Consider the following 243,793-nt stretch of genomic DNA (forward strand, 5'->3'; position numbering starts at 1 on the left):
CGGAATCCGGTAGAGCGACGATTGTAGAACACGTAATAAAATAATTTTAACGAGCCGGCTGAATTATGCCCGTGGTACAAATAATAATATCTGGCCGGCACGCATCCCCGCAATAAATATCGAACCCAGGGGACCGCCCCCTTCGCCCTTCGTGGCCGGTTTCCATCCACCGTGCACCGAACCCTCGTCTTCACGGTCTACCTCGAAGGCTCACCTCAACTATGTGGAGCAAAACTATGGGGCCCCGGTTGTAGCGAGGGGGAGCTTGCGAAAAACAGGGCCTGACCCCGGTCAGGGACTCTCAACTTCCTGCTGGAAGCGCGACAGGAACGTGGGAATCGCGTTTCGAAACTTGTCGCTGACAGGAAATCGCTTCCGCTCGATGAAATCTGACAAACCTCGGTTTTCATTGATTCAGGAATTTGTATAAATAGGTATAACTTTTCAAATGTGTTTAAAAATGATAATAAAAAAATGATGGAACGGGTGGAAAAGCAATCGAGGAAGAAATAGAAAAAAATACAGCGCCGAGAGATTACATCGTCAGAAGCGAGGCCGAGCGGTGTAAAGCGTCGACCGATGACAGCGCAATGAGATTCTGATTTGCGCAGACGACGCATAATCGGTTGCTCGCGCGAGATGTTGCACGCGCGTCGGTTAGCAATCAGGGAGGATGATGCAGCCAGAACCGGAGGCTAGCCAATCGGATTCCCGTGCAATTTATTTGTACACCTGTGCAGCCGAGTCGCCGTTTTGGTTTCTGGATACGTTGCGTGCCGATACCACCTCTCGTCGCGAGAGTTTATGCGAGAAATCCTCGACAATTGTAATTAACTACGGGCGTTTAATTGGAAACCTCTTCATTTTATATATCGATCGTTTCGTTCTGTAAAATTCGCGATACTTATTCTTCCTTATTTCGGTACGGATACTTTCTAAGAAAGTTGCGGTTAACGATGGCCACAATAATCTCGTACAATTGCAGTAATTATACAATGTTCTAAATTTCACCGGACCCCTGCGCGTATCGTTCGTTTACTACTTCCTGTTTCCGACATAAATCATTAGCCGGCGTCCGTTTTACTTTCACCTGGTAATGCTATCGCTATCCAAAGCTTGTTTGCTTGTGCCCTAATTATCCTGTTGGTCGACGTTGCACCGCGGTCGCGGATTAGGACGGCTTAACGGAAACGGCGGAGCGCGTCCTTGATTGCACCTACCGAAAGGAAGGAAAACCCACCCACCGAGACCTGGATCGTATTCACGGAACAGGGGCGAACTTTTACAACCCCTCGGTTGAATTTTTATGACGATATACAAGCTCGTTCTCGAGAGACCAGGTAGCGTGGCTGCGAGTCAGGTAAGACTGACCCAAATTTACGACGTTTTCGTCGGAATACAGGGGATCGTAAGCAACCCTTCCGTCGAATTTAATCGCATTTGCTTCCGATTATGACCCGGTATTCCCTGTAACTTTACCACAGTCAGGTGGCAGGGTTTCGATGGCAAATGTTGGGAAAAACGATCGTAAAATGTTATTATCCCTTATTTAGGGATCGAAGTTAATGATTTTCAAGAAGGTCCACGCAATAAATTGAATGGTTTTGATGGTTTTGTTTAATTTTCGTGTTTCATAAACATAGGATGAATCGATCGGCAGATATTTCAACCCGAATAGTTAGTCTACCGTGGTCGAAGCGTCGAGATTATTTGGATCTCGAAGAATGGTAACAATCGAGCTTTGTAATCGGTCCTCGAAACGATAAAGACTTTGTTGGCCGCTCTTCCGGCACCGCTACCGCCACCACCCCCTTGATTTCCACCCCATTTCTCCTCTCCCTCTACCATTCTCTTCCGGCCAGCACACAAGTCTGCCATTCTTTTATTATTCCAACTCTAAGAGAAGGTTCCAATGGTATCACCTGTTGGCAATTGCACGCCCACGAATTCCTTCGCCGTTTGTTTTTCCTTACCCTCCTCGTTCCTCTTCAAAGCTACTTCCTCTCTCGTTGTCGCGATCTTTTTTTCCATTCTTGCCGCGATAGAAGAAGTTCGACCGTGGTCGACGGGGGAGGTCGACCACCTTCGCATAAACGCGGTTAATGGGACGAAGATAATGGTGAACGACAATGGCGTACACAACGCCATTGTGACGTACCTCACCTCGCGGTTTCTCTTTCGATACGCGAAAACACTCTTTTAGAATCTCCTTACTTTCGTTTCAGACTATTCTCAACTTCTATTTTTTCATCGATAAACAGTGAAATATATTTTTTGACCCTACGATAAAATTAGCTACGATTCTCGTTTATTAATTAGAATATTAAATACTTTAATTGACGTACCTCGCCTCGCAGTTTCTCTATTTTCGTTTCTACTTTTTCTTGACAAGTTTTCGTGAAATATATTTTTTGACCCTCTGGTAAAATTAGCTACGATTCTCGTTTATTAATTAGAACATTAAATACTATAATTAACGTACCTCACCTCGCAGTTTCTCTATTTTCGATTCTATTCTTTCTTGGATCAACAGTGAAATATATTTTTTGACCCTCTGATAAAATTAGCTACGATTCTCGTTTATTAATTAGAATATTAAATACCATAATTAACGTACCTCACCTCGCAATTTCTCTATTTTCGTTTCAAACTATTTTCACCTTCTATATTTTCTTGGATGAACAGTGAAATATATTTTTTGATACGGATAAAATTAGTTACGATTCTCCTTAATTAGAACATTAAACACTATAATCGTGAAATTGAAATTTGAGAAATGTTAACGAAGAAATAGAGCAAGGTGCACGCTGATGGCCGGTAGGTAGAGCAAGCTACCTGTAAATCCAATTATGTACGCGTAATAACGGCACAATGAGGCGCTCGTGCAAACGTAACTATTAAAAGAAGGATAGAACGGGACAATACAATCCGTGGAATAAAGAAAGAAGCATTCGAGTCGCGCGTATTCGACGGATACATACGTACGCGCAGGTACGTATCCGCTTAAACGAAAGCTCGGCTGGCACAGCAGCGGCACACGGTGCCATCGAGTATCACAAACATTGATTTGAATCACAAAGACCGCCCGCGGTATTCCATTGTCGGCTGCCGACTTATTGTACAGTTTCTCCTGTCTACTCTCCGCTGTCTCTCGATCCTCTTCTCCTCTGTCTTTTCACGCTTTTTTCATCTCTTTCCCTCGTCGATATAACGACCTATCAATCGACTTATTCCGCGGAATGGATGCACGCGCCCCGCGACAGAGGGAAAACGGAAATGCGCTTTAATTATATCACGGTGACCGATCGTTGAACCACGATATCGCGAACCCGAACCGTATTGTACACCGATCAACCTGACACGATATAATTTTCCTGAAATTTGCGGAGAAGCTCGATGATTGCCAACAGCTTTATTGCCGTTGATCGGCAATTGTCTAGCGATCGAAATTAGATTGCCAGGGGTGATTTTGATGGGGGGTGAAAATTAGGAATTTTCAACGATTTATATACATTAAACGTTATTTACAAACGTTAACGTTTCTCAGAATCGTCGAATGACAATTCGAAAGGTGACGAAACATCCATTGACCCGCTAATTAGTCGTAGCTGCAAACGCCGCAGGTTCTACGAGGCAAATCGTTCAGGTACTTGGCACAGCTTTATGATTACCTGGCTGTTTGCGAGAGCAGGTACCTTCGCACAGGACACCGAGTGGCAATCGATCGGCAAACAATGGCCATAGCTTACGGTAAACGACGGGGCCGAGCGGCGGGCAATAAATTTTCGTAGGTTCGTTAAGCAGGTGTCAATATTCGAGCAACTCGACGCGAATCATCGTGGCTCTTTCGTGACCATAACCAGCCTCGTACCTGCGGTTTTCATTAGGCGGACTGTCGCGACCCGTTACAATGCTCCCTCTGATTACCCTTTCCTCTCTTGATTTATCGTCAACCCGGTCGGGGATTCATCGTCGCGAAATAGAAGAAGAAGCGTGTCGAAAGCGCGAGAGATAACGAGCACGTCAGCCGGCGATGATTAGAAAGATCGATCGATCGATTGGCCGATTGAGTCATCCTTAAGGGGACCTTGCACTTCGCTCTTATCTAGCCGATAATTTTATCGAGACGACCTTGCCTTGCTTATCGAGCAACTCGCCGTCTCCTCGAGCCGTGCATAATTGCAACGGCTTCGAAAATATTTCACATTCCATCGCGAAGATTGAAACTCGAAGAGAAATCGTCGGAACGGTGAAAAATCTATAAAACGCGCTACTCGTTGCCGGGAAAAGAAACGTTACCGCAATTCCGCGAAAGAATTCCGTACGGTAAAGAGCGGTAGCCGAAGAAGGGTGGTTCGCGAGGGTTGGAGAGAAAAAAAAAAAAATGAAAAAGGAGCGAGCGGCATTCGTCGAAATTGAACGACGGCGAACGTTTCGAATGGGGCCTCGATACGAAAGGACGCCGTTACTTTCATTGTCGTTGACGCACGAGGCACGTCGGGGTTGCGCTACGATTATCTATGACGCATTCTTCCATTATGCCTTTCGCTCTTTCTCTGCCATTCTCCCGCCTCGATTCCACCCCTCTCTTTCCGTCTGCACGGCGAGCCGCGGCAACAGGTCCTACGCAGGAACCCGCTTAAACGAAGTCGCATCGGCCGATGGAGGTTCTTTCAGGAATGGCTCGTGAGCCTCTTTGTGGATTTCACGAACGGGAGACCGGCATCGGAGGCCGAGAGGGAATGCGAGAACGAAGGGAGAGGAGTAAAAAAAGAAAAAAAAAAGAAAGAAAAAGGAACGACAAAGAGGACGAGACAGGGAGAAAATGGGTCAAGTCGAGCGGATGTAATTGGAGATTTGAATACGACGTACAGTGATACCAGCTAATGTCCTCGTATAGCCTGTAAATTAACTCGTTAGTTTGCTTTAGATTATCAGGAAAAAGAAAAATCCCCCACCGTTCGGTGTTGAAGTGGAATCACTATCGGGAACGCGCGTTTGACAAGAAGCTAGGTGAAAAAATTGCGACCGATTGACAGACGATTTAACGATCGGTAAAAATGAAAGGTCGTATGAAGTAACGACGATAGCGACAAAGACGCGTGGTACGTTTCTGTGATTGCGCGAAAAGAAATGGTCAGCTGGAAAGAAGGACGCGATAGGAGAGAAAAATGAGATAAGATAGAAGTGTCTACGCAGTTAGAATGCACTTGCGAGAGCACTCGAAAGCTACGTTTCTCTGCTTCTGTTTGACGTTGAACACTGTTTACCCTCTGAAATAAAGTACAATGCTCGCGATCGTCCTCGATCTTTCATCCCTGGATCATTCTGCCTGGAAGTATCTTACGGATCGGAACCAGTGACCCATCGATTCGCGTCGATCCACGAAATTTCGAAGGTCACTGGACCCGCGCGCGAATGGATTCGGGGGATGGTTTAAGGGGGTGAGAAAGGAGAGACACGCGCTGTTGTCGCGCGTGGAGCGCAGGAAAACGACACGAGGCGTGCAAGGAGGGAGGGAATTCGCGGAGAAAGCAGGATCCAACGTTGGTAAGCATGCAGGGGGTGGAAAGAGGGGGTTGGGTGAATGTGGGGAACAGAGGAACGCGTGGACGAAATACTGGCGACCCCGAGGAAAAGATCGCGAGAGAGGAACTCGTGGACGAGGCAGAGTGTGTAGCGGGCGTCGTTGCGCGAGTGAGAGGCCAGGGTGGGAGAGGGGTGAAAGCGTTGCCGCGAGAGGTCGTCGGGGTTGTTGCGCTGACGTCACGGCGTAATGGCGCCGCCTTCGGCGTCGCGGAGAGCGGCGCGATTGGTGGAGAGAAATGATGGCAGGCTTGCGTGCCAATCGATTGCCGTTGGTAGGCTTGGGTCTGGTCGGTCGGTCGGTTGGGTATGGTTCCTGGTAGCGGGAATGGTAGGGCGGCGAGCGTGCAGAGGAGGGGCGGCACAGCGTAGAGAGAGCGAAACAGAGAGAGGGGGGCAGCCGCCTCGGCAGGAAGTGAGCCCCGAGAGTGGGACCCCAAGGCGAAATCCACAAATGCTCAGACGGTTCCGTTCTTCCGTGGAGAGTGGAGGTCGCTGCTACTCATTCTTATTCTTATCCTTCGTCGTCGTCGTCGTCGTCGCCGCTGTCCGCATCGACGACCACGAGTGAGAAAGCGGATGAAAGTAGGCGCCGCGTGTCCACGCGCAACACACGGTACACAAAGCACGCGTGCTGCGACGAGGAGTCATCGTTGCCTTTGTTATCGGGACACAGTGATTAAAAGAAGATCGACGCGTGTTTGGTGGATCGCTCGTTCGTAGTGTGAAAAATCTACGTTGGAACTAAAATCGAGATCCCGTATTTTTCCGTGTCGGATTTTTTTCTCAAGCTCGAGGAAAAATCGCGAGCAGAGCCCACGGTATCGTTGCATCGTCGCGATCCGATTCGTCGAGCGTATCGCGAGCCTGCAGCCAGTCACGAGCGAGCTGTCGGGCTGCGAAGAGAGACGGAGCGGATTGGCGAGACAAGGAGAGACGGTGAGGACGCGCAGCGTGCCAGGGGAAGAAAGTGACAGTGCGTCAGTACTCCGGTCGGGCTCTGGCGTGGATCACGGCCCGTTCTCGTAGCTGTCGCAACAGTAGAAGCGAAGAGAGAAGTTAGCGTATTGCTCGAGCCGAGTACGCGGGGGGAGGAAAAATTGTGTTGATATGAGGAGCGTCGAGTGTGTACGGTGACCAGACGGAGCCAGACGGTGACTTTTCGTGATTAGCAAACATCGAACGACGACGTTTAGTGTTCCCGAGAGGCTCGTCTGCGAGAGACAATAACCGAGTGTTTCGTAGTAATGCTCGTACGTGAATTCGATCGTATACGAACGGTGCGCGGTGATCCTGTGCTCTATTGAGGGGCTATCATCGTTTGTTACACGACCAGGTGTATCGAGAGTTGTTCAGGTGATTGAAAAGGATTTATATACCGGTGAACTTTACTCGTGTTTTTCCGGCGAAACTAGAACAAACATTGCTAAGAAGTGACTGTTACGGTAAATAGTGAGACAGTGCCGGTGGTGTTTCACCGCGTTCAACCAGTGGTGATCCAGGTAGAAGGAACGAAATCTCCGTAGATGGTGGAGAAAGGATCGAAAAACGACTTCCATGTTAGAATCTTGGAAAGAAACGGGGAGACTCGTCGTCGCGTAGTGTTCACCGGTTCGTCGTGAACACGGTGTAGCACGAGTGACGTCCAACCGGGCAAGTAGTATAGGGAGGTGCGCGAGTTCTCGGCGTTTCGTCGATTTTCTTGACGTCGGGAGGTACCAGGAAAGGGCGGCAAACTGTACGGCCACCGGGAAGAAGAGATGCTCACGATGGAGTCGGACCTGAAGGGCGGCAGCCTGCACGGTCAAATGCCACCGCACCCTCACCAGGGTGTATCGCCGATGGGCCACCATACCGGTGTATCTCCGTATGGTAGCCTCGGCTCGATAGTGCACAGTCCAGCCCTGTCCGGAAGTCCTCCGAGTACCGGAGGCCTCGGTCTCGGACTCCAGCACCATCACCAAACGCCCCAGCATCATTACGCTTCCATGCAGGCGGCCCAGCAACAGCAACAGCAGCAGCAACAACAGCAAAGCATGCACTCGTTGGCGCAACAAGCTGGTAGCCAACAGCAACAACAGCACCACCCGCATCAACAGCAACAGCAACAGGCCCAGCCTCAGCAGCACCACCAGGCGCCGAACAACAACAACAATACCAGCAAAAACAACAACATCGACCGCGTGAAGAGGCCGATGAACGCGTTCATGGTTTGGTCCCGTGGACAACGGCGCAAGATGGCGCAGGAGAACCCGAAGATGCACAACTCGGAGATCTCGAAACGGTTGGGAGCCGAGTGGAAGTTGCTCAGCGAAACGGAGAAACGTCCGTTCATCGACGAAGCGAAACGATTGAGAGCCGTTCACATGAAGGAACATCCCGACTACAAATACCGGCCGCGACGCAAGACCAAGACGTTGCTGAAGAAGGACAAGTTCCCTCTGGGCGGCGGTGTGGCCGGTGTAGGCGGTATGCTGGGCGTCGATCAAAGGCAAGTCGGTGCGGCCGGTGGTCCTCAGCAGGCCCAATTGTCGCGCGACGTTTATCAGATGCCAAACGGTTACATGCCGAACGGTTACATGATGCACGATCCGACGGCCGCGTATCAGCAACACGTCGCGTACGGCGGTCACATGGGTGGCGCAGCAGCCGCGGCCGCGGCATCAGCCTACCCGAGGTACGAGATGGGACACCACATGGGCGGCGGCAGTCCGAGCCCCATCAACAGCTACATGAACGGTTACAGTGGATACAGCACCACCGTGCCCGGTGGTTCACCGTCGCCTTATCACCAAGCTCAACCCGGCTCTCAGATGTCGAGTCACAGTCCCAGCGGTAGCAGCATAAAATCGGAGCCGACGAGTCCGGCGAGCGGCGGTATTCACACGCCTACGCCAACCGGTGCCTCGTCGACGGCCGGTGCCGGTGGTCAGGTCGTGAAACGAGAATACATGGGACAACAGCAGACGCAGCAAACGCAGGGTGACCTCAGGCAGATGATCTCGATGTATCTACCACAAGGAGTCGACCAGGGAGTCGTGCAACACGGAGCCGGTGTCTACTCGCCTGGACCGTCGCCGGATCCCCTCGCGCAGCATCACTCTGCCATTCCGCCGCTCACTCATATGTAAGCTGAATTATTTTTCTACGCGTTCTTGCCTGCCATTTTGGGCGTAGATTTTTAAGCCTCTGCTTTATTTTTTGCCGTTCTGCTCGATGAAGAAATCTTTACTATAAAGTTTCATTATTTCTGGTAAATTCTTCAACGAGCGGAACCTCTCCCCCCTTTTTATTCGCGAGTAGGATAAACCTTGTGTACCTGGAGATTTATTCTTTATTTTGTAACGTTTATCCTTCTCCGCTGATCAAGCAGCTTGCCGGCACGCTCGAGTTTGGAAAATTGATAAATTTCTTTAAAGGATAATTAACTGAACGTGAACTCGAGCGTGAAACAAGCGACGCCCCTAGAAAAAAATAACTCATCACGCTTATCATTCGCAATTTCGTATGCCGTACACTTGCATACTAACACCATCGCGACGACATTTCCACTTCTGGACCCTAATGATCAATCCTGAGTACGTAACAATTAGCACCGCCATCCGACATCCTTAGCCCCCCTTTATGCCGTAGTTATCAGCTAGTGGCGAGTAACGTCGAGCAGATTGTTACGTAACGAGATAATACAAGCCACCCTTGCTCGAGCAGCGAATCGAGCGACACGCATGAGCCCCCAGTTAGTAGCCGAGGAACACATCATCCACCATCGATGCATTCTTAGCTTGCTAAACATATCGCAGCAACGAATCCTTTCTTTTCCCTTCGACCTAGAATCGTAATTATCCTTCGTGGCTACTCGAGTCTATCGACGAGACACTGTACGTCGCTATTCTTCTTCCTCGTATTCGCGTATCTATCGCCTCGAATCGGTTGGAAGATCGAATCGTTCGATACGATTAATTCGTCGAGCAATCGCGAAACGATATTTCGAAAGATTTACGACGAAACTCTTACGAGGATGGTCGACCTTACAACGTGGTAGGTAAACAGAGAAACTCGTTCGACGTGGTAGGAGCTCGATACGAACCGACTTGCTTGGCTTTCTCTCTTTCTCTCCAGTGTGTATCTCACTGTCCTTTGTTCGAAACGGTTCGAAAATTTCTTCAACGGTCGCTTCTTCTTTTCTCTTTTATTTTCCCTGTCTCTTCGGCTCCTCGTTTCTTTTTTCTTACACGTTTTTATTTCGTGATTTCGATCGCCGTTTGGTCACCGCGCGCGATCATCCGCCCTCTAGGGTCCAGAACGTAGGGAATTTCGAGCGGTTCCGATTTTGCTGAGTAAAAATTAAAAAAAAAAGAGAAACATACAATTGATTTCTCGTTTAGCAGACGAATGAGTCGAGTCGCTATTGTGTGTCGAGTTTTTCAATGGGTTGAGTCAAGAGAAAAGTCTCGTCGGCCAGATTCTTCTTGCGTTTCCTATGTATTTCTCGATCCGTGTCCGTTCCGTTTCAAACGTCTCGTCGTTTCTTCGAGGATCGAACCGATCAGCGTCGAAAGTCGAGTTAGATTCGAGCATCTTCGTTCGAGGAACAATGGCGCACTTTGTCTCGGAGGAAGCAGGAAAATTCGGCCATCGCGAGAATCTTTTTCTTCTGACTCATCCTATCCGATCTAAAAATAATGCCCCCTTTTGAAAAAAAAAAAAAAAAAAGAAATTTTTACGCAACGTAACCCCGATATACCTAACGCAAAACCAATAACCTCGTAGGATAGCTTAGAGTGACAGAGAAGCTTGGATGGACGGCTGTACGCGTTGGACTTCCTTGAGAAAATTGACGGAGAACGAGCGAAATGCTAGAAAATAAAAAAAATAAAAAATAAAGAGAGACGTGGGGTCCGAGATGGGATCGCGAAAGGTTTCTCGCAACCTTCGGGAGGAAATTCTCACGCACGGACGAGGGGCAGAAAATGCATTAAAATGCAAAAATTAAGAAAACGTGTTCCGTCACCGACGGACTCGAGGACTCGACGCCATTTTTCAAAGGATCCAAGGAACGGAGTTGCAACCAAGTACGAAAGAAGATGAAGAAGATGTTGATGAAGATACGAAGATAAACAGAACGTGTGTTTGATTCGAGAACGGTTATCGTGAAGTAATCGCGAAGAGACACCGCGTGATCCGCGAGCGACGTGCAACAACTTCCGGTTGTTCCCTAAGCTTGCGACGAATCTCCGCTCCTGCGGTCCCCACGTTCTTCTTCGGCCGTCGTTTCGTCGGAGAGCGTTCCATTTTTTCTTTCCTTCGACGCGATCACTTGGAAAATCCAGCTCCTTCGCGAGACTATCGAACGAGGAACATATTTTCCACCGAAAAATGGAAAAGAAGAATCGATTCGAACGTAGAATTGTCCTTCGTTCTTTGGTCCCTCGAAGAAGAGTCGTCGCGTGTCCGCCGAATAGATTCGGCTAGGGAGAAAAGGGTCAGCGATTCGTCGACAAGCGTGCTCGTTTTCTCTCCGTTCGGAGGAAAGGAGTCGAGAGGGAAAAGGAGACGAGAACGCGAAACGATAAAACCTCTTACTGTGATAATAAACAAAAAAAAAAAAAAAAAGAAAAAAGAACAATGATGCACGGTGGTGCGTGCGAGGGAAATAAAATATTATATCCAGGGTATAGTCGAGTATAGTCGATGTGTGTGGAAGGTGTTGAGAGAGAAAAGGGCGAGAAAGACGAACGGTGATCGATGCAGAAAACGTAGAAGAAGAGGAAACGAGAAGCGACCCGGAGAAGAATTCGTAGTCGTCGCTTCGCGTGGCTGTATATATATACATATTTATATACATACAATATACGCATATATGAAATATTATATATATATAGAAACGTATAGAGAGGAGAGTGTATTATATTTTCCGCGTTTAGCAATATTTTCCTTTTTTCTCTCTCTCTCCCGTTTAGCGGCGTCTCGTTCGACGTCCATCGTCGTTTGCGTCCGTCAGTTTCCCTTCGCGATTTTCCTCCTTTACGCCCGAGATCATTGCAATTAACCAGGGAATGAACGAGCGAACGAATTGTAACGAGGAAAACGAACGTTGCCTGTGAAAAGATAGGAAGATCGTTTGCCAGGAAAAATAGAATCATTTGGTTGTACGACGATTGTAAGAATGTTTCTTCTAGTGCACATCGTTCCCTGAAATTAAAACCCTATCGTAATTTTGCGTAGATAGAAGAAACCCTTTCAGTATTGGCCCGGGAAACTGTGTTCGTACGCGAGAGCGGGAAAAATTCAAGCGTTCCTTCTCCCCTTTGTACATATATATATATTAAAAAAAATGATATCCCAAAAACCTTGTTTCTCTCCTTGATAACGCGAGAGAAAGATTCGCTCCGCGAATTAAAATCTTTTCACGACTCTCGAGGAACTTTACGATACACGGTATATTTTATTATTGCGTTATTACGTTTACTATTACTACATTGACCCTGAAAGTACGATTTAATATTATTATTACTATCATTAATATTATAATTATTATTATTATCCTTAGTATTGAGTTCTTTTTATTATCATCTTTATTATTAATTATTATTATTCTAGTTATCATAATTATAAACTTCCCCGATTTTCGTTTCAGTATCCAGTTCCCTTTCCAGAAATCATCGTCCGCATTTCCCGCGTATCATTTTCGAATTCCCGTCGTCGAGCAATCTGTAAAGCGTTCGCGCCGCAAGATAAATCGATCCGAGAGTTCGATCAATCGCGACCGATCTGCGACGTCGAAACGAACGGAGAACGACCGGTGCGCGGTTCGAGACGCTCCAAAAAATTTCGCGATATCCGGGAATCTTGAATCGTACGTTCGGCTCGCTGTAACCGTGACACCGTCTGTGATAAGAGGTTTCGAAAACCCTCGATCGAAATTCTTATGTTTCTTTTTTATTTTTTCGAGAATCCATTGTTCGAGACAGCCAAAGCTTTTAAATACTCGTAACTAAGTGTCTCGTTGGTAATCGCGATCGAGGATCTTGGACTTTTTTACGAAAACGTCGCGTTACAGCCAGCTACGTGATTTGTGAAAATTTCTCGCCGACCAACTGCAAAATGCACGAGCAGTTAAAAAAAAAATATATATGGAACAAGATAAGCGTCGTTCTCGGTTCGTTCTTTTTTTTTTTTAACTTTTGTTTCTTTTAAATATCGCTGACGAGTCACACGACGTCATCGTCGTCTCACCTGATGTATACGAGCACGAAAGAGGAAGCGTAACGATTATACAAGCTTTGTACAAATTATCGCGATGACCCGTAATCGCGGAGTTTTCAACTCGCGAACTCTGTATGTAAATACGTTCAACCACGACGGCAAAACCGTCCGTGGTACGTTCGAATACACATATACATACGCATATTAAGATCAACACGGCTCTGTGTTATTTAATCACGACACCTTCTCGCTCGACTTCGTCCCCGTGACGAACGTCATTCCCGATTTTCGAAGAGCAACGACGAAACGAGATGATCCTCCATCAGGTAATTTTGTCTTCCACAAAAGACAACGGTTTCACTCTTGTTTTGCACCTTGCATGCACGATCTACGCGTGACTGGTTTGTGAGTTTCTTTCTTTTTTTTTTCTTTTATTTCTTCTCCTCTATCCACTCTTGTCACCTTTCAATCATTCGCTCGACGTCGATAGGCAGCGAGAGAAATCTTCCAACCGATCCGACGAATAGCGTATCGCGACCGTCGTTAATTTATTAACAAGTTTCTCGGTTCAGATGTACGATTTAACTCTCGTTATGGCGGTGACTGGCACGTTTTTTTTTTTTCTTGCTTTGAAATTTTAACACGTTCGTTGTGGCTTGATTAGGAATTTAATTCGGTCAAATTATTAGGAAATAGAAAATAATTAGACACTGGAGTAGCATCAAAATTAAATTAACCTTTGGAGGGCTAGGATTTTTTCTTGGAAATTAGGTGTGTTATTTATACAAAATTCATATTCATGTAGAGTTTTCAAAATTTTATTTCTATCGATTATAAGGGTTTGTGGCATCGCTAATTACGATTCTGACGCCGAAATATTAAACAGTATAGTGATTTTCTTTAGTCGTGGACGAAGAAACTTACGTAGCTCCTTAATTTTTTTTTTTTAATTTTTATGTTTTATAATATCTATCATTCATCTTTGGCCCAAAACGGAGCCACTCCGACCTGCTAAAAATTAACAATATTTTATTCATGGTAATAAAAACGCCACCGTCGTGTATCATCCCCTTGTACATCGATTATTGTCCCATAATCGGTATTAGTATCCGCAGGTCGTTTTCACGCGACGGCCGTAATCTTGCTCGGTAGCTAAAGGGTTAAGAAGGTTGGAAGTGGCGTCGATTGGTCGTCTCGAAGAAGGCGTCGATCCACGGGGAAACAGAGAACCTTTCTGTTGGTATCCTTTTCCCCGTGTTTTTATTTGTCCAACGCGACTCGTATCCGCGCCGCGAAATGTCCCAATAAATATACACGCTCGGGGCACGGACGAGTGGAGACATTAATTCGTGCCAATAAATATTCCCATCGTTCCGGCACATAAACCTGGCGTTTGTCATATACACGCAGTCATTTCGGTTAAAAGGCATTCCCTCTGCCACTGAATGCAAATGCGAGTGCTCGTTGTGCGTGCCGTAGGGTCTCTAAAGTGCTTTCAATTACGTGTTCCACCTAACGTGTCCTGGCCGTGGAGGGCCGTTTTCCTATGTTTTGCATAACCGGGATTTTCAAGTGTTTCACGCCCCACAAGGACGCGACACGGTTCAACCATTTTCGGCCAACTTCTTCTGAAAACCAAGCTTACACGCTCTCGCGTCCATAAGTCGCGGGATAATTTCGCTAATTTCCCTGGAACTAATGCGATTCAGATTAGTTATAAAAATGGTAAAACGTAATTATAATTACCATCCTGATTTTCAAACATTTCTCCTTCCCTAACGAGCTTTCGTAGTTTTCTTTTCCCCCCCACAACTTCAACTAGTTCTCCTTTCTCTCTATTGTTTTCTCTATTCTTTCTCGTGTTTAGTTTAGCCGTTTGCGGCGAAGTGCGCGGGTGGCAATTTCAGCACTTTCAAAACGAGGGGAAAATGCGATTACAGAGGAACACTCTTTGCACGCACTTTCGTTTTAAGTACCGCAGTTTCTTTCCTCGCGTTTGCACACTCCTTTATTATTTTCCCTTCAAACGCGTAGCCTTCTCTTTTTATTTTCCTCCTTTGCATGTTACTTTGTCTGCAATTTCGTGGATGGTTAATTAACGAAGCAGCGTGCGTTTTATTGAACGCCAGCGATGCATTATCGTCCTATTAATTCGCGACACGTAATAAATGCTCGATAAGGAGAGCTTGTTTGTTACGGTGATAGGAATGAGAATGGAACAGCTGCGACCAAGTTACGCGAGAATATCAGCTTCTCTGTTCTACGAAAATTCACCCTCCGTTTAATGATCATCGATAAGTAGATCAATTTAAACGAGAAAAATCCTCGGTGCGATATCCTGCTGGTTACGTGACTTGCTATAGCGTTCGATCAAGATCCAATAGATTTTTTGTTCTTTCAATTAACATTACCGAACTAATAATCAAGTTTCTCGTGAGAATATTTTCTTGAGCTACGCGGGGCCATTTTTAGGTCGCGCGATTTCGTGCAAGAAAAAAACCGTGCAGAATCGACGATGATTGAACGAATTTCTTTTTTCTGCCTCTTACCTACGGTCGTTTGATCCGCGAGTCGAGTGAATAAATTACGAAACGAGGAACCATTTTTGGGTAACCGGACCATTAAACATTTCGCCGAGGGCGACGCGTGTACAGGATGTTCCTGAACGAAATTGAAACCTCCCTCTGTAAACGACAAGAATTCGAGAGCCAATAATTTTAATTCTTTCGCGTTTAATCAAAGGTGTCAGATTGGAATTCGTTTAAGTATTTCTCGCTCTCGAAAAAGTTACTCTCTTATCTCGCTCGCGTCTGAACTCGTACTCGCCCACGCCTTGTGTCTCGCACCTGACTCTATTCCACCGTTGATTTACGACATTCTCCCAGGCCCGGTCAAGGGATGTGTTCGGACGCGTGCATTAGCGAGGAATTTTCTCGGTTCGCGGCAAACGAAACGCCAGCTCGCGGCAAAGGGAAACGGGGCATTGATAAAGCTGTCTGGTGAATAGAGCCGGTCTTGCTCAACCATGACCGTTTAATTAATTGCCGGCAAAGAACAGTCGGTCGCGTGATTAATCGCGACGCTCGTGGGACCAAGGTCGCAAAACTCTGGAACACGTAATCTGGAAAAACTGTCTGATCGAAACGCAGGGACTTTCGCATTGGAATTCTAACCAGCCGTGATACGACGACATCGGTATGTTACCATTCAATGATTCTAAGGAATTATGTTAAATTTTTGATTAATTTGTACAAATATTGACACCCAATAACGCGCTTCAAAAAGGACCATCAATCTCTTATCCCTGGCACGTGGGTGATCGACGAAAAAAACATTCCCTCCTTGGTTCGTCGAAGGTATCGCGGTCTCGTTCTCCCTTTCTCAATATTCCTACCCCCGTTTAACCCCCTCGGAGTAAGATAATATTCACGGCCAATTACCTAAAACGTACTCCTTATGGAGCCGCGCAGGGTTATTGGCAGGCTGCCACCGTGCAATCGAGTATCCGGTGTGAAACGACCTTGTTATTAACGTTCAAGTAAGCTTCAGCGACCAGGAACCCTGGCTGCCTTCGAAAGGATTCGTCGATGTTCACGGGACACTTTGCGGTGCCATTTCCGCGCGGGTGCCAATTAGCAGTTACAAATTTAACAAAGATTTTTTACATTCATCTTTCGTCGGATTGAAATTATTATAAACGTTTTTCTATTTCTGGGAATTCGAACATTCTCATTCCTTAATAATTTTTCACCGTCCATTTTTTGCCCTACCATGATTCAGGACCATCGAAACCCAAGAATCTCGCGTCCCCTTCTTCCCCACCTTTCGCAACCAGCTACCTTTTCCTTTCCTCGTTTATTTCGAGGCTGTTCGTGTTTATGGCACGAGCGGGACAGTTATGGCAATGAACGTCATCGAGAATCCGTAGGGACCTTCCCAACTTGTTAATTGGCACGATAACGCGTGCTCGGCCTCCACTCTTTCGGTCGCGACCCGTTTCTCAAGGGGTTAAGCCACTATAGAATTTTGAAAAAATCGAAATTTTTTTCTTTGACTAAAAGGTGCCTTAATGAAAAATCTCTAAGCACTCGAATTTCGAATTCTGAAAACTTTAAACGCATTTTTCAAACTGGCCAGACTTGTAAATCAAACAGATCATCACCATTCAAAACTAAATTCTCTACCGAATTACGTAGGAATTTTCTGGCGATTCTTCCTTGAAATTTTACATTTTCTCTTAAAACATACTCCATTTTTGCAAAAATCAATATATCAAAAAAATCTTACGTAGTTCGGTAGCTGTTCTCATATATTATCGAAAATATCTTGATTTTTTATCCTAAGTTAAAAACTGCAGGAGCTGCAGGTGCGGTCGTTTAGCCCTACAAAAAAGAGGTGAAAATATTTTCACTTGAATCACTATACAAAAATTAATTTTTAAAGTTTATTAGTTGTAAAATAAAGGCATGCTTAAAGAATTTGGATTCATTCCCAAAATATGCCTATTTTTTCTTGCTCTAGAGTGGCCTAACCCCTTAATTCGTAACACGTTTAGCAAAATACTCAGAAAAATGTTGAAATATTAAAGAAGAAAATCTAATCCTTCTCGTGAAAGGGGTTGACGGGGAGGAGAAACGCGGAGGGTGAAACGACGTGAGAGACGATCGTGCAGACTGGTTCGACTAGCTGCGGGGTCAGTTTATCGCAAACAAATGGGTTACGCTTGTTCGACGCCGTATTTCACCGAAATTTATTGTTTATTATTCCGCAGACCCGGGATGATATAGGGCCGTGTTTGCCCGGAGTAGCGTTAATGTCGTTAATAGCACCACCGGTTCGACTGGCAACCACCGGCATCGCGGCACCCGATACAGGGACAAAACCTCGGGGACGGGTTTCTCTCCTTTTCTTTTTACACCTTCCTCGTTCCCTGGTTTTATTTTCGGATCGGCGTTCCTGCCGAAATTATGCGCGATCCTACCGTTCGAAACGTACCTTCAGCGACTGCCTCTGGAAATGACGGTATTTCCATGATAATTGATTTTCTGCTACATCGACTTCCGAGAAGCATTTTCTTTTCGATTATTCGTCAAGAGGAATACCAACCCCGGTGTTTTCTCGAGTGACGCGTTATTCCATTAACAGGGCAATCGACTCAACGAGAGTGCGACAAACCGCCGCCCCTAAAGGTCAATCTGAGAAACTAGCTAGGGAAAAGGGTTTCGATCCGACTGTTTAGCCAGAGGGAACAAGTTTGTCGCATTAAGAACGCATTAGCGTCGAGTCCACGGCGAGTTAACCGATTGGCGTGATATAGGCTGCAATGCGGGCTGACACGGGTCGCACAGCGTGCTCGGGAAGGAGGGAAAGAAAGCAAAGAGGGCGTGAAAATCGGCTCCGGTCTCGAACGTCATTCCAAGTATCGTAATAATTGGATTAACGTCTAATTAGAACACCTACTGGTCCTGCTGCCCTAATTTCGATCAACTATGATATTAAATAATATCCCAAGTGGAACTTGTTAATGAGACTGTTTAATTAATTGTTACTTCCCATCTGGGGCGCGCTAATCGAAACAGAGATAGGTACATTCCGTTAATTTTTAACACTCGTAGAATTATATCTAATCTAATCTATGATGGAAGATATACAACCTCCTTGATTCATCAAATTTACTCTCTTTCGTGTACGATACATCCATACCAGGAGAAATTGGAAAACGCGGTCTGGTAAGGGTGGTATAAATCTCTTGGAAGGATCGCAGAATGGCTCGCTATCTCCCCTTTGGTTCCTCCGTTTCCACACCCCCGTTAGAGGTCCCAGACGTGCGTTATTGCGCTAATAAAGCACTTAACAATTATTTTCCGGCCGGTGATTTTTCAGACGGCCACGGGCAGCCAGTGATAAACCGGTGTCCCGTCTGATAACCCTGTGCCCCGAACCTACGCGCATATATACGACACCGACGAGTTATCGTCCCGAAACGAAAACAGTCGGTCGGCCACCCCCTGTGTCGGGCCACCCCCGTAATGCACGATTCGCATGTGAACGCCGCGAACCGACGACGAATCGCCGACCCGCGATCCGTCCGGCTTAATTGAACGCGATCGCAATCGTCTGCCGGCGATTTGTCTTAATTTCGGTGGCTAGAAGGAGGACCAATCCCACCCCCGCAGCCTTCCTCCTCACCTTATCGTCGTTGCTTTCCAACCGCGTCACGCGTCCCTTTATCGACGCTGGCCATCGTCGTCGGGGTGATCGCCGTCGAGATTGGTATTTCGGTGCCGTTGGACGCTAATTTCGACCCTGAATGACTTCGTAAGCGATATAATGACCACCTCGGCTACCGTCTTAATTATTCTTCACCCCTGCGTTCAGCGAACGCGTGCTTAAAGTCGGGTAATATTATATAAGAACCGCGAAACGTAATCAAGTTTTATAAGATTTTGATGTAGCGAGTGTTGAAGGAAATGTAATGAGCGTTAGATTCGCACAGGTGCAAGAATTTTTCCAGCCACGGTTTTTGCGTGCGTAATTGCCATTAATCAGACACTCGGGAATCGGTACTAAGCTGATGCTTACTAATTTCCATCGAGTTGGCCGATGTAATTTAACGAGTTCCTAGCGTGTCTTAATTACGAGACCGTCTAATCATCGCGTCGGTGCGCGCCGCCGCGCCGCTTGGAAATTCTTGCTCGTGAAAATCTCGATTCAACGAGATCCCACTAGATCGATGATAATTACTCCCTCCCGGTTCGCTCACTTTTTTTCTTATACATACAATTTCCCGAGTTCTTTAATCTTTCTCAACCTTTGCGCTCGAACCTGTTCGTCACTCGCGATTGTCATGCTAATTAAGAGCTTTACACGAAATTTCAATAGCACCGTTTCTTTTCGTAGAAAAATTCCTACGTAGGTTTTTCTAAATACCCTGGAGAACACACGTTACACCTTGAACCGAGCGCGTTTGCGAAACCGCGTTCCGAGATGAATTTCGCGAGGACACGCGCGTCCGTGGATTTCGTGGACCGTCCACGGGTCGAACCGTGAGTGTCATCGTATTTAATTAAAATGTCACACGCGTGATAAATGTCGCGTGTGTCGCGTGAAAGAAATCGTCGTAGCCAGCCTCCTCTGTCCGTCCTTTCCACTGTCGGCGAACGTGAACGAGCGGGGGGGTTGCTGGTGCGGGAATAATAAATGAAATTCGCTATCGTCCTGACATCTATACCGCGGCACGAAGGCGTGCGTTGAAAAAGACGCGGCCCGGAGATGGCCGAGGGGGCGGAAATTAGCGAGACGCGCATTTATCTCCGCGACTTTTCGACCGCAATTACGTAAGACCGTAATTTTTCAATATCCCCGCTTCTACGTCGCTTACAGACGTGTCGCGTCTTTTTTACGAGGTCGTTCTTCATTTTTCTTCTTTTTTTTTCCTTTGCTTAAATAAAAAAGAAACGGACCTTCGCGAGACATCAGCCTTTCTTTCGCTCGTTCGCGAAAACTACCGATCGTCCGTGGAATTTCGGTACGTATCGGAAATTTAAATTTAGTGCGATGACGCTGGCTTAAATCTGCGTGACAAACAAACGATTATAAGGTGTCGCGAGGCAAGGTCGGGTTTTGTTTGTACACCGTCGAGAATCGATAGGTTTCGAACGCCTGTATAGTGAATTTCGTGAATTTTCCAAGTTTTAATTTCTCGATTTTCTTCGTTCCCCGTTGGAGTCGGCTCGCGAGGAAAAACATCCTCGGGAGAGGACGCATCGACGCATATTCCGAGCGTAAATGCATCGGTGCGCTTGATGCATATTTATCGTCCGCTCGAGGGATTGTTGCACAATTTTCCATTCCCTCCTGCTAAGCGTTGGCAGGTTCGCGATTGCTCGAACAGTGACTCGGCGTACTCGGTCGACGAAACCGGCGGGCAACGTATCAACGATCGCCGTTTCCCTGGCGGCGCGGGTAAACAGAAATCGTGTCCATCGTGAACCCATGGAAACTCCATGATTTAACGATCCGCTGAATAGATTCGCGGCAATCCCCGCTGTTAATCGACGAACGGCCAGCAAGTTAATTATTAAGGAGCTGGAGCGACCGTACAACTCGTTAGGGTTCAAGATTTATGAATATTTGTCGAGTCAGTAGAGCAACGATAATTGGCAGCTTCAGTTTCATCGCGAATCTATCGGTATCGTACGCGGATAATTTACGAGCGACTCGTTGGAATTTCTATCGATGAACCTAAGCGATACCAAAGGACTATCCTTGGAGAGAAAGCGTAAACATCGTCGGTTAAACGATCAGAATTGCCTTTGAATTGTTGTTGTGTTCGATCACACGGAAGTCTTTCATTTCGATATTTATCCTCTATTTGATTGCTCTTCTTTCACGTACGGAAATTTATAACCATCCCTAAGGAATATTCTAACCGTTCCAGTTTATTGCATTCTTAATATTTGATAATTTACGTTTGGTGTATGATCGAATAAATGGGTGACGGGGTTGTAGGAATTCAAGTGTTAATTAAAATTCGATGATCGGCGAGTAAGCCGAAAACACAAGGCGATAAAAATCGGCGCGATTGATAAGGCGATTAATTCCCGGCAGATCACGTGTGCCTGATAACGGGATATTTATCTTGGCGTTATTTAAACGACGTTCAAAGCCGATCGCCAGAAGAGGAATGGAAGAGGAAGCTGTTACAGGCTGTGAGGCGACGCTTTACAATTAGTAGAAAGTCGTACCGGTAATTAATGAGTCGACCGGGCCAGCTCGAATCTTAATTATTTATCGCTGCATCGTTGATTAATTACAGTCGGCTCGCGTTCCATCGCGCGACGTGATGTATCGCCCGCGCGACGACGTCCACCGGTGACAAATTATTGCCGTTTCTTTTCTTCTGTCCAACCTGAACGGACCCGGGCCCGCTCGCCGGATTCGTGGACGTCCATGGAAACGTTTCAAAAGGATGACGGGATCGTGACAGTCAGAAAGGACTCGATCATCTTAGAAGATCCTTAATCGTCCTGGACCATTCGGAACCGTCTTGAGACACGAGAAATTTTGCAATTGACCTCTCTGAATATTTCTTTTTTATTTTCTTTCTTTCTTTCTTTTTTCGCCAGTTTAATAGACGAGGCTCGTTAACGTATAATAATGGCGAGATGAAATTTGCCGTCACTTGATAAGTGTATACTTTTGATTGCGAAGGTGTTGAAAGATGTTCACACTTTCGTGGCTGGGAATTTTAATGCTAGAAGACGGCAATCTTGCCGCCGTGTAATTAAAACAGGAAATTTTTATCTTTCATTAGTATTTTGAATCATATCGTGTAAAGCGTGCGCGGTTGTCACCGTTCCCTTATCGCGGGTCAAGTGTTCGCCATTTACACGCGATAACGCAACGTTGGCACAGATGTCTTATATAATTAAGACGTTTCACCGGCTACGAATTATTTTAGTCGATGCTCTGACGCGGAGCTAATTTTCGATTCCGACTGTGACGAGCTAATCAACGCGAACCTCTTTCGGTGTTTATCAAAAAAGTTTATCACGCTCATTCTTCTCGTTAATTATTCTACAATTTTTGCGCCCCCTACGTTAGCTGCGAATGGATCAACCTTCTCGTTTTTTTCGGTCGATGTCGGAAAAGGAGAAAATACTTTTCATCCATTCGAAACAATCGCAGCTCAGTGTTCGACGTTTCTGGTTGGGGAAAAGGTGGGAGGGCAGAGCCCTTCCCCGGAGAGATTTGATAAACTCGAATGACGCTCAGGCTCACCTAATTACTCGATAAATGCGCGACTGCTCGCGCTCGGTGCACCGGGTGTCGCTGCTCATTACTAATTACTCATTAGAGCACGTGGCTACGACGAGATCCCCGCTTCCCTTCTCTCTTTCTCCGACGAACGGTAAATTGCGAAAAGTACGCATTATCTTGCGTCGAGAGAGCGGTGACGCGCGGCTTACGATAAATAGAAAGAAACGAAGCCGCAGGGTTTTTCACGTGGGCTCAGCCAGTCGGTGACGTATAAACTCGTCGACGTGTGACGTCGACGCCCTGACTCTCGTTCACCGTCGCGGGGCCGTGAACGCCACTGTAATTTCTTTTTTTTTTTTTTTTTTTTGTAATTATTTTATGGTAATGAGGCTAATTAAAAGGTAAAATGCCTCGAGGGGCTTGCACGCTCGTAGAAAGGAGCGTGAATTGCGCGCGAATATACCGTTTGTGTATTGTGAACGAATACGGCCTCGCGGTTCACCTTTTGTCACCTTTCGCGAGAGACACACGGGACAGGTTCGAGAAAAGGGGTGCGTGAATTCAAGGCTGCTCGATTCTTCGAACCCCCTCCCCTTTCTCTCGCCTTTCTTTCCTTTTCTCTCGTGGATCGATCTCGATGATTCTCTCGTGCCCCTTGAAAGCCGAAGAAACGACCGAGTGCCTTCATTGTCATCCTTGAACGTTTCACCTATACATATATGTAAGTTCGATTAAACGTACAAAGAATCATCGGATCATTGTAATACGCGATAAAGTTTGCCGTCTAAGCGAAAGTCGCACGGTGGAAACGTTATCGTCGGCAACGGGTGCCGTTATCAGGTGTTTCGTGATAAATATTTTTTTTTTTCTTTTTTATCAGATCCATGTCTTTTCTCTGGCACGTTACGTCACGGTCCCGCGAGTAGCAACGAGAGAGAGTATTGTACGCGTCGAACCGACGAGCACGACCCGCGCGCGACTTGCTCATTACACGTCCCGATACTCGACGTAACGGGCACTCCTGGTTCCTCTCCAACGTCACCTCACGATGGTCCTTCTTCGCTTGAAAAAGCGGTAAGGACGTCCGAAATATACCATTTTATAATTGCAATCCGTCGTCGCAATTATTCCGCGTAAGAGAAGCAACCCTGTTACCGTTGCAGCGTCGCGGACGTTGAAGAATCCTCTAGAAAATGAAAGAGAGAGAAAGAAAAAATATACATAAAGGGCTTGCTCGTAGTAGCGGGCGAGCGGGCGAGCGAGGACGAGCGACAAGCTACCAGCTCGCGTACTAATTACTTAAACTCGCAATTAAGTGCACCCTCGCGGCGTCGGAGAAAGGATTCGCGGGAGCGTGATTCGCACCTTCCCCCTTTTTTGCACTTCTCTCACTCGGTCTCTCTTTCTCTATTCTCCATTCTATCTCTCTCTGTCACTGTTTCTCCTCTGTTATTCGCCTTTACACGTTCGCTCATACGTGCACAGGTGCGCACCAAGATTTTCTCCCCTTTTTCCCGGACTTTCTTTCCGCGCTCCTCTGTGCTCGCTTCTTTTGAACGTTTACACACCAGCCAGGGTGTTAGAGTTTCATTTTTTAGGAAGCTGTTGCCGCGCCAGCTTTCGCAGCGAACCAGCCTTTGATCAATTTTATGCCAGTCGGGTTCCTTTTCTCCTTCGATCACGCGCTCGCCTTTTCGAATTTATTAACCCTTTTCGTCTGTCGGAATTAATCTCCTGTTTACGTTCACGTAGATCGATCCTTACTTCGAGGTTTACAGAGCAGTAGAAACGGTAGAAAGGTATAGAATAATTGACAAATCGTTTCTCGGAGCCGAGTCAGCTCGGTGGTTTCGCAATTCCGTCGAACGGCGAGGCCGATATCCCGCGATTCGACGAACGAAAGCCATTTTTCTTCCGTTCCTAGCTCGCCAGCAGCCACGAATCCGGATTCGAGTGACTCTTTGGAAGCGCATGCGTGACCACGCATCTCCTGCCTCACGTGTGTGTGCGCACGCGATTGTTAATGCAAATACGCAGACGCTACGGTGCATCGGATGCACCGATGAGGATGCACACCGACGAACGATCGGCTGAGATAACGGTGCCGTTTCGCAAAGGTTCGAGTGTCGATGAATCGATGCCTCGGATGACTCTGCTCCTCGGTTTTGCGAAACACCGTTGGATTCGATATCTCCTCGAAGAAATAATATTGCGTTTATTGGAATTTGTAGAATTGAAAGAAGAAATCAATTATCTTCAAGCTACTCTGAATTCACGTATTCAATAAATCAGGAAGGGATGAAGCATACGTTCGCCGTTCATTAATCAGAAACAAACCCCGTCAATTACTCGGCAAAAGGAAAGAAAAACAAACGCCATCGTCCCCTGAGAAAATATAATATATTCTCCGGTGCAGTCTCCCTGCAAACGATTTAATTCTGGTTTCCCTTTCGCCAGCAAATGATCCGTACGCGTCACTCGTAATTGTAAACGTCCCCATAAAGACATCTCGTTACCAGATTCGACCAAGGGGTTGAAACGTCGACGTTATTAACTTCCCGTTCGGTCGTTGCTTCGTTTCGCGACTGCAGATGAGAAAAAAAAGAGGAAGGAAAGAGATGGAAAAAGGAAAGGGAAGGAAAATCGAATGCCACGTCTGGGCCAAGCTGGCGTAAAGGCGAGTTTTCAGCGATCTCATTGTCCGCGGTGGCGGCACAAAGGGGTGCGCGACATCAAAGACGAGTCAAAGTTATCGCTCCAGGCTGTACATCCCCGATATTAGCCCTCAGCGCGGCTAATAAACCTTTCCGCTTGTTCGACACACGCGATTCTCGCGATTCTCATCGTGTAATCGACGCCAGCTTCCAGTTGGAAAAAAGGAACTCCCTAGAATTACCATCCGGCTGATATTAACGCCGCCTTTTTCATGCGACCACTCGTCGCACAGACGTCGTACAGCTCAAAGAATTTTTATCCTTACTGCAGTTTCACCGATTGGATCGATTAATTATTTCAATCGAAACTCCAAGTTGGAAAGATTCGTGTGTGATCTTTGGCCCATGAAAAATTTCGATTGCTGTTTACTGATTTAAATTACCTTCCAATTAGAGCGAGATTCTATCGAGTGGAATTTAATCGATTTAATTGAAAAGCACTCATCTTTGGTATTCGATGACTGTTTAATCATGATCGCAGTCACCCTTAGCAACGAAAGGGTTAAAAAATACTTAAGAGACGAAGATCGATCGAAGCACGACAGTCGATTTCACGGTAATCGCAAGTGTCTGTCGTTTTCGTCGATCGTATTCGACTCCGTTACATCACCGTCTACGAATTATAATGATGATAATACGGAATCTAACGGCGCGTGCAACGAAAGAAAAGCTGCACGATCAAACGTTAATTGCTGTTACTCCCCTGCCGTCCCGCCTCTCCGCGGATAATAATTCCAGGCACGAGTCGAAAAATGCCGATGACTCGACGACTTGCGGTTCGCAGACGGTCTCTCAAACTTCACGCCTCGAGCCGACGCTAATTAATCTCATTATCGGTTTAATCGTCCCGGGGATGCGTACGAATTAATAACACCAACGCTGATGAGTCGCAGCTGCGCCGATCGCAGAATCCGTCGCAAAAATTTCGCCCCGCGATAGATCTACCTCTATTTCTTTTTTCCCTCTTCGAACTACCGATGAAACTCGAAGCCCGGGTCGGACTCATAATTCTGCGGATTACGTCCCGATGATTTATGCGAAAATTAAACAAATTCCCAGTCTGGCCGCCGAGAAATTCGGCGATGTCGATTTTTCGTCGATTTTCTTATCCGCGGAATTTCTTATCTTCCAAGTTCGTTCATCGTCTGTCTAATTAATAACGACCGATATTTTTCGATGAAGTTATTTCGCTCATTTTCTACGTCGAGTTAGCCCGAAGACAGAGAAAGATGTAAAAGGAGAAAGAAAGTAAGCACTACAAATCATCCTGGTAGAAATCTAATTTACGGTCGCGCACGGCTTAGGACTGGTCTACAGGCCCGAAACGTGGGAAGTTGAAAAATGCGAATGCCCATTAAAGATACGGTGACGTCCTTCGTTGGCCGCCGATTTACAGGTTACCGGTTCCAGCCTCCGATCGCGGTAATTTACTGGTCAGCTTACCGCGATTAGCCGACTCCTTTGTCACTATTAACCTGGGCTCCAGTCGCGCAGTCGAACGCCTATCGACCCCCATCGACCGAGAAATCTTAGATCTTGCACGTATCCTCGTGTCCTTCTATTTCGCCAATTCCCCTCCAGCAATTACCACGTTACGTACATGCAAATTATCTTGAACCGCTTGATTAATAGTCATCAAAGTAGCTGAAGTAAAATATTATTTCCTCCTGTCAACTTCGCGATTCAGTCTTCGAAATTGGGTTCAGTAGGTTACATCCTGAACACCGTTGTGTCATTTGCAAAGCGAAAACATTAATCACTAATTGTTCGGCATCGGTGGCGTTGAAAATTGACGAATAACTTCTACAGATCGTGTCTGGTAGAAGGATTGCGATTCGCGAGTCCGGGTAACCATGGAATTAAAATTCGCGGAACACGGAAGAGCAAAATTGCAAAAACGCTCTTCTCTCGTCCGTGACACTGTAATTAGTAAAGCGGGTTGAAACGAGTGGAAATCTGGTTTGTCGGCTTTGCTACCAGCGATCCGAGAGATATAGCGATCGTAGATCCTGATAACGATACGACACGATAGGCGTGAGCCTGTTTCCCGTCGGATCGAAAGAAAAACGTGGGTTGTGCCTAGCGTGGATTCGCACACGCGTGGCCAGGTGACAGGTGAGGAGCAACAAGAAGGAAGAAATAGTAGCCAGCCGTATGTACAAGCCATTACATCCTCCCTTTTACGCCTATTTATTATTTTACACTGGATGATCATCCTTAATGAATGGTGTTTGGTATTCAAGCTCTAATTTATTTTTTCTTTTCAATTATTATCCACTCGTTCCTATGTTTAATAGCAACGATGAATAAACCCTTTAATACAAATTTTAACAAAATAATAATAATAACAATAACCTTCGTGTACATACTCCATTATTGAATTTATGAATGATGAATGAAGAATTATGAATAGAAGATCAACCTCTTCTCGTGTGTACACGTTTCTCTTTTAAATGAAACTTGAGTTTTCCGGTGAGACAGCAATTCGCCGTTAAAAATAATTAAACCGCGTTAATTCAGCGGGCACGGTGCGTGCTCTGGACGGTGTAAATCTATCAGAAGTTTCAACGTGCGCCGTTCTCGCAGTGAAATACTAGGAAACATTCCAGCATAATTCCCGGCGCTCTTCCTACGAGGAGAGGAGGCGCGCTCGGGTGGGCCGATATTATTTTTGAAAATCTCGCGCAAACGACGGCATTCCAGGGTGGGGCAGCCCCGGCATTAAATCATCCGGCTTGCGCGCCAGCAACGGTGGCTGTTGCTCGACCCGAGTGGACCGAGAGAGGTCCGCGCGTCTGGCTGCTAGTTGCCAGCATCGCCCATAACCAACCTCTCACACCGTAGCCTACCGTGACATACGGTTTATCGCGAATGTACTCCAGCAGTCGCTAATAAATTCCTTTTTCGCCAGCCACCGTCGACCTATTTGAACAGTCTCTCGTTGTTGTGCCGGGAGCTTCAACCCTCCATTTTTCTTTTTTCCCTATTTTTTTTTTTTTTTTTGGTTTTTATTTCCAACGATTTACTGCCGTTGCTTTCGCCCTGCCCCTCGTTTTCCGACTTAATTTTCCCCTCCTCCGTGTTCGGATGGGACGTTCATTAGCGAGGGAAAAATTGTCTCCGTGTTTTTCGCGACGTCCCCCCCCTCCTGAAAAATGTTTAGCAAATCGACAAGTTCCCGAGGAGAAATTCGTGGTAGCTTTGATAAATTCCTCTTCCACTGGCTACCTAACAGCCAGCGAATTTACCTACCCGGTACCGGTTTCCAACTTAATTTTCTCCTGTCATGGCTGTCCATCGATAAGGTGAAAAATCTCGCGGCGGCTCGTTAGCGGACCGGCCCCGTTTTTCCTCGATTTCGACCGTGTCCCCTGATCATTTTCATCGATCCTTTGTACGGGTATCGACGGTGAATGCCACTCGGACCGCTGTCTATTTCGTTCGTTAGAGAGCATTTTGTCCGGTTTCAATGGTAATTCGAGCCTGTCCGTTCTCGCTGATGGTTTATCGGATGTGTCCTTTTTAGGTGACGATTCGTTTGAATATCGATGCGTTTTCGGTGACCCTTCATTCGGCTTTTACCGGCTCCTGCCCATTCACGCATCCAACTCCCTGATATGTATGTGTTTCTTTTTTTTTTTTTTTTTATTTCATTCGTTTATTACTCGTTTTCGGGCAACTGTTCTTTTACCGGATGGATCTCGTTGTCCGCGAGAGAAAAACAGGTGATCCGTTATCAACGAATCTCTCGAAACGTTTAATAAATTAGTTTTCCTTTCACCCGGTCCGATAATTATCCCATCGTTGAGCGATTCAACGTTATCGTTCCGGCAAACTCGCTTTTCGAATATCCTCTCTCCCCATTCACGCTTGCAATCCGATAGAAAAAAATCTGTGCATCGATATCCTGGAACAGCAGTGTCGAAAAACGTCAACGACCGGATAGGAGGTATTAAAATCGTATTCCGGATATTTTCGAAGCACGAAAGATTTAAAATAAAAAAGGCGCTGTTTTATAGCAGCCGTAGAATATTCTTCCTTCGATATTCATGGAGCAAAGGAAACGTAGGTCCCCGGAACGAGAGCAAACACTCGTCCCTCGAAGGCAGGACGATCAAACACGCGCGAATCGTGTTGCAAAGGAGCTGGGGAATCGTGTGCGCAACACGAAACGAACGGCAAACACTCTGCTGGACGACGTTCCACGAGAAAAAGCACGTGGCAGGACGGCGGTGCATCGACCATCGTTCGTACACCCCTAATTATCCTCGAGTGGTTCGTCGCCGCGTGCGTGTGCGTGATTCGGGCCTGTTTACGAATGCTCGCAAGCCTCGCGTAGCTTTCGAGGATCCTCGAATCAGCTTGGGAAACGTTTAAACGAAACCTGGACTCTTGCTTCTTTGCAGCGTCCTTTATTTTTACACTTTCCTGTTCGACCACGGTTCAACGCATCTTCGACAGCTCGGACGCACGATGTCCTAAATTCTTAATTCGAGAGATTTCATTCGGTACTCGGAAACGTTCCTCGATCCCGTTACGAGAGGCATGTGTCCGCGGATTTGCAACCGGCTAAATTATGTGTTCCGGAACGCGGTCCGTTCCTGAATGCCCGTGTAGGCTGTAAATTTCCTGGCGTTCGCCGTTACGTGGGTGGAGTTCGCTCGAGTAGCCCTGGAGGATGCTCGACGCGCGGTAGTCGGACGTGAATTTACATAGGGAACGCTCGAACGCTCGAAGATGGACGGGAGTTTCTTTAATTATTCATAGAACCGAGTAAATTCCCGGCTGCCGTTCGAAGAAAATGGACAGGATTTCCTTCTCCAATTTTTTTTTAATTGCGTTTCTCCATCTCGAGAAGCGTTTCGTCGCGTATCGAAACAACTGTTCCCAATGGGACGAGTTATTCGTACAACGATCAGCGAGGCCATTGATCCTCGAGGAGACAGAAAGAGGAGGAACCAGATTCCACGACACATTGTCTCCCTGGTTATTCATCGTTCCTTTTCCCTCCGCGAATCTGCTATTTTTCCTTATTTGTATTCGTAGACGGATAATCGAGCCTCGAGCGTTTTACAGGTGGTTGTGAAAAGAATTTCGGCTAACACGACGCGCGTGCCGCGGCGAGACCGCTCGGATTTGAATTTGTAATTCGACGCCTTTGTCGATCCCGGGGAAATTGAATGCGTGAACGCTAATGGGAGCTTCGGATACGCGTTCGCACCTACGAGGACAATCAGACCCGAATCCGGACGGCCGTTAAGGAAACGCGACGATTCACCCAGGTTGAAATGATTTTTTTAGAGTAAATAATTTTATGAAAGAGACAAAACTCCTCTTGAAAAATTGATCGGGCGTCGCTGCTTTTTCCCGTAAATTGAACAAACTCGGCTGAAACACCTCTCGAAGCCCCTTTTCTCTCAGTTCGAGTCTCTTGCACGGTTTTCGCATCCAGAACGAGAAACAAGCGTGCACGTGTAGATCCGCGAGTGAAATCAGCGGGTAACAAGTGTCACCGTCGGTTCTAATTAATTAACGGAGCATCTGCCGTTCCCGTTTCGAGGGAGCGATATCCTGGCTCGTCTTCGCAACCGCGTTCGTTTTCCGCCTCCCCCAACCCCTCGACGCTTCCTCGAGCCTCGTATTCAGACGTGAAGTAGTGCCACGAGGGAGGAGAAGTTAGCGGAACGAATTAACGTTGCTTAATGCTTGAATGGCGGCTGAGAATTAATCCGACACAGTGTTAAATCGCGCGCGATCGTCGCGAGCACCGTGCACTCGATGCTAGAGAGCTTCGAGGGAAGAGAAAAACGAATCGTTTTGTAACTGTTCGACTGGCAAATCGAACTGAAGAGTTTTCACCAGATTTCACGCTTAGGCGACAGACAACCGTGTGTAAGGTGATTTTTATCGCGTTATATACTATTTAACCCTTTATCCTACAACATCGTGTTAAAATGTGTTCAATTTCGTTGGTATTTTTAGTACGATTGAATTTTGAATTTAATTCTAATTGAACATTGATACTTAAAATATTTAAAAATTTTATAATAAATTTAGTTTACTCAGACAAGGATGCATATTTTATTTTTATTTCTTTGTTTCAAAATGAAACAGCTGTCTGTCGCCACTATCGAAAAAATCATAGGCGAAAGGGTTAATTTCGAAATTAAAATAATCGTGTCATACGAACGCTGTTTTCCTTTAGAATAAAATAAATATTTAAAAATTTTATAATAAATTTAGTTTGCTCAGGCAAGGATATTTGTTTCAAAATGAAAGAGCTGTCTATCGCCACTATCGAAAAAATCATAGACGATTTAAAATAATCGTGTCACGCGAACGCTGTTTTCCTTTGGAATAAAATAAATATTTAAAAATTTTATAATAAATTTAGTTTGCTCAGGCAAGGATATTTGTTTCAAAATGAAACAGCTGTCTGTCGCGCTGTCGAAAAAATCATAGGCAATTTAAAATAATCGTGTCATGCGAACGCTGTTTTCCTTTGGAATAAAATAAATATTTAAAAATTTTATAATAAATTTAGTTTGCTCAGGCAAGGATATTTGTTTCAAAATGAAACAGCTGTCTGTCGCCACTATCGAAAAAATCATAGACGATTTAAAATAATCGTGTCACGCGAACGCTGTTTTCCTTTGGAATAAAAGGGACACAGGATCGTGGCACGGTTTCCCGACGCACGCGAAAAAGGATTCGAGATATCCCTCTGTCAGAAGAAATTAATGTTGAGCGTCTTCCACTTGTCATACCAGAGTGATACTAACATTAAATGGGATGCGACGAGTCACGTAATGTTCCTGCAACTCGATATCGGTCTGGGACGGTATGGCAGCTAATGGCTCGTCCATTACTTAACGTCTAAGATTTCCAGCTCCTCTGCAGGACGGATGAATTTTTGGATTACTCTTGTGCACCTCTGTTTCTGGCTAAAATCGAATCCCATGAACGAAAATGATTCATCAACGTCTTACTTTTGTAATTACTTCATCGCTTTTCTTGATTTTAATCAAACTTCCGGACGGCTGATTCGTCGAATCGATAATTCGGGTATGTAAATCGTGTAATGGAGAATTTAATGTTCCCCATGCGAGGACGGTGATATATGTTCGCGTAAAGTGTCCAGTCTGTTAGGGAAAGAAGCAGGCGACATAAGAGACGTTACGGGCAGTTTCGAGTTTCACCGGACAAGCTTCTCGCTTCTGCTCCTCGTTTACCAGCGAGACACTAGTTTTGTGACCCTTTTCTCTAACCGACCGGCAAATTCGTCGGACTAGGAGAGATGGTTCACAAAATCAGGGCGAAACACTATTTCCTTGGAGCACTATTACCTTAGCGACCGACTTGGATCGAATTGCATTCGAAATTTAATTTTTGCATAACGAAGCTAATGATTTTAACGCGAAAGGAACAAAGCTCTCTTGAATTTAAAGCAAAGGGCGTCAAACCTCGAAAGAAGAATATTCCGAGCGGCACTTTTCTTCGTGGAAGGATCGATTCCACGGTTCATCGATGACTCAGGACGCTCCTCGTCGTTGAGGTGTTAACTGCCCAGTCACGATGCACATGTTCGGCCAACAAAACCTGGCGTGTTCTTCGGCGCGCGCGTCAACACGCGCGAAGGGACGCGAAGTGTCGAGTGTCGTGCGCGAGGTTATTGACATTATTGACCAAATATTGGCCTCGCTCAGGGATACTTCTTCCTAACTCTCCTAATTGCCGACGTTCGAGCCTCTCACTTTCAAATTTTCGCTACCAGAATCCTCGGGTTCTCCGACGAGAATAACGCGTTTAAATATTAAGGAAAAATTGAGAAATACCGGAAATTCGTACGAGGGTGAGAGTCGCGTGGGAACTCGTACGACGGGGTAAAATTACAAGTAATTCGCGTCGACCGTGGTATCAATTGCCCGCAGCAGGCCATCGTGCATTCGCGATTTTACGGAAACCGGAGCGAAAGGAAGCGAGAGGGTATCGGTGACGACGACGGCGATCCTAGGAAAGCCGACACACCCACGCGCGTATAAATTCACGCGTGTGTCAGGACAGGAGACACGGTGGGTGCCCCGTAGTGTCGCGCGAGCTGCGTGACCGAATCCGAATCTCTGAAACACCGACACCACCGGCTTCATGCGTTGCTGGACGTCGATTCTCGTATCACTGGGAGAGAAAAAAATGAAATATTCTGAGTCATTGAACCTTAATTTGAAATATTTTATTTGATTTTAAGTCCAGAAAACAAAATTTTACAAAATCAGGGGACGAAAAGAAAAATAAAATCTAAGAATTTTTGAATTAATCCTCGAACAGGATTAGGTTTCTACCTTATTGGCCCAAAAAATGTTCGATTTTTCACCAATTTTCATGTTTAATAAACATTCTATATTTAATATTTTTCGCATGAAAAATTGGTGAAAAATCGAACATTTTTTGGGCCAACATGGTAGAAACCTCCCTTAATCCTTAAGTAACACGGTAGTAACATATTCCGTAGATAAGAATTGAAGAGGCAATAATTCGAAGGTATGATAAATTAGAGGCGATGGGAACGATGTCTCGAGTCACCTGTTTGCACCTGCATAAGCGCCACTTCGCATCACGCTGCTGGCTTTGCACGAAGATGCGTACGTGTACGCGCGTGTACGTCGTGCGAGCGTAGCGTAATCGTGCGGTGTCCGTGTACTCGGTGTGTCCCATTGTGTAACTGGAACTCGTCGTGTTTTCGCAGGAAACGGAACAGGTGTACACAGGTATACGAGACTGCATATGCAGTTACATCGGTTTCCGTGCTGCGCCTAGGCCCCGTGGAACGCTTTCGAACGATGCAATTACGGAGCTGGGCCGGGGAAGGACGCGGTTTAGGGTTTCGTGGTCACGTGTATCGTGTTTAATCGTTGCACTTTCCGACGTAACTTTACTCGGCTAGCATTTGTCCACTTTGATCGATCGCACGGGATCCTGCCACCCTCTCTCTAAACTGATTCGTTAAGGGAGTATTTCTGTTTCGTTCGTAAGTTTGCGTTATTGTTTATAACTTCAGGAAGCAAGGGTGGCTTTTTTATTCGTACCGAGGTGTCCCTGTGAGGGACGTTAGCCCCGAGGACAAAACAGTCCCCCCGAAGTGCGCGCGAAAGTTCCATTAACGACTGGGCGATCTGCGAAAGTTATCGGCGCGGTTCGTCCGCAGGATTCTCGCAATTGCAGCTCCGCTGGGCCGGTCTCGTTAATGGCTCGCGACTATTTCCCGGCTGGCAAGAAGTCGGGACAGAAGTTCTGTGACGTCGGAGGGGGGCGGTCGCAAAGAGGGCTGCCGACAGCCGGAATTTCAATGGGAGGAAAATCTTGGAGGTGAGACGGAATAAACTGGAGCGCGCGTAACTCGCTCGCCTTTGCCGCTTTCCGCCGCTATAAATTCATAAACTACAAGTTCGTCCCTCGGTCGAGAGCCACCCTCTGCTTCCACCCCTCTCCGCCACCTTGGTCGTCGTCGTCACCGCGGGAGAAACTGTTGGAAACTTTCCTACCGGTTACCTTGCCGCCTACGCGGCAGAGAAGGGGAGCTCGCAGTCGGCAGGCGAGAAACTCGACTCGGTGCCTCGATAAATTCACGAGTAGTTAGTTACGGCAAGAAACTCCGCCGGTTTTGACGTACACTGAGGGGGTGGTTCGGGGGAGGGAGAGGGTGCGCGAACGTGGGCGTCATTCCCGTTGTACGCGCGACGACGACTCCAGACGCTGTAAATTCGAGGAACCGCGGAGCTTTTCCTCGCGCTGCCTGCACTTCTGATAATTGATTCGCTCTTTAAACGCTCGATTTCCTCCGCTTTTTCTCCATTTTGTTCTCCGCTTTGGAAAAAAGTAGGGTCGTTCCTGCGCTCCTTACACCCCAAAATTTCACAGTATTATCATTTACTCCTTCAAAAAAAGAGTAATCAGTGTTTGCTTTCCCTCGCGCCGTTGTATTCCCAGTTTTACGAAGTCATAAACCGAAACACGCGATCCTCAAATTACCTTTTCGAGCAGATTACCCTGTTACTCACTAACTTAATCCTAATTCTCCTTCCACAAATCGATCATTCGATCGCTAATTGAAATGCTTCGAACTTTCGTGCGATGTATCCATAGGTGGCTCCTTGAAATTCAGGCAAGCGATCGCGGCAACTTTGTCGGCGGCCACGATATTCCAGGTTTATTTAACCGATTCTCGCACGATTATTCGACGCGCATAGCAGAGGAGCCCGTGTTCTTTCCCTCGGCGGAGTAGCCGCATGAGTAAGTGCGCGTGGTCGAGCATTTTCTCCGTCATTTCGAATAATCAAGAAGGAGAGGAAAAGGTATTGACGCGCGTGAGACGAAAGCCAAAGCGTGCCACGTGGCGCGGCGCATTAATTAAACGGCCGTAAGTGATCGTTGGCTATCGAGCACGTAGGTGAGCGGCTGGCTGGCCACGAAGAAGAAGAGGAAGAGGGGAAATTACATGAAAACGGCCACGTGCCATCGTACAGGAAACGGGAGTCGATGATTACAGGGAAATCGGCTCCCTTCGTAGACCCGTCACGTAATTTTCACGTGGGAGGCTTTCCGTGATTCGACGTTCTACGAACACGAACCACCTCGTTCCATTACACCTCTTTCATTAGGACCAACGAAATGAAGATTTCTTAAAATTGAAAGAATCAACGACACAAAATTTCATTTGGCAAAAAACTATTTTTCAATAATAAAAATCATCCAGATAATTGGGGAGATTTTTTAATAACAAAATTCATGAAGATAATTAAGGACATTTTACAATAGTAAAAATCATCGAGATAATTAAGGACGATTTTCAATAACAAAAATCATGGAGATAAGTGAGGACATTTTTCAATTATAAAAATCATCCAGATAATTGGGGAGATTTTTTAATAACAAAATTCATGAAGATAATTAAGGACATTTTACAATAGTAAAAATCATCGAGATAATTAAGGACGATTTTCAATAACAAAAATCATAGAGATAAGTGAGGACATTTTTCAATTATAAAAATCATCCAGATAATTGGGGAGATTTTTTAATAATAAAATTCATGAAGATAATTAAGGACATTTTACAATAGTAAAAATCATCGAGATAATTAAGGACGATTTTCAATAACAAAAATCATGGAGATAAGTGAGGACATTTATCAATTATAAAAATCATCGAGATAACTGAGGACATTTTTCAATTATAAAAATCATCCAGATAATTAAGGACATTTTTTAATAACAAAAATCGTGGAGATAATTGAGGACATTTTTTAATAACAGAAATCATGGAGATAATTGATGACATTTTTCAATAATAAAAATCATCGAGATAATTGAGGACATTTTCAGTGCAAGCTGGCATCGCGGTGGCGGCTCGACCGTTTTGCGCCCCGTCGAACACAAACGTGGGTCGACGTGGTCGTGGCTACCGGATTTCACCCCTGGCTACACACTCTCTTTCCAGTTCACGATATTTCTTCCCGCCTCGACCCGCCTGCTTCTTAGACCGCCATTTGATCTGGCCCACGATAGCCGGGAGTAGGAGGCGCAACTCAGCCGGAATATCTTCGTCTCTGGATGTTGGCTGGAACCGCACAAGAATCTAAGAGAAAAAAAAAAAAAAAAGAAAATACGTAGGTGGACGGTGTACACGGGTGGATAGAAGAAGGGAAGGATCCGTCTTGTTTCTTCTAGAGGCTGAAAAAACGAGAGCACCTTTCGCTCACGGTTTCCCTGCTTCATCGGTTTCGACAGCTTTCACGCTCTTTTTTCAACGTTTTTCTTCCCACCTTTCTGGACTTACTTTTGTTTCCATCGCGAGGAAAGAAGAAACATAACAAATCATAGAAAATTCTTACTTTCCATAATAAGTGTCTTTCTTGGCTAACCAGCCATCGTCAAAGTCCCCATAGATCGTCCTAATGGATCTATAGCAGGAAACGTGTATCACCCAGGGCGCATGCGTTGGCTGCGTGATTCTGGGCGAGGCCAGGTCCGCGAACCGAGCCTCGCGACGCTTAATTCAGTAGGCGGAAGACTGTCACGGAGGTTGGAGCTTTCCGATCTCTTCCTAATCGAAAAAACGACAGGACCAAGCTGATAGAGGGAGAGAAAAGGTGAGGTTGAGAAGGTTGAAGAGGGGGCAGATGGGTTCGCGCGCTTGCGTGCCTCCGCTTTTGATTATGCGGCTCCGCGATAGGATCTGACACCGGGCCATTTGCATGGCTATCAAGATACCGGCCGTTCATGGGACACGCATACCACCGTGTGTACGCAATATGCCTGCTTTTTCATTCCGAGCTAAGCTAGTTACACGAATGATCGGTGGTTTTCTTCGGAAATCCTCGAATTATTTCGAGAGATCGTCTCTTCGTCGAAAGTAAATTAAATAAATAAAATCTCCCCTGCTTTCTCTCGTTCGGCTCTGTTTCGAATAATCTCCGCTGGCCGATCGAGGCCTTAATTGATTGTCCCGCACGCGGCGCCGGTGTTCTCTCCGGAATCGAATTAATTGACGAACCGTTTTCGCTTGTGGCGTGATCACGAAATCGGTCCCGAGAGCGTGCGCTCGGTTCTGCTGAAAAGGAAACTGTTTCGATTCACGAGCCACGGGGGTCCGGTGGGTCGAGCTGGAACCTCGTCTACAGGTCGTCTACGGCGAACAATTACTTTCCACTTGTCATGCTAATCGCACGTACGTGAGCACCCAGGGAATTCCACTTTGTGCGTGACGGGCCTTTTTTCACCCTGCGCGCCCGCGTATCGCGCAGGTACACACGGGTTTAACATTCGAATCGCGGCCGCCATTATGCGAACACTTTACCTGGCTTGGTTTTATGAAATTTTATTAAATTGGGCCGGCGATAAGAACGGAGCAACAAGTCTCGGAAATTTTTCCTACGCTTAGACCGGCTGGAAAATCGATTACCTGGTTTATCGATCTGCTGGCTCGTTCCGGAAGAGAGGAGGCTGGCTAAACGGGAAGGGAGCGAGACGGTTATGTAGCCTAGATTTGATTCGAATCTGAGATCATTGTGCCAGCCACGGTGTCCCGTGCCGGTAGGAGAGAGACAGACTTAGCATTCTATGATTTCCATACAGGAAGCTCTGTAACGAGAAACCAACCATCCCCTTCCCCTTACTCGTTCCTGCCTCCCCTGTATCCTCTCTTGTACACGCCACCCGCTCTCGAGAGCGAGGCTGCCGGTTCTCGGTTTGTCCCGGTGTATGATTACGAATTTCAGGTTACCAGGTACGAGGCGTCAACCTCTTCTTCGTTGGGTTAAACTCGACCCAAAGATCGGTAGTTCGTGAAAGTTCTCAGACCGTCGAACCAAGAGTTACCTATCGCAGTTAATTTTAAAATTAAGAATTTTATTTTGCTTAATTTCAACTATCGTATGAGGAAACGCAAAGACGTAGTAGAGAAAAATCAGAGGAAGGAGTCCGAGCATCCTGCGAGCCCTGACCAGGTGTGCTCGTTGTCGAGGAGGGGAGGAAGAGATCACAGGGTGTTCACGGATAGACGGTCTCTCCTCGTCCCCTCGTCGGTTCAAACTGCGAAGGACTACGCAGGAGGGGACGAAGGGACACGGCTACCTGAGCTCCTCGCGCCAGGACCATCCCTGGTACAAGCTTTGGGCGCCCAACTGTCTACCGATCCTTCCTCGGTACGCGTCGGTGGAGCGATGATTTTTTCCAGGATTCGAACGGGTACCTGGCTGCCCTCGATGGCTCTCGATCCTTGAACCGTCGACGATTTCCAACCGTGGTCCTGAATTTCGATGCCTCGATATTTCATGCGACCGGTAGACGTGGAGTTTTTAATTGCGAAATATTGACAGGATTAATTGGACGTTTCGGGATACGAATGAAGAAGCAAGGAAAATATCAAATTGTCGAGTGGATGTAACCGATCCTAATGTAACACACGGCGGACGGTAAACGCGTGGGTGCGGGTCGTATGTTACATGTAGAAGGCGAGGTGTCGGCAAACACGAGTACAGATAACCTCCGAGTAAACGTGTAAACTCGGCTACCGGTGTTACGAAACCAAGCAAGGTCTGGGAATCTCCTCTGTTTTCCCTGTTAATATTTGAACAGAGCCGTGCGTGGACGAGAGCGAAGTACTCCTCGACTTTGCGATCATAACCACTAGGGAATGAAACTCTTTCCTTCCTGTTTCCCAATGGCGATTAGATATTTTCCTTCGATTAGAGATTCAACTAGAGTTTTCGAAGCGAGTACGCTTTCTTCGAATTTCCCTTCCTTCCCGACTGGTCAGAGGGAAACTCTTTCGCGGTGGATTTTCGAGAGGCCGGTAATTGTTCCCGGTCCAAAGTCCCGTGGGAAAATAATCCTGCCCGCTGGTAGAAAGGAGGAAGGAGAAGAAGAAAAAAAAAAGGAAAGTTGCTACTCTGGCTGAAATTCTCGGAAGTAGGATTTCTTCTGGCGAAGGTTGTGTGTAGTTGCGAGGAGGTGTAGCTGGCTCAGCGATTTCGCCGTTCATGCTTCCAGGATTTACCAGTTCCTTTCATTCACCGGCTCCGTTGTGCCACCGTCTTTCCTGTGGACGACCCAATTTCTTTTTTTTTCTTCTTCTTTATTCAAATTTCTTCGTACTCCGTTAGCCGACGGATAATTCTCGTGCTCCTCGTCCGAGGAAGCAATAAGTGCCCGGGACTTGATTTAGAACGAATAGATTTGAAATTTTTATCGTTTGTCCTTACGTGCCAACAAGTTTTACTGTTAGAAAAAATCAATAATATATTTCCGTTTCCTTCGTGAAAGTGTGAGTATTTCTGCCGGAAAAGGACCCAATAAAAATTCAGTTCCTCGTCCATGAATATTTATATCGAGGGCCAGAATTCGTCAGAAATTTCCACGTGACTCGAGACGACGTTTGTATCTGGCAGAACGTTCGCCTCGGAGCTTCCTACAGGGTCCTTTACGTTACGTTCTGCGGCCACCCGCAACCACCCCTTTCCGGGGATTACTTCCTATTAATATGCATTACTCTTGGCGGTCGACAAAAGGAGCGAAAGACCGTCCGTGGCACTGTAATGTAAATAAACTTAGGCTTCCGGATCTTCTTCCTCGAGGCGGACACGCTTCTTCTTTTGTAATTGCTGCTCCTTTGTTTCGCGACTAATGCCGGGCACCCCCTCGTGGACGCGGCAAACGGCCGGCTAACATTTTTCATCCCCCGACCGTTTCGCTCCCTTCGTTGGATAATTAGGTGAACGGAATCGTGATATCTCGCGATGAAAGCGGAATCGGAGAACAAATTCGAAATTAACATAAGCACTATTTTCCCTGTACCTTGCTCGGGGTTAAACACTCGACGAGCAGCAACCTGTCCCGATGATCCTCTTCGGGAAATCCTCTATTTTATGGACGGGTTTCAACGACGGACATCCTCGAAAGACGACGCTCCGTCATTTATAAACAAATTCTCGAATCGTAAATCGGGGTCATTGTTCCGTGCCGCCCCTTTCGAGGCGGCCGTACAAAAGGATCCGCAACGCGGATGACAAAGGAGGGAAAAAAGAGAGGCAGAAGTGCTGGAACCGCCGTGTCGATGAGTGCCGTGCTTCTGAATTGATCGGCATTTGAATAAATTCACCTGCACGATAGCCGAGATTGCCGAGACACGCGAGAGGATCCTGCGAGGATCGATTCAGAAGAACGTGATCTGGTATAATGAACTCTAATAACGCGATCCTGGTTTCTCCGTTGTACATCTTGTTCATTTTTAAACATTATCAGACTCCTTGTTTCGCGATAACCAAAAAACGACTGCCATTCTTTCATACGATTAAATATAGGGTTATACAAATTGAGTGTCACATCTTCAAATTGAAATAAAACTCAAAGTATTTGATTTTCGTATGGTTACTTTATTTTAATACAAAGTCTATTTTATGACATTAATTATGAAAAACAATATCATTTAACGGTCCTCCTCCGCTTTTTTTTGTGAGCTTGATACGTTCGACCAAATTTAACGAACGAGTAATTTTTCATGAGGAGACATCAATTGCCACGAAGATCGGATGATTTAACACCATCAGATTTTTTTTATGGGGTTTATGGAAAGTGAAGTCGACTTGTGTGAAAATATAATGAATAATTGGGTGAAACGCATCAGCTCGTAAAAAAAGTCAAGAAGGACATTTGAATAATTAGACATTGTGTTAAAATAAAGAAACCATAAAAAAATCACATACTTCCCGTTTTATTTCAATTTGATGTGACACTAAATTTGGATAACCCTATAGAAAAAAGATCCATATATCGAAATATTTCCATGGCAAAAGATTCTTCATCTCGATTCCAACAACGTACCATTCACTCGCGTGTTTTAACGCACCGGCGCGTTAAAAAAATCGGAGAAAAAAAAAAGGGACAGTGTGACGGTGACGTTTCATCCGTCGAGCGGAGCAGAAACGTCGACCAGCCGAAAACAATGTTCGCCGTTTCATTTTTTAAGCCGGTTCGCTGGAGTTTGGAAAATCGTTGGCTAGCAAATGCGTAACTGAAATCTCAGCATCCGAGAGCAGCCCTCTCCCCTCGTACGATGGCCCGCTGGAAGCGGTGATGCCCCGCAACGACCCTCCGGTGCGCTCGTTTTTCCCTCCCCTTTTCATCCCCTGTCGCCGGAGACGGGGAGGGTTGTAGCTGCAGCTGCACAGCTCTGGCCAGGTGTGCTCTCTCGCAATGTTGCCGCAAGGGTGAATTTCGTCTCTCTCTCTCTCTCCTACTCCCCTCTCCGCCCCGCTCACACCCTCTGTCGGTGTTTCTCCATTGAAGCGGCTCTGGTCGCGCAGAAGCTCGATCAAAAGGACGATTTTGCATCGAAGCGTTTCCTCTGCGAGCTCTCCGCGCCGCGCCGGGAATTTCCGATCGAAATTTCGACGACGATCGCCGGAAAAAAAAACTAGCTTAGAAAAATTGCTACTTTCGGCTTTTTTAATCCCACGGATCCTACTCCAACCCGCTTCTCAACATTGTTGCGCATTGAACGACTTAATTCGCTTAACTGTACGCGAGATCACTATGATTCCGATTAAATTAATACTGGTAATTTGTTGCGAATTGTCAGTGACCGTGAAGAGATACAGTTGAGAAGCTCCCCTTTGTAAATATTTTTAGAATATCGTAAGAATTTCTTTTTTCTATGGAAAACGATGCGGTATAGGGATTCTGGTCGATACAGGAACAGAGTTCGCGAGGACTCGTCGAAATGTATTTTTATTGGCGGTCGTGCAGGGACCATGGCAGATAGGAAATTGCGGAAACGAGAAACCGACGATATCTCGATAAGAGCCGCGCCGGGCAACGCTCTCATTGCCTCAATTTCCACTTCCACTTCCACTTCCGGCCGCGATCGCTTTTTCCCATCGGCCGAGCCTAAAAACACGCGCCCCATTGTCGCGTGGAACCGTGAAGCAGGAAAAATGACCATACCCCTCGAAAATTTCGTGACATTGTTGTCTGGAAATTTTTTTCCAATTTCAGAATATTTGAAGTAAAAATTATAGATTCAAAGAAACTTGTTATATAATTTCGTAGTTTTTTATTATTAAATAAAACTTGATGAATTTTACAATTTTTCAATAGTTTAGCAAGATTTTTTCAGTATTCTGATTAACACCAGGGGCGTATCTAATAACGACCCTGGTCGAAGTCAACGAGCCGGTACGTTCATCAGCGGGTAATCAGTGCGAGCCTGTACTGTCCGGCACGTCGTCGGTCGCCTAGGTTCCGCACCCTTCCGGTTCCGGTGTTCCGGTAGGCTTGCCTTCTCTCACTCCGCAGGGGAACCCCGGTTTCCGGTTTTCAGGTGGGATACACGCTCAGCCGAGCGCTGTCACGTTTCGGATCCATGGATCCATGGATCCTCCTTCCTCTATCCTCTTACCCTTCCCTCTTCCCCGGGATCGATCGACCCTCAGACTCGTTTTCGTTCGGATTTCCGGTGATAGCGCGTCACGATTTGTGATTAAGCACGTTTGCGTCGCTGCATATACAATATTTCAAACATCTAAGCTTGTTAAAGATTTTTGAAAAATAAAAAATTGTAATTAACACAATTCCTTTAAAAAGTATAAAAATTTCTCTTCAAATATATCTGAACGCTTCGGATCAAGTTTCAAACACTTCTGCACATTTGTAGTCGATCAAATAGCCGCCGTATCCTCGAAAACGATCCTTCGATCGAAGGGTGACCGGTATCGCAGTTGCCCGGTGCGAACGGTGACTAATGGACGTCTCGAGGCTTAAACAAAACGTCGAATCGACGTAGCCAGGGTGAAATTGGCCGGTAACCTACCGCACTGCGGCGAAACGCCTAAACAAGGGGCCCCCATTAGGCGAAATGAGTGGAGGCAACGAAGCTACTCATGATTAAAAGGTCGATTTGTTACACGAACCCGACCGTCGCGAGTCGTGTATCAAGCGCTCCATCGAAAAGAATCTTCGGATAAGTTTCCGAATGGCCCCACCAAAATTGAGAACTCGGATTCAGTATATAATCTAAATTGACCACCAGAAACCGATTAAAATTGGTTTCAGTGCTGGATGTCTTATCGTTTTTGAGATATCGTGGTAAGAAATATTTGTACAATTTTGGGACTACGTATGCGCTATTTGATACTGCGCATGCGCTATAACCTAACCTAACCTTACCACGATATCTCGGAAACGGTAAGACATCCAGCTCTGAAAGCAACTTTAATCGGTTATATACCGAACCTGTTATAAAAAGTTATGAACTTCTCGTTATAAAAAGTAACACACAATTAGAAGATTATTCGTAAAATTATATAAAAGATCGTCGATGGACAGAAATTAAATCACTGTGTTTAAACTTAAAGCTGGATGAATCAGGGTGTATGGGAGTTTCCTGTGTCGATTGTATGGAATTTTCGCGACGGGGGTAACGTTACATCGGGGCCCGTAATTAAAGCGTCGAATGCGGTTCGCGGTTTTATGGGAAACCCGTGAACGTAGCACCTGCCAAAACGGTCGATCGCATGGGACAGGAGAACGACGTGATTCGCCTGGTCGTTTAATGACGGCGAGGTTGTGGGAACCCGGTCACGGGTGGAGCGAGCACTCCCCTTAAGTACAGTGATTATGTGACTGGGGACACGGTACTTGCGTACCACTCGACGATTATTAACATGGATCGATTCGGCTGCTTTCCTTTCGAAAAAAGTTCCTGTGGAAATGCGGCCTGGAAAAATCGAGACCTGCTTGAAAGTTTCAATTTTTCAAACTCGCATAAGGGTAATTATCATGTAAAGTATAATAGAAAATTAAATGTGTAAACACAAGTTAAAATTAATATCGAACGAGAAGGGTGAGAAGAAGCGTGTTTCTGTCAAAAAAAAGGGGGAAGAGGAGCCACCATTTCAGAGAGATTGTAGGAAGGAGGAAGGTTCGGACCAATCTACCGGCAATCCGGCTAAAAGTCGTCGACTTCAAGTATCGTATCCCTCGCGACGTAATCGTTACACTCAAGAAGAGTGGTTGCCTCATCCACCTAAACGGCAAACGCCTCTGCTTCCATTAACCCACGAGAAAGGAAGGAAAAAAAAGGAGAACCTGGAAGCTTTAAAAATCTCCGCACCGTTCTGAAATTTCGTAATTTCAACTCGATAAATATTCGACGAATAAGGAGAAATATTGCTAATTAAAATCGAACACCTTTAACCATTCATAAATCATTTTGTTCGCAAGAAATTTCCTATTTTTATGCAATGTTTGTTGCAAAAGAAAGAGGGACATTTTTTTAATAGAAATAGCGCACATCCAATCTCCAAATAACTTTGATCGATGACACCGGAGTAACTGGTGAACGAAATCGCGATGTTTGGAGGGGGTGATAGCGCGTAGGGGTGAGATTGCCTTGTCACCTTGACAAATGGTTGGAGAACGAAAGGTACCAGGCTACGTGGAAGCTCAGAGTCCTTCCAGTCCCTTAAATTCACGCTCCTCCTCCCTTTCGGCCTCTTCCTTCACCTGCTCGTCTCTCACGAGGCCCTCGAAGACAGAACCGACCCCCCTGCTGACGATTAGTCATTAACCATCGACAGGTTTGACAAATAGCCGTGGTGTTTATTAAATGCCCCGAAAATGATTCTAAAACGAAGTCTAAGAAATCAGGTTGCTTCGTAGGAAATTAAAATCCTTCGGTGCAACATTTCGAATTGCATTCACTGCAAACCTGACGTTCTTCGAATTTCTGATTTTTCTATAATAATGCGATTAAGTGCAAAGATTCTTCAAGGTTCACGTTGTTATCGTTCAATTAGATCGAATGCATTCTTCGAAATGCATTCTTGAATGCAACGATGCATTCATCGCGATTATATTGAACGCTACAAAATTTACATTGTTATCGTTAAAAATTTTTTACAACACGATAATTGAACGCAACGCAGCGTTTATTAAAATTTCAACAGATCCTCGTACGTTCTTGCAGAATTGAACGTTCCAGTTTCCATCGGTCGGGCCGGTCTCTTTAATCATGCATCGCCTAATTACTTTTCCGTCGTTGAAAGCGACTCGATTGATTTTTGATTAAACCCGCCGCAACCGTCGCCGCGATTTCATTTCGTCGCGGCGCACAATCGGTCGCATTTCGACGGTACGCGAAATTTTATTCGAGCCCCGCCGCCGGCTGGTTTGCATAATTGATTCGGCCGCGGCGAACGTTTCGCGTGCGCGATTCGCTCGCTGGCATTATTCGCAACCTGTCGACAAATTGAAACGCGATCCGTTTCGCCCGTTGTAAACTCGATGTTCCTATCAGAGAGCAGCGATCGTTCTCCGGTTACGTGAATTAAGAGACCCGGCTCCTCACGTTCCATCGCTTTCCGCGAACATCGTTTCTACCTAGGATCAGCGGATTTCTTTCTACGTCTCTGGTGTCCTAGACGAAATTCGACAATTCTATGGTATGCGCTTGTGTACAAGACGGGCACATGTCGCAAGGTGTCGAAGGAATTCAGTGTCGTCAGGAAAATTTTATATCGTACGGATGCACTTTTTTAACAATGCAACTGCATATTCTTTCACCCGAAGCTCGTTTGGAACGCCCTGTATTCCGATTTGTCACGCACCGATCATAACGAAGTATGATCACGCGATATTTTTTCGGTTTCGTTATTGCGACCCACGATTTTCACGGTGAATGATTCCACGGGGGCAAAGTGTTTCGGTGACGCCGATCTAGAAATAAAAAGGCACAAGGAATCAGTTCGCTCGGTCGTACTACGGTCACGCACAAACCGCACTGAAGGGGGTGGTTCACCCTCGTAACCAAAAATCACATTCCTACCGACCCCTCGAATTATTACGTGGTACCGTGTCGAATTCGCATTCCCATACGCACGCTTGTGAATCCACGATGGTACAGTCCATGGCAATAATCGTAACACCCTTATTTCAGAAAAAGAACGCAAACACTTCAGCAAATATTTATCAAGCAAAATACTACATGTCTTTTTCCAAAATTTAAAATTTAAACATTTAAAAAAAATTTAATAAGATGGAAAATTAATTAAATTTGAAAACCTTAATGGTAATTTTTAAAGGAAAAGTGTGATTTATAGTAAATGATCATTTAATTGAAATGTTTAGAATTAGTTTTATTATAAATCACAGCTTGTTAAACCGAGTGGTGTTATTTTATAGGGTGCGTTGTTATTGTAAGGGACTGTACGTGAAGACACGAGTTACGCAAAGCACACGAATAGTCACGCAACCTGCGTGCATGAATGCGTAATGGGAGCGAACAGTGATTTCCACCCTCGATGACCGCCCCCTCTTTCCACGACCAGATGGGGTTCTCACGAGTCACCCTTAATACCGCTCATAATCGTGCTCGATAATGCTGGCTGTCACAACACGCAAACAATCGCCCGCGGCCGATTGAAAAATCAAAGGATTACTCGTGATCTTCTTGGCCCGAGGGGGTGGTTTCGCGCCCGACGGGCAGAGATGTAAACGATGAGGACAAGCGAGGATATAAGAGAGAAGAAATGATTCAAGATATGTTTACAAATTCACGCGCTCGACGCAGGGTCGAAGCTCAGTTGTTTCCAGTTCTTCAGACGTTTCGGTCGAGGTTTGTGTACTGAGAACCGGGCCTGCTTCGAGCACGTGAATTTATACGCTTATACCGATCAATTAGCTACTTGAAATTAAATAATTTAATGCATAATTGAATTTTTCAATAAGCAATATTCGTACAAAGCCAGTGCCAGGATTAAACGTCCCTCTTTTACTCTTTTAATGGAATGAAACTTTTTCAACCGACCGCTGACAGCCAGGGTTGACAACCCGGTAAAGAGTAGCACGGGTCCCGTTTCGAACGTCAAAAAATTACCCCTGGAATCGGCCGACGTGTCTTTCAAATTGCAAGCAGCAAGGACAGCCGTCACATTTTTATCTCTGCTCGGTGCAACACGGAAACGTTTCCACCCCCGATGAAAGAGAGTGTCGGTTGACACGCGCGTTTAATCGTCGATACACAAGCTGACAATAACGCGAAACGTTGAACCGAGTTTGCTAAATGAAAAAAAAAAAAAACGAAAAAGAAAAAAGCAGAAATAGTAGAGACAGAGAGGAAAAGAGAAGAAGTCGGTGAAGAATCGAGGAGGGTGAGAAAGGGAGCGAGGGGGATGGGTGCGACGAATAAATTTTCCGCGTACCGCGGATAATGTATCGTCCAGCGTGAATGGACGACGAAAGCAGAGGCACGTTTTATTATAAAACGACCGCGATTCGAATAAATTTATCGACACACGTCTCGTTCCGCGACGAACGCCCCCGTTACACCTTGTCATCGCTGTTTGCGCGTCTTTGTCTTCGTTCCGACGTTCATTCGACTCGATAACGTCGCGGTGGTTACCTTCACGAATGAGTATTTTTTATGGGAACCCCTAGGGACCATAAATCCACGGTAAATTGGAAATGAAGAATCGAGTTCTACGATAAGGCTCGATTTAATTTGCAACGACATAATGTTGTCAATGAAGGTGTGTATTTATGCGTAACATGATTAATTAATATTTACATATAATTATAAGAGACTGGTGTTACAGTAATTAGTAATTGAAAATATGAAATTTGTATTCATTCGTGAAATAATGATACAATTTTCTTAATTTGTCATTGTATATACGTATGTTTATTATTTCTTCATTCAACAATTTTCATGGTGTGTATTTATACGTAACATGATTAATTAATATTTACATATAATTGTACGAGACTGGTGTTGCAGTAATTAGTAACTAAAAACATGAAATTTTAATTTATTCGTGAGATAATGATACAATTTTCTTAATTTGTCATTGTATTTGTTATTTTTTCATTCAACAATTTTTATGGTGTGTATTTATACGTAACATGATTAATTAATATTTACATATAATTGTATGAGACTGGTGTTACAGTAATTAGTAATTGAAAACATGAAATTTTAATTTATTCGTGAGATAATGATACAATTTTCTTAATTTGTCATTGTATACATGTATGTTTATAATTTTTTCATTCAACAATTTTCATGGTAATGATACTTAACACTGGGAAGCTGGTTATTTAGCGGTCGATCATACTTGTCAAGGGCCGCGTCATGGCAATCAATTGGCCCGATGCACGGAACACGTAATTTCTTTCATATAAAATCACCATGTACACCTCGGTTGATCGTCATTTTCTCGTTTCGTGCGAAACAAGCGGTGTGACTCGTCTTTTGAACCGTTCAAGACGCCTGGGATGACTATCGTAAAATCCTGCTTACAACGATAATAAGTCTCACTCGAATCTCTCGCGTTCTATGGATAAAATAAACGCGTGCCTTATACAGCTCGGACATCGAGAATTTCTTTCGCCGTTCCTTTTTAATTAATTTTCAATCAAATTTTTGTGTGCAAATCAAGACGAACTCCTTTGGAACAGTTTATTTGAACTGATCTTTTTCTGCTTGCAGGTCGGAGAGCGATCGCAAAATGTTGAATCCAGATACAGGCTGTTACTCGGAATCGGTTCGGGCATGGTGAGTAAAATGATCAGATAAATATAAAAAAACAAAATGAAAATTAGAATAGAGAACGGGCCCGAGCGGTGTCGTAAGAACGTCTACGTTTCGAATCGACCGGGTTGAGCGTGTAATCTCCCTCGAATATCTTGGCTCGCGTGCCGCGCGCGTTCTCATCAACGCGTAATCTTAATTAAGTACAAATCGCTTCGTGTACGACGACGTGTTACGCGTCCAGGTACGAGCATTCCTTTAGATAATCGACCGTTTAGTTTCCACCCATTTTCGCGTTCCCTCGTTCACCGGATTTTAATGGAATAATATTCCGACGTTGCTTCGTTAACGCTAATGAATCTTCCAGAGCGTACGGAGATATTTTTTTTATCCGAAACCGTGTATTTTCGATTAATTAAAAAGACACGGTGTCAGCCAACTCTGGATTTTTTCATTTCGTTTTAAAGAATTTCTCAAGGAATCCTCGTTAGGTCGTCACGAAAAGTCATCGATCTTGTTAAGTATCTTGTTCTCTATTCACGATATACCAGGTACACGCAATAGAAAACGCCTGTTTCTGTCTGCACTCGTTATAATTGCTGTCGCGTGCATCTTGCCCGCGAGTGCAGCCTCTTGCACGCGTCGCCGACGATATAATTGAAACCGAGCGGATTTTAAATCGCGTCGTTAGAAAGCAGTTACCCTAGAATTCGCGGGAATCCTAACAGCTGAACGTGTTACGTGATCGATAGCAATCAATATAGCCGAGAAGGATATGCGTGTTCCAGTGCGTGTTTCTCGTTCATCAAGGAAAAAGGATACGCACGACGGTAACTGCAGATGAGTTTTCCTCCGTCGAACTTCATTTAGGTCATGGTATTTTCCTCCTCTGATTACAACTGTTTATGCATTTATTTCTCGACGACGCGTATGAACTGTTCGAACGTTCGTTCTTTATACACCGTGGATGCTTTTTCGACGTAATCGAACGATAATTCGTGGAATACCGGGTTACGCAGGGTGTATTTTTGCAGAGCGAACGGAAAGCAGTCGGATCAGCCGTAAATATGCTGGGAAGGAAACAAACAGTAGCGTCGATTCGGTTCAAATTGCGCGCATGAATTTTAACGAACGGTGATTTGGGCCGATTTTACACGGTCGACTCGAAATATCGAGCCGATTTTTCATAATTCAAACCAACCCCCCGGTGGCTTGGCGCAAAATTCAATTCCCGGCCACACCCCGTCACCGTTGCCCCCCACGCCCCTCCGCTTCGCTATCGTTATTTCCACGTTGGTTTTCGTGTTTTTGCCATTATACCGGGCAAAGGTAATTTCCCGGCTCCGACCGCCGCTGATGTATTTATAACGAAACGAATTAAACTCGCCGGCCAGCGAATAGGTAACAAAACGCGCCGGGAACCATCCCCCTCCCTCCTCGCCGGAAATAAAATATCCAAATATTTGCCCGTTTAATTTGAATCACGCTTTGCCTCCGTGCCAACCGAGCGCACGGGGTTAATAAATGATCAAGCCCGATTGTTCGCGAAAGGGTTGCCATTCTCTCGCTGTTGCACCATCGACCTCTCTTTAGACTTCCTTCTTCTTTCGAAACAGAGATTGGAGCACCGAAAATTGAGATTCTTAAATGACCCTTCAAAGAAAACGTGCCTAAGAGCAAAAAGCGTCAAAATGAGGATATTCGTGGAAATTTCTTAACGGGCTACGGGGGTGTTGGTTCGCATTAGCCAGACAGCAGACGAACGAAAAGGCAAAGAAATATATATCAGGAGAGTCTGTCAAGAAAGGGGGGGGGGGACCGATTTATCCGCAATCGCGGCGTTGCTTTTCTCGGGACATTAGGGACACGATCAGGATCGTTGGCGCGGGGGTGGTTCGGGGGTTGGGTCTTAATGCGATTAAGGTCGTTATCAGATGTCGTCGACGTTTCTTGCGCGATGACGTCGACGTGGCTCGTTTGTCATCGCGCGACGTCGTCACGGGGGCTGCATGATTTACTTCCGCCACCCCCTTTCTCGCCCTTTCGCACCCTCCGTTTCCTCCAGCGACGATTCTCTGGACTCGTCTTTCAATTTTAACTCCCACTTTTCTTGCGTCACCTGTTCGACCCGCTGGCACGGAGAAAAATAAAAAAATAAAAGTTCTAAGGTGTTCGGAAAAAAGAAATTATGGAAAAAGAAACGACGGAGGAAGTGTTGGTCGGGTGACAAAAAAATCGATTTGAAGGAGCTCGCGTGCGACACGCGGCCGGACATACGTGTCAGAAGGTATTTTCGAGATTCGTTAAGCTTCGTCGTCGACACCCACCCTCGCCACCCTTGGAGTTACGTCGGCTGAACGTCGCATTAGCCCGAGGAAAATGGGGCGAAAGTCGTCGCGAGGACGAAAAAGAAGCTCGCGAAGAATGGCATTTATTCTCCTGCGAGTAACAGAGAGAGAGAGAGATACGAATGAAAGAGAAGAGACAGTTGGTTCTTCGTGGTCAGGTTGCGAGACGAGGGTGTGGCCAGGAGATAGGGATGATTAGAAGCTACACCCCCGAGGCACGAGCCGAGGGTGCCGGCGGAAAATTCATGGAGTTACTTAGCAGTCTTCCAAGCTTACTCGTTTATCTTGCCACGAGGGAAGAAGGAAGTCGTTACGTCGTCGAGAGGCCGCCGGGGTCGTGGCTGTAATCCTAATTAATAATTAATTACCACGGTAGGGGAATAAATGGCCGATTGAATTCTTCCTGCGTTAAGGGAGCCGGTTGATTTATCGATACGATTCTCTTCAACTCCCAATGACCTGGAAACTATCCTTTGATTTCTGATCCTCGAATCTTCTAATGGTAAATTTAATCGAACTACGTTTACCGTGAATTTTCATTTACCAATGGAATACAGGAGGGAGAGAGCGCAGTAAAAAAAAAAGCAGTCGGTAAAGTTTTACGAGGGCTCAGAAATAAAGGAGAAAAAAAGAGACAGGGACGAGAGAAGGATCCTCGTTTTGGTCTTTTACGAACACGTCCGACCGAGATCCTTCGGTAACGCGGTCGAAAGTTGTCCGCGTGTGTCCTTACGACTGCTCCCTGGAGCACCCCAGTTTGTCAAGACGACCCTTCGGTGTCGTTTACAAGACAGCAAATTTGTCTGAGATAAGCAAAACAAACCGAGCCCAGGGTGGACCAGCCGTCCGTTTTCCTCTTGTTTTTTCTTTCTTCTCTTCTGCCCGACGGTTCTGCTGTCTTTTATCCTTTGAGCAGAAGGATACGACTGGAAGGGTTTAATTGGTGGTTCGTTTGACGGATTTCTTTTATCGACTCCTCGATAGACGATTTCGATTCTTTGATGTTTGCCTCGTTAAAAATTCCAGGGAACGCAATTAACTGAACTACGAAACGCGTACAACGATATTGGAAAATAACACGACGCGTGTTTTTGAAAAATAATTGAATAGGAGAGATAAGGCGTTTCTATGCTCCCAGTCATTTTTAAGCGCAAAGTGACCAGCCTGCTGGATGACACGCAGCAGGGACGCTAAATTATGGATCGATTCCGCGAAACCTCTGTTTCAACCGCTTTCTCGAACGTCGTTCGGTGCGCGAGGATTTGCATACATTAGATTTTATCCTTCCAGGAACGTTCGTCTTCGAGATGCACGTATTTATGAGAATCCCGTGGTATAATGGTCCTGAATTTAGGATGGAATCCCGTTGGTAACTTCATTATGGCCCCCTGATTTACAGGGTTCCGCTCTGAACGACCATCCTCAATCTCGGAAAATATTCCTCCGCATTTCTCTTTTTTATTACGCTCATTCTCAAAACAATTATTCATATCGATCTTTAACCCGTGAAGAAGAAAGAAAAACAGGGTTTCACCCTTTCGTTTTTTAACGACGTTTTAATACACCCCCGACCAAGTGCAGAGCGAATTCGATGGAGAAGGATCAGGAGAGCGGGTACGATAAAAATCGAGAGGTCTGCGTGTCACGATTAGCTTCGGGTGAAGGGATGCTAAGGGCACAGCTGCGCGAAAAAAAGGGGGGCCTCGCTGGTCCCACAGCTGCGAACAGGGTCATCGATGTCGTCGAGTAGCCAGAAACGATGGCGCGCGTGTCGAACGAACCTTCGATTCGTCTCGGACACGATCTCCGATATAATTTGCCCGCGGGACGAAGATAAGATCGGTGAAACAGGTGAAGAAGCAATTTTTCGATATCAATTTGCGTAATTTTCATTTCTTCCTCAATTTCCTGCGTTTTCCATCGACAACCATTTTTACCAAAGGCACGCAAAGGGTAATCCAACATCTTCGTTTCGCGGCCGATGCAATCACGCGAGTTGGTCGACGAAAGAGAGAAAAAGGGAGAACCCTAATCGTGATCACTGAATAGGATATTCTTCAACGCCCCCACAGCCGGGATTATTAATTCGCCCTTTGCGTTCGGTCAGCACACGCCTGGTGTGCTTTCACGCTCTGTACCGGGTTAACGTTGAGTCTTCTTCAAGGTGCAAACCGCGTTCCCGATTTCACTAAAAGTGCCAAATGAATGCGAGATCGAACTACGAGAGATGAAACAGAGAAGGAACAATGGAACTAGGGAGAGACGAAGAGAGGCGTTAATAGGACCACCAGGTTGGAGATTCGATGGCGAAGCATTCTCTGCGTTCCTGGTGCTGCAATATAACGCGCGTATAGACACGTATACGTGTATGGGAGAAGCAGCCCTCAGGGGGTTGCCGAGGGGTAAACATCGTGTAACCATCGGGGGAAACAGCGCGAGGGGTTTGAGGTCGATTGTGCGGCTCGGGGCTTGCATATACGATTCCATAAATATTTTATTGGCTCGTCATTCGATTTTATTACGACCGGCCAATCGAATGATACGCAGGATTACGCTGGGAATATTTCCTACCGGCTCGAGGACCGTTTAATCGGTATCGGTTTTCATTTACCCGAAACCGAGCGAGTGGGATAAATCAGAAATATATTTTTAAACAAAGAATCACCGAGTAATTGTCAAATTATTCATAAAAAAGAAGCAGAGTTCCGAAAGGGAAACGAAGCGACCAGTGATTTCCTTTGACGGAAGACTTCGTTTCGAAGATCCTTGGACGGAGGATATTCGGGGGAGGGTTTCAAAGAAAAGGCTGCCGCCTGTCTAGGCGATTTTCCGCGAGATCGCATCGAACCGGTACCCATTTGCCGGTGGAAAACATATTTTTCAGGATCCAACGAGCCGTCGCTCGTCGGTTGGTCGGAACGTCCTGCAATTTCCTTGCCGTCTCCCTCTTCGGAACGTCTAGTCCGTGCGCGCTTAATTAAGCCGAGCCACTTAGTACCGTTGAATGCTTCTTGATTGGCAGACGAGGTAGCCGACGAAGCCCAGGTACGTAGCTATCCGCGCCTCTGGCAGCCGCGAGTCGGCCACTCAGTCAACATCAGACGAATGCTGAGTTATGTCGAGGGTCCGAGCTCTTTTAAACTCGCCAATAAATCGGCTGCTTCTCCTCTACGAACCTTCTTCTTCTTCTTCTTCGTCTTCTTCTTCTTTGGCTGCTGGGCGCTGCTGCTCCTTCGCGTGTACCACGGGTACGCATCTTTCTTCCACGCGCTTTTGTTCGTCGTTTTTCTTCGAACCTCGTGTCGTTGCACCTTAAACGACGCCTTTTTTCCTGATTTCTTGCCGATTACCCGGAGTACCTGCGCGTCTTCGAGTTCGGTTCGAGTTGTCTTCAACGACGTTTGTCTTCATTTGCAGGTACCGGAGGTGTTTCCCTTTATGTTCTTCACCGGGAAATCGAGTTAACGCGAAAAATATTTTCACTCTAATATTTTCTCTCTTTAAAGTTTCGAAGAGTTCGCGTGATGGCAGGTAGCGCGAAATTCGTTTGCAGACACGTACCTGGAGGTGCGAAAATATCGGCTGGTTTGCCCGATGACTCGACAGCTTCCCTCTTCCTTTTCTTTCTTTTCGTCTATTTTTTCCTCCGCGTTATTATCTCCTCGCCGCGATTGTATTTCTGTTAGGGATTAGAAACGGACTTGTATACCCCGTATCGGAAGCCTGTATTAATTACTTTAGACGGTTCTTTAATTAATTTCTCACCTTTGCATCTGACCGCCTTCGAATTTCTCGTTCTTTTCTTCGGAACTTCGAACTCTGTCGTAATTAGCGCATCGATGCCGAAGGAATTCTCCGGTCGGTTGGAATAATTGATCGGAACGCGCATCGCGATCGAGAATCTTGGCGCGGCATCGTCACCAATTAATAATTACGACATTGTCGCCGTCGCTAAACGCTTTAATCAATGTCATCGGGCCAATTTCCGATCGCCGTTGGCTTCCAGCCTGTCCCTCTCTTCCTCCATCATAGCCGGCTGGCTACTCGGCAGGAAATTACGCGGCACGATCGAAACGCAAGCGGAAGTTGCAATTTATCAGTTTCGAGGCTGAACACCACTCCGGAGATCGCGATTCCGATTCTACGCGATCAGCACGGGTGTGGACGTGCCTTAACACAACTCGAAAATCGATCCATTCTCTGCTATCTGCGTTGCTTATCATCATCATTTATACCTACGGTGAGCATGTGCCCTTTATTGCAAAGGGCGCTCCTCTGTTTCGAAATTCGATTTCGGTAATTTAGTAACATTACTCGATCAATTAAATCGGTTAAAACCGCGAGGCCGTCAATTTCTGAGACTCGAGCCAGGTGATTGCCATTTTTCCAGGCTAACGGGGAGTAACAAACTGACGGCTGTTAGTTGCTCGAGAGATCTCGAGAGTTTTCCTCGGCTCTTTCGCATCCGGATAACGAGGTTTACTCTTAACGCTTGCGTGGGCGGCTGATAATTATCGTGCGCGCCGTCGTGTCCCGGCTTCGTTCACGTTTTCCACCTGTATCTCGCTTATCTAACCAGCGGTGATCTGTTCGAATAATATCTCGAATCGTTAACATCGTGGACCACCGATGACCCGTGCGCCATTCAACCCGTTAATCATCCATCCCACGGTTAAAAAGGTTTTTTGACCGTGCAAAAGGAGGATTGGACTGGCTTTTCGCGATTCATGGCACGGAAGTATCGGCGCGATCGAGCGGCGATATTTTCGCAGCAGGTCGATAAAGTATAAAGAAAGGAGCGAGGGAAAAAGGCGCGTACTCGACCTTCCATGCATGCGCATATGTTGGAATATCGCCAGTTCCGCTGGTTTCGAGTGGTCGACGGGTTATTCGAGTGGCCGGTCGCTTGTGCTCGTGAATATTGCCGGCTCTCTTATGCGAAACTCTCGCCGAGTGTCTACGATTCAGTGCATCCTACGTGCACCTTTGCACACTGCTTACGTATCCTGAAACGGTAAATGGCCGACAGCGATGCGTCGCATCTCGCGACGATGACCTTCTTTCAATATCCTGCAAGACGTTTCTATCCTCGAACGCGGTAATTATCGATGGATGGAATTGGTAAACGAAAAATCGTCGATTTTTACCCGCGGAATCTTCCAGCTGATTGTTTCTACGGGGAAGAAAAACGGCAAACTCGCGCCTGTTCCTAAGGAACGCCCCGTTTGTATAGCAAAACGAGTCGATGCAGCCGGTGCAACGAGTCTCCCTCGAAGCTGCACCGTCATCTCGTCGGAGGTGCGAAGATTTTTCACGGAATTGCACGCCGCCTTAAAAGCTCGTTACAATCGGCGATTCCTCAAAGCCCTGAAAGTTGACTTGCGGAATCGGCGATTTTCGACGGGACTCGGAAGGACAAAGGGGCGGAACCTAGGGGCCATTCTCGGGTGGACCGGCTGCAGGGTGTGAGGGAAATTAATTAAGGTTCCGGGACTGAGAGGATCATTCGATTTAAAGAAATTTAGCTACATTCTTAGACAAGAGATAGCAGTTGAACGCGCGAGATCCTTCGTCACGATATTTCAATCTTAATTAGCAATTAAACGTGACAGAACGTGACGAGCGTTCAGCAGGGTTTTGAGGGTGATCGTCGGTAATCTACAGCTGTCGTCGACGGTTTATCAGTCGGTAAGATCGGCATTAAGACATCCTCGAGCGCGAGAGAATCGAAAACGGGATGGAGGTCGGCGTGAAACAAGGGTTAAGTTTCGTCAACAACAAATTGTTCCCTGGCGCTGTGTCTAATCGGCTTAGTAGCCACCTGTAGCCCCGAAAGAGCTTACGGGATAAGGTGGTTCCGTCCTTGAGGAGGGTAACGTTCGCGGAAGGAAATCGTGTACAAGATTTTGGCACCTGCGACAGGTAGCCTCGAGTATTTGCACTGAAATACGACCCTCAGGCCCGAAACGAACGGAAGTTTTCCTTTCTTCGTCTCCGGCGTATCTTGCACCAGTAATTTTTAATAATTTTCCCGACCTTGCTCTGCCAAGTAGGTTAACGATTAAACGGTTTAGGAAGAACCGGTCAACAGGTTGTTCCTCGGCCGACCGACTTCCGGCGAGTCTTCCGAAGAGAAAGAGGAAACGCGGTGGGGAGGAACGACGCCTCTGAATTGCGAACGATTTAAAGCCGCCATTGGCCCCGACCTCCAAGTCCGTCTGCAAATGAAAACTTTTCCCATCTTCTTCCTCTTCTTCTGCTTCTTCTCGCACGCCGAACACTCGCGGTAAAACTTCCCCGTCTACCCTCTTCAACTTCTCCTCGGTTTCCTTATTTCCGCGTGCGAGCTGCGGTTCGACGAGCAATTACGTTCTAGGAAGTCTTCGGCTCGGAAACTCTCGCGGCGGAGAACTAGCCGTAGTCGTTGCGATGCGGTTTGAAACGGTTCGAGAAAATTGCCCGGCGAGTTTTAAAGCGACGCCATTTTAGCCGTTGGTGGTTCGAGGAATTTCCTTCGAGGCAACAATTTATTATTCCACGCCGATCATTTTTCTGGTCAATATACGAATTTAGAAAAATGAAAGAAAGACGGTCGAGTTTTGAGGAGGAACGAATCTTGAAGAGTTGCGACATCGACGAGAAGCCGTCGAAGATCGATGTATCTATAATCACGCCGACGAAGGTCGCGGGTGGAACGGATGGAAAAAAAAAAGAGAATTGGAAGAGGAAGGACGGTAGAGGCGTCTAATCTGTCGGCAGTGATCAGGACCAAGTATCGATGATGAAGTCTCCGGCTTCTTTGAAGTTTGCGGTGCTTCGCAACGGGGGAGCGAGCCCCTCGTTCGAATCCCTCGATTCCTCCTGATCCTGATCCTGATCCTGAGCTGGCAGAACCATCCGGGCCCCCGGTCAGGCCCCCGCCTGTCTTAATGCCCGTCAGAAATTAAGGCGAGGGAACGGATCGATCGGAATGCTAATGACATCGATACTTGTCAATATATCTGACTGTAAAATAAAACGAGTCATGGAATCTGGACGAGACGATCATCGCCTCTATCCTCATTCCGATGAACCGAACGGTTTCGAAATATTTTTTGTATCAAGAGTGAATTTCTGGAGTCGTTATTCCCGAAATCGCTCAATTTCACCAAATTCCTTCCACGAATTTTATTTCCAACCACTGCCCACGACTCCACCCATCCACCGACGGGTGATCCCGTCGATCGACAACTTTTTCCTGTTACATTCTTCGGACCGGACCTCGCGACACGGGAAGAGTGAACTTACAAATCGGTCAGGGTATCTTTTACGAGCACGGGGGTGGGGTGTGGTTGTTCCATCCTGTTCATGGAAGGTTCGGAAAAAAAAGGAGCCAGTGGGTGATCGATTGGGGCAATCCAGTCGGTTGGTGGAAACGTTATGAGTTCCTTCTTTTCGTTCCGTCCAGCCTCCTGGTGCCCAGCAGTATCCTGGCAATGTCCTGGTAGTCCTGCGGTGCTCGTTTCCCCTTCCTCCGTGGTACCTCTTCGTCTCTCGTCCTGCGAAGGGCTATATTGTCAAGATACTACGACCATAACGTGGCCAGGCCGTAGCTAGACAAAGCTGCCGACCATAAAAGTGTCCACCCTGATGCTCGATGCTTGGTTTATGGCCACCGTCGCAGGAACACCCGGGGGAACGAGCAGGTAATCGGTAAGGACTCGTCCTGTCGTTCCTTCCACTTCTACTCGATCGTTCTCCATCCTTCTTCCTCCTCTCGCTGTTTTTTTCCTACCCGTCGTTGTTCCTCATCCTCGTCGCCTCGAGCGTGACGACAGGACACGCCACGCCTTACAGCCCTTCGTCCCTGACTAATTGCCGTTAATCCTACGCGATGGATTGTCCTTCCGTCGACACTTTTCTGCGGAATTGTACCGACGATACGTAGACCATCGTGATCGCTGACCAACGCGAAAGAGAATCTTCACTTCTCTTTAGTCCAATTAGGTTTAAACTTTACTCGATTATAGAGCAATCCAAAAATAATGATTTAGTAAAATTACAGCGTGCAGATCTTCCAAATTCGGGTACAGAACGTTTCTTTTTGTAAGAATAGGGAAATTAGCTTAGATAAGGGAAAAAGACTGGGAGACAAATGGGTCTGGTCTCGTTGCCCAGGACATCCGACGCACTCCGTCGCTTCGACAGGTTGGAAGTCTGCAAAACCGCAGCGACTTAGCCGGCTATGAAAGCCTGTTAAAACAATGGACAGGGTTAACGAGAGGATGAGATTGTTTTGAGCAAAGTGGTACAAACAGAGGTCCCTTGAACTATAGGGATGCTCAACCGTGAGTGTCCCAGGTCGACATAAATTTTCCGACTTTCCATTGCGCTTTCCCTGTCCGATTTCTCGCATGGTCAAGCTGCGCGAAGGGGCACTCTGCGTGTTGGCGATACAATGAAATTTACGACTCTGCATTTGCATTTCCGGTCTCCGACGAATCTGCCGTTCGGCAGGAAGCTCTAACTTTAGAAAACTCCGCGCGAACACTCGAGATGCGATGGAAAATATTTCCATATCGAAAGGTGATTGTCTCTCTCGCAGATTCGTAGGAATACAGTTTCCGATAACGAGTCACCAACCAGTCCTCGTATCTCGTCCTGAAACTGACGTAAACTGTCCCTATCTCTGCGAACCGATATACCGCAATTTCGACAGGGTCGATTCCTGACCCTGTTATTCCTGAGGTAAATGTCTACAATTAGGGCCCCGACGAGAAATCAATTGAAAAGGGGTATAGAGGTATAAATATTGACATAAAATCATATTTTTCAAAAGTTAATGACTTTGTGGGGTAGATAATACTTTTAAAGCGTGTCACTAACCTACATAGGTTAGGTTAGGTTATCAGAAAAAATATAATTTACCTCACGACAAAAACTTGACCAGTCAACAATAGTTCTCTTTGCTTAGTTCTAATTAGGGATGTTCGATTCTGATTCGATTCTTTAGAAAATCTTTGGTATTCGATTTTCCCCATAAAAACACATTCATTCGTAAAAAAAGTATAAGAATAGTGATTAAAATATAAACAATGTAGAGCGTCTGCTTTTGTATAAAAAAATACAAGATCGATTCTTTACAATAATCGATGCCGCACAGAAGAATCATAAGGGACAGTCTGTTTACAAAAATGAAAATAAAAAAAGAAACAAAAATCGATTCGAGAATCGATTCTTTCCGATGAATCAAACATCCCTAGTTCTAATTCCTGTTCATAGAGTGCACAGCGCGGAGGACGCATCGTGAGAAAATATCCAATAAAACGGGCAATTGTCGTGATTTCAAGATTAGAATTGGCTAACCACGTGCCACTTTTAACACTTCGTTTAATTTCACACTTCGAAGTTATTCTTTTGTTGACTGGTCAAGTTCCTACCGTGAGGTAAGTTATACTTTTTCTGACAACCTAATCTAACCTATGTATCTTAAAAAATACAAGCGTCCCCGAAATTTTATCAACAGTTTTAGATTCGAGGGGCAAAAATACATAGAATTTACCTCTTTTCAATTGATTTCTCGTTGGGGCCCTAATTCAAAGTATCCTCAATGATATCCTATGCGTTAATTCCTTTCGCACGAATCAAGCTTCTGCCGGAAGACTGAAACTCGCGAGACTCTCGAAAGCAGAACATTCGACCGTTGAGAATCGCGAAGTCGTTCGAGTATCGGTGCGGCCAGTGTCCGGAGGCTGGTCGCGGCCAACTTCCGGCGATCGATAGCCGGGGCGGCGGTGTACGCGAGGACAGAGTGGAACCGCGGGCCAACATTGAAACGAAACAGAGGAGCGACGAGGAGAGCAGATAGAAGAGGCGGTCTACGTAATTTTACGCGGTCCATTGTATCGCGACGAATCAGATAGAAGCGTACGCTGGACGCGGACAATTCACCGGCATGGAAAGTGTCCTCATCTGGCTCCTCTGGTTGTTCTCTGAAAGGCCGAAACCCGTGTTCCTCGGTTGGTATCGTTCTACCAGACGTCGCGCACGCGTTATCTGTCGTTGAAATCGGACAGATTCGACCCGACTGGATGGACATCGGAAAGTTTACGTCGCTTCCTATTTGACCGTTGCTGGTTTACGAAGCTCGCGGAACAGTTATCGTACCGATCACTCGTTATCGAGTACGTTTCCCAACGCTCGATTCTTTTCCAGCTCGTAACTTGGTTCGTTCTCGTAAAACTGACGCGCTTTCGAACCATTCGACCGAGTGCCTTTGTTTCGTTCGTTTGCTTTCGCCAACCGCGAGCTTTGTTCCCGTCGTTGATTCACTGCTGATGAACTTTTCCTGGCTTTACCTTGCGATACAAAAGTAATTTTGATGATATGCGCGGAATAAAAACGATCGCAACCGGTCGCAGTCGAGCTGGTTCGGAAAGAGGAGAAATTTTCCGGAATGCTAAGGCTCGTGCATTTGCGGCGTCCAGTGACGGCGTGCAACACGAGCAAGGATGCAGAATGCAACGACGGTGCACGTGCGCTCGCACGTAGAATCGAGCGATCGCGCACGTGCAACCGCGAACGGTGACGTTTTCGCGAAATGGCAGCTTCCTGGAACCGATCTGTAAGAGGATATTCGCAGCAACGAGAAATTCGCTCTACCTCTGTACGTGTCGACTTTCCGCCACTTGGACCTTACACGACCTAACGCTCTTACCTTTCATCGTTTTACGTATTACAGAAGAATTCCTGTTGAAAAGCTTGACGAACTAATTTACCGATTACCGCAAGCTTTTTACCGTCTTCGAGAGCGTAGAAAGTGGCAGTCTGCGAGCCAGCTGCGTCTTCGAAATTTCGGCACGTGCTACTGGCATGCGACGCAGATGCGTCCGCATTTCGATTTTCACGGGTTGCGTGAAATCTGCATTCAATTTTCTACCCCGAAGACCTTCCAGCGATCGCGAAGGACAAATTTCAATATTGCTGATGCAGAATGATGTGGGATTTCGAGGAGCAGGAATTGGATCAAACTTGCGCCGAAATTCGTCGCTTTCTCTGGTCATGGCACGCTATATTCCTCGCTCGCGAAGCACAGACGGGAACTCACACAGGTCCGTGGCTCCGAGAAATCGTAACTTGCGGTGTTTATCACCGGCAGACCGTGCCCGACCGGCGGCGTTAGCACGAGCAACGACTTCTTGCGTGGGGCGTTAAAATCATATGGGAGTTTTTTAAAAGACCGCGGTCGCAGGGACCTCCCGTCCTGTTCGCTCCCTTCGTTCGACGGTCTTTTCAACCCACCACCCACGTCATCGAGTGGTTCGCAGAAAATCGTGTCACGGCACATTTTCCTCTACCTGGCTAATTAAGCTACGATTCTCTACCGAAGGAGTGCAAAAAATTCTTCAGAAACACCTTAAACATAATTGTGAATAAATTATTATATTTCAGTTTCGCGTCGAAAATGGTAATCTTCGTGATTGAATAATTCAGTGATCTATTTCTCGGTGAAGAATTTCGAGAAAGCGAGGAAGTTCCACGAAATTTCGTGGGAAGAGCAAGGACGAAAGGAGAGAAATAAGGACTGGTCCTTCTTCAACTTGGACGCTCGTATCCTGAAGGAGGGCCAAGAGTTCGCGGTGGGGCCGTTCATCAGCGGCAACTTGTCACGCCGCTGGGCATCGGACATAAATTCCACTCCGTAATGTGACAGGTCCTTGCTCCTACCCCCGAGAAAACCGTCCTACGGCACTGTGCTACTATCCACCGGGTGTCCTGGAATCTTTTCCCTTCGTCCTCGCCGAGAAATCATGCAAAATAGGTGATCCTTACAGAATAATTAGTCCCTTTTTGCCTGAATTATACCATTTTGAAAAATTGCCAAAATATTGTTTAGAAAAAAGCACCGGTACGAAATAATTTTTCCCGAGGAAAAGCATTTCGTGGAGTTTGGAATCGATAAAGATATCTCGTAGACGGATAATGTCGTCGCTGGAATTTCCAGCAGGAAAGATAGATCAGAGAGACGACTGGGTGGCTCGTTGTGGCGCTTCCTCCTTTCCGCCGGAACTCGATAGCAATCGGATAGCCAGTGTAGTGTCCGGTCTGCGCACAGACACACGTGTCTTCCACTTCGATATAAATCAGACTCGAATGGAAAAGTACGCAACGTCGATGGAACGTGCGAGATCCCCCTCTACGCAAATTGTAATTAGAACTAAAATTCAAATAATTACTGATGTCTCGTCGAACTTGTCAGGATACACGAACGAATTTCAAATTACCGTAACGATTTACGTGTACGTAAAGGTATGCAAGAATCCTGGACACGTGGACGTGAAGGAAAAGGTTGGGGGTAGAGATAGAGGGGGGCATAGAACTCCGGTAGCACTGGTACCAGGTCGCAAAAGCGACTTAATGTCCCCATTTGTCCTGCGGCTCTCCGGAGGCGATTCATCCTCACCCTTTGTGCGTCCGCAGGACATGGCGTCCCATATAAGCGACACACCGTATCACCTCCGCCCATTCCAGCGTCGCCCTTTCATCCTGGAAACTGTAACTCGGAAGAAATTAACCGACTGGACGCGCCGAGCTTTTTCGCGCTCCTCTGATTTATTCGTCACCGTTACCAAAACGGACAACACGAATGTTCGACCATCCAAATTTTTTAAATGTTCTAATTTAAGAAAAAAAGAGAATGAAGGATTATGGATCATTAAGGATTAAATTAGTTGGCTATTAGGAGAATTTATCAGATTCTATTTTGGAGGACATCGTTCTGTCCTGAAAATTTCACACGGTAAGAAGAGTTTGAATTACTCGCTGCACCTTCGAGACCTGAATGGGAACGTTCCAACGATTTTTGTTCGAGAGACAAAAGTGTCACCAGATGTTTAACGCGATTGAAAACACGAACGAAGCAAAACGGTCAAATGGATTCAACGACGCAGAAGGATATAATTCGAACGTCGTCGTAATTACATTATTTGTTTACCGTTGAACGGCACCTGTCGCCATAATGGCCAGGTTGGACGTGTCTATTATTCCAGCTAGATACGCGTATATACTATTAAGTCGTACCGCGTGGCGAACACGCGAATCGCTCATCAGAAGGATTAGGTCACTAATCTGGCGTTAAGACCCGACGCTCATTAGCTCGGGAGACAAATCATTAAGTGTGTGTTGGCCGTGGATCGAGGGGGCCCGTTAGGCGCTAGCCCAGACTTGTCGACAGTTGGTAATCGCCTTTAAGGCTAATTCCCTTAATAACTTTATCGTCCTGTTGGTCCCTTGACACCGAGATTACTCTTTCTACAGTCGGACAGCTTACCGAACCAGGTGTAAGGATAAACGGAGATCCTTTAAAGTGGAGTTCTTTCTATCTTCTTAGACATCGATAAACCTTTTTGGTAATTATACAGAATAGGATCAACGTAACCGAATTAAATTCATTTCGAATCAAGTTAACTGATTCAATAACGTCTGAATAAATTGAATCGTATCAAAGCAGAAGAAGAAGAGGTGGATCCGAGTGGGTGTTCTCGATGAAGAAAGTCAAAGGATTCGTGGATGGAAGTGGTCGCAACGAGGTCGGAACGAAAGCGAACGGTACATATTAATCTTGAGGGTTACAATGTGCCGAGGCGTTGTCTCATTCTTCAGCCTAGCACTCCTCATCGCTCTCCGGACCGAGCCGTGACCAATCCGGGATAAATATTGGCGATTATTAACGCGGCACGCCGCGCTACGAACAGCCCCGAGATGGACCACGAGATGCTACGCGTCTTCGTGAGATGCTTGAGACGTTAAGTGGGCCCATTAGCCACGTTCCTAGGTGGACCGATGATGGCATTCCTTCGTGCTCCACCATCCCTTCTGCCTCCACCTTCCAATGGATTTCTCTCACGCCGCCACGTGTACCTGCCTAGAGGAATCCGCGTCGACCATGTCCGCTCGTTTGACGCTGTTCGATGAATTTATCTGCTCGATGTTATAGGGTTACCATCTCACCTACCGATGTATCTCAGAGCGGTTCTCTGATCTACCGATTGGCAAGATCCATCATTGTAGTTCAGATATACAGGGTGTCGTGTAACTGATGGTGCAATAAGTATAGGGATAAGTATAGGGTCTAATTGTACCTGGAAAATATGGAATAATATTTTTTTATGAGACTTCGTTTCAGAGAAAATCGAATTTAACATTTGATGCATACTAATTTTTAAGCTGAATAGATAGAGGATGAAACCTGATTTAATATATACATTCATTTTTTATTTTGACAATAGCCAACGTACATTTCAGCAAAAGTACCGCGATAAAATTAATAAATTAGAATAAGAAAATTGATACCAGGCGTCTTAGGAATCTGCTCGGTACATGTAACAATTGATCAAGTTTCAACTCAACGAATTTCACTGTAGACCGTCTTTATTTATGTTAATGGAAGTTCTTAATATTTGGATATTATTTCAGAGATTTTTAATCCTTAGCTGGCACATTTCACCAGAATGTTTAAGACCCCAAAGCTATTCATTATTTTAACTTGAAAAAATTCCTGTATAATCTTTGAAAGTTGTTTGAACATATTTCATAGCCAATTTTAGTAAAATTAATTATTGAATATGAAGAAAAATTGAAAAAATGACAGTTTTCACAAAATTCATCACTTTTTCAAATTTTCATATAAAGACCTAAAATTTTAGCTGAACACTCTTAAGATTTTACATTTTAAGGGAAAGAATAATACAAAAGTCGTGGTTTCAAAAAAGGTACTTATTAGGTAAGTTGAAGGAATGAATTTTAGCCGAAGAGGATAAAGGGCCGAATTAACCACAGTGCCAGCTACGAGTTAAATTCGATTTTCTCTAAAATAAAAAATTTATTTTACTTATTTTTTCCACGTAGAATCAGCCCCTACCCGATTGTACCACCAATTACACAACACCCTGCATTTAATTCGTTTTATATTTAAACCTTTTTAATCTCCCAAAATTGACGCATATGAAAATTGATGATAATTCCAGTTTCCTTCCGCTACTAATCATCCAACGAATGGAAACCGAAGAATTTCCCTAATTCCCGCTGTCGAACGTCGATTTCACGATTAATTACCCCATTGGTGGCCACTAATCACGGTGCCGTATCGGAGCGCAATGGACGACGCGTTCGCATAGACAAACACTATTCAACCGTACGATCGATCATTCATAAACCCCGTCAGCCTGGAGGGTGTCAAAGGGATAAAGTCGTCATCGTGGATCAACCGCAGAGGAATTCGCTGACTCCTCTCTGAGGTCACCATCGCGGCTCGCCGAGATGACATCTTCATCTTTTGCCCCCCTCTTCTCGAGCAAAGTCGAAAAGGTATCCACGATCCCTCATTCTCTCTTCCTCTTCTTTCACGTCTCTTCGTGGCCAACGATGACTCTGCCGACGAGTCTGTCTTCTTCCTCGGTCAGTTTCGATGCGTGGCTCTGTTCGAAGCTGGCCCTTCTTGCCAGCCCTTTGTCGGCCGATCACGAGACACCTGGACACTGGCTCGGTTATCTCCTACGGCCTGTTCGGGGTCATCGAAAGGGTATCCACGATCTTGACTCGCAGCGGAGAGACGAGCGTGAAGAAACCACGAGGCCAGTTAACACTCTGGTGTCGCCCTTTGCTCGACGTGTTTGGCCGATGCTTTAGGGCCAGTTAACACCGTGAGCGGCGCTTCTGATGTCGAACATCGGTCCTCTCACAATCCTCTTATCGATCGCGTACGGATCGGGGGATCGGGGGCAAAACAATGTTAATTTGTTTAACCCATTTCGAAAGTGTATCGTCGATAACGTGGATGGTGTTGAACGCGTTTACTTAAATTTCACTTATCTTTAGTCTTTCCGAGTGTCGAACCGTGTATATTTATAACCAGGGAAAAATGCCGGTAAATCGGTTCGTAACACGTCGAACATGCCACCCTCGTGCACGTGCAGGCTCGCGCGTCGTTGCTTATTTTCAGGGTTCTTCGGAAAATTAAATTTACACATAGTAGCGCGATGAAACAATGGCCGGGAACGGTTTGCACGCTCCTGCAAATATTTGAGTCCCGGTGTTTGCTTTCTATTCGCGGTGGCCAAGGGCCTACTGCCTCCGATGTGTACACCGAATCCCCTCGTGCACTCTTCCTGATCGATGTTTGCCCCGGCCACTTCGCTTTAATTGCTCGCGAATCGCGTCGTAATGACTGTCGAAAGAGATGGCCAGCACGCGGGATGCGCCACCTCCGGACGTCTGGCAACCCTCCTGGGAAGATGGAGAAACTTGAAATGGTCGAAAATTCTAGGATCATTCTCCAAAATACGAAATTCGAAGGGTGAAATTTAGAAAATTAAATTTTCAACCCTCTCGCCATGGAAATATTATTCTTCGTTACGTTGTCGTGCTTGGAAAAGTTATTTCTTCGATTTTTCATAGCGAATAAATTAGAGTACGTCGCATGGGAATTAAGAGAATTGCCGATGAGGCAGATATTCACCTGTCTAGCATAGTCCCGAGCGTGTCGAGCGGTCGACTGGACAAATTAGAGGGTAATAAAATGAAGTTGAAGAGAGGTTGAACGTGAAAGGAGACGGAGGGAACACGGGGGACGAATGTAACGAGGCGATCGTCGCCGGCAAAGGGTAAAAAGTATCGGTAGAACGGGATTAGCGGGAAATAGAGGAGAAATGATGGATCGATGGCGATAAAAACAGGAGGACGAGTAGCGTGGTCAGTTATTAATGTAGCTCGACGATGTCACGGCCGATCGAGAATCGACGGAGGTCGAGCCAGGGAAAACCGAGTAAAAACGTGAACGGAGAGGGATGCTTTGGAGATGAGCTCGCTCGCCGGAAGTTCCGTCGCACCGGAATTCATAAAAACTAGCCGCGTAGACCGTTACTCCTTTCTCTCTGTTTTTCTATCTAGTTCGACCCTGTCTGGGGATGTTGGAGAGGTGGATATTAAATAAGAAGAACCTTATTTTCTTGTCTAATAATAATCTTATCAAATTTAATTCCACTTATTAACACTAGAACCGTCAAACCAATCGAAATAACTGGCTTCCAGTTTCTTATTTCAAATTATAAATTTCATCCAGGTATTTTTGTTAAAATGTTTTAATTATTTTCGTCGCGTTTACTTAATAATAATAAGTTCTAGTGTTAATGAAAACCCTGTGCCACCCAAGAATCTCGTATCAAAAATAATTCCGTCGCGTTAAAACGAGGAATAATATCGTTGTATCTTCCGCGATGGAATCTCCATTCGATGACGAACTGCCCTCCATTTAGTTCGCGAGGGGAGATGTAAATTTCGCGATCGATCGGTCGTCGTCTCGTCAGGGTCAGAGGCGCGAGTCGGAGCGGCGACCAACAGGGTAGTAAATAAAAGTCCAGAGTTAATTTTTTTCGAACAATGGACCGCCCTGTTGTGGTCGTCGGAGAAGGGTAGACACCCCTGCTTTTTTTTTTTTTTACATCGGTCAATTCCATCCAACTGGACGGTATTCCGTGTTGCCGTGTGAATCGAAAGCTACTAGGATTCGTACACCGGACGATCGAAAGGAAATTCATTTTTTCCTTTAATTATCCATTGACCCAATAATTAGCTGAAGTAGCAGAAAGCTAATAACCTCCGAGTCTCCGATCTAATTGCAATCCTGCGAAATCCTCTAAACGAACATCCTCGATGACGTTTGTTATATTGTGGTAGTCGCTTGGGTAAAACGTTATCCAGAAAGGCGGAGCAGCGTCTCGACGCGATTCCCCGGGCACGGGGCTCTAATTAACGCTGGTTGCGAATCAAATAGAAGGAAAAACGAATAAGATCGCGGGTTAAGCCGAAAACGGTAACAGGGCAGACGTCATCAAGATGCAGCGTTGCCAAGGATCCCGTAATTAGGGGAAGCTGATTTTTCATTTGTCGGGTATCATTGAGGCTCTGCTCATTAGCCGTCGGCGTCGACGGCGTCGGCGTCTACGGTACGCGCCGCGCCGCGCCGCTCCGTTCCGTAGCAGCTCGCTAGCATCCGCTGGCTGAAGGATGCCTCTGGTTGGTTAGCTTGGCCCCAGTCTGGTTGGTCTTTGGGCTGGCTGATAAAGGCGCATCCTCCTCTCTTCTGCTCTCCTTTTCTCTCTTTCTTCTTGCCTTCTCACGCGCTGCTCCACCGCCTCGTCTCTCCCTCGTTTATTTGCTCCTTTTCCCTCATCTCTCTCCCTCTCTCGCTCGCCTCGTTTCTCTGCTCCACTTTTTCTCGTCTCCCGAGTCCCACCGGATCGTGCGCTTCGTAATTGGTCGATGAATCTTTGGATTTGTGAAACGTTCCTTCAATTTCTGACGCTCTCAGGTGTTTCTCCGTTCTTATCGATAGGTTTTTATCTTTCTACCGGGGACTTGATGTTTTTGAAGGATGATACACGAGAGACGTTAACGAAGCGGGATGAGAAACGAGGAGGCTGTCATATTTCTGAAATTTGACACTTTCCTTTTTTCATATACATACGATAGTTTGAAAAATTAATTTAAAGTCGTTCGATAATTCATATTCTGGATGCGGATGATATTTTCGTCGAACGTCTCGGGCATGACGTAAAATGATTTCGAGGTAATAAAGCCAGGGACGAGGTAACTGTCATCCTCGAATCAATCCAGCCCCCGCGAAGCTGTTTCGCGCGTGGGCGTGAAACGACTTGCGTGCGGTGTTAAGTAACGAAGCCGGCTCATTACTTCTTCTCGCGTGATGTTCGTGAGCGAGAAGTAAAATGAAAGGAGGCGAGGAGAAAAGGAGTCTCTGCCTTGGCTCTCTCGTCTCGTTACGGCCATCCGTCATTTTCACACCTCGACGATGATCTATAACGAGACGCTCGAACGCGTGTCCGACCTTACCGCGTAAGGAATTTCATTTTTTTCTTTTTCTTTTTTTTTTTTTTTTATTTCATTTCATTTTTAATTCGACGATTCTTTATCGCTAATGCTATAAGAATTTCGATCGCGTGTCGCGATATTAACAATGGTGACAGTGAAAATAAAAGAGAAAAGAAAAAATTTCAAATAGAACAGATTTTTGTTCGATGTTTGATTGATCGTGGTATTTAATTGAAAAGTTTGTATTGATTATGATTAATTCGTCACCAGATAACAGTCTCTCGATCACGCTGGTCATTCGAAAGGATTCGACTGATCGCTCAGACGTGTTCGTGGTGTCTGTTTCAGGGATTGGAACGCGACGAGCAACGTACGCGTACAAGAATCCTGGCCAACGTGAGCGTCCTTCGGCACGGCGAACTCGAACCTCTTCAGCACCGAAGGATCAGGATCCTTGATTGTTTCGCGTCTGACGGTGAGTCTATTTTCCTATTGATAAAATTATGTATCGTACGCTTGATTTTTTCACCTGTAGAAACTTTCATTCGAATCCCAGTCACGTTTCGATATTATTTTGAATAATAGCCTCCTATCAGCAATCTAGATAATTTAAATAGCCAGAAGTTAGATTGATCGAAAAGGTAATTACACGTAAGTTAATTGTTTCAAAGTAGAGATCGGAATGTATCCAGCTAGTCACGATACCCGAAGCGACAAGTAATCAACGGCCTCGTCGAAGATTCTCGCACGATATAATCGATTCCTCGAATCGAATCAAACTTAGCAATTTTGTTTCAGTATCACTCGACAGCTCGATCTACGCGAGTTCGTTCCGCTCGGATAAACTACAAGATCCTCGATACTCGATCAATTGATCGATTGGTTTATTCAAAGAAGAGATTAATACTCTGTCACGGTTCGCCATCGATGATCTCGATTTAAAACCGAGCTCCTCTAATTTTTCTAGCGATTATTTTACACATCGAACGCACGGTCGGATGTCGCTCGGTGCTTAATTAAAAATGAAAACGTCAGCGGAATACCTAGCGAGACTCGTTCACAGGGTAAGGTGTCATTCGGAATTTTTTCGAAAGGGAAAGCCCGAAGGGTGAGAGGGGAATGCGCCTCGTCATTCCACGGATCCTCGGTTCGATACCGCAGGAACCTTGAAACGAGCCTTCGATGCTTCCAGTATAGACGACAGCTATGAAATCGCCGGTGATTGCTCTTCTCGTTTCATCCCTTCGGCGGCGAACAGTTTCCCTGGATGCTCGAAAACATTCCTGAAAATTACACGCTTCGAGTTTCGCCGCGATCTTGAGAAATAGATCAAATTCTTTCGAGTCCTCGAAAACAAAATTTCAAAATCCTTACAACCCTTTTTGCAATTTTCTTAGATTGAAATTTTTCAAATTCTTCAAATTCAACTATCATATTTCTCGAGATAACCAGATACCAATTATCTTTTAAATCCACGAATCACCGTCCTTATCGAGACGATACTTGTTCATAATCGATTTGCCGATCGAGGTCTCGAGTCGCGACGTCGATTTTCCTCGGTCGCGAATTTTCGCTGATTCATGGAAACAACAAGGTACCGTGCGATTGGGGGGGGGGGACGAAAAGAGGTGTTCCTCGAGTCCGGAGATTGACTCGTCAGGAATGATGCGTCTATCCCCCTCCTCGTGTCTTCCTCTTTCCCGTAATTTCTCGTGTATACAGGGCTAATGGGTTATTTCAGGTAATTAGTTGCAGGCTCCGTTTCTTCTCGCCGGTGCAAAAAGCTTGAAATCCAGGTGCATCGCGATTTCGCGCGGAGCGAACGCGCCTCTATTTGCGTATCGCCACCGTTTCTTCACGCACGCCCCTTACACGCTAATTTCTTTCTCGTCCACGTGGTTAATTGCCTCCTCCTTTACTTAAAAAGGATATTAAAGATCGAATTCTCCCGTGACGACGGCCGTATCTACCATGATTCTCTTTGGAACTCCTGGAATTTCTCCTTTGAGAAAGTCACCGAGGTTATCAAAGGTATTTCTGGAACGTTGTAGCATAGTCATCGAAAAAATCATTGAATAGAGATGTATTTTTATTATAAAAATATAAGTATATCACTTTCAACGTGGTACCAGTCAAAACACTATCGGTATTCGATAAAGTAAAAAGTATACGACCCGAAGCGACAGCCAATTAATTATCACCACGCGATCTCGTCTAATCTAACAATCCTCCGCAGCGACGGTATCGTTCGTGATCTACGGACACCTCGAACAATAGCGGCGTTTATCGAAAGAAACGATCGCGATCCCGGCACGCTAGGGGACTGTGTAATCGGCCGATTAAGCGCGACCGTAGGTCCAGGGGCCCGTGAATTTGGCAATTACCGGCCAGTGCTAATGACGAGCGACCTGACGCGAGGTAAAAAGGTGTCGAAGCTGGCGGGGAGGTTGGCACCTTCGAGAAGCCCGTCTCTGCCGAGTCATCGTGTGTAACGAACTTCACCTGGACTCGCCTCCTGTTCAGGCTTCTTCCTTTTATCGGCATAGGATGCCAAATCCTCGCTGACCGTTTCCCTGTCACAGGACCAGAACGTCATTAACGATCGATACAAGGTTACACCTTGATCCTTCCGATCGTTCGTCCAGCTTGTTTGCTTATCGATGGAAAACTCTTCTACGTCGTACTTAAACCATTCACGGTCATTAAGGATCAGCTTGTTATTTAACTGTGGTTCGTAATTTACGCGTAGGTTAATCACGATAGGGAGGAATTTATTAACATGTTGCGAGGGTGCTCGAGCAAGCGTGTCTTAGAAATCGCGCCACCTGCTAGACTTTACCTACCGTGAAGAATACAGTATGTTTCAATGAAAATGTTACTTTTTATCGTGTTGCAATCAGAATTAAGAAAAGAGACTGGAGGTGCACGAAACTCTAAGGAGTTACAGAGTTCTTCGATAAAATTCCATCCATCGAGTTAGTCGAGGAGAAATTTAAAAAAGATTCCGATCGGGGGAGGGGGAACGGAGGTGGCCGAGAATTTATCGACGAGCGATTAAAGACGAGTGGTGAAAACGGTGGTAGCAAAATCGTGGAAGAAGCCAGCGCCGGTGTAGGGCGGGGGGCTCGAAGGTGGCTGGTTCGTTAATTACTGATTTTCCTCGGTCCGCGTCACTTTTTAATTGACGCCAGAAATTGAACCCGAGAACGGGCGCATCGCGCTCGATGCCTGAGCGACCGTTCGTTCTCGCCGACTCATCCTTCGTTCCTCCTCCTCTCCTCCTTCTTGTTCGAATCATCCTGGCAGGGTCGGATTAATACTTCTTCTAGGGGCGATTCTAACGAGTTCAATATTCCATCCGGGAATCGTCTGGATTGAAATTGAAAATTGAAAACTGTTCAGCCTCGTCAAAAATTTGAAAATTACTTGAGAGCCTAAACTTTCAAGGTCATCGAAAGAACCACGAAACGCTGGAGCACGTTTTCCACTCCCTGGAACAGGTGTTCCAGCCACGTGTCCAGCCTGTCAGTTCCCTGGCCAGCAGAGACACTGCCGATGACACGAATCTTTGTCTCTCCGTTTCTCCCGTCCGCCTTTTCCACCCCCTTCGAAGGAGCGTAAAAAGCATAGAAAGGGGTGGATTCGTTCTCTACCTGTTTCACCGGGACGATTCTCGTCTCTCTGTTTGACGGAACGGTTCGTTGGTTCCGGCCTCGTCCTCGTCGTGTCTCCGTCAGCTAGCTCTCTACCTCCAGTCCGCGAAGCTGTCACCGGCAGCCGGCTTCTCACCCTCGTAAAAATAATTACACAGGCTGGGTGAGGTTAGACCCAGCCGGGGGAGGTTCCTCGATATTGTCAGCCTCGTTCATTCGGTAGTATTGTGCCAATCGGATCGGTTGATAAGCTACGATGGAACGGGGCTTAATAAAAATTCATTTGTCACGGCCGTTTGGAGATGATGCGTCTCCTCGTTGCCCGTTCCGGTCTTTTTCTTCTTCTTCCTCTTCATTTTTTTACCCCTCTTCTGCAATCGACCGATTTCATTTCGCTCCTTCTCGCATTTCTTTTCAATTTTCTTCAATTATTGTAAGAGTTGCTATGAATTTAATATAATTTTGAATTGAAAAGAGATTTTCTTCACCGAGGGAGATCGATGCGCAGAGTCAATAACCCTCCCGAAATCGCGACGCGGATCCCGAGGGAACGGGATAGGGGTAATTACTCGCAATTATTAATTACCAGATACACGTGCTGCGCGTGCAGAAACGGGAATGGAAAGAGGAAGAAGCGTCCCGCGGGACAGTCGGTTTAATAATGGTCCTGAGATCGTTCTGGCCTGACGCCCCGGAACAATCGATGATCGTCGATCCGCAGAATCGCGAAGACAGCCGCGTTTTTTTCCCTCCCCTGCTTCCGGCCCCGGTTCCCGGTGGATCAGCAGGCATTACGAGGAATAAATTAATATTGCCACTTCGACGGTGCCACTGAAGGCTGATCACCGATCGAGCGATTGCCTCTCGTTTGTCCGCTTCACAAAAGTGGAACCTCCTCCCTGCGCTCTTTTCGTTTCTTCCTCTTTCCATCCCCTTCGTCGTCCCACGATTCACTTCATTGTTCGCTTCGAGTCTCGTCTCGAGTTAAGTCTTCTGGGTAATTTAAAAAGTTACACGCCTCTTACCTTTCAAATTAGTTTTGAAATATTCTTTAATTCCTTGTAACAATCGCTTAATGATTTAATTGCTGTTTCTCATCCTGATCCTTTCATTGCTGTTTAGAGAAATTAGGAATCATCGACAAAATATGAATTAACCCTTATTTCGTAGATTGGAATATACGAATATCGTTGCTTGAATAATGCATGATACATTTATTCAAAATCTCTGCTGTCATCTACCGATCTGATCTTGTTTATTATTATGTTTCATTATCGATCTGAATATTAATACCGACATGGTTTCTTTCTGTTGTAGAACGGGAACACCGTGCACCGAAGCGCTACACGAAGCTGCCCCAGCCCAGAACCAGTTATGAACATATGATTAAGCTCGTTTTAATAAGTTTTTATGTAGATCTTACGCGTAAGGATGTATAATAAAAGTAAGTGTTGAATAAACGAGATACGTTGAGAGACGGGAGGCAGACAATTCTTTCGACGTCGCGGTTTATCTTTCAGATCAAGACGTACCCCTTTCCTGCTTTTCACAATTTGACAAAATTTCAATTTATCATTGAAATTAAAAAGAAACGTTCGATGAAATATAGATGTAGACGCAGAGAGGAACGAAGAAGGTCGAGAGAAGGAACGGTTTTCGCCATCGAATCGTAACCCTGGCGACGAGACACCCTGGCCATCCTCGTTCACGGAGTTCCTCTTTCTACGGGGATGAGCAAACTCTCCCCGTGGTGTAACCCACCCTCGACGGATAGCAAGTTGCAAGGACGAGGGTTGCCGGCGAGGTCTCGCCTGATTGGCGGCCGTGGACTATCGACCAACCCGCGACCGGCCCTTTGTTTTAGCCACCACCCTTCGTTATATCGAAGATACCTAACCCGAAGCCGAGGAAGATGAGCACGCTCTCGAGAGGAGATTTCTTTTTCCTCTGGCTCTGCTTAGAGAAAATCGCGACGGCTCGGCTGGAACATCCGTCGTTCGAACCGACGATTTTCCAGCTCAGATTTCTTTTCATTTATTTTCGGAATAAAAATTGTAGGGTAGGTAAGCTTTTCAAGAATTACTAAAACGTTTATACAGTAATTTTGATATGCTACAAGTGCTGTTTTAGAACACTTTTAACGTTTCAAAATCAGCCATTTTATCTGCAAGAACCTAATACGATGGTTACTGGAATTAAAGAAGAATATCTTTGGAACAGAAAAAGGGAAGATTCAAAGAGAAAATTGTAAAGTACCATGTAGCTTCGTGCTTGACGATAAAATAATAAAGAGAAGGAGAGAGCAAAGGGAGGAGGGTAGAAATATCCAGGCGACATTAAGGAATGATTAAAGAATCATTAGGAGCGTAGTTAGAGCAACGAAATCTTCATTCTCTCCCCTCCGTCCCTCTCCAATTACGGAGGCGTCGATGCGCTCTCACCCCCTGTCGCTGACCAGCATTCCCTGGAGTCCCCATTTTTTTAATTAATAGAGCGTGCTACAACGAGCCGGGGATGCCTACCGGGTATATACCATCGCGTACACGTACACACAAGGAACGCACGCAAACAGAAAGCCCAGCACGGGTGCAGAACAGTTTTCAACGGTCGGTGTTTGTCTTCGTGTTACCAACACGATGACACAGGGAGGAGACCTCCGTCTGTTGGCGCGAGCAGAACGGGCTGCGATTCGAAGGAAGAGAAGAGAGTAAGCCGAAGAGGAAGAGGAACGAGCTGGCAGCAGGAAGAAGGGGGTGGGTAGCGAAGGGTTTTAATGAGGATGAGCGAGATAAACCCAGCTCCGGGCTCCGTTTCGCTTCATCCACCCACACCCTCTTTCTTCCGCGCGCTAGTTTCTCCTTCCCTCCTCGTGTTCCTCCGGTTTTCTCTTCTTTCTTCCCAGCTTTTCACGATGCACCCTCTGTCCTCTTCATTCTTCTCCTAGCACCGTTTCCTCTTACCTCTCTCCTCCGGATTTTCTCTTTATCGTCGTTGTACCTCGTCCGAACCCCTCCCAAACGTATTCCTTCACTTTCCAACCTCGTCGTCTTTTTCCTACGCGCGAACCGAGTTGTTTCCTCTTCGTTCTCCTCCTTGTCCATCCTCGCGACCCGGGCGCATCATGCCAAAATACAAAGAAGAAAGTAATCTCTTTTCCGGCAGCTTTTTAGCCGAGGGGATGCCGTTCGCCAACCCTCTTATTACATTCTGCCGAATTTCTTGAGCGAAATCGGTAACGTTGCGCTTCTTCCGCTCCCTTATTTCTTCGTTTCATCCCGCGTCCCGTCGCGTGTAATTCTGCTCGTTGTCCAAGGATATTAAAAATTAATTTCCATCGGGTATTCCATCCAAAATTCTCCAATTATTTGATTAAATTAAATTCGTAACGCTGGTCACTGATCACCGCCGATGAACAGTCGCCGTATTAATGGGACAATCGAGCATATTCGAGCGGAAACTTGAAGCATTTACGATCACGCGATGCATGCTACGTTCTATATGCACTCTGATGAACATAATTAGCCATCAACGATTAACGAACTATCGTCGGATGTATCGATCCGCGGATTAATTAATTTCGCTACGATCCGATCGGTTTCCCCGCCTCGGGGACCGATGATTTGTACCAGCGCATATTTAAGCCGTGATATCACGTATATTCGCGCGATATTAATATTTCCATTGATACTTAAATTTCAGCCATTGTCCCGAAACAAAAGGGGATCGTATTATTCCTCGGCGTTGTTATATTTTTGTCAAACTTATTTTCCCGCTGTCAAACGGTGCCAAGAAACGTCCATCGTATAAATTTCTGTCATCGTTCGTTCTCTTCTTTTTCATCTAAAGAAGATCGTCTGAAAAGAATTTCAGTTATTCAGGACGAATTTTGTCCGTTTCTTCTCTTCGATGAATCGAAACTAAACGGTTGCAATTCGCGCAGCATTAATTAGTGCCACAATCAATAATTTACCGCGCCATTCTCTGCGCGAGTTTGCTGACGGAGAAACAAGATAAGCCATGCACCGTCGTCGTTTCAGCTTTAATTAACGTTTGTGACCAGAACAAACCGTGGCCCGTCGTCATCTTCGTCACGGTTTCCTCTGACACGGCGTCGAAACGATCGAGGAATTGTCCAGATCGCAAAAGGGCCAACACGATCTCGCGTCACGTTCCCGATGCGTATCTAATGAAACGAATCGAGCGTGTGGCATTACACGCGCGATTTTCTGTCTCATCGAAATCACTCTGACAACCAATCTGTGTCTTACACCAGAGAAATCCTTGGATCGTTTCGAAGAAACAAAGTTAATGGAAACGTATCTTTCTTGACGTTTAATAAAATCGCGTTCCGAGCGTTATTTAACTTGTACGGGATATTAATTAATCTTAATTAACGTCAGTGAAATTGGAAACTCAGCAGGGTTATCTGGTTCGAGATACAAGATACATGCCCGTTCCACGTCGTGCAAGTATCGTCGATGTACGAAAAAGACGGAAGGTGAATGGAGAAAGCTGTTGAGGAACGGTTCGTAACCTGGCTAGCCGTCAATCAACCCTCTCTCCCTTACCAAATTACTGTCAAACGCAATTAGAATTGACGTGGCAGGCTGGAGGGGCTAAATCAGAATCGCGAAACAAACCCTTGCTAATGATTTCAACCCTGAGGCCTATCCTTACTCGCTATTTTCTCTCCAGTCTGCTAATTAATACACCTCTCGACCGTGCGTCAATTCGACTGCTCCACTTTGGCCCTTACAAACCCTCTCGTACACCTTTGCCCCCTTTTGTCAAACCTTCAACTTTCATCCCCCTTTTCATTTTTCCAACTAAAAAACCTTCGATTCGTTATTTTTCAAAATATCCTAAGGGAAAAAGCAGCGGAAATTCTTGGATGAAATATGCGTGTATATATATAAATTATGATTAAAATGAAAAACGAGCTTCACCTGTGAAATCGCGTTTAAATTCCAGCACGGTGGCTCGCCGAGGAGTCGAGAGGAGAAAGGGGGAGGGTAGAGAAATAGAGAAACCAGTCTGCGAGCTGGAAGAATACTGAATGTCGAGTGTTATTAATGCACGTGTCTAACGGCACTCCTATCCGCGTGATCGTTTTGCAATTGCTGTTGATACTCGACGGTCTGTCGCACCGACATCGAAAGGGAAGAAAAAAAATATTACAACGAAAAAAGAAGAAAAAAAAAATATACTGTACCCTTCTCTCCATCAAACACGTTCCACGGTCGTGCACCTAGTCGAAATATGATCGACATTCATTAATCTCGATGCTGCGTTTGTTTTATTTTTTTATTTCTACCATTCACCCTCTTCGTAACGAGTTCACCTCTTCGACACAAAAGCAACTCGCAACCCTTAACGCGACTGATACGATTAAGCGGATTTCGCGAAGAATTCGCAAACGAGAAGAAAGTACGAAAGGTGTACACGTTTGTTTACTCGACAAAAGTTCGAGAGGTTTATTTAAAAAAAATAAGAAGAAAAATTTCGATCCATTCGTTTCGCTCCCCTCCCTATTCTCGACGCTATTTTTTGCCCGCTACTTCGGCGCAGAGGCGATGATATATATTAAAGAGATGCTTTTTGGCAATAAACAATCGCGCGCTACGGCCACAGGCAGTTAGCAGGAGCATTAGGGTGAATTATTCCGGCCACCCAGCGTAAAAACTGCCATGAATCACGGGAATCATGGGCTTTTTGCCCTCGTCCGGGTAGGATCTTGTTCCCTGCCGCGTTCGAGCCACCCGAAACTACATCTTCATTTTGTAGACACGACAATTTCCAGCGGGCAAACGATTCGACCGGCGATAAACGCGACGGATGACTTGAAACAATCGAGGAAAATGCTGTGATGCATTCGAGGGGTCGAATAGCATTCGCCGAGTGGAAAATTGAAAAATCATTTGGAAAATTATAAATTGATAAGTCGCACGGTTTCTCTGATAGACAATCGACCTTTCAAGACGTCCGTTACCTCGACACCATCGTCAAAGTTCGTTCTGCAAACGGCACAATACCGAGAGGCTGTATTAAGATAGCCACGTCTATTGAACGCGGTATCCACCGTGTTATCGAGAAATCGCGTAGCTCATTGAATGACATCGTTAATTCCTTAGGAGGAGCGTGAAATTTGTCGTTGAACGGGTGGAAGGCTGACAGCGATTACGGGGACCATTCGATTCCCGTATCCGTCGTCAAAGTCGCCGATATCCTGAAACGCGACAGCTGCAATCGCGAGGACTGTGAAGGGGGGCACAGTTGTACTCACCCTCGACGCGTCTACGTTCGTCGTGTAAAACAGAAGAGAGCCACATGGACGCGAATTACCCGGGGTCGGTTCTTTTTCATTACGCTAAGAGCCGATTGCATTTTTTTACGTCCCTCAGTGACTCAAGAGGGGGTGTCCAATCCGGAGAATCGGATGGAAGGAGGGCCATCTAATCACGTGTTCCTGGCAATCGTGTCCTGCGTCCGCACCCCTCGTGCACCCTGCAACCCCCATCTTGGACGACCATGGGACATCCCTTCTATTCGAGGACCATAGGGACACGGCATCCTCCTCTTTTTTCTCTTTACACTTCCTTTCTCGTTTCTCTTTTTCTTTTTTCACTCTCCCTTTTTCCCTTCTTTTCCTTCGACGCAGACCGCCCTTTCACCATTCCAGGGGACGCCTCTTCAATCGGGCTTAGCCGGCTGGCGTAATTAAGCCGCGATTGAAAATTAATCATCGCGGATCGATTTCGTGCATCGTCAAGAGACGGTGAAAAAAGGAGTTTTGTCGCTGGGACCACGGGGGTTGAAGGTCTCCTTTGATGTTCCCGCAACCACCCCCCCCCCCCCCCCCCCCGAAGCTCTCTGTGTACGTGGCAAGCTCCTTACGCCAATTATCTCGCGACTATGGAATCATTATTTTCTCTGTTCGAGATCTCTTTTGCAACCCCTCCGTCGCTTAAGAGGATCATTTTAGCTGGTTATGAAGGAAGATGCGAAATAAGGGACGTTTGGAAAATTGGCAACTTTTCCAGATTCCTTTTTTTCCAACGAGACGACAATCGACCATTTCTCCTTGAATACCACCGATTCCGCAGGAGCTGAAAACGTGCGAACCTCCTTGCAGACTCACCCGTTTCCAAGAAGTCCTCGCAATTAAATGTCCGGGCCAAGGAAGGAACAAGACGGAATTAAAAAGCCCGCAGTCCGGAGCTTCCGCAGGAAAAAAAGAACGGTGCTGGAGAAGAAAGGACTTAAAAATCCAGGCTGGCTATGGTGGACGGCGTAAATTATCAGTGAGGACAATTCGACGAAATCAGCGATCACCGAAGCTCCTTATTTCGGCTGGAAGCGAGCGGCTGGTAGAACGGTTTCGCGAGGAAAAGAATTAAAGGCACTCGCTGGTCAACGAATCTGCTCTCTTCTAACCGATTCCCTTGGCGCAGACGGTCGGGGCAAGCAGCCAGCCAAGCCAGCCAGCCAACTTCCTCTTCCTACTCCACGAAATCCCAATAATCCACGATGAGACACAGATTGAGTCTCCCGGAGACGGCGAAGAAAGAAGGAAAAAAAAAGAGGAGCGAGCAGAAGAAACGGTCGCCGACAGTGAGGTTGGATAAGAGGCCAGGGGGTGGCGTAACGGGAGAAGAAAATTGGAATCCTTCCGGAACGGGGGATGATAAAATTGCGGATGGCCAGGTGTTACCGTAATCCGGATTGAGACGAGCTACGGACCCGACCGTCCAACAGCTACCATCGCATACACCTGCAACGCTTCCTATACGATTTCTTGTTCCTACGTTCGCCTGATCCTTTCCGTCTGTCAGGATTAGAATCGTCCTGGATTCCTTGGAAAATTGCCGCTGAGCGAAACTATTCAACGTCGGTAACTTGTTACCATTTCTGAACGATTTAAACAGTCATAGAGTACCACTTCCAGCATCGATGGAACTGGTATCTCGGCCGAAGCCGAGCAAACACAGGACGGAATCGTTGACTTACTTTGACCCAGATTTCGAACACGGTCCAACGATCGGGTCGAGATTCGACGCGCATCGATAACGGGCAAGATAAAAGAAAAAAAAAAAAAGGGGGAAGGAAAAGAAGAAAGTAGCGCCTCGTGACGATCCACGGCCCCGGACTTCGATCGTTATCAGAACGAACTGGTACAAGGCGTGGAACTTTAATTCCGAGGGAACTTATTACTCTGTCGGTCCATAAATCCTCGGCTGCCGCGAGAGGCGGAGGGGAGAACGATACCCGCGTCGATTTAAAAAAGACGCGATCTCACTCTGCCCGCTAACGGGTCGCGATTATTCCGATCCAGCTGCGAAGGACGAGCGCAAACGGCAGGGCCAGCGCGAGCAACGTTCGTAATTTGTTTCGAGATCGTATCTTCAAAGTGGCCCCCACGTAGCTGAGCGAAAGGGAAGAGGAAATATTCTCGGTTCCGTGGAACGAGCAATGGGACATCGTGGGCGTGGGTCTCTGGAGAAGCTGAGAAGGATCAGGAAGGACGAAAAGGAGGAGCACTCAATCAGGATCTTTCTCTTTTTTCATCTTCTATTTATTTCTCGAACGCATTATCAGCAGTTTTCACAAAATTTTTAACTATCTAAATATACCAAGAATGTAAAAAGGATGTCGAAATATATTTCCAAGAAAATTGTCCACGTGTTGGTGGCGCGACGGAGGCGATCGAGCATGCGTGCCTTTTTCGCTCGCGAACCAGCAGGATCAGGTCCACACGGTCCTTGTATCGTATATCGCACGTATCGCATCGAAGGATCGGTGTAAGCCGGTAGCAGTCAGATCTCTCTGACCGGTACCAAAGTGGAGGGAACAGCAGCAGCAGCAGCACCGCCACACTCGATGCGCACAATTAATATCGAGCCGTATCTCTGATCTCTCATTATTACCTGGTGGCTGGGCCAGTGTGTGAGGGTGTACCCGTTCCCGCAGGAACGAGTCTGTCGTACGAGCTGGATGTAAGCTTGTGTTGGTATCGGCTACCGTACACCCCGGGACACCAGAGTCGGCCATGCATCACCCTAACGAGCCGGGCATCGCGTGCCGATCTGTATTAAGGATTTATAATCCTCCGGACGCCGGAGAACTCCTAATGTCCTGGCTGAGCGGGAGATATTTGCCTATAGCAACGTTGGATCGCGTCTCGGATGCTTCCTTCGCCTCTCTGGAATCAGACCTCGAACCTTCTCCCTCTATCGTGCGATAAATAGGCACACCCACGACGATTTTTTTCTTCCCTTTCCGCGATTTTTCGTGCTACCCCGTTGCCACGGCAGCTTAGAGATTCTTTCAGATTCGATTAGGTCAATTTGCATAGACACCCAGCGAATTTTACAATGCTCAGCAATTTGGGAGGGCAAAGAGTATTAATTAGAGCCAGAGGCAACAGGAAGACATAACTCGGACCGGCGGAGGCCGACGTGGTCGCGGCGCAGTTTCCGAGTGTCGTGTTACGTCTTCCCTGTGTACCTCGCGAACGTTACCCCACCTCGGCTCTGCGGGCCTCTTACTCCGCGATCATGGGGCCCGGTCGGGGCAGGGAGGACCCGCGGGTGGCCCCAACCCAGCCACGAGGATCGTAGGCACCGTACGTGGGCTCGGAAGAAACCGAGCACGACGCTACCGGCGCATTAATAACACTGGTAGCCGGTCATATGTTAAACGTCCACCCTGTTATGCGCGCCGCTACTGCCACCGTCGGTGGGTCAGATCCTCGGGAGGGGCAGGAAAAAGGTGGAGGAAGGGGCAGGATGCAGCGGGTACGTTTTACCTACAGCGACGTGCTCCTACGTGCAACCGCGGTGCGGATCGCATCTTGTCTACCTGGATCCTTCTTCCGCTTCGGGCTCCCCCTTTACTATTTTTCTCGAAATTCGTTTTAGAGGAAAAATAGCCGAGTTCCTGGAATAGGAACGTGGAGTCTCTCTTTAACTCCTTCGTCTATGATTTTTAGAAAAATGAAATATCATGCATCCTTGATTGAGCAAATTATAATTAGAAGAATTCGACCATACTAAAGGTACCAAATTTAACATATTTGAATTATTGTGTTACAATGTTATTCGATAAAGGGTTAATTTGGATCCTTCTTCCGCTTCGGACTCCCTCTACTATTTTTCTCGAAATTCGTTTTAGAGGAAAAATAGCCGAGTTCTTGGAATAGTAACGCGGAGTCCCTCTTTAACTCCTTCATCTATGATTTTTTAAATAGTTGCGTTAATCATAAATAAAGAAAAATGAAATATCGCAAATTATAATTAGAATTTAGCTCAGAATTCGACCAAATTTAACATATTAAAGGGTTAATTTGAGATTACACGCAAGCGGCGGTAGAAATGAAGATTCTTTGAAACAATTGTTAATAAAAATACTTGTCTGCTTCAGGTACCGATATCCGGAAGAGGTAAGGAGATTAGCATCCAGCCAGTGCTCCCTGGGATCTCCATTATATTGAAAAAGTAGAATCGAACCGAGGAGACCGGTAGATTGAATGGACGCCTTTTCCCTTTGGAACACACGGGAATACCAATCATCGCAGCACGCTGGACACGGGGATAAATTAACTTGACGCGACAATTTGCGGCAAGTGTCCAATCGTGTAACACTGAAAGTGTCCTGGAACAAACGTCGTGTGTATTAATCCACGGAACGTTCGCGTCCGTCGTTTGTGTAACATCGAGGTGCGATTATTGTCATTATTATCGTGATCCGTCCAACGAGATCGACGAACAGTTATCATTACCGACGAGATCCATGATTATCATTATCAACGACGCGGCGAACGAGAGAGAGCCGCCAGTTTGAATAATTCATGCTCCACTCACGAGTTGCCTGTCTGTGTGTCTTCTTTTTCCTCTCTAACTACTTTTATTTTTCTTCTTCTTCTTCTTCTTCTTCTTGTTTTCGGTGGGTTCCGCGAGCGTAAATGAGAGAAAGTGCGTACAAATGAGAGGGGCCGGTAGACGTGGTGCAGTAGCGACTGTACGCATCGTTATAAATCACGCGTTCGCGAGGATAAATCGCGATGTTACCACGCCGTTTTGTCCTTCGTCCCTCTTATTCCCTCCTCTTTTCACCCGAATCTCACCGAGTTTTATCGCGAAGAATAACGATACTGTTATTGCTATTCGAAGTCTCGAATTCGAGGCCATCGGGATCAACCCCGAGTAGCCTCGGTGTCGCGAAGGCTTTGGACCAAATCAATTTCTGAATACGCACGAAGAGAAGGAGCGTTTCTAACGAGGTGGTCGTTAACGGGGTAGATGGGAATTTAAAATTCAGGAAGACGCGAGGGATACACCGAGGGGACGTTCGAAGGCACCTGACAGTTTACGAGACTCTTCCTACCTGCTGCCTTCTTCCCCTTTCTTGCGTCTTCTTGTTAATTATTCCATGCGTGCGCGTACGCCAGCGGCATGTACGCGATCGTAGATACACACTCGCGTCTAAGGCGCAGCGTGAGCCTCGTCGTTGGAAAAACAGTGGCGCCTCGAGACCTCCGGATAGATTGCGATTTTCTCACTGGATTGAGATTGGTTGGATAAATAAAGTATCGGTGGAACGAGGATATTCGTGATTTATTCCTCCTCTCTTCTCCCGTAGGTATCCTTTTCTCACCGAACACCGAGACAATCTTTGAATATCCTTTTAATTTTTCGCTTTATCCTTGCAGTTCAATACCGTGGCGAATAAAGAAAATTTCGATAATTAATATTGCGTGCCTGCGATGTTCGGGAAACACGAAAGTAAGAAGGTAAGACAACGGAGACGAAACTGTCTTAGGCGTGAACGGGTCAGAGGAATAATTAATAGTCACAGTGGAACCGCGTTTTGGTGGAACGGCGGACATTCCTGGACCCCCCGAGCTTCTCGGATCCAGGAACATAAATAACGGAAGACGGAACCCGCGGTGGGTCCTCACGCACCAGGAGGAGTCCTTAAAATCCGACGTGCTCCTCCCTCGATTAATTGCACGAGATCCAACCCCGCCACGATTAAGCCCTCCCCATATTTCCTGGCATTCCTGATACTCTTACCTTCTCCCCTTCCTACCCCCTTCTTTTCCTCCTCTTTCCAGCGTAACAATTACAAGCCTACGCAATTACACGATCGCTGAATCGTCGATTTTTATTCGTACAGATTCCATCGACCGAGGAGATATATTTAAATCGAACGATAGAATGGTCCCCCGTCGAAACGGGGGTGTTATTTTTCATCTGACATCGATAGCGTTATCATACGTCGGAACGCGTGAAGGAGAGTATTGCCGGAAGTATCGTCGAATATATCTGTGAATGGAGAACGGAAGTCGATAAATTTCAACGTGGAATTCGTTTACATTCAGGGGTATACGAGCAGCGGCTCGAAAGGTAAACGAAGAAATAGCTACACATATTCGAGGTAAGATTTGTTGATCACCGGAGTAAATAGAAATTCAAAGTTCATTTAGCCGGTTTCTGTTTCGATGGGAATTTTTCAATTTTGTCGCAACAGTTCGACGTGGAACGAATGGATGGCCGCGTGGAAAGTCCGTGTACCAACCAGGCGGAAATAAATCGCCGGTGGTTAATAAGCAGACGCGTTGTCTTTCTGATTTATGTAGCCCGACGCCTCCTCTTCGGCCAGTAAATTGCTACACGCATATGTACGCGTGTACCGGACGGCGTAAACGCGTCCTGTAAGGACGACACGACGGGGGACACGCGGAACGTGATCAGGACACCGGTATCATGGAATCTGTTACGTTGACACGGCCTGGTTCAGCTCGTAAATAACGATAGATCGATAACCGATACACCGGCGTGTATCGTCATAGCTACGACGGTTTTTGATTTAAGGAAAATCGACTGGTTCGCGTTTCGTTCAATGATAACTAGGAAAGTGATAAGAAAATCTGATAAGTTCAGTCGCGAACGCTTACGGAAACGTTTCTATGGACTTAATTGACCGTGGCTGAGAGAAGCGTCGTCGTACGAGCCATTAGCGAAGTTATCGAAGTCCACGAGCTGGTCCATCAACGAACTCGTTAAGTTGATTAACCTCCGATGCGTCCCGCGACTTCTTGCGCCGCTAATAAATGGGGGATGTGTAGATAAAACTGTGAAATATGTACGGTTATTAATTTCACGGTAACGATTGTCTGCCAAGGGTTGATGTAGATTATCCTCTTCGGGAACCCGACGATCTTTCTCTTCTTTTTATACTCCTCTAACGAAAGCCCCGCAAATCCCCGTCGAACTTACAATAGTATTGTATTTTCGAGACGCGAAAATCTTTGTCGAACAACAAACAGAGGAACAACGGGGTCAACGGAAAGATCTGCGATCGATATTCGTGGCCGTGAGCATCGAGTTGATCTGGGTCCTCGCTTGCACCACGGTCGAAGGTGTCGATAATTGCTTAATTGACGGCGGTCCTCGATAAGCATCGACCGGTAAGTATAATAAAGTAAGACTGGCAGGGAAGAACGAGCCGGACGAAGCTGTAAGAAGGAAGGGAACGGATCCACGTCGTCGTATCGATGGCCCCGAAGAGACGAGGTGCGTACACGGCTGACGTGTCTTTTCTCCTGCCGAACAAGGCCTCGTTGTGGAAAGGTGTCTCAGCTGCAAAGAATCACCGAGATCTCTCCCTTTTCTTCTCTCTTATTTCGAGTCCCTCGCGGTACGTTCGACATCCACGTCCTTCTTCATCCTCATCCGCCTTCTTCCACGCTTATCGCGCCTCTTGCTCTCGCGGAAGGTCGAAGAAGGAGACGGGGAGAGATATTAGAGATGGCAGATAGCTTTATTAAAGGTGAGACGATGCCAGACACCAACCAGTCGGTTCCCCTTTGATCACACGAATTATCCTGACTGCTCGACTCCGTTCTTCGCATCGCGACGCGTTCGTTTTCCAGGTTGTTGCCGACCTGGAAACTCGCGAAGTGGGACCTGATTATTTCCTCCCGTCTTTTCGGAATCTTCCACTCCTCGCTTCCCCTGTAATTCGTTTCGTCGATGCTCGAATCATCTCGAACCATCGAAACGAGTTCAATAAGGATATGGAACAGCCTGTAAATAAGTGGGACACTCGTTCGAAAATGATCGTCAATGATTCTCGATACACGGAGGTGACTCCTTGTGACCCACTCGAGCCTCTAAACACTTAAATCATTTTTTTTTTTTTATTTCGCCACTGCTGAGCGTTCCTAATTTAATCGGAGGCGTGTCCGTGGAGATCCGATCGTGGTATTTATGTCCACGCACCATTGTCCGCGCGTCATCGCCATTACGGACATCGTCTATAACGTTCACGTCCGTCTGGGTGTCAGGAACCTCGAATGAAATTAGATCCCCCAACGTTTCGCGCGTCTCCCTCCCACCTCCTCGGTCATGGTTAATTATGCCGAGTGTAAGTGCCGGTGATTTTGTTAATTTCAACCGAGTCAATCCGTGCGAAAGAGATCGACGGTTCGATTCAATTATCCCTCGACGGACTATCGCGGCTTCGGTTAATGAAACGTGACCAAAGGTGTTAAACTGTGTCCAGATTTTTTCTTTTTTCATCGTACTTTTCAGAAAGGTCTAACTCTGAGAAAAAATTGCGCGTTTGCTAATTAAGCGTTCTTATATAGGTAGCAAAATTCTTGTATTCTTATTTTCCCGATGCTCCTCGCCGTTACGTTGTTTTATAATATTTTATTCCCACCCCAGTTGAATTTCTTTTTCTCACCGCGGTCGCCTCGCTTCTTCGCGCCTTCTTGACGATGCCGCGCACCGATCGTTTCGTGGCTCGAATTGTGCTGCCTCGCCTTGCCTCGCTTCTCCTCACGGTCTGACAGCCGGCACGTCATTACACGATGACTCGACGATCCTCTGGGTACGATGAGAAAGAGAGAAAGAAGAGAGGAAGGCGAACGGATGATAGGTATGGCATGCACGAAGTTCGGTTCCTTCTTCGCAGCGACGACGAGGGGAAGAGCACGATGAACGCGTCTCGTAAGTGCGATACCTGACCAGTGTCCAGGAAGAACAGCCTTTTTACAACAGGCTCGTGTGTCAATAAAGATTATCGTGCAATTAATGCGCAAAGTCGTTGAACGAAGGGACACGATTAATGTCTTCGACCTTTTTCTTTTTTTCATCGCTTTCTTCTTCTTCCTATTGTCTGATGGTATCAATGTTTTGACATCTTATTAACCAGCCTCTTTGAAACGTTCTTAATCATCCCGAGAGAGAATGACTTCTCGAGACACCTATAGATTGGAACAAAATTTCAAATGCAGAAGAGAATCCGGAGGTATGATTTTATCTGAAGGAGCAGTCGGTGCCCGGAGTATCTAAAAGCGAGGTTGAAATCGAAACGGATCTAAATGGTACTATAGCTGTTAAGGAACCAGCAATTTCCGAATTAAAATTGGTCACGGAACGAGGGTACAGGTGCGGGGCTCGATCCGCGTACAGTCAACGGCAATATTTAAAAGGGTAATAATCATGATCGATCCTTCGTGTCGCTTAAAATATTTCAGATATTATTTATGGAATGAGCTGATCTAGAAGGTATATCAATAGTGTTCCACGTGGCAGAGATAGAAAGGGTTGCCAGCCGAGTAATTCGAAACGTCCGTGGAATCTTGTTTCGTTTACGAAAGATACTGTACACCTGATCCTGCGGAGTCACTGGCTACCTGGTTGGAACTTTGCAGGAACCGGCCACGAGGTGCGAAGCCCAGCGGGTGAGCCAATCAAAACATCTTATTAGAAAGACGAAATAGGAAGAGGGAAAGGATACCGGGATATCTAACGATGCGATCTCATGCTATTTTAAAGGATTTCCTAGAAATAAAGTGTCGGATTAACAGTCCAAGTTCTAGTTCTGAATTTAAGGAATTCATTTTTTTTTTTTTAATAAATGTTCGTCGCTTTTCGAGCTGGCGAAGCGAATCACGGTTGCCAAGTTTGATAACGAAACTGCTGAGACCTGTTAATTGACGAAACTTCGAAGAACCGCGGAAGCGGTTGCGAAGAACTTCGGAAGATAAGACGGCTGGACATTTTCGTGAATTAATTACTCTGCTAATGGAAACTCTCAGCCAGCTGATATTAATCATTGACGCTTCTTATCGTCTGTTTCTCCTTCGACTTCTCAATTAAAAAAAGAAAAAAAAAAGAGGAAACGATAAACGCTGGCGACCGGAAATTTCGATGGAAAGTTTCGCTCGATCGACATTATCGACCTGGGTCATTAACAACGTGACTTGTACATTAAATCACGGAAAGATTAAACGTGTTCATTTCGGAGTCACGAAATTCCTGAAATTTACTTCACTCGACGAAGTTCAAAATTTCTAAGGGGTGAGTTAAGATCGAAGCCAACTTGAAATCTTGAAAAATAATGAAAATTGAGGTGGGTGGAGGTGAAGAGATTCTAAAACGATTGGAGAAAGATCCGGAAAGAAGGCAACGATGGAGAAGGGGTTGGAGAAGGCGCGTTACTCGATGAAACTGGAGGCAGTTTGCTGCATCCAGCTGGTTCGTATTTTCCCTCCTCTCGCGAACGTTACTAATTAATTACTGTGATTAATCAGAAAAGTTCGTAATTAGAAAGTTTCTTGGCGAAATTAAAATGGCGAGGAGTGACGGAGCGAGTAGTCTCGAGCCGTGGCTGGTCTGCCCTCCGGGTCTGCCGTGGTCCAAGACCAACAACGCCGGAGTTTCCAATAAACTCATTAATTAAGGTGGATCGCCTCGTAGCGTTCGAAGGAAGGAGGGCGAGGATGTGGAACGCGATAGAAAGGATCTTGAAGAGGGTGGAAATGGATGTCCTGGCTGGTTCGCTCCGTTTATTTTTTAACAACCTTCCCTCGAATTTGAGGGGACCAAGGAAACTTTCTTATTCATTATCATTCATGGAAATCAATTATTGTCATTGCCAAAGCGTCTTAAAACCGACGGATTTCGTTCTTTCGCGAAATGGATTCGTAGAAACGAATCGGTGACAAAATAAGATGCTAGAGACCGCCTAACGATCCCTCTAACTTCGTAAAGAGAAGTTTGCTTTCGAAATGCACGGGGTTTTTTCGTTCAAATCGACGCCGGAGGCTGAAGGCACGCGGATGCATCGTCGCAGCGACCGCGCGTTCTTTGTTCGTCTATTTGTTTACTCACGTGTGAAAGGATGTCGTGGTTAAACAGGAGCGTTTTCACGACACGCGAACGTCTCCACTCCGGTCATTGCTTTTGCACCGGCCGGGAATTTGGTGGTGGAACTGGTCACGCGATTTCCAGCCCTCGGCTACTGCCGCTCGAGATCCTTAGACGAACCGTATGTTCACTCGAATATTCTTGCAATCGACGGGAAGTGAAAAGGAATGGAAAAATTAAATTTAAATCACTAGCATCCGGGGGTGAGAAATTTTATTTCCATCAAATAAATTACATCGACGTTTCTATTGTAACACCGGATGTATATTTCTTATCGCAACGTTGGAGGCCTGCGATGAATTTTTTTCCTCGAAATGGCTCTATCAAAAACTGTTTCAATGGGAGAATTTCGAAGTGTACGCGGAAGGGCGCAAAGAGCGGAAATGCAAATGCAACTTGTCACCGTGCAACAGGCCGGTTGGCCGCCCCTGATAGCTCGTATCACCCTGACCAGCCAAGTCGGCTCTATTCTTTTCCTTCCGTCGCTCCATTTTCACGGGATTTTCAACTGCTATGCGTTCTAACACGTTTGCTAAATAATATCAAAAACAAAACTTCGTGAAAATCAGTCGGGGCTAATTAAAAAATTCTCCGACTGTGAATTTTTACTCTCGTTATTTAATATTCACTTTGTCTGTCGCAAATTGAAGAAGATCAGTGGACCGTGCGAGATTGATCTTTCGATTAGCTCCTCGCGTTGACGGATCGGTATTGTGACGATGGTTGGATCATTTTTTAGCTTGATCCCGTACGCGAGGGGGAGGGTGCAATGAAATCACGTCGCACCCCAGAGGGACACGCGAAGGGAGTTGTCTCCTCCACCCTTGGCTGGTGCCACCCTTCTGACCGCAGATTGAAATTCTTAGCCTCTCCAGCGACCACGTCGAGGGTCGAAACGAACTCGTTTACCCTTCGAGATTTCGTTATTTAGCATCGTGAACCTACCAGCCGTGGATGGACGCTAATGGCGTTTGACTCGGTTTACCTTCACCCTGTTATAAGGGTAATTCGATTTTTCGCATGTAAAATGCACAAGGATCTAACGTTCCATTAAATTCGTCATAATTTTCTTTCCTGTTATCTTCTTTTTATTAGAAAATATAATATTGCATTTGACCAGGTGTTACATCTCGGAACGCAAGAATGTCGAGAATCGAGCCACTTTCCTTCCATTCTGCTCCTCCCAATCGCGTTGTCACTTTTGTTCAGGATACACTTTGTTGCGAGCAATGATTTGCGAGGCCGCCGGCGCGTTTTAATTTTGGGATATTGGTAGCATTAAGCCGGTGAATATGCCCGATAGTCGGTCTCCGGTACGCATGGCTCCAATCTACAGGGTGTACACGAAATATCCTTTCATAAAAAGCACCCTTAAACGTGAAATTAAAATCACGACTGAAAGCTTTGGTTACTTTATATCTTCCTTATTACAGAAAACATTTATGACTGCTTTGTGCTTATGCACACAGTGATTCCATTTCTTTAGAAAGTAATTTTACCTGAGGAATTAAATTAAGATGATTCTTGGTGAGCAAGAGGATGGAAGAATATTTATATTTTTAAAATATGATTTGTAAAACTTCGTCAAATGTTTGTCGCAGATTTTTTGACACCCCGTGTACAGATTATAGTGGCTCGTAGTTCGGGAACGTATCTACCCCTCGTGCGACGAGATTTCATTCGGGGCTCGGGCTGAGATCTTTTAATTTGAGGCCAAATTCCTCTCGAGGATGAAATGCGGGGAGCCACCGAAGTGGTCGTATTGCAAGAAGGGTGGCACGTCTGATGGTTGTTTGCTACCCACCCCCTTCGTCCACCGTTCGAATTCTAAAACACCCCCGTTTATGGCAGCTTTCTTCGTCGATACACCGCTGCTTTTGATCCTGCCTCCACTAGGCGAACACACCACTCGAAATCGACATCGTATTTTCCGGTAACGATGCATTGCAAACTGAAAATCGCATGTGTAGAAGAGGAGAGAGAAAAAGGTGATTCCGTCTCGGGATCGTCTGTCGGACTCGTCCAGAGGGCTGACGACAGACGATCTCTGCCCCAGACACCTATCAGACCGAAATTCGGAAATTCTATAAATTTGAACTGCATGCCGGGTGACCGCTAGCGAGAACACTGTCACCGATCATCTCGCCGCCACCTAGCGGTCCCCGGCTGAACTAAAGGCGAAACCTTTCACTCCCCCTCCACTTAAACGCCTACACATGTTTCGTTCAATTATTAAGCATGCATCGCGATTATTGAGATGGTTTAGTGCGAGTTAAAAATACGGAAATTATAAATATATCGAGCAGAGGTCCCCAAATGGGACGGAGAGAACGTCGGTGTCCTTAAAATAAGTATCGATAAACGTCGCGGTAAAATAGAAAGTAAAATCCTTTCGACCGCATTCCTGGAGGCCTGGTGCGAGCCCAACGGAAGAAAAATATGAGCAGAGGGCCTCATAGGTGGCCCCGTGGCCTCACACTTTGCCAGGATCACCTACGACTTCTCGTGCTCCTGCAGGTGCGTTAAGACCAGTAATATATTGCACCAAGCCAGCCGCTTTTAGGTATAATGGAATAATGAACACTTTACATTTTCTCCGTTTCGCCTGTCGTTTCGATCTTAAAATGGCGCGAATGTTAATAAGGCCACCTTACCAGCAAATTTTACCAAATCCACTTTCACCCTTAAATGAAAAACAAATTATTACAAGTGCAAGTATAATTATTTAATCCTCAAAAGTGTTCGTAACGATGAGTTTACAAGAATTTTAACGAAGAGAAAAAGTACGAAACGCGTTAATATTAATTTCAAATAAAGATCCCAAATTTACAGACTCGAAACGAATGCATATTATCTCGCTTTTTTTTTTTTTTCTTTTTTATTCGTGCTACCGCGAGGCGAGCTCGTCGAAGCTGTGCTCTCGGTGTAATCAACGAGGTGAAATTTATCGAGCAACATCGCAGGATAATTCACGCCCCACATTCCGGCCCTGCGGGATAAAAACGACGAGGATGGGAGGTCCTCTTAATTATGTTCTTGGTTAAACGACCGACTGGTCACGCCCCGTTCGGGATACACGAACGAACGAATCGACTTGCTGCCGATTTATCTGAAGCGTTTCGCAAGTCGGTCTCTCCTTTTAAAAAGGTCCGGGCCTATGGTTAAACCGAAAGTTCATCGAATTCACGTGGCGTTTCGCTGTTATCCAGCCACCGTTCTACAATAATGACAGCGAGAACCGTCAAATGACGTTGCAAATCCTTGCTGCAAAGGCGAACGATTAACCAGCACCGTCGAGTGCCAATTAAAAAAGATTCTCCACTTTTAATTACGTCCGAAGTTTCGATAACTGTTATTAAAATATAATTATCAGTGAAGTCATTGAAACTTTTGGAAGATTTTAACAAATATTTTCAGATCTTTTAAATATTCTTTCGATTACTAAGAACACAGCTGGCAAGTTTTCGAGATCTATGCATTAATTTTCTCACCGTGTTATAAGGAGAATGCATAAGTGAGGAGCATATGGCTCTCGCCCACACACCGCCCACCGGAACCCATAGCCAAACACCCTGTTAAGTGGTCCGTCAATTGGTACTGGGTACCATAACGTTTGATTTAAATTAGTATTTAAAATTGTAATTCAATCACAATACAATTCTATCGAAAAACTATATTTGGACCACGTATATTCTTATATTTGCATCGATGCATTAAATTCATATGGAATAATTTGACTATCCCTAATTTGATGTAATTTTTATTTTTCTTATTGTAATTTCCGTCAATTAGTATTTAGAATTGTAATTTAATCACAATACAATTCTGTCGAAAAACTATATTTGAACCACGTATATTCTTATGATATTTGCATCGATGCATTAAATTCATATGGAATAATTTGACTATCCCTAATTTGATGTAATTTTTATTTTTCTTATAATTTCTTCAATTAATACTGGGTACCATAACGTTTGATTTAAATTAGTATTTAGAATTGTAATTGAATCAAAGTACAATTCTATCGAGAAACTATATTTGGCCCACGTGTAGTTTTTATGATATTTGCATCGGTGCATTAAATTCATATGGAATAATTTGACTATCCCTAATTTGATGTAATTTTTATTTTTCTTATAATTTCTTCAATTAATACTGGGTACCATAACGTTTGATTTAAATTAGTATTTAGAATTGTAATTCAATCGAAGTACAATTCTATCGAGAAACTATATATTTGGACCACATGTATTTTTATGATACTCGCATCGGTGCATTAATTCATATGGAATAATTTGACGATCGCTAACTCGATGTAATTTCCATTTTCCTTTTTATCTTCATAATGTACGATCCTATCGAGTGGAATGAAATCGAATCGGAAGCAACGTATCAACACGCGGCACGCTTTATCTCCCTGTCGGTGAAGAATCTATTTAGCGGACAGCCGAAGCAATAACGTAAATCCTAATGGAAATGCAAAGATTAATTAAGAATCCCATTCTAGTGTGTCCCCATGTGGGCGTCCCTAGGGAAGATCATCGGTTCGTCATTTTCTCTGTCTCCCTTCCCCGTGTCATCGTTTAGGGTGAGTTCACTCGATCGTCGACAATGGAACCACCGGTGACAACGCGATCATTAGATCTCTATGATCGTTTCAATTACAATTTCTTACAATTGATTAAATATATAAAAAATCACCAGACGAGAAGTACTCCTGTTGAGATGACAATGGGGCAGATTCCCCAAATGCAAAAAGAGAAGTAACTATCTTATCATCGGCACGTTAATTACACTGTTAATTAAGCGGACGAGACAATGGAAGATGGGCAAAGGAGTCGACGCATCGTCCTGAATGACGATGTAACCGGTTGCATCGCAATAATAAACGCGAGCAACGAGCGTCAAAGTGCAAGGATCCTCGCAACCCCGAAAATCTCGAGAGGGCGAAGGGTGTCGTAACGCGGAGATATCGCGATTCACCGCGTAATGAACGAGGGGAGCGGACGCGTGTGTGCGTGAGTACACGAAGAGGGTACATCCTGCGACACGCGGTCCGCGTCGAAGGAAGCCCCGGAGAACAGCCGGCCACCGACACAATGCGTGTCTCCTGGGACACGCTTATCTGAAATTACAACGTTACATACCTGGCCCGGCTTCTGGACCAAACGTTGGAAACCCAGCGGATCCTAGAACCATCATTCTGGATGCGCGAATCCGAGAGGCTTCGCAACGAGCAGATCATCGCCTATCGATTAATTTTCTATCAATTATCGATCCAATGCGACGCGGTTTTTTCGAAAAGAAATGAACCAAAAGCGATTCAATTTTTCTCGCAGTGGCTCGGTTCGTGTGAATCGGGCTCGCGTCGCTTTCCCTCGCGTTTCACACCGTGAAACTCATTAAACGATCTCTCCGTCGGCCATGTTTGCATATTCAAACAGTCTCTCAATGAACGGTGTCGTCGCGCCTCCTTTTTACACGTATTTCCGCATAATTTGTCAGCGGATGTACATCGCGCCGTCGAATCGTCCGGGAAAATAAAAATGTTGCGATAAATCAAAAGACCCGCCCCTTTTCAAAGATACGCTCGTAGTTTCCGCGACGTTTCTATTCGCGAATTTCCTTACCCCTTTCTCCCAACCCTCCCCTGGAGCGTTTTCTTTAAGACGCTGCCCTCCTCATTACTTTCCTTGACACTCGAATTCAAATGCCTCGACACTCGTCGACCACGAAGAGTACGAACGTCATTTCCGTTGGCGGACTCGGCTGCTGGTAACACGAAAAGGGGGAAGTTCCCTTTAACCAGCCGGGATCCTTCAAAGATTTCTTCGCGTTAACGAAGAGACGAAGAGGAGTCGACGAGGGACGCTCAGAAAAACTTGATCTCATCATCTTTGGGGTGAACGCGCGTTAATATCGAGCCTTGTTAACGCGATAATTAACCCGTGGCCGGTGACGCGGCACCGAGTGTCACCGAGTAATTAAATCGCAGCAATTTACACGATGCACCGTGGAATTGCTGTCTCGCTTCTTCATTTTTCCTCTCTCGTTCCTCGAGCCACGCGTGCTGTAATGAAAGTGGCCACGGGAAGAAAAGGAATACAACGGTAATAACTGGTGGATCGATAAAAAGAGAAGTAACGTTTCTCGCAAGAAAGGAACATCGAGGATCGTGTTTCGGATTTTAATCGACAGGGAAATTCCGTTGCGAAAAAGGGATGATTTATCCGTCGTTTCGAGATCGTTAAGAAGGAAATTGGTGGACAAGAAGCGGAAAAGAAATTCTGAAATAACTTTCTAGACAGTTGACCTTTCTCCCCCAAGTGGACCAAATCCTGTCTCCTTTCCCTCGAAGAGGAACCATTATGCAAATGAAGAAGCACCTCTTCGGGAAAAGGAGGATCGCGAAGGACGAAGAGAGAAGCTGAGAGATCGTGAAGGTTTATTTATATTCAGGCTGATTTCCAATTATCGAAGACGCGAAAGAACGAGAGCAGTGGCTGAACGAAACGGGGGGGAAACGTGCGTGATCAGGATTCATCTTTGTGCTCTCGCATGTCCTGTCGCAGTTTGCTCTCTCGCCTTCTGTTCCTCCTTTCGCACCTCGACCGGTAGCATCGGCTCCCTCTTTCTGACTTTCCTCCTCTTCCATTTGCTTTCGATCATCTCGTGTTAACGTTCGTCCCGGCTCCCCCACGAATTTCGCAAAAAGAAAAACAAGCCGACGGATCCTTCGGACACGAGAGAAAGCAGAGGAACGATCTTAACTGAACTTCTCCTCGGGACGCGTCACGCGCGTATGGAGAATTATCCCTCTTTGCCTCCGAAGCTTCGCCAGACCCGACGGCGAACGTTGGATAAACGCCTTTTTTCTCCCGGTAATTTGAAATCTTTCTTTAACACCGTTCCAAGCTATTCTTCTTCTTCCTCTCTTCCGAAACGTTTGCGGTCGTACGTCGAAGAAGTTAGGAAAACTTACCCCCCCTGTAAGATAAACGAGCCGCGCATCCCCGTAAAAGTAACACCCCTTTTTGCCACGCATACACCCGTAGAAGCGTACAACAACAACAACAACGGTACCGGTCGTTCAAGTGAAAAGACCGAGTCGAGAGCCGCCGCGTTATTATCATACCTTCCCTTTTAATAGGAAACTTCGTGGACGGTTGGAAGGCTCGCTGAAGGGTGAAAGGGGTAAGCGATGCTGCCGGTGAAAAAAAAAAAACGAGAAGAGAGAACGATACCGAGGAGAAGAGAAAATGACAAGACAGAGTCGAGACAAGCGCGATTCGAAGAAGCGAGACGGATTTTTCGGAGTAACGGCTGAAGCAAAGGGACAGAGAAAATGAAGGAAGATAGAGAGAACGAGGACTCTCTCGCGATTAATGAGCGGTGTTTGTTGTTAATTGCTGCCGCCATTAGGTTGGCTTCTCCTCGCGAGTTTTCACCACCCGATCCTCCCTCTCTGCGTCTCCTTCCTTCTTTCCTATCTTCCCGCCTTCTTCTCCAACCATAGGGGTTAGTTTTATATACCGGGTGTTTCGTAACAAGTGGCAAGGAAAAACGCTATGCAGTGTCCATTCGACACTTGCCGTTTGAAGAAACCTGTACGTTCAACCGCTGGACGTTTATTGCAAAGTAAGATAAATTGAAATGTCGCAATGAAATTTGATTTTTATCACGATTTTTCTATGTTAAAATAAAAAAATTTCAGACGGTGAGACTCGCCCTTGTACGTGGATCGCTGCTATTAACACCCACACCTGTGCCAGTGGATCGGTACATAATGCCACCTAACCATATACATTTTTTCCATTCGTTTATGTAGAACGATACATAGGGGACGCGGAGGTCTAAAACTCTGGCGGAGCTAAAACCTACCACCGAGCCACCCTTCAGCGGCTTCACGAAAGCCTCGAAAGCGGAGCGCGCATGTTAATGATCGCCCGCCACGGCCTTTATCTTTTCCACCTCATTTGCGCGCCACGAGTGGGACCAGGGAGCTGCAACTCACCAGCCGGGCGAGGGTGGAGGGTGGCGCGGAAGGAACGACTCCACCACCAGCGCCGGGGCTGAAATATTCGCTCGTGAGAAAAAGGTGTACGTGTATCGCGCCAGAGAAGTTCAGCTGGAGATGAGACTCGCCTCGTCCCCGGATTCTCTTTTCTTTTTTTTTTTTCTCTCAATTTCAACCCCCTTTTTTCCGTACGACCACCAACCACCGGCGTTAGGCTGAAGAGGAGGCTTGAACAAGGATCTTCTTACAGGCGCACGCCTCCTGTGTGGGTGAGTAAGAGGGTTGCGTGTGTACGGACAGGTATATAGTTTCCTTCTCACTTCAACCCTTTCTTCTTTATCATCCTCCTCTACTTCCTTCGCACTTTTCAACGGATACCCTGCCGTACCTTGCTCGGACGACGATTTACGGAGGAATTAAGACGCGAGACCGACTTACCGTCTCGTTGGGGTGCTTTCCAACGCTTTTACTTTTCTACCTTCTGGGCTTGTTTAATTATTCCTCTGCTTTGAAATTGTATTAACTCGAGAAAATTGTAGCCTCTTTTTGTATAAAAAGTGTTCGTTGATCTACTTCCTCGAGAATTACGATAATTAATCGATGATTTCAATACCGAGGAAGAAAAGAGGAGACCCGAGAAGAACGACGGGCAACAGCCCGTTCGCCAGCAACTTTCTCCTCCGACAAGTAATGCGATAATTACTCGAGCGGAAGTAATAAAATTAATCTCTGTACCGCCTCGTCGCGTTTCCACCCGCTACCCACCCCATCTCACCCGTCCCAACAGCCATCGCGTTTCCTTTCAACACACCGTTGAATTTTGGTGCCACGGCATGGCTCTGCCCTCTTATAAATCAAAGCCAGTTTAGCTTTTAATAATTCGACGAAGAGGGGTGGTCGACTGGATAATATACGCCCCAACTTCCTCCTTTATTCTCCCCGGAGAAGAGTGCCCCGTTAATATCCACCGCGACCGGTAATGAAAGAAAAATTTCTACATTAGTGTATACGTTCGCTCGTACGATTTAGTTTATTCGTTTCGATTTAATTAATTTTCTCGTTAATCGACGCGCGGACCTAAAGTAACGTATTTCTGGACAAACTTTCCCCGCCGGTGGATCGATGAAAAGTGTTCCTGAGGGAACACTGGGTAGGTTGCTCTGGCGGGTTCCGAGCATCGAGTAAGTATCAGTAAATAATCGCGTCGGACGTTACATTACTCGGCGGAATTTATGATTCGGGCCCGTCCGGTCACGTTTGCCGGAGGGCTCCTCCTCGAGAGACGCTCCGGAAGAGCAAAAAGAAATTTCAGCCAGGAGGAAGGAGGACGGCGAAGGAGCGAGGTAGCTGGAAACGGGACAAGCAGGAAGAAAGGTTCAGGTGATGATAAAATCCTCCGACCGGGGGTTGCGACAAGAATCAGGCAGCCCCTTAAACGCGAGCCAATTTGCCACGGTGTGTGTACGTGACGTGGTAAATATTAGACGTATTTATGCGATCGAAAAATACTGTTTTCCGGAGATACAGACACGTGTCAGGCTAAGAGAAATCAGAGAAGACCAGGTATCTCTAAGAAGAAGGAAGAAGCGGAATTAGAAAATAGCCGAGGGAAAAAAAACGAGGTAAACGGTCGGGTCTCGTGCACGGGTGCTCTTTTTAAACGCCACCCCGAAGCCAATTTGCCACGGCATGTCCACGAGGTGATAAACACTAGGCGGATTCGGATGTAAACTCTAGGCTCGTACAAGCATTCACCGGCACGGAACACGAACGAGTCTTTAACGAGTATCGTCCGGTTGAATGGAACTAGAAGAGAACGAACCGGTCGCCTTTGGATTTCAAACGGAGCCCTCGCACCTGGCGAAATCGTGGCTAGTCTGAAGAAACAATGACACGCGATTCAATTTAACATCCTCGGCTACACTGTTTCAAACTTCTCCGAAGCTTAAACACTTACAACTTAATAATCCAATTTCCCAGTCACGTTCGCTTTCGGAGATCGAAGAAATTTCGGAATAAATTAATGAACAGGTTAAAATTCGAGCAACCTTCGAATGATAATTGACGAGATTATGAATCAAGCGACGAGCAAGAGGATAATGAGAGGACAAAAGTGTACTCTGTATTATGCATACCTTCCGCAGTAGTAAAACGTTCAGGGGTCGACCGTCTCCTTAGAGAGGGGGATTAATTTAATGCCGGAGTAAAATCAATCAGCGGGAATTGATGTTGTTCCGAAGAGTGGGTGCCGAACGACCTGCAACCGGCTGACCGAACTGCAAGCTGCAAAAGGAGGAAGAAGAATGCGAAGAGAAAGCAGTATTTGCTTTGCGACGTGGAGGGCTCCGTAATCAGTGTAAATCAGGGGACACGTAAATCACACCCTCTGTGGTAACATCCTCTCTAACGGGTGGTGTAATACACGGTAGGAAGGAAGAATCGTGTACGAAAGACGATTTAAAGTCGCTTCTGTAACATTTAATGGTCTTATTTTAAAAATGTATCATTGGTGCCATTTTTTTCATCCTGATCCTCGATTTTAATTAAACTCCTGATTGACCCTATTTATCGACAAATTTTAGCACTTTGACACACTGTAACAATATTGAATTAAGGAACGACCGATGCTGCTTGTTCCTTCATAATTACCAAAATTAATTGATTTAATGGCCAAGATCGCGGAGTGGTATAATAAACAACAAAGTATCCACTCGTATTTTTGGCTGTGTGATTCACGTGGGCGACCTGTGTGGTCGTGGGCACCGCCCCCAATTGCTTCCCAACCCCCGTGTAGAAGGAAGAGAAGCGAAAGGCTGGTACCACCTGTTAAACCATTCAATTATTAATATTTGAGTAATTGTGCCATTTATGGTCGATTGCTCATTTTTATTTTATAGGTCCTCGGTGTTTGTAAGAAAGGATGGTGCAAGTACCGTGCGTCGCCGACTTTCCGGACGGATTCTTGGTATCCATAGGAAATATTTTTAAGTCTCTATTTCCCCATATTGACGAATTTAAAATCTAAGGCTCATACGTCCAGAAGGTATTTTGGAGTTTGAAGTGCATCGAGCGAAATTTTTCAATAATTCGATTTAAACGTTCTCCAATCAACCCCATTAGATTGGCGGATACGTTCGTTCAGGTACTCATATATTCCCTCGCATAAAGCGCGCGTGGCTTCACGACTGATTCACTGGTACCCGGTCGAGCACGCTCGAGGATCGAGAGAGATCCGTCGATTGCAAATCCGTAAATCATCGGCAGGAAGAGGCGTTTACGCGCAAACGAATTAATTGAAAAGGCACGTCATCCTCTTTCTTCCTTTCTCTCTATTTCCCTCCACTTTTGACCCTTCCCTCTTTCCCTCCGCGTTTATCTTCCTCCCGCGCTTTCGAAGAACCGCCATTTGGGTCCTAGGGGTCGGAGAGAAAAAGATATTCCTCCAAATGTCTTTCTGCTTATGTCGAAGAAATTGTAAGAACAGAACCGATGCTCCCGTTCGATCGAATTACCATCGTCCTCCAGAAAAGCAGAAGAGGAAAAGAGAGAGAGAGGTGTAATTGCTCGAACGGAGGATCCTCTCCTGATCCCGCAGGATGAAATTCGAATCGTGGAACGATCGTTTCTTCAACGTTGATCCCTCTTCGCTGGCCTTCTTCTCTGGTTGCTCCATCTTTCTCCGTTGCTGGCGAAACCACCGGTATCGAGCTATCTATCTTCTTCAGGTTCCAGCTCGGCTCGGTCAGATACACAATATCCCCGATACCTTATCGCCCACATGATTTCTGCCTCGTCTACGTCGAAGAAACACACGTACGTGTTCTTCTTTTTTTCTCTCTCTCTTTCCGTTTCCATGTAGCCGTTCCCGTTCCATCCTTTTCCCTCCTGTTAAATCGCTGGAACGGAGCGTGTCGCCTTCTCTGTCGGCTCTCGCTTACCATCTCAATAACACGAATGACTGAATGGCCCCGGAGCCTCGAAATCCCGACGAGATAACCTTTATTGTAATTACAATAAGGCATTATGCGCGCTCGAGATCCACGGGGGTCGGAGGTCACACTCCGGCTGAGGTCTTCACTCGTCCCTCTCCTTCGTCCCCCTTTCCATCCGTCTTCTTCTTTTCTTCCTTTCGGATCCACATGCTCGGATTCAGTCGCGGGAAAGATCGCGATGGATTCGACTAATCGATGGTAATCGATCGATGCTAGAAAAATGATGGAAACGCATCGAGATCGCGAATGCACCGAAATCGTTTCAGTTATCGCGACGATATCATCGGGAAGGAGTGGCTGCTCGTATCGCGTTTCATGCCACGGCCATCTTTATATATGCAGACGGGCCACGCGTGGAAGGTCTGCGGTAGGCGACATGTTCACCGGACATGACTTATTGCCTACAAGCGCCACTGTAAATCTCGGCGTTACAACGTCTGCTTCTGCCAGCGAGGCGTAAGGGCGGCAACCGCACACCGGCACACACGGAGATCTTTTCAGAGACCCTGGGGTCCTGTGATCCTGTCCTCCCTCTACCGAACTACTGAAATTAAGCCCACTTTCAATCAGATTTATTGAAAATTAATTTTAACGAAATTATCACTGTAGTTGATCGGTATTTTTATTCCTCTTCTGAAATATTCAGCTGGAGATGAGACTCGCCCCGTCCCCGGATTAATTAATGAATTTTAACGGAATTATCACCGGTGATAAGATAAGAACTGTAGTTGATCGTTATTTTTATTCCTCTTCCGGCGGATGAGTAGCAACGTTTGTGGGAAAGAAAAAGGAACCCCTGAATGTGCCACAGATTTGACGAAAGTTCGGTTGAAATTACGCGTAAAATTACAGGCTCGACTTCCGGCGCTAGCGGAAACGATCGAAGACGTCGCCCCGTTCTTAAGAAGCAAATTGCAATCAACGATGATTGACAAGTGAAATCGATATAATTTGTAAGCGAATCGATACTCTTCCTTCCATTTTACATCGCTTGCTAATTTTTATTTATTTATGAGGTCTTCGAGGATCTTGAAATTGAAACGGTGGGTTACCCTAATCGTCGACTGATTCCAGGTCGCCTTACAATAGAATCCTAATTGAATTAGAAGATTCGTAGGATTTTCGAGGCGGACCCAACAAGTTAACCCGCTATTTACTCGCAACCCTTCATTTCGAATGAAGATTCAGAAGCACCCTTCGCGATCCTGTTTGTTTGGCAAACGATAAAATGATTCCTTGCTCTGCTGTTTCTTTCACCTTGATAATTGTGTGTGAAATTTTTAAATTTAACAATGTATGCAGGATTATTCGAGGAAGACACCACCATTTATCGTCTCATTATCTACTTTTATCTTTATATATACATACTTCCGCTTTCTTTCCTCGCTAATGAAGATTTATTACATTATCCCCAGCAACGCTTTTATTTGCCAGACAAGTTAATCTCGACGGTATCGCGGTAAAAACTGTAGGAAGATAGAATTTTTATTTCTTGCGGAGAGGAAACGGTGTTGAAACTGGATTACTTCATAAAATTACTGGAAGTAGAACGAAATTTCCCCGGAACTTTTCAGTGCCGCTTCTACCGCTAAGAAGCTTTAGAATACTTAATTATTTTGTGAAAATCAAGGACTCCTATCGAGGACCGAAGAGGATCGAGGAGATATATAAAAACGAAGAAAGGAGTCAGTTTTGAAGGAATCAGGAAATTCTTGAATCTTTAATTTTGACACACCTCGAGTATACCTGCCGTCAAATTGACATCCACCGTCACGAGAACCGGCAATTTCACAACGATTCGCACTCGCGAGAATTCGTCTTCACGTGCAACGGATGACCGTCCACGAAAAAGTTCCAAGAGAGACGGTCCGAGGAAAAGGTGTAGAAGAAAGAAGAAGAAATGTATGTCGCGTGACGGAAGAACCTGTGATCGCGGGCACACACATACGTGTATTTGCATTTCAACTATGTGAGATGATGCAGAAATCTACCAGAGGAATCGAACACGCTTAGTTTCTTTTATTAAAAAATTATTTTGCAGAGTACAATTGAATATACGGTATAATATTTATTACATTCAGTAAGCATATTTTTTAAAGAACAGATGTACCTTTTTACAAATAGAGGCTGTTGGTTCTGACAGTAACACTCTTGCAGCTAGTGCAAGAAATATCTTTTGTCTGCGCAATCTGCTAATGAATTTGACACGTTGCTGCTCATACATGGGACAATGCCATAAAATATGATCGATGTCTTCTGATTCGTGTCCACATTCGCAGCCTGGATTTTCAATTATCTTAACTTAGGCCAAAGAAGAAGCAAGGTGGTAATCGACATCTATTGATAGTACTGATAATTTCTCGTGATAGATTTTTCCCAGAGTACCTGGTACTATTTCGGCAGAGTGGGACACTCTGATCCGATTAGAAATAGATAAAAATAAACAAATACTTCTAAATAAATTTATTTTCATTCAATAAATTATCTCAATATTTTAATTAATTAATAATTAGTCGTTCAATGATTGGAATAAAAACACAAAATACTGATTTCCGATGTCTTATACTTTGCCTGTGTCCCACTCTGCCGAAATAATACCAATAATTGCGTTCGCGTTTATCCTGGCCGACTTTTCGGGAGATTCTTTCAAGTCAAACACACTTAGAATCGCCATAGATGGTCCAGGATCTACCAAAGCTTTCAAATGCGTCCAAAAGTCGTTTAATCTGATTCGTATAACAGAGACAGGATCCGAAACGCGTTCATTGGTCTACCGATGCGTGTCCCACGCGAGCCGTGACGATTTTCGTGAATCGAGAGAACGGTGTACACACAGGTAGAACAACAGCATCTGAGGATGTAGCAATTACGTCTGGGACTGGTTGCCACAGATGGACGAGACCGCAGCCACGAAACGCCCCTTGCGTTACACATATGTTACAAGTTCCCTTCTGTCCCTCTTCCCTTTCCCTCTTCCCCCCCTTACCTCTTTGCCGTTCATTCCTTCCTGACCGAATTAATGTTCCTACGGTCAGCACGAAAGACGTTCCTGTGGGAACAGAGAGACGCTGCTTTGTCGGCGTTCATCATCCTCCTTGGCGAACGACGCGACCGCTCGGTTGACGAACAGAGAGACTACGGAGAGAGACTGCAGAATGGAGAGGATCAACTTGGCGAACGCGCTAGAGTTAATGAAGACGAGTTTGGTAACGAGCAAGATGAAGTAGACGGGATTAGATTAACCCTTTGCGAAGTTCAACGTCGAGGTACGTCGGTCGACGGTAAATATTGTTCCTCCTTGTTCAACGACCGCGAAATCAATTCCGAATGAAACGTAACAATACGAGATGATTATCTGAATTTCTGCCAAGTATACGTTTCTGGCTGATTAAATAATTAAAGAGTATCCGTGATTTTCTTCAATTGCGGCACAATTTCATGCGAATGGTGAATTAAAAATAACGAGTGGAACGAATGTCGAAGACGATGCGCATTATGCAAAAATATAGCCTTATTACAAGGAAATTACCGTTTCCAAGTATTGGCAATTTGAACCGAAGGCAAAAGGAAGTTACCGGTCGAAAAGAAACGAAAAAACGAGGTAAGAAGAAACCGGAATGTTTTTTGTCTTTTCACAGAACGTTGCCAAAAATGTTACAATCTCTCACGCGAGCCATTCTTTACCAGGAACTACGTGAACGAAGTGATAAATAACTCTGCTACCGGCAGTTTTGTACATCTCCGAGAATGGTACCAGATGAGAAAAAGAAAAGCAGTTGCTGCAACATGAATGTCAAAATTGTTTCCAGGTATAAATTCCCAATTGCGTCCAATCTCGATTCAATTAGGATCAATTATAATAATCTAAATTGTCCGAGTATCATAGATTGAAATTAATTTCAATATTCTTACTGCAATTCGTTCCAGTTTCGCCACTGTCGTGTACAGAAGATGATGGTTGGATAACGGTGACCCTGAAGACAGCGAGTAACCCCGTAGCCGTGAACCCTGCTTTCTCGTGTGCCGTTGACAATAGAAAAGTACGATCGTCTCGCGGGGTTCTGCACGCGATGACCTCCGCACTTCCTGAGGACACTCGAAGAGGAAACAACGTTCTAACGGGAGCGTGGCCCCGCTGCTTTCTGTCCGAAGCATTCTTCACCCTTTTGTTCCACCTAGTTTCGCCTAACTTAGAAGACCTAGACGAAATCGGACACGCGAAAGAGTGAAACGATAAAACCGCAAAGAACCGACGAGTTCGAAACCACTGCGGTTGATTATATCAACTTTCCTCTCCATTCACAGGTGATCCAGACTCGAGCCACTGCTTGCGAGAACTCTGACGTCCCGCGGTCCATCTGGCGGAGGCCGGCGGAACTATCTCCGCTCGAAAACGCTGCCATTCATCCCCGGGGTCGATGAAAGGGATGAGACAACAGTGACGTGCATCCCGATCGGCACGATCGCGAGATTACAGGCCACTCTTTCAGGGCTGACTTCGATGTAAATCAATCTGCCAGAGTTCCCCGAGGGTCTCGTTTAAAATCGTCGGTTTCTAAAGTAAACGGACATCGATACGAGGTGTCGGACGTTCCTAAGAAAATTTATCTTCTTGTTGCTCTCGTGCGATAGCCAAGTACCGCGTTCTCGGAGTTTGGAAACAAAAAGGGAAGGAAACGAGGGAAGAAATGGCGAGACTACCGTTCGCTTGTGCATCGATCAGGAGACGACAAAATCGAGCCGCCTGCATTTATTGAAAATTACTCCTCGCGTGCGAGCTCTACGAAAATGAGGAGGGTGAAGAGGTGTTCGATCCAGCGTCTAGCCCTCGCGATTATGCTACTATGCGGAGATGAGAAGATGACTAGCGGGAGGGCATAGGGGCAAAGGGAGCACTTCGTACGTTCCTCCCTCGGTTGACTTCGTCCCATTTCATTTTTTTTTTTACCCGCTAATCATCTTCTCATCTCTGCGTAGCAACTACACGGCACTAACGAATTAAACTTGTATGAATTTAATAATAGAAGTCCCGAATGTTTTGGTATCCAATTTGAAAAATATTATTTCCAAATAAGACGTATCTCATGGTCGAATAACCATCGGAACAATTCAACGAGACAGGATGAAAGGGAACACGAAATGTGATCACTTAACGTTGCAAGCCATCCAATTTTCCACTTTTAATTCGGACGATGGTCAACGTGTTTCGTCACATGCCCCGAAGACCCGTGGTAGAAAGGGGAATGTTAACCACCAATTGTACTATTCTTCTTTTCGTTTCTACGTTTTCCGCCTTGATTAACAGCTTTTATGCACTGACCACGTTTATTGCGGTGGTCACTTCAAAGCGACGATTCGTCTGGAACGAATGATCAAAGTCCTCTAATTATTCTTCATATTTCTAATTATCGAATTCCTATGCCGTTATAAAACAGATTATTTTTTGAAAATGGTGACTCTTGTTTCAAGATGTCTAAGGGCTTGGGAAATATTTCTGTGTGTTTCGAAAAGGAGCTAATACCAGAGATTAAGGGAACTAACGTGCCAAGTTTTGCACATTTGCCAAATTCCAAATTCACGAAGGAAGAGGGCGATGCTTTAGGCGATCGTGTCTCCGTGGAAGAGTATCGGCATATGCGGCTCGCGTGCATCGATGCAACCGTAGGATCGCAGTAACAGGTGCAGATGCAGAGGAAACGATCGTTAGCCCGACAGCCCGCGGTGCATGTGCGCCTATTATAATTTCTCTCGTAATTAGTCTTCCTCTCTCTTCTTCTCTACGTTTCTCGTACGCGTATTCGATCGTACCTATTATTTCTTTCGTCGCACGCATGGCCCGACGAACATGTGCCATTCCTTCGCGGTCCCCGACGCTATCTTCGCTGACGATAACCAACGCGACCTTGAACTTCCATCCAAGATTGTCATTACGTTTCCTCATGGTTCACGTAATGTTCCCGAATAATTCATCTCTGCAATTCTAACAATTCCCACACCCATTTCTATTGCAACTCTGCTCCGAATCGCTGTTTACGATGCAACAAATTCGCTAGGCTGTTAACATCATTGATAGGCTAATTGTTTACGCTTGCAACTATTGTCATTGCAGAGGTGGAATTTATCGGAAGCGTGTTATGGAAAACAATGAACGAAATCTACGATGCAGTAACTCGGTGGGAATCGTGGAATTTATGGATCTTGAACGATAAATCATTAGATCTATTAATGATTGCTACAATGGAAACGGGATAATTACGGGTTAATAGGAGAATCTGTACTTTTCTACTTAATTTTTTTTATTTTTTAAATTAACCCTCGAACGACGGTGGTCCAATCAATGGTGACCCAGAAATTTCCACCATTGGTCACCGGTGATTACCGTGACTGAACGTGTTAGAGCATCGGAACGCGACGGGAACACCCAGGAATGATTAATGAGAACTGAGTAGTTGAAAGATTCGAAGACGTTTTTTTAAGTAAACGGATGACCATCGCGAAACGGTGCAATGTTGAAATTATGGAACAGATCCAAGACTCCGAGCTGCATATCCGAGAAACCGTCTTGCCAAGGGATTTCACCGAGGGTTGGCTGTTTGCGCCTCTCGACAAATAAGGGGAAGTCGTTATCCCCTAGATGGGAGGAGTAATTAACTGCTTCTACCTCCTTTCTGTCCGCTCCACCTCTCAGCCAGCATCCTTCCTTTCCGGCTTCGGCTTCTACTCGAAGGAGCAGACTTAAGGAGACCCGCTTAGGCTTTCACGGGGTCGTGTCTTCATTATTCACGCTAATCTGCTTTCGCCTCTTGCTTCTGCCGCCTCGATCTCACCCTCTTACTCCTCCGCTCCGCGACTTCTCTCTTGGTTATAGTTTATAATTTATTAGACACAATTATACTAATGGAAAACCCTTCCAGCCGGTCTTGAGAACTTACAAAAGTGTACGAATTCTTAGATCGGAAAGAGCGAACTTAAATGAAATTTGGAAAATTGTGATCCTGTAAGATTCGTGTTTCCAATTTTGATTAGAGACCATCTTCGAAAGGAACCCCATGGTGTTCGCCAAATTATGATGAATTGTTTTCTCCGTTAACCGGCAGTGCCGACAAACAGCCGACCAGAGCACCCCGACTGAGATAATCTTTCAGCAATTTTGGACCACTGATTGATCATCAGAATCTATCAGAACTTTCGTGTGAAAGAACCATCGAAATCGAATTTCTATTCTACTTTAGGATGGAAAACAACTGAAGCTAAGGGATGAATACGTTTAAATAATTAAAGGTACGAGTTAAATAAATTCTTCTGCTATTTTCTATGCTAAAAAAATAACGTTTAAGTTGATACTTCTTTTACAAGAATATTTACTAACTGATAACTATTCACAAATATAACATGTACTTTTGTATGTAGCTACTACACCACAATACCACATTCGTTTCGCACCGATCGATGAAACGATCCAAAGACATGTGTTGCATCGGTAAATTTTTATGAAGTACATTTGCATACGTTAAATTACATAACATATGGTACATTTACAAGAAAATTGCTATATATGATATCGCGATCTGTACAAAATGTAGATATAAACGTAAGCTGCAATAGTAATTATAAAATGCCTGTAGAAGTGAACGTAAACGCGTTAATTGCTTACTAGGTTACATGAATGCTCAAGTTAAGGTAGCGAGCCAATTGTTGTTAATTAATCTCGTAATGAAAAATTACGGGAAAACACTAAAGGAAAATGCTCTCCTCTTCCTGTAAAGCAAACAAGATGAACAGTATCTAGCAATAAGAGGCGCCTTCGATTTATATTATACTATAAAACTGAAACGGGAGAACCAGATTTTAAGTATAAAGTAAATCGTTACAAAATTTCTTGCGCGAGAGCGCAAGAATACACCCGCACGTGGAAAAATTAAACTGAAATATGAATATTATGAAATGTTATATATTCCTTGTATGCAACACATTCAGGTATCTCCCTAAAGTACCATTTCTTGTATACCAACATAGCATACATTATAATATAAATGCACAATTTATGAATACAATGTTCATGCCGATTTACGCCTTTATTGTGGTAAGTTTAGCAAAAAGTTTTGACCCGGTGGCAAATAGGCTACTTGGCGCGATCTAGATAGATTATGAGCGATGTCTTCTGCAGCCTCGATTCTTCTTAGCTCAACAAGACCATCACCAGCTTCGCCAAGGGATTTTGCTATTAAACTAGCTGCCTGTGCATCACCCTCTGCACTGATAATTGCTGCCTTTTTATGCTGTTCTGCCTTTTCTACCAAGAAACGTGCTTTCTCTGCTTCTTGTTGTGCTACCTGTTTCATCTCTACAGCCTGGGTGAACTCTTTTCCAAAGGTTAAATGAGTCTAAAATAAAATAATTGCTCAGGATAAGTTACAATGGATTGTATTAGGAATTGAAACTAGTTATGATATACTTACAATGGAAATATCGTCTAAAATCAGTCCGAACTGTTCAGCTCTTTCTGTTAAATCTTCCCTAACTTTCTGAGAGACAATCTCCCTCTGTGTAATTAATTCTCCTGCATCAAATTGGGCAACTACTGCTTTTAATACTTCATTAGTAATTGACGGCAATACTCTTTCATCATAATCTATACCGAGAATGGTATAGATTTTTGGCAGAGAATCTGGTATAGGTCTAAAGAGAATACGAAGTGTGATATTTACATTTTGCAGATCTTTACTTCCGGTAACAACAGGAACATTTCTTGGTCTAGATCTGATATCAAATAAAATTGGTTTTTGCACCCATGGAATGAAAAAGTGTGTTCCTTCTCCTACAACTTGATTCTTTATACCAGTAAATCGATCAAAAATAACAGCTCTGTGACCTCCATCGACTGAAACATTAAATCACAAATAATTATAAGACAAATTGAACTTTGATCCCTTAAACCTTCTATGATTAAAAAAATGATATACTGACCATTGTACAAGGCACTGTGAATAACACTTCCAGTCATAGCCATACCTAAGCCAAATGTACCCAGTCGATTTAGAAATTGTGCCATCTTTTAACTAGGTATTTGAGAAAGAAAAATGGTAATTAAAATGTATTCTGATGCGTTGTTATATTAACATAGAAATAATTCTAACCTAGAAACTTAAAGAACTGGAACTTGAATTTAAATCAAAGAAATCGCATACTTTATTTTTCCTAGATAACAAAATAGAAAGCTACTAAACATACATAAGTGTAGAGTCAACATTAATATAAACAATTTAAATGTTTTAAACTTTTTGAAATGTCCGGCCGGTTGAAACCTCAACTGATTCTACGTACAAGACATGATTCTAGCAAAGTTAACAATCTGTAACATTAAACTAATAAAATAAAATTAGTATAATTTGTACTGACACAATGATTCCTTACGTAATAAATTGTGTCTTTGAAGTATTCACTTTTCTTCTCGCGTGGTGTACGAATATCGATAAAAGCAAAATGGAGGCGAACCTCAGTCAGTGACAACAAATAGAGGAAGAATGGACATGTCACTGTCCTCAAAGGGTCCTGATTTTAGGGTTTCCAGAGACCCCGTATACGGAGTACCGTTGGTACGATAATTGTGCCTGTTTTACCAGTCCCTCTTTTACTGCACCCCGACCTGACAGCAGTAAAGACCCAATTTTTACACCCTTTAGTTTTATCTTTTTAGAAATCAGCCGAAATCAGCGAAATCATTAGAATAATTGTTTAAGGTGATGCGAGCGTAGAAAACTTTACCGACAGACCCTAGAAAAATCAAAATACCTCCTCAAAATACGTCCTCATTTCTACACAAAATGCAAAAAAATTTGAGTGACGTGTTCAGGAGGCTCTAAAGAATATTAGTATGGTCCTTATATTATCCAAATCGTCAAAAAGTTATAAAATATTGAAACTGCTGTCTGTCAACGGTCAAGAAAATGGCGGATCGGACTCACCTGCATTGATTTATTCGTGATATAAACATTTCTGTGAATCGTATGTCCAAATAGGGACCAGACTGATATTCTTTGGGTCGGATAGAATAAAACGAGCACCCAAGGGATGATGTACAAGTCTCCAGGAAGAAGTATTTTGAGAACTACGATTTCGTTGATTGTTCACACGCGAAAGACGTCAACAAGGTAAAACAGACCAGAAATTTAGTTTTTCGTTCATTCTGTAGGGCGCAGTTCGTTCGTTTGATTAATAAACAATTGTAAAATTAAAAATAATAATTAAATAATTTTTAATAGAATAATTAAACAAAATTTTGCAATATACCCACGCGGAAATGTAAAGAAATAAACAATTTAAATAGATATAACAATAATTTGATTAATAAACAATTGTAAAATATAAAATAATAATTAAACAAATATTAACAAATATCAGATAGAAATAGTTAAATCTGCGGAACCGGTGAAGCGGAACGTCATGCTTGATTGCGCGCGCCGCGCGCCGGTACAAGCGTGACCTGTAGAGAGGTCAAATCTAATCAGTCTTATCGCGACCGCTGAAGGATACGGATGGATTTGTCAAACATATCCCGGTACGGGTTGATACCATGGATATTCGTGCATGGATTTATCAGTGTATTACCACAAGTGTTACTGTGTTTGCCTATAGTGTTTCCTATAGTGTTTCCCATGTGTTTTGGAATATTTATACGGATATATTAGTTCGTTTTATGGTGTGGAACCCCATGTCTTTATTGTGTTTTATGATGTGGTACCCCATGTACCTGCATGTGCTTTATTGTGTTTCATGGTGTGATTCCCTATGTGTTTTGGCATATTTATACAGATTTATTAGTGGGTTTTATGGAATAGTACCCTATGTGTGTTGACATATTTATACGGATTTATTAGTAGGTTTTATGGAGTAGTACCCTATGTGTTTTGGTATATTTATACGGATTTATTAGTGGGTTTTATAGAGTAGTACCCTATGTGTTTTGGTATATTTATACGGATTTATTAGTAGGTTTTATGGAGTGGTACCCTATGTGTTTTACTACAATTTTGCAAATATTTTATGGTGTTCTATGGTTTTGATCTTCATGTGTTTTGGGATGTATTTATTTGCATGTGTTTTACCGTATTTTATGATGTAGTTATTCCCATATAGTTTTGCATACATATTTTTAAATTATAGTATGTATTAGCATATTAACTACAACAAATTGAGAGAAAACATATATCGTTCAAGAATCGTGATTTTTATGCTTCTAGATGAGTGCTTTGGCCAGTGGGGGTACCGTTTCTTTGACGAGCCAACAGTCGAGCTATGATGCGTGGCGAGTGCAGTGGTGCAAGTCAACGATCGGTGAGTCGCATGCTTTAAAGTTCCTCCGGTTCCCATCATGTCGTAGGACGAATGGTCCGTACCGACACGGGAATTGGTTGTAATTTTTATTTTTTGAGCGAGCATAGTGACCCACGAATATCACTGTATCATTTTATACAATGATAATCGTGCAAATTGCTTTTTTGTGTATTTTATGCCTTAGCTCAGGATAGGGTTTTCTTGTACATATTTACATATATACATTTCGAGTTTAAAAATGTAGAGAAGTCGGATGACCCTCCGACTTCACAATACACTTTCTTTTTTATATGTACAAGAATTTATTTCGCGATGAGCGGATTTCAATATCAAAGTAATAAGCATGAATACTATTAATTATTATAACTACTTACTTTGATAACGAAATCGCTCTTGAAATTGAAACGTTTTTCCGATTTTACTCGTGAAATTGGCATCAGTTTAGTATATGGGCTGGCCCCCCAGGGGGGTCAGTATTTGCTCTTCAAGCATTGTATAAAGTTCCCCTTTCGTACTTGAAATTCATTCTGTCACGTTCACGGTTCTCGACCCTAAACACTCATCATTCGCACTTCAGCCTCACGAACTCTATCATATAATCATTTATCCACCCGCATAGACTTGTGTAGTGAAATATTACCCCGTTAGGATTTTCAAGTTATAGTAGTGTTGCGAAAAATTTTCAACGCGAGAATAAATATTACCCCGTTAGGATTTTCATGTTTAAGTAGTGATGCGAAAAATTTTAAACGAGAGAGTAAATATTACCCCGTTAGAATTTTCAAGTTGAAGTAGTGTTGCGAAAAATTTTCAACGCGAGAGTAAATATTACCCTGTTAGAATTTTCAAGTTTAAGTAGTGTTGCGAAAAATTTCCGGCGCGACAGTAAATATGACTATACACTGACTAGTATTCGGTGAGAATCCTTTTGGTTTTTATTTGATAAAATTAGTTACAAGGATTCCGCGGCATAAGACCGTGAACACCACCTCATGGGAGATAAAACCATGCATTACTAGGCCTTTGCAGGCACAGCCATAGAGTACGGAACATTTAAGTATGTTGCAACCCATACGCTAAGCTGTCTTAAAGTCCTTTTGCCTATACTATGGGCGTCCACCACTCGGACACGTTGGATGCAACGTGTTCGATGGGTGGGTAGCGCTCTTAGCGAAGGGGTGCACCCTGCCTGGGCCTAGAGCCTTAAACAGGCGGGGTGGGTGGTATGTAGCGTCGGGCGTAAGTCCAGGGGGCCTAAGAACCTCCGTTGCCAGCTGATATTAGCAGTGGACGAATGTTTGAGTCATATTTGTTCAATTTTGCTTTTCAATATTTGCTCTTCAAGCATAATTTAAAGCTCCCCTTTAGTCATGTTGCTAGATCAGGATTTTCTATTTTAATTAGTGTTGCGAAAAATTTCCAGCGCGAGAGTAACTATGACGATGCACTTACTAGTATTCGGTGGGAATCCTTTTGGTTTTTAAACTCAATGTTTTATTTAATTAATCAAATTAGTTACAAGGATTCCGCGGCATAAGACCGTGAACACCATCTCAGGGAGATATACCCATGCATTACTAGGCCTTTCAAGGCGCAGTTTAGAATGTGGCGCACATCCATATGTTCCATTTAATAAACTGCAGTCCTTTTGTCTATACTATGGGCGTCCGTCAATCTGACACCGTTGGATGCAACGTGTTGGACGGGCGGGTAGCGCTCTTAGCGAAGGGGTGCATCCTGTCCTGGCGTTACGACGTCCAGGCGGGGTGGGTGGTATGTAGCGTCGGGCGCAAGTCCAGGGGGCCTAAGAACCTCCGTTGCCAACTGATATTAGCAGTGCACCATGTTTTATGTCATAGTTGCTCAATTTTGCTTTTCTGTATTTCCTCTTCAAGCTTTATATTTGCAAAGTCGAGTCACTTTTATTAAAAATAAAACCTCCTGGGGGGGCCAGCCCATATACTAAATCGGAGCCGTGAAATTTCGCCGATATTCTTACTTTTAATAAAGTAGATTTTGTGCTTGGACATTTGCAAAAATTGTGCTGGTATGCGAGTAGCGATTCAAGGGATCGTTGCTCGTTTACGTGTTACGTTTTTACAAATGTCTGAGCAAACGTAAAATTTTCGCGAGTAATTTTTGTGAGGCTATTGCCGAAGAAAGAAGAGGCTATATGCTGAAGAGCCCCGGCAAAAGTTGCCCAGAAGAGGGGAACTACTAATGGCTCTCCATCTTCGGATGGACAGTCATTCTGTCACTATGCTCGCTAATTTGTTTTTTCATTTTTTAGTTTTTTTTTGTATGATCCTTTTGCACATATCGTCGAGAACATATTAAATTCGAAATTTTACGAGTTCAACAGCCAGCTCGTTGAATGGTCAACTCGTGTTTTTATTTCCCCTATTTCCTTTTTCTTTATTACTTTATTGAAATAAATTATTCTTTTCTTATTGATTTTGCACATAAATTATATCTTGTATTTTCATTTTACATCTGCTTAAATTCTCATTTTATTGTATATTTCTGAGATTGCAATGGTTGTTATGTATTCTGTTCTCGGCTTTTACTATTTCAATTGTAATCGAAATTATGATGTTAATTATATTTTCTATTTCAGCATTTTATTGTTGAATTATTTTTTAATTGTTACAGAAATTATGATGTTAATTATATTTTCTATTTCAGCATTTTATTGTTGAATTGTTATTTTCTCAATTGTTTCTGATATTAGGATGTTAATTCTATTTTCTATTTCAAGATTGTATTGTTTAAATTTTTATTTTATGTTGTCTGTTTTGAATGGTTTCACGTTATTGTATATCTAATCCTAATAATTATGTTTTCCATTACAGCATTTTATTGTTAAATTATTTTTATTTTCTTAATTGTTTCTGATATTAGGATGTTAATTTTATTTTCTATTTCAAGATTGTATTGTTTAAATTTTTATTTTATGTTGTCTGTGTTAAATGGTTTCACGTTATTGTATATCTAATCCTAATAATTATGTTTTCCGTTACCTCATTTTATTGTTAAATTATTTTTATTTTCTCAATTGTTTCTGATATTAGGATGTTAATTTTATTTTCTATTTCAAGATTGTATTGCTTAAATTTTTATTTTATGTTGTCTGTTTTGAATGGTTTCACGTTCTTATGATTTTAGGGTGGGTCACTAACGTAGCCACCTCCACGTGGTGTGACCTGGTAATTGATATCGTTTTCTAAAGATAACTTTTAGAAAGCGATATCAAGCTAAGAGCTACTATAAAAAGATTTATATATTTTTTAATTGGGAAACGATAGTTTAAATTCAGAAAAGTATTTTCGGGATTGCAATATTACCATATGATAGCATAAGTATGACACTTATAGAGTATATGGTGCATATACGAAAAATTGAATGCACCAATCACCTGCTACGCAACTTTAGTAGAAAAATAAATGAGATTGACACAAAAGGTGAATTTATTTATAATCGTTATCATGTTGTATTTATTTATTTCGGAGGTCCGCAATAAATGCACAAAAGTACAAATGTGGAGAATGAAGAGGACCGTCTTTGACGGGGGTGGTGGTGGGTCTCTTCACACTCTCCTATTAATTTTTACTTTCCTAATAGTGGATTCATCAGGAAGTGTAAGTAACAGATTTTACATTCAAATAGTATAAAATCAAAATGAAATTGTTATATTTTTTTTTACAGATCAAACCAGGGTGTACAGCATGATAGTACAAGCGATCCGGAATCGTCTCAACCAAATTGTATACATAATGTTTGTTCAATAATTGCTTTCAATTATCTTATAAGTGTATAGGGTTCATGTTCTACTGTATTATTTTATTAATACTTCCCTTTTTGTTTAAATCTATTTATTTACTAATCTAACCATAACCTAACCGTTTAGTATTTGTATATAAAAAAAGATGTTTATTTTTCTGGGATTTCCTATAATTTATTTTTCATTCTCAATTATAGTTCCTCACTCCAACGTAACATATTTAAATTAATTAAAAGTATAATAAATTCGAAGTTCGGCCTCGACGCTCGCATCACTTAGTGTATTTCGTTTGATTGTGTGTCTATTTTTAACATTTGTAACAAATTAATTCTTTTGTAATTAGCAATTTTATTTAAATCATGATGTGAGCCGAAACATTTTAGTAATTTTTAATAATAAACAGATTTTGTGACAACTGATAACTGTAATTGATTGGAAATCGTTTGTGATTTACAAATATATCATTTTCATTGTTTGTGAGTCAATACCTCTTTAATTATTTACAAGTTTGTTTTATAATAAATAATTGTAGTGTGCATGCGCTTCAGATCCGGTCGTAACCATCACTATCCCGAACAAGTGAGTTTCACGATTTATTCGTTTTTCGTTCTTATATTTCGCTAGATCCGGTCAAACCCATCACTACCCCGAACAAGTGAGATTCACGATTTGTTCGTTTTTGGTTCTTATATTTCGCTAGATCCGGTCAAACCCATCACTACCCGGAACAAGTGAATTTCACGATTTGTTCGTTTTTCGTTCTTATATTTCGCTAGATCCGGTCCAACCCATCACTACCCCGAACAAGTGAGTTTCACGATTTGTTCGTTTTTCGTTCTTATATTTCGCTAGATCCGGTCAAACCCATCACTACCCCGAACAAGTGAGTTTCACGATTTGTTCATTTTTAGGTCTTATATTTCGCTACTTCCTTGGGGTCCCTGATATCCCAGATGCCATAATGTCGGTATCCAGAATCGTCAGAGCTTCGGGGTCCTTAGAACCCCGCTGCAATATAATTTAGGTATACAGAATAGCCGGTGCTTCGGGGTTCTTAGAACCCCAAGACGATGTAATTTTAGTATGCAGAAACATCGGTGCTACGGGGTCTTTAGAACCCCGCGACGATATAATTTTGGTATGCAGAATAATCCAGTGGCGGGGTCCTTAGAACCCCGTGGTAGTGTAATTTAGGTATGCAGCATCGTTGGTGCTTGTGGTCTTTAAAACCCCGAGACGATATAATTTTGGTAAGCAGAATCATAGATACTTCGGGGTTCTTAGAACCCCGTGACAGTATAATTTAGGTAAGCAGCATCGTTGGTGCTTGGGGTCTTTAAAACCCCGAGACGATATAATTTTGGTAAGTGGAATCATAGATACTTCGGGGTCCTTAGAACCCCGCGAGGATATAGTTTTAGTAACCTACATGAAGCTACCCGGAAGGAATAATAAAATATGATTATTTTTAATTTTTCTTCGTGTATTTCGTTTGTAAATCGTTTGTGATTCATTGTGAGTCTATTTGTAACATTTATGACAAATTAATTCTTTTGTAATTAGCAATTTTATTTCAATCATGATGTGAGCCGAAACATTTTAATAATATTTTATAATAAACAGATTTTGTGGCAATTGAAAACTGTATTTGATTGGAAATCGTTTGTGATTTACAAATATTCCATTTTCATTGTTTGTGTGTGAATAATTTCTTAATTATTTACAAGTTTGTTTTATAATAAATAATTGTAGTGCCCATGCGCTACAGATCCTGTCGTACCCATCACTACCTCAAACAAGTGAGTTTCACGATTTGTTCGTTTGTCGTTCTTATATTTCGCTAGTGGCTTCGGGGTCCCTGACACCCCAGGATAATATCAGGTCCGTATGAAGAGGGCACAAGCAGTATAATTTTTTTCCGGAGTTTATTTAATTTACTTCATTTATGTTTTTATTGCTTCTTTATATAGATTTCGAGTTCAAAAATGTACAGAAGTCGAATGGCCCTCCGACTTCACAATACACTTTCTTTTTTATATGTACAAGAATTTATTTCGCGATGAGCGGATTTCAATATCAAAGTAATAAGCATGAATACTATTAAAAATCAGCGGAAATTATTCGACAACGTACCGACGGTCGGAAGATTAATCAACAAGTTGACAATTTACCAACTATCAGAAACCCAAATGATAAGTTGGCAATTTACCGACTGTCGGAAGAACAATCGATAAGTTCGCAATTTACCGACTCTTGTAGAATTTATCGATAATTCGGCAACTTATCGACTGCTGGAAGAACACCAGCTAGTCGGCAGCTTACCGACTACCGGAATATTCATCGATAGTGGTAAACAATATCTATACAAACCTGCATTCCTTACATTCCTGCAACCTTTACACCTCTGCATTCCTTACACCCCTGCATCCTTTACTTCTCTAAAAATGTTTACATCTCTGCATTCCTTACATCCCTGCAACCCTTATGTCCATGTATGCCATAGATCCCCGCACCACTTACGTCCCCACATCCTTTACACCTCTACATCCCTTATATCCCAACATTCCTTATATTCCTGCATCCCATACATCTCTGCGTCTCTTATGAACCTCGCCCGAGGTCGATAAATCGAAAGGAATTTAGTTTCTATTTTCAACACTAGAGGGCGCTATTCCGACATCGAAAATTTAGTTCACATTTTTCCCGCTAGAGGGCCAAAATTTTTGCGAGATATAGTTCCTTTTTCTACCGCCAGAGGGCGCTGATCCGACATCGAAAATTTAGTTCACATTTTTCCCGCAAGAGGGCCAAATTTTTTGCGAGATATAGTTCCTTTTTCTGCCACCAGAGGGCGCTGATCCGACATCGAAAATTTAGTTCGCATTTTTCCCGCTAGAGGGCCAAAATTTTAGCTAGATATAGTTCCTTTTTCTACCGTCAGAGGCCGCTGTTGCGACGTGAAAATACATATTAGGTGTTAGAATATATTTGGATGCAGGGGTGTAAGAGTTGCAGGGATGTAAAGGATGCATGCATATAAGAGTAGCGGAGCTATAAGGAATCCAGAGGAGTAAAGGATGCAGTGATGTTAAGGGTTGCTGCGACGTAAGGAGTGCAGAAATGTAAGGGATGCAGGAATATAAGTGATACATGGATGTAAGGGGTGCGAGGATGTAAGGCATGTAGGGATGTAAAGGATGCGGAAATGTAAGGGGTGTAGAAATATATGGATGAGCCCCGTAAGGCCCTCAAGAAGAAAAAGTATAATAAATAACTGGGAAGGATGAACCGAGGCCTATGGAGAGAGGTAAAGTAACAAATAACAGAATAGTAAGGCGGGGCACACAGGGGGGATAAAATCATTCGTTTCATCCCCCTTATGAGTGTATTCAGTGAACTAAGAAGATAAATACTGCAAATTTAATAAACGCAGAAATTAAAATAAAGGTATATGTATGTTTAAAAGGTAGATCCGCCCCCATCGGCGGTCGCTGTAAGACTGACAATGGAAAGGGTTAAAAAGCAGAAGGCGTTCGTTTTCGAGGCATGAATTCAAGACCGCAAAGGCACGTCCAGTTTCGTTGAATCTGTAGTCACTACCTCACTGCAGCAGGAAATCAAAGAAAGAGTAACTTGGGTATCACTCTTCAGGAAGTGAATTCAAATGTGTTTAGTATTCGATAAAAAGTACAGCTTGTGAAATGTATATAAATGCTTTATTGTTACAAATAAATAGTTACAGTACAATATATAAATGTTGTTGCTTTAATTTCAATCGATTTTAAACATATTCACAATCCAAAACAAAAGAGTTAAAAGAAGAGATAAATATGTTCCATAAACAAATTTTATTCTTCATCTCCACATGTAGTATATTTAATTATTTATTTATATGACATTGTGGAAATGTATTAGAGTGTATTAAAACAATTAAAAAAAAAAAAAAAATTGAACGCCCCCGGGTGGGCTCGAACCACCAACCTTTCGGTTAACAGCCGAACGCGCTAGCCCATTGCGCCACGGAGGCATATGGGAGTCGCCTTCTCTCGAACAGTTAAATGTCGAATAACAAAATTTATTTTTTAAGTATTTTAAATTTATTTAAAATTCTATTTAATAGTATAAAAAACATTCTAATTTTATTTTTTAAGAACCTCAAATTTATTTGAAACCCCACCTAATAGTATAAAAAACATTAAAAGATTTATAATTATCAACTAGAGGTACGGTATTTAATATAATCAAAGATTACTGAAAATAAATCTATATTTCTTTACACCATCATTGTACATAAACCTAAGAAAAAAGTTCTCTTATTTGATAATAGTAATAAACACCTGCAGACTGCAATTAACTTCCGCCAGATATGCTTTCTAAGATGAAGAGACTAATCGAATGATTTAACGTTGATTCGTTTATAGCTGTGTAGCTGTGTGTAGCGGTGGAAGCATGGAATGATAGGTGCCATTCATGGAACCGCACCGACCGACAATTTGACCCTGAAGATAAGCACCAAGAAAAACTGTTACGCTGGTCGGTGTATGCGCAACCATCAGTGGTACACGTTGCGATTGAACTATCAGGTGTTTGTAATTGTTCGTCAACCTGTAAAAAACAAGAATTATTATTATTTATATGTTACCACTATGTACTGTGTTATAAAAAATTTTTATGTAATAAACGTACTTCATTACGAACGATTCTGGTTGATTCTCTGGTACCATTACACCTCTCTCATGATCCACGACTTTTTGATCTACAGTGACCACTATTCCTGAATCAGTATTAGCGATTTCCATTTCGTGTTCACCAACGAAGATCTTCACGTCCATCTTAGAATTCCTCACCAATTTTGTGGTAACAGCGAAACTCTTTTCTATGTGATTACCGACCAACAGTGTCCATTTGTCAGATGCATCGGATAGAATGGTGCCATTATCAAAGGTAAGGAGGACTTTCGGTAGGATGGTGCACATCTCTGTAAAAATCATTAAAATCCTTAACTTAATCCTTTGACTACGGCGGAATTTGAGACGTACCAGCCGTACCATACGATAGGAATTTAGTCGCACCCTACACCGAGAACGGCAAAGTTTTTCATTAGGCATGCATTTTTGAGAAAATAGATTGAAATAATCGAAACACTGAATTCCACTGCATTAAATCAATATAAGAGTTCAAACTAGTTTAAGCGCCCATGGGTGCCTACAGTATCACAAACGCAAATTTACTAAGCGCCTTTGGGCACCAACAGTAATCAAAGAGTTAACAATTTCTTACGAAGTAATTAAAAGCTTACTCATTTGATTGTTGAGGTATCTGTACAAAGCTGGAGTAGAGAAATGGGTGTTATCCATTAACCCGTTCCAGACTGGATGACCCCATGGTAATTGGGTTAAATGGTGTTGTTCTTGATCGGGTGTGATCAATGCTACATTGAGGAAATCTGACAGGACTGGAAATTCTAAGACCAAGTTTAAGTTTCTAGAATCCAATTGGCGCAAGGAAACGATACTGTGCATGTCTTGAAGCAAATGTAATATGGCTGGTAGTTGTGCCTAAATAACGAACAACAATTATTACCTGTGTAGTTAATGTGAAGAAATAAAAATCGATATCTACCTTCTTGGATGTTATTTCTACCAGATATTTCCTTAAAGTAGAATGCAATATGGCTTCGTGTACGCATTCCCAGGTCTTAGGAACATATGTACCCTCAGGATTTAATAACGGATTAGATATATGTTTCACGCAGCTACCATTTAGTTTATCATTTTGCAATTGTTTCCTCTGCTCTTCGGACTGTTCACCTTTCACAAATATCGTAAGGTCCATATCATCGTGCGCGCATTTGTCGTCTTTTGTTTGTCCCATGCTGAGCTTCATTTTCGTATAAACTTCCTTCTTGAAACTATCAATTTTTAATATGTCTGAGTCGATGACTGGATAATCCGTTTGTCCATCGAAGCATATCTAAAGGAACAGTAGATGTTAGAAAAATATTACATGTAGCACAAAGCGGTTTAACTTCATCCGGACTTCAGTTTCAAACCTTGAGAGCGCTCTTCTCTGGTCGTCCGCTGCGAGTGATTACAACTTTCATGGTGTTGTTCACGTGTCCTTGATTCATTCTTATATTAAGATTCGCGTCCCATCGTATTCGTTCGTTGTTACTGGCTGGTTTAGCGTCCATGGTTCCACGAACGTCGATTCTCTGGCTATTTAGAACGTGCATCTTATCAGTCTCGAAATTCTGTACGCTAATTTTGCCAGTTAAATCAACCTGGTTGTACAAGAAGAAACAATTAAGATACAATAATATCTATATCTATGTTCTGTGTAATAATTACTTCTTTAACTTACAGCTGAAGTAGGATAGACGATACTTGGCTCAACTTTAATCAGATTCGAGCAGGTTGCACCCTGTGAGTTGATCATATTGTTTGTCATCAGCTGACGGGTTGCCATGATCGTTTGCATCATCATCGTTTGCACCATCATATTCCTGCACCATAAAGAAGATTATCATTACCCTATCCCTTCATAGAATTTCTTAAAAATACCTACATGGTATTCTTGTTCCAGAATACTTCTCGCCATTCGCTGATGGGTGGAACAGGGGTGAGGTTGTTCTCGCAATGGTATACCACCATGGTGTACTGAAGACCAGTGTCCTGGGAATCCATAATGTTCTTATACGTTTTCTTGTCGACATTGTTGGTAATGACTTCGTATTGATGGCACTCGGGACAACTATTCTTCAGAGCGTTTGTCTCGTCATCGGTGACTGTCACGAAGCTCTTCGCTGAAGTCAACATTCCAGCAATAGAGAATTCTGTGGTGGGCAGCCTTGGCAGTGTTACTTTCACGCTGTTCGTTTCTGGGTAGTAAGAAACGCTCATGTCGATCGGTAGAACAAAATCGAGGGCCGCTGTTTTACGAACAGAGTGCCAAACATCGGCGATGGGGTTGTAGAGGGACATAGCGTGTTCACCGTGCTTCCAGCCTATGTATTTCATTTGCAATTTCAAGTTGACAGCGCTCGATTGTTCTGATAAAACAGCGTGGATCTTTAGGGAATCGATCCAGGGCATTTTCGTGAACAAAACAGTTGGCATTCCGAGATCGGTGGGTACGTGCATCTCGAAATGAGTGTCGTAAGTAACCTGTTCCCAATTGAAGTTATCCAGGTGCTTGTTAACCAGATTCTTCCAGTTTTTCAATTCGTCCAGCATCTTCTTCCAGTCCGCCTTATCGGCATGGAAGGTTGTAACAACGTTGTTGTTCAATGTTAAGAGCATGCATATGTCGATGTTATTGTTAACAGGTACAGTAGTGGATGCCTCGGACAACATTTTCTTCACGTTTTCGTTGGTAATTACGTCTACAGCCTGTCCGAGCACATTTTTCTTTAATTCCCTTATGATTTCGGATAAGCCTCCAACGTGCCAGTGGATCTATGATGAAGAAACGAAGATAAATAATGTACATAGGGTAAAGTAGGGTAAGTTCGCAAATGGGGCAAGAGCATATACCGATTATTTTTGTTATAATTTGAACGAAATTTTCATAGCTAATATGAGCCAGAGTAGCTGACATTTTATACAATTTCCTATCAAACTGAAAAGGGTATAGCAGGATAAGATGGACAAAAGTGCCCTTGAGCCGATTTTACTTCGAAATGCACCATTCGATAGCTTATCCTAAAAAACCATGGTACACCAAGTTTCAACCCTGTACCTCAACCGGGAGGGTAGTTACAGGGTAAGAAAGAAAAAGTAGTTTTTGCCTTATTTCTCCTATTTAACATTATGCAAAAAATCTGCAAAAATTCTAAAATATTCTAGACATGTTTCTTTATGATTGTGAATTTTTTTAGATTTTTCGGTTGCAAATCCTAGGCGTGAAAAATCAAAAACGCAAAAAATATACCGCGAAGTGTGTCCTCAGGAAACATTGGGGCGGATCGACGAAGAGAAACGCGAGACCCGTTCAAATTCGTTTTGTTACAAAAAACTATAGAATATTAATTCAAATGTTTAATTTAATTTCGAATTTATGAAGATTCTTTGGATTCGTTATTAGGAAGACGATCTATGACACCTAGGAACGCACAATGGTACATTTGCCACATTTATGTTGATTTAAATTAGTTACCATGACTTTTTGAGTCTATAAAATTCCAGTTTTCTATAAATTTATTATTTATAGAATTTTAATTAATAATTTTGTATAAAAAAAATTTTGAATGTTGAGGGACTCGAACGTACACCTAAAAAAACAGTGGTTATGAAGGAGTACACGTTACCACCTTCACCATGCTAGAGCATTTAACTATATCAATGTCAAATAAAAATTATTTGGTTTACTGTCGTCGAAATATAAAACATGAAACACTGAAACAAAATTTTATATCATTATTAAGAAAGTGATAATTAAAAAACAGCTTCTCAGAATCTGCATAATGAAACTCATAATGAACATTTAAAAATTCTTTGTTTCTTCTTTACAAAGAAAATTAAGGTCCTACTAATATGAATTGAACAGTAATAACTGTGCAATGTTAAGTATTTACATAGCAGATTGAAAATACACAGGTTTAAATCCCAACTTTACAAAAATCAGTCTGCACTTGCCCCACTTACTTAATTATAATTAAATTAGAATAATGGAATCAAGATACTCACTCCCCATTTGTTAGTAGGTCTGCGACCAAAAATCGAGAACTGCTCGAACGAACCGATTTCCGGAAGTCCGGTCAGTGTGTTGAGAATCAAAGAGGTCTTCCAAGCTTCGCCATAACCGAATTTCTCGTCCACGTAATCGAAATGAAGTTTGGTGGACAGTGGACCAGGCACGTGCCTCGTTCTTGTGAATTTTAAGATTTTCTTAGCCATTTCACGAACTGGCATCAGACAAGGGTCCACCGAGTTGGCGATTCCCTTGATGGTGCTCATATGATAGTTGTACAGGTGTTCGTTCTTCTCCTGCACCATGAACCAGTACATGTTCATGAAACGCGCGGTGTAAGGGAAATGATGCATCAACACATCGTAGGCAACGATTCTGAGCTCAACCGGAAGTTTGACATTGGCAAGGACCGGCCAGAGTAAATTGTGAGCGCGTTCCGGAAGATAGGCGATCACTTTCTTGACAGCGAAAATGGCTTGCAGACGAATTTGATGACCCTGACCGATTTGGACCTCGCCTTTGACGATCGGTTCCAAACGTTTCAAGATATCCTTTAGACAGACGTTCTTCATTGCCATCATGTACACCGTCTTCATCTCCTGCGATTGCTCATCTATGAAATTATCGTTAAACATTCGAAAGGTCCATCAACCTTCTATCGTTTGATGAAATAAGAAATGCAGCTACCTTCGATATGATCCATGAAATCATCCAACCATTTGTTCACAAGTGCATTCTTCACTTCGCCCTCTTCGTGCTTGAAGGTCTTGTGTATCAATGTAGCAAAGCATAGTATGCCAGCTTTTTTAGCTTCAAGGGAGTCTGAAAGACGGAGGAGAGGTTCCATCTGCAAAAGCAGATCTTGGGAAGGATGCTTCACGTGCATTGGAAGAACAGCCAGCATCGTGATGGCTTTTTGGGCTGAGATCATGTTCCTACGGATTACGTTTCGCACGAACAGGCAGGAAGCTGTGGTTCCTACATTCGGCACTGTTCCCAGGAAAATGTTTCTATAAAAAAATATTTATGTCAGGACGATATTGGATACATCAGTATCGATATTACGTACTTCATCGTGATTTGTTTGCTATCGGTGGCATCCTGAAATTCACCGAATATTTGCTCAAAGGATTGCAGGTTTAAGAAGCTCATCAGGTGCATGATCCTGTTGATTGTTTGACCGTATTTCCAGTCTGCTTGTTTCTCTTTAATCTGATTCTCTTTTAAATAATCGGCAGCTTCGTCCAACGTCTTTTTGACTTTGGGAACAATTTGATCCGGGTTCACGACGTGTCTACCATGAGTCACATCTATGTCAGCTCCTGGGACGTACTCTGACTTGGGTTCAGAGTAGGTGAAATTATGAATAATTGAAGCTTCGTTTAAATTATCTGACGATAACTGAACGTTGCTGTCCGGAACAACATCCTCAAGGATGAACGTTTGACTGCAAGAAACAAGTGCTTATTTAAATATAAGATAATTACACATCGAATGGTTGCAAACTTGAAACCCTTCTATTACTTTGACATAATGTAATGACCCTCGGAGTGGGACTGGAACGGTATGTAGTGAATGCTTCCATGAGCAATTAATTTTTTAATGAGGATCGCGTTGCCTTGGTTCTCGATTTCGAAGTCTCGTTTGCTGACACTGGTCGTGCCATTCTTTATGAAACAAAATAATTATTTTAACGTTAGCACAAGTAATTTGTCGCAAAACAATATTATATATACCTCCTCTGGTAAATGGCATTTCTCCGTCTCGACATGGCTATGCTTAAGATGAACGAAATGCGTGCAGTTCTCCGGTTCGTGCATCTTCGTGACCATGAAGACATTTTGCGCTGTGTCCTCCTCGTATTTCGGATGCACGTTGTAAGCTACCTGACAACTGCCATGGATGGTGTTCTAGTGGTAACAACCAAAGAGAACATTAACCAAAATCCAAGGATGTTCCCATCAGTCGTTACCTACCTCCTTACTGATGAAACTGTGCGGTACCATCGGGCTGGTCATTTGGATGTTGACCAGATCCAACTGCATAGCGGATGCAATGGCCTTTTTAATGTTCACCGACCATGTGCTCTCGTTATCCTTCACTTTTATACCTTGCAGCTGAAAATCATTTATATAAAAATTATCTTTCTAATTCATTCTCAAGACGACTTTTGACTTTAAGGTACTTACGCGTGCGTTTTCGTCATAGACGATCATGAAAGGATTCTGGATATCTTTAGCAGCATCTGGAATGGGTGAAACACTGCTGACAGGGTCGAAGTGCATCACGCGTCCATTGTACAGGCCATGCTTCACATCGGTCATGGCGACGAGGTAAGCGTTCCTCAGGGTTGGATCATTGCTGTGCTTCACTTTAAGACGACACTCGATGCCGAATTGAGACGCGGAATCAGCCGGTTGCAAGGCACCCGCCTTCATGTCGGCATTGTACTTGTACACCACCGCTTTTCCACGAGGAAAATGGGCTGGAATAATTATTTAATGAAGTTGCTGTCACAACAGCTCTTTTGGGATCATCTAATGTTTTATTTATCCAATTACCTGGCACGGCGGCGACAGCCGCCGCTATAATTCCCAATAGCACTGAAAAATAAGAGATTCTTTATCGTATTGTACATTTTGGATTTGAATTATAATTTTTCGTTTTGAGAATGGAAGAAAGGCGAGACTCGATTTCCTTTCCTCTTGCCACTTACCGATTAGGGTATTCATCATGTAACCCCTTGAAGACAGACTGGTAGCTGTACGGACCAGCATCCTCCTTTTATAAGGCGAGCAACCGGGTAAATACCGGTAGAAGAAGAAAGTGCAAGTGTAACGATAACCCCTCACCAAAGGGTGTTATGAACTGGCTGTACCGGTGTAATCAATGCAAAAGATAACCCGTTCGACCATCGTTGCAAACTTACTTTTACTACGTGAATGGAATATAAAAATACCTGACAACTTGCACTTCTCTCATCTTTTTTATAATAGCTGATAATTCGAAAGATTCGAAAGCATAATCGTGTTCTGTTCACTACGTTTTCATTCTTTTCCTCTTCGCTAATAAATTTAACAGCAGCGTACCGAATTTGCATAAAATACCGAGCGAAAGTGCACAGTAGTTTCAATGATGTTACAATGAGAAATAGATAAACAAGAGTATTATAACAAACGGTTCTGCGTATGAACTTTACTGCAATTCTCATTAAAATAATCTTCTTTTCGATAACACTGCAGTCCGATCAATTGTTCTATCGTTCGATCATGACCTTACAATATAATCAATGATAAGTCGGCTTTATTATTAATTTCTCTACAATAAAAAAGTGTGACAGAGTGATTGGAAACTTTCCTCGCGATTGCTTTTGTACATATAAATTATTGTGTTGCAAGCATTGTTGATTAACGGGTTTAATTAACTTTATCGTAAACGTTCAGAAAAAGCAACGAATCGGGAACGATTGCATGTTTACCATCATTCGCAACGATCAATGTTAATGTACAAACGCATGATACAACGATAACATTATTCAACATAAACAAATTAAAGTTATTTATATATTACCTACATCCCATTCGCGTGCACGTCCATTAAAATTCGATGAAATCGAATTTTTTATTTTCACCGATAAAGGTAGAATTAAGTAAATGTTATAAATTATTGCATCATTTTGTAAAATTGATAAACATATGAATATTTATAAGTCAAGGTTTACTGATTATACAAAAGTTAATTAATCGTCCAGCTGTATTTTCATTCAATAATTTAAAACAATAAGCTCGTTCTATAAGTTAAATTAGAATACAAAATGAGGAAATTACGTAGATACAATAATAAACATTGTATGTATATTTAGATTATTAAACTGAAAACAGGGTCCATCGACTATCATCCGAATATGTTTTTAACGTCAATTTGATAATGACAAGAATATTTGTTAGGTCAAGATGCTGACCGTGTTTTTCAGTGATACTTAATCATTTATTAAATAAAATACACAGTAATTACTATAAATATTTATAGAAATAAATTAATACTGTTTCCCCTGGAACATCATTGGGTATTTTTCATAAAATATTCTTTTAATTTTTCTAGCGCTTTGCTTCGATGAGAAATTTGATTCTTCACTTCTTTTGGTAATTCTGCATAAGTTTTATCGCCGTCCAGGGGTTGGAAACAGGGGTCCCAACCAAAGTCTCGTGGTCCTCGAGGACTCACGATGGTTCCTTGAGTTCGACCCTGAAACAATATTACCGGATCTTCCGGTTCTCCATTGCAATAAGCGAAGGTGCAAACCGCCTCCGCTGATTTATCTTCCCAACCGTGTAACATTTGGTAAAGACCTTCTGGTCCTAGTTTTTCTAAGAACCATTTGATGTAAGGTCCAGGCAAACCTTTCATCGAATTAAAACACAAACATGTGTCTTCAATGATTACTGGGCCTTTTATTAAATTAGCTGCTGCTTTACATTTGTTTCGACAAATATCATCGATTTCTCCCTGATATTCTGGAAGATCAATCTTTTGGCTGGTGATTTCTCGTGGAAAATTCTTCCCCAAGATGGCCACGAATTCCTCCAGCTTCTTTGCGTTTCCGGTTACAAACACTATTGGTTTCGACATACTATAAAAAAATTGTATTATATTATTAGAAAATTATTGAATGTAAATTTGAGAATTCTTTAAGAATTTAAAGAAAAAAGAATATCATTTTCTTTGTAATGTAAGTTGGCAAACCTGCTATAGGCAGCAGTGTGTAAAGAACATGGAAGATGTTGATGTTTTCTCAAATAAAATCAATTAAATTAATCTTAACAACTGTATATACACCCATTTTATTCTTAACAGCGCTGTATTTACCAGAACTGATTGGAAAACTGCAATGATCTTAATCAAAAATACCTTTCAATGATTTCAGCAAGCGGTGGGTCATTTGCGGAACAACGTGTTTACTCGGCAGTGCTGCAAACTTTAAGTTCCTATCCAACTTGGAAGGAAAATTATTTGCATAATTGTTTAAATGAAACTTAAGTCTTTATCTTTTTAATATCACTCTTCAAAATATAGAAATAAGGGAAGGGATTTCATGATGATCATGCAGAAGAATATGTTAGACTTTAAGTCCGTTGAAAAAATATTCTAACAATTATACTATAATTTATTAAGCTTTGTAGATATCATTATCAACTTTTGCTTCTTTTTTTAAAATAAATATATGATTTATAAATTTTTTCATTATTGTTTATTTTCATACGTTTTAAAGGGTCTTTTATGAATGACTATGGAATGACTCGGATGTTGTTTCTGCTGCAGCTACGTTCATTGGGGAGAGTTAAAGAATCTGCTCAAAAATGCCGAGTCAAGAGGTTGTAACTACGAAAGTAGTGGTTCACCCTTTGGTTTTACTAAGCGTGGTGGACCATTTTAATCGCATGGGAAAAATTGGTAATCAAAAAAGAGTTGTAGGTGTTCTTTTGGGATGCTGGAGAGCCAAAGGTGTCCTAGACGTGTCAAACAGTTTTGCAGGTTAGAATCACTATGCCACTTTCTATCGCTTTCTTTTCAAATTACTGTACTTTCCAGTACGAAATTCTTGAATTAAATAAAAACTTTAATTTAATCATTATTATTTCTTGTTTACAGTGCCCTTTGATGAGGATGATAAGGATAAAAGTGTGTGGTTTCTTGATCATGATTACCTAGAAAATATGTATGGAATGTTTAAAAAGGTTAATGGTAAGCACTACTGATCCTGATAAACTGAATTAAATAAATGAAACTTGGTCTTAACATTTGATCTCATTTTAGCCCGTGAGAAAGTGGTAGGATGGTATCATACTGGACCTAAACTACATCAAAATGATGTTGCAATTAATGAACTCATTAGGAGATATTGTCCTAACTCAGTTTTGGTCATCATTGATGCCAAACCTAAGGACCTTGGTCTTCCAACAGAAGCATATCAAGCTGTTGAAGAAGTTCATGATGTAAGAATCATGGTTTGCTTAACATTCTATTAATTTTTGGATCCTGTATTATAATCATCATGGTATTGTTTATAGGATGGTTCACCAACATCAAAAACTTTTGAGCATATCCCTAGTGAAATTGGTGCGGAGGAAGCAGAGGAAGTAGGTGTAGAACATTTACTAAGGGATATTAAGGATACCACTGTTGGTACTTTAAGTCAGAGAATTACAAACCAGTTACTTGGTTTGAAAGGTCTACACGAACAAATTAGGGAAATTAGAGATTATTTGCTTCAAGTCGGTAGTGGTAAATTGCCCATAAATCATCAAATTGTATATCAACTTCAGGACATTTTTAACTTACTACCTGATATGACACAATCTAGTTTTGTCGATTCGCTGTACGTGAAAACAAACGATCAAATGTTAGTCGTATATCTCGCGGCGCTCGTTAGATCAATAGTGGCTTTACATAATTTGATTAATAATAAATTAACAAACCGTGATGCTGAAAAAAAGGAAACAGATAAGAAAGAGACGAAAAAAGATGAGAAGAAAGAAGAGGAGAAAAAGGATGAGAAAGAAAAGGCAAAAGCTAAAAGTCAGTGAATAAAGTGAAATTAAGACTTATTTGTGTGATTGAGACTGTTAATCTTGCAAAAGTTCACGAAACTTATAAAGTTTGTTTATACATGTACAAATGTATTTTGTGCTATCAGATGGTCTGCATTTCAAGTTAACACCAAAAAAAAAAAAAAATAAACACTGATAATCTTATTCTCAATGTGTTCCAACACAGTAAGAATTTAAAAAGGGTACATTAGATGAAGGGTATGATAGTGGGAATGCAGTTACAATATTTCCATATATAAAGATCTAGTAAACACATTGCACAATTATCACAAATTTTAGTGTAAAGTAATTTTTACATGGCATAACACAGTAATTGTGTTTACTGATAATCGTTCCCTCCTATCGTTAGGAATGAGCAACTGCTTCAAACTACCCGTAACTTTTATATAATGTATCGTCATCGATAATAATTTGGTGATTTTTATCTAAATCAAGCATTGTTCAGTAATCATTCACGGTTCACTTGAATGTATCAAAATTTTCTAAAGAACATCGAGGATACCACATAAGATTCTCAATAACGTATACATTTTTAGATATTACAGACATATTTTCTAAAGAACTTAAGCTTTCATAAATAATACACTACGTTATTAATAAAAACAACAAAAAACTTGATCATTGAATTCATGATTTTATTTATTTTTCATTGCCACACGAAGGATCTATGAAAATGGAAATTAATTGCTCCTTATTGATCGTGCATTTCTTTGTAATTTACGGATATTTGGGTGCAGTGGGAGCTTTTTTTAGTTAAGGGGAAGTTTAAGATGAGAAATCAATCGCCATTTGCTTTTGGTTTGGGGAGAATTCAGAAAAAACCCTAAGAGAGACGAGAAGAGCCTAATCTACGACCTCTTGTCTTCACACACGGAAAGGCAAATGATGAATTACTTCTTCTTCTGCACTTCTGTTTAACTAAAAATATCCTAAATTGCACATTAATTTGCAAACTTGTTCTAATCAATAGATCACTTGACTCATCTTCCATGAAGTACTTACAGAATGCCTTAGTTCTTCTTTCTAAAAAATGAATGGAGTAAGAAGAATTTAAGTATTACTTATTTAATAAATTAATTATTGAAAACACTTAATCATCCATGTTTTTTCTTTTATACTACAGTGTACAAAATAAGACACATTTGACCCAATAAAGTCCATCGACGCGCACTTGTCTTCGCACCTTCGCTGTAAGCAATACCTACAAAGGGTTCTAAATTCGTGTCATTGTAATGCTGAAAGTACCAATTGAACGAATTGTCTTCGATGACTTCTGCATTTTCGTTCGAAGATCCGTCTTTCTCGAAGTTCTTCTCTTCGTCTTTCACGTTTCGTTGAACAGCTTCAGCCACGGACTTCTGTTTCTCGTCTTCAGCAGAGAGACCGATACGTGGCGAAGGAACCTTCGTGATCGTTGGCTTACCTAATGGACGCAAATTTGGTACTGAAGAAGGTACCTGACCTCCTGGAACCAGAAACGCTGAAAGAGCTGATGCTTCTGTTTCTCGGGGCAATTGAGACGTCGAAGATTTTTTTTTATTCTCTAAGAAGGATGAATGAAAAGGTGATCGTTCTGTTACAACGCTACTAGAATCATCTGTATTTATACCCATGGATTCGTTTCGAGGATCTATGGTGGAAGTTTCTTGCAATTCAACTGCCTCGGAATCCCAAAACCTATTTTTCTCATTTTTCATCACATTCGTGGATGATTCTATAACCAAATCATCTTTCGTAGTCTCCAGCATGGTTCCAGGGGTGGTCCACACTATTCTACTCGCGACTTCTTGAGACTTCTCTTCCACTTTAATTGATTTTTTATTCGCCTCCGAAGGGTCATCATCATGAATCTCTAAAGACACTGTTGTTTCGTTTGCTTCTTGAGGAGATTCATCAGCTGCAGTGCTGGAATCTAACGTTCTCGTTGAATTTATGGAAGAAGTACTGTGGAAGAAAATTAAACCATAGTTACATGCCTTATAATCTCTAAAGTCATTTTCCATTCATTTACCTGCTTTTTTTAACTCCAGACATTTGCCATCGAGAATCAGGCTGATTAGCTGCCACCGTGGACAATTCTTCCCTCTCTTTAATTTCCACCTTGGGTCTGTTTGTCCTAGGATGAGTCCTTTCAACCTTCACCACAGTACCATTTCCATTTTTCCATCGCTTCCGTTCCTCCTGCGTGATATTAGAATTCTGACCTCTCAAAGTTTCATTTTTATTAACCTGCCTTTCGTAAGTTAATCTTGGATCAGGGATCGGCACGAAACCACCCTGTCCTCGAGGCAGAGGAACAAAACCACCCCTATGGATCTCTGGTTCCGTGGGTGGAAACGTTCTATACCGTCCTCTTCCGGGTCTTTCGGAATACTTCCTCTCCGATTTCCTCCCCGAATTTCCCCAAAGATTAAAATTCAAACTAGGCAAAGGCACACCGAAGAAGGTGAAACCGGAACTACTAGGGGAAGGAGGCATCAGAGGGTTCTTTTTTATCGGAATGGTACCGTTCGTTTGTAACTGAACTTTCTCTGTTGTTTGGGTCATTTGTACAATTTCTGGTGGTATAGTAATCGCGGTTTGCGTGGACGTTGATACATTCATCGTTTCTTCAGGATACTCATCGAGGTAATCAAAATCCTGAGGGTTGGGAGGATTCTCCACGGATGGCTCTTTTAGGTTCAAGCGAAGTGGTACCATTTCTGTTGCTCCATATACTGAGAATGTTTTTATTAATTATTTGAAGTATTAAAAATGTACTGATCGAAGGTTTCTTTACTTACTGGAAGAAGAGACAGGGTAAGGTGCAGAATCGATCAGCTCAGCCTCGCAGCCAGGGTGAATCGGATCGATCTGTCGTTCTCTTTGACAATCCTGACGAGACAATCGAATTTCTTTGAACAAAGATCCATCGGCACACCTTGGACCCTCGGAGGATGCCTGCTGCAGCCACCCTCGCAACCATAACATTCCGCAAGAGCACGAAAGTGGATTTCCTTTTTGCGAATAGAGTCAAAATTAATTAACTGACAAGGGGAGCTACCCAGGTGTTACACTCACTTAGAACGCGCCTATATCCACTTTGGGGGGCAGGCGGGTAATTATTTAAAAGATATTAACAATTACAGTTAGCTACTCCTTACATTCTGAGATATAACAAACATACACATCCAACTCGCAAAGAGATCCACAGTTCAAATCCTTGATTCTCAACATTTTTTTTTTCTATTCATGATAATTTGTATCTTTTTGAATAACTATTGCCTAAAAAAAAAAAAGAAAAAACGGGAATCCAGGATTTGAACCGAGGACCTTTAGATTATGAGTCATGTACTTAACCACGGAGCCGATCTGTGACTTGCAATTTCAAGGTCCTTGATTCAAATCCTTGGTTCCCAAATAAATTTTTTTTTCATGACAATTTTTATGTAATAGTTATTCAAAGAGAGACAAATTATCATTAAAAAAAAAAAGAAATGTTAAGAATCAAGGATTTAAACCGTGGATCTCTAGATTGCGAGTTGTATGTGTGAGTCTGTCATACTTCACAATGTAAGTAATAACTAACTTTAATTATTAATATTTTTTAAACAATTAGTCGTCTGTCCACAAAACGGGGTATAGGCGTGTTCAGCTCGACCAGCTCTACAAGCTGACAAAGTTTCATTAATAAGTGAGTGTAACACTTGGGTAGTTCTCCTTATGAGAAAAATTAAGAAATGTTTCTCTTCTCCTGTTTGAAATTTTCTAAAAGAAAGTGAAATTGATTACCATCGATGTCCAAGACAGCGATGTTCGATCGCAATCTTTTGAACGCCGTTTCCGATACGGAAGCCATTCGATTGCTCCTCAAACTGAGAACCCGAAGTCTTGGCATCTGATCGAAAGGCGAGCCTTGAATGGCGCAGATCCGATTGTTGTCCATCTGGGATAAAAACGAGGGAAACCTATATGTAAAACGATCCGCTATCTTTTTAATTAACGATGCAGCTATACGAATAATTGCTCTGCTAGCATAACGAGTGGCCTCGCACCACGGTTCGTGGAGAAGTTTCACTCTCGACGAGAAAGTATTCCTCGTTATTACTAAATACCATCCCCCCCACCGCGGTCTGTTTCATTTTTTCGTTCCACGTTCGCGTTTAATGCGATCATTACGAAAAACAGACTTTTTATCGCGATTCTTCCATTCAGTTTCATTTTCAAAAATAAAATAATAGAATATCCATCAATCAAAATTTCGATTTCATTTACTTAACAACTCATTTAGCAATTATTTTACTTACTTTCAATTCAACCAACCACTCCATGGATGCCAAACTATTACTGGACACCCTGGACAGTCTATTGTTGCTCAAATCCAGAACCTCCAAGGAACGCAAGCTCTCGAGTCCCACGTAATCCAACGCTGGCAAGTGATTATGACTCAGATTCAGGAAGAGAAGGTGAGGCACGTTAATGAATGCGTTGCTCGCAATTTCCTGGATCCGATTTTCCTGAATTTCCGCGCTTTGAAGTAATGGTAGCTCGGTGAAAGCCCCGCTAGGAATTATCTGTACATTTCCAAGAATCATACACGTTTGATCATTTAGAAAATAAAAACTAACGAATATAACTACCTGTAATCGGTTCTTTCCGAGTCGAATGGCTTGAAGTTCCGGTAGAGCTCTGATAGCATTCCTCTCGATGATTCTCAAGTCGTTATTCTCCAGATCGATCAGCGTTAATCGTGGCAAACCATCGAACGCACCCTCCCGTAGCTCGCGGATACGATTCCTCACGAGTTTCAGCTCGAGCAAGGCCGACAAGCTGCTCAGCGTTTCCGGCGACAGGATGTTCAGCTTGTTGAAGCTCAGGTCTAGTACCTGAAGAGCTGTTAAGCCGTGCAACGATCCGGGTAACTCGGTCAAAGTGTTGTGCGACGCGTACAGTTCACGAAGGTCCCTGCAATTAACGTCGTTTCCTACATTTGACAACGCGTCGTTAACAGAAACAATGATTTCCGATCTGTCGTAATCGTGTCACCTAAAGAGATCGATAAACCAGGTACCCTTAATTCTCTGCAAAGCGACATTTAAACGACGAACATTTTATTTTCAGTTCTTGTAAATCTTCACAAAATCACCGACACGCCAGAATGGTAGAAGGGGACATTCAACGCGAGCCAGGCACTTTCTAGGTACCATTTTCTGGTGATGCAATCGAATAACCACGAGTGAAACTTCTTTTCTACTTGCGTGCTAATGTACGAAAAAGAGCTCTTCTTAAACTTTCAAAACAATATATTCAACGAATATTCCTTACCTGGTGTTGGAAAAGGTCACGTGAGGTATCTGGGCAAGATTATTCCTACTAAGATCCAGCCTCTGCAATCTAACGTTTTCCTGAAAGATATCCGGTCGGAGAACCTCCAAACGATTGCCCCGCAGACTTAAATCCATCAAGGACCTAAGTGGTTTGAAGCTTCTTCCATGAATAGTCACCAGTCTGTTGTACCTCAGATCCAATTGTTCCAATCTGGACAATCCATCGAACGCTCCATCCTCCAGAATTCGCAGAGAGTTATAACCAAAGTTCAATTTCCTCAGATTTGGTAAATCGGCCAGGCTACCCGGTGGTATCCTCTCGATTCCATTCGCGCTGAGATCCAACGATCTTAGAACAGGTAGATCAAGATCTTGAGAGGATAGAGCTGGTAGAACTACTATACGATTCATAGGCATGTACAAGTGTTCTATGTTTCCTGGTAGACCAGGGACTATCTCCAGCATTCGATTCCAACCGACGTCCAATTCGTAGAGATTGTTCAAATGATGGAACGTTAGGGGATGAAGAACGGAGAGCGCGTTTCCGGAGAGGTTCACGTGTTCCAGGGCTGGAGTAGCCAGGAAGGAATCAGGTTCTATGAGACCAACCGCGTTTCCGCTTAGATCTAAGCGTCTCAGACTTGGGAGGTTGGCTAAGAGACGAGGTTCTACGTGGCGGAAGTAATTCTCTGATAGATCCAGGCCCTGGAATGGCAAAACCGAAAGGGTGAAACTGGGGGCCTTTTCCCTAAAAAAGCATCGGAGTACTTACTTTCAATGCTGGCAAATTCCAGAACGGCGCCTCCAATAAATTCGACAAAGAATTATTCTTTAATCTAAGTTCCCTAAGAGCGGGCATCGCGGTGAAGGTCTCCCTCTGCAGAAAGGCTACTCTGTTGTGATCAAGGTGAAGCCTCTCCAAAGTGAGATGACCCCTCAGCGCTCCGAATGGTATCTCCTCGATTTGATTGTAACTAACGTCGAGGAATTTCAACCTGGGCAGAGCTTCCATTATGGATCTCAGCTCAGCCACGTGACTGAGGTCGTTGTTAATCAACCACATCTCCTCCAGGCTGTTTCCAGGTCGGCGAGGGAAAAATTCCGGATGCACGCGGTGTATTAGATTGTGATTAAGATCCAGGGTCTTCAAGGCTGGCATTCTTTGAAACGCTCCGGCGAACACCTCGGTGATATGATTCCTCGACAAATAGATACGAGTCAGGACCGGTAGATCCATGAAGGCTCCTTCGTTCAGGCGATTGATACGATTTCGATCGAGCCGTATCACCGAAAGCGAAGGCAGGTCCACGCAGGCTCGACCGATCATTCCAGCATCCACTATCGAGTTCCCGACCACAGAAATTTCCTTCAGTTCCGGTAGATCTATGAACGCTCGAGGATGAACCCAATGGACACCGCAGTCGGTGATATTAATCAATTCTAACCGAGGTAGCGCCCTGAAGAGACCTGCCTCCAGACGTATCAGACGTGGACTGCCAAACACGTGAAGCTGTTCCAAACCGGGCAAATCCCGAAAATTTCTTGGCGCCAACTCCAGCAAAGCTGGGGAATTAATCTGCAGGTAACGAAGTTTCGGAAGCCCAGAGAATTTGGGCAGTTTCTTCATCACTCTGCTCTGCAAGGTAACAGCCTCGAGACCTTGAAGATTCTCCAGACTGTCTATCGGCAGGGAGCGTAAATCTGGTTCCACGATGAATAATTCTAACAGGGAATCGTGGAGACCTTCTAACCATCCGGGGGACACCCTTTCCAGACGATTATTCCGGAGCATCAGACGAAGAACGCGCAAAGTGGCGAAGACTTTGCCAGGTAGACTAGGTAGATTATTGTTCTCCAGGATCAATTCGTCTACAGGTCGATCCAGATAATGGCTAACTGCTTTTAAACCTTCGAGGACTTTTGGTAACTCGCTATGACTGCACCTAATAGAAGAGACTAGAAATCAGTGTTTGAGATCTTTGACTTTTTTTTGAAATTCGAGACACTTGCCATATTTGAATCTCCATGTCACGAGTGGAACATCTGCAAGGTAGAATCCTCTCCTGAGCAGGACAACCGTACTCTGAACTAAGCTGGCCGCTGGTACCGATCGGAAACAGTACCAGAAACCAGCTGGTCAAGAGGAGGCCTCCAACCCCCACTGATTCAACCATCGCGCATTTGGACCTTGGTCTAAGACCTCGAACACCTGTTCCCCATTTTCTGCAACAATTATTTCATCTACAAATTACACGTACGAGATGTGTTTCAATTTGTAAAACATGTGTCAGTTTAATTATGAACGTGGGTATTAGATGTTGAAGTCCTTGCATATTATGGTGTTTCTTTGAGTAAACCATGAAGACACGTGTATCTATGTGATGGTTACACGTCACGGTCGTAGACGACAAAATTAATGCTTCGTACCGTAAGCTAAAGACCGCTAGGACAATTTTCCCCGTAATAATTACCGTCGCCTCAGGCTCCAAGGCTCGATGAAAGCTTCATGTATTAATTTCAAGTATGAATTGTTGATTCATTTTGAAATTTTAAACATTCTAAATATTGAAACACGAAGTATCAGACGAAGCCAAGTGAAATGAATCAGCGAAGAAGAGGAAAGTCTTTTTACTCTATCAGATAGAACGAAAACAAAGGTGTTCCTCGGAGGATGGTGTCACGGGTGACCACGTGTGTTTCGTAACCCATCTTCCGTAAGTAAGAACAATCGGACTGGCCTGGAAATTCAGTCGAACATAAAGAATGTCGATATCCTGTAATCGTTAATGAAAGAAATTTAATAGAATCTTACGCGTGTATTGCTCTAAAGTGTACACGTTTAAGGGGACGCATCGAAATCAAGGAATACAGGTCGCTGCACTCACGTGACTGCATTTGCATCGCGTTGAACCAGTTTGCTCGATTGTTAGCAAATCGTTCAGTGAACTTTCAAATTGGCCTATTCGATTCTGTTCGAAATCAAAACGGATCTTTGCGTGATTCCAGGCAATTCTATAAAAGGATCGACATAATCGTTTGTCCGTGCACATTTGTTAACTGCAGTTTTCACAATGTGCATAGGTGCAGCGATGTTTCTATTGTGTCCACCGTGATCGAAACACCGTCGATCGTGTTTAATTTCAATAAAAAACGATACACGATACTTTTCTATAAAATCTACCCGGAATTTAATTACACGAAATTATGCAACTATGATCGTATTTGCATTTGGGTTGGAAAGTAACACCTTCACTTCTATAAAATTTTATAAAACTTGGAATTCTGTTTCACCAAATTGGAAAAATGTGTTGCAATATTGTTAGATTATTTTTCCATCCACCCTTGATGAGTAAAAGGGTTGACGATACTTTTTTGTATAACAAAGTCACCAATACCTTCATGTGTTTTATGCCTCGTTGACAGTCTCCACTTAGTCTTGGATCAAAATGAAACACCACAATGTTTGTTCACGAAAATCGAGCAACAATTCGTCACGCTAAGAATGTTGGTCGAAGGAAACGATAAAGAGACCGTGTTCTCGTTTACGAGCACTCACTGGCTAAATACACGAAGAAGTTTTATGGCAAAGCGTGCCGATGCGCAAAGTCGCGAGGGAAGAAGATGACTGTGGCGTGGGTGATGGCGAGCGGGACGAAAAAAGGATTGCGAAGTGCTGTGTCCAACCACCGTGAACACACGCTTCCAGGAAATTCTTCCCTTTCCACCGAATCTATCCGTTCAAATAAATCGGCGACGATGACAGATTTTTAACTCGAGAAATTCTTTTGGAACGCAAAATTTCTAGAAAAGAAGATTTTACATATATTAACCCTGGAATGGCGAGGGTTGAAGAACTCGTGGTATTTTTTTCGACTACTCTAATTCGAGATTCTTTGATCTTAAATCCTGGAAAATTCTGAGTGAAATTAGTATTTCTAAGAATCAAAAGAAATGTTGGGAAACTATCAAGAATTGCAGGGCAAATATTTAACTATGAGCCTAGACGAGGAATAAAAATCTAATTTTGAAATCTATCGGTTCAAAAGTAGTAAGTTCAATGCGATAAAATATTTTAATTGGCTTCCAAAAGAGCTAAAAAACCTTAAAGATTAGCCAAAGACATATTAAAATAAATTAAGTGAATGGATAAGAAACAGCAATTTATGTTAAATGAATATGGACAAAATTGTTTAATTAAGAGTCTATGTAAATGTTGGAATTTTTGAATATAGTTTACTCTAATATGTTGTATTAAACACACACAGTGTAACAATCAAAATCTTGGTTTTTAAGTATAAAATTAGTATGTACATTACCAGACCTATGTGCAGGTGCATTTACCTCTATAGGATGAAAGTTATGTAACATTTTTGGTATAATAAATAAATTTAAATTAAAAAAACGGAGTATAATAATTGCACCCTCTACAATATAAAATATTTTCACTTTGAAATCAAATTTCACCTGCACCACTGTTCTTCGACTTACATCGATGATGATGATTTCCATCATTTTTCCAAGAACGTGCAGTTAAATATGTTCCAGTCCAGATGACACGAGTTCCGTCTCTCGTTATCCGCTTTTTTCGAGATGCAGAAAACGCGCATTAGACAACGAACGGTACTAACAAAATGCCAACTTGTTACACCTCGGAAAGGCTAATTAAACCGCGAAGAAAAAAAAGAAGAAAACTCGTGTAATCGTCGCAAGATAATGAACCAACAAAGAGGAAAATTTTTAATCTTTAATTTATACATCAGCTTGTGTTATTTGGATCTTGTTGTTTCTCATAGCCAAGGCAAAATGTCAATAACAGGTTTCATAGTCAGGGCAAAGTACTGGATTAAAGATAAAAAAAAAAGTTTTGTCAATTAATATTCATACCCAAAAGGTTCTACAAATTTTGCATACACGTTTAATCATATGAATAATAAATGTCACCTTTCTCTACAAAAATAGTATCCAAATAACGGTATAAAAACGGGCGATTCAATCCATTGAAACAATCTAATACGTAACAATATTTGATATTACACCACACAGTGAAACAGGTTTTGAGTGTCTGAGATAGCGATGCAAACGAATAGAAATTTTCTCCGAAATTAAAATACCATCGCATGGATCTACACGTGTTCGTTACAGACAGATTCATCATTAAGTTGAAGGTCCTGCATTTATTCCCGCACATACACAAGACGGAGAGGAAATCTGTGTTGTAACTGGTTTTCAGAATCATTCTATACCACCATACTATAATATCCTAGAATAATGTCAGGCTATACCAGTTGTTTATCGACGCTGTGGCGTGAAAGGTTCGATTGATTTTTCTATTGATCCACGACAAACGATCGCGATCTTTCTCTGCAATATTTCCATTCGAAAATTTCGATAATTCAATTTTAAATAATCGAAAAAGAAAATCGTTTTTCCATCTAATTAAAGATGTGGTGTAAAAATATTCCTCAAATTTCGCGACGATGTTCGAGAAGCATTTTAAAAAATTACTATACGACGAACGAACGTTCTTGCCGGGAAACGACGGAAAATAGCGAGAGATCACCGAGGATACTTATCACGGGTAAGCGCATACACTTTCGAAAAATTAGATAGAATTTCTTTTTTTGAAACTACTTACTTCTGTTTTCTCAAACTATTATCCTATTAACGATAAATAAACACGATCTTTTCCTAGTTACTTAACATGGAAATGTAATATTCATTATTTTCCTGGCTTAACTAAAAAACATACCTGTGATTATTCAATGAATAATTATCAGTTATTTAATCATCAATAGCACGTGTTTATATTGTAATGTTCTTCTTGCAAGGTGGTCTTGGACAATTGGGTACCGAGTGCGCGAAACTCCTTCGAAAAAACTATGGAAACGAAAATGTGATACTTTCTGATATAATTAAACCGACCGAAGAAAGTCCATCCAATGGACCTTTCATTTTTGCGGATATTCTTGATTTCAAGGGTCTCCAAAAAATCGTGGTCAATTATAGAATCGATTGGCTGATCCACTTCAGTGCTCTCCTTAGTGCTGTTGGTGAACAGAACGTTCCTCTTGCTGTGAGAGTCAACATAGAAGGTAAAATAGATTTTAATTAATTAATTAACACGTTGATTATCATAGCGGATCATCCGAGTAAATTTTTTAATTTTCTTTCTGAAATCACTCTCGAGTGAAACGGAGTATTCTGACGAGTGAATTTGTCGTTAAAATAATTACATCTTTACCGCCAGTCATGAAAGAAAGTGCGTTAGAGAAAGTGGCTTTCAGTTACCTTCGAAGAAAATGTTACAGTGAAGATAGTATACAATGTAATTTAAGTAATTTTTTCATCAGGGATGCATAACGTTATTGAATTGGCAAGACAGTATAAATTGAGAATATTTATCCCATCGACGATTGGAGCATTTGGTCCAGATTCACCAAGGAATCCCACCCCGAATGTGACCATTCAACGACCACGAACAATTTATGGTGTTAGTAAAGTACACGCTGAACTGTTAGGCGAATACTATCATCACAGATTCGGTCTTGATTTCCGGTGTCTCCGATTTCCGGGGGTAATTAGCAACGACCCACCGGGTGGTGGTACCACAGGTATTCTATCACGATTCTTTAGTGAAATTTTACATCTTCTTGCATTGAAAAATGGAGGTCGTTCCATTGATGATTAGAATAACTGCATAATACCATCGTTCTTCAAGGACAATAGTATTAGTAAATTGTTGATCACGAGCCGTGAGATCGTTTCTTGCGTTTCCCTTAACTCCTGATCCGTAAATCTTCGAGTAACAGACTGGACAATAAAATAAAAGTTGTATTAACATTCTAATTGTATTTTCCTCTCCAGATTACGCAGTCGCTGTTTTCCACGAAGGTTTGCTTAATAAGAAATACGAGTGTTATTTGGAACCTTACACGAGATTGCCGATGATATACATAGAGGACTGTCTATCTGCGCTTTTTCAGTTTTTAAACGCACCAGACGAACAATTGCAGCGAAGAGTTTATAATGTCACTGCGATGAGCTTCACTCCTGAAGAATTGTTCAATGAACTGAAGAAATACGTTCCTGATCTGAAGATCACGTACAAACCAGATGGGCGGCAGTATATTGGTCAGTTAATAATACAGTATAAAAATATTAATTATGTATGAAATAATACCTTATTGTTTAATCTTTAGCTGATAATTGGCCACAAGTGTTCGATGACAGCGAGGCACGACGAGATTGGGGATGGAAACATAAATACGATTTAGAAAAAGTTGTGGAATCAATGGTACGCGATGTTAAGACGAACTCTTTTAGTAGACGATCATTAAAAGAAGTCAATAGTTATGTATAATGCGCAGAAATGCCTAGGAAATAATTCATGTGAATTAGAAAAGTTATAAAAATATTATTTATTTTATAATAAAATTATGATCAACAAATATTACGACAATTAGGTTTTTATAATTTATTCATTTCACATATCTTCCTCCATTAATTCACTGATTTCATCCATATTTAGATCATCTATTCTTTTAGGTACCGCTTTAGTTATTCTTGTTGGTGTCCCACCCCCTCTTTCTACACTTTTAAATGGTGTCCCACCCCCTCTTTCTACACTTTTAAATGGTGTCCCACCCCTTCTATCTATGCTTCTAGTTGGTGTGCTAAATCTATCCGTGTTTCTCGATGACTGACTAGCACTCCATGAAGGTGTACCCATAGTTCTTTCCATTTTAGGGGTAGTACTTATTCCGCTTTGGGAAAATCTATCCTTAGTTTCCGGCTCTGTATAAAGAATGTAATAAAATAATTCATTATATTTTTTAACAGTCAAATATTACGTTACCTGTAGAATCATTCTTAGTCAATATAGCACGACTTTCAGCGAAATATGCATTTGGATGCATAATAGGTTTGTCTGGCAACTGGTTATGCATAATCTTAAAATAGGTCGCGCATGCGATATTGTAATGACCAACATTGGCTAACTCGACGATTTCAGCAACGTCTGAAATACAATAGTAATCCTCAATCTTTATATCTTAAAAATAAAGTTATATCCATACCTGCTACTGACATTCCATAACTCAACAGTTTGTTTTGCAATGATCCAGAGTCCATGTGTCTATATGGACATCCATGGTATTCACCAGCACCCACTGTAGAACATATAATTTTTGGACACCCAAGTGGAGTGTAGTTTGTCTGTTTGCCTTCTTTGCCATATATATGCCTTAGTGCATAAGAATATTGTTTATCAAATTTGTCTGCATCTACTTTCATTGAAAACTCTTTCCTCCAAAATTGCAAAGAATCATCCAATGTCACTCCAATACCTTTCAGAAATAAACCATATTGAATTCGTCCACTATTTTTGAGATGATGGTTAGCCTTGAGTGCTTCGTGTAATATTCTCATACACAAAGGATATGATATTTTTGATAACTGAAAATTATTTAACAATGTACAAATGTTAAACTATATAGGGCACACTAGTTACCTCATCTAATTTGTCTATAGGTGTAGTGGCTGTGGACCAAACCACACGTGTCATACCAGAGAAACAACCAGGCAAAGATTTAAGGAAAGATATTAACCTTTCATCATCATACATATTTGATACACAAAATCTTGCTTGCTGTATAATATAAATATAGCCAAATGAATGAATATTTAAATATTTCTTTGTTAACTAGTGTAGTAGTAAATGAAAACTTACTTCCATACCCTCCAGTAAATTTTTTCTAAAATATGAAACAAACAGAGATATCAAATCTGATTGTGGGATAAATGCTGTCCCTTTAGCAATATAAATTTTACGTGATCTAACTAGATCAACAACTTTTTGGAAAGGCACTTTATAAAATTCTATTGTATCAATATTTGAATTCTTAAATGTAGATGAACGAAGTTCTTCCCGAATTTCATCTTTTTCTTGTTGTGTAATCTTAACAAATCAAAAAATAAAAGAAAGAAAAATAAGTACAGATTCAATGAACACCTAACTTGTATTCTGCTTTATTGATTTTATTTCTTACTTGTTCACAATCTATATTATGCATAGTAAGTAATTTTTCTACTCCTTCTTTATCTAATGAACTAAATCTCAACTTAAAAAAGTCAACTTCATGATTAATGAACCACATTTGACGATCTGAATCTTGGCAGTATGATAATCTCAATACAAAATGTGATATGTGATCCTTTTTCCTATACTGTAAATCTGTTTCTTCAGATGATTTGCATCCCTTTGCATATAAAAGATGCGCAAAATACTTAAGTCCATCTTTGATTAAAGCTGCATTTAAATGTTGTTTACGTTCATCCAATGTTTTAAACTCCTGTTTTAAGGCAATGCTTTCAAGATGCTGTAAAACTATAAAATACTATTATAGCTTCAACAAATGGGAAAGCTATCCATAACGCAACAATTCAATCATTATGTTCTAAACTACTTACGCTTTAATCTTTCCATACCCAATTGCTGAAACTCTATAAATGGGATTTCCCCTGATGGAGGGAAATTATACATTTGCAAATCATGTTGATAAACATCTTGTAAGTCCTTGATTTCAACATTAACTGTATAACGCCGTCTTTTAGTATATTCCATTGTCTAAAATGAAACACAATTCCTCTTTTCTATATATTCCAAAATTTCACATTCATATGCAATACTTTTAAAGCAGTTTGTAGGAGAAGAATAAGAAAAACAATCATGGTTAATAAAACGAAATAAATAAATCATACTTACTTGATTAATTATGTTTAACTTGCTGTGTGTGTTCACTCTTAGTGCTTCTAAAAACTTAAAACATTTGCTAAGCAGCCATTACTTCATTACCGGTTTCCCGCGCTTTTATTCCCGCCCTTTTTTTAAAAACATCGTTCGATATATTACGAGAAATGCGATAGATGCTACCACGCAAATACATTATAAATTATCGGAATTTCAAATGGTTGCAAATAAAAAAATACATTGTACATTTATTAAACATTAGTATACGTTGTTTCATTTACACAGCAAAATTGCACAAGATTATGCATCAAAAAACATTGTATATTGCTACATAAATAGATCATAGATTAGACTTTTTATTTAACGAAGTTATGTAGACATTTTTCACTTGTAAAGGAGCTAAATGACCATCTGTACTATCAAAATTTTGAACGAATAGTTCCTTTACTTGAAGATTAAAAAATTCCATCCTGTTTTTTGTTGGTGATATTTCTCTAAATTCACGAATAGTGATATCACTTCTATTAATAATTTGTTCGTCGATTAAACTAACATCCTTAGGGTACATCGAGTCTCCTGGTAAAACATGCACTTTTCCATCCTGCAGCTCCACCTTCACCTAACCACACGCACAATTTGTTTAAATTATTCAGAATTCAGACAAGTGTATAGTATTACATACCGGCAAATTCAGAAGTACTCCCATTTTACTTCGATCGACAGCGAAATCTAACAAATTGTCTATACTTTCAAATTTCGCTATCCTTGCAATTTCATATTGTTGTGGAGGTGGCAACAAAATACCCGGAGAAAATAAAAAACTTCCTGGCACATCCCACTGAATTATACATAAAATATTAATGATATGCTCCAGTTTATTTTATCGATCCGTTGATATAATAAAACTTTACTTTCGAATCCACCATTTCCGTCGCTTCAGGAACAGCGTTAGGCACGCTTGGTAAACAAGCTAAATAGAAAACTGTGTCGTATCGTCTTCTAGTATAATAAGTTGGTGTTAACCAATTGCTCCATTCGTAAAGAGCCCATAAATCTGGATAGCAATGAAAGTTTTCGCATAACGAGTAAAATGCTGTTGCATCGTTGTGCACCTTTGTTTGCCAATTGTCCAATTCATTCTCAGAAACTGTTAGTATGAAAAATGTGCACGTTTAATGATCTATCAAATGTCCTTCGTTTCAGGAAGAATAAATGTACAAGAATTAATCAAATGATAACATTACTTTTAACGTGTTGTGCCCAATCAGGGTAAGCATTATCTTCTCTTGATTGCTTGCAGATTAATACGCCACATTCTTCGAAGGTTTCACGAATTGCAGTAATGCGCAATGAAATTTCTCTTGGCAATTCGTTTGGGCCTGATTTAAAAATAGAAGGACGCATACTTGTGGTTGGTTTTAAAGACGTGAAACTATTAACATCGAAACCGAAGGCAGAGAAAAGATCGTGCCATTTCAAATCAGCGTCTGAGGGATGCACCACGCCACCAGGAAATACATAAGTATTTGGCATAAACTTGGAATTTTGATGACGTTTTAAACACAACAAATTGTAATTATACTGAAACTGAATGTTATTTTGTAAGTTTCTCTTGAATATTTTATAAGAAGCTGAATGATTTTTCGTAGCAAATGAAATTTAAATTGTCGCGCGTTTTGTAGATTGCGATCAATATTACGATATTCGTAATATCATTAGGATCAATTAAGTTTAGGTGTTTGATGATTATTTTTATTTGCTATAAACAGTAATAAATGTTTATATGATTTTGGTATACATATGTTAAATAAAGGCATAAATTACTTACATTTGAGGGTAAGGAGGAATTAATGTATTTTTGTGTATGACGAGCTGCTAAGATTAAACTAGCAGATTCTCTCCAAACTTTCATATTTATTATTAAGTAAACCTGTTTAATTTAAAATAATATTCACAAATTTATATATATTAGTTAAGGTTATGGTCCCATAAATAGAACTGTTCCTAACCTAATTCAATTGTAACATTTGGTTTTTAACCTAACTAAATGTATAAACTATATACGTAATAGGAATTGAATGTTGACGTGACATCAAATAAACGAACGATTATCGATAGCATTCGACTTTTGATAAGTTGAAAATTACAAGAATTCAAAATTAATAATAAGTTTTTTAAAGTTATGTCTTTGTGGTAGGTATTTAATAAGTTTTATTGAACTTAGACGACGTTTTCAATTCTGTACATAAATTTACATTGAAAGTAATAGTGCAATGTTTGTCTAAAAGTAAGATACTATAAATAGTTTATATACATAATTACAGTTATATTAATAAATTATGTGAGTGACACAATGTGAGAAGCTATGCCATGTAAAATATTTTAATTTATTGAAAAGTCTATGTTATGTTTCTTTTTTATTTTTATCCTCTTTACCAGTTGCTGCATTCATCAGTTCATATAACTGATACACTTGTTCATCTCTGAACTTATCAAGATCTTCTTGTTTTAAGTCTTGACCTAAAGGTTTAGCTGTATGTGGTCCTTTTATGCCAAGCTGTTTGGCAAGCATTACTGCATAATCCTATAAGGAAATAATAAATACTAAAGTTTAGATGCAAAGAAGGTCATGACCTTGTTAGGATTAACATCATGCGGAAATTGAATGAAAGTTAACCTAAACTTTCTAAAGAAAAGTTTCAATAAAATGACTAAAATTACTTACTGTCCACTCATTTAGAAATATTAATGCTGCAGCCTCGTCACAGTTTTTATGTCTTCTAAATTCATCACGAACATAACTATTTCCTAAAGGTTGAATTTCAACCGGTAAACCACGATGTAACCTCAAAATTGTTTTGTATAATATTCTAACCCGTTGTATGTGAGAAAAAGTGGGCATAATTTATTAATTGGAACTATGTACGCATATCAAAAAATTATTTGTATTTAATATTTTTTACTACAATTTATTTTCAAGTTCAATACGATACATTTGGATTCAGTAGTATCAGTACCAATTTTTGAGTACACCCTCGAGCAAGTTCGCAGACCCTCTAGTGGAAATGTTGGTCTAAGCCAGTGGAGGAGAAGGTGTCCCCTCCATTGAGTATGATACATATATGGTATGATACTTTGAGCCAGCAGGCATTATGCCTAATTCACAGAAGACACTTTTGTATTCGGGAAAGAACAAAATTTTCTCAAATAGGGAGAAAACAGAAGGGTAAAAGGGAACCAATGTTCCCAGAATACGCCATCCTCGCGGATGACAAGAGGCGCGAAATGCACCCTTAAACACTCCAATTTGAGGGAACTTATTAAGATGTAAGATATACGGAGAAAACCTCTCGCGAGAAAAAGGGGTACGTAAACGTACCTCGCCTGCACTTACAGGGAAACCATTAGATAGATAGATAAACAATAAGTCGCTAAAACAAGTCGGTTCGTTAATTAACTAGTAACATGAATAATGAGTTCGATTCGATAGTCGGTTGTCAAATCGGATTAGATCGGATCGGATAAAGTACCTGTATACTACATAAGCTACCTGCCTATCTATTGCTATATTTAAAACCATTCTTTTCAATATTAGCAAAATAAATGAAAAGAATGTTTCAATTTAAAAAGCGATTTCGCTATCAAAGTAATTAGTTCGAACAAAGATATTCATGATTATTACTTTGACTTTGAATTTTGCTCATCGTGAAATACCTTCTTGTACATATAAAAAAGAAAAAATTACAACCAGCCCCCGTGTCGTTTCGGACTACTCGTCCTACGACGTGATGGGGACCGGAGGAACTATAAAGCATGCGACTCACTAATCGTTGACTTGCACCACTGCGCTCGCAATGTCCTTCAGTGATTCATAGTTGAGATCAGTAGCTCGTCTCAGAAATGGTATCCTCCTGTTGGTCAAAGCATCCTTCTGAAACAAAAGAAAATCACGATTCTTGTACGTGTTCAAATTAATTCATATAAATATGCAATAAACAAATATTTATAACTCTGCAAATTTAAAAATTCGCATGAAAAACAATACAATAACCACGCCATAAAACACAGTAATACATTTGTAAAAGTATGGCAAAACATTTAGGGAACCTTATCAAATATTTGTAAAAGCACAGCAAGACACATAAGGAACTATTTCATTAAGTACACTAATAAGTCCGTATAAACATGCCAAAACACACGGGGAATCATACCATAAAACACCATAAAGCACATGCGTATACATTCTAAAACACATGGGGACCACACCATAAAACCCACTAATAAATGCATATAAATATTCCAAAATGCACGGAAAACACCATAGGCACACACAGTAACAATATGGTAACACATCCGTACCCCTCGGCGGTTGTTATAAGACTGATTTGATTTGATCTTGGTCTATGTCTAGGACGAACAGTTTACAACGGTGCCCGATGAACCGTGACGTTCTGCTTCACCGCCTTCACGGTAGGATACCTCGACTCTAAGTTGATAATTATTTTATTAAAATTTATTTATAAAATTTATGAACTAAATTATTGTTATATCTATTAATATTTATTATTTTTTTACATTTTCGCATGGATATACTGCAAAATTTTTTAATATTACTGTTATTAAAATTTATTTTACTACAATTTTTACTTTTGTAATAATTTATTGTTTAAACTATTATTATATCTATTGAAATTTATTACTTTTTCAGATTTGCGTTTAAATATATTGCAATATTCCTAAAAATTATTATTATTAAACACTGTTTCACTACAATTTTTAATTTCATACTAATTTATTATTTAAACTATTGCTGTATCTATTGAAATTTATTATTTTTATACATTTTCGCACGGATATATTGCAATTTTTTTTATTTAAATTATTATTATTGAAATGTATATATTTATATTGAAATTTATCATTTTCATATTTCTTTTAAAATTATTATAAAGGGGGTAGGAATACGTTAAAAAATCGTTTTTTTATATAATTTAATTTGTGAAAGCATAATAAATATGTTATCAATCGATAACTATATCTGTACAAGAACAATAGACGCGTAACATTTCATACATTTTATCATCTGCAACGAATATAAAACTACAACTGTACAATTTATGAATAAATAACATCGCGATAGATTTTATTACAGTGAAATTTAATGTAAAGCTATTTAGGAAGGATTGTACTGTCCCGTACACGTTATCGTGTACGATTATTTCATTTTCATTTTCTACAGAAAATGTAGAAGAAAAGCCTTGTTACATCTTCGGAAACAGATGTTTGCTTGATTAGTCTAATTATACCCGGCATAAAAAAAAAAAGGAAAATAGAAGAAGAAATTTACCACTAAGTACTACGATAAGCGTGTCGTTGATCGACGCGATGTAATATGAATTATGATCGAGTGCTTTTTTTCTAAATCGCTTCGAAGGTATAAAAAAAAATGGACGTACGATTGAAGGTATTTCATGGTTTTGTGAATTCGAAGCAATTACGAACTGGAATTAACGTGAGAATTTTAAAATACTTTCTGTCGGTTAATCGTTCCCCTCAGTCATCTTATGTGATTATAGCAGCAATGGGCAACGTTGCCCTCAAGGGATAATGATGGATAGTCAATTCCTCAACTTCTCAATTTGGTGTTTCTTAATTTTCAAATCTCCAAATTACCAAATAACCCATGAGCTTCTCAGTGAGCACTTTATCTGCCCATCACTGATTCATAATTGTTAACTAGACAACGATGATAGTTTAACGCTTACAGAGGGCACAGAGTGTCTGAATTTTAATTGGTCAAACACTAGGAACATATTCTTTGGATAAATAAAAAAAGAAAACAAAAAGAAAAAAAAAATGCTTTACTAGAAAAATCATATAAAGTATGAAAACGTCCTTAGAATAATGAGCAACGAAAGTGGTCAAAGTCTCGACATCCATAATAAATACGAAAATAAATAAATCGTCTTGTTAATAAACTAATTATAATGGAACGAAAGAATATCGTTTTCTTGACCATTGGCATTAAAATTCAGGCAACCTGTAGTTACACAGGTACAAATTCGTGTGACCAATAGATTTACAAATTTTCAACAATATTTAAACATCACAAATTTTCACGAAATTTTTCCATTATAATCACATCTATTCATCACTGTGTTTATATCTAATTTCTAATGATTATCATTGAATATCTTTTTCTATCACTTTCTAATTAAAATTATAAATATTTCGTATCAAGCAACTTCGACGTGACTAGGATTTTTTTCAAAATTATTCGAATTTTGGAATTCTAGAACGGTCAAATCTTAAAATCTTCGATTGATGAGGGTTCCAGTCCGTTTCTTTTTGGAAGGGGGGCCAAGCTCATCCTGCGCCCTACCTAGCCACGCCGATATCAAACAACGAGAATAGAATATATTTTGATAAATTTTATACAAACATCAACATATATAATCGTGTTTTAAAAGTAGATTGGCCACTCTGACATGTACCCCATTAATAACATACATATATATCTAAGAAATCTTTAGTAGTTTATACAAAGACGTAGAATGTTATTGCACCTAAAGAAATAGACTAATCATCCTTCTCATCACGAGCCACGTTTTTAACTATAAATAAAAATAAATTGCTTTCAGTACGAAGCTCGCGACAAGAGAATATTCTGATACGTTAATTGTATTTTACAAAAAGTAGTCTCGATCAGAGTTTCTCTGGTTAAATTAATAAATAATCGCTAGGTGTGATCTTGTATATAATATAGTAACCGTTTTGTTGCATTTCATTAGGATTCTAGCGAGGATCTAGCAACTGGATTTCCAGCTTTCTTCTTCTTCTTCTTCTACTTCTTCTTCTTCTTCTTCTTCTAAATTGCTAAGTAATAGGTATATTGCGTAAAAGGCGGGTCAAAAAATATATTATATCGTGTATACATATATACTTGGAACTGGAAGGGCGACTAGTCGGACCCTTTATCTTCATTAACTATGTTCCCGGCGATTTTGAAACGTGTTTGAATAAAATATATACGTCTCTATACAAATGTCATGGTTACGTGAACATTGGTGCTCCGTGTAAAAATATTGCTCTTGTTTTTATTCTTTTGATTCGTCTGAAAATGCGCGAACTTATTCTCGGTACGATTGCCTGGAAAGTCTTCTGATTTAATTATTTTCATTATCTTCAAACAGTCACCGATCTTTTCGTGGACTGCAATACTTTTATAAATGACTGTACGTGAACAGAAAAAATGCTACTTGTGAAATTTTGCGCGGAAACGAAGTTTCTCAGTCGTAATTGAAGCAGCCTTTCTTTTATTTCTCTTTGTCGCAACCTCGATGGAAATTTCTACATTAAATAAGAAAATACTTTATTCATTATTCTTTATCGATTGAAATTATCTCAAATTCTTCATAATTATGAAAAAAAAATATATTTCTTCTCTGTTGAAATTTTTCCAGAGATTTCCATCGTAGTCGCATCGATAACTTAATTCTTCTATATATAATATATGCGTGTATGTATCAGTCTCAAAAGTGGATTGAGCGAAAATCTACGGAATCAGTTCATCTCCATACTCGCACCGGTATATTTTCGCTTATTGCAACTGATATCGTATCGTGTTCATCACTGGTACCTATGATTTGTCTGTAGCTTCGTTTAATCGTCAACTTAATCGGCAGGATTTTAATCTTCACGTGAACAAAAGGTTTAACGACGCCTGAAGTTCCTCTCGAGGAATCGGGATATACCAGAATCGTACTTGGAATCATGTTATCCTCTGATCAATCATGGCTGATCGATTAAACGCTCGACTTTCTGTACGACCATTTCGCATATTTTCCAAATATGCCCTCGGCGCGCCTGTAGAAGTGCACCATTGATTTCTGTCGCGAAATCATTAGCCGTTGGCGCTGTCAAAGTATCGAGACATCCTCCGAATGCCTCTGTTGCGGCAGCATGGCGTTCCTCTCTTCCATTTGAATATTTCCAGGATCTTTACGTCCTTTTCCAGGATAATCGAAGCTAGCTGATACATCAGGACGAATGTTCACGTATCTGTGCGCCTGTTCTTCGTTCTTCTGCAAATTTTGCAGGACTATTCCCGATGACGAATTATCCGAATTCATCAATAAAGGTTTCGTACTGTCCAGATCGGAGGTCGCGTCACCTAATAGCGAGTCTTGGTTCTGTTTATCGTCCAGGCAGTTTATGTCGAGCAGAGGAGGATTCGGCATCTCCGAAGGACTGGATGTCGACGTGGAGGATCGAGTAGTCTGAGCATTAGGTGGCCAGGATAGAGAGAATTTCCGGAAGTTCTCTGTTAATTGCATATCGAGCTGTCCGGTGTGCTCCATCTGCACGCTGGCCAAAGGAACGTCTAAACACGGGGATATTATTCGGGGATTCGTGGCTAGGAAGTCGACGATCTCGGGGGCGGTTGGCCTCTTCGTATGGTCCACCCTCCAGCAAGAATATATCATATTTTCTCTGTAACATGTAACTTTTCTATTATTATTTTGAAAATTTAGTATAAGATTTATCAGTTAGTTATAGTGCAAATCAAGCCTACAGTTGGCACTTCACTCCTTTAGGAACAGCCAGCGAGTTTCCATTCTTCACATGAGTAAGCACCTCGTTGTTGCTCATCCCCTGGAATGGGAAACTGCCGAAAGTGATAATCTCATAAAGTAGAACACCATAGGACCAGACATCCGAGGCTGGAGTGAAGATTCCTAGACCTAGAGATTCTGGTGCCATCCATCTCACTGGCAGCATACCTGGAATAACATTATAAATTATATATAGTGTGATCCGTTTACTATAATTGCGAAAACCATACAATTTATAATTTCATACCTTTTCTATTAAATTTGTAATAATCGTTTTCGTACATCGGCCTGGTCATACCGAAGTCACCGAGCTTCACCACACGTTGAGCATTCACCAAACAGTTTCTAGAGGCAACGTCTCTGAAAAATGAAAAAGAAAAGATCGGTTAATAATATTAGAATCATTGAAATCATGAACGAGGAAGTTATTGATTTGGGCACCTTATTATAAGAAACATATTAAATCGATAGAAAGTATACAACACAAGTTCCTGCGTTATGCACCCTATCGTATGGGTTGTCCTATGTCTATAATTTGTCATAATTACCGAAACTGAATTTAATGACATTAGTCATTAGTAATCATATCATTGACTACTGCGAATTAGTTTCTCTAATTAATCTTCATGTGCCTTTCAGAAGTCTCAGACACCACACTCTTTTTTCGGTCGACACTCACCGCACTCTGTCTTAAACAAGCCGTCGATTTTTTTGGCAACACCTTGTATAATTTCAGAAAATCCGTTACTAATGTCCTGAATCGTTAATCACTAATGTATATCAAATGATATGATATTCCTTTGTAATAAAATAAAAAATATTGTTCAACTTACCTATGGACATACTTCATTTGAGCCAGATAACTGAGCGCCCTGGCCACGTCCAACGCCATAGCGGTCAATTTTTTATTCGAAATTTCGTCCGAATCTTCGTAACTATGATTATTAACAAGATGCCTTCGAGCGAGAAGATACGTCTTCAGGTCACCATACAGCATAAATTCCATGACGGTTAACACAGGTTCGCCCTTGATGCACACCCCCAACAATTTAATGATGTTCTTATGCTCGAATCTCTTCATTACTTCAACTTCGCTAAGGAAATCTAATTTATCGTCGGTGGAGCTTCCAACTTTCAGTGTTTTCACGGCTACAGCGAGCCACCCTTTTTCAGCGAAGTACGCCTCACCACCGTAGACGGTACCGAATGCACCCTCCCCTAATTTTCGATTAATCACTACACTCTTTCGGGGTATTTCCCACTTGTCCAAATCAGAAGTGTCAGCGTGTGCGAAATCCAAGCCCAATGATTTGATGTACTTCTCGTGAAGACGCACTTTCTGTTCGTATCTGAACAAAATAAATTTAAAACATATTGAAATCGAATATAAAATCAAAGGATGGGTATACAATCATTGCGAGTTATACTCACTTTCTTTTAATGATGAAGAATCCAATGATCAAAATAACGCCGAGTAAACCGAAGCCGAGGAAATTAACTATAACAAAAGCGACTTCACAGGATACGTTCAAGAAATCAGCGAATCCGGCTATCACGCATCGTTGGGGTGGTTCTAAACCATCGTCGGGCATTGTCTTCGACAGCCACACGAAGGCGGACACGTTCAAGTCCAATCTACCACCGACCACTTCGTGTTTCGTTTCTGATACATTTGGGTAGAAATTACCGACCAGTCGGGTTTCGTTGTTGACGAATTGGACAATATTGATCACCGAGTATCTTGAAGGACCACCGAAGAATTTGATCCTCCCTGACACCTGAAACAAGTGTTTTATTTTCCTGTGTACGATAATAGATATCCTGTGATTTTCGATTTATTGATCATCACAGTAGAAGTAGTAATGAATAGTCAGACACAGATATTGTGTCTAATATTATGTTGGATAGACTTTAATAAAGATGGGCGATATTTGGATAGATCAATTTAATAAACAAAGATGTTAGGATAGGTTTTAATGAAGCTGAGGACAAATTTAATTAACAAAGATGCTGTTTGGAACAAATTTTAATAAAAATTGGTGATGTTAGAGCAGTTTCTTCTTAAAATAAATAAGGATAAAATAAAAATTAATTAAGGAATTATGTAATGTGGATAGATTTTAATAAACGTAGGTAATATAATTCAATGAAAAAAGGCTAAATTTAAAATAATTTTAATAAATGAAGATGTTGTTAGGATAGGGTTTAATGAAGGTAGGTATCATTAGGGTTAATTCTGATAAGGAAGGCTCAGACACAGGATGATATTAATCATCAGGGATACTAACTACTAATTTTTTAATTTCAAAGTCTGATTTTGGTATTTTGTATTAGTTGTAAGAGGGACAGGCCACATTTCTCTACGTACCCCATAGAAATCCATCGCGCCAATGATGTCCGTCAATCTATTGACAGTCTGACTACTATGAAGATCAAAGACGTAGCTCTGATTCTCCTTAAGAAGCCTATCCATCGCGTAAGCGTATGTCCACATGGCATCGTAGGCGAAACCAGCATAATTCGAAGGTGGTTGACGTTTCTGCTGACAATACTGCTCGTAACGATCGCGCCATTGTCTTACAGTTATTCCTTCTTGCATAATGTCGTTGTCCGGAGCGAAATACGCGTGCGACAGACCTAGGTGACCGTTTATGGCTTTGCTCATTTCCATTGTAGTACATGGCACCTGTTCCCCTTGTTGATTGTATCGGTCGGTGTCGTACCATTCCGGACGAAGCCAAAGAGGCAGAAACCAAACGTACCCCTTCAACGATTAAAAGTGAAATGTATTTTTGTAATAAAATAAATTTTGTATTGAAATTAATATAAAATAAATTTTATATTAAGATTAACGCAAAATGAATTTTATATTGAAATTAATATAAAATAAATTTTGTATTGAAATTAACATAAAATAAATTTTATATTAAGATTAATACAAAATAAATTTTATATTGAAATTAATATCGTTATTTTTTTATTGGTACCTGAACAGCAGTCATTTCTAATCTGTACGCCTCGCACATCACTTGCCGAGCTACTTGATCATACACATCAGCGATGATGATTTTTGCCCTTTTCTGCTTCAAATCTTGCAGGTACTGTAAAGTAGAATGCTCCCTCATTAGGTCTACCAACCGTATATCGTCGAGTTGTCAGCGACACGTGAGCATATGAAATTGACTCGCATTTACATAAAGATAGAAATCATCATACTTTTTCACGGCCCACGTTGCATGCCTGACGTTTGTCTATCGATATTTATAGACTTTTCCTTTACTAGTTTACGCATGTTTCGTTGCATCCGTTATAAATAATGTTTACCACGTTGAGTGCTACGAGAATCATTAATGACACGTGCGAGAAATTTTATGTAATTGAATAATTACAAGAAATTGAAATAGAATTTATAAATAGCATTGTTATAGTAAGTGTGTAGAAGAACTAATTAAAAATAAAAATTAAAAAGTTATTAGTACAACAATGTTTAAATTTTTTTTAATCACCATGGAATTCAACGTGTCAATATTATTCAAAAAAATAAAAAATGAATTGCCTCTACGTAAGGTAACCCATTTCGTTACCCTATATTATTACAACAATTTATGCATATGGAGGCGCCGTTATTTTCCATAATTCCCGAGTCTCTAATATCTATAATCTAAAACACCTCACGTGCAATTTATTCATCAAAATGAATAATTCACTGTTAGAACGATTATTGACGTTGCACTTAATCAACAACGGTACACTGCTACTTAAGTAGACAATGGGTATTCAAAAGTGCAGAGATACGAAACCGATATCAGTGAAACGAGTATCGATGAGAACATCATCGAGGTAACCCAAATTCATTTACCTTAGTCATCACATCAGCCTCCCGTTCTCTTGGGAATTTATTATTCGCCACGAACACGATACCATTGTCCCTCAACATGTCTTGCATGTAGGATATGTACTCCGTGTATTTCTGTCCGTCCTCCGTCAACGACGCCACTCGTCGCCATCCTAGTTTCTTCAACAGCTGCAGATAAACATGTTTGTACTGCTTGTTTTCGCCGATCGTACGGAAGAAGTACGGGTATTTCGTGCGATCGTTGAAGCTGGATCCTTCAGCGCTATAGCTGATGACGACCGTCTTGTAGTGCCTCGAAACTCCGACGAGTGGTTCCACGGTTTCCGAGCAAGCTGGTCCCAAGACACCGACCAGTTTATTGTACTGATTGTGAACTATGTAATTGATGAAGGACCTCATCACCATGTCCGATTTGCATTGACCGTCGTTAGCCAACAGGGCCAGATTGTAATCCCTGAGGACCGTATTGTTCAGGTTGATCGATTCCTTCGCCATTTTGGCTGCGATCAGGATCGATTTACCGGAATAAAACGCCTCGTTCATGGGGAATATTCCACCCACATAAAGAATATTTTTGTCAGCATTGTTCGGCATCCATACGTCCAGGGTGTAGTTCAAATTGTCCCTCAACCAATCGCACGCTATTTCCTCTTCGTCCATGGTTCCTGATAATTTGTTGTAACGATTGATCAGGTCCTCGTACATCTCGCCTGTGAACCTTGCGTGATTGATCGCCTCGAAGGCGAGCTTCGCGATGTACTCCAGCTTGGCCCAGACTAATTTCGTCAGCCTGTTGGATTCGTATTTGCAACCGACTTCGGTGGTTCTACTGCTGCAGCGGGGGAATTCGATGGTTGTGAAGTCGCGCTCGTTGGGTATCACGCTGCTTGGTGTCCAGTGCAAGATCACCAGAGATCTGGGGAATGAAAGGGGTATAGGTGAGGTTGAGCCTAGAGATTGGGGGAGTAGAAGGGGTCGTCGAGACTTGATGGGAGGATTTTAGAATTTTAGAATTTTAGAATTTTAGAATTTTAGAATCTTAGAATCTTAGAATCTTAGAATCTTAGAATCTTAGAATCTTAGAACCTCAGGATCTTAGAATCTTAGGATCTTAGGATCTCAGAATCTCAGAATCTTAGAATGTTAGAATCCAAGAATTTTAGAATCTTAGAATCTTAGAATCTTAGAATCCTAGAACCTTAGAATCTTAGAATCTTAGAATCTTAGAATCCTAGAACCTTAGAATCTTACAATTAAAATTCTAGAATCCTAATATCCTACAATTAGAATTTTAGAATCTAAGAATCTCAGAATCTCAGAATCTTAGAATCTTACAATTAGAATCTTAGAATCTTGGAATTCTAAAACTTTGAAGTGACCACTTCGTATTTTAGGAGAGAATATTATTCATAAATAAAAAATAGATTAAACTAATATACCTATTCGCATATGGCACCGTCGAGTATTCCCTGATCAACGTTTCAGTCAGATATTTCAGGTTCGGTCCGACCCAAATTACTTTTACATATAAATTTAATTCGTCGATATGTTCTCTCACATAGTCAGTTACATTTGGATAACTGGTCAATAGCAGAGCGCAAGGTTGACCCTGACATCGTTCCGGAACATACATTCCTTGCTGACAGTACGTTTCCCTGCAGTAGTAAGTTCTGTTGACCGGATTCATGGTAAAATTCTTGATTTTATTTAACGTGATTTCATCGACGTCGAATCGTGCCACTGTATCTCGTCTGGCGAAGGTTATCCAACTGTCACCGAGCCTGGATAACGATTCGGGAACGAACCAACCGAAATGACCTGGCGGTGCAATGGAACCGCATTCCTTCACGTCGTTCGAGTTTAACAATGGCATCGTGTCCAACTGTGGCGGGATCCACACCTCCATGTTCACCATTGACATCGGGAGTCTGGTGCACAAAATTAGCAATTTATTTTCGTGCCTTCCTTTTTTATATTCTAACGAAAACGGTGTTTGTAAAACCGCGTAAAAGTTAAATATAATTTTTGAATTTTGAAATTTAAAAATCATTATCTGCCAGTAGAAATATCATCAATTACAGAATATTTCAAGTTTCCAGCCTTTAATCTTAAAAGATCTCGATATACATTATATATCAATTTGTATGCAAATCCATCGAACTGTGATTCGCAAGATCCACATATAAAAAAAAATGTTGCTTCATACTTTTTCGAGCTGAATGTTATTTCATCGCGTAGCAATATCGTGTAATTAATATTAGATAGAATTTTGAAATTTTACATTGTCTGTCCAGTGAAAAAGGCGCCATCGGTCAACCTCCTGAAAGTGTCGCTCGCATTGAATTCATCTTCGATTTCAAAGACGGACACTCCCGTGTAACCGAGCACTTCCGTCAAGAAGATTTTCATTATTATCGTGGATAGCCTCTGCGTCACTCTGTCGGAAACCTCGAAATTAATGCTCAACGATTGTCCATCTATCTGGACCACTCTCTTCGGATTGACCTCTGTTGAAATGAATCGTACAAGTTTCAATTGATCTTTCAAAGATTGATTGACCTTTCTCGGTAAGGATGTAGGCACGAGGTTTGTCTTTAATTAAGTGATGATTGATTTACCTTCGAGCTTCGTTAGGCAACGGTTCGACATTACGATATTTGCGATGATCAACAGGACCAACACACCAAATATAGACCCAGCTCTCAGCATCTTGATTTTCTTCTCCTGCAAGATAAACAAAAATTTATTACTATCGAAGAAGATCCCCTATTGAATTATTTTTAATACAAATATATATTCTGTTGCTAGCTGGCAAAGTTTTATTTCTTTTTACTCAAACAGACTCAAGTGCACCTGTATCCTACAAACATTCGGTCATTTTTCTGTAGAACGAAACCTGAGATAAGTCTGAGCCTTATCTGTTGTACCACTAATATGACACCTTCAGAAGCACAAGTTGACATCCTTATCGTCAAATGGTACATGATATAAACTCTATCACCTAATTAGTAATAATATCTGAATTTCTTGTTTAATTATTATTTACAGAGATATCAATATTGATTGGAAATCGTAGGTACCTAACGACCGTGCGTCGCCGACTCTCCGGACGGATCCTTGGTACCAGCAGGTAAGCATGATGCAAAGAGTAAATTGACAAACAGGAAAGTTTCTAATTAGGGAATTGGATTTTGGTTTCAATGAAACTTTGTGGAATATAAAAATAGAACGGATGGTGAAATAAGAGTCATAAGGAGAAACTTTGTCGAAAGGTGATTTCCTCAGCCAGTTTAGACAGGTGGGGTGCGCGTCGACGGAGGAAGGCGACGACGACGTCGGGAAATATTTGCGCGCTAGCTAACGCGATTGTTTACAACGACGAACAGAAACAGCGCGACGACGAAGGTGACAAGAAGCAATGATCGCCACGAGTTATTCTTAGCAAACGGCAGGCGCTTTGACTTTTCAACCCAAGTGTCTCGTGGGCGAATGAACTGCGCCGTTTCTGCTGATCACCTCGTGATCCGATTCCCTTGCTCACTTTTATTTTCGATCGAAGCTGGCCAGCTGCGGAATCGTACACTGGTTTCTTGCGAACGCGACCACACTGACTAACGTGTCTTTCACGGAATGTGTGCATACTTATCGTCGCCAGTAACAAATTTATTTTTCACAATTACATTAAATCGACACCTGCGAGGAAGGTTTTTTAGGTGTCCGCCTCCGATTGTTTTGATTTTTGGGAAAAATATTTTGGCCCGTTTTTATATTTACGGGGTGAAACAACCCTCTAAACAACCCTCTATCTCGAAAGCTAGATAGAAGAAAACTTTTTAAGGCAAAGTTTCATGGTTTTTTATAAACATATAACAGCTGGCCATAAATTTGGTAAAAAATGATTTGTTTATAACAAAAAATTGGTTTATAACATTATTTTGAAAGCAATCACAATTTACATAATAACAAAAAAGAATATAAATCTTTTTCTGAATCCATTGATGTATTATATACTATGTTTGCCTCTTAAATTTTGCATATTTTAATATTATATATGCATCGCGCACATACGTCGGGTCGCGGTCCTACCCGATTCAATAACGTACGGTTAATATATTTTTTGCAACGATTTTCTTTCGCAAACAACATATATGACCAGCTACATTTTATTTATTTGTTTCTCTTGTTTTTATCACACTACAATCTATATGTATATCAAATGACCAACGATATTTTGTCGGCCGAGCATGAGTCATATCATATAACTCAAAATCGATATTAACGCCATGAAAAAGTGATACTAATTACACACTTAACAAACAGTAGACAATTAATCATATGTGTGTAACATGTGTAAACGTTTTGTGTGTATGAAATAAAAATTAAGTTAATAACACTCATCATTTCTCTTTTATTTCATTTCATTTCTGAATTTATTTTTTCACTTTTTTCCCATTGTTTTATCACATCATTATAACGTGATAACATATGGTGTGTAATTAGTAATATGCATTGATAACTTTTATTTGATTATGATTAAGATACACAATATTGCACCTGACCACAATATTGTGTCCTTAGCAGTCAAAGGGTTAATTAACTAATTAAGGGGTTAATTAACCCCTTGCCCTACAATATGGCGTTGCAGTCATGTGTCAAAATTACTTGGTACTTTCAGTGTGGTTGAATTTCGAGTTTAATTCTAATTATAATTTGCTTTGTCAGTCAAGGATGCATATTTCATTTTTCTTTATTGATTTTAAAATCAAAGCAACGAATAGTTAATTCTGACTGACGCAACTATCGAAAAAATCATTGGCGAAAGGGTTAATCTGCCCATCACTGCCTCAAGCGTAAAATGAGTGATCCAAAGAGCAAATTTCAATTTACAAACATCATCGTATAATAAAATCATTCTGAAATAGGTCAACGGGCTATCAAGATGAAAGTAAGTCGCCTGGCCGTGGCAACTGGCTAGTCATCGTCTGTTTTAGGCATTTGGCGTGGTATCATACAGTAAATTCGTCAACGATGATGACGATAGTTCTTCTAGTTTGTGCGTCATTCAGCTGCGCTATCGTTCGGATAATCGAATCATTTACGTGTTGCGAATAATTGGTAGCGTCAGCAGGCGAGTTCACGGTTACTGACAGAGCAGTTCTATCGAGTTTTACATTCTCCCGAAAATCACCAGTTAATTATAGAGTTTAATCTTCGTATCGTTTCATTGGTCGCAAAATTCCAGACCACAGAGAACTGATTGTTCGCGAACGTTCTTTTCTCTGGCCGTAATGTCATTTAATTCCGATGCTGAAAATGAAGTTTCTCGCATAGTTTTCTGATCGATTCGCGGAACAATCGGAACAAACAATTCTAGCTTACGAATAATGCTTCGCAGAATTTTAGAATCTCGGACTCTTAGAATTCTAGAATTTGAAAATGGTGAAAAAATTTGATAAGTGTATGAAGAACAGTTGCGAATCATTCGCCTCGCTAATCACGCTGATAAACCAAGTTTCACCACCTTATGCACCTCTGCTCGCCGTGTTTTACCTTTAATTGCGTATGTATTAATGAATATTGATTTTCCTGTACTAATAAATGTCCCCAACAGGGGCATCGTGGCATGCAATGTTGCTCCATTTCGAGAAACTAAAACGTAAGAGCTTGAACTTAATTTATATAAATTGAAATCAAATTCGGAAATTGTAAAATTTGTAAATTTGAAAAGTGTTTTATAACTAAGACGTAAGAGCTTGAATTTAATTTATATTAATTAAAACCAAATTCGGAAGTTGAAAAATTTATAAATTTGGAAAATGTTTCATTGTAAATTTGAAAAGTGTTGCATAACTAACAATAAGACATAAGAGCTTGAACTTAATTTATATTAATTAAATCCAAATTCGAAAGTTGAAAAGTTTGCAAATTTGGAAAGTGTTCATCAATTTCAAACATTTGATCCAAAAATCCTCGATCAATTTTGGTGAATGAGCTGTCCAAATTTTAATTCATAATCTCGAGGAGATTAATCGGAAAAGGAAGAGTCATCGTCAACATTCTCTGGAAATCATTTAAATCGTGGGATTCGTCGATGTAACGCACGCCACTGAACCCGATCGTGTATGTACATATTCCGAATAAGCTCGATAACCAGGCTGAACAGTGTACTTGACAGCGATACCGCAATTTATCGGAACTAGCACAGATATTTTCATCGGCGTTGCGTCACGCGTAGACCATTATGGAGGAATGAACGAGGAGAAACTGATCGTTCCGAGGTGGGCGACAAATGACGCATGACAAGACATTGATCGCGATTTACTTCCAGCATTGAAACCTACCTGACCTACGACCTGTGTCATCGTCGATGAATAAAACATTAAGGGAGACCAGTTGTCGATTAAAATAATTCGATTAACCTTTATCGGAACCGTCAGGACCTGCATCTTATTTTCGTTTCACTTTGAGATTTTCTTCTTCGCTACAAAAAGTTATCACCGCGAAACGCAGGTTTTAATTAGCTTATCTGTCATCGTTGATAAGGATTTATTAACCCTTTTGCTATCATTGGCGAGGATTAACCCTTTTGCTATCATGGGCACTATTAACCTTTTTGCTATCATTGGCGATGATTAACCCTTTTTGTGCTTTAAGCAAGGGATGGCCAATTTCATTATACATATGATCAATTATTTTACTTAAAATATTTTCTCTCTGATGCGAAAGGCGAATTGTTGAATACTAAAGGAGCCATTGCCATTTATTTCTATAAGTGGCATTTGTGCCTTAAAACCGTCTCCCGTGGGCTATGTTCGACCAAAAATCGTTTCGCGATCGACTTTTTGGCCATTCCTGCTCTAAACTTCTTTAGTTTCCTAAATGCAACTTCCGCCATCATAGCAAATGTTCGACATTGCTGAATACTATTGAATTTTTCGACGTAATTCCATGAATGGTTTCTGAAGATATATTTATACACGTGAGAATGAAAAGAATAAAATGTCGTGTCGTTCAATGTGGATACCGAGGTCGCCTCTTCTCCCGTCTATTTCTAGAGCGAAAGCAGATCTCGGAGAAAGAAGCAACATTCCGATGCTCTTATGCGAAGACATTCTCCTACGCAGAGAATAAATGAGGTACGTCCAGTATTACAATTTTAGCACGCACCTGTGTGATGCGAAATGTTGATTGAATCAATGAATTAACGAACTGAACTCCTAGAAATGTTACGTATTAATAATAGAACTGACATTACTAATCTCGGCTCTATATATTACAATATTTTTCCTCCTAATTAATTCTTCCATGCATTTTTGATAAGTGATCAAATTTATTATACTTGGATCTCGAAAGTTAGAAAACAGGAAAGAAAGGAGGAAAGAAATTATTTTTCAACTCTCGGGAGTTCTTTCTGTGTTGAAAACAACTTTGATACAATCACAGCAGTCTGACTTGATTTTACGCGCGAGATATTCCGAGAAAGCGGAAAAAACTATTGGTACGTAGTAAATTATGGGCAAAGTTTACAAAGATATCGTGGAACTGTAAGTAAAAATCACGTGTGTAACCGTGGAAGGATCATCAGTGCCATTGGCCTTTTATTCCACGATGGCGCCAACCATCGCGTTCGGTATTCGTTTGGCCTTGCTTGCCTCGTTGATAGCGTGGAAAAACACACTCGTGCAAAAACACGCTCGATTGCATACGAATGAATTTACGCACGATGAACACGCGTGTTGAATTTGGCACTGTTTCGAATCGGAGATGATATGTTTGGCTGCTAACACGTTATGGAGACGAATCGAGGGTGATTCCTGCACTGGAATCGAGGAGAAATCAATTTTTTTTATTTGTTAACAAAATATTTGGGAAAATTGGGGATGAGACCCTTCCATTTCATTGATTAAACAACCCTTCTGAATCCCCTTGAATTAACAACCCTCGTCTCTTTCAAGTAATACTGGAGGGTTGAAACATTTAATTAGAGGAAGATTTGGGAATTTAAATATTCTTTGATGTGGATCGATGATGGAGTATTTTTAGAATAAAGAAGTAATGAAAAATAAGAATTTTAACAATAACATCTTCTTATATAAAATTACAATAATTAATCACAGTGTTTTAAACAATCTTCATTATTTAATTCATAATTTGCCAAAAACCCTCGTCTCTTTGAAATAATACCAGAGAAGGTTGAAATATTTAATTAGGGGCAGATTTTGGAATTTAAATATTCTTTAATGTAGATTGGTGATGAAATATTTTTGGAATAATGAAGTAGTAGAAAATGGGAATTTTCACAAGATACATCTTTTATGAAATTACAAAAATTAACCACAGTGTTTTGAACAATCTGCATTATTGAATTCCTGATGTGCTAAATTGTGTATCTCTTAACAAACAACGGTATCCATCAACTCAGCTTTCGATCGGCGTCGCTGTTCAAATACAACGAAATCAAGATAAGGAAAGTGAGAAGAAGCAGAGGAAGGAAAGCAACCGCGAAACAGTCTTATCAATTGTTTTTCCCGACAACACGGAAATGCAATTCGTTACTGTTTATTGCGGCCGATAACCGGTGATATCGGTGATGAACAGAGACGAAATTTATTTCACCGATCGCTTGGAAACGATGACCCGTGTTATATGGATAAGGCACTTGCGATCGAAGGCATTCAACCGCTTTGTTGGACGTTAATGACAGACACCAATATCCACCTCGACACAATGACATGATAATGGTAATCTCTTCTATGTGAACGAGCAGATATCTGTTTAATCGAATCAGGGGTCAACCAGCCGTTCGGAGGCGGTTTGCGTCATCAGGGGTTGCATGCGACTCGAGCTACTAATAAATCGTCAATTGAATATAGTGTATATTATTTGAAGAGTGCCGTTTTATAAATTAAAATGCCAATTTAATTTCCTATTGCCTGAAAAAATATTTTTATTTCCGCAGTATATGAATAGTAACATTTTTGGCAGCTACTGCAGGAAATATGGAACAATATAAAATTAGAAACTATTGAAAAACTCATTGCCAAAATCCCGAGAATACACCAAGCCGTAACTAAAAGTAAGACAAAGTTGCATATTGTAATAAGAAAAGAACATTCTAAGGTAATCAATCTAAAAAAAAATATAGCATGAAATTAAACTGAAAATTAACTTTATCTGTACGATATTACGAGCATGTCGACATGCGATTTTGTTTACATTAAATCAATTGCGAAACGCCTGGTTACTTATCAATTGCCTTAATTTGGGTTAGTATATTTTAATCGAAACAAGCGAGATCCGCACAGTCCAATATTACTTAAAGTACATACATACTTATTTGATATCGAAGTATCGATGAACTGATTAACAGCAGTTTATAAGAAGTTATATTATCAATTCTTTGATTCGAAATACATTGCTGTCCAATCGTTTCAATTTATAATAAGAAAAATGATGTCGACTTGGAGGGCCCTGTATATTCGAAGTGATTGATAGCTCATCACTAAAACCCTTTAATCCTTTCAGTCATCACATTATAATACCGTTCTGAATAATCATTATTTAAAACCTGCATTCTACGATAATACAACGGACACATTACAAGACTTTTTGGTACGTTGGGTATCTCAGTGGAGATGACCATATATAGTCAGACGCATCAAGTGGAATTAACTCTTTGACTGCTATGGACGCACATATGCGTCAGATGAAAGCTACCTATGCTATGAACGTACATATGCGTTGTATATCTTAATCACACTTAAATAAAAATGATCGATGCACGTTACTAATTACACACCATATATTATCAGATTATAATGATGTGATAAGACAATGGAAAACAAAATGAAAAAATACATTGAGAAACGAAGCGAAATAAAAAAAGAAATATGATAAATGTTATTGACTTAATTCTTATTTGATACACAGAACGTTCAAGACTAAAGTACTTAGCAATCAAAGGGTTAATTAATTTGGCAACCAAATCCACCGCAATATTTCAATAACAATGTACTAAAAATCCTTCTCATTTTCAAGATCAAAAGAGGATTATCGATCCCGATCAGTCTTCCTATCTACTTACGATTCACATCAATAAAGTCAACGAACCGTTTTTCGTCTGGACCAAGCAACGATACTCTCTCTGGCCAGGGACGCCAGCAACACCTATTCTCCCGTTCCAGCTCAGCTGACGTAATTACACGAAAAATCCCGTGTCGTATAACGAAACAACATTATCGTCTGTCGGTGTATAGAGTACACTCCGACGATAAAAGTACGCACGAAACGGCACGGAACGGTTGCCGTTCGTGCCGCTTTGACGTCACGATGACACTTGTTTGCCTGCACGACAATCGTGTGTGTACATACACGAATCGATAACGATAAACAGCGAACGGTGTGTCTGCTGAAAATAGATCCGACGATTTGTCAATGAAGCAAAGTGGACACACGTTTCGACCACTCGTACCTTCGCGAATGTTGTTCCTTTTTTGCTGTTCAACATTATTCCACAACACCGTGAGACAATTCGCGTGAATCGATTCGGGCGCTGACGCACGCGCGAGTTTTCGAACCGGGACCAAGCTCGGGACACTGTCAATAATCTTGGATTTCTTGCGATCGCATGCTACCAGCTCTCCTCCGCCTCGCAAAAAGCACCACGGCCAAGGTTAACGCTGATAAATCGATGCGAACCAACCGGAGAAAGTACCGATGAAACAACGAAGAACGTTGTTTTTCGTTCGTCGAACGAGAAAGAGAGATACTATACAGTCTGGAGGAGCGTTCGCGGGGATCACTGACCGGTTAACCTTGCACGACACTTTGAAACCGGGAAAGCTAGACAGGTCGTTTGGAAATTTTTATTGATCTTGAAAATCAAGCTCTATCTATTTGCGGATGTGCAAATCAGGTGTCTACATTTTAACCTTTAGACAGCCGAGATTTTTCCTTAAAATGAGAGATTTTGTTTCTACAAAATTCATATACAGTGGGCCGCAAAAGTATTTGGACACCGTTTGAAATAGAATATCTTATTTAAAATTGGACCAAAGGACTTAAGGTTTTTTGAGAAGCTATACAAATTAATTTACTAAGATATGTGCTTCTGTTGTTTGAAATAATTACAATTTATCGAAATCGCGATAAAAAGAGTAAAAGGCAATTTTTCAACTTTTCATCAGAGCCTGTAATGAAAATTTAAAATATGACATTTGCAAATTTAAGTATGTTACGTGCATGCTGAAAATTTCATCGAGATCAATGCACTTAGAAGTTACAAGTTATAACTTTTAAATGCGTTTACCGATCTCGATGAAATTTTCAGCATGCACATAATTTATTTTGATCTACGAAAGACATTTTAAATTTTACATTTAACAATGTTACAACAAGTATTTTGTCCAAGTATTTTTTGTTTACAAAGAAAGGTAGTAACAATGCACTTAGAAAGAACAGTGTCATAAATTAAGCTTATTATGACATCTGATTTCATCTGTGAAACATTGTTCAGTGATTAACGTTTCGAAGTTAAAATAATTAAGAAAGAAAAGGGAGGGGATGATTTCTCGAGGCGCGTCTGACCATACAGGGCAATTTCTACTTAATTTGACTGTCGTGTAGAGATCACCAGTCGCCAGCACTACCAATTTAATATAATTAAATAACTAGAAGAAAAATTGACTTATAAGGTAGTATGGTATTAATAATGTAAAGTAATGCAGCAATGTCGACATGTAAATACACTTTACCCCACGTGTGTATTATAAAAAAATGATTTATTATTCGAAATAAAAAATGTATCTGTTTTACTGTTTGTATTTTATTACGTGTATATCTACGTATGAGGTAAAATAATAAATCTTTACGTTGCACGAATGGACGTAATCGTTTCTGAACTGTTTTTACGACAGCCTATCGATAAACAAGTTTCTGTTCCCGCAATCGAAATCGTACGATATTTAAATACAACTTAACACTTTGCGGACGAACGGTGTTTACGATAAACGTGCTTTTACCAACCACGGCCATCGGTTCGAGTCTAGACGCCGGTTTACCACTTTTGACAAAAAATATATTGAACGACTAGGAGCAGAAGAATCCACGGTGTCGCGTATAAATCTCGGGTCAAACGTCGTTTAATGGTTCAGCCTAGACTCGCAATCAGATGAAAGCATGAAATATTGAATAGCCTCTTGAAGAAATAAAATTGAAATGTCATCGTGATAGTTGACGCTTTTAACCCTTCCTTGCATGACAAATCAATGTGCGAAATGAAGTTGCAAGTTTGTCGACAATATAAGAATCATTATATAAACAGTTATTTCTATTTCAAGGCAAATTAATTCAGCTTTCCTGTTCGAGCTTCCTTGAATTTTGGGTTCAATTACCCAAACTTTTTTATTTAACCAGATATACTTCACAGAGACTCGATAAGAAGGTTAAAATCCGGCGTCCACGATGGTATCGTACAATTTTAGCACGCTTACTTGTCGTTAACTATCCAAATAACTCCTTTCTATAGATTATCTCCAAAATGAAACGTGATTGTACAAGTGTCAAAAGGAAAGATAACGAATATGTCAGTGGACTTTCAAAATTTATCCAATAGAATCATAAGTGTATTTACAGGATCAGCTTACCTTGAATATTAAAAAATTTCGGATAAAATAGAAGAACGCAAAGTTGCTAAAATCTTCGAGTGTCAGGAGTGAAATAATTTATTCAAGGAATGCCTCGTCAAACCGATATTTACAAATTCAGCTACCGAAAGGGGCGGTGCTAGTGATGTCACGATACGTTACGAAAATATTAATGAAATGTAATAATAACCTTCTTGTTTGTCTGAAACGTTTTCAGCGATAAACGCCGACCCGTGCACGCGCGTTCTATATCGCCAGATAACTGTTTGCAGGGGAACACTGTCGCAAATGTATATATTAGAAGGTTAACGTTTTTTTGTTCCAACTTATTGATCAGAGCCACCCACGCAGTCTGATAAGCTCTACTAAAAACCAGATAGAATCGTTTCGCCCTTTTACCGACCTTTATCTCGTTACTCGGTAAGTCACTCGTACATCCTCGCCATGGTAACGTGTTATTGTGACATTACGATTAACCCTTTCCCAGAACATTTTCTTTTACTCGCGGCTGGTTATTTGTGTGATTTATACAAATGACAGAACGTTCGAATGTAATAAATAACTTTTCAACGAATCGAAGAATATCCTTTTGACGTTGAATTACGTCTATGGACTTCTGTTTATGAAAAAATTATTTTGCTGTTCAGCTGAATAGGAAATTGTGTATTGTGGAGGTATTCAAAGCTGTACTGGTTTAAAAAATTGGCGATTTTTCAAAAAATACAATGAATGATGACGGTTTTTGGAGAGTGGATGGAGAGTGGATGGGCAGCGGATGGAGAGTGGATGGACAGCGGATGGACAGCGGATGGAAAGTGTTCTAAAGTATACCGATAAATAAAACTCTTTAACACACGTTCGTCTAACTGTGCTATGAATAAAAAAGGAAATACGAGAAACTGAAACAATAACGAATTCCGATCGCGTTATTGCATTCCACGCAGTACGAGGTTTCAAAGAATTACATAGTGCGCAGCGTGGAAACAGAAATTTTTCTCGTTAAAAACACACACGCTGAAAGTTCCACGAAACTTCATAAAAATCTTCCAACAGCATGGGCAAACAGTTGTCCGGTCGTAATCCGTCTGAGGAAAACAGCGGATATCTCCTCGGACGGGAAGAACGACGCAAGAGAAAATTGTCTTTCAAATCTCTGGTAATTAAAAGACGTATTTATACACTGCAATCACGACCCTCGGGAACAGAGAATGCTGCACGCACAAAGGTGCCCATCCACCATGGCAATGAAATCAAGGCTCTTCGAATAACTGCACCTTGTTCAACGGAATTGCAACGGCGAGCCGTCGGTCCTGTAAACAAGTTTCATATTCATGCTAATGTCACGTGGTATTCTGCGTGGCGACTATATATACCTTGTGTACGCTGCTCGATTTCCTACACGTTTGCCAGGAAAACAGGGAAAATACAATCTCGTTCGCAACTGCTTTACGAGGCATAGTTGCATTGAAATGTCGTGGGTGTTACCGGTGAACCACATTTGTCAGTGATGTTAATGGGAATTAACCGATGGCTATGTGAACATTTTATTGAATACTCAAAAGAAAAAACTGAGATCATCTGATGTTATTGGCAATATGTATTGGCGTAGTTCGGATCTTCCTTTTGGGGGTAGGCCCGCCCTCCTCCCAGTTACGTCAATGGTAATGTAATATATTTAAAAAAGTGGAAATTAGTGAACTATGTCTCCGCTTTATCAGATAATCAAACGAGGAAAAATGAACAGAAATTCTACTTATCATTAATGTTATGTCAGTAGCATGATATAATAAATTAAAGACACTATCACGAATGTCACTGATCGTTACAATAAAATTTTATCAAATGGAAAATGAAGTTTCAAAAATTTTCACTTCGACGTCATAGTTCTGGATCTCTAAAATCATTCCCATACTTGATGCGTCATCGTTACATGATGATTGCTACGTAGTACGAAGATATTTCCGATCGTTTACGAAAAACAGCCTTGAATTCGGCCAACTCACCGTGATGCTAATTCAAAGCGTGTAAATATAATTAGAACCATTGCTTGCGAGATACGCGCTACACTTTACACGATTTACACACCTCTATAAAACAGATCTGATTATTTTTCTCGAAGAATATAAAGAGTAGTTACGGTACGATTTACGGGTGCGTGAGTTACATTATCGCTTGTGTAATTCATGTGCAAGTACTTTGCAAATATATAGACTTAAAGTGGAAAGAAATGTCCTTAGCTATTTACTTTTGGTCTTGGAGGACCAAGAGAATTCTGGGGAACTTAATACTAGGACTACCAAACCAGTCAAAATGATTGGTTTCAAGTTTCTTATTCTAATTTATAAATTTTATCAGGGTATTTTATTGAATTGTATGTTGGTTTTGTCGAAATAGAGAACGGATGTAAAAACAGGCATTGTATAGAATGCCTGGCGTTTTTGGGCAAAGTCTGACTTATTTCATTGTGCGCAATACCTAGGCATTATATAGAATGACAAATGCTGTTTAGGCAAAGGATTAAAAGAGAGTTTGCGAGATGTTAGCGGTAGCATGGATTTATGATAGGGACTTGAACTGCATGAGATCTTGAAAGAGGGTGAATGAGATTAAAGCGAGTGACCAAGGATGGCTGATGACCACGTTGGGTCTCCCAGCTATCAGATATCGAAGGATTGCTTGATTGAATGAAGAGTGTTTAGAGAAGACAAGCGACCCGACTTCCATATTGCTAAACAACGAAGACTTTGTTCCCAAGGGATCTGGCCATGGAACAGGGAAGGCATTGCCTTCTGGTAAGAGGACTGTGATGAACCCCATACTAAAGAGAGCATCTTCTAACATATATGAAAAAGAAAGAAATACAAAATAAGGGATAGGACTTTTTTATTGAGGAAAACAAGAGAAAATAAAATATAAACCTATTTGTTGCAACAAAAAAGGAAAAAGATTTTCATTAAAAAGTAGAACTTAAAAAAAGGATCATGAAAAGGTCTTCATTAAAAATACATAAACGAAGAAAAGAAAATACTAAGTGACATTAGAAACGCCATTAGAATGCATACAATCCCTGCTTTTCATATTAAATTATGTTGTATTCTACTTAACCCTCTACATTATTTTGTGCATCAAACGTGGGTAGTTCTAGTGTTAAAAAAAGCCTAGGGAGAATCTAGGAAGAGCTTAACCTAGAACCCTCTGTCCCACACTTAAAGTGCCTAAGGAGAGCCTAGGAGAAGCCTAAGAATAAATCTGAAAGAATCTATGAATAACCTAATCTAGAACCTCCTGTCCACCTAGAAGAAGCCTCTATTGCCCGATAGTGTACATACTGAACCCAATCGACCCAACTCCTGAGCATCCTTCTCTTCAGGTTCTCGTAGCGCGTGAACATAGGTGCCAGACTATCTGACCGATCGCGAGGTGTCAAGGCCAGGCATAGACTATAGTTCTCAGTGCGCAGGTGGGTGGGTGTAAGTCATCGACCCGCTTTGTGCACACGTCTGCAATAAGCCAGACCCGTCTACTCGCCTGTTTGCTTCGATACGCGTATCAGAGCTCGGATGGGAAGACAGGTCGAGGAGACGTCACAAAGGTAAACGTCCGTAGCAACTGGTTAACGTGACCGCTCGATTATGGCGAACACCACCGTCGAAAACGTTTCGAGTGACGCAACGGCGCGGGCGTCGCGAAGAAATATTTGGCATGCGACGCGGAGAGCTCGCCTCTGCTTTGCTCGTGTAGCAACGATGCGGAATAAGGTAACGGGATAAATAGATGAATAAGATACGCAGTACAACGGCTCGACTATGGTAGTACACGTGGAAGTAAACATTATTTGCGTCGAAATGTTGGAGTACGAAGGCCGCGGACGGTTTCTGCTATTCGCACGAGCGAACGGAAGATTTATGCCCGCAAGCAGTAAACTCACCGGACTCGATAAGCCGTATGTGTCTCTGTTCCGAGCAAAAGACCGATAACAATGTGTTTGTCAGGAAAATGACTGTTTTTCTTCTTTTGTTTTATCACCGGCACCGATCGTCTGCTGCGGTATGCAGTCGTTTCATTGTACAGTATCGAGCAAAGCAATATGCTAACAAATGTTTTTCATATGAATAAAAGAAGGAAATTCGACTGGCAACAATAACATCAAACCCAATACTTTTCATTGTTATTTATAGAAACGTGTTTTCTATCTCGAGAATAAAAGGAACTTGAACCTGTTACCTTTCGCTTTTTTAAATGGCCGCTTAACGTCAGTATTCGGTGAATATAAAATAACCGATCAACGATTTAGAAAATATCTTCTTTCCTCGGATACGTTTATAAACAAAATTAAGGAGGTAAAGATGACGAATGATTTTCAGTGTAAGCATGTTCGAAGGTGAAATGTCGATAATGAAGCGCGCAAAAAAGAAACGTCAAATGGAACGATAATTGCGATGGTCGGTACCAATTTAACGATCATCGTTTTGCGCCCGGTCACGTCACGTTAATGAACAATTCTGACCAACGTCCGTGCCAACTATAGTAACGACGCGTGGCTATAAAAAGTACGCTTCTTCGGCGTCGTAATCAGCCAGCTAAAACGTGTGCGACGTCCCTGACACGCGAGTCTCTCAATCTACGACGAAAGTGACTCTTCTACTAGTCTTGCGCGTGTAGATGTCCTATACGTATTTACGAATCGGATCTACGACCTGCAAGCCAGTTCGAATTGCACCATCGAGGTACAGCTTGCACTTTCGACGCTTGAAAACAACGTGTTTAGCAGCTGATTTGAACTTCTGTGTCATTCGGTCATCATGTCATTCTTTACTTATGATTAGGGGTTGAAGGAATCTATCAACTATACTCTGAACTTTGAGATTAATACTAGAATTACCAACGTTTGATGTACACTTATTTTTCAGTTGAAAATAATATAGAAAATTAAATGGATAAATGATGAAACATCATTTATTATATACAATCATTCTTTATCCCATTTCAACAAAAATACCTTGATAAAATTTATAATTTAAAATGGAAAATTCAAAACTCAATTTTGACTAATTTGGTAGTTCTAGTATTAATAGATTGATTATTATAGGATCATGACTGATGTTATATAGTTAATTTCTTACAATTCATTTTATGGTAATACTTTGATAAAATATATAATTTAAAATAAAAAACTTAAAACTCAATTTTGACTAATTTGGTAGTTCTAGTATTAATAGATTGATTATTATAGGATCATAATTGATGTTATATAGTTAATTTCTTACAATTCATTTTATGGTAATACTTTGATAAAATTTATAATTTAAAACAAAAAACTCAAAACTCGATTTTGATTGGTTTGATAGTTCTAGTATTAATAGTTTAACTAAATACTACAAGTTCATTAATAATTGACGTTGCATAATTAATTTCTTGCAATTCATTTTATGGTAATTATTAGTTGACATCATTAATACTCAATAACAGACCGGTATACTTTTATGATATAAAAGTGGATCAAAATCGAAAGGGACCAAGGCCTTTTTCTTACCAGGTCGATCGAACACTGTCTGATCACATCACGCCCCTTTCTACTTTTATCCTCCAGTCTGATCCCATTTCCATCGAAAGCAATTCATTCTGCGTAACATTTCCAATCTTACTCATTCTACTGTTATTGCATCAGGTTGGCTATGTAATCAGTAGATTAAGAATCTTTATGTAAATATATACAGAGTGGACCATTTAAATGTACCCCTTGAGATAGTATAACTTCGTCCTGTCGTAGAACTGAATAATTACAGACATAAAATAAATTAAGTTCTTTTATTAGGCACTTTTTCCAAAAAAATACGTTAGCTTACATGTTTTCAAAATTGTCACGCACGAGAACGAGGGAAATACGTAATGTGTTCCCGCTTGCCAATTCCTGAGTATATATACCGGGAATGACAGAAGGGAAGGGAGCATGACTATTCGGGTGAACTTTACCCTGGATAAGTAAAGACAGATGACTAGTGTCATCGCAAATAGTATGATTTGCATTTGGCCAGTGACAATGTTTAGGGAACGGAGTCCACAGTCCTAAGGACTTTTTCTATGAAATCGTAAATGGTCCATCCTGCATATTTTTTTCTTCAACCCTTTGTTTTATAATATCGAATCACACTCGTGACGCAAGTTTAAATGTGTCAAAATTGACTGGTATTTTTATTATGATTGAATTTTCAGTTTAATTATAATTATAATTTGTCCAATAAAAGATTGTCGAATACCACCTATGCTTGATATTTCAATTTTCCTTACTTGTTTTAAAATTCAAGAAATGAATAGTTAACCCTAACTGACGTAAACTACAAAGAAAATCATAGAAGGGATTAAGTTAACTTGAAAGTATTTCAATTCATGTTTCATACGTGACACGTGATTTCGCAATGCTTTTCATAGATCATAAATGCATAAACATCCGCAGTCAATGTAATCAGACAAGAATATTGCGATTCGGGAAAATAGTTTTCCGGAAAACAGATAGTTTAATGAAAAATGACTTGCGTTTTCCAGCTTATTTGCCAATCTAGATAAATAACGCGTATCAATGATACTGTGCTTATCTGTAGCACGAGAACCAACGAACCATATAGCAACAACAAGATTCGAGTATAAATTTTCATTCTGAACATGGTTGAGAGAGTATTGCAAGAATGAACGAAATAATAGGAAGATTTTAGTAGGTCATGTAACCTGTATATTTCAATGAGTCGAAAAACATTTTTGGACCGATGAAAGCGTTGAATAAAATCTACTGGTTGCGCAACCGAACATATTCACAAAGGAAACATTATTCAGGGAACCCTCGAGAAATATCTCCTGCTAAATCCTCTGATTTCTGATGGTTTACACAATGATTGAAAAATCTAGCAGCTGTCAAACTCACCCCTTGTCACGTTACGAGTTATCTACCCTCGGTTGTTAAATATCACATTATTCAATTTTGCTAAAATAACTACTATAGCAAATTGAAATGAGGGTATTCCAAATGAGTGATAAAATATTAATGTTATAGCTTGGGTATAGCCCATTATATTTGAATAAACTTCTGTGTCCCCCAGACATCTACAATTTCCCTTATATCAAACTGAATGCATAATAATATAAAATTATTAAGAATAGAGCCGTTAATTTTACATCGACAATGAATATCATGTTTTTTAGAAAGTCAATGTATTTAAATTTCGCGATTGGAATAAATTATTTCAAACTTTGCAACAATGTAACTTGTTTCCAGTTTTATAAATATTTATACAAGGCCTACGTAGTATTTTTCTATCCTGATTGTAGAATAATAATACGTAGAATTTAGCTGAATATGTATGTAGTTTTCATATTTCTTCAGGTCACTGCGACTCAAAAATAGCAGTATTAAATTGTAAATACTGCGGCAAGAGGGGTGCGAATATTTTTTTCTAATTTATTTGAAATTGGTAAAAATGGTTCACGTGATATTTTTCTATCCTGATTGTAGAATATATGTGTAGTTTTTCATATTCTATTAGATCACTGTGACCCGAAAACAACGGAATTAAATTGAGGATCCTGCGGCAAGAGGGATGCGAATCTTTTTTTAACCCTTAGCTGGCACTGTGGGATATGAGACCCTAGCTAATTCAGCTTTTTTCCTTTTTGGCTAAAATTGGTCTCTTCATATCTCCAAATAAATACCTTTATTGAAACAACGACTTTTGTACTATTTTTTCCCTTGAAATGTTTAATCTCAAGAGTTTTCAGCTAAAATTTTAGCTCTTTATATGAAAATTTGAAAAATTTATAAATTTTTTGTGGAAACTGTCATTTGTTCGATTTTTCTACGTTTTTCAATTTCTTTACATACGCAATATTTACTTTTACTAAAATTAGCTATGAAATATGTTAAAATAACTTTCAAAGATTATCTAGGAATTTTTTCAAGTTAAAATAATGAATAGCTTCTTCGCAGGAAATATTTTAGTGATTGGGGTCTTAAGCGTCCCAGTGTGCCAGCCATGTTATTCTGGTGAAACATGCCAGCTAAGGATTAATTTACTTGAAATTGATAAAAATGGAGCTGAACCCTTTTAGACGTAAGGTCTGTATGATGAATTATTAAATACCAAAGCAAAGAGGATTGGTTTAACGAGGTACGTTACGCTGGCGCCTGCGAAACGAACGTTCACAGTGGCTCCGATTCATTTCCGGTTACCGTAGCTATCTTCCTGGCGGGGAATTCTTCGTCAAAAAATAGCACCGTCACAGTTATCGTCATCGTCATCATCGACTAGTGAGTCATTGAACGCGACGAAAAAGGACACAGCTCCAAAAAGTCTACAGTTAAAAACTAGCTCTAGATTAGAAGGTACACAGATACAATGACCGATGCAGTTGTAATCTGATCGATTCCTGTAAATGTATCACTTTCCGACAAACCAGTTTATGTAAATAGACAGGCAACGTAATTCTTTGGAAAATCCAAACGTGATGTAACCCACGTTGCAACAGATAAAGCGACTACTGATTTCCTTCCTGCTGAAGCGGAATTTCAACGAGAACGGATATCTTTCAACGAAATAAAGGCAGGAATTGCAACAAAGTTGCTGGATTAGAGATAATAAACACTTAGTCTTTGACAGCTTGATTACTATACTGAAATTGTTGAAAATTTCATTTTAATAGCTTAGAAAAGAATTTACAATGAAACTCGTTGGAATTCTAATAACAAGTGCAAATTCCATATTCTCTAGAAGTATGACTAGAGCCGTATGAAAATTCCAAGTATAACCCTTGTTTATACGGAAAATGATTCACTAGAGATCTAAGAATGCGCTGATACCGTAATCAGTAAAAATCGGTTGCAAACATTTCAACTGTGTAGTTTGATCGGTTCGAAACGTATCAATGAATAACGCAACTAGTACGAGAAATGAAGTAACTTTCCGCGAAACGGACTATTTACGCCGAATAGATTCGACGAATTAATTACACAATATTCAGCCTCGAGAAACGTCAATAATCTCGTTCAAGCTCGTCAGAGCGCAACCAAACATCGTCAAAATCTTATTTGAGACACGTTCGTGATACAATTTTGTTATTCCCTGTATGTTTGTAAACATGACAAATATCTTACATAATTGTCCAGTTAAATGTCGTTAAAACAACGATACATTAGATTCTCCCTTATATGACCTAATTAGGAAACGAAACATTCCAATAAACAGAGACAAAAACACTCTCTGTTATTTTTCTTGGAAGGAAAAAGAAGTCAATAACGTTTCAATGGAAATCCCGGAGGAAAAAACATGGCGCCTCTAATGTCGGATGTCAACGACAGAACTGCTAAGCAGACACCGCGAGTTAAGGCTGCCTCGCGAACAAACAAGTCTCTTTTTTTTCTGCAAATCATTGACTGCACCGGTGCAGTTTACTTGTACCCGTTGCCGAGCACCGTGACAATGACTATCGTAGGCAAGGTCGACCGATTGGAGTCGAGAAACGGTGAAGAAAACGGTAGGAGGGGAGAGCCAGGCAAGGTCGCGAGGACTGATAGAACAGGAAGGAGTAGATTCTTGACTATCGAATTTTATTCTTGACACGAGTCCGCATTCTCAGCTAGAAAATATGGCTTATTTTTACGGTTGGTCACACCGTGTGAAAGTTTCACGCGTTGAATACCTTGGGTGCCATTATCAGACAAAAACGCTGCTCGTTTAAGAGGGCGGAGTGGTACCGATTCGAGTAACTAGGATTTTTCATAGGACGGATCAGGTACTTTAATTTTATTAACAGTGTCGAGTGTTTAATATTTTGCATTTTGCATTAAAATTTAGAAATTTTATAATTTTAGAGTAGTAAAAGAGTCCAGTAGAAATTTTTTTGTCAGCTCCAACGCGCACTTATTTTCAAGAGAACTTCATTTGTTTGATGAAAAGGCACACGCACAATCTGCGAATCGTGCAGGTAGGTCAACACGAATATCTGATCCGCTGGTATTTCGCGGAGACGAGCCACGCGTCACGGTTATGGGACGAAAATATTTATTCGCACGGGAGATACAGACGACGAAGGCTAACTTTCAAAACAGCTTTGTCTCGATCGTGGAACAAATAACCCGAGCATTGTTCGAGTCAACGACAAGGAATCTTATCGATCATCTGCGAAATGAGCAGCGTTTTCGTCTGATAACACATTGTTTCGCAATCAATCGAGCTTCTGCCTTGCTATGTTTATGAAAACTGCACACACTCGGTAAAACGATGCAATTATTCTCAACGAGGATGTACGTCGAATAACAGTGTCTATTGGAGCAATCTTTGAGACCATAAATTCTCGTTAACTCGTCGTACCGACGGTGATAGTTACATAAATATATAACTTCCCCACTGTACACGACTAATGAAAGTTAAATTTTCTATCTAGAATTCAAACTCCTCTGTACTTACTTCATTTCATAGAAATTGTAGTTTAAACCGATTTCCCGTTCGTCCTCCGGCTTATATCTCGCACGAGGAATCCCATGAAACAGTTAAGAACACTTGGTGCGGCATAGCGCACGTTTCTCTATACATATATAGTCACGTACAACACCTACGGCTTTGTCCGCGTCGAGCAAAGAGAATACATCGTAAGAACGATGAGAGTCAATGGAACTTCAGATTTCTTTTCCCCAGTCTTCCATATTTGATACATTTCATATGCACTGACACCGTGTTTCAGCCTTTTCTGCACGGTTTATCTAATCGCTCCAGCCTGGCCGGTTATTTTTCTAGGTCACCAGAAAACGTTACATAAAACTAGTCTTCTTCGTGTCGCGTATACCGATGAAAGGGGTTGAAGAAACGCGCGGACCCTTCAACGGACGCGCGTTCGAACGACGTCGCGCGACCTCTTTTCCGCCGCGGCAACTTTCATCGAATACGCGTTCGATTTCTTTCGCGTTAGTTAATTGATAAAAATGCGAAATACGGTTAAACGACGGTACGAACAACAATCCGTATGCATGTTCACCGTACGACCGTTGGCGCAACACTGAACAACTGCGTATCGGTCGTAACTAACGGCGCCTCGGAGCGCGCGATGAGTCGCGCAGCCGCGTGATCGCCTACACGACAAATCGGCCGCCTGTTTGCCGCCAGAATTAGACAAAAGAATCGAGCTCGACCGTTTAAAAAGCTGATTGGGTTAACAGGGGGTTCAATTTCTAGGGGTCGCGGATCTTTGTTGCGTACTTAACTGCATTTTCGCGATGTCTTTTCTCGGTAGGAGACGCGATGGCGAACCGGAAGCGCGTTGGCGAGTGATAAAGATTAAAAAGAACCATTCCTTTATACGATTCCCGCGGAAACAAGGGGCTGGACTGCGGCTGATTTCCTAACAGGGAATTAGCGAACGTCCATTGTACATACATAGTGAGCTGCAAAAGTATTCTCACACCGTTTAAAACAGAATACCTCATTTATACTCACATAAAATAGTTGAAAAATTACCTTTCAATATTTTTTTTCATCATTTCAACGGATTGTAATTTTTTAAAATGATAAAAGCACATATCAGTAAATTAATTTCTATAGCTTCTTAAAAAACCACAAGTCAGTTGGTCCAATTTTAAATGAGGTATTCTGTTTTAAATAGTGTTTAAATACTTTTGTGGCCCACTACATGAAGGGAGATTGTAGGGTCCCCCCCCCCAACTTGGACTTCCCTTATGTAAGGACAAGCGAGGATAGGGAGCTTCGATGGATTGCCCTAGGAGTATTACTAGATTACCATAAGTTCTCTCTACGTACACATACTCTTAGCCAAAAGAAGAATGTTGGATTGTTACTAATAATAATTCGCCAGTTAGTGGGCAAAAATGAATTGCGTTATGTACGAGAAACACTGCTTTTAGTCAAAATGATATAATAGACTGGATGCCATTGGGACCATAGGCCTGGAACTCTTTGTACCTAGGGATTTGAGTGATAGATTGAATTTTTAAGTGGAAAATAATGTAGAAAATTATTCCATGCCAAATCGATCATTTTTCCACGTCACTAACGGCGATTTTGTTCTAAATGAAATTTGTTTACACTTATCGATGTCACAAAGTTAATTATCGAGGTTGAACCATTGTTGTTAGCGCAGCGACTCCGATAAATTTAGAGTCCCCTACAGTTCGATAAGCTCAATTTATCTAAGCAATCGTTTGCCCAAAGTGAATCCTGTTTGTAACAAACAGCCCTATTGAGTGGACACCTGCAATAACAATGTAGACTTGTTTTATGGTATTAATGGTGAGGATATGTGATAGTATTTAATTGAAAGTAATCGCTACCTCCGCGTATTATTGACGGTCACGACATTAACCTTGAGCAGAATAGATTGACTCGACCCCACCCTGTTCATACGAACGTAAATGACATTTCTTCTTGAAGAGATCACATTTGCCTACTATAGTAAACGAGATTCCCGATTCAAATTGAATTGATCTGTTCAGCTACGTAAGTCCTGGCCACGAAAACAAGATATTTTACGACCTACGTATTGCGTTACGGTGGAAAACAACAAGTTCACTGTAGCAATCATCCCAGACGACCATGCGAAAAGTATGAACTTTCTATGTGTATATCGAACATTTTAGTGTCGATGATAACGACATTGTCTCCGACCAAAGTGACCATGACAACCATCGTCAGAGGATTAACTGTTACAATTACAAGATAAAAGCAATCGACCCTTAATCTGCGGTTCTGTGTTCCAGGATCTACCATAGATAACAAAGTAATAATAAGTTCAAGTTTAGACAAATGAAATAGCGAACAATGCTGCCTCTACGTCTTACTAATGACGCTAAACTTTTAAACATTGTAGTTTTTAATTAAGAGTTTTACGTAGATTTTCTCTTATTAAGACCCCTGTGTGCGACGATCAAGGAAACTCGTGCTCGTTTCCAGGGGTCGTGCCATCCTTTATTGTGTTGCTTCGTTGTCGACAATGTTGGTACATCAATAACAAACGATTCGACGAAAAATTACGTCGAAATTTCGAATGACAGTCCTCGCCACACGCAATCATCCTGTCCTTCTAGAAAGCAACAGTGATAATAATCGGCTGTTGAAAATGGTAGCTCAGCGACTTATTGTTAGATAAATTTAGAACATTTATAAGGAGAACTACCCAAGTGTTACACTCACTTATTAATGAAACTTTGTCAGCTTGTAGAGTTCGTCGAGCTGAACATGCCTATACCCCCTTTTGTGGGCAGACGACTAATTGTTTAAAAAATATTAATAATTAAAGTTAATTACTACTTACATTGGGAAGTATGACAGACTCACACATACAACTCGCAATCTAGAGATCCACGGTTCAAATCTTTGATTCCCAACATTTCTTTTTTTTTTTAATGATAATTTGTCTCTTTTTGAATAACTATTATATAAAAATTGTCATAAAAAAAGTTTTTTTGGGAACCTAGGATTTGAACCAAGGACCTTCAAATTGCAAGTCAAGCATCGGCTGCGTGGTTAAACGCATGGCTTACAATGTTAAGGTCCTCGGTTCAAATCCTGAGTTGCCGTTTTTTTTTTTTTTTTTTTTTTTTTTTTAGGCAATAGCTATTCAAAAAGAGACAAATTATTATTTAAAAAACAAACAAAATTTTTGGAACCAAGGATTTGAACCGTGGATCTCTAGATTGCGGGTTGCATGTGTGAGTTTGTTATACCTCAGAATGTAAGGAGTAACTAACTGTAATTGTTAATATCTTTTAAACAATTAGCCGCCTGCCCCCAAAAGTGGGTATAGGCGCGTTCAGCTTGACGCGTTCTACAAGCTGGCAAAGTTTCATTAATAAATGAGTGTAACACTTGGGTAGTTCCCCTTGTTAGATGAAAAACGCGTTTATCGCTTAGGCAGCCATCAGTTTCACGGTTTAATGTAACTAAAATGGTTTTATCTGCACGATGATTATGCATGGCGATTTCTTAGGTCTCGTTCAGTGTATTAGATCATCCCATAAACTGGCATCCTGTAATCTCGTATCTGATCTCATGGTAACGTACAATGTAACTGCTGGATTCCTTTGCATCGCAATTGTACAGATTTATATAGGATTATCCAAATTGAGTGTCACATCTTCAAATTGAAATAAAACGCAAAGTATGTGATTTTTTTATAGTTACTTTATTTCAACTCAGTCTACTGTATGACATTAATTATCAAAGACAATATTATTTAAATGTCCTCCTCAGCTTTTTTCACGAGCCTGATGCATTTCACCCAATTTTTCATTATATTTTCACACAAGTAGAATTCAATTTCATGAATAGCGACGGTAATTTTGTTGCTCAGCTCGTCAATAGACTTTGGATTATTGCTGTAAATTTCACTTTCCATAAACCCCATAAAAAAATCTAATGATGTTAATTTATTCGGTCTTGGTGGGAATTGGTGTTTCCTCCTCGTGAAAAATTACTCATTCGTTAAATTTGGTCAAACGTATCAAGCTCGCAAAAGGAAGCGGAGAAGGACCGTCAAATGCGATTGTTTTTCATAATTAATGTCATAAAATAGACTTTGTATTAAAATAAAGTAACCATACAAAAATCAAATACTTTGCGATTTATTTCAATTTGAAGATGTGACATTCAATTTGGATAATCCTATATATAAGCGAAGGAAAAAGTGGCCAAAAAGTGTTACAGGTGTTTGCACACGGACAAATAAAAACGGTGCTTTTCACAAGACTGCCGAAAGAATCGATAGGAAACGCATGCGTCACGCAGAATCACGTAACACTTCGTTCAATCTTGCCCGAACTCGCATGCTACCCAATGCAATAAGAATTGGAGCAGTATCAAAAGGTACAGGGCGATGCCTCCCACGACCTGCAAAAAAGTTTTATTCTAATTTAATTGAAATGGGAGGAATTTAAACTAAAGCGTGTGGCCGTAGCTTTGCCTCTTTCACTATTGTATACTCTACAGGGCAAAAGGGCAATCTTACCTCTGCAAGAAGCGACGAGTTCATATCGATCATTTTCGCTGAAAACGTCGTATCACAGTGCAGTAATTGCAACGAGAAAAGCTCCAGCTGTAATTTAATAGAATTTATAAGCAACTTTTGAAAGTCCGATGAATTTATTTCTTACCTCGCGTTTGACGGACAAATCGGTCGCCTCGCTAAGGGCATCGTGAAGAGTAGTGCGGATTTGTCCAGCTTTATTAGTCGCCGTTTCACACGCCCAAATCATCGTAACAAATTTAAGAAAATGATATAAGGCAGAAGAAATATAGGGCCAGTACCAAAATTGTAGATATTTCTGACCACTTTCCCCGCCGTGAACCCATAATAAATTAAAGTACAAATTAAAAGTGACAATAGTAAAAGTCGTGACAGCTGTTACTACGAGTTGCGTGATAAATATTTTGTTCAGTAATTGTAGAATATCAGTGACCTGCAGGTATTTAGCTTCTAAATTCTTCAATTTCATCAGCAACGAAGGAGTCCTCTGTTTGTGCCGCAGAAATGTTTTGGTGACGGGTTTTTGAAATTTATCAAGTTCTTCGATGAATTTCATGAAACAAGCTTTTAAAATACACACCGAGTTAATGTAGAACATGTCCATGATGAAGTTCACCGATACCATGAATAGTGTGGTAAAATTTCTCACTGTCATAAACGTGTTTCCACTTTTAACGCAATTGAACACGTGACTTAAGAGAAATAAAAATACAAAAATATCCTTTGAATGAACGAATTTCGCCATGTCGTTGAAGTCCTTTGGTGCCACCATGGAGGACGCCTCCGTGAGCTCCTGAAGAAAGCGCAATATGGCTTTACATTGAACGTACGTTAACAAGACAGTACTTCCAGCCGTAATGAGATAAAAAATCTGATCCATTTTTTTTGTTAGAGTATTGTATACTGATGAGGCGGTATTAATTTCATATCCCACATAGAATATCGCGATCAGGAACATGACCAAAACGATCATTGAATAAATCACACGAATTCTTGAAAAGGTATATCCTGAAGAAACACATTTGAAAGGAAAAATTCCGAATATACTTGCGATGAAATAACAAGGGTACATCAGCGAAACGAGATCCGTTGCGTGAAATAGTTTCCATTTCTTGTTCTCCTTTAATTCTGTTATCTTCCAAGCTTCAGACATCGTCCTTTCGCAACTTGGAAACTTACTACGGAAAAAATTTGACGTTACTCACGAAAACTGTCTGTCTGACAGACTAATAGGAACAAACTTCGCTATAAAAGTAGACAGACTGCTTACGTTTTCAATAAACTTGAGATACTGATGTTCAATCATAGATGTAGGACGCTTGAAAGATTACACAATTGCAAAATGCAATACCATAATGCATACCGTGAATAAATCAATTGTCGCAAGGTTTGCACTTAGCATGATTAAAAGTGGTGCTGTAAGATTGTAATTTACTCCAGGCTTTTCGCCATAATTTTATCTTCAACATTCTATTAAAAATCATTACATTAGAGCTTCTTCTCAACAGAGCGTGACAAGCTGTGATTGTACCAATAGTACCTACTACATAAGTGGAAATAGAGCACACTATCTGCAAGAAAAAAAATGAAAGAATTAAACGTCAAATTCTAATTGCAAATTAAATTAATCTACCTTTGTCAAAATAGTTGCGTCCATCGAGAAACCCATCGATGAGAAGGTCCTGTCGCACTGCACCACTTGCGAAGAGATTAATTCCAACTACGGAGGTGCAAATTAATAGTCATCCATTAAAATTAATGAGATTTTGTTCATAATTTTTCCACCATTTCACCGTTTTAAATCTTACAAGTATTTTCATAGCTATTAAAGCATCACAATCACAAATTTTCAGGACTATCTGTATGGTGTTAGGAATCTGTATGAAGCTAAGAAATATTAGTCCGTCTTAAAAACGTGGTATATTAAAAAATTGTTGTTATTTAAATAATTATTTCAACCCATTTCCAATAGTTTCCGTACTTTTTATTTTGAATGTGTATATTATCACCCTTCACATAATAACGAATTTTTAAATAAATTTATAAATTTCCTTCTTTTATCTATGATAGGCATCAACAGTTTTATCTAGCAATTACAATGTACCATATACCATTCGATAAGCTCAATTATTCTAATCAATTGTTCCCCCAAAGTAGTTCATGTTTGTAACAAACAGCCCTATTAAATAGACCCCTTCAATAACAATGTGGAATTTTTTTATGGTATTAATGGTGTCGATACGTGATAGTATTTGGTTGAAAGTAATCGCCAAATCCACGCATTATCGACGGTCGCGACATTTACCTTGAGGAGAGTAGATTGACTCGACTCCACCCTGTTCATGCGAACGTAAACGACATTTCTCCTTGAGGAGATCACCTTTGCCTACTCTAATAAACGAGATTCCCGATTCAAATTGAATTCATCTGTACAGCTGCGTGAACCCTGACCACGAAAACAAGATATTTTACGACCTACGTATTTTGTTACGGTAAAAAACAACAAGTTCACTGTACCAATCACCTCAGACGACCATGCGAAGAGTATAAACTTTCTATGTGTATATCGAATATTTCAATGTCGAATATAATGACATTGTTCGGGACCAAAGTGACCATGGTACAAAGACCCTCTAAGGACTAATCGTTACAATTACAAGATAAGAATAGTCGACCCCTAAATCCGCAGTTCTGTGTTCCAAGATCTACCATAGATAATAAAATAACATGTTCAACTTTAGACAAATGAAATAGCGAACAATTCTGCTTCTATGTTCTGCTAATGACACCAGACATTTAAATATTAAAGTTTTTAATTTTGCGTTTTACTTAGCCTTTCTCTGACTAAGACTGCTGTGTACGAGGATCAAGGAAAGTCATGCTCCTTTCCAGGAATCATGCGATCCTTTATCGTGTTGCCTCGTTGTCGATAATGTTGGTACATCAACAACAAACGATTCGACGAAAAATTACGTCGAAATTTCGAATGCCAGTCCTCGGCACAGGCAATTATCCTGTTCTTCTACAAGGCAACAGCGATAACAATCGGCTGTTGAAAATGGTCTACTGTCATTAGTTCAGCGACTCCGATTTTAGATCATTTAGATGAAAAACGCGTTTATCGCTTAGCCACATATGACGTTGACGCTTTAGTGTAACCAAAATGTTTTCATCTGCACGATCATTATGCATGACGATTTCCTGGGTCTCGTTCAGTGTATCAGATCATCCCATAAACTGGCATCTCGTAATCTCGCACCTGATTTCATGGTAACGTACAATAAAACTGGTAGATTCCTGTGCATCACAATTGTACAGATTTATATATAAGCCAAAGAGAAAGTGGCGAAAAAGTGTTACAGGTGTGTGCGCATGGACACATCAAGCGGTGCTTTTCGCAAGACTGCCGAAAGAATCGATAAAAAACACATCCGCCACGTAGAATCACGTAACTATTTCTTCGTTCACTCTTGCTTGGTCTCACATACTATCGAGTTCAATAAGAACTGGAACAGTATCAAAAGATACATAGTGATGCCACCCACGACCTGCAAAAGAGTTTGCATCTAATTTGATTTAACTGGGATGAATTTAAACTCCAGATTTTGCCCTCAGCTTTACCTCTTTCACCATATATTGTACAGGGCAAATAAACGGCAATCTTACCTCTGCAAGAAGCGCCGCGTTGATATCGAACATTTTCGCAGAAAACGTAGTGTCACAGTGTAGTAATTGCAGCGAGAAAATCTCCAGCTGCAATTTAATAGCATTTATGAGCATGTTTTTAAGATTCGATGAATTTGTAGCTTACCTCTCGTTTCACCGACAAATCGGTCGCCTCGCTAAGGGCATCGTGAAGAGTAGTGCGGATTTGTTTAGCTTTATTAGTCGCCGTTTCACACGCCCAAATAATCGTAACAAATTTAAGAAAATGATATATGGCAGCAGGAATATAGGGCCAGTACCAAAATTGTAGATGTTCCTGATCACTTTCCCCGCCGTGAACCCATAATAAATTAAAGTACAAATTAAAAGTGACAATAGTAAAAGTCGTGACAGTTGTTACTACGAGTTGCGGGGTAAATATTTTGTTCAGTAATTGTAGAACATCGGTGACCTGCAGCAGTTTTCCCTCTAAATTCTTCAATTTCATCAGCAACGAGGCAGTCCTCTGTTTGTGGCGCAGAAATGTCTTGGTGACGGGTTTTCGTAATTTATCAAGATCTTCGTTGATTTTCATGAAACATGCTCTTAAAACGCACGCCGAATTAATGTAGAACATGTCCTCGATGAAGTGTACCAATATCAAATACAGGGCGGTAAAATTCCTCGCTGTCTTATACGTGTTTCCGCTTTTAACACAATTGAAGACGTGACTTGAAAGAAGTAAAAATACAAAAATATCCTTTGAATGAACGAATTTCGCCATGTCGTTGAAGTCCTTTGGTGCCACCATGGAGGACACCTCCGTGAGCTCTTGAACAAAACGCAGCATCGATTTATATTGAGCGTACGTTAACAAGACAGTGCTTCCAGCAATGATGAAATAAAAACTCTGATACAGTTTTTTTGGTATAGTATTGGGTATCGAAGTGGTTGAAGTATTTTCATATCCCACATAGAATACCGTGATCAGGAACGTGGCCGAAATGATTATTGAATAAATGACACGACTTCTGGAAAAGGTATATCCTGAAGAGTCACATTTGAAAAGAAAAACTCCGAATATGTTTGCGATGAAATGGCAAGGATACATCAGCGAAATGAAATCCGTCGCGTGAAATAGTTTCCATTTCTTGTTCTCTAATACTGTTATCTTCCAAGCTTCAGACATCGTTCTTTCGCAGCTTGGAAAGTTGCAGCGGAAAAGTTTATTTTCACTTACGAAAATTGTCTGTCCGACAGCCTAATAGAAAAAAACTATGTTATAAAAGCAGACAGACTGCTTACGTTTCCAATAAACTAGAGATACTGATGTTTAATCATCGATGTAGGACGCTTGCAATAAGATAATGCATTACGTGAATAAATAATTGGTTGCATAGTTTGCTTTTAGCACGATTAAAAATGGTGCTGTAAGTTTATAATTTATTCCAGGATCTTCGTCATTCGACCATACTTAACTGTTCCTTCAACATCCAATTAAAAGTTATTACATTGAGGCTTCTGGTCAACGAGGTATTACAAGCAGAAATTGTAAGTAATACATAACTATTAATAGAGCACACTATCTGCAAGAAAAAAATGAATGAATTAAATGTTAAATTCGAATTGCAAATTAAATGAATTTACCTTTGTCAAAATGGTTGCGTTTATCAGGAGCCACATCGCCGCGAAGATGCTGTCGCACTGCGCTCCGATATTTTGCATATTATATGTTTCGTTAATCAGCCGGACAGCAGCAGTGATTTTTAAATATTGATTTCTAAGATTTCTCAGTTCTGTAAGCACCTGAGAATTTTGCTTTGGTTGATATACTCTACTGAAAAGATGCGGCTCTTCGTTGATCACCGTCTAGTTCAGTTTCAACAGGGAATCATTTATTTTTTCAAAACCAGCTTTCAAATGCAACACGTCCTTTGTGTACACAAGTTTGGCTATTTTGCGAATGGTTTTCGGTAGCAACAGAATAGCCACATTTTCCATTTTCTCAATCATTCGTACGGTAGAATAATTTGAAATGTAACCACTGTTAGATCCCGGTGTTTAATAAATATTTTATTAAACTTAATACACGGAATTCTTACATTAGGCACCTAAAGTAATTTCCTACTGCTAACGAATTTTTACGTGGCTATACAACTGTACTTCTACCTCTGATTTTTATTCTGATGCTGAAGAAAAAGTGGTCTAGTACTGTTTTTAAAAGGTCTGGAGTCTGATTTTGAAAGTGGTGGGAATGAAGATTAGGACCAATAGGAGTTCTTGGATATTACTGAGGTTCAAAGGGTGAAGTGTATAATTCAGGGATGGTGAATAAGGAATTCAAGGGTCGTATGCGTAATTGTACATAGAAGATAGTGGGGCTAGAGAGAGAATTTAGGATTTACTTATCTAAACCGAAATGCGAAGAATAAAATTATTTGCTCAGTCTATGACGGTATCCAACACCACATATAACGATCATGGAACTCAAGAAGAAAATGAAATTGCAATATAAAACCATGGATTAACTAGTTTTATCTAGCAGTTACAATATATCATATTTCATTCGATAAGCTCAATTATTCTAAACAATCGTTCACCCGAAGTGATTCATGTTTGTAACAAACAGCCCTGTTAAGCGAACACCTACAATAACAATGTAGAATTAATGGTATCTATACGTGATAGTATTTAGTTGAAAGTAATCGCCACCTCCGCGCATTATTGACGACCACGACATTATCCTTGAAGACAATAAATTGACTCGATTCCAACCTGTTCATCCGAACGTAAACGACATTTCTCCTTGAAGAGATCACCTTTGCCTACTCTAATAAACGAGATTCCTGATTCAAATTCAATCTGTTCAACTGCTTGAACTCCGGCCACGAAAACAAGATATTTTACGATCTACGTATTTCGTTACGATGAAAAACAACGAGTTCACTGTACTAATCATCACAGACGACCATGCGTATATTGAACATTTCAGTGTCATTTATAACGACATTGCCTGGGACCAAAGTGACCATGGAATACCCACCCTCTAGGGATTAACTGTTACAATTATAAGATAAGAAAGTCGATCCCTGTATCCGCGGTTCTGTGTTCCAAGATCTACCATAGATAAGAAAGTAATAACTTCAACTTCAGACAAATGAAATAGTGAATAATGCTGCTTCTATGTCTTGCTAATGACGCTACACTTTTAACCCTTTCGGTACTATCGCCGCTTATAGTCGGTATCCACGAAACAAGCTACGGAAAAGCAATTGGTATGTTTGCTTATATCGTAAATGTTTCAAATATTTTACTTAAAAGTTGGTTCAGATCACCTTTTGCGGCTTACACTGCCGTACAGTGTAATCACTCTCGCGGAAAACTTTCTCGTCCGGTGAATGTATATCCGCGGCCAGCTCTTCCGTACCGAAAGGGTTAAATATGATAATTGTCAATTTAGAGTTTTACGTAGATTTTCTAATGTTGGTACATCGATAACAAACGATTCCACGAAAAATTACGTCACAATTTCAAATGACAGTCTACAGCACACGCAATTATCCCGTTCTTCCAGAAAGCAACAGCGATAATCGGCTGTTGAAAATGGACCACTGTCGTTAGCTCAGCGACTCTGATAAATTTAGAACATTTAGATGAAGAACGCGATTATCGCTTAGCCGGCTATCACTTTGAGGCTTTAGTGTGACCAAAATGTTTTTACCTGCACGGTGATTATGCATGACGATTTCTTCGGTCCCGTTCAGTGTATTAGATCATCCCATAAACTGGTATCCCGTAATCTCGCACCTGATTTCATAGTAACGTTGAAAGTAACTGCTAGATTCCTTTGCATCGCAGTTGTACAGATTTATATATAAGCGAAGGAAAAAGTGGACGAGAAGTGTTACAGGTGTGTGCACATGGACACATCAAACGGTGCTTTTCGCAAGACTGCCGAATCACGAAACTATTTCTTCGTTCACTCTTGCTTGGTTTCACATACTATCGAGTTCAATAAGAACTGGAGCAGTATCAAAAGATACACAGTGATGCCACCCACGATCTGCAAAAAAGGTTTATTCTAATTTAATTGAACTGGGAAGAATTTAAACTTAAGCTTTTGCCCTCAGCATTGCCTCTTTCACTGTATACTCTACAGGACAAAAGGGCAATCTTACCTCTGCAAGAAGAGGCGCGTTGATATCGAACATTTTCGCAGAAAACGTAGTGTCACAGTGTAGTAATTGCAGCGAGAAAAGCTCCAGCTGCAATTTAAAGGTATTGATGAGCATCTTTTTAAGATTCGATGAATTTATATCTTACCTCTCGTTTCACGGACAAATCGGTCGCCTCGCTAAGGGCATCGTGAAGAGTAGTGCGGATTTGTCCAGCTTTATTAGTCGCCGTTTCACACGCCCAAATCATCGTAACAAATTTAAGAAAATTATATACGATAGGAGGAATATAGGGCCAGTACCAAAAGATTAGATTTGTCTGACCTGGTTCCCCACCGTTAACTCGTACTAAACAAAAGTACAAATCAAAAGTAACAATAGTAAAAGTCTTGAGAGTTGTTACTACGAGTTGCGTAATAAATATTTTGTTCAGTAATTGTAGAATATCGGTGACCTGCAGCTGTTTCCCCTCTAAATTCTTCAATTTCATCAGCAACGAGGCAGTCCTTTGTTTGTGGCGCAAAAATGTCTTGGTGACGGGTTTTCGAAATTTATCGAGATCTTCGTTGATTTTCATGAAACATGCTCTTAAAACGCACGCCGAGTTAATGTAGAACATGTCCATGATGAAGTTCACCAACGTCATGAATAGAGCGGTAAAATTTAGCACTGTTACAGTCGTGTATCCACTTTTAACGCAATTGAAAGCGTGACTTGAAAGAAATAAAAATACAAAAATATCCTTTGAATGAACGAATTTCGCCATGTCGTTGAAGTCCTTTGGTGCCACCATGGTGGACGCCTCCGTGAGCTCCTGAAGAAAGCGCAGTATCGCTTTATATTGACCGTACGTTAACAAGACAGCGCTTGCAGCCATGATAACATACAAATTGCGATTCAGTTGTTTTGGCACAGTATTGATTAGCGATGAGCCGCAATTAATATCATATACTACATAGAATACCAGGATCAGGAACGTGGCCAAAATGATCATTGAATAAATGACACGAATTCTTGAAGAGGTATATCCTGAAGATACACATTTGAAAGGAAAAATTCCAAATATATTTGCGATGAAATAACAAGGGTACATCAGCGAAACGAAATCCGTGGCGTGAAATAGTTTCCATATTTTGTTCTCCTTTAATTCTGTTGTCTTCCAAGCTTCAGACATCGTTCTTTCGCAACTTGGAACGTTACAGTGGAAAAAGTTTGATGTTATTCACGAAAATTGACTAATGGAAAAAAACTTTGTTATAAAAGTGAGCAAACTGCTCATGTTTTCAATAAACTCGAGATACTGGTGTTTAATCATCGATGTAGGACGCTTGAACGATTCTCTTGATATTAGAAAATTGCATGATATTAGGAAATAAATTACAATGCGATAATGCATAACGTGAATAAATAAATAACTTGTGCTTAGTATGCTTTTAGCATGATTGAAAGTGGTGCTATATGTTTATAATTTATTCTAGGCTCTTCGTCAATCGACCATAATTGTTTCTACAATAATCAATTAAAAATCATTACATTAGCGCTTCATCTCAACAGGGCGTTACAAGCAGATATTGTACCAATAGTACTACATAAGTGGAAATAGAGCACATTATCTGCAAGAAAAATAAAATGAAAAAATTAAATGTTAAATTCGAATTGCAAATTAAATGAATTTACCTTTGTCAAAATGGTTGCGTCCATCGGGAGACCCATCGCCGAGAAGGTGCTGTCACACTGCAGTACTTGCAACGAGAATAATTCCAACTACGGAGGTGCAAATTAATAAATTCATCCATTAAAATTAATGACATTTTATTCATAATTTTTCCATCATTTCACCTTACCTCGATCGTCGTCTGTTTATCAAAAGTATTCACGACGATTCGGTGAACATTAGAACCAATCTTCTGTGCTTGGTTCTTAGTCGTCTCGGTGGTCCAAACAATCAAAGTCAAATTGAAAGTATAATATATAATATAGATACTATTTTCGAAAAACCACGCGGAAACGATATCCTCTTGAGTAAAAAGTACCACATAATGATACACATTAAACGTGATGTGAATAAAGTGCATCGTAAGCGATCCGATATTTTGAATATTATACGTCTCGTTAATCAACCGGACAGCAGCAGTGATCTTTAAATGTTGTTTTCTAAGATTTCTTAGTTGTTTGAGCAACTCAGGATTTTCTTGCGATTGATACACTCTGCTGAAAAGATGTGGCTCTTCGTTGATCACCATTTCGTTCAGTTTCACCAAGGAATCATTTATTTTTTTGAAACAAGCTTTCAACACGTACACATTGTTCACGTACAAAGAGTTTGCCGCTACCATCGACAACAACACGTAATTAAAGCTGCAGCCAATTATGTATCCAAGGCTCATCACACCGGTTCGATAAATCAGACAAAATGGGATGAAAAGCAACGCGTCCTTCGTGTATACTAATTTGGCTAATTTGCGAATGGTTTTCGGTGGAAGCAGAGTAGCCACATTTTCCACTTTCTCAATCATTCGTACGGTAGAATGATTTGAAATGTAACCACATATAACGATCATAGGACTCACGAACAAAATGAAATTACAGTGTAAAATCGCGCGCACTTCGGTTTTAATAACGTAATTAACATTGTATATGGCTATTACCATACAAATGCTGAAAATGATCACTAAGATCGCGGAAAATGAGAAACGGGATTTTCTCGATGAGACAATTTTAAAACGCAAAAATCCCATGCACGTATTTATGAAAATACAATAACGCATTAATGTTCTGTAGTTTGTTACGTTGAAAAATATCCATGTTTCGTTTTTATCTCTGATTTTCTTTTCACCGAGTTTTGGTACTTGGTTCAACATTTGGAGAACGTTTTTTCACGTAAGATGTAACGTACCTTCTTCTTCAAAGCTGTTTCTTTTACTGGCGAAAAAAAAGTAATAAAGTTAGAATAGTGACATTTAATAATTTTTATGCAAATCTAGTTGAAGCATCAAGAAACGAAAGGGAAATATCATCCACTAATGGAAGAGTTTTTATATAGTTCCGTTAAGTCTTAAATCTTCAGTGATAGTGCATGCGATACATTGCATCAAGAAATTGTTGGGAATAATAGTTGCATTATCTTGATTAAAATGAATCGATAAAGTTAATACGAAGTAAACTATTTTATCGATTCTATCTTCCCTTGTCTGGTGTTTATATCAACATTTACTGGGAAGTATTATTAGAAATACTTGAAGAAATATTTTTCAAATACGTATCCATAATTTGAAATATTATTAGAAGATTTGTAATTTTTATTTTCATTATTGTTCATTATTATTATCCATTAGGTAATGTTGGATTGTTACCAATAATAATTCGTCAGCGTCTTTATTAACTCGCATTCTTGTCTGTCTGTTTGTTAGGGTTCCATACGGAACAAACTGAAATAAACCTGAAATTTACCACATGTCTCGGTCATAATCACATCAAAATGTTTACAATCTGCTGAGAAATTTCACACACACTGGATTAAGAAGCAGAAAATAATTATTGCATTCAAATAAAAAAAAATTTTTAATATACCACGTTTATAAGACGGACTAAAAAGTATCAAATAATTTTTCCTAGCCCCATACGGATTCATAACCCCATACAGATACTCCTAAAAATTTGTGATTTTTAATGTTTAATAGCTATGAAAATACTTGCAAGATTTAAAACGGAAAACGTTGGCACCACTAAAACTTTACTGTGACCAAAATGTTTTTTCTGCACAGTGATTATGCATGACGATTTCCAGGGTCTCGTTCAGTGTATCAGATCATCCCATAAACTAGGATCCCGTAATCTCGCGCCTGATTTCATGGTAACGTACAATAAAACCGGTAGATTCCTTTGCATCACAATTGTACAGATTTATATATAAGCCAAAGAAAAAGTGGCCAACAAGTGTTACAGATGTTTGCGCATGGACACATCAAGCAGTGCTTTTCGCAAAACTGCCGAAAGAACCGATAAGAAACACATGCGTCACGCAGAATCACGTAACTATTTCTTCGTTCACTCTTGTCCGAACTCGCATGCTACCCAATGCAATAAGAATTGGAGCAGTATCAAAAGGTACATGGCGATGCCTCCCACTATCTGCAAAAAAGTTTTATTCTAATTTAATTGAAATGGGAGGAATTTAAACTGAAGCGTTTAGCCTCAGCTTTGCCTCTTTCACTATATCCTCTACAGGACAAAAGGGCAATCTTACCTCTGCAAGAAGTGACGCGTTCATATCGATCATTTTCGCAGAAAATGTAGTGTCACAGTGTAGTAATTGCAGCGAGAAAAGCTCCAGCTGCAATTTAATGGTATTGATGAGCATCTTTTAAGATTCGATGAATTTGTAGCTTACCTCTCGTTTCACCGACAAATCGGCCGCCTCGCTAAGGACATCGTGAAGAGTAGTGCGGATTTGTTTAGCTTTACTAGTCGCCGTTTCACACGCCCAAATCATCGTAACAAATTTAAAAAAATGATATATGGCAGAAGGAATATACGGCCAGTACCAAAATCCTGAATATTTCAGACCATTTTCCCCACCGCTGACCCATAATAAATTAAAGTACAAATTAAAAGTAACATTATTAAAAGTCGTGACAGCTGTTACTACGAGTTGGATGACAAATATTTTGTTGAGAAATTGTAGAACGTCGGTGACATGCAGCTGTTTCCCCTCTAAATTCTTCAATTTCATCAGCAACGAGGCAGTCCTCTGTTTGTGGCGCAGAAATCTCTTGGTGACGGGTTTTCGTAATTTATCAAGATCTTCGTTGATTTTCATGAAGCATGCTTTTAAAACGCACGCCGAGTTAATGTAGAACATGTCCATGATAAAGTTCACCAACATCATGAATAGAGCGGTCAAATTTAGCACTGTTACAGTCGTGTATCCACTTTTAACGCAATTGAAAACGTGACTTGAAAGAAATAAAAATACAAAAATATCCTTTGAATGAACGAATTTCGCCATGTCGTTGAAGTCCTTTGGTGCCACCATGGTGGACGCCTTCGTGAGCTCCTGAAGAAAGCGCAGTATCGCTTTATATTGACCGTACGTTAACAAGACAGCGCTTGCAGCCATGATAAGATACAAATAGCGATGCAGTTTTTTTGGTACATTATTGGATAGCGATGTGGTGAAATTAATTTCATATCCTGTATAGAATACCAGAATCAGGAACGTGGCCAAAATGATCATTGAATAAATGACACGACTTCTGGAAAAGGTATATCCTGAAGAGTCACATTTGAAAGGAAAAATTCCGAATATATTTGCGATGAAATGGCAAGGATACATCAGCGAAACGAAATCCGTTGCGTGAAATAGTTTCCATTTCTTGTTCTCTAATTCTGTTATGTTCCAAGCTTCAGACATCGTTATTTCGCAACTTGAAAAGTGACAGCAGAAAAAATTTGATATTACTCACGAAAATTGGCTGTAGGACAGACTAATAGAAAGAAACTTCGTTATAAAACTGAGCAGACTGCTCATGTTTTCAATAAACTCGGGATACTGATGTTTAATCGTCGATGTAAGACGCTTGAACGATTCTCTTGATATTAGAAAATAAATTGCAATACGATAATGCATAACGTGAATATATAACTTCTTGCATAGTGTGCTTTTAGCATGATTAAAACTGGTGCTGTAAGTTGATAATTTATGCCAGGCTCTTTGTCAATCGACCATAATTGTTTCTACAATACTCAATTAAAAATCATTACATTAGAGCTTCATCTCAACAGGGCGTTACAAGCAGATATTGTACCAATAGTACTACATAAGTGGAAATAGAGCACATTATCTGCAAGAAAAATAAAATGAAAAAATTAAATGTTAAATTCGAATTGCAAATTAAATGAATTTACCTTTGTCAAAATGGTTGCGTCCATCGGGAGACCCATCGCCGAGAAGGTGCTGTCACACTGCAGTACTTGCAACGAGAATAATTCCAACTACGGAGGTGCAAATTAATAAATTCATCCATTAAAATTAATGACATTTTATTCATAATTTTTTCCGTCATTTCACCTTACCTCGATCGTCGTCTGTTTATCAAAAGTGTTCACGACGATTCGGTGAACATTAGAACCAATCTTCTGTGCTTGGTTCTTAGTCGTCTCGGTGGTCCAAGCAATCAAAATCAAATTGAAAGTATAATATATAATATACATATTAATATTGGAAAACCATATGGTAACGATATCCTCTTGGGTAAAAAGTACCACATAATATACATTAAACGTGAGGTCAATGAAGATCATTATAAGCGATCCGATATTTTGCATATTATACGTCTCGTTAATCAACCGGACAGCAGCGGTGATTTTTAAATGTTGTTTTCTAAGATTCCTCAGTTGTTCGAGCAACTCAGGATTTTCCTGTGATTGATATACTCTGCTGAAAAGATGCGGCTCTTCGTTGATCACCATTTCGTTCAGTTTCACCAAGGAATCATTTATTTTTTCGAAACAAGCTTTCAACACGTACACATTGTTCACGTACAATGAGTTTGCCGCTACCATCGACAGAAACACGTACCAACAGGTGTAGCCAATTATGTATCCTAATGTTTTCAGAGTGGATGATAATGTCAGAATAAATGGGATTAAAATCAACACGTCCTTCGCGTACACTAGTTTGGCTAATTTGCGAATGGTTTTCGGTGGCAGCAGAGTAGCAACATTTTCCACTTTCTCAATCATTCGTACGGTAGAATAATTTGAAATGTAGCCACATATAACGATCATGGGACTCAAGAACAAAATGAAATTGCAGTGTAAAACCATGGACTCGTCGATTTCAATAACGTAATTAACATTGTATATGGCTATTACCATACAAATGCTGAAAATGATCACCAAGATCGCGGAAAATGTGAAACGGAATTTTGATATGTATCTCGATGAGACAATTTTAAAATGCAAAAATCCAATGCACATATTTATGAAAATACAATAACGCATTAACGTTCTGTAGTTTGTTACGTTGAAAAATGTCCATGTTTCGTTTTTATCTTTGATTTTCTTTTCACCGAGTTTTGGTACTTGATTGAACATTTGGAGAACGTTTCTTCAAGTAGTGTATACAGTAGTTTCTTGTTGGAGGCTGTATCTTTTACTGGCGAAGAAAAAGTAATAAAGTTAGAATAGAGACATCTAATCATTTTTATGCAAATCTAGTTGTAGCATCAAAGAACAAAAAGAAAATACCATCCACTAATGGAAGAAGGTTTTAGTACTTCCGTTAAGTATTCAAAGTGATGGTGCTTGCGATACATTATATTAAGAAATTGTTGGGAATAACAGGTGCATTATCTTGATTAAAATTAATCGATAAAGTTAATACGAAGTAAACTATTTTATCGATTCTGTCTACCCTTATCAGGTGTTTATATCAACATGTACTGGGAAGTATTATTAGAAATACTTGAAGAAATATTTTTTGAAATACATATTCATAATTTGATATATTATTAGAAGATTTGCAATTTTTATTTTCGTTTTTTTTATCAAGTTATATAGTAATGTTTTTGTAGTTACAAACATATAGATAATGACGACAAATTAGGTTAAAATAATATTTGTTGCTTGTAAGAAATGCTATGATAGTGTTAAAAATTCCTTTTTCAAAGCTATACACTATCGCTATTTTCTCAATTAAGAGCGTAGCATTTGACGTCAATGAGTACTATGCGTAGCTTATTTTATCAACTTCCTGTGCTTACTGTTGTTAATAGATATTATTTTTTTTAACCGCGATATCGCAGTTTGTCATTGAAATTTTTTCTTCTATTAAATAAAATAACCATTTCGAAAGAGTTAAGGTGTCAGTAGTATTCACGACGCAATAAAATGTTTTATTAAGAACGGTTGCAAGAGTAATCAATTTCTATAAATTAGAAGCAAAAATATATAAACTTCAATACGGAAGTCAATTTATTTTAACTGGATAAATAATTATAATAATGTAATGATTTTAAAACTATATGATTACTAATGCGTTTGAATATATTTAATATTTTATTTTATATGGGAAACAACCATAACATCAATTTTAATTTTTTATGTATATTATACATTTATATATTTTCTTTTTTTTAAATAATAAATTATCGCGTAAAATTATTAACTCTAAGGCACATCTAGAAACGTATATGTTTCTGGCGAAGAGATAATGCTGAATAGGTTAGGTATTTTTGCCGCCAACACGCGCCTATTGGCGTTTATGCAATCAGTAGTATGACTGACTAATACGTGAAACTGTTTGAACTGATATCATTTTAAATGCGATAGCTACGTAGCTTTTGTATGACACCGACTGAAAGTAGTTTATAATGATCACTTATCGTTACGCGGCGTGAATGTAATAGTGCGCCAACTTCGGTGCAACTCAGTACAAACATCATGAACAAAAACAGTATTAATAAAGGAATAATTTCCTATATGTATTTAGAAAATTTCGTGTAAGTATTATTCTAAAATATTTGATTAATCATTTCAGTATATGTAAAATGTTTATTTTGTTACAGAACTTATAATAGCGTTTCTCTAAAACCTGGGAGAAATTTAAATGTAATTATTGGACCTAATGGTACTGGTAAATCTACAATTGTTTGTGCCATTGTTCTTGGATTAGGTGGTAAACCTACTACCATTGGGCGTGCAACTCATGTAGCGGAATATGTTAAAGCAGGATGTGAACAAGCAAAGATTCAAATACATCTTACAAATGGACAGAAGGATGACATTGTCATTTGTAGACAATTTAATATACAGGGGAAATCTTCGTGGTTATTAAATGGAAATTCTTCAAACATTAAAGAAATACAAAATCTAACAAAGACCTTAGATATTCAGGTATTAATATTAATCTTATGCCAATTTGATCTAAAATTCTTCATTCCTCATTTTATATTTAGGTGGATAATCTTTGTCAATTTCTTCCACAAGACAAAGTTCAAGATTTTTCTAAAATGAATGCACAAGAATTATTAGAAAATACAGAAAGATCAGTGGGTGATCCTATAATACTTGAACATCATACAAACTTAATAGACTGTAGATCAGAACATAAACAGTTGGAGTCACAGATTACAAGTAAAAAAAGATTATTAGAATCAAAATCTCAGATATACGAAGGACTAAAAGAAAGTGTTAGCAGTATAAAAGAAAGGAAATTAATAAAGAAAAAAATTATATCTTTGAAGCAGAAAAAGGCATGGATGATATATGAACACAAACGTGCAGAACTGTTTCAGGTAAAACATAAAATAAAATTCATTACTTTTAAATATTAAAGTTCTTTAAATGTACATCGATCTTGCAGTTAAAAAGCAAAATGGCAGCTGCACGTAAAACAGTAATATCTTTAGAATCAGAGATAAAACCTATTAATGATTTAATAGAAAAACTAAAATCAAAGATTCACTCACTTCAGAGCTCTCAGGCAGATGTTGTAAGTTTATATGTTTTAAATTACAAAATAATATATAACATGCATTTTGAGCACCCTGTAACTATCTTATATTTCAGAATAATAAAGTGAGAATTAAGACTTCGAAGATGAAAGGAATGTTGAATGATATTTTGGAATTCGAGAATGGTATTAAAGAACACGAAACTGCGTGCAAACACAGAATTCAAGTAGAAGAAGCACGGGATCATGATATTGATGTAGTTAAGCAACAAAAAAATAAACTTGAGGATGATTTGTCTTTGATATTAAAGGGCATTGGGTCTGAGGACACCTTAATGAAACAGCAAAAAGAAATATCGTCCAATATAGAAAAGCATAGGAGTATCATTGCCATGCTAACAAGTAAACATTCCGCGTTAAGACAACAAGAGGAAAGTATGAATCTAGAAATCAGAGCTCAGGAAACGGAACTCCAACTTCTTAATATTGATGCTAAACGATTGCAATTATTAAGGGAGAGATCATTGGATACATATAAAGCGGTACATTGGTTAAGAGACAACCGCGATAAGTTTTCTGGGATAATACACGAACCGATATTGCTCAACATAAATGTAAAAGATGCTTCATACGCAAAATACTTAGAAAATACTATTCCGTATCGCGATTTAATCGCGTTCGTTTGCGAAAACAAGAAAGACATGAATTTATTATTACATTTCTTAAGAGGCGAACAGAAATTACAAGTAAATGCTGTACATTCTGATCCCACGAAACATATTTCCATGGAACCAAATGTTCCTTTAGAACATATTAAACAGTTCGGTTTTACTCATTATTTAGCGTCACTGATTGAAACACCGAGCACTATTATGAAATATTTAGTAACTATGTATAATTTAAATAATATACCCGTAGGAACAAATCTTGTTGATGATAATATTGATTCTATACCCCACAATATACGTTACTACTTCAGTCGTAAGTAAACCGTGTACCAGTTCAATTAATTGGTTAATTAATATGTATATATATATATATTTTTTTTTTCCAGGAAATAATGCGTATTCAGTCAATAGATCTAAATACACAGGGGAGAAATCTACTACAATGCGATCAGTTTCAAGCAATGGAATGTTATCTATTGTATTAGATAAATCTAAGTTATCAAACATTGAACAAAAGTTTGTTCAAAATTTAACACATCAAATAGTATTATAGCTGTAAATAGTTTATAATAAAAGTATGATTTTAGGTTGACAAGATTAAAGAAAGAAAAAGTTAATGCACTTAATAAAATGAAAGAAATCGAAGAACAAATGTGTGAAGAGAATAAAAAATTAGATGAGCATAGAGCTAGTAGAAATAAGATTCAACAGGATTTCCAACAAGTACAAGCTTTGAAATCTAGAATATCTATGGTGGAGAAGAAAATTGAAAGTCTAGAAAATGAACGTACCAGTATTGATAAAATAAAAGAGCTTTATACTAATAAAATTAAGGTTTGTTTATTATCATTTCATGTTGTTATTGTTATACGTATTGCGTGTAAACAATATCTTTCGATGCATTTTTCAGGATATTTTGAACAAACAACTAAGAATGTATAGAACATACAATAAAGAGTTCGAGGAATATTATAAATACACTATAGAAAATGAACAAACCGAGTTAATATTAAAACTACAAAATAGATCACTGAGAATGAAAATAAATGATTCTCAGGATATGAGAGATAAACTTAAGATAGAAGAGGAGAAAGTACGACAAATTAGTTTAGAATTGAATCCAATGAAAAATGAAACACAAAGGATTTACAATGAAGCATTGCAAACTACTAATGGCATTAGTCCTACAGATGAAAGGTTTGCCTCTCTGGATAAGATTTTCAATAAATTGCCACCAACCATTGAAGAACTTAATAATGAACTTAATATCGCGCAAGCAAAAGTTTTTTGTATGGGAAACAATATAGATGGTGAAAACGTTAGCATCATAGACAAGACTATAGATTATAAATTAATACTATTTATTCGCAGATATTTAACTCTTTTAATTGTAGATATTACGCGAATACGAAGATATTGAAAAAACCATCGTAAACTTGAAGGAATTCATTCAGAAAGAAACACAACATTTAGAAACACTTCAACAAAGGATGAATATGTTGCGAGAAGAATGGCTAAAACCTCTTTCGAGCATTGTTGACAAGATTAATTCAAACTTTAGCTCATATTTTTCGGCAATGAATTGCGCTGGCGAAGTTACGTTAGCTCAACCAGAAAATAACGTAAGATATTGTGAAATAGAGATAGAAATGTCTATTGACAGACTTCCAATAGGTGAAATGTTAAGTTATAATAAAAGTAATTTGTGTTTATAGATGGATTTTGATCAGTATGGCCTAAAAATCAAAGTAAAGTTTAGGGATACTGATCAATTACATGAATTGACAAGACATCATCAAAGTGGTGGAGAAAGAGCAGTGACCACTGCTATTTATATGATTTCACTTCAAGAACTTACTAGAGTACCTTTCCGATGCGTAGATGAAATTAATCAGGTACCTTTAACACTTTTGATTTTCACCTTGCACCACGTTAGTGTTAATGATTTCATAAATTTTCATTCTTATTTCAGGGTATGGATGCAGTAAACGAAAGGCGAGTATTTGATTTACTCGCACGAATGACTGGAAGACCAAATAGTTCGCAATATTTTTTGCTTACTCCAAAAGTTAGTATATTGTCTTTTTTTTCTAGATACAACGCTAATTAATTTACTAATAACATTGAATCTATTTTTTATTTAGCTGCTACCTAACTTACAATATTCTAAAACAGTGACTGTGCATTGTGTATTTAATGGACCGTTTATGATTAACCATACACAGTTCAATACCGAAGATTATTGCAAACATGTTGTTAAAACGTTGGAAAAAGAGAATATTATTGATGATTAACTATCATTGTTCTCCTCAGGATATATTTATAATGTTGCATAATTTTAGAGTATGTAAATCAGAGTTATACAATTATTCATAGTTCATATATTTTTACAGAACGTTTAATATGATATAATTATACGAAAAAGAAAATATATTTTATGAATACTTTGTCATAGAAGCATGTGAATTTTACTTCTTCTTTCCTTTCTTCTTTTTCTTCTGAGCTTCCGGCCAAGGAAATCCTCTGCATTTTAATACATCCATGATATTGTGACAAGTGTAGTAAGCATTTTCCATGGCTTCTTCATTGAAGATGTCCATAGTGAATTTTGTTTTTCCACCACTTTTTCTTGATTTTTTTGCACCTTTACTTTTCCCGCCATTATTATTTTTACCATTTTTACTCTTTTTCCCGTTCTTACCGTTATTTTTCATGGGTTTCTTCTTATTTTTACCCCTCATTTTTTTTTTATTTGAATAACAAGTAATTCATAAAGAGGAAAACTTGTAGTTCTTATATCATCGAACTTATTGTATGTGTAAGTCGTTACTATGTACTCGGTTATTTCAATAACGGTTGCCATGATTTCGGTTACATCAATAACCATATTTTTGTAATTAATCTATACCACGGTTCACCAGAGTCCATAACTGCGACGCGCAGGTTGGAAGATGGTGGGGGAACGCAGCGAGCTCTCTGCTAATCGCTTTCCACTTCGTTTGGGAATATCGCCAATCAGGGCAAAGATGCGCACTGGAGAAGCGCGAAGAACGAAAACTGGTCTTTCGCAGTTATGGACTCTGATGAACTGCGGTATACATATGTGCATAATTACTTTTGTTTTGCAAAATAACGCGTTATTTCCCGATTATCGATCGAAACGAATAATCTCCACTGATCTTTCTAGAAACACTTCACACTTTTATAAATAACATTCCTATAACACACATAAATAATTAAATGAACCGAACTAAAGTGTCTTTCTATTTATGAACACGAAACAATAGTAAGTAGGAGTAACGACCGACTGGCGAGATGGTTTTTGAATACGGAAACGGAAGTCATTTTCGCATCAATCGACTATCGAAGTATATCGATCCCATGAAAAAATCGAACGACCTTGACCTCAACAATATATCAAGTATTCTCGTGAAGAGTGATCCAGTGAAATTAAGAGGTCAATGACACGTGGACAGCATATTTCGTGATTTTTTCGCGAAACATTTATAATCTTGAAAACCTTCGAACGTGCTTCTACTTCAAAACCGGAAATATTTCTCTGTACAATTCGACTCCTGATAATAAAAAAAAAATGTTGAAACATAACTCTAGAATTATTCTTTGAAATACAAGGTAGTCAATCTAGCGCTACATGTAATTGACAAGTTAGAAAGAAGAGAAGAAAGGTGGACGTATATACATACACGTCCTATAATAGTTAGCGGATTCTGAATACCAGTAAATGCGAACTGGCCCCACGGCAGTGTTTCATGGCCTGCATTCGGGCTGTGTCTCTCACTGCATTTATACTCAGTACAGAATATTCCAAGTTTCATTTCTGTTCGTGCTCTTAGCCGTGCTTTAATTTGTATCGGAGCTTCGAGCGGAGCGGACAGATGGAGGTTCCGCGAACTTAACTATTGATAGGCACGCGCAAATCGACCGTCAAGAAGTGCCGGTAAAACAAATGCGAAATAGTCGCATACAGTCCTTGCCACGAGAATCACGTTCTCTTCGTATCAGCAAATCAGAAACCTTCGAGCGTATATACTCGTTGCTTCGTGCGATTCAACGCGAACAGTCGAACTTTCTTTTCAGAGCGTCGGTACGTCGACGTAAAATATCCAACGAAAATAGAATTTTTGTGACATAACACATAGCAAAGGGAGAAAAAAAATGTCTACGGCATTGTTAGCCGTATTTGCCGTGATCCTGTGCATCCTGTTCAGGATATTAAACGTAAACAGTTCGCCGCAGAAGCCATTGATCATTTGTCAGGATCAATCGTTTCTCACGACGATTCTCAAAATTGCACCTGTCATAGGAGAACCGTAAGTTATCCATCATTATATACATATATATATATATATACATATTTTGAATGCATAACTATATTTCCTGTTCCATGGTGTCTGGAGATACCAAAGAATGTGAGGTTAGGTGCATTCCAGGACGCCGGATATTTTTCGTATGCATCTACAGACACGTTCTTTTTTGTAGGATATAGACATGGCAGATTCTCTTCGATGCTTAATGATTAACTCGCGTTACGATACATCTACGATGACATTGTTTCGGAAACGTTTTGTCCGATCAATATCGAAAATTCGCGAAAGGTGTCAGTAACAGACGTTACTTTTGATGAACGTTTAGTACGGGTGTGATCTAGTTTTCACTAATAGACAATGACCCTATCAATCGTTCTAATCGTGCCACGAGGAACGTATCAACGTATTATAACGTATTTTAAATTATCAGCCATCCGCGATTTTATCATGTTGCCAATCCCGTAGCTCGTGTTATATGTTTTTGAAAATAATTTTCAAGGCCCAGTAGTGGGGGCTGATAAACCTTACATGACCAATTATGGCTTAATTATAATATAAATTATATTTTAATTACTTCACAGATTGTCCTACAACTTAGATTGTTAGTAACAGGTGTTTGCAGCATGATGCTTGCCAAAAAAAATATTTTGATATTTTAAGTGAGGTTTGAAAAATTTTTTCAAAGAATTAGAACAATAAAATATGATCTATTTTCCTAAGATATTTTAATTACCCCCAACAAATTTTCTTTAAAAATAAACTATGGGGTAACTCCTTAATTAACCACACTTTACGTATACATTACGTTAATCATTGGTTTAAAACTTCGTTCAGACTTGCCAAAGGTTCTCGGACCATCACCGATTTCCATGGATCCAATTTGTCTTCTCGTTACCATCTGATATCCCTCGGAATGTTCAAAAATAAACACAGCAATTTGTATTTATTTTTTTTTTATAATTACGAGAAGATGTAATACAATAAAAATTTGAATATGATACGTCGTATGGAAATGAATAATTGAAATTAAGATTGAAATGAGGTTAAAGCAATTAAAAGTAAATCTTTAAATAACCCTTACGAGAAAAATTACACAGTGAATGTTTCTTCCATTTTGAGAGTATTGCATAATGAGTTTGATTCTGATCTTGGCTATGACCTCACTGTAACAAATGCCTTGGTGCGGCTGCATCACACTTATCGGAAGATTGTGACTAATACGTTATCTTCCAACGTGGCAAAAATTTATCTAGAGCCATGGTGATTCACCAGCTATCGGTTATAAATTTTTCATAAGAATCTCGAAAGACTGTAATAATTAAAAAAGGGAAGCGCATCCAACGATTCAAATATTGCTAATCTCGTGACGAAGAAAGAATTTTCCAGTATCTCCTACAACAGTATCTTTAATTATTAATTGATAAATTAGAAATATCGGGCAACTTATCAAACGATAAACCTGTTTGATTAAATGGTTCTCCGATTTTTTCGGATTAAAAAAAGAGAGATTGATAGGAATGCAATTTTGAAATGGCAAAACATGTTCTATAAACAGTATATATTATACACTGGAGTTTTGAAATTGTGGAATTTTAGAATCTTACAATTTAAAGGCTCCCTACACCCCTAGTTACGCCCTTAGATGTTGGGTCAGCAAAGGGTTAATTATTCATAAGACCGCATCCAACAGTACACAACGTTCTCAAAATTTATAGTACCATTATTCCAAGGTATTTTGATTTTTTGGCATGGTTTTATTAAATTAAATATGATGTACCCGCAAATAGATAAGATAACATTTTAACACTTTTAATGATATATTATTTTTTCGCGAGTAAATGTAAATAAATACTCGGGGTTATTGATATGTAAGTACACAAGATAAGGTCACTTTTTTAAATCCAACTACGTATTCGTTTCGACGACCCCAAAGAAAAAAAGAAGAAAATTATAAATGATTAACGAGACATTTCGCGTGCTACTTCGTTCACCGTCGTACGTCTTGTTTTACATATTCACAGATATCCGAACCATTAAACAGCTTTAGAATCCTTATTATTAATGCTTTTAAAGAAATACCATTACTCGGATAATAGTCTTTGTTGATTCAAAGTGTTAAGGTGGAAAGAAGAAGTATCGAATATTATTCTTATGAATAATAATTAATAAAGTCATTCGTTTGTTACTTCTTTCCCGATGAAAGTAAAATATTTCATACACTTTACATAAATGTAAATTAATAACCTCTGGTGATTGAATAGAGATGCCTTTCGCGGTATTATTAATGCCATACTAATCGATACCAAGCAATAGCCTAGCTATTCAGTCAGTGTATCTCCATGGAAAAGACTTCCTGTACTTTATCGAGTTTCCTAGCAATCTCGTTGCTTTCGCTTTTACTTCCGTATCAATAATGAAGTCCAATTTTCGCAACATCGTCGTGAAATCATTCTTGCAACTTATCCTTTAATCATTCAAATAACAATGGTCGAGTTAATCGTAACACAGACCTATGGAACAGTTCATCGATTGAAATTGGACGTTTGAATTTCTTCTTAGCCTTCTTTCTTATTAATAATTCATACCTCGCTTGCTTTCATCCTGCCAAGCAAAGCGAAGTTTGCTTTTCCCGAGCATTATTCTCAATACAATTTTCTACGTTCTACGATAACAATGTTATCGTTTAATTTTGATTTCCTGCCTCGCGAACCACGTTATCGTAACGCGACGTAAAAAGGAAAACGGCAAGCTTGCCGTTCATTTTTCATCGATTATACTTCAACTGTGATTTTGAATGCTTGTAAAACGCTTGAAAAACAATACATTTTTGTATGGTTGAAGGAAAAGGTGACGAGAAACTTGTATAACAGTAATTATTAATTGAATGGAGTAAGAAGAAATTGATTCCTCTAGCAAGCTCTCTAATTAAATATTAATTATCACTCTTATGGTTGCAATTTTGCTTCTGTGTATCATTAAGAGTTTCTCTATGACAATTTACCATAAGTGATCATTTTACTTGGAACAGTGAATTTCACAGAGGGTAGATCTACGCCCTCCAGTTACAACGAGTTAACCCTTTGAGGACGATCGACGCACATGTGGGTTCAAACTTAATCGTCACAGTGATTTGTAATTCTGTACTTATTGCGTTATATTTTTGATATAAAATATAACTACAAGAAATATTAAACAGCTTCAGAATCCTTATTATTAACGTTTTTAAAGAAATACAATTACTCGGGTAAAAGGAAAAAAGAAGCATCGAATATTCTTATGAATAATGATTAATGAAGTCATTAAAGCTATAAGAGTAGATAGTAAAAATTTATAATATATTCTTTCAAGGATGTAATTATTACTCTTTTTATCTTAAATTAACAATACTATCTGCAAGCTTACGAATGCTCTGTCCTCAAAGGATTAAACAACAACTTTTTACAGTGTACCAGTTAAAGGAAATTTCAATCACTTATAATGGTGATTTCACCTTCTTCGTCGAGAAACTGTTGCAAGTGAAAATCGCTTCATGCGTGACTTCGTAAATTTCATTTACGTCGTATCACAGATATAAGACGAATATTTTGTAATTATAAAAGTGCGAGAATTATCAATTATTTCACAAAGCATCAGCTTGGTCTGTGGTCCTCAAGATCAAGGTTACATTCTGATTCATTGCTAAACTCGTTTATCCGTAAGAAGCAATGGTTTAGTAACCGCTTAACACATTGGATGTTACATATACATACATATGTGGTTCGTTAACGAGCCACGATATAAATGTGTACATGTGTAAACTAGAAAAAGAAAATTTCATTATATTTCGCGAATCACAGATACCGTAAAATAACGGACAAACAAAAGTACGATACGAAGAATTTAGGACAATAGCTACTTTCGGAGAATCGAATATTGTAATGTTACATTTTGACCCACTTTCGTGTTTCTACCCTGAAGCCTTTGATTTCATGCTTAGCGTGTTTGCATGGCTCGGGTTGTATGTAACAAGTTCAAGGGTATCGAGATATTTCCGTCGTCTTAAAATGTTAGAATAAACAGAATTTTACATCAAAATTCAAAGAAATTATGATTTTTAACCGACTTCGAAGAAGAAGAAGGTTTTTCAATTCGATCAGTATTTCTTTTTTTTTGTGTTATGTAGTGACGCCAGGGTAACCCCTTCTGATTCACATGAACTGGTTAAATTGCTCTGTAATTTAACCAATGAATAAAATTCATACCCCAAGCGCGTGCACTTCTATTATGTACACACTGGTGACCTGATTTATTTCTCGTGAAACTTGAAAACAAATTTATTATTCATGGTGAAAAACGCTGACGACCCATGTAAATGGATTACAGGTAGAAATTCTATGACTTTGCACCTGGTTTACTTCTCTCCAACGAGGAAGTAAATAGTCCTTCCTAAAGATCCCTCATCATCTCGTAACATAGTTTATTTACCTATTTTCGACGTCCATAAATCTTTTCATGGAAATCATTCGAAGGAACATGGTTTTCTACCCCCGTGCCACTAACACCAGATATTTTACGAGTACTTGAATTTATATCTTTGTTGCTCCACTGATCCACTGGGAGCCATTGTACGCTTAATAATCTTTGCCTGGTGAAGTTTGGTCTGAAGATATAGGCCAGTCGTAAATTAAAACGTGGATGATTTGTAAATTTCATATTTAGACTTTACAACCGCGCTATATCTGTGCAAACTGTACACGAGCAAAAATTGCGATATTCTCGCGATGAAAGAAGAAACAGACTTTCACGTAGTTTTTCTCCGGAAGTACAATAGATCTGTGAACTTCGATGTAGAACTGGTTCGACGAGCGAAAAACAAAATTATACTTTGTACTAACAGTTACTTCGTGAAAGAAATTTTACTACTCTCCGTTAATGAGTACCCGCTTTATTAACTATCGTGAACTCGAAGATAATAATTTACGACCGGTTTCTCTGACTATGTGGGTTACCTGGTCCCCAAAATGAAAAATGTTTTACTTGAAATTAAAAACATATTTGGTTTCTTATAGGACACCATAAAATAAGTACATTATAATATGATGCACCTGTAGACTGGTTATATTGTATGACACCAATTTCGAGTCTGTGATATTCAAGGATGTAACGATACTTGTTCACACATTTCAGGTATAAACCAACAAGGTTATGGGGTTTCAGTGGCCACGTACAAACCATCGTTCACAGTGTTATTGGCCGCGTCCGTTGCCCTTGGCCGATTGGTGAACGAGTGTACATCGCACTTCCGGATGAGACCACTCTCACCTACGATCTTTATCAGCCTCTAACCAACGATTACGAAGGTCAGTTCTTTTTTGCATTCGTATAAAATTAAATGATTGTTTCATTTAAAATATCAATTTTGTATTGATCAGATGAGGTATCTGTTAATTAATAGAGAAAGGAATACAAAAATTGATGAAAACGCAATAAACATTAAATAAAGATATCAGTTAATTAATAGAGAGAGGAATATAAAAATTGATCAAAATCCAATAATGATTAAACGTGGAGAACACGAGTATAGAGTCAATAAAATTAATTAGTGCACTTTGATAAACACGATATCTATTAATGAACATTTGACGCAGACTTTAATTAATAACGTTTGTAGATAAAAATTTCTATAACATTGTTAGAAATATTTTAAACGTAAAATACTTCAAAGTTGTGCGGTGTAATGTATGGAATCAATTTCAACGAATAATTTACACGCTGCTATACACACTGGTTATTTTTAAAAACGTGGAACAATGAAACAGATAATTCTTTAAAAGATTCTAAAAAATTCTAAAGAAGTCGAATGATTAAAAAATATTGTTTAACTGCAGTATTTTACATTTGAATGATTCTGATATAAAAAAATTATATTCTTTCTCTCTCTATTAATCGCGAATGGACTTTTAACATATTATAAATGGTGCGATAAAAATTCACCCAACGTCCGACGATATTTTTTACCATTCATTTCGATACAGATGATGTCACGATTGCCATTTGTCCTGGGATCTGCAACAGTTCTGAAAGTGTTTACATAAGAACCTTCGTACACTTTGTGCAATGCCATGGGTATAGATGTGCAGTACTTAATTACGTCGGTGTTCTGTCCAGTGTAAAAGTTACTGCGCCACGAATTTTTACATATGGTAAGTGAAATATGTATGTTTAAATATCGTTCTCTTTACAGAATATTCTCTATCGTAATCCTGGAAATTGTTACAACCAATAATTTGATAGTTCAGTTACAGTTCACGGTCCCTCGTGGAGTTCATGGTTTTCGAGCGTAAACAGTGACACCCTGGAGATAGTCTTTATCGTTTGATAATAAAAACAAAATTATTTGTTTTAGACGATTATTGCAATTTTGTGGGTTGCACTGCAAAAACCTGCATCGGGCGCAGGATCTTTGTTGCCCCCAAAACTGGCCCCCTTATCATTCTCAGATTCTAAAATCTTCTTTTAAAATCTATGATCCACTTTAGAAAAAAATCCTAGCTGCGTTTTCTATAAAAAAGAAAAACAGCATAGCTTGACCTACCTTTTAATGATTTCTAAAAGGACACCGCTTACGCACGAAAGTCATGAATAATATTAACTTGAAGAACCTAGGTCATGACACTCTCAAGGATCTCGTGTTGCCGTATAATCGGCGAGGCGTTAATTGAATTTGTAATTGAACGTTGGCTCGGCGTAAATTTTACAGGACACACTGACGATTACCACACGATGATACAGAGTTTGGTGGAAAAGCATCCGAACACAAAAATAATTTGCATTGGATTTAGCTTGGGCGGTAATCTCGTCACTAAGTATTTAGGGGAACGAGGATCGAATAAAATATCCAACATAATCGGTGGCATATCTATTTGCCAAGGATATAATGCCCTTGAGTAAGTACTCATTAATTTTCATAGAATAAAACACCTGTAGTACCTGCGATTCATTGACTTCTTTTTCTCTTTATAGAGGTACAAAGTTCCTGCTCAACTGGCAAAACTTCAGACGCTTCTATCTCTACATTATGTCGGAATCGGTGAAGAATATTATTTTAAAGCATAAGAATATTTTGTTGTCGGATGAAGTTAAACAAAAGTACAATTTAAATGAACGGGATATCATTTCCGCTGCTACGTTACCGGAACTCGATGAAGCTTACACGAGGAAGGCGAGGATTAATATAATAACCGTATATCCCCCTAAATGCATCCATGAAACTTATGTATTAATTTAAAATATCGTTATGTAGGTACATAACTTTAGATCTGTAAAGGAAATGTACAAATGGAGTAGCTGCCTTTTCTATTTGGATAACGTTACTACACCCATGGTATTCATCAACGCGTTGGATGACCCCATTGTACCTGAAATGTTGTTAGAGCCCATAAAGGAACATGCGAGTAGGTATAAATTATTCCTCTGAATAGCACATGATGGTGCAGAATATACTGTTCAAAACTTGATAATTAAATCATAATCCTCATTCATTAAAAGTTACTAAATTATTTATGTCTCTTTTTCAGAAAACCACCCTAATACGGTGTACATAGAATTAGCCCATGGTGGACATCTGGGATTCTACGAAGGTGGTCTTCTCTATCCAAACCCCATCACATGGTTAGACCGTACATTGGTCTCCCTCGTTGGATCTCTGACGTTAGCGCACGCAGATAAATCACTGAAAGCCTCTTAACCTGATTTCACTTCATCGTCATAATTACTTCCTAAGTAAAACGTTCAGCCGTCAATCGGTGTGGTACATGATCCTACAGTCTTGTTATAAGATCTTGATCATGGTTCGAATACCAAGAAAGTAACTGCACGATAAATATGAGATTCTAGTGTAGATCGTCTCAGGATTCGTGAGACGGTGTACATTGCAATCGCGGATTTAAGCAAAGAGAAAATAGATTGAACGGTGGACAATATTTCATGAAGCTGTCTCGACAAAATTAATAGTTTTGACGAATGAACCGGAGAGAATCATCTTTACACAACAGAAACACTTCGACGATGATTTATTTATCTTATGTCCTGATCATTGACGCTTTTCACTCAGGGATCTTTGATAGGGCAATTTGATAAGGGAATGCTGGAACGTAGAAGTCATAGAAAAATCGTAGAGAAAAACTGGACTAATTGATCGGATTAATAAAAAAACGATAGGAATTCCCGCTTCTTCTTTACAGACTGAGAAAAATTAAAAGATGATTGATTTTTTAACGAGAAGACGTCTTATTAAATTAATAAAATACCACACTTACAGTATTTCTACTGCTATTAATAGCATTAATGATTTATAATTAAATTTTCTTTTTAAATTTAACTTTCTGAACCATGATGTATTATTAATAGCAATGAAGATTGTAAGTTACAAATTTAAAAAAGCGGAAAAGAGAATATAGAATTCGTTCTCTCCAGAAAAATTATGGTTTACATATCCTGTGTTCAATGATATAGGACAAGCATTAATTCATATTTAATTTATTGTGTGAGTAGAACAGTAGCACTAACTTTATTAACATGGAAAACATATACATAAAGAATATATTTTTTCTACGGTTATATTACTTAGCATATGTAAATTTTGTTCATCTTCTTTCAAATCAATTAAATTTAATATATATTTCGACATATATACATATTGATTGATTGATTGATTGATTAACTGATTGAGTATGTATATGTATTTCCTTGTTAATGAAGTTTATACACAAAGCATTTAAAGTTGAAATGAAGTTAATATATATTTTGTTTCAAGCTGACTCGAGCGATACCACAATGAGTTATTTGTACAACATTATCTCTCTAATATAACATTGATGTTTTTAAAAATCAGAAAATTTAAGACTTTGTTTCACTTTTAATCATTGTGACAAAAGATACAAAATGTTGTGGTCCAATTACAATATTATTATTAAACTCATTAAGTGGTTTCCATACAATCGATGTGACTTAATTGTAACGATAAGATAAATCATCGAAATATCCCAAATACTTTGAAACGTAAACTAGCTTTCTATAAATATTGTTCAATTATCGCGTACGAATATCCCCCATGAAAATGCATATAAAGACAATAATATCGCAACTATACGTTTTCTTTTTGCAACGAACAGTTACTTAATATTTTAGTTATCGGATTTAAGTTATTTATTCGTAGGGTAAATTCTGCGTAGGTGCAACTAATAGTTAGTTAAGTTTCCCTGAATAACGATCGTCTCGTTATTAATCAGCATATTTTCAGACTGTCGTATATTTAACATTGTATATAAAGTTACGAACAATTTATATGTGTGGTAACTTACGGATATTTATATATTAATGTACAATGTAAGAGAAGAACGGAATTAAACGAATGATTGCAAACGACAGAAAAGAATTTACTACACGCGCACATTACAAAGTTTTGTGAATTTAGACAACTTTTTGTACCAATTTTCTTTGCAATACTACTGTCGTTTAGGGTGCTTGTTTTTGAGTGACAGAAAATGTGTTTATTTCTATTCTATCGACCAATAATTTCATTTGATATATGAACAAGTATAGAAAATCTATACTTAAACGTGTACCCCATAATGTATGTTTGTGTAAACATGAGGTGCTTAAAGCAGAAAGTGCCTTAGATTCAGTTCTGCTATCACATTCATCGGAAATCAAACATCTGTTTGAACCATAGTTTGTAAAATTATTTTTTCATTGATTGTACGCAACTGATAGATTAGAAATAGATTGTTGTTGTAAGCATTTTTGTATTCTATCCAATGAAGGGTTTGTTACTTCCAAGCAATTGTATTTTGTAACAAATAAGTTGTCTGCACTGAAAATAAATTTTCTCCTTGGATGGGTACATGAACAATTATGTTTGTATCATTAAAAGAAACATCCTTTGTTGAGACGTGAAGCGTTCAATTTTAAAATGTGGAAACGTTGAATATTAATGGAAGAAATGGATATAGTGCTATGTATTCGTAATTATAATATGCTTAATTATCAGTTAAACATCGTTACAATATTTTCGGTTATTGACGCAGATGAAGTCATTAACACTGTGTACATAACTGGAGGATATTCACCATGCGAGGAACATGTGGCGTTGAAAACAAACAGGACAAAAATAGTTGAACCTTTTTTACAGCTCATCGTCGGTTAAGCACAAAATCATTCTTAAAATCTACGAAAACCCCTCTATAATTTAAACAAAAATGGATAAATTCTAAATTGAACTATCTGTAAATAAAAATATACACACAATCCTTGATGTAACTGGGATGAGTCACCTTAACTTTGCCAAACATTTATTTTTATCAAAATGAGACTATACAAGAAAAGACCAAGGATTGCCTAATTATACCAATGAGTACATGCTTCCAATTCTTTGAAACAAATTGCTCCCTGGGAATTTGGGATATCAAGTGGAAAGAAGAAAATAAAAATATACACACAATCCTTGGTGTAACCGGGATGAGTCGCTTTAACTTTGCTAAATACATTTACTTTTATCAAAATGAGACTACAGAAGAAAAGACCAAAGATTGCCTAATTATACCAATGGGTACATGCTTCCGATTCTTGGAAACAAATTACACACTGCTCCCTGGGAATTTGGAATATCAAATAGAAAGAAGAAAATAAAAATATACACACAATCCTTGGTGTAACTGGGATGAGTCACCTTAACTTTGCTAAATATATTTACTTTTATCAAAATGAGACTACAGAAGAAAAGACCAAAGATTGCCTAATTATACCAATGGGTACATGCTTCCGATTCTTGGAAACAAATTACACACTGCTTCCTGGGAATTTGGAATATCAAATGGAAAGAAGAAAATAAAAATATACACACAATCCTTAGTGTAACTGGGATGAGTCACCTTAACTTTGCTAAATATATTTACTTTTATCAAAATGAGACTACAGAAGAAAAGACCAAAGATTGCCTAATTATACCAATGGGTACATACTTCCGATTCTTGGAAACAAATTACACACTGCTCCCTGGGAATTCGGTGTACCAAGTGGAAAGAAGTAGCGTTGTAATGGTAGCGTTGAAGTGTCAAGCCTTATGTTACCGACACATGCTTGCTAACAAGAAGGTATCACGATGCTGTTAGGAGAAACGATCAGTCAGTAGAGTGCAAACACTCGAAGTGACTGGATCGAATAGGCGAGCTCTAGTCTGTGTCGAAACGTCAACAAGGAACGGCATTCATCGGACGTGCAGAGATCATGAAGCAATTAATATTCTCCTTAATAACGTTGCTCGTTTCGGCGCACGTGAACTTGTTACCTTTAGGGAATTACAAAGCCCTTCGGGAGGAGATACTAGAGTACGAGCAACGGCTGATGATAGGGTCCAATTTGAACTTGAACGATGTCGAAAAGCAGGCCAACAAGATCTTAATGAAAGCGAAGAGGGAAGAATTAGACGCTGGTTCGTTTTACGCTCTTTCTAGATTCTCTCCAATCAAATATGCAATCGCGAACATCTAGGAAACCAGTTTAATAAGTAACACGTGCTACTCGATTCGTCGTTACGTTATGTTGTAAGTAGAGGTGGGATTGAAGTATATCGTAGGTTCGAATCTGATGGATTAGTTTTGAATATGTATAATTATTTGAAAATAAGAAAGTCAGTTATCTTCTACGTTTATCAATGTATTCAAAAGGTTTGAGTTTCTTCTACCAGTATCTCTAATTCAGATGTTATCTTGTAAACAATTCTTTAATCTCAGCTCTTCAAACGAAATCTTATCTTCGAATAAAAGAAGAATCGTGTGAAATAACGATTTACGATTCCACGGTTCCTTCTGTCTTTCACTATTTTCATTGTCAAGAATCGTACTTGAGCCCAGATTTCGCAAACCGGACACGTTTCTCCTCTCCAATCTGCATACCCCTTTTCTTACAAATTCTTTCAGCCTTCAAGAACCCGGAGCTGTTCGCCCCTGCACAAAACTTCATCTCGGCGAGGAAGTACATTGATCGATCGAAAGTCTTTCAATTGCTTCGTCTGATGCCGAAGGGTGCAGTGTTGCACGCTCACGATACGGCCATCGTCAGTGCCGATTACATCTATCATAACATCACCTTCCGGGACGATTTATACATCTGCGGCAACGGTAGTAATATCAGGCTACATTTCTTCCGGGAACCGGATCAGACATGCGACTGGGAGCTGCTGAAGAAGGTGCGAGAGGATCCGATCCGAGGCACCGGTGTCAACAATATGATCATGAAGAAGATGTCGATGATTTGTTCCGATCCTAAGCGAGACTACCCGAATGTGGATAAAGCGTGGTCCAAGTTCTTGGACATCTTCAAATTCGTCGATCCTTTGTTAACGTATAGACCTGTTTATGAAGATCACTTCCTCGAAGCTCTCAGACAGCTTCACGAGGACAATGTGATGTATCTTGAGCTGAGATCCACCTTGCCAACTTTATACGATTTCGAGGGTACGGATTATCAACCCGAAGATCTGGTTGGCATCTACAAGAATCTTACCCAAAGGCTAGTAATCATTCGTTATTCATTTTCCTGCAATCTTCATCGTTAATTCTTCAGAATTGTTCATTTTCTTCATTATAAAATTCAGTAAGGGTCATCTATGCTTCGTACAACAAATGTATAGCTGAAGAGATCAGGGTTTATCAAGATTTATCCTTTATTCAGATTCAAGGAAGAACATCCGGATTTCGTTGGAGCGAAATTGATTTATGCGCCCAGTCGATCCGGTAATCTGACGGTTGCAAAGCAATACATGAAGATCTTAAAAAGGCTGCGAGAATTGTATCCGAATTTCGTGGCTGGGTTCGATCTAGTCGGTCAGGAAGACAAAGGCCATACTCTCGAGTATTTCGCGGAGATAATAAAGAACGCCGAGGATCGAGATATAAATTTCTTCTTCCACGCGGGAGAAACGAAGTGGTTGGGTTCTTCGACCGACGAGAATCTTGTTGATGCTATTTTGTTCAATTCTCGACGCATTGGTCATGGGTAAGTAAAAGACTGTTTCATTTAATTATGAAGAATTTTGCAAATGGCATACTATCGTTTAACTTTTTTAATTAAATTTCTAATATGTTGCCTAATTATTTGAATTATCTCTTTCTAAATGATGTAAGTCAACTTTTCTTCGTACTCTATTTAAAAAAATTAAATATGGTTCGAGTGAGTTCCGCTTATGTAACAAGCGGACATTTAACATTTTAATCTTAAATAGATATATAATTATCTAGTGTACCCAATGAATTAGATCAAGATAAGATTAGATCAAAATAAATGACTAATTTCTTTTTATAAATGTATAGCTTAATACTGAATTCCTTAAAAATTGCAATATCTATGATTTATTAAAATTATTAAAATTTCATTTGAGACGAATCTGCTTACCAAGAATGCTCGTTTATATCTTGAATTTATCCAATTTTTATTATAGGTATGCATTGTCCTCTCACCCTTTCCTCATGGAAATGACCAAGCGATTGGACATCGCTATAGAAGTGAACCCTATCTCCAATCAAGTCCTGAAGCTCGTAGATGATATGAGAAATCACCCAGCTAAGGTCCTGTTCGCCGAAGGATATCCGGTAGTGATATCGAACGACGATCCCGGCTTCTGGGATGCAGAGGCGCTCTCTTACGACTTCTACCAGGCCTTCATGGCACTGATGTCCGCCCATTCCGATCTCAAAGCACTCAAACAATTGGCCATGAATTCCATTTCTTACAGCAGCATGACTGATGCTGAAAAGAAGGATGCATTTGCTATTTGGGAAAAGAAATGGGACACCTTTGTGGGTTCTGTGGCTAATAACAAACTCTAGGACTATAAATAGATAATTTATACTTATACATGGAGAATAATTCAAATGGTATTGACTGCAGAGTGTACAAATGACTTGATAGGTATTCAATGAGATACAGGTAATGGTAATATTGTGACTGGTCTGTGGATATTTAGGAATTCATGGTTATAATTTACATAAATATTCGCAGTCTAATTATAACAATTATTTATCGTGACTTCTGCATTTAAAAATTAAATACTTTCTAAAATGCATTTCAAAATTTATATATGCGTTCAAGTTTATGAATAAACCAAATGAATTAGAATACGTATAGCGTTTTAGCAAATAGATAGTCATTGCTTCGAAGCTAATGCTTACATCGAATTAACATAATTCTAAATTGTTTCAAATAGTATCTCCATTGCGCGTCAATGGCTTGTAATTATATTCGCACGTTATACGTGGTACATTCATATCCTGAAACTGAATCATAACAATAACCGCCAATAACGAATTGATAATAAAACCGGTTCCCGATATAATTTATTTTATTCAAGGATAGAACGTGATTTACCTGGAAGTCGTTTTTTCGCGAACATGTCTCATACGCGTCATTTAATTTCATTTAAAATCCCTTTCCTTCCGTTCGCGTGACCGTATAATTAAATCGTCGCCTGTAGACTGCCTATTGAAAGCCATGCAATACGCACTTTTTTGTTGTCTGTATACAAACGAAAAAGAAGAAAATAACGAATAGAATTACCGCTTAATGAGAGGGTGTGAATATACGTGAAAATTAACCGACTACAAAAGGGCGCAATACCCAAACGTCTGATTTGGAATGCTATTACTTTGAAAATGATGTTACCAGCACCATCTAACAGTGTGCTGTTGAATTGTAATAAAAAGTTGATAATGAAATACCTTGATTCCACAGATAAAGATGAATAGTTCATCTTTATTTCTTTCAAGGCATTTGAAAGGCATTATTTGAGGCATCTTATCTATACAGCACTTCTAACAAGTTCAGGAAGTCAACTACTACGCAGGAAACGCGTAAGCAAGCTTTGAACTGTTTAAACTTCGTTAATAGCGGCAATCTACCACTAGGTGGCTATAGAGTGCTAAACATTGAGGCCGAACTCCGAATTCCGCGTCGGTAAAACAGCCCACGTTTCATTGAAAATTAGGTCAGTTATTGCATTAAACTAACGGCATGTTATACTACGTCACTTTTCGCATACACCATGCATTCAGAACCTCAAAGGCATAGTTCCTGACAAAAATATAACAGAGATTAAATAGAAAAAAAAACCATAAATTTCGCAGCCAATTCGCTCGTATTATTTGCTGCATAATTAATAAGTGTACCATTGAAATAATGATGCAATTATTAATAATTCATCAAATAATAACGATTTCCCAGGTCTCACCACGGGGAGGTTGCTGCGGGTGGAGACCCGCCCTACCTCATCCCATCCACCCTCCATTTATGCAAATTTTTATTTTTATTCAATACCATCATCCTCTTGATGCACATTTGCAAAACGTTTCGACTGTTGTGCAAACGAACAACAAAAGGAGCATTATTTTTATTTACTACCTACCTATCTACTTATCTATACATATATTTACGTAGATTTTTGCTTTTTATTTGTATCACAACATTTTTTAATTTTGATTTTGATTACAGATTTGTAATTAATAAATATGCAATTGCATATTTGTCCTACATACTTATACTACTAAAAATAGGTACCTATACGAGCGCTCGTAATTATATTAAAAATTCGCTTAAATCTAACGCTTCCTAATTAAACACTGCAGTATTTGACGATTACATCTTAATGACTATATACATAAATAAGTCCAATGAATTTGTTGATTTTGTTGTCCTCACCAGAATACTTCCTAAAATAAAACTGAAAAGGATTAAGCTTAATTTAAGAAAATAAGGCTCATGTAGCCTTAATCATAAATTTACAACCTGCCTGAAACAAACAGAAAAGGATTAAATACAATTTTCGAAAATAGTACGGTTTAAATATTACCACTTATAAGAATCATTTTTCCTTTTCAATCATTTTCACCTTGTTTTACTTAATTGGATACATTGAACTCCATTTATGGACGCTAGATTTTATATTACATTTCTTCCAATCGATTATCCGATATTATTATTTCATACTTCCTATAAAGATATTTCTCTGTAACAGAAACTGATTAATTGAATCCAGATAAAGACAAAGAAAAATTAACAGCTGGAAAGAAGATACATTAGTAACAATAAAATTTTATAAACGTCAGAGTGATTGTTAATAACTGAAAATCAATTTGATACGAAATATAAATTCCAAGCAAACTTCAGTACCAAAATAAAGAGAAAGAAATTCAGAAAAATATATATTTGAGTTAAGTGATTTGAGTTAAGAACATTAATTATTTCATTTTATTGTATTTAATATTCGTTTATTTCGCGACAAATAACACACAATATTTTAATTGAAACAAATGGTTTTACTGCAATGTATAGTACGTACAACCACGACTCTACTCGACTTCATTGCATTATATTATTCAATACACCTTTCAATGCAAATTTATTGTAAATGGAAAAACTCAAAAGAAAATCACGAGTGGACTTTGCTTTTCAGAAAAAGAATTTGAAAATTTATAAAAGTAATTTAATTAGCTTTTCCGTAAGCTTGAAACGAAACATCGCGATCAAAAATTAAAACTGAACAACTCGAACAACAATTATCCACTACTTTTGTTTAAATAAAGTAAAATTAAAATTTAATAAGCTATCTCGAATGAACAAATATTCCTTGAAATAATTTATCACCAATCACCACAAAATAAAATGAACTTTCATTTTAAATAAAACTTTGAATAAAGTTCTATTTAAAACTATATCGTATCTAATAATATCCTGAAAACATTAAATTCATATATTATTTAACAGTATTTCCAATAACCGAATGCTCAAAATTTTCAAAATTAAAAAATGGGAAGAAAAAAGAATGGGGGCATGGCAGTGGGGGGAGGGTACAGGGGAACCTGAAAAGAAAAGTTTGACTGCCCATAAGAGCAATCCCTAAGCAAACCCTATAAAACAAACCGAAATCACACGCAACACTAATTTCAAAATTGCAAACATTCTGAACTATGACAAAACATCGGCTGGCAACGAAGGGTCTCACGCCCCCTAGACTTACGCCAGACGCTACATACCACCCACCCCGCCTGGACGTCGTAACGCCAGGACAGAGTGCACCCCTTCGCTATGAGCGCTACCCGCCCGTCCAACACGTTGCATCCAACGGTGTCAGATTGACGGACGCCCATAGTATAGACAAAAGGACTGCAGTTTAGAATATGGTAACATATTTTCATATGTACCGTATTCTAAAGCTGCGCCTGCAAAGGCCTAGTAATGCATGGGTATATCTCCCAGAGATGGTGTTCACGGTCTTATGCCGCGGAATCCTTGACTAGCAATGGATTCCCACCGAATGCGAGTCATAGTTACTTCCACTAATTTAATAAATGCAAAAAGGTACAAAATTTAATAACAATCGCGAATTCATTCGCAACACTAATTTCATTAATTATATAATATGTACAAAAGCGCACGCGTGAAGGCTGCTCCATTATGCGCAACGCTAAGCTGAAAAAAAGAAAAAAAGAGAAAACGCGAACTGTAACGCAACACTACTCAAATCTACCGAATTTTGTAAGACGCAACACTAATCTAAAAAAAGGGTACAGCCAATCCAAGGCTGTACCACGGCAGCTGGTCCATAGCTGCCTTATAGACCATGGCAACTCCACTGGATCGTTTTTGGGCATTTCTAATGCAAAACGCGAATATTCATTACCGCAACACTAATTAGCAGGGAATTCTATAAACTAATGCAAAGCAATCGCGTATTTATAAGTCGCAACACTGGGAAACTTTCGCGCTAATGTCATTCGCAACGCTATCTTTAACAGACATGCAATTAAAATGCAGAAAAAGGGGATTCTCAAACCGTGAATTTTTTACTCGCAACACTAATTTCATTAATTATATAATATGTGCAAAAGCGTACACGTGAAGGCTGCTCCATTATGCGCAACACTAAGCTGAAAAAAAGAAAAAAAGAGAAAACGCGAACTGTAACGCAACACTACTCAAATCTACCGAATTTTGTAAGACGCAACACTAATCTAAAAAAGGGGTACAGCCAATCCAAGGCTGTATCGCGGCAGCTGGTCCATAGCTGCCTTATGGACCATGGCAACTCCACTGGATCGTTTCTGGGCATTTCATCATATATCGCAACTCTAATGCAAACCGCGCGAATATTCATTATCGCAACACTAATTAGCAGGGAACTCTATAAACTAATGCAAAGCAATCGCGTATTTATAAGTCGCAACACTGGGAAACAATCGCGCTAATGTCATTCGCAACGCTATCTTTAACAGATATGCAATTAAAATGCAAAAAAAGGGGATTCTCAAACCGTGAATCTTTTACTCGCAACACTAAAGCAATGAACATTAAAAAGCAAAACTCTCAAAAATCTTAAAGCAATCAACATTGAAAAGTTAAATTCTATTTTAAAGCAATGCAAGAAAGAAACGCGATATTTAAAGTTCGCAACACTAAATGAAAATCGCGATAATCATGCATACGCAACATAAAATTGAACCGTGATCGATATTCATTCGCAACACTAAATTGAACCGTGGTCAATATTCGCAACACTAAATTGAAAACGCGATTTGCCCAAAATCATGGGGGTCACGGGCCCCCTCTTCTCCTGAAATTACAAAACTACAACTACAGGCAAGCACAGTGACAAAGTAGTAACGATAATGATTTCCCATCCTTTTTTGCAAAAGGATGCAAAATCATTAGTAGTTCCCCTCTTGAGAGACAGTTTGTCGGGGCGCTTCGGCATATAGCTTTTTCTTTCTTCGGGCGGTCCACCCACCTGAAACTTATATCTAAAGCTCGAGACTTGCAAATTCGCAAAACAAAAAAAAAACAATGAACAAAAAAGAAAAATCGCGAAACTCTAATTGACACGTGGACGAAAAAGGACTTTCTATAAGTCGTTGTTCGTGCACACGTGCCGTGCTCGAGCAGAACTTGTGCGTTTCGTGCCATCGCGATCGCGTATGACGACTTGTGAAGTCGCCAAAAATTTGAAATATTGTACAGATAGTATCGAAGGCGAACGACATACTCTGTTCGTATCGATTGTATCGTCAATTCTTCAAATATATTCCAGGTACAGGTTGATCACGCGAAATCGCGCCTACCCGAACAAGAGACTGTGATAACCTGTCCCGGCCCTACCTACTTACAATCTATCACACACACCAGAAGGTATACTACCTACCTACCTGACGCTATATTTAAAAAAGGCAAAATCACATTCTCACAAAAATTCATTCCACGACCCCCATACACTCCACCCGGGCGCAAGAACCTAAACTAGGGAGAACGTCCCGGGACGCCTCCGTCACCCGAGTTTCATCTCACATCACACTCTACGGTACGTACCATTTTTCACTGAAATCGTCTGACAAGGCTAGCAATCATTGCGTATAATGATAATTACAAAATTTAATTAACGACTTTGATATAGAATATTTCATAATAGTGATAATAATCATGGTAATAGTAATGGTAATAATACTATTTGGTTTGTACGTTCATTGTACATCTTGTTGAATAAAACATTATTTCAAATTAAAAGTTAAATGAAAAAGTTATTAAACCGACGCAATCCCACAGCCTAAAAACACACACACCATATGTGGAAATTACGTCGTGCACGATATACTAACACAATGCCAGCCGCTTATTAATTATTATTCTTATGAACTAGGTCATCGTGCCCATTGCCTCTACCCATCCAAGTAGCACCTGGGCACGTGAATGGACTTTGGCAATAAACACGGAAGGGATTAAACCTGAAAATCCTGATCTACAAACATGATTAATACATAAACATCTAACGGGCTAATATTTCACTATTTTAATAAAAGTGACTCGACTTTGTAAATATAAAGCTTTAAGAACAAATACTGAAAAGTAAAATAGAGCAACTATGACGCAAACATGGTGCACTGCTAATATCAGCTGGCAACGAAGGGTCTCACGCCCCCTAGACTTACGCCAGACGCTACATACCACCCACCCCGCCTGGACGTCGTAACGCCAGGACAGAGTGCACCCCTTCGCTAAGAGCGCTACCCGCCCGTCCAACACGTTGCATCCAACGGTGTCAGATTTGCGGACGCCCATAGTATAGACAAAAGGACTACAGTTTAGAATATGGTAACATATTTTCATATGTTCCGTATTCTAAAGCTGCGCCTGCAAAGGCCTAGTAATGCATGGGTATATCTCCCAGAGATGGTGTTCACGGTCTTATGCCGCGGAATCCTTGTAACTAATTTGATTAATTAAATAATACATAGGATTGAGATTAAAAACCAAAAGGATTCCCACCGAATACTAGTCAGTGCATCGTCATATTTACTCTCGCGTCGGAAATTTCTCGCAACACTAATTTAATAAAAGCAAACCTCTAATAAAAAGGAATTTAATGTCAAAATTGAATTTGATATTTTATTAAAAGCAAAATGACTAATTAAAAATTCTTTACAATGAAAAAAGAATATATTGTGAAAATTAATAAAAAATTAAAACATCCTCGGGCGACTCCCTCCTCAGAGTAAATTTTCAAGAATACGCAAAATGTGTTGAAATAGATTACTCTGACTTGGAAATCTACCCGTCACGAATTGTCTTCTTGCACATAAATTGTTCATTTTTTCATGAACGTTTAAGTAAGTTAAACTTCGCTATTGAATAAATGAAATTTTAGAAAATTCTCAAATTATATTTGAATTTATAATATACAAAATGTAATTAAATCAATGTAATAACATCATTAATATGTATATCCAGTATACATATTACATAATACTATCAATATTATATTGCTTTGAACCATCGCAATAACTAAGTCAGATAGTATTTGACTTCTCTATTACAGACAAACTAAATAAAATTGTTTCGGCATTCAAATACTCTAATTCCACATTTAAGAACATTTAAGAACATTTAAGAGCATTCATATATTTCATAAATATCTATTGGAATATGTGGAATTGATATGATATTAAAACGCGGAGTACAAGAAGACCTAGCCTAAACTAAATGAAATGAAACAATAAAAATGTTACTACTCATGGGTATAATCATACCCATGGTCACTATGCTTGCCAAGCACGTATACAACTGGTAACCCGTGTCGATTCGGACCATTCGTCCTACGACATGATTGGGCACCAGAGGAACCATAAAACATGCGACTCACCGTTCGCAGATATACTCTTCTTCCGACAGTCAAGTAGGAGGATGGACAACACCAGGTAGGAGGCTGCCTTGTAGGAGAAGATTCATCTGTAACAAAGAAAGAAGAATTACGGTTAATTTTGAAAATTATCAATTTTTATTCTAATAAAATTATATATGAAATTGAATTTTATAAAATATTAGCAATTATAAAGAAATCTCAATTATCAAGTGTTGAAATTGAAAATTATTCTATTTTAATAAAAAGCAATTTTGTGACGTACCAAGACGGAAGTCGTGAAGAAAGCCATCATCAGGATATCCAGGAACTCGGCAAAATAAAAAAATTCATCTGTAACAAAACAAAAAAGAATTACGGTTAATTTTGCAAATTATCAATTTTTATTCTAATAAAATTATATATGAAATTGAATTTTATAAAATATTAGCAATAGCAATTAAGAAGATCTCTCAATTATCAAGTATTGAAATTGTAAATTATTCTATTTCAATTAAAATTAATTAAATAAACTAATAAGATACTTACACTCTTTCCTTATGGAGCAACACCCAAGACTCCTCTTCAGTGGTGCACTGACTCTAATACCGGATATATCGAGTAATTAAAAAAAAAAGAATTAAAAATAAAAATCAAGATATGAAATACTAATAACGCGACCGTGAATAATTTCCGGCGAACAATTATAGAGACTCTACTTTCGCGATGGAAAAAGAAAAATCAGAGCCGCGATGCTCTAGAAAATATTTTATAATACGCAGCAAACACTGACTCTACTTTCGCGTGATTCCTAATTGTACAAACGCAACTCTATTCAGGGGCAGTTCACCCTTGAAAAAATCAAAACATTGGAAATATGTTCGTACAAACACTGACTCTACCGACCGCCTTGCGCGCGGCCACAACAATTCCTGGAAGAAAAGATTAGTGAGGAGGTTGGGGATGGGTGGAAGTATACAAAACAAACATTCTTCTTATTGAACGTTCGTTCAGGAAATACTGTTATTACGTGTAAATGAAAATATCTGTGTTCGTGAAATATTTTCAACGAACACGAATATTATTCAAGTTGAATATTGATCCTAGATTATATTGTAATAATGAAATGTTTTAAATAATTTTTAATAATTATTTCAATGGATATTATATGGATAGAAAATCATAGTTAAATAAATATAATAGACTATTTTATTAAAGTAGTGGATTTCTGTTGTTAAAATTGTAAGCACCCTAAAAATTGTTGAAAATTCTATTACGTCGTGATTCATAACTTGTCTAAATTCTTTTCAATAAACAAAGTCCAATAATTAATCATATTTAAACAGACAAGATTATTTAATAAAATGAAAAATTAATTATTCTTTTTCTATGAATTGATTAAAGAAAAAAAATATCTCTAATCTTTTCTTTCTTGGTACCTTGGTACCAATTAATTATCAAAAATGCTTACAGTTAACGACTCAATAAAACGACAGTAATGCTAAATGTTAATAATTGATTACAATAAATTAAAATAATAAATTTTTACGAAATTCTATGTCAAACCCATATCAGGTGTCATTGCGTCCTTTTAATATCCATCAAATATCTGTAACAAAAAAGAAATAGGAATTTATGTAAATAAAATTTAATCAACAATAATAAATTTATTATTAATAAATAATCGAACTATAATTTATGCAAAATAATTTAATAGGTACAATGCATACCTACTACTTATGCGGAAGGATGCTCTCAACACGTCTTACCACTTCGACGTTCGCGAGAGAAATGGCGAGACCTTCCTTTCCGACGAAGACCGGTCGGCACCGCTTCGGCATTCTTCGGTATATTCCGTTGTCGGCCGATGGCCGATACCTGAGCAATGTTCAAGAAAAAACGTTATTATATTAAAAACAGCAAATTGTGTAAAACAGTACTACAAATATTCAATAATGTTTAGGAATTTAACGATATAATAAAGATAATTCAGATTCTGCTATTCCATTCTCATTGTGCATTAGCGGCAAGAGCAAACATTTTCGCAAACAGCTCGCGTATTTTTGAAGAAAACACCGAATTAATGTGAAAGATCAAGAATCTAGACTTCTCTTTGATGTTTCTTTCTGTTTTTTGTACTTCTATCACCTGAGAGGCAATTTAATTTAATATTTGAAGATAATTTAACCTTACCTGTTGCAGACACGTGAAAGGACGAAGCTTCGGAGAGGACTACGCCACACTTCGCGCACCTCACCCTTAAACGACGAATCTGATTGGTCGAAATGGGAAGACGCCATAACGAACGACCAATCACAGTCATTGATAGAAGTTTCAAGTTGCTTCGAAACTTTAATACTAAAATAAGGGAAAAGTTCCTTGAAAATTATCAACGCCATATTGAAATAAGGTTAAGATTGCTTTTTTCAACTTAAAGCACCGAAATATAGGAAAGAAGATAGAAAAATACATAAAATATTAATGGTATTTAATAAATTATCATTATAAAAGCAGAATAAATGAGAAATATGTTATTTTAATTCGTATCTGTATCGACAAAATAGGGTATAAATCTTCAGCTTACGCATTTCGGAAGACAATGTGGAAATGATGTCAGAAATCATGACTCCAGTCTTCTCTTCAACTTTGTCTTCTGTTTTTTGTGTTTTTGATACCTAATACACAATTTAATATAATATTTTAATAGTGTCAAAGCCGCGTCACATACAGGATCTGCGAATGATCGCGCGGTCGAGCGCAAAAAACGAATGAACTGCGCCCTACAGAAAAAATGAGGAACTAAATATGTGGTCTGTTTTACCTTTTTGACGTCTTTTGCGTTTGAATAATAAACGAAATCGTAGTTCTTACTATTTTTCTAAACGAAGACTCGTTTTGCTCTATTTGACCCAAAGAATGTTGGTCTGGTGTCGATTTGGACATATGATTCGTAAAAATGTTGATATTACGAATAAATTAACGCAGATGAGTCCAATCCGCCATTTTCCTGACCGTGGACAAACACCAATTTCAATATTTTATGACTTTTTGACGATTTGGGTAATATAAGGACCAGACTAACTTTCTTTAGGACCTTCTGAACACATCTTTCAAATTTCTTTGCAATCTTTTCAGTAATGACGACGTAATTTGAGAACTCATTTCTGGGAATTTTGTTAGGGTTAAGTTTCCAACACTTGCATCACTTTTATAGTTGTTTTCAGTTATATTTTAAATGGTTACTATCGCAAAATTTGTTTGACACTTCATTCCTGATAGCGCCATGTTTCTTATATGACACGTCTACAAAAGCAGACGAACGTGATTCGAACGCAAGAAATATTTCTGATAAAAAACCATGAAATGTTTTTTTAGCAATCTTTTATTGAAGTACTGTACTATAATTAAATATCTATAATAATGAATTTATAATAAAGAGGGTGATAGAGAGCATTTTTTAAATGAGGCTATAAAATTGACACGTCATTGATAAAACACCAATCATAAAGAGAATTTAAAGGATACTACCAATCGTCTCACCGGTTATACGGTCGACCGCGGTCAATCTACTTTCAACATTCGAAATGAAGATGGCTGCCGAGGTGAGGTGGCTTTTCATTTTTCACGTATTTTCTTTAATATGTACGATCTTCGGTGAGATACCTAATCGGAAATTCGAATACAAATACTCATTTAAGCCACCTTATCTTGCACAAAAAGATGGAAGTGTGCCTTTCTGGGAATACGGGGGAAGTAAGTAAATTTAAAACCTAACCAATTTCTCGTACTGTATAACACTTCCGTATGTTATTTCGAATGTTCGGCTTTTTGAATATTTAAATGCAATGCATCGTTATTTGCCTTTCAAAATACAATTCTTATCAAATTTCTTAACTGCAGATACTTTTTACACACGAAAATGATATTATTTGGCAGAACAGATGTTTTTATTTACATTTGAGGTTTCTATTTAGTTAGTCTTAAAACTGAAAATAACATAAATTAATTATAATCAACTATCTGAATGAGTAAATTCAATTTTATATTTCAGTATTGAATATTCAGATACATATGAGCTTATTGTTTTTATGATTTCTTTTATTATTATATTTTAAATTGCTAATAATTTTTTAATGTTTCTACACACAGAAAAGTATTGTTTTTGTTTTAGATGCAATTGCTAGTGCAGAAAATGTAAGAGTGGCTCCATCTTTAAGAAGTCAGAAAGGTATATAAAATATAATTATGGTTACATTATAAGAATCTTTATATTATCAATAAAGACGAAAGAATATATTTAATATAAATTGTTTTTTGAATGTCTTGGAATGTTTATCTGTATTAAATGAAGACTTAAAATGATGTTTAGGTGCTATTTGGGTCAAGCAACCTGTTAACTTTCGCTGGTGGGAGGTTGAATTGATATTTAGAGTAACAGGAAGGGGCAGAATTGGAGCAGATGGTTTAGCATTCTGGTATACTAGTTCAAAGGGTGCTTACAATGGTACTGTTTTCGGTAGCTCTGACCAGTGGAATGGTCTTGGAATCTTTTTTGATTCCTTTGATAATGACAATAAACACAACAACCCCTACATAATGGCAGTTCTCAATGATGGCACAAAGACCTTTGATCATACCAAGTGAATTACATTTCTGACTATTTTTAATTAAGTAGCAATTAAATTTTCAATAAATGAACCTTTGTCCTCATTTTTATACAGTGATGGTACAACACAGTTATCTGCAGGCTGTCTGCGAGATTTTCGTAATAAACCGTTTGCTACAAGAGCAAAAATTGAGTACTATCAGAATACTTTAACTGTGCGTATATTTTTTAGCTTGTTTTTTTATACTAATAAATGTATCATAATATTTTTATTCAATATGTAATTAAAGGTATTATTCCACAATGGTATGACGAACAACGAGCAAGATTATGAAATGTGCTTCCGAGTGGAAAATGCTATACTACCGGAAGGAGGATACTTCGGTGTTTCTGCTGCTACTGGTATGTATAATCCAACACAGTAATTAAAACAATATTTTTTTGTGCTACAATTGTTCTTCTAATATAATATTTATTCAAGGTGGTTTGGCTGATGATCATGATGTTTCGCATTTATTAACGCATTCGCTATTTGTTCCCGGAGAATCGAAGCCAGATGATCAGAAAGCATTCTTACAAGAACAACAAAAGCTTAGGCAAGAATATTTGGATTATCAGAAGAAATTGGACCAGCAAAAAGAGGAATACCGGAGGTGAACAAATCATTTGGGATTATAAAATTATATATAAACACAAATTATAATTATTTCATTTTATTTTGTAGAGAACATCCGGACGAACATCGCGAGAAAGAAGAATTCGAAGAATATTTTGAAACTGACAATCAAAGGGAGTTGCGACAAATTTTCGCCGGTCAAAGCCAAATGTTTGATGCGTTACGCGAGCTTAATAGAAAATTAGATGAGATACTTGGGAGACAAGAACGATCTCTCAGTTTGATATCTCAGCTTCAAGTGGGAGGTGAGATTTCATTTTCGATGTAAACGCATTCGTCAGAAAAACAAATATTTTATAGGTTATATTTATGGTTAGGTGTTGCGACCGGGGGTCAACCAGGACAAGTTCAACTGGTTGATACTATACGTCGACAAGAAGTCGACAATATGTTAAGCAATCAGAATAATTTAATAAATACAGCGAAAGAGATGCAATCTACGATAAACGAACTATATTCCAAGACTGATCTCGTTCTTAATAATCAGGCCCGAGCCCCAACCGCACAGGTGTTTATAAATACCTAATTTTATTTATTATTTTCTGCAACGTATTTTACGGAAAGTATTCGTTCAGGTCCAGCCAATGGGATATGATTATCATTCTCTAGTTTCGGAAATGCGAGATGGAATTAATACGTTAAAAAGAGATATAGGACAAGCAAATGCTAAATTAAACAGCGGCGGAGGAGACTGTCCTGCAACGAATTGTTTGACAACAACAATGTTTTTGCTCTTTGTCGCAATTCAGATGATCATTCTTTTAGGTTATAGCATGTATCGGTAAGCATTTCCTTCGGTTTGTTATTATAAATAATAGAACGTTTTAAAATGTTTATTGATTTTGTTTACAGGGACAATAAAGAAGCCCAGGCAAAGAAATTATATTAATAATATTGTTTCTGATTCTACAGCGCAAAAGTAAGGGGTACAAAAACAAATTTCTGTTTTTGCATACTGACTCGATATTTTTATCACTTGTTAATGGTATTCGTGAAGTATGCATTTTGCTGAACATTTGTACAATAAATACATTCTTCATCCATGATAAACCTACACCATAACACGATAGAGAGTTACAATTACTCTCCAAGTAATTATTGATAATGCTCAGCTTGGTATAACTCAATAATTTTACTATTTCTTCGAAAGTGTGATATTTCACAATACAAACCAGAGAGCATAGATGTATAAAGATGGCAGAAAGTACATGTAAATTTAAACTGAACAATCTAATTTTATAAGAGATCGTTCAGTGATTTTCAAAATGGAACGAACATTATCGTAATTCGTTTAGATGGTTGTGTATAATATATATATAGAATGTTTTGTGCCACGCGCACATCAATTTTTTTTACTAGTTTTGTTTATAATACTTATGTTTTTTTTTATATATTGATTTATCGACAAGCGTTGTAAAATGTATAGAATTTTGTATTGGAAATTGGCATATCAAATAGTAAAAGCCGATAACTTTTCTTTTTTCTGAGAAGATTCTATTATTCTTACAAGATAGGCATCAATCGGGTACTACATTCCCTTAGGCGAATGATCGTATTTTAGGTACGAATCGCGTTTCAAACGTGACAGATAAACAGATTGTCGCATGCAACTGGGTCAATTGTAACTTTTAAAAGTTAAGAGATAGACAATAGTAAATGGTGTTGAATGGAACATCGGCTTCAGAAATGGAGGTGTTGGTCATCTACACTTTTTTAAACGTTGGTCTTTCCCTAAAGTATCTTTTGAACTAATCAATTTTCGACCTAAGTATACCTAAGTACCTAATATACAGTTCCGCTTAAAAAATGAAATCAACCTTAAAAACTTTGGAACACCTCCACTTCCAGTGCCTCATTCAACACCATTCACTTTTCCTCATGACATTTCTTCTATCTTTTTTATTATTTAAAAGTTATGGTGTAGCCTAGTTGCATGGAATACCATGTATAATCTTAAATATAAGGAATCATGGATATGGCTCTATTAAATTCGAAACATCAATCACTACCTATGTTTTATTCTTGTATGTTGTGCAAAAGTGACGTTAAACAGATGATGCTGAACGATGAGAATGTTTCGCTAAGTGAATACGTACTTTACAAGCGTATACATACGGTGTATTAGATAGCAACGTAGGAAGAAGGAGCTCGAACAATCCGGAAGCTCGGTATTCTTCAACCTTATTGCATTTGTAAAAGTTTATCGAAGATTATAAATGTATGATAAAATATATCTGATAATAAAATCACTTATGAAAAAACCCCAATCAGATTTCAACACATTTGACATAATTTATCTCGATATGAATTTTCGAAGTCTTTTATTGGACACAACGCCTAATGATAGTTTTCTTTTTTAATTTTTTATTCAATTTTTGAGGAAATAAAATTGGGCGCGAATTTTTATTGAGGTATTGCTACGTTAAAGTAGCAAATTTTTATCCTGTTGCTATTTTGTAACAAATATCGTATGGTATTTTATAAGAAAATAGAAAGTAATAATAAAAACTAAATTTATCGAAGAATATAGCGTGTTATGCTTGTAAAATGGAGCAGTGTAGAACAGTAGAGCATTCTGACTAAAAATAAAACTGATGACTAATTAGAATCGTCTAACTCAAGTTACATTCTGGGTGGATATCAGCATAAAGTATACAATACTTTTCTGTTGAACATATAATTTTTGATAGAACAATATAATATTATAATTGTTTATCGAAGCATCGTCCAATATAGAATGGAGACCTTAATAATTACTTGCGCCTTATATTATCTACAAATTACTAGTGTAAATCTAAAAAGCTTATTTCTTATTTTTCTAAAAATTTCTGTCCTGTTAGTTCAAAGCACAAAAGTAGACTAACTGGAAAATATTTCTGTTATTTCCTAAAGAATAGCAGTATTTTGGACAATTGAACAGCCGAAAATCGTGAACTGTCGTCGACGAAAGTTACGATTTATAAGCTTAAATGTCCCATCCCTTATTCAGTCAAGGATGCTAGTGCACTTTGTAACAATCAGAGTTAAACGAGGCGAGGAAGAGAAAAGGGGTCGTGGTTAAATCTTGCGAATAATTCAATAAACGTTGAAGTGGTTTTGTTTTCGGAAAATCTGAGGAACCGATGCGCGTCTGCAATGCGACAAATGTCGGATCTTCACTCGTTACTAGACAGTTATATAAATCCATATCCACTTATATAAACGAAAATAAATATTTTGTATTATTTTTCTAGCAAATAATCAGTAAGTAGAGTTTTAACAATTTTTGATGAAAAATGGCTGTAAAATTATATTTTAAATCATTGTACTATATTGATAAAGAAAAATTAGTCACTTTAGGCATGCAATTTTTCATTTTCCAATTTAAATTTTCCATTTCATTGCATAGCAATATAATATTATATTAAATTCACGATTAGGTCACTACTAGCGCCCTTGACAATCAACGTGTCAGAATAGGGCTTCCATTTTTCTCGTCGAAATTGAAATTCTCAAAAGAATCCAAATAAAATTTCCAAGGTTTTCCGATTGCAAAATAACATCGTTGGCAGTAAACATTATACGTCCAAGGAAACGCAATAGGGGGTGGGGTAAAATAAAAATTGGAAATTCGGCGTATTTTAGTCAGGTCGTCCATTTCTCAGAACGTTTCACCCCTAACAGGATGTACCAACCCCTTTGGCGAACACGCGACCAATAAGAGCGTTTGTCTAGTAGCGCAGAATCCGTAGAATTCAACCCTTATTGCAGCAAACAGCCTTGATTGGCGGCGTGCGAACCAATCAAAACCCGCCTGGTATTGATCCCAGGGGTTGAATTGTTCAAACTTTTTTATCGGCAAAGTTGTAAAGTGTTTTATGGCCGACGCAGAACTGCGCCAACGTTATCCTACGACCGTGAGTTATTAAAATTGTCGGGGACGATTCGATGTTTTCGCAAATTAATGGAGAAGTTTCGTGAAAATGACCGCTAGTATGGTTATTATCATTTTTCATCTACAAATATTCAGTAAACTTCGTTTTTCAAAGGATCTTCTATAATTGGACGCTATTTTGCAATAAAAATTCTGAAATTGATATTTTAATATAAATCTCTTTTTAAACCAATAAAGAATATTTTTTTCTATATTTTCATCCAAATTGATTTCATTTTAATTCAAACAAGCTAAGAAAATAATATATGTAACATTGTATTTTGCAAGAATCTAGGTAAAATTAAAAAAATGATAATAATATAAAATAAATTTTATATTTTCTTGAAAAAACTGTTCCATGTTTTCGAAGCGTAAGATTATTTTCGTAGCAAAGTGGATATGAATCGGAAGGGTGAAAGTTAAAAAAACAGTTCACCTTGGAATAACAATTTAGAGAAAAAATTAACACCACTTTACTGTGTAAGCAAAAGTTACCCTTGCTGTGATATAATGGCATGGAACCTCTGTTAGCATGGTAAAATCTGAAAGAAGAAAGAAAGAGAGAATCGTAAAAATGATTAAAGAATCCCCATCAGGAGGAGAAATATTAATTTATATTGAATACAATATTAAATTGGTTAATCAAAAAATATTCTTAACAAGTTCACTCTATTTTTTGTGCTCATATAAAATCAATTAGGTAAAGTGTATTAAACAATACATTACCATAGATAACAATATTACTAAAATTTCAATTGTATCAGTAAAGCTCATTTAAATTTCATTTTTCTTCTTCTCTTTCTATTTACAAAAACTCATTCCAATAAATCAGAAACTCACTTTTGCGTGTCCAATCATCGATAGTGCGACTTGCAGGACTATGACAAATCGAAATATTATATTCAATCGTGCGTGTACATCTGCAAGGGTCATTGGCGTAACTAAAACTTTTATCTGGGGTGGATCTGATCCCTTGATTTTGTTAAGTGTTAGGTGTTAAATTTTGTTAATTCTATCTTAATTTTTAAGAAATTTGAAATTCTGGTATTCTGAAATTTCAGAAATGTTGAAACTTTTGAAAATTCTGAAATTTTAGAATTTTTGACCATATTTTCAGGGGTCTTGACCCCTCTCTTTTTACGCCAATGACGAGAGTAGGGGCGGTTATCTTCTAATAGATTCATATAAATATGTACAACGAAGGCAGAGTGTAAATGTGGACCAATACCCGTTGAACAGAATTTATGTAACGGGTCTCATAGAGGAGAATGATTTAGGATCGACGGGGATGTAATTCTACGAGCGATTTGGTTGATCGAATCGCTGAAATGGGTACATCGATACGATTGATTAAAAGTTCGCCGCACTTTTGGGGTGACCCGATTGAAAATCATATTCGAGGGGGTTCCACTGCATTTTGTCAGGATCGTGTTATCGGGTCTTCTTGGGTCAGGATCAACCCCTATGAACATCCCTCAAGATTTTATTCATATACCACTTGGTTTAGCTGGATATTGACGATTAACCCACGATTTGTTAAATTCATAAATAACACAGTACTACAATTAGAGGGATGGGGAAGAGAGTAGTTTAAAAATCTTTTTCTTTTCTATAAACAATTTAAATGATTTTATCTAAAACAAACAATTGATGATGACATTGTAAGTTTTCTCCATCCCTCAAAGGAAAAAACGTTTGTATAGCAAAGACAAAAAGTTGTCCTCCCTCGGAACAGGAAGTTAGATGGCATTCTGCTCGTCAAGCTCCACCGAGCAAGGAACAATAAGAATTTATTACTGAAAAAGGAGCACCACGAATGATGACATTTATAATCTTTCGCGAGGAGCATAGATCAACGATGTTTTTGCTCGGCTTACAGGGGTGTCTCGACAGTGAATTCGATTTTAATTATTATTAATTGTTTCTCGTCACAGAGAGGGGTTTTCTCCTTTGCATAACGCTTGCGATCGTTAACTAGTGGTAAAAAAACAATAATTGTATTGTTTTGTGATATTAAACCGACTAAAAATTTTAGGGGCGAGGGGGTAAGGTGGCAAAACCCCTAGGGCTGGCCTGGCGTCGACGATAACTT

The 243,793-nt window shown here is 40.3% G+C and overlaps 19 protein-coding genes and 1 non-coding gene across 30 annotated transcripts; 7 read left to right on the forward strand and 13 right to left on the reverse strand.

Annotated features, from left to right (window-relative positions):
- The first annotated feature begins 5,706 nt into the window (after positions 1–5,706).
- SoxN (SRY-box transcription factor soxNeuro) lies at positions 5,707–86,056 on the forward strand. Of its 4 annotated transcripts, XR_004581218.2 has the most exons (4): positions 5,707–8,713; positions 49,308–49,373; positions 70,910–71,036; positions 75,532–75,663. XR_004581218.2 is itself a non-coding variant. In XM_034322550.2 (3 exons), coding segments are annotated over exons 1-3 (1,434 nt in total). In that variant the 5' UTR covers positions 5,708–7,346; the 3' UTR covers positions 75,533–75,672. The 4 variants fall into 4 exon arrangements, 3 of the variants coding, with proteins under 3 accessions (XP_034178441.1, XP_034178440.1, XP_034178443.1); XM_034322550.2 differs by lacking the exon at positions 70,910–71,036 and having other exon boundaries at positions 5,708–8,713; positions 75,532–75,672; XM_034322549.2 differs by lacking the exons at positions 70,910–71,036; positions 75,532–75,663 and adding an exon at positions 84,634–86,056 and having other exon boundaries at positions 5,710–8,713.
- A 24,754-nt stretch (positions 86,057–110,810) lies between these two features.
- Positions 110,811–113,015, reverse strand: Phb1 (prohibitin 1). Of its 2 annotated transcripts, none has more exons than XM_034322275.2 (4): positions 112,857–113,015; positions 112,410–112,501; positions 111,902–112,323; positions 110,811–111,826 (listed from the first exon to the last, which is right to left on the reverse strand). In XM_034322275.2, the coding sequence occupies exons 2-4, from the start codon at positions 112,492–112,494 to the stop codon at positions 111,518–111,520; spliced, it is 816 nt and encodes a 271-aa protein (XP_034178166.1). In that variant the 5' UTR covers positions 112,495–112,501; positions 112,857–113,015; the 3' UTR covers positions 110,811–111,517. The 2 variants fall into 2 exon arrangements, with proteins under 2 accessions (XP_034178166.1, XP_034178167.1); XM_034322276.2 differs by having other exon boundaries at positions 112,842–112,979.
- A 9,495-nt stretch (positions 113,016–122,510) lies between these two features.
- TRNAN-GUU (transfer RNA asparagine (anticodon GUU)) lies at positions 122,511–122,584 on the reverse strand. The gene has a single exon. It is a non-coding gene; the product is annotated as a tRNA-Asn (tRNA).
- Positions 122,585–122,805: 221 nt separating this feature from the next.
- On the reverse strand, positions 122,806–130,084 carry Vhdl (larval-specific very high density lipoprotein). Its single transcript, XM_034322751.2, has 16 exons — positions 129,965–130,084; positions 129,810–129,851; positions 129,438–129,733; positions 129,225–129,365; positions 128,985–129,158; positions 128,773–128,915; positions 128,318–128,695; positions 127,936–128,258; positions 127,245–127,861; positions 125,125–126,014; positions 124,921–125,062; positions 124,610–124,840; positions 124,180–124,530; positions 123,857–124,115; positions 123,244–123,535; positions 122,806–123,162 (listed from the first exon to the last, which is right to left on the reverse strand). The coding sequence occupies exons 1-16, from the start codon at positions 130,023–130,025 to the stop codon at positions 122,973–122,975; spliced, it is 4,530 nt and encodes a 1,509-aa protein (XP_034178642.2). The 5' UTR covers positions 130,026–130,084; the 3' UTR covers positions 122,806–122,972.
- Positions 130,085–131,000: 916 nt separating this feature from the next.
- On the reverse strand, positions 131,001–132,340 carry LOC117603519 (inosine triphosphate pyrophosphatase). 2 transcript variants are annotated; one of them, XM_034322759.2, is made up of 2 exons: positions 131,992–132,138; positions 131,001–131,878 (listed from the first exon to the last, which is right to left on the reverse strand). In XM_034322759.2, the coding sequence occupies exon 2, from the start codon at positions 131,875–131,877 to the stop codon at positions 131,308–131,310; it is 570 nt and encodes a 189-aa protein (XP_034178650.1). In that variant the 5' UTR covers position 131,878; positions 131,992–132,138; the 3' UTR covers positions 131,001–131,307. The 2 variants fall into 2 exon arrangements, with proteins under 2 accessions (XP_034178650.1, XP_034178649.1); XM_034322758.2 differs by lacking the exon at positions 131,992–132,138 and adding an exon at positions 132,157–132,340 and having other exon boundaries at positions 131,013–131,878.
- Positions 132,341–132,525: 185 nt separating this feature from the next.
- Positions 132,526–133,986, forward strand: Rpn8 (regulatory particle non-ATPase 8). The gene is made up of 4 exons (XM_034322757.2): positions 132,526–132,780; positions 132,898–132,990; positions 133,063–133,241; positions 133,317–133,986. Exons 1-4 carry the CDS (start codon positions 132,606–132,608, stop codon positions 133,830–133,832), a joined length of 963 nt encoding a protein of 320 aa, XP_034178648.1. The 5' UTR covers positions 132,526–132,605; the 3' UTR covers positions 133,833–133,986.
- On the reverse strand, positions 133,891–144,085 carry atk (artichoke). The gene is made up of 10 exons (XM_076688188.1): positions 142,558–144,085; positions 141,173–141,385; positions 139,935–141,105; positions 139,161–139,867; positions 138,476–138,800; positions 138,143–138,409; positions 137,628–137,781; positions 136,640–136,852; positions 135,868–136,573; positions 133,891–135,800 (listed from the first exon to the last, which is right to left on the reverse strand). The coding sequence occupies exons 2-10, from the start codon at positions 141,334–141,336 to the stop codon at positions 134,969–134,971; spliced, it is 4,539 nt and encodes a 1,512-aa protein (XP_076544303.1). The 5' UTR covers positions 141,337–141,385; positions 142,558–144,085; the 3' UTR covers positions 133,891–134,968.
- A 365-nt stretch (positions 144,086–144,450) lies between these two features.
- Tdh (L-threonine dehydrogenase) lies at positions 144,451–146,522 on the forward strand. The gene is made up of 5 exons (XM_034322756.2): positions 144,451–144,740; positions 144,991–145,254; positions 145,513–145,773; positions 146,027–146,293; positions 146,362–146,522. The coding sequence occupies exons 1-5, from the start codon at positions 144,605–144,607 to the stop codon at positions 146,520–146,522; spliced, it is 1,089 nt and encodes a 362-aa protein (XP_034178647.1). The 5' UTR covers positions 144,451–144,604.
- A 40-nt stretch (positions 146,523–146,562) lies between these two features.
- On the reverse strand, positions 146,563–149,084 carry LOC117603515 (DNA primase large subunit). Its single transcript, XM_034322753.2, has 8 exons — positions 148,926–149,084; positions 148,631–148,787; positions 148,210–148,547; positions 147,891–148,118; positions 147,672–147,809; positions 147,238–147,616; positions 147,018–147,179; positions 146,563–146,956 (listed from the first exon to the last, which is right to left on the reverse strand). The coding sequence occupies exons 2-8, from the start codon at positions 148,782–148,784 to the stop codon at positions 146,646–146,648; spliced, it is 1,710 nt and encodes a 569-aa protein (XP_034178644.2). The 5' UTR covers positions 148,785–148,787; positions 148,926–149,084; the 3' UTR covers positions 146,563–146,645.
- Positions 149,085–149,119: 35 nt separating this feature from the next.
- Positions 149,120–150,969, reverse strand: LOC117603516 (acyl-coenzyme A diphosphatase NUDT19). Its single transcript, XM_034322754.2, has 5 exons — positions 150,739–150,969; positions 150,155–150,497; positions 149,822–150,057; positions 149,593–149,748; positions 149,120–149,529 (listed from the first exon to the last, which is right to left on the reverse strand). Exons 1-5 carry the CDS (start codon positions 150,820–150,822, stop codon positions 149,251–149,253), a joined length of 1,098 nt encoding a protein of 365 aa, XP_034178645.1. The 5' UTR covers positions 150,823–150,969; the 3' UTR covers positions 149,120–149,250.
- A 211-nt stretch (positions 150,970–151,180) lies between these two features.
- Positions 151,181–152,874, reverse strand: Sdhaf3 (Succinate dehydrogenase assembly factor 3). The gene is made up of 2 exons (XM_076688189.1): positions 151,636–152,874; positions 151,181–151,494 (listed from the first exon to the last, which is right to left on the reverse strand). Exons 1-2 carry the CDS (start codon positions 151,810–151,812, stop codon positions 151,315–151,317), a joined length of 357 nt encoding a protein of 118 aa, XP_076544304.1. The 5' UTR covers positions 151,813–152,874; the 3' UTR covers positions 151,181–151,314.
- A 1,335-nt stretch (positions 152,875–154,209) lies between these two features.
- Positions 154,210–185,082, reverse strand: LOC117603574 (uncharacterized). The gene is made up of 12 exons (XM_034322906.2): positions 184,477–185,082; positions 164,000–164,105; positions 163,663–163,888; positions 162,821–163,309; positions 161,385–162,297; positions 160,513–160,626; positions 159,894–160,289; positions 158,957–159,303; positions 158,359–158,874; positions 157,773–157,885; positions 157,486–157,693; positions 154,210–157,403 (listed from the first exon to the last, which is right to left on the reverse strand). Exons 2-12 carry the CDS (start codon positions 164,088–164,090, stop codon positions 156,830–156,832), a joined length of 3,987 nt encoding a protein of 1,328 aa, XP_034178797.1. The 5' UTR covers positions 164,091–164,105; positions 184,477–185,082; the 3' UTR covers positions 154,210–156,829.
- Positions 185,083–187,948: 2,866 nt separating this feature from the next.
- LOC117603582 (uncharacterized) lies at positions 187,949–190,193 on the reverse strand. Its single transcript, XM_034322915.2, has 3 exons — positions 189,168–190,193; positions 189,023–189,109; positions 187,949–188,904 (listed from the first exon to the last, which is right to left on the reverse strand). The coding sequence occupies exons 1-3, from the start codon at positions 190,191–190,193 to the stop codon at positions 188,821–188,823; spliced, it is 1,197 nt and encodes a 398-aa protein (XP_034178806.2). The 3' UTR covers positions 187,949–188,820.
- Positions 190,106–198,034, reverse strand: LOC117603583 (uncharacterized). Of its 2 annotated transcripts, XM_076688201.1 has the most exons (6): positions 194,333–196,668; positions 192,852–194,271; positions 192,707–192,793; positions 190,674–192,588; positions 190,311–190,611; positions 190,106–190,218 (listed from the first exon to the last, which is right to left on the reverse strand). In XM_076688201.1, the coding sequence occupies exons 2-4, from the start codon at positions 193,872–193,874 to the stop codon at positions 192,505–192,507; spliced, it is 1,194 nt and encodes a 397-aa protein (XP_076544316.1). In that variant the 5' UTR covers positions 193,875–194,271; positions 194,333–196,668; the 3' UTR covers positions 190,106–190,218; positions 190,311–190,611; positions 190,674–192,504. The 2 variants fall into 2 exon arrangements, with proteins under 2 accessions (XP_076544316.1, XP_034178807.2); XM_034322916.2 differs by lacking the exons at positions 190,106–190,218; positions 190,311–190,611; positions 190,674–192,588; positions 192,707–192,793 and adding exons at positions 196,864–196,950; positions 197,009–198,034 and having other exon boundaries at positions 193,423–194,271; positions 194,333–196,748.
- Positions 198,035–198,351: 317 nt separating this feature from the next.
- Positions 198,352–204,402, reverse strand: LOC117603584 (uncharacterized). Of its 5 annotated transcripts, XR_013062145.1 has the most exons (6): positions 202,936–204,402; positions 202,768–202,854; positions 202,194–202,703; positions 201,251–202,131; positions 201,107–201,193; positions 199,275–200,991 (listed from the first exon to the last, which is right to left on the reverse strand). XR_013062145.1 is itself a non-coding variant. In XM_076688202.1 (5 exons), the coding sequence occupies exons 3-5, from the start codon at positions 199,719–199,721 to the stop codon at positions 198,408–198,410; spliced, it is 1,170 nt and encodes a 389-aa protein (XP_076544317.1). In that variant the 5' UTR covers positions 199,722–200,991; positions 201,107–201,193; positions 201,251–202,727; the 3' UTR covers positions 198,352–198,407. The 5 variants fall into 5 exon arrangements, 3 of the variants coding, with proteins under 3 accessions (XP_076544317.1, XP_034178810.2, XP_034178808.2); XM_076688202.1 differs by lacking the exons at positions 202,768–202,854; positions 202,936–204,402 and adding exons at positions 198,352–198,473; positions 198,538–198,624 and having other exon boundaries at positions 198,705–200,991; positions 201,251–202,727; XR_013062144.1 differs by having other exon boundaries at positions 201,251–202,703.
- Positions 204,403–205,222: 820 nt separating this feature from the next.
- On the forward strand, positions 205,223–209,279 carry SMC5 (structural maintenance of chromosomes 5). Its single transcript, XM_034322912.2, has 12 exons — positions 205,223–205,364; positions 205,431–205,758; positions 205,821–206,159; positions 206,228–206,356; positions 206,434–207,298; positions 207,372–207,501; positions 207,573–207,819; positions 207,896–208,303; positions 208,380–208,607; positions 208,701–208,880; positions 208,958–209,053; positions 209,130–209,279. Exons 1-12 carry the CDS (start codon positions 205,306–205,308, stop codon positions 209,277–209,279), a joined length of 3,159 nt encoding a protein of 1,052 aa, XP_034178803.2. The 5' UTR covers positions 205,223–205,305.
- A 57-nt stretch (positions 209,280–209,336) lies between these two features.
- Positions 209,337–210,652, reverse strand: LOC143305290 (small lysine-rich protein 1). Its single transcript, XM_076688203.1, has one exon. The coding sequence runs from the start codon at positions 209,724–209,726 to the stop codon at positions 209,454–209,456; it is 273 nt and encodes a 90-aa protein (XP_076544318.1). The 5' UTR covers positions 209,727–210,652; the 3' UTR covers positions 209,337–209,453.
- A 222-nt stretch (positions 210,653–210,874) lies between these two features.
- Hydr2 (abhydrolase domain-containing protein 2) lies at positions 210,875–219,210 on the forward strand. The gene is made up of 7 exons (XM_034322914.2): positions 210,875–211,316; positions 216,480–216,652; positions 217,328–217,495; positions 218,053–218,239; positions 218,316–218,514; positions 218,596–218,746; positions 218,870–219,210. Exons 1-7 carry the CDS (start codon positions 211,162–211,164, stop codon positions 219,037–219,039), a joined length of 1,203 nt encoding a protein of 400 aa, XP_034178805.1. The 5' UTR covers positions 210,875–211,161; the 3' UTR covers positions 219,040–219,210.
- Positions 219,211–222,424: 3,214 nt separating this feature from the next.
- Positions 222,425–226,994, forward strand: LOC117603580 (adenosine deaminase). Its single transcript, XM_034322913.2, has 4 exons — positions 222,425–222,783; positions 223,271–223,862; positions 224,025–224,348; positions 224,791–226,994. Exons 1-4 carry the CDS (start codon positions 222,579–222,581, stop codon positions 225,176–225,178), a joined length of 1,509 nt encoding a protein of 502 aa, XP_034178804.2. The 5' UTR covers positions 222,425–222,578; the 3' UTR covers positions 225,179–226,994.
- Positions 226,995–236,039: 9,045 nt separating this feature from the next.
- ergic53 (lectin, mannose binding protein ergic53) lies at positions 236,040–240,055 on the forward strand. The gene is made up of 10 exons (XM_034322249.2): positions 236,040–236,259; positions 236,678–236,734; positions 236,876–237,146; positions 237,228–237,327; positions 237,403–237,514; positions 237,594–237,765; positions 237,837–238,033; positions 238,106–238,296; positions 238,364–238,569; positions 238,641–240,055. Exons 1-10 carry the CDS (start codon positions 236,091–236,093, stop codon positions 238,675–238,677), a joined length of 1,512 nt encoding a protein of 503 aa, XP_034178140.1. The 5' UTR covers positions 236,040–236,090; the 3' UTR covers positions 238,678–240,055.
- The last annotated feature ends 3,738 nt before the right edge of the window (positions 240,056–243,793 follow it).

The sequence above is a fragment of the Osmia lignaria genome, chromosome 4 (assembly GCF_051020975.1).
Source record: "Osmia lignaria lignaria isolate PbOS001 chromosome 4, iyOsmLign1, whole genome shotgun sequence".
Lineage (NCBI taxonomy): Eukaryota > Metazoa > Arthropoda > Insecta > Hymenoptera > Megachilidae > Osmia > Osmia lignaria.

Coding starts and splice junctions, on each gene's coding strand:
- SoxN (XM_034322549.2), top strand. CDS start 7,347: ATGCTCACGATGGAGTCGGACCTGAAGGGCGGCAGCCTGCACGGTCAA. Junction 8,714..49,307: donor ATTCCGCCGCTCACTCATAT/GTAAGCTGAATT, acceptor TTCTGCTTGCAG/GTCGGAGAGCGATCGCAAAA. Junction 49,374..84,633: donor TCGGAATCGGTTCGGGCATG/GTGAGTAAAATG, acceptor TGTCTGCTTCAG/GTACCGATATCCGGAAGAGG.
- Phb1 (XM_034322275.2), bottom strand. CDS start 112,494: ATGGCACAATTTCTAAATCGACTGGGTACATTTGGCTTAGGTATGGCT. Junction 112,324..112,409: donor TCACAGTGCCTTGTACAATG/GTCAGTATATCA, acceptor TTAATGTTTCAG/TCGATGGAGGTCACAGAGCT. Junction 111,827..111,901: donor TTTTAGACGATATTTCCATT/GTAAGTATATCA, acceptor ATTTTATTTTAG/ACTCATTTAACCTTTGGAAA.
- Vhdl (XM_034322751.2), bottom strand. CDS start 130,025: ATGCTGGTCCGTACAGCTACCAGTCTGTCTTCAAGGGGTTACATGATG. Junction 129,366..129,437: donor TCTATGACGAAAACGCACGC/GTAAGTACCTTA, acceptor AATGATTTTCAG/CTGCAAGGTATAAAAGTGAA. Junction 127,862..127,935: donor TTTCATGGATCATATCGAAG/GTAGCTGCATTT, acceptor ATAATTTCATAG/ATGAGCAATCGCAGGAGATG.
- LOC117603519 (XM_034322759.2), bottom strand. CDS start 131,877: ATGTCGAAACCAATAGTGTTTGTAACCGGAAACGCAAAGAAGCTGGAG.
- Rpn8 (XM_034322757.2), top strand. CDS start 132,606: ATGCCGAGTCAAGAGGTTGTAACTACGAAAGTAGTGGTTCACCCTTTG. Junction 132,781..132,897: donor CGTGTCAAACAGTTTTGCAG/GTTAGAATCACT, acceptor TCTTGTTTACAG/TGCCCTTTGATGAGGATGAT. Junction 133,242..133,316: donor CTGTTGAAGAAGTTCATGAT/GTAAGAATCATG, acceptor TATTGTTTATAG/GATGGTTCACCAACATCAAA.
- atk (XM_076688188.1), bottom strand. CDS start 141,336: ATGGTTGAATCAGTGGGGGTTGGAGGCCTCCTCTTGACCAGCTGGTTT. Junction 141,106..141,172: donor GACATGGAGATTCAAATATG/GCAAGTGTCTCG, acceptor CTCTTCTATTAG/GTGCAGTCATAGCGAGTTAC. Junction 138,410..138,475: donor TCGGAAAGAACCGATTACAG/GTAGTTATATTC, acceptor GGAAATGTACAG/ATAATTCCTAGCGGGGCTTT.
- Tdh (XM_034322756.2), top strand. CDS start 144,605: ATGTGGTGTAAAAATATTCCTCAAATTTCGCGACGATGTTCGAGAAGC. Junction 144,741..144,990: donor ACCGAGGATACTTATCACGG/GTAAGCGCATAC, acceptor TCTTCTTGCAAG/GTGGTCTTGGACAATTGGGT. Junction 145,255..145,512: donor TGTGAGAGTCAACATAGAAG/GTAAAATAGATT, acceptor TTTTTTCATCAG/GGATGCATAACGTTATTGAA.
- LOC117603515 (XM_034322753.2), bottom strand. CDS start 148,784: ATGGAATATACTAAAAGACGGCGTTATACAGTTAATGTTGAAATCAAG. Junction 147,810..147,890: donor ATTTACTGGAGGGTATGGAA/GTAAGTTTTCAT, acceptor TATATTATACAG/CAAGCAAGATTTTGTGTATC. Junction 147,617..147,671: donor CTATAGACAAATTAGATGAG/GTAACTAGTGTG, acceptor AATAATTTTCAG/TTATCAAAAATATCATATCC.
- LOC117603516 (XM_034322754.2), bottom strand. CDS start 150,822: ATGAAAGTTTGGAGAGAATCTGCTAGTTTAATCTTAGCAGCTCGTCAT. Junction 150,058..150,154: donor TTGGGCACAACACGTTAAAA/GTAATGTTATCA, acceptor TCATACTAACAG/TTTCTGAGAATGAATTGGAC. Junction 149,749..149,821: donor CGGAAATGGTGGATTCGAAA/GTAAAGTTTTAT, acceptor TGTATAATTCAG/TGGGATGTGCCAGGAAGTTT.
- Sdhaf3 (XM_076688189.1), bottom strand. CDS start 151,812: ATGCCCACTTTTTCTCACATACAACGGGTTAGAATATTATACAAAACA. Junction 151,495..151,635: donor TATTTCTAAATGAGTGGACA/GTAAGTAATTTT, acceptor ATTTCCTTATAG/GATTATGCAGTAATGCTTGC.
- LOC117603574 (XM_034322906.2), bottom strand. CDS start 164,090: ATGCTGAGAGCTGGGTCTATATTTGGTGTGTTGGTCCTGTTGATCATC. Junction 163,889..163,999: donor TTGCCTAACGAAGCTCGAAG/GTAAATCAATCA, acceptor TCATTTCAACAG/AGGTCAATCCGAAGAGAGTG. Junction 157,886..158,358: donor CAAATGAAGTATGTCCATAG/GTAAGTTGAACA, acceptor TTCATTTTTCAG/AGACGTTGCCTCTAGAAACT.
- LOC117603582 (XM_034322915.2), bottom strand. CDS start 190,193: ATGTCTGAAGCTTGGAAGATAACAGAATTAAAGGAGAACAAGAAATGG. Junction 189,110..189,167: donor ATTTGTCCGTCAAACGCGAG/GTAAGAAATAAA, acceptor ATTAAATTACAG/CTGGAGCTTTTCTCGTTGCA. Junction 188,905..189,022: donor ACTCGTCGCTTCTTGCAGAG/GTAAGATTGCCC, acceptor ACTTTTTTGCAG/GTCGTGGGAGGCATCGCCCT.
- LOC117603583 (XM_034322916.2), bottom strand. CDS start 198,034: ATGTCTGAAGCTTGGAAGACAACAGAATTAAAGGAGAACAAAATATGG. Junction 196,951..197,008: donor ATTTGTCCGTGAAACGAGAG/GTAAGATATAAA, acceptor TTTAAATTGCAG/CTGGAGCTTTTCTCGCTGCA. Junction 196,749..196,863: donor ACGCGCCTCTTCTTGCAGAG/GTAAGATTGCCC, acceptor CCTTTTTTGCAG/ATCGTGGGTGGCATCACTGT.
- LOC117603584 (XM_034322917.2), bottom strand. CDS start 202,273: ATGTCTGAAGCTTGGAACATAACAGAATTAGAGAACAAGAAATGGAAA. Junction 201,194..201,250: donor ATTTGTCGGTGAAACGAGAG/GTAAGCTACAAA, acceptor ATTAAATTGCAG/CTGGAGCTTTTCTCGCTGCA. Junction 200,992..201,106: donor ACGCGTCACTTCTTGCAGAG/GTAAGATTGCCC, acceptor ACTTTTTTGCAG/ATAGTGGGAGGCATCGCCAT.
- SMC5 (XM_034322912.2), top strand. CDS start 205,306: ATGAACAAAAACAGTATTAATAAAGGAATAATTTCCTATATGTATTTA. Junction 205,365..205,430: donor ATGTATTTAGAAAATTTCGT/GTAAGTATTATT, acceptor ATTTTGTTACAG/AACTTATAATAGCGTTTCTC. Junction 207,502..207,572: donor TTATCAAACATTGAACAAAA/GTTTGTTCAAAA, acceptor GTATGATTTTAG/GTTGACAAGATTAAAGAAAG.
- LOC143305290 (XM_076688203.1), bottom strand. CDS start 209,726: ATGAGGGGTAAAAATAAGAAGAAACCCATGAAAAATAACGGTAAGAAC.
- Hydr2 (XM_034322914.2), top strand. CDS start 211,162: ATGTCTACGGCATTGTTAGCCGTATTTGCCGTGATCCTGTGCATCCTG. Junction 211,317..216,479: donor GCACCTGTCATAGGAGAACC/GTAAGTTATCCA, acceptor CACACATTTCAG/GTATAAACCAACAAGGTTAT. Junction 217,496..218,052: donor GCCACGAATTTTTACATATG/GTAAGTGAAATA, acceptor TAAATTTTACAG/GACACACTGACGATTACCAC.
- LOC117603580 (XM_034322913.2), top strand. CDS start 222,579: ATGAAGCAATTAATATTCTCCTTAATAACGTTGCTCGTTTCGGCGCAC. Junction 223,863..224,024: donor TACAAGAATCTTACCCAAAG/GCTAGTAATCAT, acceptor TCCTTTATTCAG/ATTCAAGGAAGAACATCCGG. Junction 224,349..224,790: donor TCTCGACGCATTGGTCATGG/GTAAGTAAAAGA, acceptor TTTTTATTATAG/GTATGCATTGTCCTCTCACC.
- ergic53 (XM_034322249.2), top strand. CDS start 236,091: ATGAAGATGGCTGCCGAGGTGAGGTGGCTTTTCATTTTTCACGTATTT. Junction 236,735..236,875: donor ATCTTTAAGAAGTCAGAAAG/GTATATAAAATA, acceptor AATGATGTTTAG/GTGCTATTTGGGTCAAGCAA. Junction 237,766..237,836: donor CAAAAAGAGGAATACCGGAG/GTGAACAAATCA, acceptor TTTATTTTGTAG/AGAACATCCGGACGAACATC.